The sequence below is a fragment of the Pelodiscus sinensis genome, chromosome 7 (genome assembly GCF_049634645.1).
Source record: "Pelodiscus sinensis isolate JC-2024 chromosome 7, ASM4963464v1, whole genome shotgun sequence".
In the NCBI taxonomy this organism is placed as follows: Eukaryota; Metazoa; Chordata; order Testudines; family Trionychidae; genus Pelodiscus; species Pelodiscus sinensis.
The window spans coordinates 49,479,575-49,737,470 of NC_134717.1; the positions used below are offsets into that span (position 1 = coordinate 49,479,575).

Sequence of the window (257,896 nt, forward strand, 5' to 3'; positions counted from 1 at the left end):
GCCCTGCTTCTGCAAGACCTTGTGTGCAGGTGAATTGCTGGGCCCACGTGGAGACCTGTTGATTTAGGGGTTCTGTGCAAATGTAGCAGTATGTTCCCAGGGTCAGAAGTTTTAATAGGTAAGACAGATGAAAGGTTGGAGAAAGGTATACCAAGATTTTTAAAGTTTCCTTTGTCTTGAAAAAAAATTCACTAAACTTGATGCACCCTGAATTTATCTTGAAGATTATTATTGTATTGGAATTGGTAATCTCTCAAAGAAAGAAGAAACTGATTTTAAAAATGCAAATATGAGAGTATCTGCAATTTCAAATATAAGGAAAATACAATTTCTCAGTAGCATCATTTATAGAACAGCAACAGAACAGTCCATACTTGCAAACCATGAATGTATTGGATAAAAAATAAACTATACTGTGGTTGCAGTTTACTCTGTCTCCGTAGAGCATGGGCGATAAGCAATACAATGGCCTTCTCTCTCAGTGAGTATTATTTCCAGCATGGGCAAATAACAGCATTTAATAGATGTATTAACCAGTCATAACACTGAAGAGAGTCAATTTGGAAAAAGTAAGGACATTAAATACAGCGATATAGGGAGGATGTTCCAAATTTTAACAGCAACATAGATCTATACATTTCCCATCATCCATACAAAGAAAAAGTAGAAGGAGGAGAGAGAAGATAGACAAGTGGATTTTGGTGTAGGCTTTGAAATGAGTAAGAAGCTGGCAAAAAAAATTGATGCTCTGATGTTGTCTTCCACGTAAAAGTTGAAAATTCTGGTTCTCCATACTAAGGAAGGCCGTAAAGGAAGCTACAGTAGTAGGCACAAGAGAAGACATAGAAGCACAAATATCTTCTGATAAGTTTGACAGAGGTGACCAAAACTATGGGTTTAGGGTTACATATTTTCTACCTGTTTACAAACTCTCTCTCCGAAATACTTCAGAGGTGTCTATTGCCTTAGCATATAAAAAGAGAAAACGGTGCTAAATGCTTGGTTCCGTGTTTTTATAAATAAATGCTTTCAAGGGAATTTCTGAATAAAGTGTCAGCTTAGAAGTTTCCTTGCCAATGCATCTGCATCCTGTTGTGAGGGGAAAGTGTTCCAGCATCCTGATATGGAATTTATCTAAGAAACATTTGGAGGAAATCTTAGCAGAAGATACAAGGGGAAAACTTGCTTCATAGTGCTCTTATTTTCTGCAAGTTATCTGTATGGTACCACTGTTTCAGAAGTACTAATGAGTCCCATTTTATCTTCTATCCCTCCGTAAATAGCTGAAATTCCATAGAACAGTCACATCATAAAAGCAATAGTCCACTTTTCTGGATAAACAGTGAAAGCTGTCGATCTTCAAAGACTGTGTAGCAACAAACTCTTTCTGTAGCATGTTATGTCCCATCATCATTAAGTGTGACTGACAACAAAGCTTGATTGATCATTGCTGCCCTGAAGCTGCCAGAATATTATCTCAGTGTTTCTTTTAGGATAAAGCATGAGGAGGAATGTGTGTGATTTTTACAACATTTTTACATATTTAAGGTAATCAGTATCACTTAAGTCATATGACAGGAATGCTTAGGCATGCTGCTTTAAAAGATCTGGCCACTGTTACCATTATTTATCCTATTCTTCTGTCCTTTGACATTCAAACAACTTCAGGAAGAAACTCAAAATATATAGATAGATCTGAGCCTAACAACAAGAGACTCTCAAACATTGATTTATTCTTTTACATCAGCATTTGGTGCTTATTGCCCAGAAAGGACACACTTAAACTGCTACCCTGCAGAGTTAAGATCAGTTAGTAGAGTGTAGTAATAGGAGACCACAGAGAATGCAATTTTTATGGTTTAAGACATTTGTGGAGTTCTCAAACTTCAGAGGGAAAACGGGGGGGTGGGGGGAAGGAGGGAGAGAGTTTTTCAGAGGATTAGTCCAAAATATAGAATCATGCCTTTGTATAAAAAGAACAAAAAATCCTAAACCATCCTAGCTATTCAGACGTTTAAAATGGGGAAGCTGCATGCATGCAACAACTCATTTTTCAGAAGAGGTTTAGCAATCACACATACTTTAATTACACATTACATTACAGTATGCTGATGACAAAGCATACTGTATATTTTTGAGTAATACCAACTCCCATTGACACCATAGAATGGATCCTAGCCATTGTGTCAATTGTCTGCAGGTGAGGAGCCCTTAATAGAGTGCATTGACACAGTACATGGAGTTGTTTTGGTCTGTCAGGTCAGTGAGCCACACATAACTAACAGGAGAGCCACAGGTTGGACTTCCCTGGTCTGGCACCCTTAGGACCTGACCAGTCCCAGATGAGGATATTTGCTGGACCAGGAGAGGTCCCCTGCCACAGGTCCCCTCAACCTCCCCACTACCAGCTCCTTCAGCCCCACTGCTGACCAGGCGACACAGCTGCCCAGGCCCCATTGCCAGAGCTCCTGCCCCAGCCCCACTGTTGGCACAGCAGCACGTGGCCCTGGCCCCAGCCCAGCTGCTGAGTGGCACGTGGCCCTGACTGAGCTGCCCTGGTCCAAGCCAGGTTGCTGCAGTAGCACCAGCTTCACTGCTGGCTGGCACCCGGTCTGGATGGGGCTGCCGGCCTGCCCCAGGCCCATCTGGGTAGCCATGGCCCCAGATGGGTTTTCCCTGCTGGACTGCCACAGCACCAGCCCCGCCGCACAAGCTGCTCTGGCCCCAGCTGGGTTGCTGGGCTGCCCCTGCTCTGCTGCCATGGCCCCACTACCGCCACCAGCCTGCTGAGGCCCTGGCTCCACTACCACCAGCCTCACTGGCCAAGGGGCTCTCAGCTGCTGACTCTCCTGCCCTGGGGCCATGGATGTTGCAGGATGATAGAGTCCTGGTTTGGGGACGTGCAACCTGTGTTGCTTTTACAGACTCTACACATAGTCCCAGTGATTTCTGAGGTGGGGAGAGAATTAAATAAACCAAAAGGGGAAGTTACATGCATAACATTTGTGAAGACTTTAAATATCCCTTTCACCTCAACTCTCCATCCCCTAGCCAAGGAGGTTTGGATAACAGTCACATGCCTTGATGCAGAGGACAGGTAAAATGGGCATTTTCCTCTCCTCTCTTTGCCCTTCTCCTCACCCCCCATCCCAAACCTAGCCCTAGACAAAGTGAAATCCTGGTCCCATTGAAGTCAGTGGCAGATTGCCAGGCCAACATTTCACTTAGAACATCACATTCTGTTGCAAATGCATGCAGCTGCACAGATGGCAGTGAATTTTCACTCTTACATCAGGATAGAATTGGGTGTAGTTTGAAAGGAATCATTGTGTTGATCTTCGATTCATGACAACAACATCCATTAGGTATATGAACGTTACACTCTGAAAAAAACCTGTGCAACTTGTGGACCCCATGGCTATACCTTCACCACCACACTGATTCGCCACACCACCACACTTCTCCTTCACACCACTCTGGAGGAAAAACATGCCATAGTTTCACTCTAACACCCAGAAGGTTGCAGAATCCCTCTGAGTGGCCTCTCGACTTCACCTTTTTGTGTTGGGTGGTTTCGCCAGGTTTTGGCCCTCCCTAAGCTATGAAGGGCACTTTGAAGATTTAACCCTTTGTTCCCAATTGATACTGTCCCATTTACCTTAACATTTTTAGCTGTATTTATTTTCAAACAGTGCTCTGTGCAGTGAAATGCCACTCGTACCTCCAAAAAAATACTTTTGCAGGGAGCGTAGGGTGATTTATATTTTGGAAACTAGCCAAACATCTTCATATATCTTTCTCCCACTCTCATAAAGGGGACCTACAATCAGCCCATAAAAACATATAGAACTGAGAATCTTTTGGACTCAGAATTTTCAGACTTGGGTGGCCATATCAGATTCTTAGCCATTTTATCAATTTGTGCTTAAAGTGATGCCAAAAAAACCCCAGAAACTTGAAATGTAATAACTAATAACAATAACCCAGCCCCGTCACAAGTCCAAGCAGAAATTCAAAATTCAAGTTTTTAAAAGGCACTTAATTAAAAAACAGCATGGTGTATTTCAGCATAATGCCCAATCATCCTCTCTACTCAGAATAGAAGTACTTCTGTGCTGATTGGGTTTGTGTCAGAAGGAATAAATTACAGACCTTTCTCTGTTAAACAGGAAAACCAGGAATCATGTTCTATACCTTTCCTTGTAGTTTTGGTGCATATAAAGAGACTATTTGTTCTTAATAACACTTGTCAACCCTGTAGAACTGGTTACTTTAACTGGATGGAGAAAGTTCATGCAGGTTTTTCATGCTCACTTACACTTTAAAATGCTGCATAAAGCAGCTCAGACCGTGTTCATGTGACTACATGGTACTACTCATACGCCAGTTAAACAGGGTCCACCCATTCTTCTGTGGAATCCGTAGATGGAGGTTTGAACATCAAATATATAATGAAGTTGCTTCTGTAACAGACCACCTCTTATATAGGAAGAGGTATGCAAGGAGCACACCCCTAGTTATTCTCTGAATTTGGGAACAAACAATTTTGTTCCAAAACTAACCATTTAATTTTATAGAGTTAAATTTGACCCTAACTCTCTATCTAAGGAGTGACAACTTTAATTAGAGCTGGTTAGGAACTTGTGCTTTTACACTTACACACACGCACACTCCCCCCTTCTACTCCCAGTGGAAAATACCAATTCACCAGAACTGAAGTTTTTTACATAAGAACATGTCAGTTTTCACAACATTTTCACCCAGAAAATTTCTCAGATGCCAGGATGGAATTTTTGGTCAGAATGAGAGAGTCAGAGTCCACACCCTCCAGAATAGCTGATAGCCTGGTGGCTACAGCACGCATTGAAACGTGGCAGACACAGGTTCAAGTCTCTAATACACAGCAGGGGGCTTGCACATGTGTTTTCTCTCAGATGAGCACTCTAGCCACTGAATTATTGTCCGGCCTGGGATAGGTGCTTTCATTTTTTTTGCACTTTTTTTTGGTTTGTTTGTTTTATGTGGCACAAAAATTTCAAAACTTGGCAAAAAGGAATTATTTTCCAGCCATCCCAACTTATAAAATATAATGAATGCAAGTGGGCATGTATGTTGACTATAATAAACAATGAAACAAATAGCTGAGCTGTTTTCATATCAAGCATTTGCTATGAACCTGGCTTCTTACAAGCAATTTGACTTTGGGCCTAGTCTAACTCCCACTGAAGTTGTAAAAAGTCTGCATTTATTTCAGTGGACTTTGCATCAAGTTCTTTGAGTTTGGCAATACACAAGAGAAGCAATGTAAACAGTTTCATTTAAATCCTTTTTTTAAAAAAAAATGATCTAGTTTTAGAAACATGCATGTTCATTTCTTGAGAATTTGGAGATTTCCTTACATCCAACCAGCAAAGATGATAAGCACAACTCAGGGCCCCTCCCCAGCTAGTGTAAATAGGTGTAGCTCCTTTGATTTCAGTGGCATACCACCATCTCAACACAATTAAAGACCCAGTCCTATGTCCCTGAAATGATTCTGAAAGTAGTATTCCATCCTTTGTGTGGAAAATAAATCAGGTTATATCTTCAGAATAGCGAAGGCCTTGCTTTTCTGTATCACCTTACATCATTATTTTTGAATGATAAGATACAGCATGAACAATAAATGTACATTTCCAGTAGTGGCTACAAACCGACTGGATGGACACTGCATTTGTTCAAGAATGGTTGGTCCTTCCTTCTCACTCAGTCACTCTTTCAAATGCTGCACAAAGAAGTCCAGCCCCTGCTCACGTGACTAAATGATACTACTCATATGTCAAATGGGTATCCATCCATACTTCCATAGAATTAGTAAACTCAGTTAATTTTCTTGCCTTGCTTAAGTTGAAAGCAAAAGCCAAACTTGATTTTAAAACCAAAAGAGAAGATGATAATCATCTGGTTTCACCTCCTGCATCATACATACCATAGAACCTCACCCAGTCTCTTCTCTTGAGATATTAGAGATAACCAATCATGACTGAAAGTCTTCAAGTGATGGAGAATTAAGTTTTCATATACTATCCAAGAGGGGTAAGAATTGATTTGATCACTATCTGTGAGTACCTGCATGGGAAGGACAGTTCTGATAGTAGATGGATTTTTCCCTCCCATACCCTTTCCCTGAATTTACTGTCTGCTCCTGCTCCAGCTAAGCGGACAAGGAGCTGGGAGGACAGCTTTAAATGGGAAATTGAAATGCTGAACATTTGCCCACATAAACACAGCAGTTGAGAGGCTTAGTTATCTTGAACTATTGCACATTTTCATTTAACTAATGATTATATTAAAAGAGTCTAAATTACTGCAGGCCAAACCTAGGACCCTATTACATATCTAATCTAGAAGGTATCTTATGAAATTTCAGAATCCTCATCAAAAGACTACTGCAGCCATCAAAAGAGACTTCCTTTGCAAGAAAGATCTTGCTTGTGAAATCTCAGAGAAATAAGTTTTTAAAAATCAAATCTTGTGTATTACTACCTTCTACTATGGAATTCAGAAGAAACAAAGACATGAATTTGTTGTGATGTTACAGAGTGGGGTAGAGAAAGGGCCATGGCAATATTTTGGTTACTTCAAATGTATGTTGTTCCAGTGGCTATTTCAATTGATTTTTGTGTTTTCCTGTTAAAGCCAAGTTAATGACTTTTTAAACCAAACTGTCATACATGTTAAATATATTCTTCCCAAAACATGCAATAAATTATCAAAGGCTTTTTAGAGAGCTATTTTCCAAACACATGTGTGGACTCCATTGGGACATCAAATACATAAATTTCTGATCAATTTGTACAAGAAAACTGATTGAAAAAGCCCAGGCCAGCTTAATCATTATGGCATAAGCAATGTCACAAGTTAAACATTACTTAGAAAAAAGTTAGATGTCTTCAAGTCACCAGGGCCTAATGAAATGCATCCTAGAATGCTGAAGGAGCTGATAGATGAGGTATCTGAGCCCTTAGCTATCATCTTTGAAAAGTCATGAAAGTCAGGAGAGATTCCAGAAGACTGGAAAAGGGCAAATATAGAGCTCATCTATAAAAAGGGAAATAAGAACAACCCAGGAAACGACAGATTAGTCAGTTTAAGTTCTGTGCCAGGGAAGATAATGGAGCCAGTAATTAAGGAATTCATCTGCAAACAACTAGCATATAATAAGGTGATTGGTCTCAGCCTGTATGGATTTGTAAACAAATCATAGAATCATAGACTACTAGGACTAAAAGGGACCTCAAGAGGTCATCAAGTCCAGTCCTCTGCCCTCATCATGTGAAACCATTCTGATATCCTATCAAAGAAAGCTAACAAGTCTTATGGATAAGGGAGAAGTGGTGGATGTGGTATACCTAGACTTTAGTAAAGCATTTGATATGGTCTCACATGACCTTCTTATCAACAAATTAGGCAAATACAACCTAGATGGGACTCCTATAAGGTTGGTGCCTAACTGGCTGGATAACCATTCTCAGAGTAATTATTAAAGGTTCATAATCATGCTGGAAGAGCATAAAAGTGGGATTCCACAGGGTCTGCTTTGGGACCAGTTCTGTTCAATACCTTCATCAACAATTTAGATGGCATAGAGAGTATGATTATTAAGTTTGCAGATAATATGAAACCGGGGGAGGTGAGGGGAAAGAGAGGTTGCAAGTGTTTTGGAGGGATAGAGTCATAATTCAAAATGATCTGGACAAACTAGAGAAATGGTCTGAGGTAAATAGGATGAAGTTTAATAAGGACAAATGCAACATGCTCCACAGAAGGAACAATCAATAAATCAGTTTCACACATGCAGAATGGGAAGCAACTGTTTAGAAGGGAGTACTGCAGAAAGGTATCTAGAGGTTATAGTGGACCACAAGCTAAATATGAGTCAACAGTATGAAACTGTTGAAGAAAAAAACAAACATGATTCTGGGATGCATTAACAGGAGTGTTGTGCGCAAGACATGTGAAGTCATTCTTCTGCTCTGCACTGATTAGGCCTCAGTTGGAGTAGTGTGTCCAGTTCTGGGCATCACATTTCAAGAAAGATATGGAGAAATTGTAGAAAGTTTAGAAAAGAGCAACAAAAATCATTAGAGACCTAGAAAACATGAGTTAGGAGGAAAGACTGAAAGTACTGGTCTTGTTTAGTTTAGAAAAGAGAAGACAGGGGACATGATAGCAGTTTTCAAGTATCTAAAAGGGGGTTACAAGGAGGAGGGAGAAAAATTGTTTCCCTTGGCCTCTGATGATAGAACAAGAAGCAATGGACTTAAATTCAGCAAGGGAGGTTGAGGTAGGACATTAGAAAAAAACTTCCTAACTGTCAGGGTAGTTAAACAGAGTAAATTGCTTAGGGAGGTTGTGCAATCTCCATTACTGGAGATATGTAAGGGTAGTTTGAGTAAGGGTAGTTTGAATAAACATTTATGACGGATGATCTAGAGACAGTATTTAGTCCTGCCATGAGGGCAGGGGACTGAACCTGATGATCTCTCAAGCTCCATTCCAGTTCTAGTATTCTATGATTCTATAATAAAGTAGCCTTGTGCTTCTTTGACCATAGCCTTCGTTGTAAAACTGTTTAAAGTATTCCTTCTATTGTGTGCATAGCATTTGGAATGTAAAGGGTTAACCAGTTATCTAGGAAGCACTGCCCTGCTGGCATGCTTACCAGGATAACTGGTTAATTGGCACCTGGCTCAGCCAAAGCAGGCAGGGGTTGTTCCAGCCCAGCGAGACCCATCGTGCCACAGGCCAGTTAACTGGTTAAACATATCATTTAACTGGTTAACATTTTAAACAGAATTTTACATCCCTAGTATACACACACACACACACACACACACACACACACACACACACACACACACACAGAGTTGAGACTGTACCTACAATACTGCACACCAACTTGAAAGGGGTTCAGAGAAGAGTAATAGAAATGTTGTAGGAGCTGGAGGGTGTAACTGATCAGGAAAGAGTAAAATAACCCAGCGTATGTACTTAAGGGAGAACATCAACAATCTGAAGAGGTAAACACCCAGGAGGTAGAGGAACAAGATGCTTAACATAACGTTGGTTTGTCTGTGACCTAAACATTAAAACATTTAGTACTTTTCAGTTTATTAAATCATACCAAGTCACTTTACAAACAAATGTTTCGAAGTCCATGAAATTTGTTAGGGTAAAATAAGCAGATTGGGGCATTTTCCCCATGAATTTACAAAGTTTGTAATTTTTGTTTGAGTGGAGGGTGCCAGAATAACATCTTAAAACAGTGAATCCCACCATACCAAGTCATACCTCAGAATGCTAGGGTGGTCATACAGAACAATCTGAGGGCCTACCAACCAAGTTACCTCCATCCTCGCATGGTGCTCCATAGCAATGTCAAATGAATGAGAGACCCCCTCTACCACCACCTTTTAACCAGAACTCAGCCCAGGACACTAAGGAAAAGGATGAGAAGTGTCTTCATTCCCAGATGAGCATCCATGAGTTACTCCCTAACTTCCATGTTCTCTTGTCAGTTTGGGGCATTGTCACAGCCCTATGTGTGCGCATCTCAGAAAAACTTCACACAGTCTTGACAATTTGGATGATTGTTGGGGTTTCCCAGCTCACTTGTCAATCATGCTGCCTTGGGTTGGAGAGAGGTGGGGGAGAAAAAGGATCAGGTTTTCAACCTCCTATTCTGTCTTTACTCTCAGAAAAACCTCCTAATCTAGTTTTACTTATGTGATCTCCAATTGATTTTTCTGTGGGTCAGTAGCCCCCAACCCCAAAAAGTTACCCATCCCTGCCATAAAGAAACGAACAAAAAACAGGACTATGTAGCACTTTAACTGCAGCTACACCAAACTAACACGGCTACATTTCTATCGCTATAAAGAAAGAAAATACAGAAACCTTTTGCATTGGACATTAATTAATATTTTACTTTATTTAAAATGAAGTTTGATAAACTAACATGGGAAAGTTAAAGCGCTTAATCTGCTTAATTTAAATTGCTATTTCCTTTCTTAGGCTATGTCTAGACTACATTCCTCTTTCGAAAGAGGAATGTAAATAAGGCAAATCGAAAGTGCAAATGAAGCACAGATTTAAATATCCCATGCTTCATTTGCATATTTTTTGCTTTTTTGAAAAAGGGGTTTTCGAAAGTGAAAGCGCAGTCTAGATGCAGATCTTTTAAAAAAAAAACCTTTTTTGAAATAACTCCTCATTTTTTCAGGAGAGCCAACAATTCCAGAGCTATGAAACTATTTAAATTTCAAAAAAACTAGAGCCTGCAAGTTCCTGGAATAAGTGTGTTAGGGCTTCTCTACATGAACTACTGCAGTGATTCCCAACCTTTTCTATGCCACTGACCAGCAAACCCATTCACAAACTTTTGGTGGACCGGTAACATTTTATTTGCATATTTATTATAGTACTGAACTTTTAAGAGTCACATGTTATTTTCCATCCCATCTGTGTACACACACACACACACCAATGTATGTGGTGTCAGATCAGAATTTGCTGATATCTACAACACTAAAAAAAAATGTGAAAAGAATCCTTTCCTTTCTTATCTAGAGCCATTAATACCTATGTAAAATTTGTCTGAAATGTAATCATGCAAATGTCAAGAGCTAGGCCTTTTGTTTTGCCTTCAGCCCAGAGGGAAACAAATTAGAAACCCCAAACTCCCCTCTGTCCCCACCCCTGGAGAGAGGGAGATGCACACAGCTAGGCCCCCAGCCTGCATGACCGACACACAAATCAGGCAGAATGGCTCCAGCCTACCTGGAAGGTGGGAGCAGCTGCAGCATGAGAAGCCAGGATGCTTCCAACCCCCTCCAGGACCAGGGGACGCACATGGGACAGTAGGGAAGGTCTCATCTGCACAGGTGGCCTCTGTCAGCAGCCAGCCCCCCAGCAGTCCCTCCATGGCCCCCTGGGCATCAGTTAGGTCTACCCCGCCCTGACCATGCCGCTGCTCTGCGCCAAGGGAGAGGATCTGGCAAATACTCAGCTGCAGGGGCAGAGCCACAGCAAATAGTGCTCCGCAGAGCAGGCAAAGCATTGTGAGCCGGTCTCCTGCTCACTCCCTTGGCAGCCCCTGCCCTCCACTGAGCTGTACAGAGGGGGGTAGGTGGCCAAGGGCCTGGCACCCCCATCAGGCTGTGAGAGACCAGCACAAGGACTATGGCAGGGGGAGGGGTGATTGGAGCCTTGGCACCCCACCCCTGCGTATGGGCCTTTCAAGGCATGTGCGTGGCCTAGCAGCGTGCTGTAGCCAGCCATCCGTCACTGGTTCATGGACAGGCAGTTGGGAATCACTGAACCACAGCAAACTGGGTCATGCATCTGCCCCACAGTTCGTTAGAGCGCGTGGATCTAGTCCTCTTTGCAACGGGACTTGTTTAAAGTGCTCTAATATGAACTAACTCTTTTTTCCCAGGATGCCCAGGAACTGTTAGACTTCAGCTGGCTATTCTGGTGTAGATTTACACCCCAGCTTGATGCAGTCTAGTTGTAGATATAGATAAGCCCTGAGAGTGATTGATTGATTGATTAATTTCTGTAGTATCTACCCTTCTGTCCAACTAATTATATTTGTTAGTATAGAGATAACAAGCTTTGCTGCAGTAGTCCTAAATGTGTGTTGAAAAGTGATTCTAGGATCAATCCAAGATGTACACACTGAATAGACACACAGGTGTGAATTTTTAGAAGTCATACATTCAGAGTTTGTGCTGAAACCAAACTTAGGCTATGTCTATACGTCAAGTGAGGGGCAGCAGTACTCTTATCAGTGCACTAGTATGATGAGAGCTAGTACAACTAAGTCTATGCAAGCTAAGAATCACACCACCAGCTCCAAGTATAGATGTCCCCTGAGCTAAGAATATGCATGGATGTTTAGTTCCAACTGAAATCTCAAACAGGTCCTGCTGACATTAAATTCATCTGGAGGTTGAATTAATTTTTTAAGAACTGTTTATATTTACAGTAGAAAAAGTGCATTAGTAATCACTTATGCTGTTTAAAAAATAAACTTGAAATAACTTAAAAGCCACAGTCTAGTCAAATCGTCCAAAGTAAAGCAAAGACAAATTCATCTGCCAAGTGTGAATAAATGGGAAATCTCAGCCCCAAAATGAGTTAGGAGTGATAAGCCATTGGAGAAGGAAGCCCATATTGGAGGTATTATGTGTATAACTTCACTAAGCCAGAGGTGGGCAATAATTTTTGATGGGAGGGCACTCCAAGATTTTGGAAAGTGGTCAAGGGCTGCACTTTTCTGTGGAGAAGGTGCGGGATGTAGGATGGAGTTTGGGTACAGAAGGGTGCACAGGGTAAGGGACTGGAGTGCAGGAGACTGTGAGAGACCTAAGAGAGTTTGGATGAAGGAGGGGGTTGTGACCTGGGTCAGAGGACTGGGGTGTAGGGTCAGGGAGAGGGCATGGGTGCAGGAGAGGATTCTGGCTGGGGGTGGGGTGTAGGAAGGGGTACAGGTCTGGGAGGGCTTGTGTTCTGGCAAGGGCTGCAGAGGGCTTGGTGGTACAGGAGGGGAAGGGGTGCCAGAAGCAGGCTTTGGCTGGGAGGCGCTTATCTAAGCATCTCCCAGCCAGCAGCACGCCCAAAGCAGGCTGGGCTCCCTGCCTGCTGCAGCCCCAGACTGCTTGAAAATGCAGGCTGCTCCCTCCATGTGTCTCAGGTCCAGAAACGGGAAGAGGCTTTCTCTGCCCCTGTCCCCCAGGCCAATCTGAGCTCCTATTGGCTGGTTGTTTCTAGCCAATAGGAGCTGAGAAGTGGTCTGGGCAGGGAGATCACATGAAGCCTTTTCCTCCCTCCAGATCAGAATGGCACACAGAGCAGCCCTATGCTTAAAACAGTGGCAGCTGTGTGCCTAAGTGTCCTGGCAGGGTGGTTTATGGACCAGATCCAGTGGCTTGGTGGGCTGCATCCGGCCTGTGAGATGCATCTTGCCGACCCCTGCTGTAAGCCAGCATGTTCATTGTAAGAAGTGAAAGCTAGCAAAGGGGAGAATTCCCACTTTCTGAATTATTTCCTTTCCTACACTACAGGACAATAAGGAAACAACAGTTCTCAAACTTTTCCATACTGGAGATGTCTACACAGGCCAGGACAGCTACCCTGTGAACTCAGGGGTGACTGTTCATCACATGCATTTGTTAGTCTGTAAGGTGCCATAGGATTGATTGCTTGTTTTTCCATGTAGACTTTTTGGCTTGTGGCTGGGAAGCCTCTCCCACCCAAGCTGCAATTTTAAACCACTGTCTACAGAGCTATTTTTAGCATGGGAACATGAGCCCTAATCACCTGAGTCTATCACACCAGCTCAGAGACTCACTGCCACTCAGACCCCCTGTCTTGCGGGGGAGAAGGAGGCAGGAGAGAGAAAAGGCCCCTGCCATCTAAGAGGGAGTCAGAAGAGAGAAGGCCCCTGCCAGCCAGAGGGGTTGGCTGGGGAGGGAAAGAAGGCCTGTATCAGTCGGGGAGGGGGAGGGAGGGAGCTGAGGAGAGAGAGATAGAAGGCCCATGGTGGTTGGAGGATTGGGTGGGGGAGGGAAAGAAGGCCCATGACAGTTGGGGGTGGGAGGGAAGCTAGGAGTCTAATAGAAAAAAAAAAATCTTATTTTAGATATTCTGAACAAACATGGCATATCGCCTTTTCCCCTATAAAGGTCCTGTGTGCTTCTTATACACAACAGCCGGAGGGAGAGAAGGGCCCTGCCGGCTAGGGTATGTCTAAACTACATGCCTCTGTCGGCAGAGGCATGTAGATTTGTTTGTTCAGCAAAGGCAAATGAAGCCGCGATTTAAATGATCGCGGCTTCATTTACATTTACATGGCTGCCGCGCTAAGCCAACAAACAGCTGATCAGCTGTTTGTCAGCTCACGCACTAGTCTGGACATTCCCCCTGTCGACATCAAAGCCCTTTGTTGGCAGCCCCGGTAAACCTCATTCCACGAGTCAGCTGTTTGTCAGCTCAGCGCGGCAGCCATGTAAATGTAAATGAAGCCGCGATCATTTAAATCGCGGCTTCATTTGCCTTTGCTGATCTGTCTAATCTACATGCTTCTGCCGACAGAGGCATGTAGTCTAGACACAGCCCTAGGGGTCAGGAGTTGGGCCTGTTTGTCTGGAACAGGGAGAGAAGGCACGAGTGCCTTCCTTCCTCCTCCCAGGATCCATGGACAAACTTGGGCACAAAGAGAAGAGGCAAATGTTGTAAACATGGCCCCACAGATCATGGAGATTAGTTATTAAGCATAGGCTCACTATGAGGATATTGAGGCAATGACAACTGCAGTACCTCATCTGCTGATGAGACAACATAACTACTGCCCATAGCTGTGCGACCCAGGACTATGGAAAATAGTCAAGTTAGCCTCCCAGGTAAGCTTATCCCTTGAAGAAAAATAAAAATCGCATTTGCAGAAAAGATGGAAGAATACCAGCACAAGCCCTGCATTGTGATGGAATCCCATTATGTTTAATGGTGGAAATATCAGGCCTTAGGTTGAGGCCAGAGTTCTCTATAAGCTGAGTGCTTGGGCAGCCACTCAAGAGAGATTCAGGTACCACCCAGCTGATTAGCTCAGTGCCCACAGCCACTCAAAGCCAGGAGTGTGTGTTTCTATTGGTGGTGTACATCTGCACTTTTCTTGGTTCACATAAAATTTATTCCACATGTAGATGGAAAAAGTTAGAGGGAACATTGGATGGGGCCAACCCACTATCCACAGCATGAAAGTCTGGCCCCCCTGAAGTCAATCTCTGCTTGGCTACTGACTTCAGAAGATCCAGGATTCCACCCATCATTCATAAAAATAAAATTGTGTGAAATAAGAAAAATCAAAAGTCTGTCTAAAGTTTCACAGTCGATTGCTTAGGCACACAGGCCATTTTAGTATTGAGTGTGGGAGGCTAGTAAAAAGTGAAATCAAGATGATACGCAAACACAATTAACAACTAATCATGCTTCTTTTTATGGGAATGGCATTTATTCCTATCATTTAGGAAAGATATTTCGCAAGCTCAGAAAATGTTTACAATTCCTATCATAGACGATTCCTATTTCTGTACAGAGCTTTAACACAGATTAAACCTATTAAAATAGGTGACCCAATGTAAGAGAAGAACAGATCATGCGGAAACTAAGATGTATATGCCATTATAATGTAAGTGAATCGCTAAAAATGTCATTGCAGTCAGTACAACATATTCATGCTATACAAGATACATTTTAACTACGGCGATTACTACTTTTTTAAAATTACCATTGGGAGGCCCAGTAATTGATCACAGCTGGTAGTATTTAATGTCACACTGAACCCAGCAGCTGGAGCAGCAGCTCTGCCTCAGACAAGACTTTAATTAGCTTCACTATTTTAGGTGTAATTTCTTCTTAACTGCTGATTTCCCTCCCTTCCGTCCATCCTGGATATTTTATCTGAATATTTTTAGAATTACTAAGTAGTCCTCCCTTGTCAAATGAAGCAGAAACTTGGGATTAGAAAAAAAAAATCAGACAAACTTTTAGAAGGTATCCAGTGTAAAACAAAAACAAATTTTACCTTTCTGGGAAATTGATACTGCTGCTGTTCAGATGTGTAACATGGCACATCACACTGAGAAAATAATCATAAAGAGAGGCTCCACAGGTTAACAAAAATTGAGGGGCGGTATAAAACAACAACATTATTCTTGCCAGGAGCCTTAGTGAAGTCAAATGGGAACTGCACAGGCATGATTAAGGAGGAATGTGTTTGCAGGATTGGGATGTTGGAGTTCAAAATGTAAATCAAGAACTGTACCTTTCAGCAGTTCTCAGGTTTGCAAAGTGTTAAAATACTTGTGCTCCCTACCAACCATCTTAAACCCACAAAATGAAACCTATTTCTAAAGATCCTGCTTATATTTACCAACACAATCTAATTTAAAAACAAACAAACAAAAAACCACTGCTGAGATGGTGGCTTTATCATTGCAAAATACTTCCAACCCTGAGTAATCCTTGCAGTTTCAATCAGTTTGTTTTTTGACTAAGACTTTAAATAAGCTGAAGACATTTTGATCTAGCTGGTTACTTTAAGAAAGACAGAAACTGACTGTAGCAGGCATTTCCAAGGATATATCCTTGAGTTACTAAAAATAGGGCTATGCAGGAAAGCGGTCCATCTTGTTACAGTTGCTTTTTTGGGTGGACAAAACAAAGAATGCTGCTAGGAATTGCACAAATAACTCTCTTTAACATGAATTAACCATTTTGTACTTTACTGAAAAGGTACAATCAGGAGCTAGCAGTAAAATATTGGCAAAGGTTCTTCTACCTCATAAAACCCAGATTTCTGCTGCACCCAATGTTCAGTTAACTTTTCATAAATACTTTTAAGTTTTACTAAACCAGTTTCTTTATATGTGGAATATATTTGGATTAAAATAAACTTGGTTTCCTTAGCAAAGGGTTATGAAATTCACTTTCAAATTCAGAATAAATGGGTTCTGTTCTCAGCAGCATTTATTAAAGTGTGTGTTTCATAGACCATCACTGTGTAAGGGTCCAATCTTTCAAATATCTACTTCTGGGCAAAGAATATGAATAATCTCACTGAAGTCAGCTGATACTTTCCTGAATCCAAGCCTATCCCGGTTCAGAAAGACACCTAAGAGTCCCATTGACATGCTGTCCTTCTGAATACATTTAACATTCTACCTAGAAATTGCAGGTTTATTTATAGTATAGTCAACCTTATTATAGTTACAAAAAGCTTTGTTGAATCATGAAGTTAAAGTTGAGAGTTGAAAACCGAAGTGTAAAATAGAAACATTAGCACAAGGAACTGCGGCGTTCAGCGTAAATGTAAAAGAAGCCCCAAAATGTTCAAGTCTGGGAACACTTAACTACGGCAACTAGACAACTTCAGCTTTACCCTGCAGTGACAATCTACAGTGACTCCACAATTATGATTTCAATGTTTGGGGCCAGAGAAGTTTAGACTGATTTTGAAGTACATGTTTTCCCACATGACGGGGCCGAGGCTGCCCAGACCTATGCAAAGAGGGAGTCTGGCTCCCCTCATGCTCCTAAGATCCTCTGGCAGTGCTGCCTCAACCAACCTCAGGCAGAAATGAACATTTTGAGTACCAATGACCAAAGTTACCATGCAACACAAAGTTTAAGGAAGCAGTGACAACAGGGTCAAGCAATCTACTGAGGGGACTGGCACTAAGCCATTACTTACATTTAATAGCTTCAGGGGGTAGTCGAGTTAGTTTATAAAGTGCTACCAGACCATCTGTTGTCTTTTAAGTTTATCCTGTACAGACTAACAAATCATGTAGATGATATCATGAGCTTTCATGGGCACAGCCCACTTCTGGTCATCCGAAGAAGTGGGCTGTGCCCATGAAAGTTCATGATACCATCTACATGGTTTGTTAGTCTATAAAGTGCTACCAGACCATTTGTTGTCTTAAGTTTTACATTTAACAGTAACCCATAGTGTAATGTGGTGCAATAGAGATTTGCTCTTCTAGTCTTGTGGTGATGGGCATCTTCCTAAACATACACCCTGCATGCACTCTCTAAAATCCATCTCCCTTCACTTTCAAAAAATCACCTTAAAGCTTCTTCTCCTAATCCCCCTTCCAAGGTGTTTTTGTTCTCATAAGTTTTACTGTCCGTTTTCTAAACTGGATCCCCTCATTTGGTTTGCATGTGAATCTTTTGCAGGACAGTCCATATTTTCTTATTTTGCATTTGTCTTCCTCCAGTAGGTTAGCACTTAGAAACTTAACATGGTGATGAAGGACAAGTGAAATCATTGTATAGTGTAGGAGCTGCAATTACACTGACGAATAGGGGTCTCTTAGATTTGCTCTAAATTTTTATTTTATCTGTACTTTCTTTCTATAAAAGGAAGCTGTTGTGCTGGTGGTAATGCATTCCCCTAAGTAGTGTTAATAAGGCTTTTTGTGCCATCACGTGGGAATCTAGTAATCTTTTCACAGCCACAGCTAGAGATATGACAAAGAGGTGGGTATTCATTCAATATAAATTCTTAGTATTAATACTTGGCCCAGGACTGGTAAAATTATCAGGCTGGTTCATATCCACTTCATTGTGTTCTTGTCTTGGTAAAACAAGTACAGTATTCAGCAAGGGTTCTCATGCTTAAGGCAAGACACCAGTTTATAGGGCAAAAGGCAACAGAACTATTTAACTTTTTTAGTTAAGTGCTTTTCCATTAATTGGGCCACACATTGTTACAAGCATAATCACACACAGTTTTATCCTGAGAAGATTTGCAGGGGTTGTGTGCATCTTTTGTCAATTCACGACACACAGATTATCCTTGATTTAGCAGACTGCAGGGTCACGCAGGATTTTTCCTAATTGCTTCTCATGCATACTTGGAAGAAACAGCAGGTAGACTCCAACTAAGTTTCTGTAGTTTAAAGTGGTAGCTTAAAGTGTCTGCCTTTGTTTATTGTTGACAGTTCAATTAGCATGCAGAAGCAGGCTCTGTAGACTGAAATGACTTAGAAGGAAGGGTCATCTGTGCCAGATAGAGAAGACTAACTTTTATTAGCATATAAAAACCACTCTAAGTAGAAAATAAACAGGAAAGCACTTTACTGGTTGCATTTATTAGAACAGATTAATGAGATGAGGAGGAAAAGCATCCTTGGCCTTAATGGGAATTATAAGGTTCCGCTTCTTTTTTAAAGTAGTGAAAAAAGGCCAGTATTTGACCTATATATGTTTAACAGGAGCATAACTTCCCCCCAATGCAGCTCCTATTTGTCTTAATAGGTACCGATGACTTGAGAAGAAAATACCTCCATGGGAGTTGGCTCGTCTAAGTGAAGTTGTCTGACAGATGCTCCACTTCTAAATGCATTTCATACACATTCATTTACAAATATTACAGAATGCAAATATTGCTTCAATCCATTCCAAAGGATAAACACATACAGACACTATCCACAGAAACATCTTTTACACACTGTTCCTCTGTTTTGTATGTTTTGATTCCAGTAAACTGGGTCAATAGACCCAATGTCCCAACTAATAGGACTGCTCAAAGCACATATTGTCAACCATTTAAGCACCTAATAGAGTGGCCATTGCAAAGTTAGTTACCAAAACACAGTCTCTCAGATACTAGTTATTAGAAAAAGAAATGCTGTAATCTTTTGTCATATAGTCTTAGGCTTGGTCCACACTTCAACATTTTGCCAGAATAGCAATGTTGGTTAGGAGTGCAATGTTTTGCTAACAAAGATCTACGAGCAAAAGGATTTTTTGGGAGTATAGACTGCAAAGTTCCTCTTAATTGCGTGCATAGTACTTCGTACAATGGGGCCTTGACCCTGAATCTACTGTGTGATGGGTTTAGGAGGGCACATTAGGAGAAATTATAATGCAGATTGATTGGGGCAATTTGGCATTAGGGAAGGACAGATAGAAAAAACAACCCACCTTAACCAGACTGTGATTTTGCCTGTTTATATTGTGTTTATCTTGCATTTTTACAGGAAGGGACAGTGTCATGTTTGTGAGCATACAGGACAATAGGTCTCTAATTCTAACTACAGCAAAAAAACAAAAAAAAAAACAAAAAAAACAATCTAGCTAATCTTACTATATTTTATTTATATATGTAAATTTGTCTGCATGTCTTATCTGGCCATCTGTCTGAATCTATTTATTCAAGAATTCCTCCTGAATGATAAGAGCTAGGACTAGCAAATTTGGTATGCAGCTTCCCTTTATAAAACTTAAAGCAACATAAGGGATATGTTGCGCCAAGGCAATGAGATGTGCCTGGAATTTGATTGTTTCTCATAAAAACAGAAAGGGAAGGGTCTGGCAGGAGAAATTGTAGAATGGCCAATGGGAGGCATGGGGGGGGGGAGAAGAGGGAAAGGGGCAGGGGGCAGCCACGGGCCAGCTGTAATCCCATTGGGACAGCAGAGGGCAAAGGTGGAGAAAATGACAGTAATCTACTATATATTTCAGAGTTTCTCTGTGTCTGTCTGTCCCCCAACAAGGGGATATGCACCCTTCCCCCAGGTGTGCCATGCAGCAGCCATGGAAAGGCACTTCTCACCTGGCCCCAAGCTGCTGCAGTGAGAGGGATGGGGTTGTCCTCTCTCACTGGGTCATCCTGAACCCTTCATCCCTAGCCCCAGCTCAGAACAACAATTTAAATGAAGAAAAACAAAACTTGAGTTAAGGATCTGAGCAACAGCAGGTAAGTCTCCTAGTAATCAATAAGAAACAAAGCCCCCCCATCCTGCACCCACAGAGTCCTTTTCTATGTCTGCACAGAAGGAGGGGCAGAGATGGTTCTTCTCCATGAGCCATGTTAAACAATAAATAGTAAAAGATTCAACAATGTGTTGTTCTGTGTAGGTCTTGGCCTAAGCTCTTACTGTATTTGTCACATCCTTCATCTAAAAGGTGTATCCAGTTCACTTTTCACCTTTTTTGGTCTCTCTTTGCACTCCTGTTCTCTCACCATTCTTCCTCCTCCTCATCTTTTCACACCCATGCTGATTTGAATAGCAAGGCTATAGGATTTCTAAACATGTGCAGTAGCCACAAAGATATCTTTTTGAGACAATGGAAATGTGAAGTATTGTACAAGAAGGGCACAAACTTATTAGCAGGTTATTGTGAACAACAAAGCAAAATTATTCAAAGACAAAACAGTAATTGTGGAAAGAACACTTAAGTTAGAGGGCAAGGTGTGTTGGCGTGGGGGAGGGGGGAGAATCACAAGATCCACAATTTTAATGCTAATTTTTCCCCATGAACCATTTACCCAGAACACATGTGATAAGACACATGGGCAAGCTTTCCAAATGTGAATGTTTATTCTGCATCAATCTACTCTGCTATACTACCTAACCCTAATCCCTTGTTAATAGAACTCAGGGTTGAACAATTATGGATGAATTTCCTGTCTCCGTCTCATTTTACACATTAAACCTTTTTCTGTGACCTGCTAAAACTTTAACAACTGTATATTCCCTGTGAGAATCGAAGACTAGAGTTACATGTGGGGTTTAGCTACATTTGCTGTCACTGATTATGCTACCTTATCTTTTGTTCTTATAGAAATGAACAAGGAATGTTGAGACACTGAGGTAAGAATCTTCTCTCTATTGTGTTTTAAGATTGAACTTTCAGACTATTCAGAACAGGCTTCCTTAGAGTTAGTAATAACATGGTGTGTTATTAACCTTCAGTGATTTTGCCCCTTCCCTGGTAGTTTGTTTTTCAACATTCCAAGTTTAGTTTGTGCACTGCTTAAGATACAGAAAGAAAACAAACACTGTTAACATTTCTACCTAGGCATGTCAGAAAAAGGTTTGACCAGATGTGAATACCACTGTAAAAACACATTGAATTCATGACCGCTCCACATGCTCATTTTACATACGTTTCACCACATTTTTGTAAGAGGTCACCAGGAAAAATAGTAATTAGAGTTTTATAAGATACTTAGGATACTTAATTTACAGTGTAATTAATGAATGGACAGAAAACCTCTCACTTAGACTAATTTAAATCCTGAATAACTCCTATACTGCAAGTGGTTTTACTTCAGATTTACACTAGTGTAAATGAGAGAAGAATCTGGTTCAATGTGTTCCAAGTAGCTTAGGCTTACCATATTCAGTCCAACTTATTTAACACCCACATTCCTAAATTATGAAAGTATCTGAAAAAACCTTAAAAACAACGAATAGTCTAGCAGCACCTTAAAGACTAACAAAACATGTAGATGGTATCATGAGCTTTCATGGGTACAACCCACTTCTTCAGTGTCATCTCAATAAGCGGATTGTACCCACAAAAGCACATGATACCAACATGTTTTTTTAGTCTTTAAGGTGTTGCTAGACTATTTTTTTTTAAAGTTTTCCCAGTTACACAGTAACTTGGCTACCCCCCAAAAGTATCTGAGACCTTCTGTCACATGGAGTCAGCAATATTTTGAAGTGGTTGGTTCTGCACGTTGGGCCCAGATTGTTTAGAAGGATGACAGACAGAGGGAGCTGGCTTCTGTCTCCCCCCTTCTCACCATCACCGCATACGCATCTCCAGAGCCCTTGTATATTATGTACTCTGAGTAGGGTTGCCAACTCTCTCCAGACGGATTGGATCACATGGTCATAAATTCTCATTGAGTCAAGAAAGTTGGCAACCCTAATTCTCAGTGTATTGTTGCTACTGTTAACTATATTTGTGATGTAGGTATACCTTTTGAAAACTCCATGCTACTAGGGGACAGGCGGAAAGGTGCTAAAATATATTTGTATTCTGTAGTTATTCCTGGGTGAATGTTTACCTCAAAGGTTGCAGACAAGGTAGCCAAATCAAAACATGTGGAGGAACCAGTGGGAATTTGAAGAAGTTCACAAAATCCAGGAGTCCCGCTACAAATCAAATAATGGAGGTGTATAAATAAAATTAATTATATGAAAAACTTATTTGCACACTTCAAGCAAATGAAAAACCATTTCCACACATCTGCATTCATGGATACATGAATGCAGATGTCATTATCCTCAGACTGCTTGCTCTGGCTTCTGTAAGGATAGTCAAGGGTATTTTTGTCCTAGACACCTGTTCACTAGACATTAGGCTGAGACCATACAACTCATTTCATATATTGATTGTCAAACAGCCGCGAGAAGTAATTTGTCACTCCCCACTGTAAACATTTGATTTTAACCTCGTACCTAGAAACGAAAAGACTCCAATGCCAATTTTTTGTTGTAAAAATAAACAGGTTTCAGACAGAATTGATGTGATTATCACTGTATTTGAGCTACTGTTCCTCAAATCAATATGGCTATGTCTACAATTGTGGCTTCTTGCACAAGAACATCTTGTGCAAGAAAATGTCCACACTGCCATGTGTGTGCTGTGCTTTTGCACAAGAACTTCCATGGCAGTGTTGCTCTCTTGCGCAAGAAAGCTCTGATGGCCATTTTAGCCATAGGGCTTTCTTGTGCAAGAAATCCTTGCCGAGCATCCACACTGCTCTCTAGCGCAAGAGGGCTTACACCTGTTAAAAAAAAGAGCGTAACTCTTGCGCAAGAAGCCCTCTCTTACCACGCCGTACTGTAAATTTCCTTGCGCAAGAGCGGGCGGGCAGCGTAGATGCTCTGTGGATTCTTGCGGAAGAATGGCCATACTTGCGCAAGAAGCCGCAAGTGTAGACATAGCCTTCAAGTTTAACAATTTGTAGAACAGATCTATTGACTATACAAAGCTATACTACAGCGCATAAGTCAACTGATTATTATAAAATACATTGCTAAGAGAAAGAATGGCTATGCCATTTACACATGTACTAATTCTTGAATAGGTTTTACCACAAAGTTGAAGTTAAGTTAATATATAATGTGGCAGAGCTCCAGTCATACCCCTGGGTCCTGTGCTTCCTGCCAGATGTTTTGTATGCCACAGAGGATCACAGTGACCTTTCCACTGCCTCTTGCTTCTCAGAGGCAAGGGTTCCCCACTTACTGAGCCATTTTCATCATAGGCCAGCCACTAGTTTCAAGGGGAAAACTCTTCCATGGTCCAAGAAGTCCCCTTTCCCTGGTAGCAGCCTACCAAGTGTGGGAAGGATTGGGGGGGGGGGGGGGAGAACCTAGTCCCACCCACTTACTCTGGGTTCTGGCCCAGGGCCCTAGGTAGGCAACCTTAGTGGGGCTCTTGCCCCTATTCCTACAGAGTAGCAGCTACTCCCTAGGCCACTTCCCCAACACCTTCCCCCTGCCACCTAGAAGAAAACCTCTCCTGCTTCCAGTCTGCAATTTGTTTTCACTCTGCACTTCTTCCTCTGCAGTCCATCCCTCTTCTCCTTCCCCCTGCCTTACCTGAAGGGAAGTCTTTCATAGTGGACCAGCAGGCCCTATCTGGCTTCAGGTGTCCAATTAGCCTGCTGCTGCAGGCTGACTCTTAGTGAGTCAGCCTGCCCACTTGTCTTAATTGCTAAGCAGCAGTCTCTGGCAGCCTACTCAGGGAACAGGAATCTGCTTACCCAACTGCCAGCGTACCTGCCCTCCACTAAACTCATCCAAGATGGCAATTTACAATTCCAGGGAGCAGAGGTTGGCCAAGAGGGGCCTGCGACTACCTGGCCTATTTCCATTCATGTATGCGGGCAGAGTTCCACTGGATCTCTCAAGACCATCGAGGGGCAGTGGGCGTTGTCCGGGGTTCTTTGCTCAGTGTCCCCATCCAGTTCCCTTTAACCCTCAAACCCATCCCTGTTTTTCTTTTCTTTGTCCCCCAAAATCACTTGTCTAGGGCTCTTTGGATCCTTCCTGTAGGCTGGGGGAGGGTCCTTTAGATGTGGGCGTGCACATGCCCACACACCTCCCAGACCCCAATAGGACTACTCTGCTGCAGGCCATGTGTGTATCAATACATTGGCTTAATTTTGCATCTAGAAACAGCTGTGTATATAAAAGGATATAATCTACTACCATGTGATTTCCATTTTAACTACTATATTATGTAGAAATTGCAAACACCACAACATAACTGAGGTTTGTCTTTTGGCATAAAAACAGAAAGTACATCTTTAGTTACTAGTTTCACTGGGTCCTAGGGATGTAAAATCCCATTTAATCAGTTAACTAGTTACATGTTAATCAGCTACATGGAGCAGCCCCTCTCCTGCAACATGGCACAGGGTCCATTGATTTCCGTGATCTCTGACCAGGGTCCATTGATTTCAGTTATCTCTAACCTTCTAGGTTAAATGAGGAACTAACTGCCCCTGAGAGTTTGCAAACTCATTCCAAGGAAACTGCCATCCTGGCCCATGTGACTTTCAGCGTGCTTCAGTTGTGGCACAGTTGTGCTCTGATCCAGGCAGTAAGTCTTCCCTTCCCAGCAACAGCTCTTAGTCTTGCCCCACCTGTGTCCTCTCAGCTGTGTTCAATAGGGGGGGCTGGAGCAGAGTTGTAGCTGCTGGTCAGGCACCAAGAGGGGAAAAGAGGCGATCTCCCCAAGGCCGAGAGTGGTAGCAGAGCAGGCACAATGCACTGGGGATAGAAAAAGAGGGATTGCAACATAGAAAGGGCAGACCTTTGGGAGAAAATGGAAGAAAAGGGGATAAATGGGGCAGGGACAAGACAACAAAGTGCTGGGGAACACATGGGGACAGCAGTCATAGTGATGTGGAAGGGCAGAAAGAGAGGGCGATACAGTGGGAGATGCTGCATTAAAAGTACAGCAAGGCAGGTTGAGAGAGCCAAAAAGGTGGGGGCATTAAGAAGGAAGAAGCCATTAGAGAAAGCTGGAGTCCTGGTGGGGTGAAGGGAGGCATAGGGGCCCAGTGACAGACAGTTAAATAAACTAGTGTTCTGTGAATATGCTGGTGAATTTCAGGTTATTTTTCTTTGCCTTTTCCTCTCACTGTTCCAAGATTAAAATAACCTAAAAGCCACCTGAATTCACATACATCTGTCCAGCTGTCTCTTGGAACATTAGGAGAATTTTCCCTAGAAAATGTCTTCATGTTGGCAACTATGCTGCCATCCCTCTTATGGCATGTGGAGGGAATTAAGGATTTCTTCACAGCTGGTTCTTGTCCTGCTACCCTGCAAAATCTCTGCACTAAGGCTAGCAACTTTGCTCCTGCCAGTCAGAGGGGGAGGGGTTAACCCCTTTCTTACCAACGCCAGCATTGCACTGCTGCTATTGTTCACAGTATATTGAATTTACAATATTTGAAGTCCAAAGAACAAGTGTGAAAAAAACAAAGACTCTGGTATCATAATCACACTTCTGCAATATACTTACAAAAAATTCAAAACTTTGTAAAGACAGAAAACGCACACCAACAGTCTGAGGGGGTTGGGTTTTTTTGGGAGGGAGGGAAGGGGGAAGAGTTATTTAGTATGGATATATTCCTTAAAACTTGATTATCACTACATACAATACTTTCTATCAAGACTAGGCACTGGATGCACTTTGTACAATATTTTAAAATTAAGGGAGGAAATATTTGCTGTATAATTTGGGAGAATTATCATAGGACCACTGTCTTGCCCAATTCTAGAAAGCTCTTTAGGGTATAGGTTCCCAATCTGCGGCCACACAAGACTTCAAAATGGTCACCTTAAAAGAGCAATGCCTGGTCTTAAAAGGGCAACTGTTTGTTTTTTGGTCAACAACTTTTCCCCTGGAGTTCCCACACCTTTTTTTTAAAAAAAAATAAACACTGGTCCTGGAAATTAAAGGGGCTGCGATGCCAAAAGGTTTGGGAACCACTGCTTTAGGGGAAGCAGGATGATTTTCTGACCCTTTCTGACCCGGGGACAGGTGGGACCCTATTTCCTTGTATAAGTGCATGCTCTGAGCAATGTCCCCTAATGGAGCAATCCTACTCACTGAATATGAGTCCCCTGTTAGTGAAGCAGCAGCCAGTACTGAAAGATAGCTGTACCATTTCCTTCTAGTCTACTGGGGTCTAGGCCACTATTTAATCCCCTCAAGAACCTGCACCAGCAAGCAAATCAGCAGAAGTGGATTTGTTGGCAAATCTCTGGGAACCCTGTTACTGGGTTTATTCTGCATAATCCACAAGAGCTGAACCAGCCCGGCTCACAAGTAAGCCAAGTTCCAGTGGCATCACAAAACTGCAAGATGGAAACCATTAGAAAGTGACAACAGGGCCTAAAACTTAATTAGCTAGTCAAACTTCCTTTCAGGAAATAAGAGTCCCTCTGAGTAAGGTCTTTAAGCCGAGGCATTGCCTGTTCTTTACAATGATGAGGGGAGAAAAGGGATATTTGATTTTGTTTATAGTTTTACTGTGTACATTTAAGTGGAGGAAGGACCTGATAGATGGAAAACAGAGTAAAATATTTTACTCTGTTTTCCAGGTAATTTCCAGAAATATTTGGAATATGCATGAGCATATTCTGAAAGTCAGTGGACAACATGCAAAATAATATTACTAGGAATTTCTCTAACAAAGTAGCAAATGTTAACACTTGAAGATGGTCAGGTTTCTGGCCCTCTCTTCCAATTAGACACAGTGACACTATAAGCAAGAGCTAATGAACTAACACTGTAGTTCCCACACTTTTCAGCATCATGCCCCCTTTTCGATTTGAGAAACCCTCTCCCCTTCTCCTCCTCCCCCCCAAAAAATAGCAGCAAAACTTGAGGGGGAGGAAGGGAATTGACCAGGCTGAAAAACAGTCACCGACCCCCTTTAATTCCCGGAGGGTGGGGGAGAAAGAAGGTGCCGGTACTCCGGGGGAAAAGTTGACCCCCCCCCCCCCAAAAAAGTTGCCCTTTTAAGGCAACCATTTTGAAGTCTGCCCAGGATGCTCCATCCTTCCCAGCCAGCCTGAGCTGCGTGTGTTCCGGCAGACACCTGAGCCAGGAAAAACAGAAAACAACAGACATTTCACATGGTATTTTCTGAATTTTTTTTACTGGATGGACCAGGATCGTTCTTGTGTGAGGGGTTTGATTGGGGGGGGGGGGGGAGGGAAGGGGGCAGAGGTGCCTGGGGCACCTTGCACCCCCCCCCCCCCGAATTTCTTCACACTCACCTCAGGGGGGTGCACCCTTCAGTTTTTGAACCTATGCACTAACATAATGGGTTAAAAATCACCTGGCAAAATCAAAGATCTAACGTATTAGAAGCCTTGATTTTTTTCCCTCCTGCAAAGTGATATATCTTGTGCCATTTCCTTCATACAAAGGGAAATTGATTACACTGGGCATCAGGACAGCCAATGTTTACTTATAGGAGGAGCTGGCAAAGATGCCTATACTTAAGGTTCCTGGCCATTTCTTATTATAATGCCCAGCTTTCAGTTGCTTATGAAGTTGCCAGGTTTTAGCCATTTGGGCTTAAATGTTCTATGCTGGGTATCTGCCATAGGCTGAAATATTTTGGAAAGTTTCATCAAATATATTTCAGCCATTTCCAAGGACAAGATTAAAAGGGAAACACACATTTGTCCATCTTGTTAAACATGTTTACAACTAGGTCACTGAGAAACTCCAGCCTCTCCATGGTTTGAGTAGAGACCCGAGCTTCAGCAGCGAGGTTCTAGTGTATGGAACATGCCTTCTCTCATAACAGTGAATTAAAACCCAAATTTGGCCAACTTACAAGCCTTTGGGGGGAGGGGGAGGGAAGAAATTATCAGTTCACACATGTCCAGTTGAAATGTATTAAAATTTGCCTGGTAAATTCTCCAAGGATTCTCACCCTGCTCTGGCCCAGGGCAATTGCTACTCACAGCTGCTAGGGAATCACTGTGGCCCTGGCACAGAAACTGAGTGCAAGGAAAATCTTTTTGCTCTAAGTACAGTGGGGCAGTGTAGAAGGTCAAATGGCTGGACCCAAATGCAGATAGGACCAGACTCATCCATGGTGGTGGTTGATAAGATGGAACAAGGAGTTTGGAAGAGACTGGCATTGGGAACTGGCAGGAGGAGAAGGCTGGGGCTGGATGGGCAAGGAGACTGAAAATGAGTGGATAGAGCAGAGAATGTGTTTTGTGCACATTCAATAAAGAGCTCAGAGAACCAAATGGTGTTATGGTGCCTTTTAAGTAACTTTTATTGTATTTCTGTCTTGTCTTTGTAGTGTCTTTGTTATCTGTAACACAGCAGTAACATTTAACAGCTAAGCTTGCCTTGTAGCAAAGTAGTAACAGTTTAAGCTTTAACCTGACTCCTTCTGTTGCTGTAACAGAACCAAAAACAAACAAAAGAACCATAGCCGGTTTGGCTATCTTGCCGCGGTCGGGGTAAACGCAGTATGAGCTGAGTCGTGCCGCCTCCATGGGGCAGAGTCTTGGGGCATCCATCAGCCGTTAGGGTCGCCTGCTGCAAAGGGACTCTGTCCTAGCAGTTAAAGACTCGGTGTGATAGGGCTCACAGACCACTCATTACCCCGGCCACTGGCTAACAGGTGGGGGTAGGAGGCATTGCCTGGGAACAGGGCTCAAGGTCCTAGCAAGCAGAATTCTCTCTCAGGGAGCAGCACCACTGGTGAGTGGCACAGTGTCACACGTGCACCAATATTGAGGTCATGTGCTCCTGTTTAGACAAGACAAAACTTCTTCTGCTCATGGATGGAAAATCTCAATGGGAACATTGGTTCCAGGCCTATTTAATACCCACCAAACTCAGCACTGAATACAGTTACTAATTTCCTCTTGGTGTTTCCCTGTTCTCTGAGTGCTTCACAAATGCTAATTAACGTATCTTCACTGAGCTCCCATTTTACAGCTGGGGAAGGGAAGCAAAAGATTAAAGCTAAAAGTGTCAGAAGTGTCCACAAATGATGAGTGCCCCATGTGACGCACCTAGGATCTGATTTTTCATAGAATTTAGCGTGGGTATAGCATTGTGTGTGTCAAAGCACTACTCCAGTCAATTTTATTTGAAGTTCTGTAACACTTCTGCAGACCCCCCAAGGCCCTGCCATTTCATGCTGGACACTCAGAAAATGAACACAAAAGTAGAGGGCCAACTAAAAAAAAAAGTAAGCTTTTTGCCTACCATCACATGAGAAGTCTGGGAAAAGCAGGGATATAATTCAGTTTTCCATGGTAGCATTCAACTTCCTAAACCAGGATACCATTCTTTCTTTGTCTGAAGCCACCTGCCTTATTCATGACCACCACCACATTCCAGCTTCTGCAACAAATTAGGAAGGGATCAAACTCACAATTTTCATTACACAACACTGTTTTGTTCACTGTGTGCTGAATAAATCCAAGATGGTTCTTGTGGAAAAAGGGTATCTGACTATTCTATTATAATGCATATGTACAAGGAGCGAATTAAGTTTGCACAGGCATGCCCACGATGGGGGGAGGAGGGGATGCAAAGAAGGCAACTGACCCGGGGCCCAGTCATTCAAAAGGGCCTGGGGCTCCTGGCTGCTGCCATTCATGTGGCAACATGCAGAGTCCAGGGCCCTTTAAATCTCCACAGCAGCGCCACACTCCAGGCATCGCTGTGGTTGGGGGAAGAAAAGGGGGAGCATGGTGCATTCCAGGCAGCACTGAGTCCTGGCTGCCTTCAGCCCCACTTCTTCTGCCTGAGGCCCCACCCATTCCAGGAGCATGGAACCACCCTCCCCACCCCGCCACCCCAAATATTGCCAAGGGGCCCAGCAAGGCTGTTGGTTTCCCTTTGCACACACAGCCTTAGTTCTGGCATTTCCTAACTTCTGAGTCCTTCACTTTGCAACCTTAACATTATTTGAATATTCAAGGCTTGCACCTGTGCACACCACACCACATGTATGTGTGATTATGTATATTTCACGCATAGATATTTGTACAATATATTGCATAGCTCAGAGACCTTTGGACATGAATGTTACTGATAATTTCGAAGCTATGACAATTATTGATTTTTTTTTAAGTCAGGGCTTTAGTTTTCTATTGGGTGAAACTACTGTTGTGAGGCCTGAGTCTCCACTCTGGTACCTCATTTTTATGCTGCTGTAACTATTGATTTCAGCAAATTCACTGGTGTAAGATTGGGGTAATGGGCTGAAGGGTGAGGATTTGCTGGTCATTGGGTCGCTCAGGGATATAAAAGTCAGGTCAAAGCCAGCATAGGCTGAAGACACCCTTTTTAAGTGTTGTGGCCCTGGGAACAAATGATGGCTGGATCTCACTCTGACTCTCAGGGACCTGTTGACTATGTGGTCAGTTCCTGATTTCAAGGTTCCTATAGCAATAATAGGGTATGTCTACACTACCCTCCTAGTTCGAACTAGGAGGGTAATGTAGGCATACTGCACTTGCAAATGAAGCCCGGGATTTGAATTTCCCGGGCTTCATTTGCATAAGCGAGGAGCCGCCATTTTTAAAACCCCGCTGGTTCGAACCCCGTGCAGCGTGGCTACACGGGGCACGAACTAGGTAGTTCGAACTAGGTAGTTCGAACTAGGCTTCCTAGTTCGAACTACCGTTACTCCTCATTTCACGAGGAGTAATGGTAGTTCGAACTAGGAAGCCTAGTTCGTGCCCAGTGTAGCCGCGCTGCACGGGGTTCGAACCAGCGGGGTTTTAAAAATGGCGGCTCCCCGCTTATGCAAATGAAGCCCGGGAAATTCAAATCCCGGGCTTCATTTGCAAGTGCGGTATGCCTAAATTACCCTCCTAGTTCGAACTAGTGGGGTAGTGTAGACATACCCATAGTGTGCATAGAATTGAAGAAAGACCGGACTTACCTAAGACTTTCTTAATGTAGATGAGCTTCGTTGTTTTTCTTTTAAAGTGAAAGGATTTTCAGGAAGATTCCAAGCTGAGTGCATGAAAATATTTCTCTCGCATCTCACTTTATAGGGTCAAAATGCTATAGAAATCTTAGGACTAACTACAAAATGCTGTACAATTGCTACTGCCTGCCCTACTGGGGCCCTCAGGCACAGAGCTGTCTTCTCCCTGTGGATCTGTGCGCCACATGCAGGGAAGAGCAGGCTTCGCACACTACCCCTACCTCTAGCATGATCTCTCATCTCCTATTGGATGGAAACCAGCCAATGAGAGTTAGAGATTGTGCTGGGGGTGAGGACAGTTTGCAAAGCCTCCCCCACATCCCAGAGAACCACGTGGAGCAGCTAGCCTCTGAGCCTGGGCTGAGCTGCTGGCCAGGAGCAGCCTAGGTAATTGTATCCCAGCCAGAGCCTGCACCTGGCACCTTCCTCCTCCCGTACCCCAGGTCACCATTCAAACCCTCCACACTCTCCCATGCCTAGGTTACAGTTCCTTCCCAGACTCTGCACTTCCTCATACACCCCTCTCCCAGGCCAGAATCCTCTTCTACACCCATACTCCCCCTCCCCAAGTCCTGTCCTGCACCAGGTCACCACCTGAATCCTCTGCACCTCCTTTCTACACCCTCCCCAGGTCACAACTCCCTTGCGGACCCTGCACCTCTTCCTACACCCTCCCTCAGGCTAGAATCCTCTCCTACACTCATACCACCTCCTCAACCCTGCCCCCCAAGTCCCTGCCCCTCCTTCACCCAAACTCTGACCTCACACCTTCTCTTGAATCCCAATCCACTACCCCAAACTCCTTTCTGCACCCAACCTCTGCCCAGACCCCATAACCATCCATAGAAAAGCGTCTCTTGACCACTTGCCAAAATCTTGGAGTGCCCCCCCCCATCAAAAATTCTTGCCCATCCCCACCTACACAGTGCCCCAGTATGATAGGTATTAACTATTTTACAGATGAGGAAACTGAGGCAGGACACACAAAAAATGGCCAAGTCCAAATAGGAGTTACTGGGAGAGCCAGGATTAGAAGCCAGGACTTCTAAGGAGGACCCCTCATTTTCCCTCTCATGTTTCTTGGTAGAAAAAATGCTTCCATGGAAGAAGGTAACCACTTTTTCCATGGTTCATCCACATGGCCTTCTGTACTAAATTCTACACTGTAAGTTGCCTGTGGAAATTTACTGTGTATCTGGAAAGCATCATTTCAGAGGGCTTGATAGCTGGAATATGGCGAGAATGCTCTCCAGCAGACAGGAAGCGTGGGAAGAATTATGTCATGCTCAGAGGAATGGGTCTGAAATTTAGCAAGATTCCAGTTCAGCTGGGGAGGACAAATACATTTCTCTTCAGGAATCCTGAGGGGGGACAAAGAGAAAGATAAGCCAAGAGCCGATTGAGAGCCAGTGCTTGATCCTATTCCACCGGAAGTTAAAGGGAATTTTGCCATTGGCTTCAGTGAGGGTAAATTGTGCATGAGTAACACAGTTAGAAAATGAACTCTGTTTTCATTACTACTTTCTGTGCTCCCTCATTATTGCTGTGGCCAAGTGAACATAATTTCAGAACATCTTGGAATCTAGCGTAATTGTATGGACCAGGTGCAGATCAAGAAGGAAAGCTGAACTTCAGCTATGTTTGCATTTTTTTCTATAATTTGTTCATCTCATTTTACATTTCGCATGTAGATTTGTTACATCTACAAGAAGGAGAATAACAGCAACGTCTCACACTTCACGATAATGTGGTCACCATCATAAAGAGTCCACATTTGCCAACAACGAGCACACAGTTGCATTTGAAGTATTGGTCTCCCCTTATACTTCGAATTGGAAGTAACTGTGGCTATTCAAAGATCATCTTTAAATATCATTTCCTTACATCCAAGGACTGTAAAATGCTTCAGAGACATGGACCTTAAAAATTCCCACAGAAGGTAGATCAATATTGTTAGATCCATTTTACAGGTGGATAAACTAGGTCAGACAGGCATGGCCACTTTCCTGAAGTTGCACAAGTTTTCAAGGAACCTGGGAAGTTCCAACTCCTTCCCTGATTTCTTCTATCAGAACTGCTGTATGAGTGAAGGTTACCAGGCACCAGTGTTTTTTGGCATTACATCTTCTCAGTGAAAGGAAGCAGGAGCCCCGGTACATCTTTTCTGTGACTTACGCATCTACAGCTGTATTACTTTCCCAGTGTTTTTTTTCCCCTCTCGCGCTCACTCTACCTCAATACTACCTACTTATCCAGAAATCTAAATTATACAGATAAGGCAAAGGGCCTTGGCATCTTAGAGATGTTGGTGGTGCCATGCACACCACAGCTGTATTGTAAGTCAGTAATACTAATAACATTCCAAAGGTTGGAATGTTACCAGCTGGTTCCTCAGAAAAACCACTGGATCTACCCAGGCTGTAACTGAGTACAGAGGTTTCCTTCCCTGCCTGACTTATACCCATCTGCCATTTCTTCAGGCTTGACTCAGAGTCCTTAAAAAACCCTGAACCCTCATCACCTTATTAAGTAGGCTGTATGTTTGTAGGGCGCCCCCGCCCCGGGAGGTAAGGGGGGAGGGGAAACCCCCCCCTTTTTACCATACTATTGTCGGGCACGCCCCTCCTAGCGCCCAAGGGTCCCGTACCCTCGCTAGTCCCGCCGTGCTATGCCACGCACCGGTTACACCGCCGTCGCTCCAGCGACCACACATTTGGAAAAGGGGGAGAGGAAGGAGGTCCGGGCCCGCCCTCGCTCCGGACCCCAACCCAGGGCCCTAGAGTCAGGACACTGGTCCTCACTCACAACGGGGGGGGGGATCTGCGAACCCTAAACTCCCCCGCTCACGGGTTCCGCGGCCCCGCCCTGGGTCACTTCTTTCTCTCCCCGGTCCGTTCTCCTTTATCCTCAGCCCCCCGGGTTTAACCTCACCCAGGGCCACCAGTACTCGGGCTCCCACGGCTCCTCCTGGGCTGCCCTGTCCCTCCGCTCACCTCCCCTTGCCGGGCGGGCGGCGGCTATTTTTAAATCCCCCGCCCGACGCAGGACGATGACGTCTCGCCCTGCGTCATCTGCGGGCGCCGTGTTTCTCCGGCGCGTTGGTGACGTCACGCCTGGCGCGGGGCCGGGCGGACGCCGATTCTCCCTGTCGCTCGGGCCGGCCGGCCCTGACAGCGTCTCCCCGCGTTCGGGGCGCTCCCGGGCCGCGGCCAGCTCTGGAAGTGGCGGGGCTGCCCCGCCACAATGTTCTTGCCCTTTGAAATCTTATTCTGTCTTAAAATGGTGGCAGACCCTTCCCCGTATTGTGGGGCTAATTTCTGCAGCCTTGTGATATTTCTCCTATTCAAAATAGAGGCACATTTGAAAGCTTGAGCCCCTGCATCTTTGAATTTGCATTGCCAGTGTCTCCAAGAAAGAGCAGGAACATAAATGAGATGTGGTATTTCCAATCACGTTAAAACAGGCACTATGAAAGGCAGTTGTGTTTCAATGTATGGCACTGGTGCCTCTACTCCTAACTTCCTTGGGAGCAGGGTTACATAGACTAAAATTAATCTCTGCCATTATTTTCACCTTATTGCAAATGTATACACAGAACCAACAGCTGGGCTTGCTGTACAGAATTATTAAAACCATAGTCAAAACCAGAAACCATGACATGCTTATGAATGGCAAGGCTAAGCTGTTTACTCTTCCTGACTTCTCATCTGTGGAATTGCAATAGGAAATGCTCCCTTATGGTAAGCAACATGTCCTGTTAATTATCCACAGAGATTTTGAACTGCATATTTGCTTCCTGAAATAATAAAAAGCAGATGTGGGAAAGGCCTGGTTTTTAATCAATCATCATATACATCCCATGACACTGAGTCACGTGTGTGTCACACTCTCAAATACCCACAGCATCCACAATTAACATATGGTCCAAATTGGCTGCCGCGTGCATTTTTTTCCAGCTTATTCAGTGTATCTGGACTTGTTTGTGCTTGCGTATGATGACCTAGGGTTTTTCTCTAAGCAAATTCAAGTTTTAAAGGTAATCTGAAAATTGTAATATTGTTATGAGCAGTTTAAGATGCCTGATGGTTCTAGAAAAAAACCCAACTCCATTCCATGGCCCCAAGGAGGGTACTAACAGCCAGGCTGCACCCTCATGGGGTGGTTGCATTGCAGGGAACTCAGTATGCTGGGAGTGGACATAAACCTTCTGAGCATGGATTCCTCCTATACTCTTTGTAGACAGGTTTAGGGAGAAGGGGAAAGAATGCCTGACATATCCCTTCACAGCATGTAGAGAGCCTGTTCCTCCTCCGGAGGTGAATCACAGCTCATATGGGGATTTATTTCCTTTCCAATGCTATATTAAGGGCAGCAGAACAGTTGTGTGGCTGCACCATAGCCTCAGGAGGACAATTCCTTCTGCTTGCAGCCTCCAGAGCAGAGAGTACACCTGCACACAGCCTGTTTCCTCAGGCTGTATGCAGAAATGTGAATGGCCCACAGGGAACACACGTGCAGACTTGCATGTCACAGATTAATACACTTTGCAACAGAAGAGCTCAAAATCAAGTGCTGCTTTCCTATCTGGCAAGACAAGTTCAGTTTTCATGTTGTATCACACATTTCACTGTTGCCCCTGCACTCTTTCAGCTGTCCATTATAGCCTCTCTAGGTACACGCACAACACAGAAGTTCAGTCCTGGGAGGCAAATAAACCATTTAGCACCATTAAGTAGTTTGGATTTGCTATCTATCCAGAACTAGTTATTCTACTAGAAAACACGTGCACACTGCCTGCTTATGAACCAATAACCATGTCCTAGGTTAAATAAACTGAGACAAGGTGCTCATCCACCCAAGATATTACAGCTCTAATAAGGAGCCGCCTCAAATTACCATTACTGAGACTCACCACGATCTCACACCCCCTAAAAGGGTTCCCCCCTTACCTGGATGGAGGCTTCCCTCTTGGATGGAGGGGTGGACCCTGGGCCTGCTTCTCTCTTCCAGCATGCTCCAGACCTGCTCTGTTCAAGGGAAGAAATAGCACCTTCTTGCCCTCTTTAGTAACTTCAAAAGAACGCCTGAGGCAATTAGAGGTAATCACAATCTCACCAGGATTTCACACCTGCTTATCACAACACCTGTCAGTGACTGAAAAAAGATTGATGTTTCAAGCCTTTTCAAACCAAACTCAGGCTCAAACCAGAAGCTTGGTTTGAATACACTGAGCTGGTTTGTAAAACCTAGTCCCAGTCCTGGCCAAAATGGAGCTCTTAGTAACTGCCCACTTCATTTCACTGCATTCTTCCTCTCCTCACCTCACAGACTTTTTTATTCTATTAAAAATGACTTAGGAGCTGAATCAGGGTCTCTATCCTGGAGTCTGCCATCTGCAGAACTATCATATCTGAAGCTGTAATAAAGGGAGGAGATTTTAGAACAATTGTAACTTGACTGGCAACAAATACGACTGGCTTCTCTGCATGACAGGGCTTCAACTGGAATACTCGATCCAGTTCTAAGCACAACGCTTCAGAACTGATGTGGGCAAATTGGGGGAGCAACATAAAACTGATCAACCATCTAGAAAACATGACTCGCAAGGAAAACGGGGGAAAAATTTATGTTTAGTCTGAAGAAGAGACAACTAAGTGGGAACACAATAGTCATTAAGTACATAAAAGGCTTTGATAAAAAAGAGTGACACACTGTGCTCCTTATCTGCTGAAGATCGGGCAAGACTTGATGGGCTTAAACTCCAGCAAAAAACTAGGAAATTAGGAAAAACTACTCCTAGGAGTTAGGAAGTTCAGCACTGAAACAAATTGAATAAAGGAGGGAGGGGGCACCGTGGAATCTCCATCATTAGAAGTTTTTAAAGAACAGTTTGTAAAAACCCCCGTGGGCCTGCCCACATCTAAAGGCCCCTCTCCCAGCCTTCCAAAAGCCACTGGACCTGCTAGGCCTCATGGTTCACTGCACCCTCCCCCAGGAAGGAGCCAGAGAAGCTGAGCCCAGCAGGGTCAGATAAAAGGAGCTGTAGGGGCTGAGAAGCGCGCTGCACTGGACAAAGTGTGATGAGCTATGTTTGCTACACCTGGAAGGAAGGGGATCTGAGGGTAATGGACAGAAGAGCTCGGATGGGAAGAGACCCAGGCTGTATCTACATTGGTGCGATCTTGCGCAAAAACATGCTGCCTGTCTACACTGGCGGGGAGTTCTTGCGCAAGAACACTGATCTTCTACTGTGTGAAATCAGTGCTTCTTGCACAAGAACTATGATGCTCCCGCTCAGGAATAAGCCCTCTTGTGCAACTGTTCTTGCGCAAGAGGCCAGTGTAGACAAGCAACATAAATTTCTTCTGCAAGAAAGCCCAATGGCTAAAATGGCCATCGGAGCTTTCTTGCGCAAAAGAGTGTCTACATTGGCATGGATGCTCTTGTGCAAAAGTACATCTCTTGCGCAAAGGCACATGCCAGTGTAGACGCTCTCTTGTGCAAATACTTTAACGCAAGAACTCTTGCGTTAACGAGTATTTGCACAAGATCATGCCAATGTAGATGTAGCCCCAGAGAATGCAACAGCAACCAAGTAAAGGAAGTAGCATGTGGCGGTTGTTTAAAGGGCCTCTAGTTTGGAACCAAAATAGGGGGTGAGTCAGAGTTCCCCACCAGCCAGTGCTGGTATGATATAAGCCCTGAAAAGGGGACATGGCTAGTTTCAGTAACCTAAGCAAGAGGGATAGATTTAGAGGGGCAGAAGGCTCTAGCAAGGAAAGACAGTTCTGGTGAGACTGTTTTCTAAGCCCTGACATGGGGGGTAAGTTTCCTTGAGAAACATGAACAGAGGACTTGGCTTAAAGGAGCAAAAGGAGGATGAAGAGAACAGCTACTCTCAGGAACGAGGGGCTGAATCCAGCCTGAGGCAGAGATTATGCTTGCTCATGTTTGTCTTGGATTTGAATACTCTGCATGGTGGGAGAGGATCATACATATTAATTGAGTCAGCGGTTCTCAACCATTCCAAACTACTGTACTCCTTTCAAAAATTTGTCGTCTACCCCCCCCCAATTTAACCTCACTTAATAAATGACAGATATAAAAATCCCAGAGTTACAGGCACTTTTGCTGAAAAACAACACTCATATTTTTACCATATCATTATAAAATATATCAATTGGAATATAAATGCTGTACTTACATTTCAGTGTACAGCAGTGGTTCTTTGTGCTCCAGCCACCAACCAGAAAACCCTCCACAAAGTGGAGCTTGGAGCAGACCCCCAGGCATGAGGCCATGTGGCAGGACTCCTGTCAGTTGAGTGCAGCCCCAACTCTAGACCAAGCAGAGCAGCCCAGTGGATCTGGACCCAGCAGGGCAGCCCCAATCCCAGCCCCAGCCAGATGGCAGGCCAGCCCAACAGCCTCAACATACGAGATGGCAAGGCAGCCCCTCAGCTCCAACTCCAGATCGTGCTGCACCAAACAACCTAGCAGCACTAGGCCAGGTGGCATGGCAGCTTGGACTCTGGAACCCACTGGCAGCCCTGGACCCTGCCATGCTGGGCAGGGTGACCCCAGATATGGCAGAGCCAGGTGGCCCAGAAGCTCCAGTTCTAGACCCTGGTAAGAAGGGCAGTCTAGGAGCCTCAATTCCAGACTCCACTGGGCAGCCTTTAGTGCACCGGTGGCTGCAGCTATGTGCTAATTGGGCCACAAGCCGAGAACCACTGGTGTGTAGTATACAGAACAATATAAACAAGTCATGTCTAGACATTTTAGTTTGTTCTTTATATAGCCAGTTATAAAACTAGGCAAATATCTAGATGAGTTGATGCTCCCCTTGCAAGACCTCTGAGTATCCCCAGGGTTATATAGTTGAGAACGACTAGCCTGTGATGTGGCCAGAGGGCTGAGCCACTGAAAATCGACCTAATGAGGCTGACAATCTACAAGGGATGCCCCAAGAAAATATGCAGCATCTCACCAAGTTGACAGGAGGCACTCACAAGAAGCGAATGTCCCCTATCACATAGTCTAGACAACATAATTCTGCCTCAGTGCATGGGACTAGATGGATCATAGTCCCTTCCAGACTTACTACTTTTGAAAGAGGCACTTTTGGGGTGGTGAGGGCAAGAGGAGGCATGTAAAGGGCTGGGAAGAGACTAAGCAACCCAAACTGCCGCTTTTTCTGTGGCAAGGGAATTCTGAGGACAGAGAGGCAGGGTGTAGGGATTTCTATGCCAGATGTAAGAAGTCATCACACACGTCTAAGCTCATTCCATGAAGTCCACTGAACAACCACTGCAGGGCTGGTTTAACATTTTCCTTCTAAACTCTTTTGACTAAAGATTTTGTTTTTATTAAAAGTGCCTGCTTTGATGAGAAAATGTACCTGTTTCATTGAAAACACAAATGCCTGAAAACCAAAATATTTTGATTTGGAAATGCTGCCATAGTGCCTCCTGGGAGCTGTACTTCGGTTGTCTCTTGTCTCCCTATTCTTCTATGGGCTGGCCTTAATTTTCCTGTATTCAACCAGTCAGAAAACTTAAGCTATACACGAGAAAGGAAGCATCAAGCTCCCAAATAGCAACTCCCAAGAGGCACCAGCATGGCAGTTCCAAATGGAAATATTTTGGTTTTCAGCAGAAATGTTTTGGTATTCAGATTTCCACCTAAACTCTAAGACTGTGACTACACTGGCGGGATCTTGCGCAAAAGCAGTCGCTCTTGCGCAAAAACTTGCTGCCTGTCTACACTGGCCGCGTGTTCTTGCGCGAGTATACTGACGTTCTAATGTATCAAATTGGGGCTTCTTCCGCCAGAACTCTGACGCTCCTGCTCAGGAATAAGCCCTTTTGTGCCACTGTTCTTGCGCAAGAGGCCAGTGTAGACAGGCAACATGAATTTCTTGCACAAGAAAGCCCTATGGTTAAAATGGCCATCAGAGCTTTCTTGCGCAAGAGAGCATCTACACTGGCGTGGATGCTCTTGTGCAAAAGCACATGCCAGTGTAGACGCTCTCATCTGGAAGAGTTTTTGCAGAAGAACTCTTCCATAAGAGTTATTGCGCAAGAAGCTGCCAGTGTAGACGTAGCCTAAGGCTACGTCTAGACTGCAGCCTTCTTCCGCAAAAGCTTATGTAAATGACGCGGGGAGTAGACTATCACAGTGCTTCATTTGCATAATTAATTAGCAGCCGTTTTTGCGCAAGGGGCTTTTGTGCAAAAAGGAGCTGTGTAGATGGCTCCTTTTTGCACAAAACCCCTCTTTTGCGCAAGAACCATTCTTCCTGAAAAAATGATGAAGAGCAGCTCTTGCACAAGAGGGTTTTTTGAACAAAAAAGAGCTGTCTGCACAGCTCCATTTTGCACAAAAGCCTCTTGCACAAAAACGGCTGCTAATTAATTATGCAAACGAAGCACGGCGATATTCTACTCTGCGCTTCATTTGCATAAGCTTTTGCGGAAGAAGGCTGCAGTAGAGACGTAGCCCAAAATTTGCGTGGGGAGGTGAGGCATTTTTCAACCAACTCTAATAGTATTCAAATCTGGCACTTCAACACAAAAACTCTGAGTATTTCCATTGAAAAATACCCACTAATTAAAACATTTCAATTGATCCAAACTGAAGTGATTTCCCATCTCATAGATATTGTGAGATTTCAACTTTCTCCCAATTTTCACCAAATATTCAAGGGAAGGCACAACTGTTTCCTGCCCAGCTCTACTGGCATCCCATTGCTAATCTCCTGTGCCATCCAGTTCCCATCTGCAGTGTTTAAAGAACATAAAACCGTGTCTCTGTTCAGTCTCTAGCATAACAGAGTTCTCAGCTTGACCAATGAAAATGTTAAATTAATATTATGAACTTTTATTAAATGTGTTCTCTCTTCACTGCTTTATTTGCATTTAAAATCAGAAATGTTTGTTCTGAACTACCTAAGAATTAGTGTTGTTTCCTGTGGACTCCTGTGTCAACAGCAATCCCAAGATATATGGGTGTCCTGGGAAAAGAAATTCAGTACTTCCAACTGAAAATGCAGTAACAGTTTGCATCATAAGTATTTTATTTTCTGTACACCATATCTCAGAAGCTTGGTATTCTACTTACATCATATTTTTAAAAAAACTATCATTTCAAATTGTTGGCACTGACGCCGTGAAACAATTCTATCGAAGGAAGAAAATGAAGGGGATTTTTTTGTGCTGGCATACACTGTGGACAACAATAAATCACTGGCAATAGAAATATGCATTTGGTGCAAAAGTCAGGATAAGGTCTTTGTTGATAACTATAATTCTTTTATTAAACATATTTTACTGAGCATTAAACACTGCTGTTTATGTAGGCACAGAAATAAGAACAACAACATACATTTAAAATGATAAAGTGCAGACCTATACTGAGAAGCAGGCCTGGTAAGTCAGTCTACTCCTACGATTTGGAAGGGGGAAGAGGGAAAGGAACTGCCATTATGAGAGTTAGTATATTGTAAATTATGTTGTGAGTTAACAGAACTATATCATGTTTCCCACAAGGATTAAAGCATTTGAGAAGAAGTGTTTTTGTTGTGAAAGATGAAAGTTAGACTTAAAATAATTTACACAGTGGTTTATTTAAGACTGTGCAAATTGAAGGCTTGTGCTGATTAGAACGCATCCTTTAACACAAGCCCCTTCCTTAATGCTGATTAGGTATTTTTGTTGTTGTTGTTAGAAAGTATTTAAACTGATTTTCAGCCAGTCAAAATTTTCCTTACCACTTTTCTGCTGCTAAACCTAATTTTTTTTTACTTCACTGTTTTTCAAGAAGTGCATATAATTCTTAACTTGTGTATATATGGCCATTATATTTCAGAATAAAACTTATACATTAAAAATATAGTTGCTGCAATCATGATCAAGCATGTAAGAAAAGGGGTCAGGAACAGGGAAGCTGGGTTAAAGTCACTTTTTTTTTGTAAGGTCCTGGTTTCATTCCTGTGCTGTAAGGCTTTCTCTAGGCAACCTGGCCCCACTGATAAAACAACTAACATGTCTGTTAACTTCAGTAAACGTGCCCTCCTCTCTTTTTCATCTCATAAGGGCAGTTTTCTGCAGCTATTACTGAGATAAAAATGTATAATTTTTTCAGGGTTTACATCCCCACCCTAAAAAAAGGCAGAAAACAGGAGGAATAATAACTAATTAGCTACAACATGATTTTGTAGTAAACAATAGAATATAACGTGCAATAGTGCAATTTGTCCCTTGCTGCTCCAACAATGCAAGTCTTAATATATAGTCCATGAATTTTTACATAGCTTTTCATATTTAATTGCGTGTTTGTCGTGGATTACTGTTTTTGCCAGACTTTTGGGCAGAATCACTTTGTCCAGGTTCATTTTTGCCTTTTCCAGGATGACGGAGTTTCTGATCCCAGCGCTGTACAATTTAAGCAAACAAAACTAATAAATAATGGAAGGAAAACATTTAACAAAACTAAAAATCTGTATGTTTTTAAAATATCCTAAATTCAGACATTTTTACAGAGCTAGTTCACAAATTGCACTGAAATGCTGCAATGCAATATTTATTAAAAAAATATTATTGCTCCCCCCCTCCCAAAGAGAAAATGCCCAAGACTTTATAAAAGAATGTGAATGCATGTGATTTACAGAGTTCTGCCCCAGAATGCACAACATGGTGACAGGAATGTGGCTACCTAAAATGTGTACCTACATAATATTACAGTATCAACTCGACAAATTGCAGGGTAAAGCAAGTTCATGCTTTCATGGTCTAGTGACAATACGTCTTAAAACCTTATTTCTTTAATTGTTTTTGACAGGGATGTGCCATTTTAAATCTACTTACTAAGGCAAAGATTCTGCAAATTGATTTGTACAAACCCCTAGGTCTGTTTACTTTAGAAGGGCTCTGTGTGGCATCTCAACTACTCAGCACCTCAAAGGATCATGTCTTAAAATGCATAGCATGTTATTTACAGAGGGGATGAGTAACATTACACACAGACCTAAGTTATGAATGTCAGGATAGATTATGGCCAAGACACAGATTTTAACAAAGTTATTTTACAAAAATTGAATGATTTTAAAAGTTAATTCATATATATTCAAATATTTTTGGATGTTTTCTACCCTTTAAAATATTTTATATTGCAATTACACCACAGAATATGAAGTGTACAGGGCACACTTTATTTTTATTACAAATATTTGCACTGCAAATAACAAAAGTAGTATTTTTCAGCTCTCCCATTGCACTGAAGTACTCGTAATCTTTATCATGAAAGTTGAATTTACAAATGTAGAATTATGAAAAAAAACCTGTATTCAAAAATAAAACAATGTAAAACTTTAGAGCTTACAAGTCCACTCAGTCCTACTTCTTGTCCACTCAGACAAACAGTTTGTTTACATTTGCAGGAAATAATGCTGCCCACTTCTTGTTTACAATGTCACCTGAAAGTGAAAACTAATAAATAATCTCATTTCTGTAGCCAATGTTGCAAAATATTTATGTGCCAGATGCACTTAAGATGTGTATGTCCCTTCACACTTAAATCACCATTCCAGAGAACATGTGTACATGATGATGACAGGTTCTGCTCAATAGCAACTGAAAGAAGTGCAGCCTAATTCTTGTTCATTTTCATCATCTGAGTCAGATGCTACCAGCAGAAGGTTGATTTTTTCCTTTTGTGGTGGTTCAGGTTCTGTAGTTTCAACATCAGAGTGTTGCTCTTTTAAGACAACTGAAAGCATGTTCCATGCCTTGTCCCTCAGATTTTGGGAGGCACTTCAGATTCTTAAATTTTGGGTCAAGTGCTGTAGCTATCTTTATAAATCTCACATTGTTACCTTCTTTTGTGTTTTGTTAAATCTGCAGTGAAAGTGTTCTTAAAATTAATATGGTGATCTGAGAGTGCTACTACATGAAATATATGAAACAGTGTGGTTAAAACACAGAGGAGTAGATATACAATTCTTCCCCAAGGAGCAGAGTTACAAATTTAATTAACACATTTTTTAATGGGCATCATCAGCATAGAAACATGTCCTCTGGGATGGTGGCCAAATCACGAAGGGCATACCAAATGTTTAGCATATCTGGCACATAAAATACCTTGCAATGATGGCTATAAAGTGTCATGGAAATGCCTGTTCTCAATTTCAGGTGACACTGTAAATAAGAAGTGAGCAACATTATCTCCTGCATATGTAACCAAACTGGTTTGTCTGAGCAACTAACTGAACAAGAAATAGGATTGAGTGAACTTATAAGCTCTACTGTTTTATATTGTTTTGTTTTTGAGTGTAATTCTGTAACAATCTACATTTGTAAGTTGCACTTTCACAATAAAGAGATCACACTACCGTATTTGTATTAGATATATTTAAAAATATTATTTCTTTAACACATTCACAGTTCAAATATTTGTTACAAAAATAATGTAAAGTGAGCACTGTATTCTGTGCTACAGTTGAAAATACAGAAAAACATCCAAAATATTTAATACATTTCAATTGACATTCTATTGTTGAACAGTGCAATTAAAACTGCAAATAATCACGATTACCTTTGAGTTAACTGCGATTAACCGACAACCCTAGTAGCAATCAATCACCACTGTATAAAGCACATTAGATTTTAATAGCCTATGCTTAAGTTTATTCATGAAACTATCTTCATCGAATTCAAAGTCATGCTTGTGCTTTACAGCCTAAGGACAAAGTTACTGACATACATAATTTATTTGCAGGGTTCTCATTTGCTGGTTTTATTAGAAAAAAAAGAATAAGGATCTTTTCCAGTTCTTAGGGGTTTCTAAACTACAATTTGTATGTATGTGTTCGTGTTTCTAAGAACCTGATAGCACAAGAATTTCTGTCTGCCTAAGAGATCATAATTAACATCATGAAAATGAATTGGCAGACACCACGATACAATGACAAGCAGAAAGGTGTCCTACTTTTCTTTTTTATTTAAATGCATAAGTAAATCTACCTGTGGGCCTTTTTAGGAACCCAGAACAGAAAATCAGTCAAGCGATACTACAGCATAGTCAGCATAAGGGAACAAGCAGTAGTCATTAACTGAAAGTTACACCTCTAGAATCAGACAACCAGAATAAAGTGGTACCAGAGAACAGTTATCACATGATCTGTGGCACTGGAGCTGAGGAGGATCCAACAGATAGGATAAGAATTTAAAATGGGTCACCCAGGCTTATAAAAGAAATATGGATGTCAGCTAGATGCAGAATTTGTTACCGAAAATAGGATTTTCCCTGCAACAATCACTAAAATGTGAAACAAATAAAGAGAAAGTGAGAGACGCACACATGCAAAAAAGATCTAGGGAATCTCATTTATGTCAAATCAACATGTTGGAGAAATGCTTTCCATGTAAACTGATATTCTTTGTAATGCTACCAAAGTCACTAAAACCCTTTATGGTCTAACAGGTGCCACCTACATGTGATAAAGCTTAGGACTCAAAGATTGTGTGGATGCCTAGCTTACCCAATCACAAGAATTACAAGATATTATGGTGAAACATATGTCATTTTTGTGTCCACTTCAGTTTCTCCCTATTTCTCTATTTTCTTTCAGATATGAACTCGCACACTTGTATTCCTCCCATGTTTTTTTCCAACCTCACATTTGTTGAATGTTTCCTTAGAGAAGACCTACAGCTAGGAGAGAGACCAATCTAGATGAGAACTGTATTTTAGATGAGAACTATATTTAAATGTTAAAATTTGAGATGCACGAGTCTGTAAATGAGATAAGAATAAGGTTTGTAACACCATGTTCTACCCTTAGCTGTGTGTAGACGGTTCCCACTGAACCAAGTAAGAGTTGCATGTATGCATCTAAAAGCAGAATTTGGCTGTAGATCTAACTCATGCTCCTGCTGATTTAAATCAACAATTCAGGTTTCAATCACTGCTGTACTTGTACAAATCTAGAGTAACTCCATTAATTCCAATTATGTTATCCGGATTTACCCTTGTGTAATGGAATCAAAATTTGATCCATTAATTTTAATGGCTACAGAATTGGGCCTCACATATTTTCTCTCTTTTCTTAAAGGTGAGATACGATCATTGTTTCCGGTGTCAAGCATTACAAAGGTCATGAAACATTTTCTTACCTTTACTTTTTTACCAAGACGATCCTTCCATTTCTCAGCTATGGAGCCTTCTACCAAGAGCAACCTATACATTTCAGATAAGCCAGTTATTTTGTTATCAAGACATGTGTACACTGTACACAGCAATATACACAGCACTAACAAGATCTGCTTAAAGGGAGAACTTCACAGCATTCAGCAGCGGCAAGTCCAGATAATTCAAGGGTATGGCTCGTGAGTTCTGAATAAAAACCTGCCCAGTTTTCTTCAGAGGGAACAATGATGGCTTCAAAATGAGGTCTCATGAGTGGACAATTAGAACAGAGAAAGTAATTCTTTAAAGAACATTAATCAATAAATTACCTGGAGCGTTCCTCATCTTCATAGCCCATTATAATGTATTCTTCATTGGCATTGAGCGGGGGGCACAGACAGCCAGAGTTTGTGTAAAGGTTAACAGTGTCCTTAGGAATATTCACCAGGGAAGATTTTAGTATCTCCTTTACTTCAACTACTGCGGTAACATCGTGACATTTAGTCTTCACCTCCTTCACTTTAGCTCGAATGACTGGGGAAAAGTAACAAAGTGCAGTTTAGCAGCAGCAAATAATGTAGGTCATCTCCATGCCATCTGTTGTGACCTGGTGGATTAGTCTTTTGTGTGCTTCTTTATCAAAAGCTCAACTGAACTCCATCTAGATTTTGCCCTCAAACGCCTCTCTCTCCCAATTTATTCACTTCCTCTTCTTCAAAAAGTAACCTATACATTTCAGGTAGCTCATCTATCTAATAGCAAAAGGGAGTAAGCACAATCTATCTAATAGCACTATGCGGGGAGTAATTTGGCAAAGGGCCTTTCACCTTACTTTCTCTGTGATTTTTTTAGACTTTTTCTTTTAGCCTCCTTCTTTTATCCCCTCTGTCTTTTAAATGTATAATTCGTACTTCATGCTGTTTCCTGCTGGTTCATTCATCTTATGCTACAGCAACTTCTTTCTTATCTAGGGCCAGTGCAGACTCTTAATTTGTCATCCACAGCCTTTCACAAAATTGAGATTATACTTGAAAGCTTTAGTGTATCATTATCTCTATTGGGTGTCAAGGCCTTTCCTTTTCGCTTCTTCCTCCAGTGACCCAGCACCAATCTGCTCTGTTTTCCATGAACTCCAATGCTCCTGATCTTGACCTGATGACCTGTCTAATTGTTTCTGCTTTGAGCCTATCATTCTCCCATGAACTGCATAGTAGGGGAAAGTTGCCTTCCAAGGGCAGCAGTTTTTCAGGTCTCTCATTGTGACCAAAAAGCTGGCACCACATGCAAATCCAGAGGCCATCCTCAAAGAATACTACATCTTGCGTTGTTTTCAAATACTAGAATCTTCCTTCATTTACTTCTAAATTCCTCAGATTCTTAATCTTAAAAAAAAGACATCATAGAAGAGATGTAATGTAAATCCATTAACCAATTCCCACTCCTCCCTCTCTTTCACATAGGTTTTCCACCCACAGACATGCTCAGCATGCACTGCAGCTAAGTTAAACACCACTGTTCAACAGCGCACAGGTGTTACGTAACGCCAGAGGAAAAATTTTATCCAAACAAATCCACTTTCTTAAAATATCTTAAGACTTTACTACAAAAGACTACTTCACTTTGGCATTCCTTCTAATAATGTGTTTCCAGAGGTTGTTAAATTCTAAAGAAAGAGAGGAATGGCATAAAACACTATAAAGAGAGCCTGTGGTAACTCATCTTCATTCTCCCCAAAACAGCTTCCATGCTATAGCTGTCACATGCCATCGCTTACTAAATCCCTGCCACAGGCAGGTGCAGTATACACTGCACAATATTCACACCACAAACACTGCCCAAATACACCTCCCACTACCATATATAAAACAGCTAAATGAGGCAGAAACTCATAATCCTGTTGCTTTTCACTGACTATAAAAGTTCATTAATATCATTTAGTATAATTAATTTTATTGCAGACTTACTGGATACTATTTGTATACATATATACTTAAAACATAATGAAAACCATTCTATTGTTTAAACCGATGGCCTGGTCATGTAAACCCTATATCACGACTTCAGTGAAACTCATATTGGCTACTCAGATGAGTAAGAGATCACAGGTCAACAAGTTAAGACCCCAACTGCCCAATTCTGCATTTCTGACTCCTATATGCAATCCTTACTTATGCAAGAAATCTTGGTGACTTCATCAGGTTTATTTGTGTAAGAAAGACATGCTTGAATAAAGGCTACAGAAATGACCCGGGGATGTTCAAAGAATAGGGAAATTCGGACAGCTCAGGACATACGCTCGACACCATGGGGTACTGACCACATAGCTTAGCCTGCAGGAGCCTCACTACTAGCCATGATGCAGAAGAAGGAAAAAAAACTAACTTCAATGTCAGATCTCAGATTGAAATTTGCAGGAATGACAGTTAATAAAACTTTTTATTTGTAACCTAAGTGAATTTGAGCTAGAAATCAGATAGAGATAGAGAGATCAAACACTCCAGACACATTTAAGACTCAAAACACTTTTCAATACATAAACATTTAGTATTCTCCTGGAGCCAATAAAGTGGCACATCACATACCTGACTAGAATTTACAATGAAACACAGCAGCATTATGCCATGATGCATCCTGGGAATGTATGTTAATGCTTAAATATTGTTTTAAAAAAAATTATTCACAGAACATTTTTTATCTCAAAAGCAACAAATATAATAAAATATTAATCCAGCCTTGCCTCATCCTTCCATGAGTGAATCAAGTTTTTTACTTCATGTTGTCTTTTTTATAGTTGCTGCTAAAAGTTGCTCAATGCAATAAATCAGAGCTTTCCTAGTATAATACAAATGAGTGGGAACTTAGGACATGCCTCATTGTAGTGGAACTTTTTCCTGTCTATCAATAACTTTAGTTTTCTGAAAACCTGAAAGGTTTAATACGTAGCCATGCAGTTGTCCTTACCATAGTTATAATTGTTCCGAAGATACGTCTTCTGGGTAGCTTTAATAGGTTTGCATCTGCAACGCTCTGAAAACACAGAAAACGTTTGCTTTAGAACAAGGCATTGATTCAATGGCAAACTCTGCCATCCTCCCCAATGTGTCTTAAAAAAAAATCAGATGGCAATAATTATATGTATATCCAGGTTCTAGTAAAAACTTAAGGTATTATTAGTCTCCTCTGCACAAAAAGATAGTGAAACAGAACATCAGGTAGGTTTAAGGCTACTTACAAAAAGATTAGAGTGGAGCCAAAAGAAAATCAAATTTCTGACCTGCAGGAAATTCTGATACTTCAACATTTGTTTTCATCACAAATCTAAATAGTTGAAATACCACCACTTAGGACAACAAATGGGGGAGGAGGAGGAGGAAATGTCAGAATGTTTTGTTTTGAACCTGTTCAATTTTATAAAGTATTTTCCTATTGCAGCATATTGCCTCATGGGAACTGTAGTTCAGGAGTCTGATGGCCACATTCTCCTTATGGGCCTGGCTTCCCTGATCTTCCATGATTCACCATTCAGCTGATCAGAGGGAAGACTGTATTGTATCATGGGAGATGTTGTCTGGCAAGGGAGCTATAGGGGAGAATGGGGGCAGGCACTACAGCTCCCATGAGGCAATGCACCAAAATAGGGAAATGCAGTTTAATGTTTAATTCCTTTCAGCTAGTTCAACAAACTAACTCAAATTAAGAAATTTCATTTTGATTTTCCCAACAGAAAAATGAAATATTTTGCAGAAACTGCATTTCCTATCAATCACAGACCAAATTCTGCTTTCAGTTATACTGTGTGTAACCCAGAATAACTGTACAAGCAAAACAGGGCAGGCTGTAGACTCCCTATGGCAGATCTATAGAAGAGGATGAGTGTGAAAGCATAGGCATGGCCATCACATTTGTTAGGGACTTAATCCATTTAAGCCTCAAGGCTACCTGGATTTTAGTCTCAGAACCAGGCACAGCATTAAGAAATGTGAGATAACTGAGAGCTACACAGCAGGGCTAATGCCAAAATAAGCTACAGAAGTTGAGCTATGTCAGTTGCGTAGCTTAAGTCAACATAGCTTATTTCGGCTTTTGGTGCTGTCTACATAGCAGGAAGTCTGACAAAGAGCACTCTTCCTCCGACTTCCCTTACTCCTCAGACCATGAAGGTTACAAGAGTCAGAATAAGAAGTCCTCCATCTTGACATTATCTCAAAATAACTGCTTGTAGTGTAGATGCAGACTATGTTATTTTGGAATAACATTAGTTATTCCAAAATAACGCTGTTATGTAGACATAGCCTTAGCGTCAAGTGACTTCCTACCAGCTTGGAATGCTTCTGGTTTCAATCTTGAGAAGGTTGGTTCTGTAGGCATGTGATATGAGGCCCAAAAGATATCCAGGGAGCCTTCACAAGGGAAGAGTAAGTCTTCTGATCTACCAATCTTGCTGAAAGGTCAAGATATCTAATAAGAGTTTTTGGACTGACTTTAATGAGAGTAGTTCCTAAGTTTCTACTCCATTCTGGGAAAGAATAAGGGATGGCTTTGGAAAGTAAATTAGTATTTGTAACGTGTATTAAATATAATTGTGGAGTTCTGACTATAACAAATACAGGCAGTCCCCGAGTTACGCGGATCCGACTTACATCGGATCCGCACTTACGAACGGGGCTTTCTCGCCCCGGAGCTCGCAGGCAGCGGGACCGCCCAGAGCGCAGCGGTCCCGCCACCTCGACCTCCGGGGCGAGAAAAGCTTCTCCGGGTGCCCCTGGTCTGCTGGGGACCGTCTCCAGCAGACCAGGGACACCTGGAGCAAAGCCGGGGAGGCGGAGGGGTCCCGCGCCTCTGAGGCTTTGCTCTGGCTCTGGTATTTTGCAAGAACCCTGAGGAAGGGGTCTTTGTAATCACTCCCCTCTCTAGATAACTAGCACAGAGGAAGAAATGATTCAGCACATAGAGAATATACAGAATTCTGTGTACCATAATGAATATGTGCCACATAATTGCCTTTCTTTATGAATTTGCCAAAAAAAAATGTGCTCTAGAATCTAACCTTTCATGATCAAGGTGAAGATAATAATGCCTTTTGGATGCATAGGTAATTCCAAGTTTTAACCAATGCAGCGGTGTCTGCCTGAGTTTGCCAACAGCTAGAAACAACAATTCAGGTGGGTACATGTCATTCATTTCAAATCGGTTGCTAACTCAGTCTGGAGCCTGTACTCATAATGTTGCTATCTGAAGTGTTAATTACTGACCATTTTTGCAGGAAAAAAAAATCAAGCTGCTTCATTATTTTGTATGTAATGGAAGTTATGGACATATGGTAAAGCGGAGCAGCTGATTGCTGTGGACATTTGCTGGGGTAAGGACAAGAAATTCACCATCCTGACCAAATTTACAATAATGTTCAGAGTCACACTCAGAGCCAGCACCCTGATGGGTATGAATTGCCCCCCTACCCCCAGGGCTGGCCTTACCATGAGGCGAATTGAGGTGGCCGCCTCAGGTGCCAGAATGTGTGTCTGTGTGGGGGGGGGCACCACTAGGACCCAGAGTGTAGAAAATTGTGTCTGCTGCTGGTGCATATGTATTCTCTCTGCAGTATCATGAGAGGAGTAGAACAGGAAGAAGGCAGAATTGAGACCTTTCAAAGTTTTGGCCCAAAAGAGGGGGCGTCATTTGAGCTCCCTGCCTCAGGTGCCAAAATGTTGTAGGCCGGCCCTACCCACCCTCCCACATGCCCTGTCCGGCCTCTCCCAGCTCTCCTGTGCCCAGTAGAGAATCTCCCCCATTATGTTTGCTAAGCACACAAAATATTCTACTTCTATTCAGAAGTTCATAAAGAACATCCTACAAAGCAACAACTGCACCAGTACTCTTAGTGGAAATACCATGTTCTAGAAATAGGCATATCCTGTTAGTGATCTGTTTTGCCATTCTAGCTGAAGTAGCACATAAGTCAGAGCAGATTACTAGTAAAATTGGAAACAGAAACCAGGTGCCTTGGAAACAGAAACCAGGTGCCTCCCAAATTGTGTATAGATTCTTCAATATTAAAACAGTAAAACCCAACACAGCTGATTTATATAAACCGAAGATCTAAAACAACCATGCCCATTTCAGATATTTCAATACAAACTGAAAAGAAGAGTTTCAAAAACTGAACTTGTATTTTCCAGCAAAGGCTTCTGTGCTTTGAAAAAACTAGCAGGCTATTGTGTTATTTACTGAGCTCTCAGTTTATCATTTACTTTGGCTTAAATGTATCCTTATAGTGAAAAACAGAAAACAGTGTGTACAGGGAAAAAAAAGAACATTTCAAAGGAAGAAAATAATGTTTCTACTGAATTTCAAAACACATCCTAAAAAAATCTATATATAGGAGTGCTATTTTGCATGTGACTGTTTTAAAATAAAAAGGCAGAAAAAGGGAAGTAATTTTTGGCTTTCATTGAGCCCATGGGAATTCATGTACACTTACACCAAATTATGGCTCATTTTGTAAACTGCCTCAAAACAGGTGCTCATAAAGGGGCCTGTTCTGTAACCCTTACTCATGCTAGTTTCACATTTCAAATCCAAACAAAGTCTGACCTGTGTCCAGGAGAGCTACCTTAACAACACACAGTGTCAATACCTTAAAATTCCCTTTCTCTGCAGAACTCCACCACTCTAGCAAAACAGGAGGTGATTGAAATTGATAGCAATGTTACCTAGAGGTTAGCACTCCTAAACCAATAATCTCAGAAACTGTGTTATTTCAAAGAAAATATTTTAGTAATTACTAACAGTGCCCCTTGCCCACCTTTCCTCCAGCCCCTAACACACTCGAAACCAAATGGCAGCTAAATCTCTAACTCCATTAGGAATAAAAGCTTCTGGGAGTAGTCAAGTTAGTCTATAACTAGAAAACCTTAAAAAACAACAAAGAGCCTAGCAGCACCTTAAAGACTAACAAAACGTGTAGATAGTATCATTAGCTTTTGTAAGCATAACCCACTTCTCAGCATTCATCTGAAGAACTGGGTTGTGCCCACAAAAGCTCATGATACAATCTACATGTTTTGTTAGTCGTAAAGATGCTGCAATACTGGGGTTTTTTTTTTTAAGTTTTTCCATTAGGAATGCAATGAAACTTTCAATCTTTAAGAAAAAAATCAGTGGGAGTTAGGGGCCATTGAGCTATTTGTGCCTTTGAAAATGTCCCTCTACAAATACATAGTATAATATATAAAGTATGTTGCTCCCATAAAAGCTGGTTTTTTTACTGATCAATACAAGTATTCAATGCTGGCAAATGCTTCACTGAAATAATACAAAACCTGGAGAAACTTCTAAGGAACTTTAAGAGCATCATATGAAATAGACAAGAATGTAGTTTCTAGCCAAGAAAGGAAAAAATTATTTATAGGCAGACTTGGAGGCAAGATTTTGCCAATTGACTTTGCCAGGGATAAGAAGAGTTGCTTTGAGTAGATTTAACACGCTGACATTACTCACAGGCAACAATACGCATAACTATTTGCAATATCCTTTAGAAATCATAGAGAATGTCCAGTCCTGATTTTCAAAAACTTTATTGTCTTACCACTTACAAAGAGTCTATTTACAATGGCGAAAAGACAAAAGATGCTTTACTGAATATCTAAACAAAGAAAATATTAAAAAATAATACTCTTTTCTGGTAGGATTAGATTGCATTTGTCAACTGAAAAAAATATACTATATTGAGTACAACGTGATTCTACGCTAAAAAAGCGTCTGTAAAAATATACATCTTATTCATCAGAGTTGCTCCTTGTGTGTATTCAGAATCACATCTGCTTTCTTTAGTAATAGGTATTTTTACTGCTTTTCACTCCCGTTAGTCTAACAGAGCCAACACAACTAAAATAATTTAAGCTGGACTCTATTTCTTCTTGTCTCATCACAATAAAACTGTTTAAAGTCCAAGCAGTTAAATGGAAATGACTACAATGAAGACAATGGGATTGGCACTGAAGAGTTTTTGGCCAGCAAAATATGTTATTATTGATGGTACAATATGACAAGGAAAGTAGATAGCTTGACTCTCAGATCCCACAATGAGTTTACAAGACTCATTATTTAAAACAAAAAAAATCTTATAAAATGAGCTTATCTAGTATGCAAATCAGTGAGAGACAACTAGCATACGTAGCAATTACTCTTAAAAGAACATAATGTGAAGCACAGAATGGCATTTGGACTCTGCAAAGACCATTTTTGCTTGGCTCACAGTAGATTTCTTACATCTGGGCACCTGCATTTATTCACTTAAATCCAGATGCAGAATGCTTAAATCAGCCTGATTATCACTGAAGGATGTGGTTATTTAGCACCTCTTAGTAAAATGAGGATTTAGAAGCCTAACTTGAGGTGCCCAAGTCTGAACCTTTTTGTCAATGTGATCTGAGCAGCGCCCAATAACAAGTTATTGGCAAAAATGCTAATAGAATCCAGGAGCTAATTCTCAGGCAGTTTTTTCATAATATATCTATTCATATGGGGCAATTCAGTTTTCTTTTTTCCTTGCATTACCTAAGAATAGTGGTCAACTTGAAGGCATTAAAGCAGTCATGACACAAAAACAAAACAATGAGAGGCTCAGTGGAATGAAAATTCATGGATTCACAGTGTGAAATCCTGATCCTATTGAAGTCAGTGGGAGTTTCTCTCAACTTCAGTGGGGGGTCAGTATTTCACCCACAGGTTTTTAGGCCAGAAGAGACCATTATGAACACCTCATCTAACCTTCAGAGTGATGTCAAACGTTCATTGCTGGTAGATTTAATTAAACTTAACATAAGAAAATTACACACGAATATTATTTGCAGCAATTTATAATGTACTTGTAAAATAAAATAAAACAAATTTCCTTTCCTTTCTTAATGAAGCCCACTTAAAATTAACCCCATTTTATTTAAATGAACCAATCAAAAAAATAAGATGCTTTACAACAACAAGAACAGCAACAACTTATTTTTAGAACTTTGCTAAAACTCCAGACATTTCTGAAGCAAAGAAAAACATTAAAAAGTTAAATGGGCCACAATACTTTTCCAGCTTCATTTCCTGTTTTCCTTACAACTAACAGACTCAGAGATTTTAAGGTCAGAAGGGACCTTCATGATCACCTAGTTTGATTTCCATGTACTTGTGACTACTGCAAGTAGAAAAATATACTATACAAGAAAATTCTTTCACTTTGCTTTACAGTTTAAAGGACTGAAAAGACAGAGCGCTGTAGACACTTGGCCCAATTCACTATTGCTTCACGCCAATAAATTAATGGAGGAGTGCCAACATAAAACTCGACACTGTAGTGAATTGGACTCTACATCATACAAAGAAGCATCAGATAATTTGTAAGGAATCTGATTCACTAGGGATATGCATTCTGAATAATATACACTGGGTTTAACATATGTGGTACTGTTGATTTTTCTGTTCCGTGCCAAAATGTTAAGAGAAATGTAGCCTTAGCATGCTGTAACATAATATGTGATTCACCTGTTCAGGCCAATAATTCCAACTTACAAATGTTCCTCGCACACTGAATTTCCAGCTTGTGTGAAAAAATGATTGGAATGAAGATAACTTTCTTAGTTGCAGAATTTGCACAGCAAACCAAATCCTATTTCTATAGTATGGACTGATACTGTCAAAGTAGAAAATACCATAAAGGCTCAATCCTAACATAACCAAGACCTCCCCTGAAATCAGTGAAGTCCTTTGAAATGAAGGAAGTTTTACCTGGATAAAAACAGCAGAATGAGACCCTATAAAAGTACCAAAAGTAAAAGTCACATGTGTGCAGAGAGTCTTGCCCACCATCTACATCCAACTTTCACCCTCCATGAATTTATTATCGAATATGTAACTCTCATAGCAAATATATTCCATACAAAAAATTGAGACAACATTGCACAATCTATGCATCATTAAACACTGGTCTTATCTAAATGTTAAAAAAATTGAAATAAGATAATTTATTAAACAGTTATATATGAAAATGTACTCACCGTTGCCGGAGCCTCTACAGTTGCCATTATTAGAATCCATAGGGAAATCTGGCATGGATTCGTAAAATATGTAAAGAAATGTTAGTATTTTTAATACTGGATTATTTCAACACAGCCACATTAAAAGTTACTTAAATTTTAATACACTAAATATTAGAAAAAAATTAATACCCTATTAATGAAAAAGAGGTTGCAATATTTTACAGCCTTCTCCTGTTTCTATTGAAGTCGGTCTGAATTTTGTCTTTAGCAGGCACTTAATATTACGTGCTGAAGCAGACTCTATATTTACTGCTCCCAGTGGAAGCTTCACTTTCCCATTGGTGTCAGTGAACAGAGTAGGAGAATCTAAACAAGAGTGGAAATAGGTGTCAATTCAGACATGAGCTGGGGGAAATTCTGACATGCACTTATACTGCTTTTCTGCTCGATTAGTTGCTGGAGGATAATTCAGCTTTAATTTCTTCCATGACAAAAAACCAACCAACCACAACCATGGACATACATACATCACAGACAAACACACAGCTTTGCAAGTGGACCAATGTGGGTATACACTATTCCCTGCATGGAGCCCTAAGGAAGCTGAGGGACTCAGAATGGGTGCAAAGGTCCTGCTACACAGACTCAACTACAAAGCTGTATATTTTTTCACAAATCTATCTCTACATATATATTAGGGATGTCAACATGTAGTCAAGTACACACGACAGAGGCTGCAGCACGGAGGCAGGCAGGTGGGAGCCGATATACGTGGGGAACTGGCTTTTAAGCCAGCTCTCCTCGTATGCCAACTCTGTGAAGATGCCTGCCCTTCCACCCTGCTGCTGCCTCTTATAGAGGCAGCAGCAGGGGCTAGGGCAGGGGAGGCTGCTCTGTGGGACGCCATATCAGAGGCAGCAGTGCAGGGTGGCAGGGGCTCCTCGGGAGTGGAACTGGGAGCACACTGGTTGCTGGCCCGGCCCCAGGGACTATCGAATAGTCATGTAACTGATCATATTTTGTGCAGTTACACAACTATTCAATTAATTACTATCTAACATCCCTAATACATATATAGCTATATTATAGACATTTGTGAGTGTCTGTGAGTGAATCCATCCACTTGTTCAAGAACTGCTCCTAAACTATAAGAGTTGGGAACACAAAATAAGGGATGCAGATTCCTCTTATCCTAACAAAGAAAAATCAGAGTTGGTTCTTGCAGGAAAACGGGATGTGCTTGGAATGGGATTATTTACCATAACATGGAAAGGGAGAGGGCTGATTAGAGGGAGCAGCTACACTGCAGAGTGACCACTGTGGGGCGGCTGCACCAAGAAGAGAATGGCCAGCTTGGGACAGAGCCTTCTAAGTTGACAGCCACCAGACTGAGTAAGTGGCTCCCCTGCCTAAAAAGTGCCAGACCCAGGGGGAGGGAGAGCACCTCCGCCCACTGACCCCACCACAGTGGTCCCCCACCCCCCGAGCCACACTGCCTGCCACCACCCCCCGCCGAGACTCCCGGGCCTCAAATCACGGCCTGACATCTCCCCTCCCCACTGAGGAGATACCAGAGCCAGGAACTGCACATACCCCACCCCCACTGGACCAGCTAGAAACTAGGGTGGGGAGCTTGAGGCCAGCCCAGACACCCCTTCTGGACAAGCTGGAGGTTGGGGCCAGCCTGCATGGCCCCACCGACAGGAAGAGCCCTCAGCCAGGGAGCACAGCCATCACCACCACAAGTGGCCATGATAAGCCACCTCAACATCCCAGCGCTCTCACCCAGGCACTCCCCACCCTGAGGCCTCCACCACCTGCCCTAAGCTTCCCCACACACCCAATCCCCTACTCTTAGCCCCCCACCCTTCCCAGCCCCCTGCCATTACTCCAGAACCCATCCCTTGCTCTGCCCCTCTCACACTCAACCCCGTCCTGAGCCCTCCACTACCTGCCCTGATTCCTGCACTCTCCACTCCCTGAAGCACCCACATACACCAACCTTCTGCCCTGACTCCTGCACCCCAACCCCCATCACTTAAATAAAGCATGTACTTTTTCATTTTAATTAATGAAATTAATTAGGACCAGTGCAACACTGGGTACATCTGCTAGTGACATATGTGTGTGCACATACACACACAAGATTAACTATGGATTTAGGAACCTAACTTTAAGCACCCATTTTTAAAAAAATGTCTTGGCTCTATATGTTATTTCCTTGATGTATTTGTATGTTGTACTTCATGCATCACAACCTTACATAGGTAGATTAAAAACATGCTGGATAAAGGAAGATTTTGAAATACCACTGAAATTGTAAATAAACTAGGCAAAACTGAGATTTGAGCATCCGACATTTGTATCAATGCAGTACGCACAAGGGTACAGGAAATGTCCCAGCATACCATCCTTGCCAGTTGTCTATTTAGCCCAGAATCATCTCCTTAACAATGTCCAAAACCGTTTGTCTCATATAAAAGAAACCCCCCCCCCCCCCCCCCACCATAATGCATCTAACTTTACAGCATCATAGTATGGAAGAATTTTTTCCTGATGTTAGCTTATTCATCTACTACAGATTATACTTGTCATTTTTTTCAGAACTAGTAAAATTTCAGCAACCAGTCTTATTCATGTGTTATCTGAATTCTATGTTTTCTTGAATCATGCTAAGCTATTCATGTCAAATAGCATCTAGAGGCTGTGAACGCTACAGATCAATTATACATGGGTTTTTAAAAAGTGTTTCCTATTATCCAATTTAAATGTGCCTTTTATTTTTAACAAGTATTTTTTAATCTTTTACTAGTGGGCTGTGTCCCATGCTTTTGAGGCCAGGGAGCATGTTGACATCATTCTGTCACCTGGCAGGAAAAACTTTTTTATACAAAGAGAGAGATTATAGAACAGGGTAAAAGGCATAATCCATATGGCCATCTTTGAGCCTATTATTTTCTTATATAGAACTATTTCCCCTTATTTTTCACCTTGCTAAGCTACAGTGCATTTTCTGGGACCCAGCTGTGTTTCCTCATTTGGTACTTTGAATCATGGCCTTTCTTTGGACCTGTGGCAATTATTTCTGACTTGCCTATTGTTACTACCAGTCTGATACTCCCCTCAGCAATTCCCATTACTAGAAGTCATGGGACCTAGATCTACAAAATACCCATAAACTGGGTCCTCCTTACACGTGCACAGCAGCTTGAACCATAGCTTATCCTTGTAATATCTGTTTGCATTCTTTCAGTGAGGGCATAGCTGGGCCCCCCTTCCACCTTGCCTAGAAGCCCCGGGAGGCTGTCGGCTCCCCTAAGTGTTAGCGTCCCTAGTTATCTAATAAAATACATAAAAATCGTTTTGTTTGAGAAGCAGTTATGCATTCTGTGTATAGTAACCCTACACAAAACACAAACCTCCAGGAAAATGAAAAATAAAGCCACCTAACACCTCCATCCACACCTTAGTATGACCATACCTACCATATGCCGCAATCTTAACTCAGCTCCATTTTCAACCTTTGGCATGTGCTCGTTCACCAATTTATTTTCCTCCTCCCCCACTGGTACTAGTTTGGATGTTTAGTGAAGTAGTTGGTTGTGCTGGCAGAGATTAATTTTGAAAAGAGTCATGGCACAATAAGTCATTCTTCCACTCTACTCTGCACTGATTAGGCCTCAATTGGAGTATGGTGTCCAGTTCTGGGCACCATATTTCAAGAAAGATGTGGAAAAATTGGAGAAGGTTGAGAGAAGAGCAACCCAAATGATTAAAGGTCTAGAAAACATGACCTATGAGGGAAGACTGAAAGAATGGGCTTGTTTAGTTTTTAAAAAGAGAAGACTGAGAGGGGACATGATAACTGTTTTGAAGTATCTAAAAGAATGTTACAAGGAGGAGGGAGAAAAATTGTTCTCTTTGGCCTCTGATGATAGGACAAGAAGCAATGGACTTAAATTGCAGCAAGGGAGGTTTAGGTTGGACATTAGAAAAAACTTCCTGTCAGAGAGGTTAAAAACTGGAATAAATTGCCTAGGGGGGTTGTGGAATCTCCATCACTGGAGATATTGAAGAGCAGGTTAGACAGACACCTATCAGGGATAATCTAGACAATGCTTGGTCCTGCCATGAGGGCAGGAGATTGGACTCGATGACCTTTGAAGTCCTTTCCAGTTCTATGGGCAGTTGTGCTAAGATGTGGTCTGGGAAGAAAAGAGGGCATTGGATAGTTTAACTTTTCATTTTATTAATTTTTTTATTTTGTGAGACATGTTGTGTGTCTAGTAACCCTAACTGTTTCTCAATAAAGACTTTTATATATCACCTCTTAATTTATTTAATGCTTATTAGGTGTGGGCATTGCATAAGTGAGGAACACGACATGTAGGGCTTAAAGTACAGTGAAAGAACATTTGATCCATTCTCTGTTGCAAAATAGGTTCGCACACAACAGTCTAGCTTCTCACAGAGAAGGCTTTGTGCACTCCTGGTCTTCATCCAATAGCTTTGCATACAGCTTTCTCACCTCTTCATCAAACTGTCACACTTGGAGATGCCCAGCCCCTCCAATACCCTGTCCGTCAGGCTTCTGTGTATCCAGCATTCCCTGTCAATCAAGCTTTAGTATACTGAGCCCCTATAATAACATCTTGACACAGTCTATTTAGTTTGCACCTAGCCTCCATTCATCAAGTTTATCTGCACCATGAACAAACTTACTCGTTATGCAAATAATGGCTAAAAACATTTGTTAAAAAGAACTAACCAACCAACAAACATTCTCTCAGTGGCTCCCAGGATCGATCTTTCTACCAAGTTTTCTCCAGACAATTGTACAAAAATTTCTGTCAACAATAAACAGCAGCCTGCCAAACGAAAAATTCAGCACAAGCCCCAGTTCAAAGGCTTTCCATTACAAATTGGTTATAAGACAAACAAAAACTGCATAGAAATTCAAAAAGCCTAAAAATTAACCCTGTGTGAAATTTCACACCAATTGGCTAACAATTTTTAAAGAAAGCTAGGAATTTATGCCACATTTTAAAGCCATTTCAGAACACAAGCCAGTAGGTGCCTCCATAAGACATTATATCAAAAAACAGAACTATGTCTTGAAATAACATTTGATAGTAAATGAAGATGATACGAGATTCAAAGGAAAAATGTAATCTCATTTATGTTCAAGACATGCATGTTCTGCCTTTAGGAGTGTGTGGTTTGCTAAATACAAAATACTGCCCTAATTTGCACATTTGTACAATTTCACCGAAGTCCATGACATTGTGCAAAGTATGTTCTGAGCTGAATTTGATCTTAAATCTGGAAACAACTTGATTGGAAATAACAGAGTTAATATATTTGCAAATAGCTATAATGAACTTTAACAGTTAATGCTTTTACTTATGTTTTGAGCACTGCTATTACAGAATCGATGATACAATGTTTGTAGTGGGGTGCTGCTAATGGAACCACAGCAAACATGGATTTGATGTCTGTTATTACAACAAGCCGGGGGTGTGCTAGCACCCCCACTTCCAGCACCCTGCTGTTAGACACATTAGGGATGTAAGCAACTAATCGACTAGCTAACTATCAGATAAGCAAAAGCTTATTGGATAGTCAACACACTATCAACTAGTCACATTCTCCCTGACTTTATGCTTCTATTAGAAAGAGGCAGAAGGGATGTGGGGGAGAGGAGAGGGTGCTGGGATGAGCAGGCTTAAAAGCCAGTTCCCCCCAGCTCCAGCTCCGTGGGAGGGGGCAGGGGCGCAGTAGTGGCATTCCATCTTTGAAATGCATAAGAATCCCCGCTGAGACTCTTGTACATTTCAAAGTGAAAGTGCTGCATGGAGCCTGGGGCCAGCAGGGGACTCTGAGTTCTCCACTGGCTCCAGGCTCTATGTGGACTTATGCTTTCAAACGTACAAGAGCCCCAACAGGGGCTCTTGTGCATTTCAAAGATTGAAACACCGCATGGAGCCCGTGGAAACACGGTGTTTAAGTTTTTGAAATGCACAAGAACCCCTACTGGGGCTATTCGACTAATCGAATAGTTGATGGAAATCCCATCGACTATTCAATTAGTTAGTTAATCGAAATTTAACATTCCTAAGACACATATCTTTTATGCTCTTAGAGAGACAAAGGGAGGCAGAGAATGAAGATTTAACTGTAGTGTTTCTCCATCTAGCCACAGAGGAGTGGCTGTGTTAGTCGGTAACTGAAAAAACTTAAAAAACAACAAATAATTCTGCAGCACCTTAGAGACTAACAAAAAATGTAGATGGTATCATGAGCTTTCGTGGACACAACCCACTTCTTCAGATGAAAGAAGTGGGTTGTGCCACAAAAGCTCATGATACCATCTACATTTTTTGTTAGTCTCTAAGGTGCTACAGAACTATTCATTGTTTTTTAAGTTTTTCCACCTAGCCAATGATCCTCAAACTATGTTCCATTCTGACCATACATTCAGTCATGGTGTTTCCAAATCTAAATCCTTTCTTTCCCTCTAAGTGGGTTTTGCTCACGAAAGCTAATGACACTATATTATATGTTAGACTCTAAGGTGCCACAGGATTACGCATTGTTTTTAAAAGTTTTTTTTATTGGATGATAAGTTATAAATGCTATAAGCATGCACCAAAATAATTTAAGACCTAGACTCCTCATGATGGATTCAAGTAAAGCCTAGAATTAAATATATTATTTCTCTGAAATATTCAAAAACAGCATAGCAATCAACCTATTCTAATCACATACAATTAAGACAACTGTTTTGACTGTAGCATAGTTCAAGACTCATCAAAGAAAATTTCTGGACCTATGAAGTTACCAAGGATGTTAAGTATGGAGTAAATGACTAACCTTGTACTTGATACAAATTGTATTGAATGCACAATTATTCAGTAAGGGGCCACTTCGGCTCAACAGTTTAAATGTAGTAGGAGCAGGGCGTGCAGGTAGTCTGGCTCCTCCTACATTTAAACTGCAGAACTACAGCGGAAATAGGTCCCGGACCCTATGTGAGCTAGGACTGCTTCAGTCCCAGCTTGTGCTAGGTCCAGACTACTGCAGCTCTGCCTTTTAAATGTAGTAAGAGCCACCAGGCTGAGCCACTGTGCACCCCTCCTGCACCACGGAGACAGTGCTGATATAGAGGCAGCAAAGAGGTGGCGGGGGGGGAGAAATGTGAATTGTCAACTATTCAACTACTCTTTTACATCCCTAGAAGTTACACTTCCGAGTACAGAAAGTGCAAAATGACACAGACTTTTTTTAATAACTATATTCCTGCCATTTCTCCTAAGCCGCTCCAATTTTTAAGTTAGATACTTCCAGAGACAAATGTTCAGCTAGCTTAAATCAACTTTCTTATTCTGCATGTGCTCCTTTCTATCTGCTCTCCTTTTATAGCTATTATTTGTTCACGCCGCAGTTCAGTTAAGCATCTCTATTCGAAACAGCACTTATGCATACCACTGGGACTTCAGTCCTGTCCTAAATAGGGATAGTCATAAACACATGCATGTGTGTTTCCTTATTCAGGTCTTGAGTGGTGACACAAATTTGATGCTGCACTATAGACAAAAGTAAAAATTAATCCCTTCCCTGAACACCTTGAAATGGAAGACAATAATGCACACGTGCAAGGTCACACTGAGCAATCCAGTGGTAGGAAGGATCTGGTCATTTGTCTGTTTGTTTTTAAATTATAAACTCTGTTCTTGCAGAGTTTTAAAAAGGGCCTAACACAGAGAGGGTAACTCCTCCGTAAAGTGAGGTGAGAAGAGCATTCAATAGGAAGTTGACATGGAACAACAATGGATGCAGGAAGCAAAAAAAGTAACAATACTGGCATGAATGGCAGAGCCACTTGTGCACAAACATCAATTTAGCACACACAAAATTGTGTACATCTGTGGGTAGAATCATTTACATGCAAAAAAGCTGTCTTAGTTTGATTGAGCCTGAAGACTAATCAAAGATACACAATTCCACACTGGCCTCCAGAGTCAGCTATAACCATTGGTGTATTTAAAGTTACAATATCTTCTAAATACAGACCTGGAGATTGCCTCAAATCGAAGGGCCAAATTTTATCTCATCTGCTCTGTAAATACAGATCTTAGCCAGAGACCCAATCTAGCTCCTTCCCTACAGAGACTGGACTCCACCATCTCCACTGACTCATAAGAATGGCCAGGGCTCGACAAACTGTAGCAAGAGCTACAAACTGTGGGAAGAGCCCCACACCGCACATGCGCCAGACCAGCCCTGCGCATGCACACAGCGCCAGTGAATGGGGCGCACGGAGGAACCAGCTGAAATCTACTCGCCATGGGCGAGTAGAAACAGCGGTCTGTTGAGCCCTGAGAATGGCCATACTGTGCAAAGGTCCATTTAGCCCAAGATCCTATCTTCTGACAGTGGCCAGTGCCAGGTGCTTCAGAGGGAATGAACAGAGCAGGTAATCAAGTGATCCCTCCTGTCATCTATTCCCAATTTCTGGCGAACAGGCTGAACATCATCCCTGCCCAATCCATGTGAGATTTTCAGGAATTAATGTCAGAGGAGATGGTGCCTTCCCTAACATCCCTGTTTAAGAGCAGGATCTCTACAGATGGTTGACTGCTAAGGGTTGACTGCTGAGGGACTGCTGACCGGGCTAAGTGATCCCAGTCCCTCAAAAACAGCAGCACAGCATCCACCCAAATTACTGGCATTTAAAGAGGGCAGAACAGGCCCCCACCATCTCCTTTCAGCCTAACTCAGTTTGAGCAAGGATGCTCTGCTGCAACTGGTCTGTCAAATCCTTTGCTGCCCTCTCTCCCTCCAGAAAAGCAGGCAATAGTGATTAATGGCAGAGAACAAGAGTGGCTAAGAGTAACTGAGATTCTCTTTCACAGCAATGGCCATATCATCCCTTCCACATCTAGGGAACTCTGGCATAACAGAAAAGAAAGACACAGCCAGCCCCTTCCTCTATCCCTTGGAAGGGGCCTTTAGATCAGTCTTACATCATAGCCCAGATATGAAAGACAGTACCCAAGCAGAGACATCGCAGGAATCTGAGGACAGGTTTTAGATAGGATGTTGCCTCAGCCCTAGCCCTCACCCAGACTGGCCTCATTATCTTTTGTATCAGTCACCATCGCTCGACAAATTTTCCCCAGCATTAGTACCGGCACCGTTTTTTTTTAAACAAAAAACCACCGTGTGTGTGTGTATACACACACACACACACACACACACACACACTTAAAAGGCAGAGCCACAGTGGTGTTAGCTTAGTGGGGTTAGCTGCAGCTCACCCACTTAGTGACTAATCAACTAGTTGATAGAAAATTCATCTGCTAGTAGATTAGTTGATTAAACTAAATGTAACATCCCTAGGATCTGGTAGGATGACAAGCTTAGAAAGGTCCCTAAGTGATACTGGCATGAGCCAAAACTGCTGTGCCCATTAATGTAGTGGTCAACTGGACCTGATTTATCTAATTTGTTAATTAGGGTCCACTCCCCTGACCTTGTGGGTCCCACACACTTACCGTTTTACATACTTGACCACTGATCTAATATGCAACATAAACTCTTTTTCAGAATTTGCATCAAGATGATGCACTTCATCAACTGTACGTTGCAAGAATGCAATCAGGGAGAATGGAGCCCAAAATTAACTATTCTGGTGAGAATGAGGAGTGCCAATTGGTGTACACAGTTTCCCTACATGTCTATTGCTTTGTGTTATGTCCTTTTTCCTCCCTTCCTCCTATTATATTTATAAAACAGATGCATGAATATCAGTATCCTAAAAGCAAATAAAATCAATTTTTGAACAGAAAATGCATGCTATTAAAATATATATGATAGACTTAGTATAATTTGTCTGATTCACAGTAGTTTTAAACCAATGTAAGTCCATTGATTTGAGCAGAATTTTTTGCTCATTTCCTTTGATATAAGTTAGAGAAGAATCAAACGAAGTGCATTTGAATTGATCATTAGCTTGGAGTTGCCACACACTTCACTTCAGAGGAATGTCAGTCAAGACTAGGGATGTAAAAGTATAACCACTTAAACAATTAACCCATATGCCTGGGCTTATCAATTACCGTTAATGGTTAGACGCAGGCTCCCACCTCGCTCCTGGGAAGTTGGTTGCCACCCTACGCTGCTTTGACTCTTAAACTGGTTCCCAGCATGCACCAGCTCCTGGGGAGCTCGCTGCCACCTTTGTATCAGGGGGCACGGGGTGGCAGGCAGAAGCTGGTGCACTCTGGAAGCCAGCTCCTGGGGAATTGGCTGCTGCCCCATGCTGCTGTCTCTAACAGAAGTAGCAGTGCATGGCAGCAGCCATCTCCCTGGGAGTGCAGCTGGCAGATGGCAGCTGGTGTGCGCCGAGAGTCGGCTTAGAAGTCAGCTCCCAGCATTCACCCGCTCCTGGGGAGCCAACTGTAGCCCCACACTGCAGGTGCATGTTACACAACTACTCATTTTTTAACATCCCCAGTCAAGACTAATTCTTTTAACAGAGCTGGAGATCTAGGTTAGTAAAATAACACGTAAATAATAATGTTAATAAAAAACTGGCTCCTTCAGAGGTGTCAACAGCAACAAACATTGTGTTATGCAGAATTCCACTGTGCTATCTACACAACCCTTAGCAGGATCACAGTATTCTAATATTTTTCATACAAGAAACTCAGACATTATCCATTAAGTCGCACAATGCCTTTTTGAGACACGTAAATTATAGCCATTTTATAGAACAAGCAGAGAGGTCAAACAACCCTCCTATGAGCAGATAATGGGTCAGGAAGAGAGTCGAGGGCTAAGATTCTATACTGTGGAACTCAGACCCTTTTAGTACCCTCCCGATCCTATGCTGTTCTAGTTCCTGTCTACGTGGGAGCAGGGGGCTGCCGTGATGCCTCAAACCTCTGCATTGCTGTGGCTTTGTTGCTGACACCTCCTTACCACTCTCAGCCCTGCTCGATCACAACTTAGGGAGGGCTCCTCAGAAGACAGACTTATGGCTGTCTTCCTCAATGTATAATATACACATTCACCGTGTTAAATAACTTTAAGTTTAAGTTCTATCCCATCTTAGAAAATGTGACAGGTAAATCCTCCTGTAGCTAGTTCTTATCCTTTTAACCAGCTAGAGCCAGGATAAAAATCTCACTGGAGCAATCTAACAACTTGCTCTGACTGACAACCCACGTGCACGGAAATGAATAAAGAAAACAAAATTGTGATGAAAAATATGACATATTGGCTATGTTGTGGATTAGCTGGAAGAAATTCTGCAAACTGAGATTTTCTACAATGGATAGAATATAAAGTTATTTTAATTCTGTGAATATGTGCATTGTAAATTGTTCACTAGAGAGGAAGTATGGTCTGCTGAGTGGAGAAAAGGAATTAGACCTTAGGCTCGGAGGCTCTATACCTGACTCTGCCACTATCTATGAACTTGGCTACATCATTTAACCATGCCATACTTAAATTTGCCCTTTTATAGAATGGACTGAACAATACTTACCTTAGCCAGTCAAATTTTAGAAAGAAATCTGTAATCCCTGGACAAAAGATAAGGTAGAAGAGCAAAGTCCTATTACTTTGTGAGTAATATTTTCATTTTGAATTATGAGAAAATCTTTTCAGTAGTAAATGTGAATTTATATTTCACCAAAAATATTAGGTGCAAAAAGTGCATTCTTAATAGGAAAAAAATTAGAAGACATGCCTTGTATACAAATAATTTATCTAGTCTGTTATTTGTATTGATGTTTTCTACTCGGGTACAATTCTCTAATAGAATGATACCAGTTTTCATGTTACCTTTTCCCAGATTAGGAATATTTCATTATATTTTTAAATGGGAGGATTTATTTCCACACCCCCAGGGGAATATCTCAAGTCCAATGGATAGTATGCTGGTTTAATATTTAAACCCCAGAAATCAGAATGCCATCAGGTTTTCAGTCAGTGAGGTGTTCATGGAGTTCACATGGGAATCATTCAAAGAGGTTATTGTGCTCCTGTGGTCCTGAGCAATAGGTAACTCAGGGGCAATTTTAGAAAAAATTCCTCTCTTCAGTTTTGAATGCCACTGCTTTCAAAAATCTGTTGACTTGCCAAGCCTCACTCAGTCTGGACTCATTTTTAAGGCAGTTTTGAAAGTATCTCAGTGCTGCTAAGGAAAGAGTCTGTAAGTGTGCTTCAAAATGAGACATTCACAAATCTATTACTAATTTTGGAATTCAAAACCAGCCTCACTGAAATACTCCCAGCAGGTTTGCAGCCCAGAGAAGCAGCAACAACAGCACTATAGACAGACATGGGGAGTTAGATGTGGGGTACAACTATGGGTAAGAAAAGATTAGGGACGAATTAGGGGAAGGAATAGTTATGACAGTATAAGGAACAGAGCTATCTTGAGGCCTTGGTTTAGGGTTCTAGAGGGGAATACAAGAGTTTAAAACGGCAAAAATGCTAGTTTGAAAGGTAGGAGTGAAGTTAGATAGGTATGGGAATAAAAAATATACTGGTAGGGGAAAGAAGTGGGATCAAATGGGAAAGGTTTATTGGGTGCATTAATAGAAGTCAGCAATTGAATAGAGTATAAGATGTGACTGGGGAGAGTGTTGGAGGCAGAATGATGGGATTTGGTTTACATAGAGTGGAATGAAAGGGAAGGGTCAACAGACCCATGACAATAGCAATGAGTTACATCCACAGCACCTTTCATCTAAAGCACTTTGCAATGGCTCAGAAAGAGTCAGAGGTGGTATAAGTGACACATCAACAAATTGGTGCAACATAATGTAACTTACAAATCAAGGGGGCTAAAAGACAGGGCTGCTACAGAAAGAGCAAGTAACAAGAGTGTAAGTAGGTTCAAGATGAAGCACAGGTGCAAGCCTGTTACAACTTCCTGTTAATAGTTTTTCTCACTACACATGCCAAAGTTGGCAGAAGAGGATGGTAAAACAAACCACTTACCAACAGTTAACTTACACCACCACCAATGGTATCTCCAAGTGATAGTGTATTTGTCTCTGTTGAGATAAACACTGAGATACTAATCGTTTTGTAAACATCCAGGGTTCTAGCACCAGAGCCTTGACCAAATTCCACTCCTCGCCAAATCCTAAAATTACACATTGTCTAATATAGCTTATCTCAGCTCCTTCAATGGGAAATAAATGGGTTTATTTCTCCATAGCTTGTTCTAGTACATTGCGATGCAGTGCAATGTTAAACAGGTTATATGTTCCATCCCAGAGGTAGCTGCTCAGGGATTGGTGAAGTTATACCTTTTTTGATTAAAAGATCCATCCCCCAGCCAATGACAGCTTTGCAGTGTTCTGGCAGCATAAAACAGTTGGAAAGCAGCTTAACCAACTACCCGGGGATTCTCTTACAGTAAGAGGAACACCTAGATGGCACTGAGACAATGTAGACTGACCTAGACCACCACCACCACCTTCACAGCGCCAAGCATAGGAAGCATGGACAATCAAATGTGGCCAGAGAGCTGCTGTGCTCTAGTGATCTCCAGAAAGGTCTCTTGGAGGCCACTGTGGCCAGATACCCCTTAAAGCAGCTCTGAGGCTACTATACTAGGGGCCAAACTGACCATCCTCTAACCCAGGGGTGGGCAATAATTTTTAATGGAAGGCCACTCCAAGATTTTAGCAAGTGGTCAAGGACCTCACTTCTGTGGAAGGGATGTGATCTGGGGCAGAGGCTTGGGGTGTACAGTCCAGTATGGGTGCAGGAGAGGATTTTGGCCTGGGGGAAGGAATCTAGGAGGGGGTGCAAGTTCTGGGAGGGAGTTGTGACCTGGGTGAAGGAGGTGCAGAGGGTTGGGTGGTGACTTGAGGCAGGGGAATGGAGGGCAGGGTCAGGGAGAGGAGGATCCTGGCCTATGGGAAGAATATAGGCGGGGTGGAGAGAGTTGTGACCTGGGAGAAGGGGGAAAAGGGGTACAGAGGGTTTGGATGGTGGCCTGGGGCAGGTAGTCAAAGGGGAGAGAGGCAGTCTCTGGCTGGGAGGCACTTACCTGCAGAAACCTGAGGGGCTACATCTACACTGGCCCCAAATTCCGGAAAAGGCATGCAAAGCAGGTAAGTCAGAATAGGGAAATCCGCGGGGGATTTAAATATCCCCCGCGGCTTTAAATAAACATGTCCGCCGCTTTTTTTCCGGCTTGGGGAAAAGCCGGAAAAAAGCATCTAGACTGGCGCGATCCTCCGGAATAAAGCCCTTTTCCGGAGGATCTCTTATTCCTACCTGAAAGTAGGAATAAGAGATCCTCCGGAAAAGGGCTTTATTCCAGAGGAGCGCGCCAGTCTAGACGCTCTTTTCCGGCTTTTCCCCAAGCCGGAAAAAAAGCGGCGGCCATGTTTATTTAAAGCCGCGGGGGATATTTAAATCCCCCGCGGATTTCCCTATTCTGACTTACCTGCTTTGCATGCCTTTTCCGGAATTTGGGGCCAGTGTAGACGTAGCCAGGCAGACTGTCCATGTGGCTCTGCTCCCGGCATGAGGGAGAAATGGTGGATGGGGAGGGAGAGAAAAGGCTTTCCAAACTACCTCTGCACCCAGCAAAAATTCTCAGCTCCTGTTGGCTGGAAACTGAGAGATTGACCAATGGGAGCTGAGATATTTTGCTGGGGGGAGAGGAGGATAGTATGGGAAGTTTTCCTTTTCCCTCCCCAGTGATCCAGAGTGGAGAGCAGCTGGCTTTTTGAAGCGTGAGCTGTTCTCTGCTTAAGGGGTCCGGCGAGACAGCCACCGGCCAGATCTGGTGGCTTGGTGGGCTGGATCCGGCCCACTGGCAGCCTCTTGCCCATCCCTGATCTAACCCCAAGATCAGGAGACACACACCACGTATCATGTGGCCATTTTTGCCACACTCATCCCTCAGCTACACCACTTGCCATCCTAACACAGATGAGGATCTGGACCAGTAGCTATGCATGCCATAAAACTAGCTGTATTTGTTGTAAGCTTATTTTAAAACTTCCTGCTGCTCTTCCCCCAGTTGCCATTGTGCATGTGCTACTGCTGTCATGGGACCAGGTGGGGCAACTGCAGCCTTCTCCTACCTCCAGCTTCACTCCTCCAGTGGCCATCACAGTCTCTCTCTCATGTTGTCACCACCATGGAAATAGGAGCACTGTCACCTGCCTCCCACCTGCACAAGCTAGCTTGCAGCATGAATTGAAGTTCAACAAACAAAAATATGCAGCTGCTCTTGTCTATGTAAAATAAAGTAAGTGCAACCAGTCCAGAAGGAAACATGTTTTCAGTAGGTCTGAGTGGCAGGTTTAAGTGGCATAGAGGGCATAGGGAATAGTACATCATTAGTGGGGCTACTGCCCCCGCCCTAGTATAGTTATATTTGAAAAATACTAAAGCTAAACTAAAAAATTGTGAAATTGTTTCCATTTCACAGGATTTCCATTCTCACTTGTTCAACTGTTTTTACAAAAAATGTAAGCTAATTTAATAGAAAATGTTTCTGAATCTATTGTTGAAAGTTTTCTTTTACTATAAAAAACTGCCAAACATTGATTAAAAAAATCACAAGACATTACCAATTTCAAAAAAGTAAGTTTCTCATGGAATGTTTTTGTTTTTGGTAAAAGGCCATTATCCAACAACAACATTCACTCAGAAATCTCAAGCAGCTCCACATAAATGCTAAAAATGAGTAAAAAGGATAAACATTAAGACACTATCAGATGGGTGTTAGGGTTGGATGGAGGTGAGAGTTAGATGTGAGCTAAGTTTAGCTTATGGTATGAGGCAGCAGGAATGAGAGCAAGAGCTGGGTTTAGAAATGGGAGACAGGATCAGAGTGACAAGTTTAGAATCAGAGGAAAGGGTAGCAGGGGAGGGCACATGAATGCAGCTTCCATCCTGTTTGGAATAACATTACTGAAGTGCACTTTTGCCCATTGTCTCTGCACTTTTATATGCCCCATCTACTCGCTTTCAGATGGCACTGGCTTCCATGGAGTGAGATGGAAAGGCCAGGAGAGGAGCGTTGGATGAAACAGAGAAGGAGTGATAAGGACTGGGTCTGGCAGAGAGAGTAAGGGAGCACAAAGGGAAGAGGAGAAAGGGATGACAGTGAGATTCAGGAAAAAGGTCATTGAAGGGGGCAGGTGGAGGAAGGGGGAGACGATGGATCTGGGTTGATTGAGATCTCAGGTGATCTCGTGAGAGGTCAGAGGAGCATGAGGAGTTGGAAACAGAGGGGATCCGAAGAGCTGGAGTTGACTGGATCTGAAAGGCTGAGAACCAGGGACTGGATTCACACGGGGCTGGCGCTGGGCTCGTGGGGGTGCGGGCAGAGAGACGAGCACAGAGGGGTGCGGGCAGGGAGGGTTGTGTGCTGGGCTCCCAGGGTGCCAGGCAGGCAGGCAGGGCAGCAGCAAGAGGCGCGGGCTGAGGCTGCGGGACTTACCGGCTCCCTCGGCGGTCACGATGGCCTCGGGGGAGATGCAGACGCCGCGGTCGTAGAGCGGCAGCTCCTCGCAGGCCAGGCTCTCGGGCCAGGCGTGGCGGTACTTGATGAGGACGGGCTCGCAGCCGGCGCGGGCCCGCTCGCACACCGACTTGCAGGGCTTGATGGGCTCGTGCTGGAAGTCGATGGTGCAGATGGGCGCGTACATGGCGCAGAGGAAGAAGAGCAGGTCGGGGCTGCAGTGGGTGCCCAGCAGCCCCTCGAACTGCTCGATGGCCAGGATGGCGTTGGCCTGGGTGCTGTGGTGCAGGTGGTTGGGCATCTTGGTCATGTTCCAGGGCAGGGACTTGCACAGCGGGATGCGGACCGGCTCGCAGGCGGCGCCCTGGGCCCCGGGCACCCTGCTCAGGAAGAGCCCGGCCAGGGCCAGGAGGGGCCCGGCCAGTAGCATCGCGCCGGAGCCGCAGCGCAGCATGGTCCCGCCGGGCTCGGGACTCGGGGCCTCACACACACGCGCTCCCGGACCTGGCGGAGCCGCCTCCCCACAGCCTCTTCGGCACAGCGGCCCCGGCTGCCACCTGCCCCGGGCCGCGGCACCCGCCCCCCTGCGGCGCTAGGGGTGGCGGCGTGAGCGGCGCGGCCGAGGGTGGGGCTGCAGAAAGGGGGCAGCGGCACTGGGCCGGCGGGCGGGCTGCGCCCCGCTCCGGTTGGCTCCGAGCACGAGGCAGGAGTTGGGAAAGTTGGGCCGGGCTCAGCCTGGGAATGGCCCTGCCGCCCCGCTTTGCAATGAGGGCTCGGTCTGCAGCCCAGCTCCTTTTCCCTTTCCCACCTCCTGGCCGGCGAGCCCCAGCTCCTCCTCCAGCCCGCTCCTCTGTGCAGCGGGCGGGCGGGAAGGGGGGGGAACGGGCTGACCTGAGGCTGCATTAACTTCCATCAGCATAAGACACGGCTTGTCCCGTACCCCCCCCCCCCCCCCCCATCCCTCGGGAAAGCTGCGAGCTCTCAGTTTTCGCTGGAGCTGCCGCAAGGCAGAGGGGGAGGCTAAACCGAGCTAGTCCTTGCAAAGCCCCTGGGAAGTGCGGGACGGCAGAAGCGCCCAGCCGCTCCTGACAGAACTTGGCGAACCTCATAGAGCTCATCGTCTCCCGCCTCTCAGGGCAAAAGGGCCCATCGCCATCGTCTCGACTCCCCTGAAATAGACCCACCATAACCTCTGCCTGAGTTACTGCAGTCTCCAAATCCTGGTTTGAATCTCACAAGCCCAGGAAAGCTCATGATACTCTCGGATCGATAGATAAAGTTTCTAAGGTGCCACAGGACAACTTGTTTTTAAAGTTACAGACTAACACCGATACCCTCTGAGACTTTAGAAAGACATCCCTCCTCTCCACCCTGCCATGGAGGTAAACTAAAGAAAAGGAGTGTCTCTTCCAGACACTCCACAGGACAAAGAGAGGCGTTTTTTCCCCTTCCCCAGTCTCTCTCTCCTGGTGCAAACAATCACCTCTGGGGCTTGCTTTTCAAACATAAGGGGTAGGGTTTCTGATCTGCCTTGTTTCACAGGATCTGATGCTTTGTGAATTACAGCTCTTGCCAGGAAGGCTGCATTCATTCTGACACTGCCCACCCCCACCACAGCCAGATTCCTGCAGGGAAACTTTCCCCACAGTGGCAGAAAGTGGCTCTTTTTCCTTCAGTCCAGATGCATTTAATCTAGAGGAGAAAATAGAAAACAGATCCTCTAGCAGCTTGCTCCTTCTAACTAAAGTAAGCTCCTGGTCAGTGCATATAGTGTAAAATGAAGTGACCTACAGAGGCACTTTCCCCTCTCTGAGAGAGAGAGAGAGAGAAAGAGAGAGCAGCTTAAATCACCAGCAAAAAAGTAAACTCCCTCAGAGGGGTAACAAAGGCCTAAACAAAACAGGAAATCACCTTTGCTCTGCACCATTAAAATGTGCCTTTGTTTCAACAGAGCCGTTTCTCACAGCTGATCATTTTTAGCCAAACCTATCCCCTTAGAACCCATCTTCTCTCCCAGCACAGTGGGCTATCTGTTTCTGGATGTAACTTGAAGGCAAGACATTTAAAAATGTACCATTCACTTGCTGTTTATATGGCTTTGTTATTACTGAAATAATTCTGGACAATGGTTCTATAGATGTTTTTCCACAAAGAAAAGTTTGTTAATTTGAGAACAAAGAATAACGCTTTAAACTTGGATTAATTATGTTGAAATACAATATGGTTTATTTTGGTGTAATTGTGTAATATCTTTAACAACAAATGAATAAGACATGAGAAATATTAGCACCTAAATTATTGGAAAAAAGAAAATATACAGCCATGCTGAGACAAATTTCCCCAGCTGAACAGTAAATTTGGAGATAGCTATATTCAGTTTAACATGCAAAAGGAGTACTATTTTGAGATGACTACCTTCACATGGCCTACACTATTAACTGGGAAATCACAACCATCATAATTAAACTGGCGACTGAACACTGTTGATTTCCTGGACAAAAGATAAACAAAAGCAATGCTTGACTTTTCAAGACCAATGTTGTAGACAGATCAAACCTGGGGAAAAGATCTGCCAGTTGAATGTTGAAGATCCATGGTCCAAGTGTAACTACCTGGAGAAAATACTGTAGAAAATATTGATGTCCCCATCCTCCAGGGGACCCATATTGCAAATGAAGAAAAAGCCCTACTACAGGCAGTCCCCGGGTTACATGGATCCGACTTACATCGGATCCCTACTTACAAACTGGGTGAGGCAACCCCGCATTAGCTGCTTCCCCCCAGCAGACCAGGGAGACGCAGAGCAGCTTTTTTCAGCAGATACCTCAGCTTGAGAATAAAGGACTGAGGGAAGTGAGGTGTGGGAGAATAAAACTGAGCTCTGGAGAAATGTTTGGCTAGAGTTTCCCCTACAATATGTACCAGTTCTGACTTACATACAAATTCAACTTAAGAACAAACCTACAGTCCCTATCTTGTACGTAACCCGGGGACTGCCTGTACTACAAAATCAATGGCTAAGTACTCATAGCCAGCAATTACCATGCCAAATAAGAGCTAGCAATTTACCTAAAACAGATCAACCAATATGTGGTGCAACTCCTGCAGAAACAAACTACAATCTCCGTGTGCATCGCACACAGAGCCATCATTCATGTGTATAAACATCCTGGTGCACTGTCGCTTCAACCAGCTCTACAGACTGCACAGAGCCCTGCTGTGTTTGTGGGCAGATTTAATAGTCACCACACTCCATAGGGCTATGCAGCAAACAACATTGCAAGTGAAGAAATGAAATGGTGGGAGTCTGCAAATGATATGCTCCATCTTTCTAATGCAAAACAGTGCATCACTGTCCACACTGCAAGAAGGAGCAGATGATACTGCCTTGACCTGATGTTTATCTCTAAAGATGATGGTGACTCACGGATCCTCTTTGATTATTTCCCGAACAGCCAGCATTGACCACTCCTGGCCCATATTGGCATTCAAATCCTAGTTCTCTACTCAAAACCAGTACTGTGTAGAGACTTCAAAAAACCAGAGGGGCCATTTCACTGTGACAGTGGATGATACAATCTCCCGCATTCCCTCAATGCCAAAATTTGTTGACTGTTTTACTGCTCTCCTAATCTCTGCTGCAAAAGGGACTTTCTCTTAGGCATACAGGTCTCTGTACGCTCCTTGCTGGGATGCAGAGAGTCAAAAGCACCTCTGCAAATATGACAAGTGTAGAGACCCAGACACTGGAAAGCCCTCCTATCTCTGGAAGCAGTAAGGCCACTCTGGCTACACCTAGACAGCATGCTTCTTTTGGAAGAAGAGATCTTCCGGAAAAACCTCTTCCAAAAGAACATGTCCATACAAAAAATGCTCATCGAAAAAGCACGATGTCCAGCTCAAGCAGCCCGAGTGGCACTCGCACCCAGCCCCATGGACCCGCCTCTCCCACTCTGTGTGTATGACAAAGTGAGACCACGCACCTGAAGATCCCTCCCAGGTGTCTGAGGAGGCCTGGGAGATGTCGTGGTTCACAGGCACTGGCTCCAGGGACAGCAGAATCATGGTCTCTGTCTCCTCCTCCTCCACCACCTCCGGCTGGCCCTGGTCCTCCTGCTCCTCCTCCACCAAGACCTCTGGCCGAGTGATGATGGGGGTCTGCAAGCCAGAGTCCATGAGGACAGGTGGGGAAGATGTTTCCCCACCCCCCAGGATCTGGTGGAGCTCCTGGTAATAATGACAGGTGTGGGGTCCTGGCCCCGAGCGGGAGCTGTGCTCTCTGGCCCGGATGTATCCCTGATGGAGCACTTTGACCTTACTCCAGACCTGTTCCAAAGTCCAGGGTGGGTGTCCGCGCTCCACCAGGGACCATGCGCTCATATATGTCGGTGTTCTGCCACTTAGAGTGGCGAGCCTGCAATGTGTCCTCCTTGCCCCACAGCTTGAGGAGGAACAGGATCTCTGCTCCAGACCAGGAGGGTGCCCACCTGTTGGTCCCGTTGGGTGGATCCTGGGACCCCTGGGGCTGCTCCCTGCGAGGGCCAGGGAGGTCACGGGGGGCGTGAGACTCTGTCATGGCTGACAAGGCCTGTGACAGAGAGAACCACGCGGTGAGGTGCTGTTCTCAGGCCGGCTTCCTGCCACAAGGCTTGTCAAGGGTGCCTGCAGCTTTAAGAGGGGTCAGGAGACAGGAACTATAGAGTCCTGATTACTTTGGATGGAGTGGCCACCAGAGCACCTGTGCTGTTTCCTGGAGGCTTCTTCTCCCAAAAGAAAACCCTCCTGTCCACACACACCTTCTTCTGAAAGAGCTCTTTCTGAAAAAGGCTTCTTCCTCGTAGAAAGAGGATTACCGTCGGAAAAACCCCTCTGTTCTTTCAGTTTACTTTCAAAAGAATGCGATTGTAGTGTGGATGTTCCTCAAGTTTTGTCGGAAAAACAGCTAGGGTTTCAACAAATATACCGGACACAATTGACATTACATCACAATCTACATTACATCTTACTTAGAAAATACCAGATGTTTATATTTTCTCATTTATATTTTCTCAATTTGTTTCCCGAACAGTAAGCTCAAATATTGGACTGTCCGGTTCAAAACTGGACCCCTGGAAACCCTAAAAATGGCTGTTTTTCCAACAAAACTCTGTAGCCATATCTTCAGGTGGTGTGACTGGGTAGAAGATCCAGACTTTACACACTTGCGTAAATGTGCCTGAAATCTGGGGTCTGTAAATCATGCACATGCCACTACTAAGTCACTCCAATGGTCTGGAAGCCGAGCATTCATAAGTATGGAGATTAATGCAGCCATGAAATAGGGAAAAGTAGCGGGAAGAGATAGTGTCTATCCAGAGTTCTAATAGTTGATTGGCACAGAAATGGATGATACTGAGTGCTGTGCACCAGTGTGGACAAGAAGATGCTGTTCCCAACTTGTGGATAGGCAGCTAAATCAGACCATCCAAATCAGTGTTCCCTTTAATATTTTCCATCTATGTGAAAACTTTTCCATCGATATGTGGAATAAATTTTATGCGCACTGAGATATGTGTGAATATGCACAACGAGTAGAAACAAAAAACCTAGCTATGGTGTTTGTCTAACTTGCTCTTAAAAATCTCCAATGATGGAGGTTCCAAAATCTGCATAGGCAATTTATTTCATTGCTTAACCACCCTGACAGAAAAATTCTCCTAGTGCCCAACTGAACTGCCCTTGCTGAAATCTAAGATTATTGCTTCTTATCCTACATCAGAGGATAAGGAGAACATTTTTTCTCCCTCCTCCTCCTTGAACATGAACCTTTTATGTTCATGAAAATGATTGTCTCCCCCTTCAGTCTGATTTTGTCCAAACTAAACAAACCCAATTGAGTCAGTCTTCCCTCAAGGTCATGTTTTCTAGACTTCTGGAGCTCGGGAGCTGGGGGATGCTGCCCACCAGCTCTCTGGGGCTCTGGAACTGGGGACACTCCTGGGGCAGGGAGGGGTCGAGGGCCAGCAGCCACATTGCAGGGGTGGGGGAGACCTGGCAGGGGCCAGCAGCGACCATGGTGGGCTCTAGGGGCAGGGCCAGGGGTACTTGCTTCCCAAGCCGTGGGGTCACCCACTACCCATGACTAACTTTGACTCCAACTCCCAAATCTCTTTTTGCAGTACTCCTTCCTAGGCAGTCATTTCCCATTAGATGTGAGTGCTTCAATAGGAGCATGTTGAGTTAGTGCTCTGTGAGCTACACTGGTTGTCTAAGTTTCCAGGTGGAATTTAAGGAGTTGATATGGACCGATAAATGTAAAGAATAATGTAAATGTAAAGAACACCTTTTATAACATGAAGCCAAGTGCTCAGTGGGACTGAGGCCAAGTATAAGGTTTGTTTTTTAAGTGGTTTATATAGAAATTAAAGGAAAAATTGTATTATTATAGGCTGCAAAACTTTGGGTAATCAACAATGATACAAAATATTTCTTGTCAACCAAATTGTCCTCAGTTATTCTAATGCAACTTCACTGAAATCACCATGAGGACAGAATTCAGCTGTAAGTTGTTTAATATGTATGCAGCTGTGAGGAAGTCTGAATAAGTTGATTAGGACACGCAGATGTAACAGGAGCTTTTATGAGACTGTGAAAAGGGATTGATTTCTTTACTGTTCTCATACCCCTACCAAAGCACGGTTAGGAAAGAAGCTGCCGTTAGATGGTTGGAATTAATTTGTTCCCTTGTTTAACTTTCTCCTCTTTCTCTCCCCTCCCCCTCTCCCACTTCGACTAGTCTCTCTCCCTCAGTAGTCAGTCTGTAACTGGATTAAAAAATAAGCTCAAAGTCATGGTGTTCAGCTTAGTATTAGAACCGTAAATTAGCAACATCTCATCCTTTTCAAATATTTTTTTAAATGTTTAAACTTGATCCCCTTTCACATAAAGACTTCACTGAGTACAATAAATGGTAAGAGAGGATGAGTAATCTGTAATCAGAAATAGAAAGTTATGATGCAAACTCTTAATGGGACAGTATGAATTATTGGTGTGTTTACTTGTTCTTGAGTGTAACTATTTTTAGGACATCAGACACACTGCAATATTTTGAAATGCTAATGCAAAATAAGAATTTTATCAAATAACTATAGACTCATTACTTCCTGCTGATGTCAGTAGAGGCAATATGGAGCCTTACATGGAGGATTTAGTCCTAGTGAGGTGTCCTTTCCTTGTGCAAATCCCTCGGTAGCATAGATCACAGCACTTCTTATACCACCACCTCTTACTTCCCCGCCCAGATTAGGAGTCTGTCCAAAGAAAAAGGATTATAGCCAGTGTATTTCTAGGCCTTGGCAATCCCTGGCAGTCAGAACTTGTGTTCAGGTTGTGGGCTGTCAAATGTAAATTAGAATAACCTTATGGCTGCCCTGACACCAGAAGTGGAGTCTGGAGGGTAGACGTGTTAGTGACCACTTGATAGCAGAAGACTGTTCAGAAGGACCAAAGGATCTGGCTCTACATTTTCAAAGAATGTGAAACAGACAAAAACAAAACAGTTAATGATATCAAGTGGGCAAAACCTATGCACTAAATTCTTCATATATGGCTTATTATGTATGGCTAGCTAGAGACTGGACTATATATGATTGGAGTTAATGTAAAGAAGCATGTCTCTGAAACCTGCTCTGTCTGGTAGTCAATCACACCTCCAAAGCCCAATGCAAGACTTGTTATTTGGGGCAGATGTTTGCATGCTCTTTAAATTTTCATTCAACAGCGAAAAAGTTTAGACAGTGAGAAAATGAGAAATGCCTTGTAAAATAACTGGTGTCACAATATAGCTATTGTTTAAGGACAGACTAAGGGTTGGCTGTAATAACAGTTTATAAATAGCTGAAAGTAAACACCAAAAAGGAAAAGTGTGTATTTTTCATAAATAACAAATAGAATGAAGCGCAATAGGATGAAAAGAAAGAAAAATGTAGACTGGTTATCAGGAGAAAGCATGCAGCAGTGAATTTTTTTAGCCAGTAGAATACTTATCCAAGAGAAAGGATGAAGATCCACTTTTATATTTAAAATGAACAAAACCCCTTCCCTGTTTAACAGTGTGTAGGAACAACATACAGTAGCCTGTCCAAGTGCTAACATGATATATGGGGTGTTTTCTATCTTTATATTTGGATTCTATGCTCGGTCTTGTAAACACAACTAATGAAGGTGTTTTGATAGAAATCATGGTTTTCTGTTATATTTTGTTTGTTTGTGAGACCCAGATACCTTGGTAATGGGCTACTATTTCTAAAGAGCTAAACACATTTTGTGTGAGACTTTAGCTAAGGAAAACATCATATACAACATTATTGCTTTTAGAAAAGTCTGTTACCAGCAATTGTTACCAGCAATTGTCTGTTACCATTCCAACCATTTTGCTTTTACTCTGTGCAGTATTTCTCTATATCCATGTATACACGAAGACCCAGATTGTTAATAAGAAAAGGTCATGTTGAGATAAATATGTATTCTTCAGAACAGGTTTTTACTTTCCTGAGACTTTCTGTAATGATCTTAGTATTACTTTCAATTTAATTTACTTGCCTATCCAGAAAAAACAAAGTATTTTATATAGCTGTTACTAAAACCATAAAATCATTGACTTACAGAGTCATAAAAAGGGGATTTATTGTACATTTCCTGTTCCAGCCAAGGTTCTGTTACAGCTCCCTCAGGTAGAGGAAAACACAGGAGACTATTCACTTACTTTAATAATCTTTCAAACTTCTCCTTGGTCAACTTACATATGGAAAGGAATAAGAAAAGGTTCTTTTCATACAATAATTTTTCATACTGTTCATTATTAACCATCCTGGGTCTTTATGCATCACAGATTCAAATGTTTCGGATTAATTTTTCTCCCATCTACTTCCTTCTTGAAAGGTCAGGAGGAACATGATTTGCCCCTGAACTCCACATCCTTTGTTACTGTAGAAGTTAATATTATGGGGTTGGAAACATGCCAGGTTACATTTAGTTTTACACATAATTAACAAACATTGCAAAGGCTCATTGACATTGACAACAGTTCAGTCCACCAAAAGAGAGTAGAACGTGCTGGTAAAGCGTCTACTGTAGCCTATCCTAGGTATGCAGTAGACATATCCCATAGATATCTAATTTGGCATAGTGAAGAGTGTGAGCTGCTTGTGACTCACAAGATTTTGCAGCCACATAGTGGATTTATAGCAGCTTGGTAAGGTTTGCCAGCTGTAATGCAGGTTTTTCAATAGGGGCACAGGGATCTGTTTTGGTTTGCCTGTATAAAATTGACAGCAAGATTCATTAAGTGATGTTTATGCTTTTCATGGTATTTGGCCACACACAAGAAACTTCCAAAGAATAAGAAGATTGACAAATAGTCAGTAGAACTCCTTTGATAATTGACCCATCTTTAATTCCAAATACAGTTCCCAGGGACCCACTAACTAAAATGGAGATTTGCTCCATTTTACAAAGATAACTGGAGTTTGTTAAGGCACAGATTTTTAAAGGCATTTGGGCATTACAGTGCTCAGTGCTGCAATGCCTAAAAACTTAGGGAAAATGTCTCATTTTTAAAAGTGATTTAGGTACTTAGGAGCTTTAGGATCCTAAATGACATTGACTTAATGAAATCTGGGTTTTAATCCCCAAATTCTACTAAATCCCAGCCCACATTGGAATCTTATTAAACACAGTTTTCAATATAGCCACTATGGCACTTTGACCATTTCATCTGAGAGAGTATTCCATATACTGATAGAGAAGTTGTTCAATTCTATCTATGATTCTGACACCCTCCAAATTTTCAACCTTGACTCAAAACTCATCACCTTTTTCTCCCACTAGTTTATATCTCACAGTCTTTGCATTGTTTCAAGTTTAAAACTATATATAATTCCCTATATATGGTTGTAATTGGTAATTTGAGGGGAGGTAGGATTAAGCAAATTTAATTGGCCAAAAGATGTATTTACATTCAGGGCAGACATTTTTTAATTTCACATTTAAAAATCATACCATGTAATATGAATAGTACATTTTCCAGTGCCACTATCGATGCCAAAATAGGTATATTCAGTTAACATCTTTGCAATCACAAGGTCTAGAAATGTAGGGAAAAAAATTCAAACTTTGGTACCTAAAATTAGATTCAAGAAGTGGGTTTTGTCCACGAAAGCTCATGATTCTATATATACTTTTGTTAGTCTTTATGGTAGCACAGGACTACTTGTTTATAAAATTACAACCTAATACGGCGATCCCTCTGAGACTTTTAAATAAATAGCCTGATTTTCAGAGGTGGTGAACACCTGCAATGAAATCTTTATATGAATGCTTTGACCCTGATTCTGCAAACACAAGCATGTGTGTAACTTTGCTATATGAGTAGAACCAATGAGTTCAGTAGGACTGCTAAGGTGAGCAAAGTAACACATATGAAAGCATTTGCAAAATTAGACTTCAGTCTGAAAAAATGTGTGCCACATTGAAAACAGCTTTGCTTGCAACTTTGGGTCATGATTGCAAGGTCGGGTACCATGGGAACCAAAAGATTTGAGAATCTATAAAATATTCTAAGTTTAGAATATTCTAAGTTTTCCAATTTAAGTTCCTTCCATTACTCTCCAAGGACACGTCTAGACTACATCCCTCTTTTGACAAAGGGATGTAAATTAGGCACTTCGAAATGGCAAATGGAGCCGGGATTTGAATTTCCCACGCTTCATTTGCATAATCTCATCATGGCGCTCTTTCGAAAAAGCGCTCTTTCTAAAGTAAAACTGCAGTCTAGACTTGGTTCTTTCGTAAATGGAAGCCTTTTTCGAAAGATTCTGTAAACTTCATTTTTTGAGGTTTACAGGATCTTTTGAAAAAGCCTTCCCTTTCCGAAAGAACCGCATCTAGACTGCGGTTTTACTTTAGAAAGAGCGCTTTTTCGAAAGAGCGCCATGATGCAATTATGTAAATGAAGCGTGGGAAATTCAAATCCCGGCTCCATTTGCCATTTCGAAGTGCCTAATTTACATCCCTCTGCCAAAAGAGGGATGTAGTCTAGACACACCCCAGTAGATCATTGGTTTGTTTTAATATGGCAGTTCTTCAGTGCAAAGTCAGAGACTGACAACCCACAAACTCTAATTGCATTTACTGGAATTAGTGTAATCAATACAATTCTTGTTCTCATGAATTGACTGAGGTACATAAATCCTAAAGGCTCTGTTGGAACCTGATTCACATTTACAATTTAAATACATCAGGATCTGCATCTCCATTAAAGGGCTAGAGTCAAAAGAGGACAAAGTTCAGGGTTTCCTAAGCTTTTTCCTTAGGGAGGAAAAAAAAATTGCCACAGTGATTAACACATGATGAAACAATTTCCTTTAACAATGCAACCAAAGTTTAAAATACAAAGTTAATTAACAATGTTTAAAAAAATCAGCTTTTATGTCATTCCAATAAACCCAAACAGATAAAAGCAAACCACTAGATTAGAATTCACACAGAACTACAGCACATCAAAGGGTCACATTAATGAGGTGGCATTCAATTAGCTGAAATGTATTTTCAATTGCATAACTAATATTAATTTGTTGTCATGAGTTGGGACCCATCCCGGCTTCCTGAGAGCAGCCTTCCTAAGAGCAACAGTAAGTTGGCTGTGTGTTTTAAAGTAAACAAAATTCAATAATCTAAAGTGACTTTTTTAAGGAACTGAGATTATGCTTACCAATAACTAGAGCAAAACAAAAAGTTGTTCATATACCTGTCCTCTTTTTCTCAAAACTGTTCTAGAACAGAGTTCACACACCCACCTTTTACTCATCCTCAGATAACTAAACCAACACTAAGGAGGGGATCTGCAAAAGCAACTACCTAATTTATAAGCTGAAATCACCATGAAAGTCAAATTGTTTACAAACTTTTGAAAACACCACCCTAAAAGGCAATTAAGTTCAGTGGAAGCCTTGTTCTATGCTTCCCCTTTTCTGGGGTTTCTGACCAAAGTATTACTGCTCAGGTCACGCTACAGGTCCTTTCCTTTCAGAGAGCTACTCCCAGGGAGCCAGCAGAATTGCTGGGCCTCTGGGCAAGGTGGGAGGGATCCCGGCTCTGTGCTCCTGAATGGGATGGGGCCTTGGGTTGGAGGGGTAGGGCTGGGGCTAGCCTCCCTCTGGCAGCCTCTCAGTGCTCTTGCAATAATTTAGAGCCAGCAGCTCGGGAGCAGATGTCTCTTTTGAATTGCTAGAACCTGAGGCAGATGCTCCTCTTTGCTGTCCCCTATCAGTGGGCCTGGCCAGTCCTTTACACCTGGGCAGAATAATGAGCCATCTACCCCAGTAGTTGCATCTTTAAAAGGAAAAAGATTGATTCAAGAGGGTAGACAAAGCACAATGTTATTTGAGTATATTAACTGAGTATGGTATTTGATTATGAGTATGTTAACTGGTCAGTATAAGCCCTTGGCTCCCCCTTACCGCTAGCTAACCTTAAACTAAAACTTGCCTTGTTTACACTAGGATTTCCACAGGTTAGCTAGCATGTGTCAAAATTCATATTTTCCCCAAGTGTAGATAAGGCTAGAGTGGAACCTGCTTAATTCTGCCAGCCTTATCAACCCCTGCTTGCTAACAAGATAAGGATTTTAAGGTAAAGATGGCTTGTTATATATATGGTTATGTCTGGGGCAGCATTCCCACATATACCCTATGTAGAATTCATTTCCAATTAAATCCAAAACAAAACATTCCAGGCCATTATGAATTAATACTTATTCCCTACCCAATGGCAGGGCCAAATTCTGCCCTTATTTGCCCCAGCATTGTCCCATTATCAGAGCAGCATTTTATTTCTAAAATCAGAGTTCAGGGTACAGTTAAATTTTACTTTAGGAGCATGATCTTTAAGAGTGCTATGCACCCACCAATTTTAATGGGAATTTACCACTGACACTCAGAGACTCAAGTACTGCGTGTGTCTAAATACAAGAATGCAGAGTTTACAGAAGTTCCCCATCAGACTGTGTAGGATTTTTAAAGCAGATCTCTATCTCTCAAGATCTTGAACTCAAAATCCTCCCTTTTTGCAACTCCTACCAAATATACCTAGAAAAAACAAACACAAATGTTTAATCTAAAGGAACTTAAAATGGTATTTAAAAATCCTTCTCCGACCACAGGACCTCTTTGATTTTATACCTTGATAACTACTTTTGGTGTAAAGATATAAAAAGTCTTATAACCAAATAGCAAGATATTTAGATGTCTTGTATCTTTTCAGATAGGAAAGTTGTTAATGCACCTTTTCTCTTTTCAACCTCACCAGCCTCTTTTAAGTGTACTAAATGCATCTTATAATTTTCTCAATCTCTTTCTCTCACTCGGAGGTAGCCCCTTAATTTTGATCAGTATATGTTGTATCATAATCCTTTAGTATTTTAGCTCTGGTCTACACTAGGGAGTTATTTCAAAATAACACTGGTGAGGCCTCATCTGGAATAGTGTGTCCAGTTCTGGGCCTCCCACTACAGAAAGGATATGGATGCATTGGACTGGGTCCAGCAAAAGGCAACAAAATGATTAGGGGGCTGGAGTACATGACCTAGGAGGAGAGGCTGAGGGATTTGGGCTTGTTTAATCTGCAGAAGAGAGGGGATTTGATAGCAGCCTTTAACTACCTTAAAGCGGGGGGAGGGAGAGGAGGGAGGCTAAAGAGGATGGAGAGAGGCTGTTCTCAGTAGTGACAGATGGCAGAATGAGGAGCAATGGTCTCAAGTTACAGTGGGGGATGTCTAGGTTGCATATTAGGAAAAACTATTTCACTAGGAGGGGGTGAATACTGGAATAGGTTACCTAGGGCGGTGGTAGGATCTCCATCCCTTGAGGTTTTTAAGTCCTGGTTTGACAAAGTCCTGGCTGGGATGATTTAGTTGGGATTGGTCCTGCTTTGGGCATGGGGTTGGACTCGATGACTTCCTGAGGTCTCTTTCAACCCTAGGATTCTACGATTCTAACTCCCCTTATTTCAAAATAACAAGCAGAGTGTCCACACTACCAAACCTGTTATATATATAGTAGCCCAGTGTCTGTGCATCTGTAATGCTGACGCTAATGCTGACGTACACGGCTACGCTTCCTGTCCGTGTACATCAGTGCCCTGCCCCCTTCCCCTCCCTCCCTGGCGATTCGGCCGAGCGCTGTGCTGCTCAGCTGGGTCCCGGCAGGGGAGCAAGTGGCGGCAAGGGGAAGGGGAGAGACAGAGGGGAGAGAGAGGCAGGAGGAAGAGGAGAAGAGAAAGGGAGAGTGAGAGGCAGGAGGGGGAGAAGAAAAAGAGACGGAGAGAGAGGCAGGAGGCGGAGGAGAGCTGGGGGCGGGGAGGCAGTAGGAAGAGAGAGAGACAGAGCGAGAGAGCTCAGGAGAGAAGACCTGAAAATCCCATTTTATGACAGGCTAATTGGCTAGATTCAAAATAATGGGCTGGTTATTTTGAAATAACTCCTGCTTGTCACGAGGAATAACGCTTATTTCAAAACTGTTATTTCGAAATAGCATCAGTGTGGATGCTCAGCTGCTGTTAATTTGAAATAATTGATCTCCAGAGGCCTCTCAGCTGCACTTGTGGCCGCTCTGGCCACACCCCTGCTAGCTCCACTGCTCCCCTTCTCCAGCAGAACTTAAAGCTGCAGACAGAAGAGAAAGGGCTTGTGGCTCGAGGAGAGCCCCAGGCCACACAGCAGCCACCCCATGAGCCATGGCCAACCCCAGTGCTCCCTTTGTGCCCCACAATAGCTGCCAGCACTCCCACAGTTCCCTTTATGCTCCTGGCCAGGAGCAAAACAAGGCATCGACCTGGTCCGGTGCGGAGATCCTCGACCTCATGAAAGTCTGGGGGGAGAAGTCCGACCTCCAAGATCTCTGCATCAGAATGGCTGCCAGCCAGGCCAAGAAGGGACACGTGGACCCTCAACCAGGTCTGCATGAAAATAAAAGAATTCCAGCAGGTCTACACTAAGGCCAGGGAGCAAAATGGACTCTCTGGGGAAGCTCCTCACACCTGCCACTACTATGAACAGCCAGATGCCATCCTGGGGCGGGGGAGAAGGGGTCGGTCACCTTCTTCCCCCGTCATTGTCCAGTGTGAGCCTCTACAAAGGTGGGTTTTGTGGATGAGAACAATGGGGAGGAGCAGACCAGACAGAGCACCATGCCTGCCAGCCAGGAGCTGCTCCTCCCCCTGGAAATATCCCCTCCCCCTGGAATGTCTCCCAGGGCTTGGACAATCCCGGCGAAGGCACTTCAGGTCCATAACATTCCCTATACAAATGCGGGGCAGGCAGCAGGCTGCGAGGGGCTGCACGCTCTCCACTCGGACTTCTCAGCCTGGGGAGGGTCTCAGTACATGGGTACACAGGGCGCATCAGTTCAGAGCACTCAGCTCTATGATAGCCAGCTCTCTGATGGACAGGAGTACTGGCTAGCACTTGGTGACTAAAGGGTTAAACTCAGGTAGCTATGGGTGTTGTTGGCAGGGAGCCAGAAGAACCAATAGTGTTGAAATTTAAATTGTAAATATATACCTGCTGCATTTTCTCTTTATGGAGTTTTAAGCCAGGAATTGGGAGAGAGAAAATGATTTAAAGCCAGGCAGGACTACCATGCCTCCAAAGAATTCAGGACATGGAAGTGGAGGACCATGAAGGGATTGTGAGTAAATAAGGGGAAAATGTACATTTAGTCAGGAGTAGAGTAATTTTCTGTTTTGGTTGTTTGGTTAAACTTCTCTGTGTGAATCCATGCCGTCCCTCCCCCATTCACCATACCTGAGCTGGGCCAAAGATACTGTTTTCCCCACTCTGTGTTTTAATTTATTCTTTTCAGTTGCTCTTTAGCAACCATGAAAAGTAACAGAGAGGTAACCTTGTTAGTCTTCCCCACGAAAGCTCAACACCTAATAAACCATCTTTAGTCTTTAAAGTGCTACATGACTGCTTCTTTTTGTTTTACCTAGCAACCAAGTATATCTTTTTGTTTTGTTAATAAACCCCCCTTTTTAAGGTGATGATTTGATTCTTGTTCTGGAAGGTAACAGGTGGTCTGTGTGTGTGTGTGTGTGTGTGTGTGTGTGTGTGTTTGCCTACCCTGAGGGGTCAGCTATCAGGGACACAGTTTGTTTTCTGTGTTGTTTCTTTTTCAAGCTCTCTTGTGGAAAGAGCTGTGGTACCCCTTTGGGAAGAATTTCAAGCATTTCTCCTGGTTTTTTTTAAGGGATTAAATCACTTGATAGTGGCAGCTACCTCCCAAAGTCAGTGACTCTGGGGAGTTTTTGTAAACAGAGCCTATAGAGGCAAGGTATTTAAGGTCTCTTGTGGGCCCCCACCTTCTGCACTCAGAGTGCCAGAGTGGGGAACAGCCCTCTCACACAGGAACCCCGCGATCCTTCTCACAAGGTTCCTGGACAGGCCCGCTGTGGGTGTAGTGATGTTCTCCTGGGACATCTGTGCCCCTGCAGGAAAGTGCCTGCTATCTGGGCAACAGATGGTCTTACTCTAAGCACATTCCCATTGTCCGAAACAAGACCTTATGAGTTGGCTCAGAGATTAGGGCTAGGCTTCATGCACAGTGCCTCCTGGGATGACTGCCCTTGTCACTTTTCTTCACAGATGGCCTAGCTGCAAGTGTAGCACATCCAACACCTCCCACGCCATCTTCCCGCCTTTCTGGGATCTGCCGCAGAAAGTGCACCAGGGAAGACCTGCTGCGGGACCACATGGCCTGCCGCCAGTCCCTCATCCAGGAGTTCGATGAGGAGCACCAGGAGCAGGCCACCAATGCGAGGAGCACCAGGCTAACCAGGAGCAGTGAGTGGAAGGCCATGTGGGAGTAGTTGGCTAGCATGAGGCTACGTGCTTCTCCATAACATCGATATGCATGGAGTGGGCCATCAGCCACGCCCTCATCCCCATCCCTCCCGCCAAAACTGCCCTCCCCAGGGGCCGCTGGGGCCACCGAACACGTGGCAGTACAACCTCTCAGGCAGCCAAAGCCTCCCGAGATACACTAGGCAGGCATCACTCTCAGCCCCATTCCTGAGCCCCCTCCCCACTCTTATTCCAGGTTCTTTCCCCAGTCCCTCCCCTGTTGTATATACCTCAATAAAACAACAACAAAGTTGTGTTTCCCAAACAAAAAGGCTTTTTTATTTGCTCTGCAGGGGAGAAGGGTGGAGTGGAGGAGGAAATCCACACAGGGCCAACCAATGCAGGGGTCCCTAGGGGAGAGGCCTGGGGGAGAGTCTGACAGTTGGCCTTGGCTGAAACTCTCTTTCAAGACCTCCTAGATGAGCACAGTCCTCTGTTATGCTCCCCTGATGGGCACTGGTGTCTGACTGCTTGTAAGCCCTGGCCAGCCTATCAGCCTCTACCCTCCTCCCTGGCAGGAAAGTCTCCTCCCTTGCTCTCAGATAGGTTGTGGTGCACACAGCAGGCTGCCACCCACAAACGGGATGTTGTGCTCGTTGAGGTCCAGATGGGTGAGGAGAGTCCTGAACTTCCCCCCCTTTAGGTGGCTGAAGACACGCTCCATCACCACACAGTGTCTGCACCACTTGGCACTGAAATGCTCCTTGGTAGGATCCACGCTTACATCAGCCAGGGAGGTAAGGCACTGGCTGTGTCGCTCAGGGTGCACATGGGCATGTCCATGTCCCTGACCCTGAAGGTGAGGTCAGTGTGCATCCTCTGGAGCAGGCTTGGGTTTTGAAAGATGCGGGTGTTGTGTGCCTTCACTGACCACTATGTCCATGAACTGTCCCTTGTGGTCCACCAGAGCCTGCAGCACCATAGAGAAGTACTCCTTTCTGTTTACGTAGTCCAAGGCATGATGGTTGCGGGCCAAGATGGGGACCTGAGTGTCGTCTGTGGCCCTCCCGCAGTTGGGGAAGCCCATGGCGGTAAAGCCATCCATGATGTGGTCAACATTGCCCAGAGTAATGACCCTCTGCAGCAAGATGGTGTTGATGGCCTTGACTACCTTTAGGAGCACGGGCCTGACCACGATTTCCCTACTCTGGACTGGTTCCCCATGGAGCGGTTCCTGTCTAGCATGGCAAACTTCCATAGGGTGATACGCTTCTCTAGGGGGGTGACGGGTCTCATGTGGGTGTTCTGTTGCCTGAGGGCAGGAGCAAGCCACTTGCAGAGCTCGAGGAAGTTGGCCTTCCACATGCGGAGGTTCTGGATCCATTGATGGTCATCTCATCACTATAGGATGATGCGGTTCCACCAGTCAGATCTGGTCTCCCTCCACCAGAAGCGATATTCTATGTGCGCAGGAGATCGAGGATCATTTGCTGTAGCAGGAGCACCAGGGCCTGGGTGAACGGGTCCTGCAGTTTGGACTGGTCATCATCAACCTGAAGCATCATGTGTGCAGTTTGGATGAACTGCACCAGCTCCATGTTGGACGTGCTATGGTGTCTACATGGGCAAGTAGAGCATGTGGTGAGAGTTTGGCATCCCGCGAAAGGGCAGACAGTGGAGAAATGGTGGGACACACGCAGGTCCCCTTTGATCATGCGTCTCAGCTAGCCTCAGCAAGCAGCTGTAGGAAGCGTCCACCATCCCAGTCCTCTCCCCGGAGTGCTTCTGGGGGCTTTAAATCCAATGCAGGCTCTAATCAGTGTGGACGTGCTATTTCGAAATAATTCTGCACTATTATAATGCTGCCTTACAATCATAGAATCATAGAATAATAGGACTGGAAGGGACCTCGAGAGGTCATCGAGTCCAGCCCCCCGCCTCAAGGCAGGATCAAGCTCCGTCTACACCATCCCTGACAGATGTCTATCTAACTTGTTCTTAAATATCTCCAGAGAGGGAGATTCCACCACCTCCCTTGGCAATTTATTCCAATATTTGACCACCCTGACAGTTAGGAATTTTTTCCTAATGTCCAATCTAAACCTCCCCTGCTGCACTTTAAGCCCATTACTCCTTGTCCTGTCCTCAGAAACCAAGAGGAACAAATTTTCGCCTTCCTCCTTGTGACACCCTTTTAGATATTTGAAAACCGCTATCATGTCCCCCCTTAATCTTCTTTTTTCCAAACTAAACAAGCCCAGTTCATGAAGCCTGGCTTCATAGGTCATGTTCTCTAAACCTTTAATCATTCTTGTCGCTCTTCTCTGTACCATTTCCAATTTCTCCACATCTTTCTTGAAATGTGGTGCCCAGAACTGGACACAGTACTCCAGCTGAGGCCTAACTAGTGCAGAGTAGAGCGGCAGAATGACTTCACGAGTTTTGCTTACAACACACCTGTTGATACAACCTAGAATCATATTTGCTTTTTTTGCAACAGCATCACACTGTTGACTCTCATTCAACTTGTGGTCCACTATGACCCCTAGATCCCTTTCCGCCATGCTTCTTCCTAGACAGTTGCTTCCCATCTTGTATGTATGGAACTGATTGTTCCTTCCTAAGTGGAGCACTTTGCATTTCTCTTTATTAAACCTCATCCTGTTTACCTCTGACCATTTCTCTAACTTGCTAAGGTCATTTTGAATTATGTTCCTATCCTCCAAATGTGGACATGTTATTTCAAAATAAGTTATTTTACAATAATTTCCTAGCGTAGTCATGCCCTTTGTTTTTTATTACCATGACTCCATAAAATGTATTCTGAAGTTTATAAAACACTACACTGCCATTTGTGAAAATAATTAGAATGATATAAAAGTAGTAACAATATTAAAAGAACATTCGATTTGCAGAGTCAAGCTCTCAAAGGTTAGGAAATGCCAGAATTAAGATGATGCATTCAGTCTTAATTTGTCCACATTGTGCTATATGCATTATGATACACTCCTGAATTAGATGATCACCTACCATTTTTTCCACAAGGTCCCTGTTTCATTTAGTGACAGGATGGATGCTGCTCCCTGAATCTGCACTGAATATGAAATTATGAATGGGTTTGCACTCATTCATGTAGATTAACAAAGTCCTTCTTTTTTCAGTATATTGAATGATAAGAGAAAATAATGGGGAGATGTAGATGCAGAGAAGTTTCTACAAATTAGATGCACACAGTGATTATGTATGGTAACACCCAGGGCTTGACAAATCACTGAATCTACTCGCCCATGGCGAGTAGATTTCAGCCAGTCGCCCTGTTCACCGGTGCACAGTGCGGGGTGCGCGAGTAGGTTTCGCCACCATTTGTCAAGCCCTGGCTAACAACCTATGATAAATAGTATTATATATATATAAATAAGGCCTTTGTCTCCTTAAATTCCTCAGTTCCTGTTTTGTCTCCATCCACTCACTAGCTTTCTCAAGTTATTGCATGAGTCTACAATAATCACCATATCTAGTGATTTACAATTACTCATTCTGTGAGCCAAGGCTGGCGCTTTTGACAAAAGTGGGCTTCTAAGGTTAATTTGAGATCTTAATGACCAAGAGCTCCAATCCTGCACACACTTATGCTTCAGGAATAAAGATCAAAGGAATTATTTAAAATCCATGATTCTTTTACCTATTTTTCCTCACAATATAATGATTTTATCCATAAAACTATGGTGTAAAGATAATGTGATGAGGATTTTGCTCATCTTGATTCCGTGATATAGAAACAGACCTTGATTGGGTTAAAAACAAAAAATGAAAAATTCAGTTGGCATGTTTTCCAGCATCTTATTTCCAATTATTTAAAAAGGTAGACAATTTTCTGATCATTCCTGTCATTTCTGTTACACTGATCTTTAAACCCAACCTCTGGACAATTTCCACCTCCCCCCAGCCTATTTTCCCCCTCCCACACACAGTTACATACTGTATATAGAACAGTGATTGCTTGTTTATTTTGTTCCCTGCAACCACAGGCTTGTTTACTAAATTGACTAACACATTTTTAGCAGAAGAGCCAGCAAGTATGTACACAAATATTTGCAAATCTGATGGATGGGAATAAATGTGATTAAGGTTATTGACTTAAAACTACTTGTCTACATAAGTAATCTACACACTCAGATCTCGCCCAACATACCAACCCTCTGTCCTCATACTGTCAATCATCATTGTGCTGAAGCATTAGGATAAAAATTTACAAAAATACATTTCCCCCCAAGCTGTAAAATACCGCCACAGGATTTTTGATTACTACTTTTCCTTGACTGTCTTCTCCTTGTGGTTTTGTCTGCTGCCCAATTTCAGTTCCAGTGCTTCTGGTAAACTGCCAGTATTCTCAATGCTACTTGGTCCAAATAACGTATACTGTAATATAACGGTTGCTTGGCAGTGACAGTCATTTTTCATTGACTCCTAATTTAGATTTTGGTACATCAGCAGCATATAGACACAGGAATAGTTTACTTCACTTAAATTAAATCGGAGCTGCAAGCATCTAACCATAACATTACATTATAGAGGCTCATGCTTGGAGTCACTGGTCTCAGCTTGAACCCCACCGGTGCAAGGTTGAGGTATCTAGCAAATGGTCAGAATAGAGGAATAATAATTTATGCAGTAGATTATTGAAGAATGACATCTTAAGGATATGGATAGATTATTTCTCTTTTCTTCCTTAATAATAAGAACAGCCATACTGGGTCAGACCAAAGATCCATCTAGCCCAGTATCCCATCTTCTGACAGTGGCCAATGCCAACTGCCCCTGAGGGAATGAATTGCACAGATTGTAATCATTGAGTGATCCATTCCCTTTCTCCCATTCCCAGCTTCTGACAAACGGAGGCTAGGGACACCATCCCTGTCTCTCCTGGCTAACAGCTATTGATGGACAGCATTCTTCATTAATTTATCTAGTTCCTTTTTGAACCCTGTTATAGTGTTGGCCTTCACAACATTCTCTGGCAAGGAGTTCCACAGGTTGATTGTGCATTGTGTAAAGAAATACTTCCTTTTGTTTAAACCAGTTACCTATCAGTTTCATTTGGTGACCTCTAGTTCACGTGCTATGAGAAGAAATAAATAAGGAATCAACTTCTAGTTCTGGCAGTGTAGAAAGGCTCTGCAAGTTTCAGTCTTGCAAAGGAAGTCTTAGCCTTTCCTTGCCAGAATGGAAGGCTCTGACAGCAGGGAGTTGATATAGATTAATAAAGCTAGTCTGTGGCACTCTGAACTACCTTCTCCAACAAACACATAGCATAATTGGGTTGGGGCCGTCTCCCCCTTAAATCGGTTAAATGTTACGTTTAACTGGTTAACCAATGAAATGAGATTTTACATCCCTATTCCATATCTTTCTTAGAAGTAGCCAGTAATTTTTCCTGCAGCTCTGGGACAGGACTAGTCACAGGCCAAGTGAGTGTCTCTGATGCAGCATTTAATCCCCTTTGCCAGAGGTTGCTTTGGAGATTTAGCCCTTTTGCACTGAATAAAAACCACAATCAGAAAGCACTGTAGCCACTATGCAATTCAGCTGCATTAATATTTTTGGGCTACAATTTGTCAAACATTATTGTTTGCACTGAAAGAGCAATTTACCTTATCCATGAATGGGTGTGGAATTTGGAATAAGTCTTGTGAACCATACGCTACAGTTTGGGTATAGACAGCGCATGTTGCACACATGACTGTCACAAACGCTTTGAGACAAATGAATTGCAGTCATGGATTCAAACACGATTGTAACAGCTTGAAGCTCCAGAGAGAACTCATTTGTCAAATTCTATTGGGCTATTCTGTTTTTAGAAATCTGGCTGAGGGAATAATGGATTAAAATTTGTCATTTTTGTAGAGAATACTTGTAGGAGACAGAGCTCATCTGGTTGGCTTAAGGCCTACAGCACTAGATTATCTAGAGAGTTGGAATACTTAATCTCCTGGAGTTGAAGCCTCTTTCCTTATATCAAAAGTCAAACTTGTAGCAGAAAGGTTTTTTTCGGTGAGGGGCTTTTGGATGAAATCACATTTTCTGCAACTGCCTAACTAGCCAATACTTTCAATTTCCAAACTATAAAACTGAACTAATTTGTGAGACAGGCGTCGTCTTTGGCTACATGCATGCTTGATTGGTGGAAATAATGGCATTTATGTTGACATTGCTCTAGAATTTCTTTAGTGGCTTGGGCTATCATGACAGAATGACAACAATTGATTACATTTCCTTCCTTAGTTTCAGAATCATCTTTCCTAATATTATAGGAGGGACAGTCTTTTGCACGTTTTGTTTGGCAGGAAGAGAATTTTCTATGTTCCTCTGTGGTTTTCTGTCCCAGTTGAGGTCTGTCCAGCATATTCCTTGTGTTCGGTTGACGTACTCAGGGTGTGGTGAGGAGATGATGCTCCTGCATTCCTAAGTCCCCTTTCCTTTGCATTGAATTGTTCAGTGGGCAGGGGAGCTTTTAGTGTTCACTTGTTCTCAGCAGTGGCTAGGAGAGCAATCTCATGTGGTGAGCCTTTCAATCTTGGACTGATAACGCTACCTTGCTGGGTTTGTGATATACTGAGGTAGTGCAGTGAGAGATGTGCTGACTGGGTATGCTCCAGAAAGAGTCATAGACAAGCTGCAAACACCTTATGGTCAGATGTTGGCAGTCTAACACAGAAAGCAAGCTCCTGACCTGCCCTAAATAAATAAATACACATTTTCAATAATGTTATGACTGTTTGCAGCTGGCAGATGTGTAGGAGACCTGCTAGAAAGGGGATGGCCAAACAGGCGTGATTTCCTGGCAGTAAAATTCAGCTAACTTTGGTTAGATAGGAGAAAGGACATATGCAGCAGTCAGGATTAGCGAACGTTAGGATTTAAAATACCGTGACCTGGGTAAATTACCAAAGTGACCAGTAGTGAATTGGCTAATTAACATCAAAGCAACCATTAAACATGCAAAGCTATTTTTCTTCCCCACACTGATCAAGATTAAAGTCACACATAGCCAGGCTATTCCATAAGCAGATTTTGACAGTAAAACTCAAGACATGCAACTGTTGCCAACTGGAAGACAGGAGCTCTTACCACACACATTCAGTATGTCAAGCAAAAGCTATTTAAATAAATATTAGAAGGCAGAAATTTGATACATTATTAAAACTAGGGTATTAAATTAACAAGCTGCATCAGATTTCCCATTTAACTTAATTTTTTCACAAATCAATTATCTTTGTGATACTGCATATCAGTCCAAAAAGCAACATTTTTATTTCCCTAGTTTTAAAAATAGATTGAATAATTAATATGGACGTAATGTGCTACATACTTCTATTTCATCCTATTGGCTTGTTTTCCTTCATTATAGCTGATGAGCATACAACAGCTCTCTGACCACAGAAAAAGTTACCAGTGCGTCCAAGAACAGGGGCCCTATACAATGTCCAGAGTCAGAGCTGTTTAGAACCACAGTCTCTATGGTAAAAGCGATGAGGAATCCTGTGGCACCTTATAGACTAACTGCCCATGAAAGCTTATGCTCCAACACTTCAAAGACCCACTTCATCAGATGCATGCATCTGATGAAGTGGGTCTTTGCCTACGAAAGCTTATGCTCCAACACTTCAGTTAGTCTATAGGGTGCCACAGGACTCCTCGCCACTTTTGCAGATTCAGACTAACATGGCTACCCCCTCAGTCTCTATGGTGCTGATCAAAGAGCAAACCATCTGGTCAGCTTTCATACTCATATGAGCCAACTTTATCCTGCATGCCAATTTGCATGGTTGACAAAAACAGATCTATTATATATCTCTCTTGTTCAGTGATGTCATGGTTTTAGCAGCATTCTCCCTGCTTCTCAAGTTTTTCAGTTTTTACTCTCTAGAAGTGCATTTTCTCCATATGGGAGTGATTGGTGTTAATATGCATCAGAAATACACTTTTTGTATTGTACAGTAAAACTCCGATGGTCCGGCATCTGATGGTCCGGCACTCCTGATGGTCCGGCACCATCAGGAACCCAAAGAGCTCCGGGCATCTTGACCATTGGAGCTGCTCTGCCCCCAGCTTCCCCGATTCAGCCGCTGCTAAAACTGACCAGCAGCTGAATCAAGGAAGCCGGGGGCAGAGCAGCTGGAGTGCTGCCGGGTAGGTCCCGTAAGCGCTGCCCCTTGGGGCTGCGGGACCAACCCAGCAGCACCCCATCTGCTCTGCCCCAGGTATCCCCAAGTCAGCCGCTGCTGAAACTGATCAGCAGCTGACTCCAGGAAGCCCGAGGCAGAGCTGCTCTGCCCCGCTTCCTGGAGTCAGCTGCTGATCAGTTTCAGCAGCGGCTGACTTGGGGACACCTGGGGCAGAGCAGCTGGGGTGCTGCCGGGTTGGTCCAGTAGTGCCGAAGAGCGGAGCTGTGGGACCAACCCGGCAGCCCCCCAGCTGCTCTGCGCCAGGCGTTCTGATTCAGCCGCTGCTGAATCTGACCAGCGGCTGACTCCAGGAAGCCTGGGGCAGAGCAGCTCTGACTTGGGCTTCCCGGCGTCAGCCGCTGATCAGTATCAGCAGCGGCTGACTTGGGGACCCCTGGGGCAGAGCAGCTGGGGTGCTGTTGGGTTAGTCCAGTAGCACCGAGGAGCGGCGCTGCGGGACCAACCCGGCAGCACCCCAACTGCTCTGCCCCAGGCGTCCCCAAGCGCAGCTGGGGTGCTGCCGGGTTGGTCTCGCCGCGCCAAGGGTCGGCGCTACTGGGCCAACCTGGCAGCACTCCAGCTGCTCTGCTGCAGGCGTCCCCGATTCAGCCGCTGCTGAAACTGACCAGCAGTGGCTGAATCAGGGACACCTGGGGCAGAGCCGGACTATCGGAAGAGGGGGCTATGAGGGGCCTGGAGTGGCATCCCCCCCACCCCACCCCAGATCCCTCATAGCCCCCCCTTCTGATAATTCGTCATATCTAATAATCCAGCACACCCTGGGTCATAAAAGGTGCTGGATTATCAGAAGTTTACTGTACACTGTAAAATGAGAAGTTGAAGGTCTGTGGCATTCAACGGATGTTTCATGTGTATTTTTAAAATTCCTTCCTGTGAAGTTTTATAAGTTGTCTATATGTGGAGTTCCATACAAAGCTGGATATTACAAAATCTTCACATGGAAGGATTAAGGGTTTAATCAACTGACCTGCAAACCAATGTACAAGATCAGTGTTAAAACTTAATGTGTTAGGATAAATTAACATTTTAAATTGTAATTTTACACTACAAAAAAAATAATCACCAACATGTAATACAGTCTAGTGTTTATTGTATGTTATGGAAGGTACACTTGAATTTCAAAAATTTTAAAACATATAAAAAGTGGTTAAGGGCTAACATTTTTATCAACATCTGATAAATGTGTAAGAATGTTTATTATACAGCAGGGTACAATGGTAGTGTTAATGCCAACAGGGCACCATGGAAGATAGTCTAAAAATTTTTCCCACTTTGCTTTATACAAACAACATCACGTGCTGTTTAAGAATATTGGGAGAGGACTGCTGTCGGGGGATAAACAGTCCTATAGCATTTTTAATGTTCTATAGTGTCATAGTACTTAGTTTGGCGAATGTTTCAAAATAAAGGAAAGTAGAAATGCTGTAATTACTTCACAGAAATGCACATCCAATTCTTGTTTTCAATAAGAACAATAGGTACAGATTATAACTTTCCCTATATGAAATAATTTACACACAGATGAAAACTAGAACACTATCTAAAATAATCACTAAATACATTTTTCTTCTTGGAAATAAACACGCAATTATGGTTTTGCATGATCAAATATCAAAAACATATAGCAGAAGTAGTGTTTTTCTTTTAAAGATAACCAATACTCTAAAAATAAAAAAGGAGTATTTTCATGAATGTGCAACCTAAAATCAATCAAGCTCATATTGTAGTACAACCATATTAAGAAACCACTGATCAGAAATACAACTGTATGGAAGAAAGTTTATAATCCACAAAACTGTTTGTCAGGCCATAAAGTAAAATAGCTCCACAGTTTACAGGTAAAACTGAGGCAACATAGATGCGTGCTAAGTCTTCAGTATGTAGATATTTATGCAGAAGATGTGACACTTTGTTTGTAGACAGCATGGTATGCATTTCGCAACAAGACATAAGGGAAACAAGACTCCAAGAGATCCATTGTAAGGAATGGAGACTCCTGCACAATCTGAAAAAGAACAAGAATGTATCAAGCTTCCTTAACGCACAAAATTAAACTATCAAGATTTGAGACTCATCTACCACATTTGATTACTATCAGCCTACACTAGAACAGAATTTATATTTTTGGCTAAAGAGTGAAAAGGTAAATTCTGCAGCATGGTCATCCCACAAAGTACTTTCAAGTACAGAGTTTAAGCTAACAGATAGAAAGCTTTTCAAACTTAGTTGCAAATATTTTAAACAGGCTTTGGACACTAAAAGCAATGCTCAGAACAGACTCTCATGAGTTATCTTCTTAGTTTAATTTGCACTAATTTAATGTGACATCAATATAGAGCTGAATCCATTATTCAATTGTGAAAGTTACTTGACTACCGCTATAATCTTGTCTGGCATTTCTAGGCAACACAGAGAAAGATAATACTCAATAGTAAAAAAATACTTGTGTAGAGAGATGGGAGAAAAAAAAAAATCAAAAGAACTTCAGTTCTTAATGTCATCCTATTGTCATGATGTCAGAAAGTATTTCTATTGGTTGATGAGTTACAACAGCAAGGGTATCTGTCAAAAGGGACTTAGCATGAGAACTTACCATGTCTAACAGTAAATAAACAGATTCTCTGTTCCTTGTAGTAGTTTTGTCTGTCTCCTGACCAATTTTCAGTAGGCTAGATGATGCAAGCTACAAAAAATGATTGAAAAACAATAAACATTGTAAAATGTCGTTGTATTTTAAGTTGATCAGTTTTTGCTACTTTCATTTAATTTAATTGATGGGAAGAATAATCTCCTTTACTGTTGTAGGTTATTAGCACAACAAAATAGAAAGGAAGTACCATGATTAAATTACAAGCACACTTTCTGCAAAAGGTCAAATTCTAATACTACCTATAATTAAAGAATGTATACATTATTACTTCATCACAATTGCTAGCTAATGTGTAGGCAAACCAAACAACTTGTTTTAGCAATAAAGACCCAGATACCACAAAAATGAAAACATCTGCTTTAGTCTTTGAAATCTGTGGCCCTGATCTTGCAATACATCATTTTGAAAATAAATGAACTGATAATTTTATCTTAATGAACTGTAGAATACACAAATAAAAATATTTGATCAGCTTCCAGAAACAGAATTTTTACTTCATGCCAATGACGTAGCAGCCCCATGTCTAGTACCTGTTCACAAATCTAAGTTTCTGAGTTGGGAAATTTCACTTTAAAATATTCTTAAGGACAAAAAAAAAAAAAATTTGAAATAACTTGCCAGAAGGAAAAAAATGTCTATTTTTAATCTAAGGTGATAGTATTCACATTTCAAAATATTTTTTAGAAGATCCCTATACTTAATTTCAATGAGTAAAGAGCAATTAGGTTATTTAGTACATTTCTTTAATCAGAAGACAATTCTCAGGCTAACCACGAAAAAAAACTATTGAAAGAAACTGGATTACACCAAATTGAATTAAATGTCAGTGACTACCATTTTTTAATTATATTCTCAGCAGTCAAAGAATATACATGATCAAAAATGAAATACTTGCATGAAAAATATTTTTATATTACACAAAACTTTTGCTACCAGAAGTTGTAGCAAACAAAATTAGCCAAATCAAGGGATTAAGATGATTTTTTCTTCCACAAAGTAACAATGCATTACCTGAAGTGAGAAATCTTTTGCAAAAAGCACTGCTCACTGTACACTTCTAACTGCTGAAGATAAAGACAAATTCCCACCTTCCCAAATTCACACAAAAATAAGTTTAGCTAAAAGACTTAACCGGACACTGCCCGGGTCCTTCGGGGCAGAGCCTTGAGTATATGTGTGTGTGGGAGGATGGGGGCATGGGAGAGCGAGGGTTGGGGAACGAGAATCTCAGGGTGGCGGGGGGGAGGTCTCCCATCTAGCAGGAGACCACCATGGGCCTTCTGTCTCTTCCCAGCCAGCACAGGCCTTCCTGTCCCTTCTGGTGCTGTAGCCAAGGGCCAGCAGAGGGTGGGTGGAAGAGTTGGGGGTAGGGAGGCTCCTTACCTGGTCTTGGGGAAGGCAAGATAGCACAGCCCCAAGCACTCTCTTGGTGGTGTGGCTGCCTCTTAGTGGCCACAGTACATATACCTCTCCCTTGCGCTCACTGCCCCCAGGGGCCACTCTCAATATCATGTCCCTCCTCTTTCTGTCCCTCCTGCCTCCTCCCTTTCCATGTTATGGTACACGGTATCATTCCTGCCACTTTCCATTTTCTTGGCACAACCATAACTTGACCTTCCTTTAAGTTAGAATAAGAGGAAGCTGCAAACCAAATCTAAACACAGATTTCCCAAACAATATACGTAACTCTTTCCAATCTTGCATTACAATATAAGAGATCATGTATTCTATTTTTAACATATATTAACATGCACATTCTACATTCAAGCACAAATATTACACCACAAAAATGCTTCAAGAATTTTAGGCTCATGTTTTACTATCCACTGACCTATGTTTACCCACCTCTTGTAATATTATACATTTAATCCATAAATATCTAAGTCTTTGTAATATACATTTGCATTCTGTGTATCAAAATTAAGACAATTTATAACTAGTTTAAATATAAGATAGAGTAAAGCAGTTAATTCCTTAAAATTACATTTTCTATCTGAATTTTTAAAATATCTGAAGAATGCTAAATCAGAAATTAAGTTCTTAAGAATAAAGTACAACCACCTACTCTTAACACAAAATTCAATAGAAAGATTTAGCTCTTCAAGAAATACTTATGACTAGCAAAGCTGGGCAAAAAATGAATTTTGTTTTGTTTGGCAGCAAATTGAAAAGTCAGGGAGAACTAGTTTTGATTCCTAAAACATATGAAATTTGTCAGCAAATTGGAAAAGTTAATTTCAGGACCAGCAAACATACACCCATGTACATAGGAGTACCTTAATAATCTTTGGCCCAAAGGTTAGGTACTTTGCTCAGGATCTGGAACACCCCCGTGTGAATTCCCACTCTGGAGCAGAGACAAAAATCTCTCCCTCAAGCTACATGTTGCTCTCAATTAATCCTGTGGAAACTGTTCCATTTTGTACAAATTTTTAAATAGCCATTGCCCCAAAGAGAATGTGAGGATGATTCTAGCCTAGTTATTAAGGCATTCACCTTGGAGGTGATTAGCCTATAGTCTAGTGGTTAGGATGCTTACCTGGGATGTGGGAAATCTGATTTAAAATCCCTGCTCCAGAATGGCAATTCAAACCTGCATCTCTGAGATCCCAGTGCCTTAGGCACTTGACTGAAGTTGATGGGGGGGGAGGGGGAGAGGAGGAGATGCAGGGTGCAAACTCCCCCCACCCCCACTGACTCTGAACAACTGTTTTCCATCTACAACTATTGGGACGATTTGGTTACAAATGCACCAAACTGGCATTTTTGGTAATGAAATCATTCACCCCCAAAATTTTCACCCCAAATTTTTCACCCAACCCTAATGATTAATTTGTTGAAGGCTTTAATGGTGACCACTTTACATCTAAAACAGTTTGAGTTGCAACAGAGATAAGTTTTGTTTTGATTTGAGGCTGAGTTTTATAGCAATCAACTCTGATTATCAAACTGTACGTACAGCCAAAAATTCTTTAAGGCGGTCTTCGATGCTTCCCTTGTGGATGGTAAATAAAGCTGCAGCAATCTGGTTGATAGCTTTGGCCAAGCAATGAATGTTGTTGCAGTGCCCTAAACAAAACACAAACGTGTTATTACTTTAGCAACCCTTCTCAAAACTAAATGAATCTTTGAAAGTTGTAGCCGACAGGAGCATGTTTCATAACTGGAACAGAGTCATGGTTTGCAGTGACCTAACTTGAAATGGGCTACCAATTGTGCTGAGGGCTTTGGACCTCAGGGCCACAATCAGTAAAGAGCTTATAAAGGGAGCATGCTTAAAATTAATACAATGAAATACACTATTATATTTTACTCCCATGTTGCAGGTAAGTCACATGTAATGTACTAAGAATAGCAGATGTTTATTGCAAAGGCCTGTCTAATGCAGCAGTGGCAAGGGACATTAAAAAAATCACAAGGTGAGACAATTTCAGTGTTTAAATAGTATATGGATTGAACATAAGATCATACAGGTAGTGAAAAATTAAAATCCCCTCCCTCTATGGTTATCCCAATGCTTGGCAAAGATCCCAGAGACTTTTGGAATGAAGGGAACATATATACTGGAAAGGTACTTAAGTTTCTACAAAAATGAAAGATTTTGTCATTAGCTGGCATTCAGTCGCACGCACACACACGTACGTCTTTCAGGTTCAATGGGCACAGAATGTATTGATTTTCCATGTGGTGGCTGTAGGGCAAAAGAGAGATTTCTTGAATAAAGCAGGGGAAGGACCTCCATTCAGAATCTGGATTTTACACAGGTTGGAGGGGAAACCGGTCTAGGATAGGGTTTCCCCTCCAACTTGTGTGTAAAATAGCCTGTCCTCCAAAACAATGTCAGTAATTCTCATAGTTCTGCTTTGATGGGTGAACCCCAGGAATAGCTTTTGGAGAAGAGAGTTATTTACCTCGTAACTGCTGTTCTTTGAGATCTATTGCTTAGGTCCATTCTGCTTAGGTGTGTGCACGCGCTGCATGCATGAGTCCTGGAAGCTTTTTAGCAGTACCTGTTGGGCCAGCAGGGGAGCCCCTGGAGTGGCGCCGGTATAGCTGTGCACATATTCCCCTGATGGTCCCCAACCCCCTCAGTTTCTTCTTGCTGAACATTCTGACAAAGGGGAGGTGGACAGGATTGGAATGGACATAAGCAACATTTCGAAGAACAACAGTTACGAGGTAAGTAACTGTCTTTTCTTCTTCAAGTGCTTGCTTATGTCCATTCCATTTAGGTGACTCCCAAGCCATACCCACGGAGGAAGGTAAGAGGAATCAGATGGCAGCACTGCCCTACCAGCAGCTACGTCCTGTCTAGCCTGTTGCGTAATTGTGTAATGGTTGGTGTAAGTATGGACTGAAGACCATGTGGCCGCTCTACAAATGTCTATGATTGGCACCTGGGCTAGGAATGCCATCGAGGAGGCCTGGGTAGAGTGGGCCGTGAGACGTGGAACCGATTTCCCCTTTACATAGAATGCCCTGATGCATGCTGTGATCCATGAGGACAGGCACTTAGCTGACACTGGAAGCCCATTCTTTCTGTCTGCTATAGAGAAGAAGAGCAGAGTGGATCTACGAAACTGTCTCGTTCTTTCTAAATCAAAGGCAAGAGCCCTTCTAAAGTCTAGTGTGTGGAGTGCGTGCTCTCACATATCTGCATGCGGCTTCAGATAAAAAAAAACGGCAGAAAAATCTCCTGAGACATAGGAACAGGGACCCTACTTCAGGTAGAAAGGTGAAGTACGGACATAGAATCACCTTGTCCTTAGAAAACACCATATATTGCAACTCCAAAGAGAGCTCGCAACTCAGATACCCTCCTAGCTGAGAAGATAGCCACTAAAAAAGATAGGTGAGAGAGAGAACATGTAGCCAATGGCTCAAATGGGGCCCACGAGTCCCCGGAGCACCAAGTTTAGTTCTCACTAGGGAATAGGCTGCCTAACCTGTGGATAAAACCTATTCAAACCCTTCAGAAAATGCTTGATGATATGGCGTGGGTCCCCTCCTTGTCACTGGTGAAAGGCCGCAATGGCTGCTAGGTGTACCCTCACTGAGGTGGACAATCCTTGTTGCCTGAGGCCAAGGAGGTAGTCTAAGATTAGGGGGATGGGGCTCACACAGGGTCCCCACCTTTCTGAACAACCCAAGCTGAAAACCTCTTCCATTTGGCCTGATAGGTCACCCTGGTGGAGGGTTTCCTACTCTCCATCACCACCCACCTCACAGGATCTGAACAAAGGAGCCCTGCCCCACACAGCCATGGATCCTCCAAGCTGTGAGGTGGAGGGACTGTAGGTTCGGGTGACATAGAAGGCCCTGGCTGAGCTCTTGCATCAATGGGTCCGGTACAAGCAGGAGGGCAACGGGGTCCTCCACTGATAGTGTTGGTGGGGCCATGCTGGGGCTATGAGAATCAACATTGCTTTGTACCTCTTGGCCCTCAGGAACACATCATGAACAGGGATGGGAGGGGGGAAGGAAGGTGTATCGGAGGCCCACTGGCCACTGCATCGCTAGGGCATCCCCCAACAACCCTGGACCATGCCCTCGGTATGAACAGAACCGGGGACACTTCTTGTTGGACAGATGCAAAAAGGTCTAGGAGGGGAGTCTGCCACCTGTGGAAAAGAAGGTGAACCACGTCTTCCTTGAGAGATCACTTGTGCGCTGAGAAGGCCCTGATGAGGCGGTCCGCTAGGGTATTGCAGGCCCCCCGGGAAGAAGGTAGCCCCTACAGAAACGAGCTCTACCCTGTTGGTTGATATAATACATCGCTGCTGTGTTGTTCATCAGAACAGAAACACAGCTGACCCTCAGATGAGGGAGGAATGCCTGGCAGGCCAGACAAACCGCCCTCAGCTCTCTGATATTGATATGTAACATCCTCTCCACCTTGGACCACATACCTTGCGTCTGTAGGTCTGCCAGGTGGACTCCCCAGCAGGTATTGGAGGCATCTGTCACCAGCTGCATCGAGGGAGGGAGCTGGGTAAACAGGACCCCACAGCACACTTCGCTCTCCCTCAGCCACCAGTCCAATGTTGACAGGACCTCCAGGGGGATGGTAACCACAGCACTGATGTGATTGCGAGCTGGCCTGTAGACCCAAGCCTGAAGGGATCAGAGGTGCAGTCTGGCATATTGTACTACGTAAGTGCATGCCATCATGTGACCCAGTAGTCTCAAGCAGTGCCTCACCATGGTCCATAAAGGCCGTCTGGAGGCACTGAATAATGTCCTTTATGAACTTTGAATGGAGCCTCCCCATCATGGCGTCTAACCTTGCGCCCAGAAATTCGATTACTTGAGTGAGTATGAGGGTCAATTTGGTTTAATTTAATAAGAGACCCAGCTGAGAGAAGATTTGCTTGACTAACACAATATGGAACAGTACCTGGACTCTGGAACAACCTCTGATGTGCAGTTATCCAGGTAGGGGCAGACATGAAGCCCTTCCTCTTTAAAAAGGCCACTACCACTGCCATGCATTTGGTGAAAACCCTGGGAGCAGTGGACAAGCCAAACACTAAGAAACGCAGGAACTTTCTGTGGTGAGAGACAATGGAAATGTGAAAGTACGCATCCTTCAAATTGAGGGCGGCGTATTGGTCTCCTAGATCGAGTGATGGGATAATGGAGGCTAGCGTCACCATCCTGAACCTTGATTTCCTTATGAAGGTGTTGAGGTCCAGGATGGGGCGAAGGCCCCCTTTAGACTTTGGAATGAGGAAGTAACAGGAATAAAAAGCCCTTTCCCCTGAACTCAAATGGAACTTCTTCTACCGCCCCCAAAGACAGGAGCAAAGACACCTCCTGATGAAGAAGGTACTCTGAGAGGGGTCCCAGAAGAGGGACAGGGAAGGGGGGTGGGAAGGAGGCGATGGGAGGAATGGGATAGAATATCCCCATGCCACCATACTGAGGACCCACCAGTCCTAAGTGATAGAACTCCAAGAGCGATAAAAAGGGGAGTCTGTCTGAGAAGGGGTGATCTAGCACTGGGGCTGGTACTCTTATCATCGAGCGCACCTTCAAAAGCCCGACCTCTGGCCCTGGGACTTATACGGGGGCCCTTGGTTCTGGTCGGAGGCCGAGCAAGAGAGTGTCTCCTGGGGGCCTCTGGCATTATTCCCCCTACTTCTCTATCTGTGGATCCTTGTTGGTATGCCCTCTGCGGTCTCAGGTTCAGCAAGTGATGCTGTGGGGCGGGGATATGAATACCTAGGGACTTCAACGTTGCCCTAGAATCCTTAAGACTGTGCAGCTTGCTATCAATCTGTTCTGAAAAAAAGCCCCAACCTATCAAAGGACAGATCCTGAAGTGTCATCTGGAATTCAGGGGGAATGCCAGAGACCTGAAGCCACGAGCTCTTGTGGCCATAGATTGTGCCACCAAATCTGCTGAGTCCAGTGCAGCCTGAAGGGCCGTCCTGGAGACCACCCTTTCTTCCTCTGTCAGTGCCGCAAATTCCTGTTGGGACCCCTGCAGGAGCTGGGCTTTAAACTTATTGACAGCCACCCAAGGGTTGTATGTGCACCTGCTGAGTACTGCCTGTTGGTTTGCAGTTCTCAGCTAGAGCCCAGATGTCACATAAGCCTTTCGCGCTAAGAAATCGAGCTTTTTAGGTTCTTTACTCTTAGGGGTGGAACCAAGTTGTCCCTGCCTCTCCCTTTGGCACGCGGCCTGCACCACCACTGAGACAGGTGATGGATGGAGGAATAGATGCTTATGCCCCATGGTGGCACAGAATACTGCCTCTCAACCCCTTTCTGAGTCGGTGGTATGGAGTTTGCCAGAGACTTTTAGTAATTTTTGCCACTGACTTGTTGAGAGGAAGGGCAATCCTTGCTGGGGCATCAGCTGTAATTATGCCCACCATTGGATCCGCACCCTCCTTGACCTCCTCGGCCTGCACCCCCAAGTTTTGGGACAGCCATCCGAGGAGGTTCTGATGTGTTCACATGTCCATGGCTGGCATAGCCGGATGGGTCCACCAAGGCTTCGTCCGAGGAGTCCCTCTGTGGAGGTGGTCCTTCTGCGGCACAGTTGGCAGAGGCTGAGCAGGCTGCAGCTGGGTAGGGCGGTTTCTGAGGTGGACGAGCCAAGTCCCCACCCAATTCCGGGGGGCTGGCTCTGCTCTCTGACCCAGGGCCTCTCATAAGTGGGGTCTCAGAGGGTAGCCCAATGGCCTGAGTATGACGAGGCCACGACCGATTCTGACTTTGAAGGGCCCTGGCCCTGGGTTTAGTGGTTTGCCCAGGGGGTCCAAAAGGGCGCCATGACTGCACCGTAGTTGGACTGGCCTTCCTCGAACGGTGCCACGAGCGGGACTGGTTTCAAAACTGGGATCTGTGCTGGGACCTCGACCTGTGCGAGGACCTTGAGCTCTGTGAGCTGGCAGAGTGACGCAATGAGGCCCTACACAACAGAATTCCGAATCTGATTCAGAGGAGCATTCTGATGTGGATCATGGCGGTGCCACAGATTACTCTGGCCCATGGCGCTGGCTGTGCTGTGCCATAGTCAACAGTTTCCCCTGGTGCGGTGGTGGCGATGCCGACAGGGGCATAGACGAGGACACCGGTGCCGGGGGATGTGGCACTGGTGGCATCAGTTGGGCGGCTGTCCTGACCCACATCAGATCCTGCACTGGTGGAGTCAGTGCCATTATTGCAATCGGTGCCGGACCTAGTCCACATTCTGGTGACTGGGGAGGTGGCACCGAAGGTGGTGCTGGAGTTGCCCTAATTCCCTGGAGATCTTGGCCCAAGTGCACTTCCATATCATGCGGTGCTGGCCCCAGTGAAGACGTGAGTTCTATCAGCTCCTGGGCTGCCAGAAATGTATCCAGGATTAACGGCTGCAGGACCGTCTTCATGGATAGGTCCTGGGTCTCTGGGCTACTTGCCCATGTGGGGCTCCGCCTGTGTCGATGGTGTTCCGAAGACGAAGCCTCTGGGCATCCCCCTTGCAGACGTGCCCCGTGGTCCCATCTCGAGGGTGATCTCCCTCTTTGCACCTTCTTGCGAAGGTGCCAGGGACTGGGATCAGTGCCTCAGTATCAGTCCTCACCGAAGGTGCCAATTCTGGTGCAGGGGGTTGGAGTGCCGACTCCATCAGGAGTAGCTTGAGTCTCAAGTCATGCTTAGTCCTCAGCTTAAAGGACTTACAAATTTTGCAGGAATCCATCAGATGGCCTTCCCCCAGGCACTTTAGGCACTCCTTATGCGGGTCACCACAGGGCATAGGCTTTGAATGGCACCAGGAAGGTTTGAAGCCCTGAGGCCCTGGCATACCCCCTGCGGGGGCGGGGGGAAGAAAAGGAGGGTAACTGGCGAATTATCTAACAACTATTCTGGCAACAGAAACTCAACAACTACAACAATGAAGAACTATTTACAAGATATAAGAATGCTAAGGGCACACTTGCAATAGCAAGCAAAACGTTCCAACAACCGTCACGGGCAGTAAGAAGAAACTGAGGGGGTGAGGGGCCAGCAGTGGAATATATGCATGGTTATACCGGCACCACTCCAGGTTGCGCTCCGGCTGGCCCAACAGGTACTGCTAAGGGTAAAAAGCTTCCAGAACTCATGCACGCGGCGTGCGCGCACACCTAAGTGGAATGGACATAATCAAGCACTCAAAGAAGAATTGACAGTTTGCATGTCAAGCTCAAGAGGGATTCCCTCTTCTTTGAAGAGAAATAAGTGAATAGGCAGTGTGGTAAAGACAAACTAGGGAGGAAAATTTGACTGTGAAACTAGCATGAATGTTCTCTGGTTCATCTGTCAGCAGGTGACTGGTCTAACCTAAGGAAAAACTAATCTCTGGCAATTAGTTTGAGATTTGGGTAGTTATTAAGATCTCAGTCTTCTGTCAGTAGGAGCAAAGATCGAAGTCTGGCTCTCTGCTAGGAGATAGAGAAGGAGACTTGGGGTTTGGATAAACTAATGGGAAACACTCCGATATGGCTGGAATATCTTGAAGTCTATGTTTTTGAAATAACATTTTTCCTTCTTTTGCTTGCCTTGGGAACTGAAGCTAGTTCAAGTCCATAACTTCTTTTATTACTGTCTCCAGGATTTGCCAGTGCTTAACAACACTAATACAGCACAGCACAGCACAGCACAGCACAGCACAGCACATAAGAATGGTCATCCTGGGACAGACAGCCCAGTGTGCTGTCTTCAGACAGTGGCCAAGACCTTGAGCCCCAGAAGGAATGGACTGAACAGATAATTATCAAGTGATTCCTCCTCTGTTACCCAGTCCCAGCTTCTGACAAATAGACACTAGGGCTGTGTCTACACTGGGTCACTTATTCCGGAAAATCAGCCGCTTTTCTGGAATAAGCTGCGAGCTGTCTACACTGGCCCTTGAATTTCCGGAAAAGCAATGATGCTCTACTGTACAAAATCAGCCGCTATTCCGGAAAAACTATTCTGCTCCCACTCGGGCATAAGTCCTTATTCCGGAACACTGTTCCGGAAAAGGGCCAGTGTAGACAGCCCAGTAGTCTTTTCCGGAAAAAAGCCCCGATCGCAAAAATGGCGATCGGGGCTCTTTTCTGGAAAAGCGCGTCTACATTGGCCAGAGACGCTTTTCCGGAAAAAGGGCTTTTCTGGAAAAGCAGCCTGCCAATGTAGACGCTCCTTTTCCAGAAAAACTGAAAACGGAATAGTATTCCATTTTAAGCATTTCCGGAAATTCATGCCAGAGTAGACACAGCCTAGGACACCATCCCTGCCCATCCTGGCTAACAGCCACTGATGGACCTGTCCTCTATGAACTTAGTGTTCAAAAAAGAACTAGATGTTATCGTTTTGACCTTTGCAACATCCTCTAGCAAAGAGTACCATAAGTGGACTGTGCGTTGTGTGAAGAAATACTTCGTTTTGTTTTAAACTTGCTACCTATTAATTTCATTTGGTGGCCCCTAATACTTGTGTAAGGAGGAGGAATAAAAAGTACTTCCTTATGTACTTTCTCTACATCAGTCATGATTTTACAAACCTCAATCATATCCCACTTTAGTCATCTCTTTTCCAAGTTGAAAAGTCCCAACCTTATTAATCTCTCCTCATACAGAAGCCAATCCATACCCTTAATCATTTCTGCTGCCCTTTCCTGAACCTTTTCCAATTCCAATATATCATTTTTGAGATGGAACAACACATACGCAGTATTCATGCATGCAGTTTTCCATTCTAAGTAGGATCAGTTGAGTTTGGGAAATTCACAACTCCCGGGTTTCCCCACTTTAAGGGGTTCCTCTGAAGGCCATCAGCTTTGCCTGACTCCTTGTCAGAGCTCCTGTCAGGCTCCCATTGGAAGAGAAATTGGTGACAGAAGGTAATTTCTAGTGTAATTTATTGGTCAAAATGTAACAAGTACTGTTCATCCTGAATAAATGATAAAAACTACACATGCCACCCCTCTTACAGAGATCCCAGCTACAACATTGATCCTGACAACATGACTCACTTCCCATCACTGGATCTTAGTCTGTCTCGTCTCTTTCTGCTCCCCTCTCCTGCCTCTGCCCTGAACATTTAATCTGGGAAAAAGTTTCTGGCCCTTACTAGTTTTGGAAAAACTTCCCAAAATGGAATGCAATACACATATGGCTTTCCAAATCTGCAGCTAGAGCCCTTCACATACAAAATTTGCATCTGCAGCTGAATAAATGAAATGCAGATATCCACACCCACGGATCTGGATATCTGAATACATTCAGAAATTTGCAGGGCTCTACAGATAGTCTGAAGCAATAGCTCTGAGGGCTATGAATTGTTCTCCCTATTCATCTAAGTAAGATGTAGACATGTAAATTCATCAATATGCTACACTTAATTTCTGTTCACTACATACATCTTTTCTGGGATTATATGTGTGTACAGAGCTGATATCTTTACATTTACTATCTAAAAGTTGCAATGCATACCTATACACGGAAGATTAAAGAAAATATGTCCCCCATCAAGGAAGTTAACACCATAGAATTAAACAGAAACTTGAAATATAATTTCCCTAAAAATGTGTGTGTATGCAATAATGCATGGCAACTGCAATCTTAGTTTGCACACTTAATTGTTGCAGTACACAAGTGGCCGGTTATTCACACAAAGATTTGAGAAGCAGGATACTGTGGATCTAAATTATTGCATACTATATTTTCTTTAATTTGGTATTCAAAGCTTTTGAAATGTTGACCTTTCCCTGCTGCTTCTACTAATTCTGAGAGAGCTTGGGAAGGAAATCGTTGAGAAGCTAGATATTATGTTAATTAAGCTTTGTCCTGTGCAAGATACAGAGAAAATTTTGGTCAAGAAAAAGAAAACTCTGTGGGTCAAAGTGAATAGACACAGAATCGACATATTTCTATCTGGACCTTAGTACATAGCACTGAAGGCAAAAGTCTGAACTAATTAAAAGTGATTACATGATTTGTTTGTATGTTGGAGCACTTTTGACAATCTCGGCTGTTAAACTTAGTTTTGTTTGAGAGAGCGCTAAACATTTTTTGTGGATTGCAAGCAAAGAATTTCCTTGAGACAAAGATCTTTTTCTTTTAAAAAAGAAAGGAAAATAGAAAAGATTCCTTAGAAGATACTACTTACAATTCATGACTCCTAGATTTTAAAAAAAGAATTTTATTCTCAGTAGTTGAGATATTAAGCTATCAAGTCATATGAATAGGCACAAATCCAATCTAGCAGTAGTAAATTAACAAGTTAGTAAAACACCACACATGTTAAGCAATGTACATTCTCAGATTAATCAAAATAGAAAAGATGTTTTAGGTTATCTGCTTCATGTGAGAGTAACTTCTAAAGAGCATATTCTAGAACTATGTCTTTAAAATGTGAAGTTTTAATTTATCACTGCTTCAAAACAAAATTAAGGTAAACAAATGTCTAATAATTTTTCTCTCAGGATATAGATTCAACCTAATTTACTGTTGGATCCATCCACCATAAAACATGTGATAACACGCTAAAGAGCAAGTATTGAGAAAAACCACTGGAAAGATTAATAACCAGGATATTTCAGCAAGAAAATATTCATACAAAAATTTAACAAGACTCGATAAATAGTACCTTCAATGGCAGGGCTATATTGAGACATCACATTACTGGCCAAAGTTGGCAAGGAGACTGCCACAAAGACCATGAGGAGGCAGGCGATTTTATATTCTTCTTCTGGACTAATATTTTCTGAAAATAAGAAGAAACTCCTTCCATTTAAAAATAAAAGACAAGAGTTTATTTGCAACGACAAAGAGACAAGCGTAGAAGCTGTCTGACTAAGTGATAAGGCCAAACATCAGCATTCACTCTCTCAGGTTTCATGAAAGGAGAGATTTACTGCAAAAAATCTTGGCAACAAGAGACTCATGATAGGCTGGAAATGGTTTTTGGGGGGTTTTTTTTGGTAAGAATAAGGAAAAAGCAGTATCCCTCCTTACTGTCGCTACTAAACTATGCATTCACTATAATTAAAAGCTTTTAGGACAAATTCTGGTTTTTTGGGTTATACTGGTGTAAATACAGTAACTTCAGTGAAGGCAACAAAGCTACTAATGACAACTGAAGAAAAGGTGCCTTTTTGAGTGTTATAATTTATTTTCCATTGTCTAAAATATTATTGCTTCACCTTGCCATGAGATTAGAAAGTTAAGTCAAGTGAATTACAGTATCTAGCACACTATTAATGGATAGCATATATTGACTAGCTGATGATTAGAGCTCTGCGTGGATACAAAATTGATATACACATCAAAAGCTTCATAAATGATCTGTGGATTTGACACCCACAAATTTGCAGGGTTCTAGATACAAAATCTGTGTCCAAATATGCAAAAATGAGACATGGTATTCACGGATGTGGGTAGTCATGGATATAAAGCAGACAACCACAGATCTGCAGGTATGAGGGGCTTGAGGTGGGGGAGGGCCTTGATACTGAGGCAGACATTTGGGGTACAGGCTCCAAGATGGAGTTTGGGTGCCCAGTGGTGCTTACCATGGCTCCCAGGAAGCACCCACCAGGTCTCCGAGGCACATGGGCAGCAAGGGAGGCTCTGCGCACTGCCCCTGGAGCGCCCATTGGTTGCGGTTCCCAGCCAATAGAAGCTATGGAGCCAGCACTTGGGTAGTGACAGTGCGCTGAGCTTCACTGGTTGCCCATGGGTCTACATACAAGGATCAGGAGCTATGGGAAACCAGAGCATGTAGAGAGCTTGTCTTAGCCCAGCATGGAAGACGGGAAAGAGGGGGAATTGGTCAGCTGAACCCATTGGTCAGCTGCTGTTAGAACCACCAAGAGAAGCGATATCAGAATCACACAAACATTAATCTTTACTAATGACATTTTAAAAAGCCATTCAGATAGCCTGACCCCAACTTATAATTTAATATTAAAATAATAGTAACAAATGTCTTCAGGAACTTAAATGTGTTTCTTCCCACCCCAAAGCAACCCATATCTGAGAAAATGGAAAAAAGTCAAGTTAGATAGGATATCTAACCATTCACACACTGTAAATATCCAGTCACGAGTAACAACAAAGCAAATAAGATGTATTCATGGATTTGTATTACCACTGTTTCACCTTCTTTTTCTTTTGTGTTGAATAATAAAGTGTTTGCTAAGAAACACAGGGAACAAAATGAATATCTGCCAAACAGCTTTGAGAATTTCATTTATTTTTACACCCCTTTAAAAAAAAAAAAAAAAAAAAAAAAAAAAAAAAAAAAAAAACCTAGAGAACAGGAAGGATTTGCAAAGGCCCTTTAAAATGAATGATGTAAAATCTGAAATCATTACAACGTGCCTTGGATGCTTTCACAAGCATAGTTTTAAATGTTTTGTCTGCCATCATGTTAATGTTTGCATGAAACACAACCTTCATATATTTCTCATTATTGATTTATTAACTGCTTCTGAAACGCTGACATTTTAAACATTACAAATAGAGAGGAAAGGATTTAATCGTTACTGTGCATCAGAAAATAACTATTTGCCTTCTGCTAGTCTCAATACACAACCCACTATTTTTTTCTCCTTAAATGAATCCAGTTTTTTCCAAAGGCATCACCACGTTCATCCACATTTCACCTATTACCCATTTCCCTATGCAGTTAGCTCACAAAACTCCAGTCTACATAGCAAATGCTTAAGTTTCAAAGGAAAATTCACCTGGCAATATACATGGCTCAATTCAGGCAATACAAAGAACCAATAATCCATCTACAGCTTTTTGCCTACTACTGCAAACATCTGCACACATTTCTCGATTTTTTTCCATCAAAAAGAGTCAGCTAAATATACTTTTCAAAGGTTATATGACTTGTTACCTGATTTTTGGGAAGACAGTGCTACAACCAAGGCGGGATCGATCTCACATGGCAATCCAGCAGCAGACGACAGCTCATATACATTCATTGCCACCTGAGACATGGAATGGTAATTATTACAAGGTGAAAATCACCAAATGTTTTCTAAAAATCTCATTTCTGAACACAGCTGTACTGAAATGTTTAAACTGCAGAGCTTGAGAGCACTAGGGAATTTCAGTCTCTGAAATACAATGAAGAGCCTTTGGATTTGTATTATGTCTAACCTACATCAAACAGTTGGTTCAGTACTTGGCATGCTAGTGAGTTATCATTTTTTGCTGTCAAGCCAAACAAAGCTTTGGTAACTTTCCGCAACTGCCTCCAGCACAAACATCTTAACGCCCAATTAGCTCTTCTAACTGAAAGATGCAGAAAAAGAAAGTTAACCTAGCAAAGATGTAAGCAATCAGATCACACGTGTCAAACAATGTTTTCAAACTATTTTAATATAAATATAGCCAATTAAGACCATATGTTCATGCAGTGTGAGCAAGAATTTAATGGTTCTATAATAATGTTAACTTGGGTGAAGATTTTCTACGTAACAAGGGATTTTGGGTGTTCAACTTAAAACGTCTCAAGGAGTTCCCATTTTCACAGGATGGGTATTCATAACTGTCTGAAAATTAGGTCCTCATAATGTGTGTCAAATTGGGCACCCTAAATTCACCAGTTACTTCTGAAAAATCTTAGGCATAGAAATGTTGTACATCTGATATATTAAGCAACTACTCAATAAACTTAGGCTTATTGGGTAGTCTAGTCACTGCTTGACTACTCACTGCCTCCCCCTGCTGCCTCTGACCCACCCCTGCTGCGGCTCTGCCTTTCAAATGTAGTAAGAGACACCCAGGGTAGGCTTGCGCTTAAGTCCCAGCTTGCACCATGTCCCAGACCTAGTCTTGCTGCAGCTCTGCCATTTAAATGTAGTAGAAGCTGAGCTGCCTTCATATCCAGCTCCTATTACATTTAAACTGCAGAGTCGCAGTGAGGCTCCTTATTGGCTAATTGTGTACTGATACAATTTGTATCAAGTAAGCAATTAGTCAATTACCCTCCTCTTAACACCTTACAATATATTTAATATTTCAACCAATAGTTCATAAATTTTGTTTTTGTAAGACCCCCTGTAGGACAGATTGGCAGGTAAACACCTAGCTTCCATATTCTTTTACATCATGTTCTGAAACATCTGCCTTTTTCCTGTTCATTTTCTCTCTCTCATTCTTTAATATTCTTTTGAAAGTAGATTTTACTACCCTCTACACCTTTTGTACAATAGCAAATTTTTAATCATGAAGGCCAAGATCTTAGTAAGCATTACACTTCTCTATGCTTATTGAGAATATTCAAAGTTAAACTTCGCAGTTGAAATTTCAAACAATAGCCAAAGTGGGATGAAACTTTCCCCTCTGGGCTCCGTAAGTGCCCAAAACAGAGTTCTTGGCATCATACTCTGAAACATCTGGTTCTAGTTACAGGTCACTGGACCAGATGTGCTGCTGGTCTGATCCAGTATGAAAGTATCAGAGTCCCAGGAGAGACTGCATATTTTTGTTAGAAGCTCAGCCACTTCATTTTCAGGTTCTTTCAGAATTCTTGCAACTAAACAATCATGTTATTACTAGTTTGTTCCTTCCTCGTTATCTACCTGTTCAAGCACCAACTCTTGATATTTCAATGTCTGGCAGTGTCTCATCTTTATTTCTTAAAATGAAAGCACCGAATATGCATTGTGAAGCCAGATACAAAAAAATAATTTAGCTTCATTGCAACTTCGTCTTTTTAATTGCCTGTCTATTATGGAAGTTGAGTAGGTCAAACTTTTTTCCTCAGGAGTTTCCTGCTTTTAATATCTGTTTAATGCATTTTGTATTGTTTTTATGTCTTAATATTTGTTCTTCTTAGTCCCTTCCAGCTTTCTTCATTTTTAACCTTTAATCATTTTACATGCCATAGTAGTTTATGTTCCTTTTATTGGCTTCACAAGAAAGGTGGATCTCAATTTTCTGACAGACATTTCCTGTGGATTGAATGACTTCTTGAATCTTGCCATAAAACCATTTTGTCTTGCCTTCCTTTTTTGTGTTTTTGTTTGTTTACGGATTTACATACCCTTTGATATTTTTGTTTTAAGCCACTTTTTTCAACATAAATCTAGTCCTGTAAGGCTTGACATCACAGGATTTACTTATGTTTTACCAGATTTGTACAGTTTGAAAGCAAAAAAATGGCACAAATACTCGTTACAAGCTAGTGTATTAATAAAGTACATGTATTTGGCAAAGTTACCCTAAAAAGTGGCCACCTTTTATAGTGCTCCTTAGCAAATCTTAAATCCACTTAAGCTGTAAAGGTTCTCAATGACCACATTAGTGTTTATCTTTACCCTCAACTGATCCTAATTTGGTTAGATAAACAATATTTCCTGCTTCTTCAGCTAACAGACACAGGGTACTGCATGAGAAGTTTCCTACTACACAGAACACCTATAAATCATACACTCCCTTGCATTCTCTCATTCCTATACAAATGGGAGACAACACCGATCCCAGTTTATTCTTCTAGTGAGTTATTTCCTTCTTTCACTGGGTTATTGGACTGCTGAATTGAGGGACGGGAGGGATAAAATTGTCTATGGCTGATCATACAGTTAATAGAGTACATTATTTGTAAGCACCTAGATTAATAAGGAATTACCAACTTTGATTTCTCAAACAGATCACATCAAATCAACCTAATTTCCTTCTTTCACTGGGTTATTGGCTTGCTGGATTGAGGGATGGGAGGGAAAAAAATTGACTTTTAGTGAGGCTTTGGATACAGTTCCTAAATAAACTAGCAAAATGCAATCTATACAAAATCACTATAAAGTGGCTTCACAACAGGTAGAAATACCAAATGTAGAGCAATTATCAATGATCTGCTGTCTAACTGGGAAGGAGCATTGAGTGAGGTTCTACAGGGTTGATCTTGGTTTCAGAATCATTTCAATATTTTCATGAATGACTCGGATAACGGAGTAGCATATATGCTTAGAAAATGTACAGATGACCCTAAGTTGGTAGGAGTTGCAAGCTTTTGGAAGGCATGATTAGAATTTCAACAACTTTGACAAATTGGATAATTTATCTTAAATAGCTAAATGAAACAATAAAAATAAGTGCAAAATACTTCATTTAAAGAAAAATCAAATGTATGGCTACACAATGTGAAAAGGATCTGGGCATTATCACAAATTGAATGAGCCAACTACGTGATGGTTATAAAAAAGGCTAATATTCTAAGACAGACATAGAAGGTAATTGTCCTGTTCTACTTGACACCAGGGAGGCCTCAGCTCAAGTACCGTGTCCACATTCATGGCACTATTGGTGATTCACAGAAGTCCCAACTGGAGGTGAACCTGAAGTCTATTTGACAGGGGTTGAAGGATCATTTGTCCAAATTTGACAGCGTAAGGATCTGTGTAGTATGCACCCTGCTGGAACTGAGGCTGAAAGCGGGGGGCTGGAAAGGTGGGGTAAGAAGAAGGGTAGGCACTGCACACAGACTTCTCAAACATAAATGCACTTCAGAATCACAGAATAAAAGAATTGGAAGGATCCTCAAGAGGTCATCAAATCCAGTCTCCAGCACTCATGGCAGGACCAAGCGCCATCTAGACTATCCCTGACAGTTATTTGTCTAACCTACTCTTAAAAATCTCCAAAGATGGAGACTGCACAACTTTCCTAGGTAATTTATTCCAGAAATTAATCACTCTGTCAATTAGGAAGTTTTTCCTAATGTCCAACCTTAACTTCCTTGCTGCTAGTTAAGCCTATTGCTTCTTGTCCTATTAAGAGAAGAATACTGAATAGAACCTGCCCCAAATTGATCCCTGTGGAACGTCCCTCGTTATACCCTTCCAGTATGACTGATTTATTGATAACTACTCTCTGAGAATGGTTATCTAACCAGTTATATATCCACCTTATAGTAGCTCCATCTAAGTTGTATTTTCCTAGTTTGTTAATGAGATATACCATATCTATCACTTCTCCTTTCTCTACAAGACCTTGTTATTCTGTCAGGTTGGTTTGACGTGATCTGTTCTTGACAAATCCATGTTGTTACTTATCACGTTATGGTCTAGATTTTTGCAATGAATTGCTCCGTTTCTTTTCCGGTACAGAAGTTAAGCTGACTGGTCTGCAATTCCCTGGGTTGTCCTTATTTGGTTTTTTTAAGGATAGACACTATATTTGCCCTTTTCCAGTCTTCTGAAATGTCTACCACCCACCATGACTGTTCAAAGATAATAGCTAAAGGCACAGCTATCTCTTCAGCCAGGTCCTTGAGTATTCTAGTATGCATTTCATCATGCCCTGGTGAAAATGAAGACATCTGAAGAAAAATCTGATTCCTGAGATCATGAATGATCTGTCTTCCGTCAGTACTGGAGAGGCTGGAACAAATTCTGGAGAAAGAGATACCCATGAGATCATCTGCAGCTTTCCTCAGATGGTACCATTGTAACTGGTATGCTTATTGTCAGATCTGATGATCCCATGTGGTACGACCTTTGGTGCTAATGCCAAGTGAGCATCTTGAATTGCATGGAAGCTGGTACCAAGAGATTTTGAGGGCCGCAAATGTCTCAGGAATAGATGGTACCAGGAAAGCATTCTGATTTTGTGGTGCAGAAATCTGAGGTGACAACAATGATCTTGGCACATCGGGAGTCATCTCACAAGGCCTAAACTGGGCTTTGGAATAAATAAACCTCCCATTCTGAGGCTCTCTCTGGCAAGTGCCTTTCATTTTGAGTGCAGCTCCTAGTCCTTGGGGGTATGTCTACACTACCCCGCTAGTTCGAACTAGCGGGGGTAATGTAGTCATCCGCAGTTGCAAATGAAGCCCGGGATTTGAATTTCCCGGGCTTCATTTGCATGAAGCCGGCCGGCGCCATTTTTAAATGCCGGCTAGTTCGGACTCCAAGCCTAATCCGAACTAGCTAGTCCGTGCCGTGTGTAGCCGCGCGGCACGGGGTCCGAACTAGCCGGCATTTAAAAATGGCGCCGGCCGGCTTCATGCAAATGAAGCCCGGGAAATTCAAATCCCGGGCTTCATTTGCAACTGCGGATGACTACATTACCCCCGCTAGTTCGAACTAGCGGGGTAGTGTAGACATACCCAGGTAGAGCTTGAAGGTCTTTCCCTCCAGTCTTATGGTGTTCAGTACAGAGTCCTTAGAAGATTTGCAGTACTTCTAGGCATTAGTGAAACTGATCCATCTCTCAATACAGCCAAGGCTGAAGGAGCAAGGTTGACCCCCATACTCAGAATGAGCAAGAAGGTTCCAATGGAAGGTAGAGTGCCAATTCCAATAGCAGATACTTAAGTCTGGCTGCCCCGTCCCTTTTCAATCCTGCATCTATCATTAATGTGAGCCTTCTCCAATGACTTAAGGTCAGAATTGGTTGACCACAAAAGAACAACCATACTGGGTCAAACCAAAGGTCCATCTGGTCCAGTATCCTGTCTACTGACAGTGGCCAATGCCAGATGCCCCAGAGGGAGTGAACAGAACAAGGAATCATGAAATGATCCCTGTCATCAATTTCCAGCCTCTGACAAACAGAGGCTAGGGACACCATTTCTACCCATCCTAGCTAATAGCCATAGATGGACCTAACCTCCATGAATTTATCTAGTTCTTTTTTGAACCCTGTTAAAGTCCTGGTCTTCACAACATCCTCTGGCAAGGAGTTCTACAAGTTGACTGTGTGCTGTGCAAAGAAAAACTTCCTTTTGTTTGTTTTAAACCTGCTGCCTATTAGTTTCATTTGGTGACCCTCTAGTTCTTATGTTATGGGAACAAGTAAATAACTTTTCCTTATTCACTTTTTTCCACAACAGTCATGATTTTATAGACCCCCTTTTATAGACCCATCATATTCCCCCTTAATCTCTTAGATGAAAAGTCCAAGTCTTTTTAATCTCTCTTCAGATGGGACCTGTTCCAAACTCCTAATCATTTTCGTTGCCCTTTTCTGAACCTTTTCTACTGCCAATATGCCACAGGAGTGATAGTAGCTGAAGTCCAGAGAATGAAGCATAACTGTGGTATTAACATCAGGTACCATTGTGTCAAACAATCTTATTTTTCTTTTAAAAGAAAAACATGAGGATAAGCTGAACTACCCAATCTATTCTACAACAAGTTATCTACAAGACATTAAAGATGAGGCTTGCACAAGATCAGGACCTCCTACAACCATCACAGGAAGCAGAAAGGAATTGAGGGAGTTGGAGCAGCACTGTCCTTTATGCTTGTGCGTGAGGCAGCCAAGGGCTCTCATGCAGCCCCAATAGGTTCTTCTAAGGAAAAAAACCTCTCTCAAATGTGATCTGGAGCAAACACACACATGCCCTACAGTAGAAAAGATGTGCAATAACTCAAAGTACATGCGTCTTTTCTACCAGAGCAGTCCATATGTACTTTGCATCTGGTATATGATCTCTAAAAATAGCCTCTACTACAGGCCTGGGCAAAATATGGCTTATGGGCTGGATCTGACCAGCCAAGCCATCAGATCCGGCCTGGGAGAGGCAGCAGGGAGCCCTAGGCAGGCTCCCCTGCTTGCCCTGCAGCCCCACGCACTGTACAGAAATGCGGCTAAACGGTTCCATTTCTGTTTTAAAACTGGAGGGGAGGGGAGAAGTTTTAGGAGCTCCCAGCACATTCCCATTGACCCGTTTCTTGCAGAAACCAGCCAATGGGAGATGCTTGTTAGGATAACAGGCAGCTAAGAAGAATCACGCCCCCCCTTCTGAGCTCAGTTATTCATGAAGCACATGGCCAGTAAAGCAGGCAGGCTGGCTGGAAGGAAAACATTTTAAGCTTTGCAGGCAGGCAAGATTGGCAGCTGGCAAGTAAGTCTCTTGGCCACAGCCTGCTTCTGGCACCCCAGCCCTTTCCTACCCTAACTCTGCCCCCCCCCCCAACATACCCATATCCTCTGTCGTCCTCCCTCTTACACCCATACCGCCTCCCAGATCTGGCACCCCAATCTCCTGCCCCAGATCACAATCCCCTCCTAGCCTAGGTCACATCCCAAACCCCCGCATCCCTGCCCTAGGCCACAACCACCTGCTTCATCCCATCTCCCTCCTGCACCCCAGTCCCTTACCCCAAAGCTCCCTTCTGCACCCAACCTCCATTCCAGACCCTGCATCTCCTCCATTAATATCATGGAAGAGTGCGGCCCTCGACCACTTTCCAAATTCTTTGAGTGGCCCCACCATCAAAAATTATTGTCAATCTCTGCTTTAGTAGAAGCTATAAGCAGCCATCAATTGTGCAATGTGGTAAGTTTGAGGGATGCTGACCCTGCTCATGACTTGAAATATGAGAGTTAATTATACTTGTTATAGAAAAAAATACAAATATTTTCAGTCAAATTTATCCAGCTCCTTTTTACATCTAGTTATTGTACCAGAATTATCCCCTTGTCCCTGTACATGAGCATTAAAAGCAGGGATTTAACTGATTTCACTAAACCCTTAATAAACTCATTCTTTATTAACCTTCTATCTAACTCTCTCCTTTTCGTGACTAAACAATTCTAGTGTTTTCCCTGAGATCATAACACAGAATCCAATTAAACGTAAGACTTCTTTTTAACCCTTCTCTGGGCCTTTTCAATTTCTGATACATTTTTCCAATGAGGAAGCAAAGCTAAATGTAGTTCTTCAAATGATGCTTTAACATTTGCCAAATATCACAATAAGCTTTGTACTTTTGTATCCATTAGAATTGATCAAACATTCTTCTTTGCTCTGATATTTCCCCAGTTTGTGGCAGCAATATTCAAACTATTGACCACGTCACTGGCTCCTGTCAACTCCAAATTCAGACTGCTTTCATAATGTATTTATTTGCTCTTTTGTTTCAAACCCCTAATATGCTTAAATTAAAAAGGAGTTTCCACCTTCTACTAGCCAAAAGAACTTAGCGTCATCAACAAGCTGTATCAATAAATCATTCATTAAAGAGGAATTGTCCTTTTCTGCTGCTTTACCAATTTGAAACCCAGGACGAGACTTTGCTTTTCAACCCTTTCTTAAACAGTTCCATATCAGTCTTGTGTCCCTGGTTATTAAAAAGTTTTAAAAGTGGTCTTAATTATTGTTTCCTAGCTTATAATTATCTATTATTGCATAACTTTTTTTAGAACATTAAGAGGTTACAGATACACAGTAGCCTAAATTCACAGTATGTTCTTTGCTTCTGTATTTTTAACATCAAGTATTAATGTTTTTAGTAAACCATAAAAATGACTGATGCACTTTTCAACCCAAAACTTTACCTTCATGTCAGTCTCCCTCGGAATGTGATCCTTAAAGTCTTCAATTGAACTTACGAGGAAAGGAATGTGGTAGGATAAAACCTAACAGACAAACAAATATGCAACTAGAAAATTCTTTCAATAATCTTAGGCACTAATTTATTACTTTTTTTTAATGAGTTATTTTATGTATATCAGATGAAGCATAATACATTCAAAATTGAGCCTAGCATTGACAAAATGGAAAAAGCACTTTTAGACATTACTAAAAATGAAAAACACATGCTGACACTGTCAAAACTGTCCTAACATTGGCAGCAAAATGGTTTTGAATGGTACGCAATCAAATCATATTGCAGAACTTGGAACCTTGGGTTCAGTATGGTTCTGTACAAACCCACTTCATGCACAAAGCATCTTATTTTAAGTTTAATTTTATATAACCCAAGAAATCTGAATATGGAGATATTTAAATACAGTATTAACTCATCTTTTAATTTAACAAAATGCAGAATAAATATAATTATTTCTTACATCTCTAAGTGCTTCCTGTGCCAATGAGCGAAAAGATAAGATTACACCAATTATGGTCATCCTCTTCAGAACACTATCAACAGCTGAAAGAAAAACAGTGAACAAGACAGCATTTCACAAACGGAGGGTCCTGATCAAGGAGGAGGGGGGTCACAAAACTATTTGTAGAGGGAAGGGGCGGGTCCTTGCTTTCAAGATCTGGGAAGCTGGAGACCAGTGGGCTAGTGCCTGGGTGCCTACCTCTGAAGACTGAGCAGCCATCAGAAGCAGCATAGAAATAAGGATGGCAATTCCTCTAATTTTTTCCATCCATGTGCAAAATAAGTTTTGTTATGTACACCAAGGTATGTGGGGATGTGTACTGCTAGTAGAGACACATGCAGCCTGCTGTGGGCACCCTACTAATCAGCTAGGCGGTGTTTGACTCTTTTATTTGAGTGGCCACCCAAGTCCTTACAGGGAACACTAGTGGCAATACCATAGCATGCCACCCTTACTGCACAGCTGCAGGCAGAAGTGCTGCTTTCAGAGCTGGACGGCTGAAGGGTGGAGGCTGCTGGCTGGGCACCCAGCTCCAAAGACAGTGCTACCACCAGTAGCAACACAGAAGTCAACATGGCATGGTTTAGTTATTTAGCTCTGTCAAGAGCTGCACTTATGCAGTGAAAGCTATGCCAAAATGGGGATGGGATCATCACAAAGAAATATTTACAAAAGGCAGTCCAAGAAAATAACCCTGAACTGGAATATATCCCAAGATTTAGAAAATAAAGCTTTTCAAATGTTTTACCCCAAATGAAAATCAGTAGGAAAATACATGACCAAGTTGAAAGTACGAGACATTCAAATAAAGACATAAATCACAAGAACTAACAACTATTTTTTGTATGTAGCTGATATTCGTATTTGCTAATAAATATATGTACTGCTGCTGACTACTTCACAACAGTGAGCTTGTTTATACACAGATGTCAATGTCTGGATGCAAAGACTCTTCTCTGCACAGTCTAAAATGTCTCAGTTTAATACTTACCTTTAAACCCCCTCACTTTCTAAAGGATGCAGCAATATACCACAACAGAATCAAAACTCTTTTCAAGTTCTGCTCTGCATGCATGTACTTCTATATGCATATACTATGAAGAATTATAGTTATGGCTAATAAATGTGACAGCTGGATGACAAGATCCATTTTATCTTCTCTGTATGATGGCCTCCAAACGCTTATGCACTAACTTACACTGAAATCTCTTTTTGTTTACAAATCAAGCTGGATAAAATTTAAAATTTAATCAGTTCACATACATTATGACTAAATTCTAGTGAATGAAATGTACATTTTAACATTCACATACAGAGGATCATTTTCACAATGCTAGTTCATTTATGCAGACAAGTGCAAGGACCAAAAACATTAAAAAAAAAAAAAAACACACACACACCAAAATTACTAGTTACCCACATGATAATCTTTTAAAGAGTGCTGCCATCTGGTCTGGTTTGTCAAAACTGGTCCTCATTTGTGTTAGCACTTCAACATTTTCCACTACAAGTTTCTAAAGAGAAGAAAGACCTCAGGTCAGCTGTAGATCTCAGTATGTTAAAAAGATAGGTGCATGCTTTAGGACATTTCAATCTGGCAAGCAGGAAATCAAGCTCATGGAATCCAGATTTTCCCTCTATCTTTCTTCTGAAGGAACTATAGGATTAGTCTGGTAAATCCTGTGTACACCAGAGTTATAAATGACAAAGAGAGGAAAAGCTGCTAATGGGAATGCAGTTTGCACATTCTTCTGAAATTATAATCACAGAATGAGTTTAATGAGTTTAGAATAAAATTTCACCAAATATACCTTTTATAAAGATGCTGTACTAATTTTATTTCACTCCAATAATATTCTAATCATTCACATTCTCAATAGCTTTTTTATTACAGTGACCCACTCCCTTGATCTTTCCACTAGATGTTTGCTGTTGTGATTTTCGGACTGCAGTCAATTTAGGTAGCTTCCTTAATTGGAAAGCAGGGTTTCTCAGAAATGTTGATACCGTCACATTTTAATGTGAAACAAAAGGGGTTTTTAAAAATATAAATATGGCCCTCATAAATTATTCAAACATTAAATATCAGTGCAGCTTTCCCAAGATTATTTTCTTTGACTCCCATCACAACAGAGTATTAAAGAAAAGGAAATATGAGATTATTTAAATCCATGCAATTTAGTCTCAAGCAGTAAGTCAACTTGAAAAGAAAGCCAGAATTCTTTTGACGGTCAAACAGAATTTGGCTGAAACAATATATAAATGCAAGGGTTTATCTTTGATCCTTAAATAAATACATGTGAGCTAGAGATCTTTGTAGCAAGTATGCAAGTATAATAATTATTCTCCAAATGTATAAATTATATGGGATTTGAAAGACTGTGAAGCGGCATAACCACAGCTATAAAGTTGAACTTGTGGCATTCAATAAGACACTTTTGTACCACCTAGTGAGGCATCGGTTACCTCAAATGCTCTAACCACAAGCAAGAAGAGGTTATTTTACTCTTATAAAAATGGAAGCTGCAATGAATGAATGATGATTCGTTCAGCTGTTTATCTTCAGAGACATAACTACTATCTTACATGTTAATTGAGTTTCTTATGGAGAAGTCTACCTTCATGTAGCTCTGCACACAATTAAGTGGAGGAAAGATTATGCCCACTTCTTTCTAGACACCACTTTAACTCTTAAGAGTCTAGTGCTTTTTGTCCCCGAAAGAACTACCAAAGTTGCAACACACAAGAAAGATAGAAAAAGAAAACAGGAGCATAGAGGAAGGGACGCTCCGGGTTGGAAGATTGGAACAGCCTCAGAATTAGGGATGTTAGCTACTAGTCGACTATCTGATAAGCAAATGCTTATCGAATACTTGAGTAGTGACTCAACTATTCGCTTGCTCCCCTCCTTGCTGCCTCTATCAGATAGGGGACACTGCTGTCGGATTAATTGTATCAACTATACGATTAGCCAGATAATTGCATTTTAACATCTTTACTCAGAATAGCTATCAGCTACACCAGGCATTTCGAGGGACCTAATATACCAGTTCAAGGTTGTGAAGGGAGAGTCTGAGATGGAGCCCAAAATGGCTTCTTAGGTAGGCAACAAGCAGTAGCCACTTCACTTCTTCCAGATAGGAACTTACTAATGGGCAGTGAGATGGGCAACGTGCAACTGCAATGACTCCAATGCCCTGAGCCAGCATGGGATACCTTAGCCTCCTATGCAAGCGCTGCATCATGAAGAGAGGAGAAAGAGAAGAGGAAGGAAAGAAGTAAAGAAATAGTATATGCATTATTAAGTTTTCTATTATTAGCTGTGTTGCTAAAGGCAAGTGGAAGGAGGGGAGCAAAGGAAACTCACTGAGCATCACCCTACCTGCTTCTAGCTGAGATGTCTCCAGACATCTCCACTACTCCTAGCTCCATCAAAGCTGCACTTTGTTTAATGAGATGAGCATTTATTCTTTAATTTTGCCACCAAACAGGATACTATTATGAAAGCTGAGGAAAACATATTATGTGCCCTGAGAAACCCTATCCTTAGTAGTCTCAGAAAACCTCTCAAAACCATCAGAATTCAACCATTTTAAAAACTGCTTTGATGACTGTATGAACATATTTTACTATGGATGGCCAGGAGAGTTTTGAGAAATTGTTAACAAGATGTTACCCACTTGGACAGTGTCCAAAAAATGTTACCATTCATGATTCAAGAGACGACTGGCTCACGTAATGAGAATGCTGTGTCATTCCTACAAAAACCCTGGAAAGAACTGCTTGCCCCGGAAAGACTTAGTGTAAAGGTCAAGGATTTGAATGGCCATTAGGAATTAAGTACCCACTCCTAATTTCAAGTAGGTCCCTTCTGATCAGGGTTGATGCACACTATTTAGGGAAATGGCAAAGGTGGCAAACTTTCAGTTTATTTTATAAGGATCTCATACTCTCTGGCAATTCAGTATCACCAACATTCACAATAATGAAGGAAAACAGAGGAAAGAGACAGACAGAGAGAACACACGCTTTAAAAGGATTATGCTATTCTAAAAGGATTTTTTTTCCAGAACAAATCTGATTGGAAATCAAATTTTCAGAAAGCTTAAGCTATTTGTTTTTAAAAACAGTAAGCCAGCATCTATCATGCAGTATGTTCCAAGTACATGGAAACACACCACTAAATGCAATAAAAAACTACACATATGTAAAAGGACTACATATGGCTACTTAATTGCTAATAACTCCATCAATTACAATATTACAGGGGTTAATCACATGAACAGCATAACTATTATAGTCCATGGTCTACTGACAAACAGGCTATCTGGCAAAAATATCAGCATAGTATTAGATACTTAAGAATGTTCACCTAGAAATAGTTACTATAAATACATATTAAATGTACTTTTTCACTATCAGTGTTAATTTATGTGAATTTGATTGCATATGCAAGAAACTTCCCATGCATACCCATTTATAGTGTTAATTTCCATTCAACTTTTGCAGAGAACCACAGTAGATTTATTGCCTATCGGCAGCAGCTGCCGTGTGCACTTTAGTGGGTGCAGTCCTCTTTCTCCTCTTCACTTTGCAAGGGGGCAGGAGTACCAACCACCCACAGCAGCACCTCTGCCCGGGCACTGCAATCCTAACATCAGTTTTGAAAGGGAGGACCAGAAGAGGGAGGAAGGGCTGGAGAGCAAGCCCACCATGCATTCACTTCTGCAATAGTAGCTTCTGTCCCATGGGGTTGGACCTGGCTTCATGCTCTGGGCAATAAGAAGGTATACAGGGTTTCAGTGCCATGCCAAACCTGAGTAGCAGTCTGCGTGCCAGATCACAGTGCCCGGAGTCATGAGCTGGTCCAGACCCATAGGACAGGTTCTGCTACTGCAGAGTTTCTACGGGTGCAACTATTTCCATGCACCCTGGCTAGGCTCTGCTCTGTATAATGAAAAGGTAATAGTAGCTGTAATTTTTTAGAACATGCTCTCAAAATTGTACACTGTACTACTAGTCTTAACAGTCAGTTGGAAAGCACTGCAATAACGCAGTACCACAGCATGCAGACTATTCAAATCCTTGAGTACAGCTTGCATTTTAGAAGGTATTTCAGCAACCTGAACAAAGCTTAGGGTCTATTTCAAAGGAAAATCATTAAAACGGGAATGGATACTTTTGTCAAAAAATTAGAGAGCTGAAAATAACAAAACAGAAAATAAAGTGTACTTGAAATTAAGAGCAAAGTGAGCAAGATAAGCTAATATAGTAGCAGGTTCTTAATGTTAATTTAAAGGAAAAGGTTTTTAAAAATGTGTTTTGGACATAGTCCAACCATTGAGAGAATATGATACAGAGATGTGTTCAGTGTACTGTGCATTCACAGATGACTGATATGAATGAGAAAAAATAGTCATCTGTTTTCAGTTGTGGTGGTATATGGTAATACTCAGCAAGTAACATGAAAAGCATCACTCTTGGGCACTATAAATAAAATGTGCATAGGGAAAAATATCAAAATATAATTACCTTAAGTTCAGCAACCTGTGAGGAAATGTGCCACATAAGACTTTCACTTAGGAACTTCATGCCATATGGTCCTAGTAGTTCTGAGAGGGCCCTCATTTCTAAGGAAGAAAAAAACAATTTTATTTAAGCCAACATTTATTTTGCAGTGATTTAATGACATAATACATTGAGCAATACCACTCTATCAGAGCAATCTCAAAACTGGATACAGAATAAAGCTTAAGTTATAACAACACAGGAGAAGTAAGTTCACTTCCTGCATTTACTTACAACAAATCACATGTATATAGCCAGTAACTGTTTCAGTAAGAATAGAAAAAAATTATATTCTTTTCCCCCGGGTTACAATACAAAAACAGCAAGGAGAGAAAACATGGAAACGATAAAATTCTTTTGTACAATGGAGGATTTCTTTAAAAACCATATTGGTATTCCACAATCTCTCTAAAACTTAGTCTTGAGCACATGAATAAAACCAGCCCTCACAAGGAGTATTTTGAGCCATGTCACAAAAAGCTTACCTGATATGTCAGAGTATTCTTCAGCATTAAATGTCAACTCATTTTCTGTGGGTAAGTTCACAAATGCCTTCATTGCTGGGAAATATGCTATATGCCCATTGCTGACTTGCCTTAGCAAGGTTTCTAAATACCTTAGGATAAGAAAAAAAATGTAAAAATGATAGTTCAATGAGAATGATGCCATAGTACTCTTAACATTAAAAAAGTTGCATTGTTCTTTAAGAATAAAATTCATTCTTTATGCAGAAGGACGTCGAACAAGGCTTACACATCACGTAAGTCCCACTTCAAAGGCTTACCTATGCATAGACCTTGTCTTGCCCGCTGCAACCAGAAGAATTTCATGTTCAGTGAGTTTTAGACTGCTTTTTAACAGCTATTGTTGGAGAAAGAGTAAATCTATCTTGTTTCAAATTTGCAAGTGTTCAGACCATAAACAATTCCAATATCCTGATGCAAGCTATGCAGTTTAATTAGATTTTTAAGTGTATTTAAACGCAAAAAAAGAGAGCTCATAATAGATGTTAAGTTCCTACCAATTTGTGTATAAACTGGTAATAGTTGGCTCCCCATGACTATCCAAATGCTGGGTTTGCTGAAGAAGAACATTGTTAAATACTCTTGTGATGTCAATCTGCACATAATTTTCTATTGATTGGAGTACTGTCATGTAGGCTCTGACACTTGTTAACAGCTCTGAAGGTTTTGCAATCTCTTGTGTCGCTTGATTATACATAGTCATTCCAACGATTGACCTTTTAAAAAGAAAAAAGTGTTACCTTTGTATTTTAATGAAATTAAGAAATAGTTAGTTCTTCCTGCCCGTATAAAGGATTGTGTAGTCAAACTTTTAGTTGAATATCTCAATGATATTTAAGACATAATAGCACATTTAAAAAAGAGAAATCAGCAAAAATGCTGAATTCATAACACACATTCTTGATAACATTTTACGGGAATTCTTAAAACAAACACTTACTGAACATACTCAGGGAACCTACTATGAAGACACTTAGGGAACCATAGGCCCAAAACAAATCTGATTGGTCAAGAAAACACTTTAAATAGCTTCTGAAATACATTTGCATGAGAGAAACTAATTATGTATCATGTAAACACATACTTATGTTTAGGAATGTCCTTCAAGACAAACTCTTTGTACTCTGTTACAATTTAGGTCCATATTTTTTCCTCCCTCGCCCTCCCCCTCCCCCCCCCCACACACGTATAGGGAGAGGGGGAGGGGAAGAGAGGAAAAAATATGGACCTAAATTGTATATAAAAGGAGTATACAATGAATTTTGTCATTAAAATAAGCACAAAAGGAAATTACAATAACAACAAAATTCAAAGTAAAAGAATTAACTCATGCTGGAACCTCAGTTTAGTTTGTGATGTAATGTATACACACTACACAAAAAAAGGCAACCTAGCATTTAATTTCCTGAATCAAAACAATGTACAGTAGACTTCCAATAATCTGGAACCTAGATGGTGCTGGATCGATCGATCGATCGATCGATCTCTCTCTCACACACACACACACACACTCACACACACACTCACACACTCACACACTCACACACTCACACACTCACACTCACACTCACACTCACACTCACACTCACACTCACACTCACACTCACACTCACACTTTTTAACCCTTTTAATAGTAGCACAAGTACTGTCCAGCATCTCACAATGCCAGCGGCAGACTGACTCGGTCCCATCCAGTTTCGCTTGTTTCAGCTGCTGACGTGGCTGTCCTGTGACTTGATTTTTGCCGAAGCTCACTCACTAAACTCTTGCCATTTTATGCGGGACTATTGGGAATACGATACAACTTGATGCCAGACTATTGGAGTTTTACTGTATTATGTTACAAATGTAGTCCTAATAAATAATCAAATCCATTCTGCGCAAGTGTAGGATTATTTTCAAGACTAGAGCATATCTATAATTAGTTTGCCAAATCTAATTTTCATGATTTCATTTAATGGGTCTTCTACCACTTCTCTTAGAAAACTATTACTACATCTCACTTTTAAGAAGTTTTCTGATATTCAGTTTTAAAAAGGGATTAAAAGATACCAGTTCTACATAAGGAAGTGTCAGCCTACCATGTCCTCTTCAACTGTATTAGCATTCACTATTTTAGTTCTAAACATCCGTCAGTGGACTTTCCATATGCATTTCTTGTTTATACGAATTTAGCCACAATAGTAATTTTTAATTCCTACTAAAAGCACTGAAAAATACATGACACTTAAATAGTGTTTTCTATTCATGGAACTTAGAGTTCTTTATATAAGCCAAGTAATCACTATTAAGGGCATAACTGTTTTGGATTCTGAGATTTTTCCAGACCTCTGTGACTTCTTCTGGGGCAGGTCTGGTGCAGCTAGCTAGGACAGGCCTGGTACAGAAGCACAGGGGGAGAGGAAGAAGGCGGGATGGGGGAGGAGAGGGTGTAGGGTCACTATAACTGCTGACTGTAAATTCACAGGCTTTTGTCAATTTTGGTTTATTGCCTGCAACCTGACCATGATTTTTACTAAAAATAAACTTGTGTCAGAATCTTAACTTTAATCATGATCCCTAATAGACAGGGATCCCTAATAGACTGCGGTAAAACTTGATTCACCCAAATTCCCAAAATCACCCAATGATACTAAGCATGAACTGTGTATCACACTGACTCATACTCCCATACTTCACCCTCTAGAGCACAGCTTCCCACTTACACCTTGATCCAGAATGATGCTGAGTGTTCTCCATTCCCACTGACTTTAATGGGCATAACCCATCAAGTATGCTCAGGACCTCAAAGGACTAGGCTTTTATACAGTAAATAGAGTCAGAGAGCTCTAATTACTGTATAAAACTACAGAGGAAGTGTTACATGACAGAATAAAGCTGCCATAGCAATATAAGCAAAAGTTCAAATATAAAAAGATGTATACGAGCTTAAAGTAGTAAATCCTAACATGTTTATATAGGATAGGAAATCAATCCTTTAAATTCAAATACTCTGAAGGCCTTTACAAGAAATACCACTGAAAATCAGAAAGAGAAAAAATTAAGACACTGCAGTCTTCTAATAGCAAATCCTATTTCTAGCTTGGGGCTGCCATGCTCAAAACCACCAGTGAGCATTTTTGTGGATTTGCTACCCACCCACAAGGCAATAAAATAAAATTACACAGAGCACTATCGTGGTTTAGGGTCTGAAACCCAAGACTTCATGAAAAGTCAACAGTTTTTACCCTTTATATGCCGTCAGCTCTTCCCAGTGTATCAAGAGAACATTCTAGACAAGAATATCCTCAGGCCATGTCCTGACCTCTAGAAACCCCCTAAAACCTTATGTCAAATACAGAACATACAGTTAGTTTACCAAAGCTGACAACCTGCTTGATAAATAGGGATAGCTTTTACAATGAGAAATTCTCACCAGAATTTGAAATGTACCTTTTGCTACACTCATTTCCTGCAGAAAAAAACCAAGCGAAGAACCTACCTATTAGTGCATCAAGCATCCACTACACCAGCCCATAGCACTTTTAAAAATAATAATAATAATAATAATAATAATATAAAAAAGATGTTCGAAAGTTTCCTCCTGGATTCCTTGCCAAGTCTTGAGTTCATATTTCTAAGTCCCCCCCTCCAAACACTGGTAAAAATCAAACATTGAAAACAAGGTTCAGCATTGCAGGGATGTGGCAGCGTGAAGAGAATCTCTGTATTATTCGGATATATACTTATGGGATCCTATAAAGAATATGGAAGTAGGATCTCAGGATCTAGGAGGTAAGCAGAGGACATTTATTTAAAAATTTTCTTTCAATTGCCAACATTTTGTATGCCTGCGTATGTATTCTAATTGATTTGGATCTTAGTTATAAGAATTTGCTATTTGAGAGAGTTATAGCTCACTTTCGGGGTAGTTTTGTGAAACAGATACACAGTATTTATAATGTGAGAATAAAAATTATTTCTTTTCTTTGACTAAGTAAAAACCAATTTTGCCATCTCTTACTTGGTAAAGCGGATTTCCAGGTGAGATGTTAAGTACTCCCTTGGGGTAAATGTATGTTCCCAGACAATCATGTTTGGTACGTAATTGATTGAGAAGCAGAGCTCGGAAAGTGCAGTGTGCAGTTTGTCTAAGCTTTAAAAAAATGGACACACAAATTACATAAGAAATTATAAAAACATTTCAAAGAAACACAAGCTGACATTATTATTGGGGAGTGTTGCTGACCGTTTTTATTTAAGTAAGGTCAACTAGCTCCACCCTTTGAAAACAAGTTAGAGTGCAGTGACTGTATGAGACAGCTTTTCATACCTAGTTACTTTAAAATTAGATTTCAAGACAAAGGAAAGATACAGGCACAGGAAGCTACTACTGTGTGTTGCTCTATACCATGCAGATGAGAAAGATTTTGCACAGTTTACCAAAGTGAGCAATTTCTTTAGGGGGGTTTCTTAACTTATATTTTGTAACTCAAAAATCTCTTCACGAGACTAAATGTCATAACCACTAAAAGTTGTTAAAACTCTTAAGATTAAAGCTAAGTTCATAACCTTAAAGTAAGCCTTCTCCTTTCACCCCTCCACTCATGCCCCAGTGTTATGACTGTAGCAGCAAACTTTCTTTCACAAAGTGCTCATCCATACTCAGCACTTCAAACTATAATGGTAAGCACCATTACTTCCTTTCCCCTCATCCTGGCATTTTTGTCCCTTTCACCATGCACACACTTCTCCTGCTGTGTGGTTCTTATCTCATTGTTTTTCTCTCCTGTTATTCACAAACTCCCAAATCACCTTGTTTTTAATCTTCCAACTCAGTCTCACCTTTCAAATTTCAAATTCTGGAAGGGAAATAGTTTGCAACTCCTCATCGCAGCTGCTATTCAGAGAAGCTTCCCTGACAGGTGGAAGGAGACCACCTTGTTAGGTGTCTCAGCTCACTTTATGTAGCTCTTCAGCAAATCAGGACATTAAATGGTAGTTTGGTGGCAACATACAACTGACATTACTCTCCTGCCCAGCCAAAATTAAGAGTAGGGCAGAACTGTTAGGTGAAATACTGTTGCCTGGGAGAGAGAATGTTGAAGGAGCACGTTAAAGGATTCGTAAGTGTAAGCCCCATCTCTTCCACACAGCTAATGGGGTTGGAGAGAGAGAGAAAGACAAATATATGCCTATACATTTACTCAAGAGACTATTCAAAAAATCCATTATAAATGGTTCTAAAATTAACCATGTAAATCAACACAAAACTATCAATATTTACACAAAAGGATTGGTGACAACATAGGAGGAAGAAGAAGAAATAGCAAGAGAAGGTGCTTACTTCGTCACCACCAGTCTGTTTTTCCTCATGCTTTCTACTCCTGGTTTCTCCCTCTCTGGTTCCCCTTTCTTTCCGGTCTGTTTTTTTGACTTTTTGTTCACTGCTTGACTGATTGTTTTGGCACAATGCTTTGGCAGCAACTAAAAAAGGATGCAAAAAAAAAAGTAGATGCTATTAGAATAAAAATAAAGTTATGGTTCAGGTGGAGTTTTCATCACAAAGAAGTGCACTCTTGATATGTTGTTTAGTTGAGTATACAATTCTCCATCCCATCCTCATTCATTTTTAAGATATGCTCAAAAGGAAAACTGATTAATTGGGAGTTCATACTCTATGAATATGATCTTAGAGTAGCTGAGCACTTGAGAAATAAATTGAAGAGAATAGTGGGCAAATAACTCGTTTTCATCCTTGTTTTCTGAGGAAAAAAATTAAAAATTCAGATTGTGTCAAACAAAATGAGAAAAAAAACCAATGGATCAGAATGTCAATAAAATACTTTCTGTTTAATAAAATATTATGTTTGACCTGGGCTAGGCTGACAAAATAGCCAAGGGAAGAAATCCAAGGTTCCACCTCTCTGATAATCTATATATCCATTCTTAGCACCCTCACTGTAAGAATAGTGACCTAATTCAATATTTAAGAATAATCATAGTTTAATATTTATTTTAAATCCAACAGTTACAGAACATATGGAATTGAACTACAAGCTACTCACAACTCTCAAATGAATAAAATCTATTTATAACAAAAAAATAATTCTCACCTGATCACTCAGCGTACACTGTTCTGTGCAAATATCTGTGATAAGATTTCGAGCTTGCTTAGCCATTTCATCCAAAAACATGTTACACAAGGAAAGACTGCGATCTCCAATATGATGTCGCTATCAAAAAAGAAAAAAATAGAAAAAAATAAGGTTTCCTAATTTCTGCCAACCCTACAATACACCTGCAACAAATCTATATACTGTAGATAGTGCAATTAGGACTAAACTCTTGGTCTTTTATCTCCAAAAATGGAGCTTCCATCACTTGAGCAAAGGGAGATATTCTCTAGCTGCACCAGTAGCAGTAACATGACCCATATATTCTTTATCAGCTAGCCACTGGAGGGCAGTGACTCCCATGTAAGTATCTCCTATGCATGCATGTATATATCAGAGAGTCAGTATATTACAGAGGTTGAATATTACAATAAAAACAATCTAAAAACATTCCACATTTTCAAAGGACATGGAAAAACAGAGACTGATGGACTTCCTGGAATTATCATGTCTCTTCCATTTTGCTATTTTTTATTCCTATCTGACTGAAAAGAGGTTTTTGAGGTTTTTGTTTATTTTACGCATTTTGAGTCCTGTGCAAATCACCAGAATAATTACTGACTGGTGGGAAATAACCCATCTCTAGTCTGTTAGAGCTGAAAAATAAACCAGGAGTAGCTGACATAAGATGCACCGAAAGAAAAAAAAAAAGTGTGACAAACTTTACTCTGATACTGCCTATGATAAATTATCTCCCTGAATTATCAATGCTATTGAAGCCAGGAGAAAAGGTGAAACCATCACCAGGTGGATTTGAACCTTGAACCTCTGAAGCTTAGTGTAGGAGCCTCTACAGCTTGAACTATAAAGTCAGTTGGCACTCAACTCAGGCTGTAAAGCTCCCTTGCTCTTTTCTCTTGCTGGAAGTGGTCTAAGTGCTACTACATGGGACAGTGAACCATACTAGGCATGTGGGTTACAAAAGCACCCAATTAAATACTCTGTTTAAAATATAGCCATAGGTTATAGCGGCCTAGGTCACACATCGTTACAAATACCAGCAATAACACACCTCTGGAGTAGGTCAACTGGTGGCTAGGGAGCATTATAAAATGCATTTAAACAAAGTGTTTAATCCCCAATGTGTGTTAAAAACAGATGAAATTCCCACACAGGCAGTGACAGATCCAAAACTTATCTGATATATCATTTGTTAACTGCTTAAAGTTACTATCAAAATTAAAGCATGTGGAAACGTGTGAGATCCACTGATATTTCTTCAGTTACATATACCACTCAATAGCTATTGAAAACAATGCCAGAGCGCTATGGACTAATAGCGTTCTGAATGCCAGTGGAGCTGTGGTGTTTTTTTTTGTCAAAATTCCCAAAGCGCAGAGTAAGCTTTAATTTAAATGCTCCTAACACCTTCTTCATACCTTAAAGCAGCACATATGCTCCCTCCTCCTACCTTTTGCAGATTGCTACAGTCTAGTCAATGACATCAGAAGCTCTTCTGATTGACACAGATTGGCCGGATATCCTTGGAAAAATCACTCACTGCTTCTCATTTGTAATATGCAGATAATAAAACTGAACTATGTGGTAGTGCTGTTCAGAGGCCTCACTAAATAATATTTGCAACATTAACGGTACCAGCCAGAAGAAGAGCGGAACTCAGGTCTTGTGGGCCTGGATGTGTTACTTTTGGTCATGTGACCTGTTGGGATGTTAGGGAAGTAAGGAACGAAGCACCACCACTCACAGCATTTGTTACGCCTAATGAACTTTTACAGTCCTTACAAGTTTGGAGTTCAGCGATGTCATAGTGGCTCAAATATTTGAAACAGCTGCACATTAAAGCAGAATGATTAATCTACTGTGTTTAGACATCCCAAACACACATTTTAAACTACAGATAAAAAAAACCCTTACTGCATATCTGAAAAAACTTAAAATATTCACAACTTTTAGACTAATGAATTCAGTTCACACCTCTCCCTTGAGCCCCCACCACAATAGATACACAGCTGGTTTTAGCACTGTAGAGCAACTTTAAGTCTGTAGACCCAGACTCTCAAACTCATTGCCATGGGATTCTGCTTGTGTAGTTGTATGCTTAGTTTCACTCATGCCACTGAACAGATCCACCATGCAGTTCTGCTGTACACTGCTTATAGGAATTCAGCATATTTTACTTTTGCTCAGCATAGCTACACCATTATGCTTCAATGAAAAACCTTCTTTCACTAGTAATGTTTACTTTGTAACACAGTACCATTCATTATACCGTATAATAGATTAATTTTTCAAACTGGTAATTGTGACAAAATTGTACAATTCCTGTACTAAATTCAAGCTATTTGTTAGCCTGTAGCAACATTTTCTGGCTATAGCTAAAATTACAGTAACTACTGTAGAGTAGAGGAGACAGCTACTGAATCTCTTTACCGTTACTATAAATTGTTCTGAAAGACATTTCTTGTCTTGAATGGAAATTTTCCTGGAAACTTTTTTGTGGGCTTTCCAATGTAAATAAAGTTTGCAGCTGTTTAAAGCTGAGAGGAGAGAAGAAAGAATGGCTTGCACATTTCAATAAACCTCTTAATACATTCAGGTGTTTTCAAATTAGACCTGATCAGTGCTAAGGAATCCTTCTCTTGACACCAAAAAAGGGAAGATTCATCCCTCATTTAATTCCAAAGTCATTTAAATTATATTGAATGTACTGAAGGATATATTTCATTATACCATGAAAAAAGAGAATTCTGTGAGAATCATCCTTGTTTTAACAAAGGTTCAGTTTATGTAAGCAGCATTATTCACTTTCTTTTCTTTATAATTCTATCCAAATGTAGATCAAAGTGTAATTAATGCTTGCACAATACTATAGATCAGAGCCAGTGACTTATAAGTACTTTTCAGATGAACTGTTATAATTGTAAGACACAGAGAGATATCAGCTTATTTCCTTTTACATTATATAGACGTAAGTTCTTAAATACTTACAAACCACTTACAAGAACAGTTTTTGCATCTGAAATGGACATATGACTGCAATTAACATCTATAACCAGACAAAAATGATATACCATGCAGGGAACAGATTAACCTACTCACTTGCCCATTCTAGTCTCTACAAATAGCAACAAAATATTGTTAAATGAATCCGTAACTTTGAATTTTTTTGCCAAAACTGAAGAGAATTTCGCACAAGCTGATAGGGCACTGAATTAGTAGTTGAGAGATCTGTGTATTACTCTAAAGTACAGGCAGTCCCCGGGTTACATACAAGATAGGGACTGTAGGTTTGTTCTTAAGTTGAATTTGTATGTAAGTCGGAACTGGTACATATTGTAGGGGAAACTCTAGCCAAACATTTCTCCAGAGCTCAGTTTTATTCTCCCACACCTCACTTCCCTCAGTCCTTTATTCTCAAGCTGAGGTGTCTGCTGAGAAAAGCCACTCCGCGTCTCCCTGGTCTGCTGGGGAGGGGGGCGCTAGCTTCACGTCTCCCTAGTCTGCTGGGGGGAAGCAGCTAGTGCGGGGTTGCCTCATCCCGTTTGTAAGTAGGGATCCAATGTAAGTCGGATCCATGTAACCCGGGGACTGCCTGTATACCATTAACCCACTCAGCAACTTGAGGAAAGTCATTTAACTCCTGTGCCTTTGATTTTGTAAAGTCAAAAGTGCATGTCCCAACTGTGTGCAAGAATTCGATGTAGTTTGAAGTAGCATGTCCCCAGTAGGGTGGTTACCATCAACTTTGAGAGCGAATCACTGTGGGTAGCTATCCCACAGTGCCTGCACCCCTTTGCATTCTGGGTTATGCTCCCAGTACATGCTGGGACCAAAACTGTACAGCAGGTGGTTCTGAATACGTCATCAGTATCCCATAATGGACTTGTTTCCTCCCTCACCCTCTGAGAACAGTCATTTCACACCCTTTTTTCCCTTGGTTATCTGTGCAGACGCCATAGCAGCATAAGCATGGAACCCACTGCAGATCCCGTTGAGCAAAGCAGTAGGATAATGATATTAACCATGGTGTGCGAAATGCTGAAGTATGTCCAGAGTATGCTGGAATGAGGATGAATCTTGGGAGGCTATGAACATACTCTTCTGCGAAACACTTGAGTTGAGCAACTGGCAAATACTGTTGGCATTCGAGTTTTTGGACACAGTGGAATGCTAGTGCTGGTGTCATGAGACAAGCAGAGACTTGTGGGACCTCACTGTGATGCAGGTATGGGATGATCAGCCATGGCTGCAAAACTTCCGTAGGCATGGAAACTTCCACTTTCATGGAAGTATGAGAATTGCTTTCACTCACCCTGAATCACAAGAATACCAGAATGAGACCCACTCTAACAATGGAGAAATGTGTGGCAATTGCCCTGTGGAAGCTTACAGTGCCAGACAGCTGCCAGTCAGTTGGGAATCAAAAGGGAGTGGGGAATCTACAACGAGCGCTGTTGTGATCCAAGTAGCCAAAGCTACTAAAACTTCTGCTACAGAGGACAGTGATTCTGGTAAACTGATTATATTAGACCTTATCGAATGCAATATTCCCATTGTGGTCATAGCCTGTAGCATACTCCATCATATTTATGAGAGTATGAGGGAAATGGATCTCTCAGGGAGGGGGGCCAAAGCAGGGCACCTAGCCACTGCACTTGAGCAGGTCAATAAGGAAAGCACAGCAAGAGGCAGTGCAGACCCGACAGGCTTTGAAACACAATTTTATGAATGGCCAGTTTGGAGAGTCATGTATGTTACTCTCAGTGAGGTATCCCTGCATTCAGAGTGCTTGCCTGTGAACCCCTCCCCCCTTCAACACAAGCAATAGACCATTGCTCAGTAATCATGCATTTTTATTTAGGGAATACAGAAAGGGCAGAAAAGGACTCCAAGGCGGGTGCTTTGGAGGAGGTGCATGATAATAATTGTGAGGACAGTCTTTTGCTTCGTGATGCATCCATGGGAGGTGCATATGAGGCTGCCTTTTGGCTCCCTTCCCACCCATAGGGGCTCACACAATGACTGTGTGTTCGGCACCTCTCATTTGCTGGGAGAGTGCAACTTCACTTCCCACATGAACTGGTGGCCAGGAGGAGGTAAGGGGTTCTGGCGTGGTGGGAGGGCAGGGGCTCAAGCCATGCTTCATTGGGGATGAACAAATAGAGATTTAGTGCAGAGGTGTCAGCTAAAAGCTTCCTCTGATTTATCCAGGTTGCCATGCACAATATCAGTCTTCTCTGAATCACACAGAGATGCTGACTGAATGTAGCCAGAAACCTGCACCTTATGCTGCAATGTTTTGTGCTCCAATAATGCCAGACCACTCACTGGTGACTTAGCGTGGAAAGGTGTCCTACAATGGAGGATGGAATAAGGCAGGCTTTCCCAGAAAATCTGAGAAGGATGAAATAATTCCTCTATGAGAGCTTTATGGAGATACGCAGAGAAGATTCCCGCTTCATCTCCAGACATCTTAAGCTGTTCTGAGGACACCTCTTCACCCTGCTCTGTAGGCAGAGTGCCCCTTCCCCCCAAGAGAACATCCAATTGTCTTAACCCATTTGTAGCATGATGATAAACATGAACTCACAAGAAGTGCCCTTCCCAGGATCAGTGCCTGACTGAGATATCCAGAGAGGAAGGGATTGGCACCCAAGCTTATAAACAGGTCCTGGCTGTCAGTGACATCAGTTGCTCTGCTCACCTGCTGACCATTCTCCTCCTCCTCCTCCACACGGTCTTCCACATTGCTACCCGAGGCTGCCTAAGGGAGTGTCTGGGGAAGAATCCACAGACTTGCTAGGGAAGCTGGTCAGGTCCTCCCGAAGGATCATATGCAGATGCTCTTAGAAATGGCATGTTTGCAATGAAGATCCAGATAATCCATTTGCCTCTTATTTTGGTATGACTGCCTCAGCTCCTTTATTTTCACTTCACACTGCTGGACATTCCTGGGGTAGCCTCTCTCCTTCATGCCCTTTGTGATCTTTGCATAGATGTCTGTGTTTCTTTTGCTGGTTTGCAGTTCTGCAAGTAGTGCGAGAGATCCCTCTCCTCATGCAACAATTGAAGTCCAGGATCTCCTGCATGCTCCAAGCTGGTGCTTATCTGCAACGGTGGGAACTCATGGACAGGTGTTCTGCTCAGGTGAGGTCTGCTCACCATGCTGGCCATTCAGGAAATGAAATTCAAACTTTCCCAGGGTTGTTCCTGTTCACCTGGAAAGCAGTAGAGTTGAAAGTCCTGGCCATAGCAGTCATCGTGGGACACTGTGGGACACCTCCCAGAGGCCAAGAATGTTGACTTTCACAGTGCTGCGTCTGTATTAATGCAAAGGCAACCATGCAAGGGCACATTTAAGCGTAACTCCTCATGAAAGCAGGAGTACAGAAATAAGACTTTAACGGCCCTTAAAATCAATCGAACAGGGTTGCTGGTGTGGACTCATTTAGAAAATTGACCTAATGCGGCTAAGTTTGAGCTGAACTCCCAGTGTAGACTAGGCCCATGTTTCTTTCTCTTTGAAATAGCAATAACCACACTTATAACACCTTGGTGAAGTGGATTAAGATCTATGAGTGAAGAACTAACAGCTGCTAATTATTAATAAACTAACCTTTGATCAACGTTGCTATATTTTGCTTTATTCACAGTCTGAATAATAATTTCTATAAACTAAGGTAATGGCATAAAGGATGCAGCAGTCCAGTGATGCACCAGCGTAGTATAGTTTAACTGGTAATTAGCTGAAAATATTTTAAAGCAGGCAGCATAGTTAATTAAAATCACACAAGAACACATACAAAGTAGTATTTAGAAATTACCTCCTCTGGACACAGCTCATGGGTGCAGCTCATAAAATGAGTGCAAAGCAGTGGAAATGCAATAGAATATCTCGACTGAGAGGGCAGCTCCAAGCACTGCTGAAACATCTTCTCAAAAGCACGACTATAAAAACTGTTGGGAAACAGAAGTTAAAATTTAATATTAATCTAATATAACAGATACATTTTGGCAAACAATACTGTGAACATTGTAACACTGTCTTCAGATTACCTCTATAGGTTACAAAAAACCCTTAAACAAACAACAAATAGTTCTGAAGCACTGTAGTACCTTAAGAGACTAACCCAAAACCCACTTCTTCAGATGACAAGTATGGAGCAAGAGGCACAGAGGTTGAGTTATAAAGCAGAAAAAGAGGGGAGAGGAGGAAGGGTAAAAAAAACCAAACCTTGTCGATTAAATGTTTTTCCCCTTCCCCTCTCCCCTCTTCTCCTGCTTTATAATTCAACCTCTGTGCCTCTTGCTCTATATTTGTCATCTGAAGAAGTGGGTTGTGCCTATGAAAGCTCAAGATACTATCTATATATTTTCTGGTCAGTTCTGTTGTTTTTTTTAAGGTTTTTTTTTTTCTTAGTTAGAGACTAACACAGTTACCCCTCTAAGATGTCTAATGATTACAGGTAGATTTCTAAGAAAACACAGTTCTTCTGACAGGTAAGAGTGAGCGTGTACACACATTTAGTCAACAGAAATGTCATTGCAATGCTTAACAGCTATGTATTCAGTTTGTATTTCTCACTATGAAATACTATAATTTGTAAAGCTCCTAACAGCTTTTGTGTGTCAGGGGTGGGGTGGGTGGTCCTAGATGTACAACCCCCCCTATTTGGCCACACTAAAACTTGCTTAGTTCCAATTTACCAAGCAATCTCGATCCCTCTAAGTGAGCTCTTCATCTACACTCCCTGATATGTATAATCTGAAAACTATCTGTACTGATTTTGTTTTCTCCCAGGTCAGAGCTAAAGTATTAACTAGTGCCAGCGCCAAGAAGTGATTCCTGAGACACCCCATTAGAAACACCTGTTCAAATGTTGCCATTCATTTTGAGATCAGCTAGCCAGTTTTTAATCCATTTGAAAGCGCTACGTTGATTGTGATCAACCCTACTACATATAACCATCAAAATTGATACAACTTTCCCTATAGTTTGTAGAACTGACTGAAATTATTTTATTTCCACCACAGAGGTTCTTGTTTAGTTTTTATTGTTGCATTAATGTAAGCATATTCCATCAAATAAATGTCCTTGTTAATAAATTGATTCAAAAGTGCATAATATCAGTGTAATATGTTCTTCGGCACATTAAACTTAAAAGGGAATGGTTAAAAAGAGAATAAATAAGCATTAATTTAGCGCAAATGAGGAGCTTTTCCATCTATGAGCATGAAGGCAATCTAATTACTACTAATGAAACCTGGTGGAAAAAATCTGCAAGACTTAATAACGAATTGTTATAAGTTATTTAGGAAGGTCTGTGTGGGCAAAAGGAGAGGGGAATATCATGGTAAAAAATGGCACAACCTGTTTGAGTCACTGATAACTTGGAAGCAAAGGATCTTGAATAACTCTGCACTAACAAATGTAGCACAAGACTAGGTAATAGTTGGTGCCTGCTACAAACTGCAAAACAACAGAATAGGATGCTTAACATACCTATGTGTAATGTATAAGAATAAACGCTGCATCATCGAGGTCTTTAATATGGGTGAAATATGCATCTCAGGCTAAAATGTCCTGGAAATTTCTAAGTTATAGATGACAGTTTTAGACCTCAAAAAGTGTTGCATCCAACATGGGGAATTCCATAGTCGTGTCCATATTGCAAGAGAAAGGTGCTACCTGGCTAGCTCTGGTGATAACAGCATTGTAGACATGGTGGTTTCGGCTTCTAGAAGCCAAAACCTTCACAGACTTGGGTACCTAACTCTTGTTGCTAGTCTGTCTCCAACACATGACACGTTATTATACTGTTACTGTTACCCATGCTAACTAGATTAAAGCATTGACAGCACAACCAAAACAGAGAGCTAACAAGTCTCAAATAATTAAAGGAGGAGGATTTTTTAATTTAGGAGAAGCAAGCATGCACAAGTGCCAATCAACATGAGTTTATGGAAAACAAAATTTGTCAACCTAAATTTAAGAGATTACAAATTTGATTGATAAAATAGGGTTGACATAATATACTTAGACTTCTATTATTTGACTTGATAAAACGTTTAGATTAATAACAGATACACAAAAAATCAACATCACATGTTAAACAGAATAAAACCTGGTTAACAGGGAGAACTCAAAGTGTAACTTTAAATGGCAAATCAACAAGCAGGGCTGTTTCAAGCTCTTGGCCTGGTGCTATCTTCCTGATCATGTTTACAGTATGGGGGGGATGTTACCTTGGGAAACAGTGACTCTGAAAAAGACATGGCCATCATAGAAAAGTCCTGAGGCACCTTATAGACTAACAGATTTATTGGAGCATAAGCTTTCATGGGAAAAAACCCACTTTGTCAGATGCACGAAGTGGATCTTTGCCCACGAAAGCTTATGCTCCAATAAATCGGTTAGTCTATAAGGTGCCACAGGACTTATCTTTGTTTATGTAGATTCAGACTAACATGGCTACCCCTCTGATAATGAGCATCATAGTAGATAATCAGCGCAACAAGAGCTCCCAGTGTAGTCCTAAGGCCAGAAAGACTCATGTGTACTGTGATCCTCAGCTGCATTAACTGGGTAAAAACTGGGTTGAACTAGAGAGGTTATATTACTTCCATAATTGGCACTGGTGTAAGTTCTACAATAATACTATGCCCAGTTCCACTGTCCACAATTTAGAAGAATGTTGAAATACTAGAGAAGATTCAGACATGAGCCATGACAACGATTAAAGGATTGGAAAACCTGTCTGATAGTGATACACTCAGGGTATACTTATACTGCAAGTTAAGGTGCGATGTGGCAAAGGCACCTAGGGCTGGGCTTATCGATTAATCCTATTGACTGCTGGCTCCCTCTGTCCACATGGGTATTTCTAATTAACACTTTGGTAATAAAAGCATTTCTAAATCATATATAAGTTTGAAACACCAGTTCAAGTCCAAGTTTTGGACACCTGATCCAATTTATTCTTTACAAAAAAATGGACAAAAAGCATGCCTGAAAAGATTTCTTGTTTTCCCCTACTCCTGTGCACCACAAACCAGATTTATTCTCCTCCTCCAAGTAGACCTAAAGGGTAAAATTGTGTTCTGAAGTGGACACTGTGAAGGCAGGATTGTAAAGTGTTTACAGTCTTCTATTTGGCTCCCAAGAAGTTCTAACGCTCAATTACTATATGGTGAAATATATTTTACAATCTGCAGCTGATGAAAAGCCTTTTCCAACTTATATAATGCTGTTCTGTACAAAGGATTCTCTTTAAACAGCTTACTCTGAGGTGGGAGAGTGTTTTTATTTTTGCTGACACTGATTAATGAGTTTTATATAGTTTAATGTATTCATTAGCCAGGATCCTTATGATACATGCACTGTATACTGTAAATAAGTAAATAAAAAGCAAAGTTATTGCCTTATCAACTTCCATGTTGAAGGACCAACTCCAGTTCAGCCAGGCAAATGATGGATAACCATGGATTACATACTGTGAATGAATCAGGCGTATCCCTGCTATATATATTTTCAATGAGAGAAACACACACACACACAAAATCACTGCTGGACAAAGTCACTGTAAACACAAAACCAGTAACAATCACCCACTCTCCCATCGCTGTGTCATCCTAGATGATATGCTGCTTAAAAACTGCAAATGTAAGGGGCATAAAATAAACAACATTATAAAGCAAACTTCTAGACTCGGATTAATTACATACCAAAATATAGAAAGATCAGATGTTTCCACCAACATCTCCACCAAGGAATCTACCATTTTTGTGTGGAAAATAATTGTGTTCATCATCTTTCCAAGCTCTCTGTGGTCTGCAAGGCTAAGTGAAGCTTTAGACACACTGGTGTAAGCCTGTAAGAACATAACAGAATAAGGACAGTAGTTTAATATTAAAGACTCTTATATCTAAAATAAACTCCAGCTCAATGTCATTTAAAATGTACAACTATATATATGACCCAGGCTTTTTAAAAATATCGAAGATTAGAGTAAATCCCTGTCTCCATCTCCACCCAATTTTTTTTAATATTTAGAACCCACAACCCTTTACAAGAAAATGTTCATATTAAGGTCTTGCCATTATTTCCTGTTGAAGGCACAGTGTGACAGCAACACTGGGGCAAAGTTTCTGGACTAAAGGAATAGTGACAAAGCAGAGCATAGAGTGCTCCTGTAAAACCACTGCTGAGATACTTTTTGCAATGAGATGATATCCTTCCCCTTCCTTCCCTCTTCCCTTAGCAAGTCAGATGATTTCAGGATGTTTTGGGGGGAGGTGAATGTAGATTGTGAGATAGTATCAAGCTGTACAACAAACAGAGAGTATGGGCTAAAAAGTACAGAAGCGGTGTGTGTATGGAAACAGCCAGTGAAATGAGGTAGGCGTGTAGTCTAGACACACCCTAAGAGTACAACCACCTTTTGTCTTACTCTGCACGGGAGCTGTAAAAAAGGCTGCAAAGCATTGGTAAGAGGGACTGTATTAAGAGATGAGTAGTGGGACGGGTGTACAAGTGAATGGGAGAGGTGACAACATCCAGCATCAAGACATTACACCTGGCCTGATGGAATAGGGCAAAACGGCTACCAAAGACCGCTATATTTGGCAAACCATTCTGATAGTTTGCCATTCGGGTTGCAGTGAGGCCGGTAACTAACTTTTACACTCAAACAGGTCTAAACTTTTTGGATTTCTTGTCCACAGGGCAGGCTTTTTGCCAAATTTTGACTTCTCATAATGCTGCTGCAAGTACCAAACTGCCCAGGTTTGGGTTGGAGTAAGACTACTTAGTTTTCAGAGGCCCCAGATAACTTCAACACCTGTTCAAACATGGGTTAAATAGTGGCTGATGTTTGCCAGAGGCACGTGACTGGCTCCAGTATTCTCTCATTAATGGGGAGAGTGAACCATCCTATGGACTGGGAGGGGGGTATGGTCAGCATATTTATAGGAGCTTATAGGATTTCTCCTGTACGACTATTTCAATGTTTAGAGTCCCTGTGATGCAGAATAAGAGATCATGAAAAGCACTAAAATAGTCAACCAACTAAGCAAGGGTTGGTTTAACTGTTTCAACGAGTGATAAGAATGATTCCTTTGGTAGAGACAGGAAGTGCTGCTGTTATTCTGCTACACTCAGCTCCCAACGGCGCCAATGTATGGATCTGGTGTCAGCAGTTTAGGTTGCAATACAACCGCTGACCCTGATCTCCTCCTCTTCCAGAATCTACAGGAGAGAGATCTGCTATAGGACACTTGGGAAGATGGTCACCAAGATAGCTAATGTGGCTTATTCAATTAATACTGGCCCAGTTGTGGATGGATGGCCCATCGCCATTTGAACAATCGTTGGGTAGGTATCTTTGCAAGAGGAATCTCCAATACCAGCTCTAGGGTCACTTTTGTAGGGTAAAAGAAGGGTATCATGAGGAGAAGACATGGTCCAGTGATGACGACAAAGAGCAGCACTCTTATAGTGTTGCCATGTGGTTACATTCTAGGCCTGTTTCTGGTGCTGTGCATCAGCCCTGTGGCATAAAATTCCCTAGACGGATTCAGAAGCATCCATGAGAGATTATGTGGGTCTGTAATCAACATGGTGGTCTTTGCCAGGGCCATTCAGATTGCCCAGCATCGTTCCCCTCTTGGCACAGTACTTAGCACACCTCCAGAGATGAGTCCATCTCTCTTTTTAGGAGGTGTTGCCCACACTGTTTGCTGCCATGTTTGCGTGTACTGGTTTCACCTTTATCTTGGAGTGCCAGTGCTCCAATTAAACTGTTGGTGCCGTGATCATCAGTATTGACGCTCATGTCATATTAGTTGGCCCTGATGCTGGTAAGGATAATGGCTCTGGTGTAATGACAGGGGCTGATGGGTAAGATGCAGAGATGGCCTACATCAGTGTGTCCAGTGTTTACTTGGATTAAGCTTTGGCTGCGTTTTCCTGTTGCTGATGAACCCTGCAGTGTGGAGTCTATTTGAAGTAGTACTGTCTGAAAGAGGACTCTGGTCTCTGTATATAGGAGTCTCTTCTGGATCAAAGGTGACACGCATCCATTGTTTTATATAGGTATACATTTCAGCCATGTACCCCACAATTTGCAAATCCTGGCAGAGAAGGAAGTGCGCAATGCACATTAATTAGGGATGTGACTCCCCAAACAGAATTAGGGCACACAGATATAAATCAAAGGAATTTAAATCACTGATTTTAATAATTATATTAAAATAACCTATTTTAATTATGTTTATTTTCTATGCAAGTTACTGACCTGAAGAAAGGTTGATTCTTATTAGATGGTAACCATTACAACATGTTGGCATGTACCTAAATATAGCCTTTATACAACATTTGTTTACTCTTTTTGCTAACCAGGAAGATACTTATATAAAAGTGCACATAGTGTAAATATAGTTTAATTTACATTTATTCAGATTATTAATTCTTTGTTAATCTTTTTAGAAAATGCTAAATGATGTTTTTATTTACTAAATTAATATTTTATTTGTGTGTCAAACTATTTGAATAGAAATTCAAATATAATTATCAAAAACTGTTTTACATTTAAAAGTGATATATGAAAGCATAATGTGTAATTAATGAATTCAACTGTTTGTTTCTGGTCAGGTATTTCAAGATTTCACAACTAGTAAATTTCATCATGTCAACTAGTTTTTATTCTAATGGAAGAAAAACAAGCTTTCTTGCTTATTTAACTAATTCCCAATATGTTAACTATGAACAATCAAATCAAAGAACCAAACTAGCTGAGTAAACTGATCAAAGAAAATATTCACCTGCAAAAGAGGAAACAAAAAGTTGATTTCTTTCTTCAACAGGCTTTGGTTCCAGGAGTTCAGTGGGGCCAACATCCCAACTTAGATATTTTAAAGGGAAATTCAAGGATGTACATTTTTCCTAAAGCCATAACATATCTGGGTGACTATACCCAACAGAATCTCTTTAATCACTCTTTTCTGCTTTCCATTTTAAGTCCATAAATGTAGCCTTAAATTGTATTGTTTTGCTATTGTTATAAAATTACTATAGCTAAGATGAAAGAAACACTAACTTCCTTTATTTTTAAATATGCTTAGTTTTTATGAAGCATCATAAGCCATGCTTATGTGTATTTTCACACAGCAATAGAAGACACATAGTAAAATGTACAAAAATTATTAAATAAAAATGTAAAAGGAAATTCAGGAGCAGGTGTAGTAAACTAACTTATTTTAATTACAGGCAGTCCCCGGGTTACATACAAGATAGGGACTGTAGGATTGTTCTTAAGTTGAATTTGTATGTAAGTCGGAACTGGTACATATTATAGGGGATACTCTAGCCAAACATTTCTCCAGAGCTCAGTTTTATTCTCCCACACCTCACTTCCCTCAGTCCTTTATTCTCAAGCTGAGGTGTCTGCTGAGAAAAGCTGCTCCGCGTCTCCTTGGTTTGCTGCAGGGGGGTGCTAGCTTCGCGTCTCCCTGGTCTGCTGGGGGGAAGCAGCTAGTGTGGGGTTGCCTCACCCCGTTTGTAAGTAGGGATCCGATGTAAGTCAGATCCATGTAACCCGGGGACTGCCTGTACTGGCTTTCATTTTACCTTTCATAGGGAAAAAATATAATTCTCTTTTTTCATATTAGCAAAAGGTGTGTTATACAGCAGGATTTATAGCATGACTCTTTGGAATTCATACATTTACAGAAAAGGGCACAATGCAATAGCTATTTGTCAATCAATGGCTGTCAAGTTATTACAAAACAAGAAATAGTTTTGCATCTGTATCATACTATCTACGTTTTTGTTAGTCTTTAAGATGCTGAAGAACTATTTAACTCTTTTCAGTTAAAGACTAATATGGCTAATTCTCTAAAGTTATTACAACTTATATTAGCGCCCATTAATTTTTAAAAATAAATGGGACCTTTCCATTTAAATGTACTACAGGGTAAAAGATACTTCATTTGACAACCTAACATCTCAGATTTGGATTTTTTACTGATTGGATAGAGAAGGGTTTTTATAAAAAGTTTATTTTTATTAAGGCTACTAATTAAGAGACATTAGTTCTTTTTAAAGTAAATAGTGTGCTGCAGCCAAATGCAATTACCTTTAAGAATGTGTTATTCTACTACTGTTACCGATGTTACTTGCGGAGGGAGTAAGTAATTTAAGAATTTCAATCATATTACATCTGCAACCAAAAAATATCCTAAGTCCAAACCCAAAAATGTCTTTGAGCTTGTGTTTTTATTTATGATAAAGAAGAACAGTTCCATGAAAAGGGAGACTGTTTTTCCAATCTTGTCTTTACAGCCTCTTTGCAAAGCTGAGGAAAACCAGGTTCTTTATGCTATCTTTAAAATACTCTCTCAGAAAGCTGACTGGCCAGCCACTTGACAATCTACAATTTTGCTCAAAAAATGCTTTCGAGAGCAGTGTTAGCAATAAAATCCTTAACAAGGGGGATTAGGAATATTCTTCTCAATATTTGAAAGTCTACATTGATTTTGTTAAAAACCCATGTCTATGCCAAATTCCATTAAAACTATCTAATAGTCTAACATTTCTACAATACCCAGTATTTTTTTGCTTTGTTGTTTAAATAGTTCTGTGGAGTTACAATGTGAGGCTTAAACAGATGCAGTATTTCAGGGTAAGGAAAACTCTGCCTGTGCAAAGCTTGCATTTCAGTTTACATTTGTAAAAGTGCTTTGTAGGCTACTACAATTAAGGGTGTGATAAAACAGTTAAAAGTAGCGCTGTATATTGGCGAGGGACTATGTTATATATCAGTCACTCAACAGATTTATTTCCTCTTTTGTATTCAGAAATGCTTTTACTTACCCCAAAAACAAATGTGAGTTTTAATTATTTTAGAGAGCTATATTGTATTTTGGTTCATGCACCAAATATGTTAACTAAGTTCTAATGGTAGGGTTAACTTCTGACATTTCTTGCATTTAGGCAGATTCATTTAAGAGAAAAGCTGTACAAGTGTAAACCAAGATCAGAACTTCAAGCTAAGTATCTGTATTACTGACAAGAATGCAAGAGACCGAAAGAATGCAACTCTCAGATCAAGGGTTGAGTTTCCCATGCTGACATTTATAGGAAAAATAGTTTGGGCGTTTCTAAACGAAGGAACCATGGAAACAAACAGAGAACATGACGACATATTTATAGTCACTTGTCAGGCAAAACCACATGTTAAGCTTCCCTTACATTTTACTAATGTGAATGCCACTAAGACAATAGTATAAATGGCATATCTAGTATCTGCTGACCTAACTGATGGACTATAATATAGTTGTTTACACTGGCACTTTGTCAATACAACCGGCCAAACTACACTGTGACTGAAGTATTTAGAGGCTTGAACTTTTATTTTTTAATTTTTAATTAAAACCCCTCAATTTTCTCTCTGATCTATAATAAATTCAAAGCTAGAGTAGACATTTCCTGACTGGAAGTGGCTTACTCCATTTGCAAAGCACTCTGTATTTTACAGAGTTATAGGACAAAATAATGATAAAATAACATTTGTCTATCCAATCTTGAAAAAATTGATTTTACAAACTATACCATTGTATAAAGTCAATTAAGGTGATCATATCTAAACATGAGTCCAATGTACAGTAACAGTTTTATCAGATAGCAATATGTTGCACTGCAGTGTAAAAATAGCCTATAAATCTGTTTGGTTGAATCAGATACCAGTTTACTTCATGGTGAGTTAGGGTTTCAGTGTATGGTATTGGGTTCTTATACTTGAGTTTGAAACCATGTTAACTCTATTAGGTTTTTACAGGGGCATACACAGAAAATATAAAAAGAATGAAAACAAAATACTACACGGGAGATCTACTTAAATTTTATTTTGGTAGCACTCTATCTTGGTGTCCTCCTTGCAGTCAAATAGGCAATATTAGATCATTTGAAGCCACAAATGCTCCTTGCACCATACATACAAAGTTACTTATATTTAAAACTTACCTGCAATCTAAACCAATCTAATCTCATTCCTCTGAAGTCAAATACCTCCCCATCTTCAACTGCATGAGAGAAAGAATATAAAGTATAAAATAAAATCTTTAAAAATTAAATATGAACACAAAAAGTGCACTCATTTTTGAAGGACAATTTAAATATCAATGCTCTTAATGATCACTTTCTTTAGAGATTAAGTTCAGATTTGTTCTCATAATTTTTTTAAAATTATTCCAATCCAGCATATATAATCATGGGAAGAAAACTGCCTTTGAGTGAATAAAGCATTCTTCTTTAGGAGTTAATAACACTCACTCTAAATGAAAAAGTGGAAATACAACAAGAATAAACACAAAAGTTCTCTCAAGCTGCAGCTACAAAAGCTTGTGTGTTTATCCTAAGCCAGATAAATAGATGATAAGACCAACGTAACTGCTTTGCAGCCCTCTTCCTTATAGCCTAAGAGGTCAGGTTGCCTCTCCGGAAATGGACTCTGGTCCCATCAATGGAAGAAAAGCCGTAATACAATATACTGTAACCCTAGATTATGTGCACTGACAATGGTAACTGAAGATTGCACTGAATGAATCCTTTAGGTAAACAACATGCCTACCAGAAGTATTATTCACTGTACTTGAATCTGACATGCCACAACAAAACATTACCCTAACATGCCCACTAAATAATAAAGATGACATACATACTGCCCACTGTGCATTTTACACAGAGAGGACAATAAACTTTAATGATTCCAGAGCGCTATTATCCCACCATTTTTTCCTCTTCTTGCATTTAATCACTTTGATGTGTTGCAGCATTCCAAATTCTGTTCATTGAAATCAGTGGAATACCATGATATAACGAATACGCAACAGCAATAAAAGGCATTTTGCGTGATATAAAGGTTTCACTTCTAGGGATGTTAAATACCGCACAAGGGCTGCTCTTGCCCAGCTAGAGTGCCCTCTGCCACCTGGTTATCCTGGTTAAGGCATGTGCTCACTTAGTAACCAGTTAACCCTTTACATCCATACTCACTTCTGTTTAAGATTCCATTCTTTCCCATTTCAGCTGTGCGCCAGCAACAGCACGGTGAAATTTACTTGACTACTGAGTTTTGAAAATTAAAGATCAGAATCCCTTCCAGTAAATTTCCCACTGCTGAATGTGCTCCGATGTATCAATGAGATGGTATTATGAAGGACAACAGAAAACAAACAGGATGAAGGGGGAAGCAGAATGGAGACACGCAGCCACCATACAAAATGGGATTTAGATAAAAATATCTTGAGTTTGCCCCAGTTACTTGCTACAACTGATCCTAAAACACTAGAAAGCCTGATCATCAAGGTAACGGGGAGACAGCTTCAGTTGACCTTTGCTTGAGCTCTCTATCAGAACAGACTTACCTTGTTTCACACTCAGAGAAGTCATAGTGTTTACAAAGGAGGACATGATGATTGATTCATCTTCAGGGCACACTGAAAGATTCTACAACAATGGAAACACATCAGTGGCTTCACAGAAACAACAGCAAGGATAATCAAATCAACAAATTTCACAAATACACACTAGACAGAGTGAGACTTTAAAAAAAAAACTTAAAAAAAAAAGATAACTTTAAAGAACCAGAAAGCAAAATATCTTAGGAGACTAGTGTAAGTAGTGCTGGAAGCAGTGAACTTTTCCAAACTGTCCTTGGCCAGTGATGGAAAAAAAACAACAACATCACAGTCCCTACTGTAGCTGCAAATGGGTTTAGGCTATGTTTGAAAAATGCTCTGTTATTGTGAGCCTCCTAGGGAAAGGCCCGACACTCTCCAGTCTAGTCATTCATGCAATAGTCACTACACATTTTTCTGTTCTTAGTATTTTGTCAATCTAGACGGACACCTGTCTTCTCTGAATACAAGTGGGACCAGGTAAGTTGTAAGCCAGACTTTTAAACACTAGTTGACCACCTTGATTACCATTTAACTCCACTTCAACTATGATTTCAACATCTAAATGGTCATAAAACAGATATGATTTATATGAGTGGTTTTCGATCTGAAAAAAGTTGAAAACCAATAGTTTATACCATTTGAAAGAGGAGATACGAAGTTTTCAGAAAACATATAAAGTATTGGTTAACAGAGACAGCAGTTCTTGTAAACACTAAGATCATACTGCAATGGAAGACAAGCAAAATTGAAATTTTAAAAAATTCTGATTATGGTCAACATTCTTGGGTTTTCAACCAAGGTCCTAGAGTTTCAAAAGATACTGGATCTCACCATTTAAGCACCTCATCCTATCACTGTGTTTTTTGGTACTGGGCAAGGACTCGATGTAGTTAGCCCCAGGCCTCTACCAACTATTATTTTCATTCCCTCACTTCAGTTTGGCATTAATGGTTTATTCTTAATGTACATTTGTACAAATACTCAAAAGTCATTTACTGTGTCCAGGAAATCTCCTCTCAGGGGTCACAGATGCCAAAGTCAGAAAAAAAATGTAATTTACACCATTACTCCAGAGCATGCTGATGTGAAGAAATAAAAATAAATATAATTTATCTTTTCCAGATAATTGATAAGGATGATCTGATGACAGGTGCAAAACATAAGTAAGAAAAAGATTAAACACCAGAAGCAATTACTCATTCTAAATCAGTAATGTCAAATATTCACTTAGTTTTAAACAACACAATAAAAACAAATTTAAAAATGTAAACAACTGTGAAGGTTTATTTTTATTGCTTTTCACTATCAAATTCAATAATTACAACAGTATACACTCAACCTAATTATTTTAAACCTACAATATTCACCAAATCCAAATACCAGATGGACTCTCATGGACTGAAGTACAGATTAGCAAAATGTGAGCTCCATCTAGTGGTCACGCAAAAGTAAAATCCAAATACACTGTAGATTTCTATTCCATTACTTTGTCATATTCTAGGTGAAGAAAATGATTTGACTAATATTGTATTAATCATACTAATTTCCAACTTCATTGGAAACAAAATAATTTTCATGTTACCCATTCCAGTCCTGCAAGTTACTTTACTTGTCTGCTTTGCTTATTGCTTTGGAAAAACGGGTTGAACCTCTCTCATCCGGCAACATCTGTGGTCCAGCAGGACCACAGTTGTTGCTGGACCAGAAAGCCCTAGGATCTCAGCAGCCTGGATAGCCCCCAGGACAGCAGAGTCCCGGCGGCCCCAGCAGTCCCAGAGTTGAGGGGGCAGCGGCAGCCGTGGGGCTGTGGAGCCCCAGAGCAGTGCAGTTCTGGGACTGCAGCAGTCCCAGTGCTCCAGCAGTCTCAGGGCTTCAGGGACAGCAGCCCCAGAAGTCCCAGGGCTGTAGTGGCAGCGGCAGCCTCACCAGCCCCGGCAGCAGGGGAGCCAGTAGCCATATGGTGAGGGGCAGGGGAACCCTCTGCTGATGGACCCTGGAGAGCCTAGAGCAGTGGTCCCCAACACGGCGCCCGCGGGCGCCATGGCGCCTGCCGGGGTATTTGTGTGTGCCCGCCGAATGATCTGGGCTGACCCCACCCCCGGTGCATGGATGGCCCCGGCCCCACAGCGCATGGCCCCAGCCCTGGGGGCAGCCCTGCTCCCGGGCGCACGGCGAGGCCCTGCCCCCGGACGCGCGGCCCCCACCCCCAGCCGCTCTGAAAGGTTGTGGACCACTGGCCTACAGTCCATCAGCAGAGGAGTGGAATTGACCTTCCCTGATCCAGCAAACTCCCTCATTTGGGACCAGTCAGGTCCTGAGGGTGCTGGACCAGGGAGGTCCAACCTGCATAATTTTCTCAGTATTAGCATACTTAGTACTATTTATCTGGAAAATCAGGACCCTGTCTCTCTTTGAATCACCTGGTGATGTCTGATTCTGACTTCTGTTGTATTGCCAACCCATGCCCCTAGCAATGAATGAAAGTCACTTTCCAAATATACATACACAGACGCATCTGTGTGTGCATTTTCTTGTCCCCCTGACAAACAAGTCTCCTAATCATCAGCTCCCTTGATCTGAGATTTTGACCATCCATGCTGTGCAGCCATGGCCACTGGTATTTTAGGTATTGCTACTCTGATAAAATAAACAGATTTTTCTTGTGGTACCTCTGCATTCCATGTCCTAGTGGCCTGTCCCAAGCAGAGAAAGGTGCTTTACAGGCAGGAGATATGACACCAGTGAAGAACCTCATCTCCAGTCACATATACTTCAACAAACTCCTTCGGAGCAGATGGGAGAACTTGAGGAACCTGCGTCAAAGCACTGAGGTTCTTTGTTTGTATCCTTTCATGAGCCAGTGAAGACAGATATTTTACTTGGCTTATGATGTGCCCAGGCTCTATGATATCAAATATGGAGAAACTTCAACCTAACAGGCACTGAGCACTATCACATCCAGTAGGGATGAGAACCAGAGCCACCTCACATGGCTCTTAACTACATTTAAAAGGCCGAGCTGCAGCTGTCCCAGAGCTCGTGTCAGTCCCGGCTCGTGCCGCCCCCAGGAGCTAGCCCCCTTATCGATTAATCAAGTAGTCAATGGAAATTCCATCAACTACTCAATTAGCTTATTAACCACTACTTAACATTCTTAAATGGAACCGTACAAAATGTAGGTAAAAGTCCTTGCCTGTGAATTAGGAAAGGTATTTATGGACATCAGTGTCCATCTGTATAGTACTGGGGTTGTCTCCCATGTAAAACAAAGAGCAACTTAGTAGGCGGAGGTATTGTAAAGAGTTCCATACACTGTAGGTTGCTCTAAGCACTCCTGTGATGGGCAGAAATCAGTGGAGTTTGTTTGCCGTTTGCTCCTTTGCGGTCAGAAATTTCTCTCAAGACATTTGTAGTTCCACACCTAAAATTTCCCCAACCCAGAAGACAAAATGTCTTTCCTTGCTCTCTAAATTACAACACTGATAGGACACTCAGAATCCACTGAAGTTAATAGGAGTTTTGCTGTTGCTGGAAATCCTGTCCCAGGATTTCTTTCTAGTTGAGCTGGAGCCATATTTTACTACAGGCAGTCCCCGGGGTTACGTACAAGATAGGGACTGTAGGTTTGTTCTTAAGTTGAATCTGTATGTAAGTCGGAACTGGCGTCCAGATTCAGCCGCTGCTGAAACTGACCGCCAGTTCTGACTTACATACAGATTCAACTTAAGAACCCCAAGCTTCCCCAAGTCAGCTGCTGCTGAAACTGATCATCGCTGATTCCAGGAAGCCTGGGGCAGAGCAACTCTGCCTCGGGCTTCCTGTAGTCAGCGCTGGTCAGTTTCAGCAGCGGCTGACTTGGGGACGCCTGGGGCAGAGCAGCTGGGGTGCTGCTGGGTTGCTCCAGTAGCACCGCTCCTTGGCGCTACTGGACCAACCCAGCAGCACCCCAGCTGCTCTGCCCCAGGCGTCCTGATTCAGCCACTGCTGAAACTGACCAGCAGTGGCTGAATCAGGACGCCTGGGGCAGAGCAGCTGGGGTGCTGCAGGGTTGGTCCAGTAGTGCCCAGAGCGGGTGCTGCAGGACCAATCCGCAGCGCCCCAGCTGCTCTGCTCCAGGGTCCAAATCAAAAGCCTAGTCTGCTGGGGGGTGGGGCCCACTATCCGCGCCCCCGCTCCCCCCCCAGCAGACCAGGGACACGGGCAGCAGAGCAGCAGCGGGGTGCCGTGCCTCTGAGGCTTTGCTCTGGCAAAGTCTCAGAGGCGCGGGACCCCGCCCTCCCCCCCCCCCTCCCGCGGCTGCGGCTTCAGTCCCGGTGCCTGTGGTCTGCTGGGGACCGTCCCCAGCAGACCACAGGCACCTGGTCTCAAGCGGCAGCAGCGGCGGTTCCCACGCTCCTGAGGCTTTGCTCTGGCAAAGCCTCAGAAGCGCGGGAACCCTCCCGGTGCCCCTGGTCTGCTGGAGACGGTCTCCAGCAGACCAGGGGCACCGGAACAGCTTACGAACAGGGCTCTCTCGCCCCGGAGCTCGCAGGTAGCAATCCGCTACCTCGACCTCCGGGGCGGGAGCCCCGTTCGTAAGTGCGGATCCGACATAAGTCGGATCCGCGTAAGTCGGGGACTGCCTGTATATCGGATTTGTTTAGAGTCCAAAGAGTATACAGGGTCCTTTCAGAAGACAGTTTTATGACAAGGGCTTTTTAGACAAACCAAGTGACATAAGAGCTGAATCCCTCTGCATGCGCTTGTGTGATGTAGTGGGGGTGCTGTCTGCTCTGTAACCCAGGGTTCCCTTGAGCTGTGATGTGCGATTCCCACTGACTCATCCACATGTGTATTGGCCCAGACACCTAGTCCCAACCTGAGCAGTTAGCAAAGCTCTTCCCAGGGGAAGAGACAAAGGAAGGGAGGTGGAGACCAACACCTGGCTGGGGGGCAGGGTCTGGGAGCGAGGCAGTTTCTGGCTGGGAAACACAAAGGGAACAGACTAAGCTGAGTGCTGAGGGCGATGGACCCCCTAACCCAAGGGGTCTGAGGCATCCTGGCCCCGACTCCTGTAACCACATCATGTCTATGCTGTGCTGTATCCAGGAGAAGCAATAAACCCTCTCTATTCTACTGGTTGGCGGAGTTTGTTCTTGCTGCTACAGGGGTGCAGGATCGGGATAGCTTCCATGTTTACCACAAGTGTGAAGCCCTTTTCCACTGCTACAAATGACCCTCAAGATAATACAGTAGAGCGTGCTCAAAAACTATCCCCTAACTCTCATTCCAAAAAACAAATAAAAATCACCCACACAGACATTATTACCATCTCATCTCGTCTGGGGAAGAGAAATAGAGAAAATTTGGGTAAAGCAACTTTTGACAATATCTACAGTGCTCAGATTTTCCTGATATTGTCCAATCTAGAGGTAGGGGAGAGATTCTACCAGCATAATTTGTCAGCTTCTTGCTGATAAAGGACAAGAACTAAGAGGTCACAGAGATTTTATTAGATCGGTTAGCTGTCTTTGATACTGATGATCATTAAATGTTTCTGACGTGGTCATGCTATCTATTGGAGGATGGATGGCACATATCTGGAGTCAATCCTGAAGTTAATGTTGAATAACAGGATCATCTATCCCAACAGCAGGCTTATAAAGGGGCCAGGGAGTATCATCCATCTCGCCCTCCTATTCAGCATGTTTGTGAAGTAGCACAGGGTCAAGGGATTTCCATTATGTTGATAAACTATACCTCATAACTACACTCAGGGCAGCAATTGAGGGCACTGTGGTGCTTTCCAGAGATCTTATAAACAAGAAATATCACAAAGGAAAAAAAAATACTTTCAAAATCTAATCAGAAGCATCTGAGCATCACTAGACGCATCAAGCTTTATAACTCTATGTGGACAAATACAATCAAACATTTTGAAGTGAGATCAGAAGCAATAAGGCACAAAAGAATATTAGTCCTGAGGAGAGTAGTCAAGGGAACTGTTCAGAGATGCTGAAAATACAGCTGAAAAACCTAAAGCATGTACATAATCTAGACACTAACAGTTCTTTTTTCACACTGAGTGAAGCAGGAATAGGCCATGGACTGGTGAAGTGGTTCCACAGTTTTACAACTCTGAAACTACAGGAGGTCTTGCCAGTGAGCTGATGAAAGAAGAAGCAGAAGTCTTAACCTAGTTCAGTTTGTACCTTTAGCTGAATATAGAGATTTTTTGCAGTTAATTAAAAAAACCTTCTAAAATTACCTGTTGTAACAGTAACGAGCTAAGCAAAGCTCAATCTTTATAGCACAAAGCTGAACCATGAGCTAATTTGTTTCGTTTTATTTTACTGTATGTATTATTTCAGCATCACAAATGCAGCCAAGTTCTAAACAAATGAGATGCATTTCTAGTTACCACATCAGAGACAATGCTAAACAAGCTCTTTTGCAAACCTGCACATGATTACAAAAAACAATGAACAAATGGCCTCTCACCTGCACAAGTTCATTTAAGACCACAGCATCAAAACCTGAGAGATACTGCACATAATACCTCTGCATCACTGGTCCATATTTTCGCACATGAGCTCTGAGCTCTTCCATGTAGAAGATCAGTTCAGCTATGTGCCTTGGGAAGCAAAAAAGGTAAAAGATTATAAATACGGAAACCTACCCTTATTGAAAGAGCCCTTTCCACTAGTGTGAAACACTTGTTTGCAAAGAAGTTAGAATGATTTATTAGCTTTAAGCTTTTAAAAATATTCTTAATTTTAGTGGAGGCTTTCAGTGAGAAGGGAGAACAAAGAACAATATTCATTTCACCTGGTAGATTTGAGTTTGTAAGGAGCCACCAATAGGACAAAAGGGTAAAAACATGAAACTCTGGCCCCAAAGGAATGCTTTTAGCTTCAACTCCAGAGAAGCTCTCCTCTACCATTAGCATCCCATTTGAAATTTCTGTAGCATCTACAAATCAAATTGATTAATTTGTGGAATACGACAATTAATTACAAAGGTAAGAACTCCATGTTAAAAATCCTCCCTATGAAAACAAATCTCTTTGCGATCAATGTTTCCTTATTAGCTGGGTGCTAGTCTGGAAACAGGCTATCCCAAGCAGTACCCACAACGGATGATATTATACAAAGAATCAGGAAGCAGCACTATCTTAGGGCATCTCTACACCACAAATGCTATAACTTCTGATGCATCACTGTAGCACTGCAGTGTAGAGATCCACTACAGTGGGTGGGTGGGGGGAGAGAAGGAGGAGCAGGGACGGTTCAACCATATGCATAATTAATTCACCTCCCCAATAAGCAGTAGGTAATTCAGTGGAAAAATTCTTCTGTCAGCCTAGCGCGGTCTACCCTGGAAGGTTAGATCAAATTTTCTAGCACTCAAGGGTGTAGATATTTCACAGCCCCAAACGATGGGGTAGACTTAATTTTTTAGCATAGACCTTGCCTTAGATTATGGCTCCCAGTATTATCTGAAAACCATATCTGTTAATGTGTTAAACATCCACTTAATTTCAAAGGAAGCTGTGAACTGAATGCCAACCAGTTATTTGGTAGAATTAATCCACAGAGATTTTCTATTCTACCCAAAAGGGTAGAAGATGTATGGGTGCTTAGTATACCTCTTTAATACATAAGAAGTTCATTCTGCTCGGATGTAAAGGCCTCTCCTCACACCTGGAGCTACTGAACAGAACAAAAACTGACTTGCAAAAGCCAGATGGCGAAATAACTAGAATTTTAAGGTCGTAGTCTAGAATTTTAACTAGACAAATCTAGGTTATGGCACATGTAAGATAACACAAAGTATGTTTATGGTAAATTTGTTTGATTTTAAGAGAACTAGGATCACAAGGAATGGCTACCTAAAAACAAGTAGACTGACACCAAAGATTTGAGAAAAGGAGCAAAAGTCCATGCAATGTTGTATTCCATCTCCATACAAGAATTACCCAGCAAGGACTTGATGTCAGGTTCTCCATCACCCTCAGACCTAGACAGTGAAGGGCTAGAGACACAATGGACTCTCCTCAAACACTGAGGGCTAAGGGCCATGTAGTTAACATTGATCACACGGGATTAAGCTTCCACTCACCAGGGTAATTTTTCCTAGATAGGGTGATAAATTTCAGGTGGGTATGTTTCTTGGTATTAGCATTATAGAGATCTGTTACAGCTCCCCCCATAAATCAAGCCTCTACATGTAATTTTTCTAGTATTCCATGGACTCCGTGTATAAAATTTGGTGGAGGAAAAATGGGTTAACAACTAATGGGTGTTACCACGGTGTTATTAGGATAAATCTTATCTCATTTTCTCTCTCTCAAAACCTGTGGAATCAAGTGAATGTGACAGATCAGTTGAATCTCTCCAGGGGATGGAGAATAGATCACTGTTCGAATGTCAAGGTTTCCTACTCCAGATGTAGATCACAGAAAGCTCAATCTTCACTGTTGTGAAGAGATTCATGGTTAGCTTGCCCTTCTGAGAACAGACCTTCAAAAAACTTTTCATTCAGTCTTCATTCTCATAGAAGAAGATATTCCCAGTGTAGCTAGTCCACTTGAAGACTGAGAAATTCCCTGGATTGACTAATAGAGAGCTGGAGCTCTTCCCCCCCCCAAGTCCATCAGAATCATTTCTTTATCCAGTGTCTTGCTCCCACCTTGCTTGTTTATATATGACATTTTGTACAAGAGCATTAGAGCTATCTGATTTAACATTAATCACTTGAACTTCTCCCTAGGATTGGGGTATTCATAGTTTTACAATGCAAGGTAAGCTTAAGACTAATTTATAGCTATATAATTTTCTGTTACAGTGATTCAAGGAAAAGTATGAGTAGCTGGTTTACACAAACTAAGAATAGTCCAGTTTTTCCTATCTCAACTGTTTCCAACATCAGGTAACGTTTTGAATTAATTTTTACATTAAAAGCTCAACTTATGATACAAAGTTTTAAGTTGTCATTAAAAAGTGTCAGTTTTTGGCTGAAAATGTCAGTTTGGGTTTTAAATTAAAAGTTGAATTTTACCACTTTTTTGAACAGGCCTAAATCATGAATATACACATGATTCCTATACAGGAAGTCTTACTTTCAAATATATATTCCCTGTTAATTCTGCATAAAAATTTAAAGTACCCCACTAAATATTGTTAACCTACTTATCTATGAAATCATCTGCACTCTTCTTAGGCATGTTATCTGCATGGCGAAGAAGCCAAATAATTTCATCACGAGCAAAGGATAATGCCATAAATACAAAAAGTGCCTAGAAAAGAAAAACATACCAATTATTTTGTGCACAGCAATAGACAATTTGTTCCTAAATATAGCAACTTGAATGCATAGCTCTTACCCTTTTAAAATAGCATTTTTCCAAGACACATTAAAAATTAGATAAGATGGTAGAAAGAAAATGTAAGAGGCTACATACCCATCAAAAGTAACTACTGCAATTACCTTGGGACCTAACAAGCCTGGCTGATCGGACAGAACAGTAGCTAGCTCTTTCAGTGCAGACCGTAAAAACTTGCGTCTTTCTCTGTGCATTGATCCACTATATTAAAACAAAGAATGAAATTAATTTTAGTCATCAATATCTGATATTAGCTACTATGAATTGATCTGGGCAAGATTTAATTTAAAAATAAAAGTGTCTCGGTCTGAATATTTGCAGCTCATATTTCACCAATTCAAAGAAAATTTTAATAAATGAAAACATGAGTCTGGTTAAAAAAAGTCATCTTTATTACTAACTCTTTAAATAATTAAAAAGTTTAAAATAGTCTACTCTTTGCAACTTGTATTTCACCTCAAGTTTCAAAACATTTACTTTGAATTTTCATGTACAAGCATAACAATGCTATATTGTAAAAATCTCAAAAAATGCAGGGGCAAATATGTAAAAATTGTCACTTGAACATTTATTTTTGTTAAATAAACCTAAATTTGGGGCATAAGATATTTGTCATTTTCCTTGATAATGTATTATTTATAAATTATTATTAAAGAAGATTTTAAAGAAACACAAAAGCTTGTCATCTGCCAAGTGCAGAATACAGTATTTCTCTTAAACAGCTGATTACAGTACAACACCCATCAGAAAATGGAGCTAAATTTCCTGAATTACATGCATATTTGCTATGCTGCAAATTCTTTGTAATGGAAACACTCCAATAAAACTTTGCACTTCGCAGATAAGTAGCAGGAAATTATTTTCAGCTGTGTTTTAAAAAGAAAAAAAGCTGAGTTTTTAAAAGTCTAATTCACCCTTAAAAGTCAAACCTGTAGATCGTGATTACACTTGAAGCTCTTCATTCTAGCGGAAAACAGGGCATGCTGAATTAAAGATTTTGCCAGGCTAGGGAGGGCACTGCAGGATTTGGATGTGGGGGGCTTTCCTGCAATCCCACTTCCAGGGGCGCACATAGCTCTACACTCCCCGTTGCTCCTGGGCTTTACCCCCACCACTATGGGAATGGTGGGGAAAAGCCTCAGGGAAACAGCTCTGCACACTGCCGATTCCCCAGCTGGGGAGAAGATGGAATAGCAGTGCGCACCCTCCTCTCCACCATGGGTGTTCCCAAATTAGGAATACCCAGAATAGAGAGGTGTAAGTGTAGTACATGTTTTAAGTATGCTATGCTCCCATTTATCTGAATGAAGATGGGCAACACTGAATTTTTGGATAACCAGCAGTGTTATTCTGAGGTAGATTGTAGCTGCAGACTTGGAAGCAGAGAAGGTCCAAGCACACCTAGAAGTTGCAGGCTCAAGTATCACACAGGAGCGATGCTTCACTCAATTAGCCTCTGTTTTTGCTTTTCTGAGCTATGAGCTAATGAATGGCAGAACTCTGTCCCTCCTCCCCCACATATTCCACCTGTCTGGGTCCTCAGGCTGCCTCTGAGCATCTGTGTCTGGACCCACAGTGATAACTGTTATCAATAAGACAACCCTCACCCTGCCGGCTTCATTCTGGTCATTCGGAGGACTGTCCCACTTGAAGGGTTTCGTGGGGTATTCCTCCAAGAGAAGATGAGGATATAAAATAAGAGACAGTGACCTATGTATTACTTCTCCATCTCTACTCATAGCAGCAAGACTGAAAGACAAAGAACTGTCACTGAACTGGAGGAGTGGTTCTAACTCAAAGGCTTTCCAGTTAGTATGGACTGCTGAAAGTTTTGGGTATGAGAAATCTTTTTGCTTTCAAATCTCATTTAGCTTGGTGCAGTTTAGAAAATAGCCTGGGTATTTACTTGTTATTCCTTTTGTAACGAATTCTGACTTTTATTCCTTTACTATTCATCAATTAAAATCTCTCTCTAGTTAATAAACTTTTCATTTTTTTCTCTAAATCAGTGTGCTCTAATTAAAGTGTTTAGGGAATCACTACTCAGGTTAACGGTGGGGAGTCCTGAAATGTGCAAGATGCACATTTGTGGGTGCAGAGCTAAGGCTCTGTGGGATGCCAGCTCAGCCTCTGTCTGCAGGAAACTCAGACTCCCAGCTGACAGGGGCTGCTGTCCCGGAGCAGCCTCTATTCTTGGCAGGCCTAAGTTCAGAGGCATCAGTGCAAGGCAGTAGTCGGGAGCCAGTTTTTATGCCGGGTGATACAGGCGGCAGTGCAGAGTGGCAGAGGGCTCCTTAGGAGTGGAGCCGGGAGCGCACTGGCTGCCAGCCCAGCCCCCAGGGACTATCGAGTAATCATGTAACTGCCAAGTTTCGATGCGGTTACCTGATTATTCAATTAATTGACATCTAACATCACTATCCATTACTATCAACTTCACCTATTTTCCGCGCACGCGCGTATCACACCTACACAACTGCCTTCACTTCCACTCAAACACACTTTCTGTAACCAATACCACTTTCCTCCTGAATCCTGGCTTTCTGTGCATCTATAAAAATGTACTTAAATATTCCCATTTCCCTCAGGCAAAGCTATCGAGTGCAGAGAAGGTCAGGTGCAAGACCAGTGAGATGCCAGAAGGTTACTGTGCACTTGCTGAGTGAGGGATGGCAGACTGAGTTGTGGTGCATGGGCACAGCTGGTGGTGCACTACTACAGCTAGGGGGCAGAAATGGTTGAGGTACACTAGTCAATAATTTGACCTCTGGTGCTGGTAATTTTTTTTTAAAAGAGTTAGGATTTCTCAGGGTTTCTCTCCTCAAAACTACTGGCTCAAATGACTCCAAATTTGGGTCACAGACCTTAACTTACACTTCTTGAGATACATTACATTTCTAAGAAATCCAACTAAATAGATCAGTTTTTAAGAACTTAGAAAAGCTCATCTCTGAACAAGTGTCATGACATGATCTTAACTATTGCGGTGGTCCTGTGCCAGTGTTAAGTGTTTACTCAGCTACAACTATTCAAATATTAAAACATCATAGTCCATGTTTTATTTACAATAGTTTTCTGCTTGAAAAAGCTCAATGAAATAAAGAATATAAAGCTATATATTTAGCTCTCACTTAATAGGACTCCAATAATTCATTTGACTTTAGGCAAACTTTATGAGCAAAAATGTCAATTAAGGACTTCATTCATATAGAAGTTTGAGGTTGTTTTAAACAGCAGAAGACAAGAAGATTCCTTTCTCCAGCAGGAAAAAGAAAATGCCAAGAACAAGCACAGTTCAACAGCAAATTGTCATTAGTTCAGTATAAAGTCCCATTAAAATGAACTCAGGAGAAGAAAAAAAAATGGTTAACTATTTTTTTTGTTTTAGACTTTTTTACAAATGTAAGCAGTACTCAAATTTGAAAATCCATAGTATGTGTGATTTTATATAAGATACTTACGAGTGTGATACAGCAGCTTCTTTGCACTCTCTTATGTCATTAATACGTTTGTTGTAGCTGCAAGTAAAAACCAGTGAAATGTCAACAAGCATTAAGCCAGAGAAAGAACTAGGGCCCTATACTCTCTGTAGTTCCACACCAAAGGGAATTTGCTGTGGATAAAGATTACCTTGCCCTGATTTATGAGACAAGCCACTGGACATTAAAAGAAAACCATCCTTGATCAGTTTCCTGAGTTTCTTATATATTTTATATTTATCCTTTTTAGCCTTGATTATCTGAGATACCAGACCTGTAAACATCATTAAAATTTATTGAAATGCATCTTTCCTCACTGTGAAATGCTGAATTTCAGTATTTTAGCGGCTGACAATGCAAAAATTACTGCAGAGAGCTGCAGCTTTTAAATAACTAACATTATCCTCACCCCGAATCCCTCCCAGATGGGTAAAGCACATTGATCATGACTCTGACAACTTTTGAAAACCCAAAGTATTCAGTTAGATCAGCAGCCAAATCATTTCTGAATTGACATGAAAATAAGGGGACAATATTCAGAAAAACTAAGACTATGACTACACTACACCGCTTACAACAATGCAGAGGCACCAATTCTTAAGCGATGCTCTTATCTATACTTATCTAGAAGGTAGAATTAAGAGACAATGCCAGCTGCTGGCATCGACATACCTTAATTTGACCTTCGACACCATCTCCACAGTGGGAAGTTGACAAGAGCAAATGAATGGAGCAGTACTGGCAACAGGGGCGTATAGGCCCTCAGTTTGCTACTTAGTGGGTCTTCACTAAACCCGCTAAATCAAACTCTAGAAGATCAACTTCTGCAGTGCCGATCTTCCCGGTAGGAAAGAATAGGGATGTTAGCATGTAGCCATTTAAATGATTAAACAATAAGCTTACTTATCGGTTAATCCAAACTGTTACATGCAACCTTCTTCACCTCCACACTTCCTACAAGGAGAAGTGTGAGGGGGAAGTGGGAGATGGTGTGCTAGCTCCACATGAGTACTGGATCTCATGGAGCTGCCTTCCCTCCCCATCCCCATGCTGCTGCTGCCTCTGAAGGGGAAAGGGGGGCAGGCGGGAGCCAGTACATGCAGGAAGCTGGCTCCCCATGGGTAACCGCTACCATGGAGTCACCTGTTCCCCCCACCCAACATTTTTTATCAGCACCAGCGTGGGAGGGAAGAGGGGGGAGAGGGCACGCAAGTGGGAGCTGGTCATCATGGGGAGCGAATTTTTAAACCAGCTCCCCTCATGGACAGGCCCCACCTGCCATCCCACTCTGCTGCCTCTGATACAGTGGCTAAAAATTGTTGAGGCTACAAGATTACTAAAATACATGACATCTACCATCCCTAGTAAGACGTGGCCAAAGTGAACAAGAGAAAGCTTTTCTGTTGAGTTCTGCAAACAGCAGTAGCTATATGAGTGGAAGAAGCTTTCCCACTGACATAGCACTGTCTGCACCAGCACCTAGGTCAGTGTAAATTAGGGAAGCAAGCGACTAGTCGTTTCCCCTCCTTTTGCTGCTTCTATCAGAGAGCCCAGCGGGGATCTTGTACATTTCAAAGGCAGAGGTGCAACAGGAAGTGCGGGGCCAGCGGAGAGTCCTTGCTGTCCCAGCGCTCCCTGCAGGACTTCTTTAGAAATGATCCTATCAGGGCTCTTGTACATTTCAAAGGCTCAGGCACCGCAGGGCCAGTGGTCCCCCGCAGATCCCACACTCCCTTCATGACTTCCTTTTAAAACGTACAGGAGTCTCACTGGGGCTCTTGTACATTTCAAAGGCTCAGGTGCTGCAGGGAGCATGGGGCCCATCCGCTGCTGGCCCCACACTCCCTGTGGGGCTTCTGCTTTTGAATTGTAGCAAGAGCACGGCAGGACTCTTGCTACAGTTCAAAGGCGGAGGCACCCATATCAAGTATTCGATTAGTTAATCTAAACTTAACATCCCTAGTGTAAATAACACCACCGAAGGAGGTGACATTCATGTTCCTGAGTGGCATAGCTTATACTGAAAATATGAATGCAGAGCTTTCATCTAACAGGTAGATACATAGTTTTCTAACCAACTTTTTAAGCACTGGTAAATTCAAACTAAATCCCTGGAACACGGGATACAGCTTTGATCCAGTCCACTAGAGATGTATGTACAAGGACTAAAAGCAGCCCACAAACAGATGCCCAACTTAGGAGATAAAACACAGTGGGGTTTTGTATGTTTTTTCCATCTCCAATTATCTCTGAAGAGGAGTACATTTTGCAAAAACTTATGAGACAAACTCAAATAGAATCATATATCAAATACAAAATCTCTACATTTCATTGTATTTTTCACACTACACATATGATCTTAAGATATATATGACATTCCAAACAATGAGGAAAAATACATTCTGAAAAAGAGGAAAATATTTTTATTTCAAGACCTTCCAACTACAGAACTCACCTTTGCAAAACTGTTATAAAAACTTACAAGCTCCATCATAAAAACGTTTTTCTTTACCACAATGGCAATAATAAAACAGCCATGAGAATTTAACCTCCTACTTCTCCTCCATCAGCATTTCTACATTCTAAAACCACTAATTAAAGCTGTTATATATTTCTCCTACTAGCACAGCATAGGGCTAGAATAACAATTTGTAATTCCATTATAAGCAATTAAAACAGTTTTCTGAACTAATACATTAATGAAAATAACATACCCTCTTATGTTCACAAACAAGTCTTCTGCAGCTTTGTGTATATGGAAAACTTCATCTCGAAATAGGGACAGGCACGAACTGCTCTGAAGGGCAAGTTTCCAAAGGTTCAAAGCTGTGGCATCACTGTTCAGGATTCCATGGCACAAAATAAACCCAACTTCAAAAGAAAATTCAAGATAGATGTAAGGTACCACAGAGCAGAAATACCAAGACAACATGAAAACCTGAACTCATGAATGGATGACTACTGTGATCAGCTGCCAAAACAATAATTAATGCAGGCTGAACCTCTCTAATCCGGCACCCCAGGATTTGATTGGTGCAGAATGTTAAATTTAGATTAATTAACTAATCAAATAGTCGATGGGATTTCCATCGACTATCTGATTAGTCGATAAGGGCGTCATCTCAGCCTTTGAAATGTACAAGAGCCCCAGTGGGCTCGGGAAGGCAGGGAGTGTGGGACCAGTGAGCAAGTCCCCTGATGTCTGTGTGGCACCTCACAATGGCAGCAGAACCAGTGCAAGAGGAGACTGCTTCAGTCTCCACTTACGCCGTTTCCCGCTGTGCCTCTACCTCTCCTGCCTCTCACAGAGATGGTGCTGGGGGGAACTGGCTTTTAAGTTCCCCCCAGCACTGGCTCCTGTTCCCCCTCCTTTGCTGCCTCTCTCTGATAGAGGCATTGGGGGAATGACCAATCGCATCACTAGCCGACTAGTTTCTTACATCCCTAGGGCAGAACCAGAGAATTTGCTGGACCATTTCAGGTCAGTATTATCTAGCAGCACATCCAACACTTCCATTGCTTACTGGGATGTTAGAAGAAATGTAGGGATAAATTAGAACTAAATATCAGCACAGAACACCAGGACAGGTGGCTGAAAACAAACTTTTTGAGACTGTGGGAAACCTGGCCGCATACATAAGTGGACATCTAGCTAAGTAAAATCATGCCAGACCATGGATGTTGCCGGACCAGAGAATGCTGGACAAGAGGGGTACAACCTGTATTGTCTTCACTTATCTATAACCTACTGATTGTATATCCATGTAATTAATTAACACTAGTTCAAAAGTGAGTGTTTAGATGAAAATGTACTCCATGTGCAAACTAAGAAAGGTTTGCTTGCTATTACTAACTTTTCCATTCATATATAACCCTGTTACTAAAACTACTCTTCAAAGAAAGCTTTTGAAATGTCAATGAAGGACTTAAATGACTTTAACAGGAAATGCTAATTTCAATGCAAGGAGCCAGGGAGTGACAAAAAACACATGGATTCATGGGAATGAGTCTTCATTTCTGGACTGTTTGGATTCTAACAGAGTGGAATATCTGGACAAGACTACAAAGATCTCCAGAGTTTTTCTGGGTAAACCTAATACTTTTGGGAACCTATCAGGTTACTACATCTTTGCTATCATTTTGGATTTATAAACTTTGACTCTCCTGTTACTGTATTTTGCCTGCTTTAAACTATCAATAACTCATTTCTTTTACTAGAGAATTGGCTGCCGGCATTGTGTCTGGTGTGAAATCCAGTGTACACAACTGATCTGGGGTAAGTGATCAACCCTTTAGGATTGGAAGTAACCTAATGTGATGTGATCTTTAGTTTGAGAGACCATTATCACTAAGTCCAGTTTGTCTGAACGCCAAGATGGTCTGCAGAATCCAAGGGGACTGTTTATGACTCCAGGGGATCAGACCAATATAGTGCTCAAGGAGTTCACATTTGTTACTGGCTTGGTGAAATCTAAGTGTAGAATATACCACCAGCTTGGCGTGTCTGCCCTGTTTTCTGTCAGTCTGACCTTAGATTGGTACTCACAGTTGTGAGCCACTCTGGACAATATGGCAGTATACACACTTTTATTTTCCAGCACAGCATGAATCATCAAAATGATCATTGGTATGAATTAATTAATAGCACTGCTTAAATTATCACTAATAAAAATAACTCAAAAACAAATGTACAGGCAGAATCTGAAAAAAATGAAAAAATTCAGAATATATGCTCTAAACTCCATACAAAAGCATGACACTGTAAACATGAAAATCTCCATCCTCTAGTCATAGCACCTTCTATAGAACACAATTGAATTAGTACAGCTTTCTGAAAAGTAAATGGGCACTATGCAGAAATAAAAATGGCACACACAATATCTCTTAAAGATGTACTTACAAATAATCCATTTTTCCATTGCATCCAGAGAGAGGTATTCACATGGCATCTGTATGAAAGAATGATTTCCAGTACATAAATGATACATAGTAAAAATAATTCTAATGAACACATTTAATAGAATATAGGGTTGTTGTTTTTTATCATAAAAGCAACAATTTTATATATTTTTCCCCTCACAAAGCATGTCAGGAGATTTTATCCTAATATCAAAATCAAAGAAAACTCCTTTTGTTTACAGATTGCTTTTAATTTAGCTGATGCTTAAACAACAACAAAGAAAATTAAACAAAGCAATGCACAACCTTTTATAAGACTAGCTAATTAATAAGTTAAGATTTTCTAAAGCGATTAGTGACTTTGGGTGAATATTTTTGACTGCCCAACTTGGCACACTTATGGGGGGGGGGAGGAGGTGATTCTCACAAAGTGCAAAATGTTCAGCCAAAAATGAAGGCATCCAAAGTCACTAAGCACTGAAAAAAAAAATCTAGTGTCTGACGTTTGTTTTCCCATCAACACCTTAAATACTACATAGAATTCCATGCTCTACTCTTCCCACCCAATAAAATCCACAATATTTTCATTTAAGGATGATTATCAAGAACAGGGAATGGAGATAAATGCTAAGTCAAAGGAAGACTTACAATTCTATAGGTAATTAATTCCATTGGACACTGCAATTGTAATTACTCAAGTATTACCAACCTGATTATTGGTACAAAAATGGTTCAGAAAAGCTGAATTCTTGCCAGCAAATTAAATAGGTAAATCCAATAATACATAATCCAATATCAAAAATATATATATAATAAAATTATTTCACAGAACTATTTATTTAAATACTACTCTATTACTCAAGGTAAAATGTCATACTGTGTCAGACTGTGCAGGATTAAGCATTGTACTCGGGGCACTGATTAGGCTCAATAGTTGTGCATTCCTCCACTGGTCAGCTGACAAATTTCTTCTGGGATAGACCATCTGGAGTGAAATTAGAGCATCTGAAAGGGACTAGGAAAATAAAAAAAGGTTTAGTTAGAAGAACTGTGCAAGATCCAATGCTTTGGGGCTTTTTTTATTTTAGCAAAAATCCAATATATATATACTTCATAGTGTGTCTTTTTCTACAGCCATTGTACACTATTCCACTTCATTAGCACAGTATTCTGTTCTAATAGCAACCAGCCAAATAGCTGCTATTTTCAGCAACTGGAACAGCTAATGATCAGCACTGACATTCAAGCCTTGATGTACCCTTGCATCAAAACTAACTAATCACTAATAATTTGGTACTTTATATCCATACTAGCAATAATCAAAACTTTTTACTAAAATATGTGTATGCTGAGCACTACATTAAAGCCTGAACTAAAGTCTGTTTCAATTCACATAAATGAAATGAGATACTGGTTGTTTACTAATGGAAAACGAGAAAACTGCTTTAAAATACAATGAATTAGGGTCGATGACATTAAAACAAAATGACAAATGAAAAGATAAAGGACACTGGATTTTTATTTTATATGTAATCCATGAGTAAACAAAAATGAAATCGGACTCATCGGGTTGTTCATTAGTTCATCTATGCAGGCAGTTACTCTTGTCCTGCTAGCCATTTACTTCTCTCCGACAGAATATTGTCCACTTTTCCCATCTTGTCTAAAATTTATTATAAAATCTTCAAGTATGAGTCTTACTGCACATTGGGTACTGAACCTGATGGGGCCTCTAGGCTACCATACTACAAATGAACAGTAAGTTAGGTACCTGTCATACAGTCAAGAAGCATAACCAGTTTTAGGTTAGGTTTTTTTTTTTCTGGTGGGCAGAGAAGTGATTTGGCAAGATTTATAAATTATCTCTCTTCTGTTCATCTCTTGCTAAGTCAATAATTTAATTCCCTAGAAATTTTTTTTAAATACAGGCAGTCCCGAGGTTACATGGATCCGACTTACATCGGATCCCTACTTACAAACAGGGTGAGGCAACCCCGCACTAGCTGCTTCCCCCCAGCAGACCAGGGAGACGCGAAGCTAGCGCCCCCCCCCCCCCCCCGCAGACTAGGGAGATGCGGAGTGGCTTTTCTCAACAGACACCTCAGCTTGAGAATAAAGGACTGAGGGAAGTGAGGTGTGGGAGAATAAAACTGAGCTCTGGAGAAATGTTTTGGCTAGTTTCCCCTACAATATGTACCAGTTCCAACTTACATACAAATTCAACTTAAGAACAAACCTACAGTCCCTATCTTGTACGTAACCCGGGGACTGCCTGTAGTACTTTTATCAACTGTAAATTTGTTTCACATACATGCTTCTTTCAAACAGCAATGACCATGAACCTGTGAAAAGTATTCAAACTTACTTTGCTGTGAGGCACAAATTCCTCCATCATCTTCTTTAAAGGATTCTCATAATCCACAATCATCTGACCAAGACGTGGATATTCTCTATCACTAAAAAGCACAACAAATAGAATGTACCCAGCCACAGACAAAATCACGTAATTTTTTTTTTAAATACAATGCATTACCTTGCTCCATGTGTCATTTCATGAGCATAATTGTACAATCCAATGATTGCCTTCCTTTCCTCAATTCGAGACAGCAATATCATTAGTGTTGTGTAGGTTATTATCAAATCTAGGTAGTTCTTCGTTAAATCAAAGTTTACAGTCTAGAGATGAAGTACAAATTGTTACAGTTTTTCTTCCATTCTCAAGACCTTTAGTAGCAAAAATACTAAAATATAAACACACCTTGGTGAAAAAACTAAATCGTATTCAAGCATTATTAGCAATTAATTCTAATGGGATTTTAATGCCAGAATTGTAGGTCATAATTTTTCCTTAACACTTCTACCCAAGCTTAATACAAGCACTTAAATCAGTGGGACAACTCAATGCCTCAAGATAAGCAGATCTTGGTATCATCAGGGTGTTCATGAATGCTACATAAATAAAAAAACTGGAATATAATTTTGCTCTGAAATTAGAAAGCAATTGAAACATGAATGTGTTTTGCCTTACATTTTATAAAAGTCGTTGCATTTTAAAAGATGGCCTGCAAAAAAACTAATATTGGGCTTCTACCATTATTTTTAATTATATATAAAAGTCACCTTAAAGCAGTGGTCACCAACCAGTAGATCGGGATCTACTGGTAGATCTTGGAGCCTCTGTCAGGTGATCCTGATGGGTATGGCCAAGAGGCTGTCAAGTGCCTACACTTCAGCTGCCCCTTACCCCCACTGCTGCACATCTCTTGCCCTTTACTTGGATTTGCCTCCCCCCCCCCCCGGGAGTCTCCTGCTTTCTGTGCAGGGCAGGGGAGGGAAAAGAGGGGTGCTGATGTCAAGGTGCCCCCTCTCCCATTCTGTATCCTTTCTCCACAGAGCAGAGAGGGGGCACAACAGGACTAGGGATGGAGTTTGCTGGCTGCTTTAGGGAGTGGTTCAGGGCCAGGGCACGAGTGAGCCTGCCTTAGCCCCACTGCACCACCATCCAGGAGACACCAGCAGTGCCCAAATGGAGCCCACATCCCAAACTCCCACCCCAGTCATGAACCCCCTCCTGTACCCCAAGCCCTTATCCTAGCTCTGAGCACCTCTGAGCATCCAAACAACCTCCCAAAGCCTGCACCTAGAACCCCCTCCTACATCCAACTGCCTGCCCCAAGAGCAGCTCAAAGCCACTCTCACACTCCAGATCCCTTAATCCAAGACCAGAGCCTGCGCTCCAAACCTCTGTCCCAGGCTGATGACAGTGAGTGAGGATGGGCAAGAGAGGGAGGATGGAGGGAGCAGGGCCAGGGCCTTGGAGAAGGGGTAGGAAGGAAGCGGGGCAAGGGTATTTCTATATGAGGTAGAGCTTGGATTGCACTTAAATTCAAAAAGTGATCTCACGCTTAAAAAGGTTGGAGACCACTGCCTTAAAGGGTTTGTCTGTGCTTCATTACATTATAAAGGCACATTTGCCAGTCCGAAAGGACTAATGACTATTGAACTAGTGCAGGGGTGGCCAACCCACGGCTCTTTGCTCAAAGAAATGCATCTCTTAGGGTTACAGCTCATTTGGACCGCGCACACGGACTGCTCACGGCCGCTCTGAGGATATGCCCCAGCACCTGCAGGGAGAAGCACAGGGCTGTGGCGGCTCCAGTGAGACCCAGGCATTGGGTTAGAGGCAGAGGGCTGGAGGTACCTGGCTTTGGGGGAGGGGAGAGGCGTTGGATCAGAGCAGGGGGGCTGAATCACCTTTAACTCAAAGTCTTTATGGATGCAGAATAAGGCAGCCAACACTGAAGTCATATGTAAATTCCAGGACAAAAAAAGAATCAGCATGTACCTGGTTTACACTGTGTTTCTTTACAGAAAATTCAGAGGCTAAAGCAATTATTCTTAGATATGAGTCTCCCTTATTGTTTTTGAACCAAATTTGCAGATTAGGACAGACCTGAATTTTTAGAACTATAAAAAAATCATAATCTTTATAAGTAAAAAAAAATAAAAAATGAGGAAACCATACCAGAGATCAACAAGTTGGAGTAAAACGAGCACTTCAAATTGTGCTAATTTACTTCTCAGTTTGGTTTAATTTTAAAAAAAACTCACAGGACATACTAGGGCAGTACTGTTAAATTTAAAATACATGGTGGGGATGCTTACTTTTAGTGTGAGAATATTATTGTATTTTCAAAGGGTGTTTTTTAAAATTTGATGTTTGTTCATTGTCAAGTTCTTTGAAGATCTATGGCAGTGAATTTTTTAAGTGACCAAAGACTTTTTTATTGGTTTTTAGTAAGTGGTCATCTATTAGTTAATATTTGTCATCTATTAGTAATTTTCATATGCCTTTTGTATACATTTAAATCTGTACCCTAGTGCTGAATGTGAGCCAATCAGTAAATCATTAACTGGTCATTAGTAGCCAATCAGCGGACTAGATAGCTCTGTCGGGTATTCTACAACAGAACCGAAATGTCCTGTAATGTTATTTTTAATCACTATATTTTGTGTGCTATATCTATGATATAGACAGATTTATAAATATATAAAAATAAATATATAATATGCGGCACTCTATCCACAGCTATTTTGGCTCAATTTCTTAACTGGTTGGCCACCCAGGAACTAGTGAAATGACAACATAACAGCCAATGGTCACGATCCTGCTTTCTGACAGTAATCAGTGCCAGATGCTTCAGAGGGAATGAACAGAATATAGCAATTTCAAGCCATCCATCCCATGCTGTCCAGTTCCAGCTAGTTGGTGGGTTAGTTACATGGAGAGTATGGGGCTGTGTCCCTGACTTCACAGCCATCAATGGACCTATCCTCCATGTACTTATCTAATTTGTTTTTGAACACTGTTCTACTTCTGGCATTCACGACATGCCCAGGCAAAGAGTTCCACAGGCTGACTGTGCATTGTGAGACGAATTTCTTCCTTGTTTGTTTTAATAAAACTGCTGCCCATTAATTTTATCAGATGTCCTCTAGTTCTTGGGTCACACAAATGGTAAATAATACTTCGCTATTTACTTTCTCTATAACCTTCTTGATTGTATAAGACCTCTAAAATGCTCTCCTCTAACCCAAATGTCTTTTCCAAGCTGAATGATCTCAGTCTCATTCCTTTTAATCTGTCTATACCCCTAATCATTTTTGCAGGTGTTCTCTGTATCTTTTCCAATTACAGTAAACTTCCGATAATCTGGCACCTTTAGGACCCAGGGGGTGCTGGATTATCAAATATGCCGGACTATCAGAAGGGGGGACTATGAGGAGTCTGGAGTGGGGTGGGGTGAGGTGGGAGGGTTGGGGGGGGTGGCGCTGCAGGACCAATCTAGCAGCACCGCAGCTGCTCTGCCTCAGGCGTCCCCAAGTCAGCTGCTGCTGAAATTGACTCTGGGAAGCCCGGGGAAGTGCATCTGGGGTGCTGTCAGGTTGGTCCTGCTACAGAACCAACGTGGCAGCACCCTAGCTGCTCTGCCCCTGGAGTCCCAAGTCAGCCGCTGCTGAAACTGACCTGTGGCTGACTCTGGGAAGCCCAGGGCAGAGCAGCTCCAATTGTCCAGATGCCTGGAGCACTTCCAGGTGGTGCCGGACTATCAGGAGTGCCGGACCACTGGATGCCAGACAACTGGAGTTTTATTGTATATCTTATTTGAGATGTGGCAACCCGAACAGCATGCAGTATTCAAGGTGTGGGTAGGTATATCAGTCTGTGGTATGGTAACACTATTTTCTGTTGTATTCTGTATCCTAATGATTTCCTAATATTGTTAGCTTTTTTTACCTCTGCTATACATTGAATAGACATTCACAGAAAATATTCATGATGAGTCCAAGATCTCTTTATTGAATGGTACCAAGTTGTATTTATACTTGGGATTCTTTTTTTTTTCCCCCAATGTGCATTAATAGTCATTGTAGATCAGTACAAAATAGCTAATTTTGTTCCCCAATCATCCAGTTTGGGAAGAGAAGAATCTCACAAGTCAACCTTGGATTTAATTGCTTCAATTTGTATCTTCTGAAAATGTTTCCCTCTCATCATTTACCCTCTTTTCCTTATTATTCACAAATATGTTGAATGGAACAGGTCACAGTTTTGAGGGAACTTGCTATTGACTTTTCACCACTGTGAGAACTGATCATGTGTATTCCTACCCTTTGTTTCCTATCTTCTAAAGTTTCTAATCCATGAGAGGACCTTCCAGCTTATTTCCATAATTGCTTACTCTGCTTAAGAGCCTTTAGTGAGGAACCTTGTCAAAGGCTCTCCGGGTATGTCTACACTAGCTCGTTAGTTCGAGCTAGTTGGCAAATGAGGGCAACCGGAGTTGCAATTGAAGCCCGGGATTTAAATATCCCAAGCTTCATTTGCATGTTCCCGGGCGCCGCCATTTTTAAATCCCCCTTAATCCGAACTCCGTGCCCATGGCTACACGCGGCACAGAGTAGGTAGTTTGAATTAGAGATCTCTAAGTCGAACTACCTATTCCATGCCGCGTGTAGCCGCGGTCATGGAGTTCGGACTAAGGGGGATTTAAAAATGGTGGCGCCCGGGAACATGCAAATGAAGCCCAGGATATTTAAATCCCGGGCTTCATTTGCAACTCCGGTTGCCCTCATTTGCCTACCTAGCTCGAACTAATGAGCTAGTGCAGACATACCCTCTAAAAGTCCAAGAACATTATACTGACTGGATCATCCTTATTCTCGTGGCTGGTTGACACCCTTAGAGAATTCTGACTGACTGATGAAACAGGACTTCCCTTTACAAAAGCCAATGGGAAAAGATGAAAGGGAAACAGGTGCAGTTTTGTTTAGCTTTTTCTACACTTGAATTTTAGTCACTAGTGTAGCTACACTGGAATATTCAAAGGTAAGAGAAAAAGCAAACACCATATGCAACAGAAGTACTTCTGTTTTCTGAGGATCAAGCAGCTCCAAGCTTTCTGATGCCAACAATTAACTAAGATTTCTCCACAGCAGACAATGAACTTGCAGAATCAAGGAGAGAGCTGTGTATCATTAGTGGCTGACAATGCTATAGCCATTGTTCAAAAGTAATCTTGTTAAAAAGCAAGCTAGAGTTAAGGTATGGGCATAATAAAGAGTCATGATTTAAAATAAAATTAGCCTGACTAGGTCACACACAAGGCTACTGTCATTAAAACTACGTGATAAATACCTAGCTAAAGCGTGACACTAAAATTCTAAAAAGTTATACTTGTAAATGTATGAAAAAGACAAAGGATGTTGCAGTGACTGAGTGAATGCAAAAATATTTTTCTTTGCCTATATGCAGTTAACATTTTTAGTTTCTAATTGTATTTGAAAGCTTACTTTAAATATTTTTAAAAAATCAGAAACTTACAATGTCGAAGAAGACTTGGCAAACATCAATAGTATTCAGCAGCTCACAAACATGGTCCTTACAAAAGAAAAACCCTTTATTTTAGTTTAGAGAGCTCAAACATTTGTGTCAATGTATACTGCCAAAAAATAGAGCACATTTTGATACCGTAAAACACAAAACTAGAAAAGCAGCTATTTCATCACATACTACTATACACTGCTGCAAAAATAGACTTATCGGAGCCTTAGAGATGACACGAACTACTGAAAAATCAATTGCAATAGTTATCTGAGTTATATTTGATATGCCGTACCTTAAATTCCATAACATCAACAAATGTGAAGTAATACAAAGCCAGATTCTTCAGAATCTCTGATTTTTCCTTCTGCAGCTGAGCAAGCTGTTGCTGTAAAAGAAACACAACTGCATGTATGCTGTTCTCACCAAATCACTAAAAAAAGCTAGAAAAAAATGACAGCAATAAAATACCTGTGAGACGCAGATGAACCACTAAGCTTGCTAAGCAAGAAAATCTATGTTTTGCTAAGACTGATGCTTTTTTGCATTCATTTGGGTTTTTATGTAGATAGATAGTAAACTAAACACTAAAGGAGGACCACTTTAATAGTCGCTATCATTAGTTTTAAGATTAAAGCTAGAAATTAGAACGTATTAGAACTTAAGTCATTGTTTAGTGTAGCTAGAGACAAAACTGGGAAATATTAAGAAAGAAGTGTTATCATATGTGTAATTAGCAGAGACACAATAGTACATGAGCACAAATCAGTATGATAAAAATAATGACAGATTACTTGAGGTGGGAGAAAAGGTGGCAGAATTTACAAGTTTTACTACAGAAAAAACAATTTGCTTTTAAATTCTGAACTTACCAAAAAGAATATCCAGGCAAAGCCACGTTAAGCATGCAAAATAAAATGTAGATACAAACATAAAATACAGTAACGGTTCTTTGACCAGTTCTATATAAACACAATACATTAAAACGAAAGCAACAAAAGAAACGAAGAAATGAAAAAGAAGCAAAACACTAGCATTAGACAGATAAATGGAAGAGGCAAATGTGACTATAAAGGCATAAATGTAATTAACATTAATTTTTTTGAGACAATGACAATTTTCACAGATTATTTTTCACTGGTTTTAAGACTTGTCCGAATTAGTTCACAATAACTAAGAAAATGTAGTTTATAAGTATAACAGAAAACTTGTCAAATTACTTAATGGATGCTTGTTCACTCATATTACAGCCTCTCACAGATTGCAGGGTCCAATTATTTAACTTTTATACTACAATTCTAATTCATCATAGTGGGTTCCAGCCCAAAAAAGCTTATGCTCAAATAAATGTTAGTCTTTGAAGTGCCACAGGCCTCCTTGTCGTTTCTTAAAAAGTGTACAAATGAATAAAAATGGTGCATAAGGATTAGTTGTGGTTTCCATTGTTGCTTTAATTATCACAGGATACATATCTGAATGCATATGCTTGAGAAGTCACGTCATCTAGGGAAGCTGCAATTCAGAAATAAGTATTCACTACACATTGCATCACCAACTGCATCCTCCCCTCCTCTGGTGTATGGAGGGGGCAGAAGAGTGCCAGACTTTAAGAGATCTAAACATATTAACGAAAAGAGCAAAAAACCCTCAAAAACATGCAGCATTTTGGGCTTCATTCATAGGTGCATTGCCAACAGATCGAGGTACGAGATTATCCCGCTATAATGGGCACTGGTAAGACCACATCTGGAGTGTTGTATCCAGTTTTGGGCCTGCCACCACAGAAGTGACAATTGGCGAAAGAGACACCAGAACAGTGCAATGGAAATGATTAGAGGGCTGGGGCATATGGCCCATGACAGGGCTACTCAACACATGGCCCACAGGCCTCATACGGCCTGCAGCCAGTTTGTCTGCAGCCCACAGTGCAGTTTGGGTTTATGTGGGGCTCAATATGTGGCCTGCAGGTGGGATTCAAAACAAAAAAGTAATTAGTCTTCTGTTGATATGTGTTTTAGTAGTTAAATTCCATTGTCATTGCTTGTTAAAAGTGCTGTCATATGGGTAGAAATCGGGTAAATATTGCATTTTATTAATATCAGCAGAACTGACTTAAATGGGGCCTGCATGTTGTGTATCTTGCCTTAATCTTTGTATTCATGCGTGTCAGTGTGAAAGAAGCTATTTGCATGTAAATGCAACCACACTTAAGTTGCAGCCTTCGGCATGTGCTGTATCATTGTGGCCCCCAGAGCTTCCAAAGTTGAGTAGCTCTGGTTTATGAGGAGAGGCTGAGGGAACTAAGCTTAGTCTGCTGAAGAGAAGAATGAGGGGGGATTTGTTAGCAGCCTTCAACTTCCTGAAGTGGAGTTTTAGGGAGGATGGAGTCAGGATATTCTCAGTAGTAGATGACAGAGCAAGAAGCAGTGGCCTCAAGTTGCAGTGGGGAAGGGGGTATCTAGATTAGATATTAGGGAAAGCCATTTCACTAGGAGGAGGTGAAGCACTGGAATGAGTTACCTAGGGTGGTGGTGGAAACTCCATCCTTAGAGGTTTTTAAGGCCAGGCTTGACAAAAGCCCTGGCTGGAATGATTTAGTTGGGACTGGTCCTGCTTTGAGTGGGGGCGGTGGCCAACATGACCTCCTGAGGTCTCTGCCAACAAATGATTCTAAACAAAAAGGATCTGACCGCTCATTCTGACCAACTCTGAAAAAATAAGCATTAAATTAGTTCTTTAAAAGATATTAAGCTTCATATAATGGATTGCACTGCATTATCAAAAGAAACACGTAGTTAAAATAAATTAGAATATGTATTTGATATCAAACTAAATACTTTTCAACCTAGAATTTAACTTACATGTAAAATGAACTTCATATAATTAAAACATCAGTCATGAATCCAAACTAGCATAATTTTAATCCACACATTTTCAAAACTAGCCAGGGAAGAAAATTATGCTTAGTGAAAAATGACACAAAAATGTTATTTATATACAGAGAGAGGGAGAGAGACATGACACCTTTTGCTGCATTTACATCAGATCTCAAAATAAGCATACTTCAAATGGTTTGATGCTACTAAGGTATATGTAGGTGTTTCTGCAAGTGGTACTGATGACTCAGCTGTTATTACTTTCCCCCCAATTCTACTGAAGCCATATCCCAAAACTGTGAAAAGGAAAGAGAAAGTAAAGCTGGAGGTGCAAGTGATGAGACCAACTAGCTATTGGAAATCCAATTGTGCTTTTTGGCATTACAAGAGAAGCAGATGTCTATTACGTTCAACCTATATAAATCCTTCTTCTGAACAGCTCTATAGTTTCATGGAAGCATTTTTATCCCAGCATTGGTCTTTGTTTCAGCAGCAAAAAAAAGATGACTCATGCATCATGGAACCCTTCAGGATGCTTTAGGCTATACTTAAAGCAAAAAATTAAAAAGTACAAGATGTTGAGAAATATGTATGCTAAATCACGTAAAATAAAATGTGATAATGTTCAGCTTAATTTCCAAAACTGAGCTTTGAAAACAGCTTAAAAAAGCACAGATACGCAGAGTCTTCATCTTTTACTTGGGTTTTCAGTGCTCAAGAATGTGGGTGTAGTTCTTTCCGCACCCATGCAGCAACGTTTTTCCACTGCTGATTTCATAGTGCTATCCTCAGTGTCAGTGTTTTTCAAAGATATTTGATCTGTACAAACCTACACTCTTCATTTAGGAAGCATTGAGCATTTTTGCTTTCCGTTTGGAAGCAGAAACAGAGTAAGATCAATTTCATTTACAGATAATCATAAAGACTTCTTTGATTGAAATACTGCAGAACATATATTTTGAAATATTTTTAAATAGTTTAAAATATATAAGCAAAGGAAAAACTATTTTTGAAGAACTGAGAGCACGTAAAACAATAGACTATACTAGGGTTCAAAACTAAGAAGAAAAATGCAAGGTTTTAGTATGAAAGTTAACACAAAAGATTAAAAAAAAACCAAGTCACCTGCATCTGTTACTCAAAGTCTTCACTTGCACTACAATTAGATGGAGGAAGAGTTTTTAAGTAGTTAACAGATGCTGGCACTTTGATTTCAATGATATCAAAATCAGGCCAAACACATCCCTTATTCTTTAGTATCCAGTTACTTTTTGACTATTCATTTAGAAGTCTGATGGAGTATTTGTGTTCCTAGTGTAGAACAAAGTTTCATAACCATGGAACTTCTTTTTGTGACAGTGTGATCAATCTTCATATGCTGAAAGTTTTCTTATGACTAACTAATCATAAGAAAACATTTTCCTGGCCTTTCTTTTTCCTCCACTTCAAGCAAGTGACTAAACAAGGACACACAATTCAATTCTTCCTCTCCAAAATACTGTTAGGGCATTAGATCAGTTGGACTACTCCTAATTCTTAAATTAATAGATTTAAAATCTAGAAGGGACCATTATGATTATTTATTTTGACCTTCTAAACAACAGACTACAGAACCTCACACAGTAATTTCTGCATTAAGGTCATAACTTCTATTTAACATCTGCATTTCAGCTACACCTAGAAACTCTAGTGATGAACGAGGTCCCCAATGCGCTTGGTGCTGCACAAACACAGAAGAGACTGGTCCTGCCCCCAAATAACTTACAATCTAAGTATAAGACAAAAAAAGAGACTGATACATAAAGATGAGAGAATACAAGGAACCAATGAGACAACACTGGTCAGCATGACAGATTAAACATACCAACAACTGAACCATTTTCCAGTTTTGTATTGGTATGGCAAAGGAGAGTTTTAAGGAGAAATTTCAAAGATGACAATAAGGTAATTTGGTGGCTGATTACAGGGAGCTTCAAGCATGGGACACAGCATTTAAGTACTTGTCTGAAGATTTAACAATGGAAGTTGATCCAATTTGAGACAGGAGTCAATATTCTGATAGCGAATCAGAAATGACTGATAAAGTTGTCCATAAAGGGTCTTGAAAATAAATAAAAGCAGCTTATGATTGATGTGAAAGAGAAGGGGAAGCCAGTGAAGGGATATAAAAAAGGGGTGATAACATCAAAGCACCAGGATGGTATCACTTAGAAATATTAGTCTTGATTCAATACTGCAAGTGACGAAGAATCCACCACATCCTGAGTAAGTTGCCCCAATGTTTAATTACTCTCACAGTAAAAGTTTGTTCCTTTTTCTAGTTTCAATTGGTCTAGCTTTAGCTCTCAATTATTGGAACTTGCTAGCTCTCTTTCTGATAAGAGTAAGCAGCCATCTACTATCAGCAATCCTTCCCATGTAGGTGTGACAGATATGACCAACACAAGCATATATTTAAGACTATTATATCAACTTTATTTGCACTGTGAGTCAGACTGAATTGCAACTCCATGGGCAAGTTTATTGAACTACAATCAGTGGGAGGCAATTACTGCAAATTCTGGGACTAGTGTAAAACTCTAATGAAGCACTGCCAGATGGGGATTTGTGCATATACCAGCGTGTACTGAAAGGCTTTTGGCATAAAAAGGACCAGTCTAAATTGACTGAGCGGGTTTATCAGCTGAAAACTGACATTACATTTAACCAAGAATATATGCCCCACTGAAAGGTTTGAACGTTTTTGATGCTTATCTGATCCCCAACATGGAAAACAGGTGCCCACTGGTGGAAAGTTTAATATGTTCTGACCTTGTTTTATTATAGGATTTCCTTGTAATGCTTTGGTCCTTAAATAAATTTGCTGTTTTTTCAAAGCTGTTGGTAAGACACTATCGTTGTCCTTGGAGAAACAGTGAAACTGCAGGTGCTAAGCTAGGTCAAACTTCTTGGGAACTGCACAGTGCAAACTAACTCTCCAATCTTGAGGGAGAGTGTCATGGGACTTTGCTCATCAGGCAATGTCTTGATGCTTGAGACCTAAAGAGGGCAACCGTTGCGTAAGCCGCAGAAGAATCAAAGGTGCAGTCACCCCAAAACTTTGACAGTAGGATTAAGACACCACAATTCAAGATACCTTTAACTTTTATCCAAGAGCTTTCTTAAGACTCTCACCTAAATCAAATATAAAAAAGGACATTTAACAAAGTAAAGGACACATAGGAAATATGCAGAAGACATCTGCAGTGGAATGCCACATGGCTCCCAAGTTCTTCAACTAAAGCATCTATTCAACCAAACCTGTTTAGGAACTGTGAAATTAGATAGAGTAAAGTGATATGTCAATGTTTTAGACAGGTGTCTCCAGATACATTACAGTGTTGGACTATGCGGTGTAATCGTAGCCATGTGAGTCCCAGGATATCAGAAAGAGAGGTAATATCTTTTATTGGGCCATAGCATCTGTATGGTTCATGACTAAGTGCCTATCCCAGAACAGACTGTTAAGAACAGTATGTTCCATAAATAGATTTCACCAAGCCAGTGACAAATATAAATTCTTGAATCACTGTAACAGTCATGCCACGGAATCACAGTCCCCTTAGAAAATTCTTGCATCTATCGCGCCACCCAGGCAAGCAGGACTTATTGATAAATTATCATTCTTTCTCTTTCTCTCTCCTCTAGCCAACAGAAGTCAGTCCAATAAAAGATCACACTCACCTTGTCTTGCTAATGCTGAACTATGAAATAAGTAGGCATTTTGATGCAGTACATATTAAATCAAGAATTGATTTTTAAAACCCAAATTCAAAATATTGTCAAAACTATCTTTCTTCCTTCATACTTCTCTCCCCTACTTGTGCTGACCTACCACACAACAGATGAGAGAAAAGAAAAAGGTAATAAAGCCACAAAAATTGGCACGGGGGACTCCAACACAAGGATAGCAACTGAAACTAGATGTAGGTAACTTTTTAAAAAAACTGACCAGATTTCAGAAGTTGAAATCTCTTTAAATACCGCTGCATGACCAAACAGACTACGTGTAAATCAGGTGCTAAACACAACTGCAAGTGAAGTTAAGATGGATGGGAACATAACACTGCTAACTGAGCAAAGAATTAAATAGAAGAAATATAAAACTTTGATATAGTGTAACATGTAAGGACAATAAGAAATGTATTCACAAACACCACTGAAATAAGTTTCAGATATAGCAAAGACTTTGCTATTAAAGAAGATTATAAGCACACCCCACTTCCAACAGCGACGGGCAATCCAGATAGCTGGAATCGATATAGAAATCGACTAGTGCAGCTATCCAAGACAGATGAATCTTCTTACTATTGCAGAGCAGAGCTTTCCCATCCCTAGGGTGGCTGCTCCAGGGCCTGACCTTTGGGAGGCCTTGTGGCAACCGTCTCAACTGTACATTGAAGGGGATGGACTCCTATGTAAGCGCCAAGCCCAAGGCAGCCTGAGGTATTACCGGGGGGGATGTGGCAGGGGCTTGTGCAGGGCCGGCAGCAGGGCTGAAGCCCCCATGTACTTTCCCCAGTAGTGGGAGCTAGAGCTACCCAACAGCCTGCTCCGCTCATCTCCCAGCTTCTAGTGCTCTGCTCCACCATTGCATTGGGAAGCAGAGTACCTCAGGCTGGGAAAGGGCAGCAGAGCAGTCTGCCAGATAGCTCTTTCTCCTGCAGTAAGTGTGTGGGAGAAGGGGGAGATCTTGCTGATGCCCTACACCAGGGCCCTCAGTAACCCCGAGCTCGTATCACGTGGGAAGGGGTTTGGAGAAAGGGGTGCAACGGAGAAGGAAGAAGCAGAGCAAAAGCAGGGATTGGGAGAAGGGGTGGAGTGGGGCAGGAGCAGGGGCAGAGCCTGTGGCAGGCGAGAGGTTGCCCCAGACTCCACGCCCTCTAGGGACAGCCCTGCTGCAGAAGACAAGCATTCCAAATCATGAGTGATCGTACGATTAAAAATCATGTTGCTTTAATGTGCAGCAAATTCCCTCAGAGAGAAGTGCTACAACAATGGACTTGGGAATGTCAATTCCAATTCAATATGAATTTGGCATTACAATCGACACAAGTGTGTCAAAATGTAAGGGACAGAAATTATTCAGTTATATGTCTGAGGAAGAAACATTATGCCCCCAAACAGGACCTGATCCTGGAAAAGGAATTTTATCCCATCACCATTCTTGATCTAGAAGCAATTTATGTAACACAGCACCAAGACCTTTGCGCCAAAAATCTACAACAATCCGTCTGAGAAAGAGTTTCTCAGCTATGAGCAGGGTGGATAAAAATCAATTATAAAAATAAATTAAAAATTGGATTATTACTTAAATGAGATGTATTCTTTTTTAAATAACCAATAAAATACTAAATGTCTCAGCTAAAAATAACAGTTGCACTGAAATCTTACCACAAATATGCTACACCTACACTTACAGTCTCATAAAAATGAATTAATGGCGTTAATCTGTTCAGACCAACAACCAGCTCTTGCTTCTTGAAAGTTCTGGGTCTTCCATTTCTGTTTCTCAGTAGATTGACACATGCCTGGACACAGGCTGGACAGGATTGGTTTTGTTCTCTGTTTATGTGGTGGTGACCCTTGGTCAAGCATGGTAGACATTGTTAGGACACTGTCTAAGTGAAGACATTGTCTAAAAACAGAGATAAATGTATAGGAGAGGATGGCAGTAGCACAGAAACAAACAGTGGAGCAGACTGGAAAAAAAAGGGAAGACATTATTCAGTACACACATAGTTCCTATATTCCCCTACACTTTTGCCATAGAAAACCTGTCATGGCTTTAGTATAAGAGGCCCTTTTTGGGAATATTTTGGGGAAATTCTTTCCCTGGGTAAAAAAAGGGAAATGTTTCAAGTGTAAATGGTGCAAGATGATGATGCAGGACTAGCTACAAGAATGAATCATCACAAGGAAAAGTGTTTATTGGGAGAAAATTATGTGTATGAAGATGTGGATATGTCTGTAGAAAAACGTAGATCAACTATACAATGCATCATTTTTCAACCCAATCCATTCCTTTTAATATAAGTGTGATTTAACATGTAAATTCCCAAGCTGTTCGCTATGTTGGATGTTACTAGAAGAAAAATAGCTTAGCTAATCCTTATGGATTGTTTAACTAGGTTTAAAATCTATCACCAAGTATACAATTTTACCCTTATTTTACAACATCAGGAACACAGACCATTATAGTGATGACATAAATCTAGTCCCTATTTTATCTCAGCGTAACTCAGCTCTTCCAAAGGAACCCCATCCTACATTTGTTTTCAATGGTGCTTACTCCAAAATTAAGCGCAATTTAAGGCAGCAGTTCCCAACTTGCTGCAGCACATTGCCAGGCCACGCCTGCAGTTTTTAATTAGCCCCGCCCACTGTGGTTCCCCATAAGCAAATTCCCTTCCTGCCCACTTCCCTGCAGAAGGATGAGTAAGGCAGCTGACAGCCAGGTGTGCTGCGACTGGAGCCAGGCCACGGTGAGGCTGTCCCTACTGAGGCAGCCTCACGATAGCCTCTGTTCCAGCTCCGATGGCTGCTATGCCGCCCGGCTGGCGGGGCTGAGTGGAGAGCGGCTGTGGCACAGGGAGGGGGTGGCTGAAGCCAAGCGGTGGGTAGCCGGGGCCTGCCGCGTGGCGAGGGGCATAATGAATATGCAAATAAAATGTTGCTGGTCTGCCAAACGTTTGTGAGTCTGCCGTTCCGTGGTAGAAAAAAGGTTGGGAACGACTGCTCTAAGGCACAGTCAGTCTTCACTTTTTTTGGTAATTTAGAATCAAATTTGCATGAAAATGACAGTGGGAGTGGGGAAGATGAGAGGTAGTTTTAGAAGTTTTAAGGATACTGTACATTTAGCACTGAGGACTTATCTGTTAGTGTTAATAAAATTTGAACATTTAAAAGAAACATTGTTTAAGGACAGCTGGCTTCTCGGGAGACTGCTACAACTGTGAAACATTTATGTAACATTTAAAATTTAGTTTAGTAAAATATAAGTGCTATTGTGTTTTTATGTATGATTTAGTTCTTACCATTCCTAATGCACTGCAGCTGCAGCTGCAGCTGGACACAGATAATAAGTATGATGCACTTTTTCCTAAATTAATAAAAAAACAAGTTATCTAAAATATTACACTAAGTATACAATCTTAGATGCTGTAAAATGCTATACTGAAGTGTAAATTAACATGTTTTAGTGATCAGATTTGTACTATTGTTTGAAGAAATATTTGAAGTAGTATCATTGGGAAACTAGATTTAAATCAATCCACCCTGGTTGTGAGATGCACAAGACTTCACAGAAAATGGGGAAAGAGAAGCAAGGTTTTTTGTAAACTTAACGTTAAGCCTTTTGATGTTTAAAACTGGGAACTGCTTCTTCCCTAAAGAGCAGCCTGGCCTAACCTCTATGTTATGGGTGAGTACAGATTATTGTACTGTTTCTTCATGAGCAGGCAATTTTTTCTTAAAAACAACAACAAAAACAACCAAAAAACCTTGGAATTTGCCAGTATGTGAGGCAGCCAGGTTAGTTATGTTTTGCACCTCTGACTGATAACTTACTTTTAAAAAATGACACAGTATTGGAACTATCCGATGCAGGACGGATAAGGGGGGCCCAGAATGTAGCGGGGGGGGGGGAGGAGGAAGGGCTTCCTCCAGTGACACAGTGGATAAGGTGCCCGCCTTGGGAGCCAGGGGTACAAGAAAAAAAAAAATCACTAATTTCAAAATTTTCCTTTAAAATATTGTGTTTCCTTTAGATCATCTCAGTACCAAATCTGAAAAAGCAAATGATTAGCTGAAGTGAGACATGTTGTTCTAGTAAGTGTTTTGCACAAAGAAAGGTGAGCTTATTAAAAAAATGTGCTTATATGTAATTCAAGAACTTCAGTTAACATAACTGCATTGAATACTGAAGCAGTTCTATGAACATAGAAACAGTTAGTACAGTGTGATAAAGTCTTCAATTAAGTTAGATCTCTGGAAGCTTTATGCTAGGGTCTTGATCTCATTGTTATTGAAACAGGAGGTCATGAAGTGGAATAGAAAAAAAAATATCACCTAGCTCCCTGGTTTTCAACCAGATATACACATTCCCTGGGGATACACAGAGTTCTTTGTGTGCACATCAACTCATCTAGATATTTGCCTAGTTTTACAACAGGATACATAAAAAGTATTAGCAAAGTCAGGACAAAATTTCATCCAATGACTTGTTTATACTGTTCCATATACTGTACTATACTCTGAAATGTAAGTACAATATTATATTCCAACTCATTTATAATTATATGATAAAAACGAGGACATAACCAATTTTTCAATAAGTATAAAGTGACACTTCTGTATTGTTTGATTTTGTAAGCAAGTAGTTTTTAAGAGAGCTGAAACTTGAGGGAAACACAAGACAATCCAGACTCTTGAAAGAGATGCAGAAGTCTTCAAAGATTGAGCGCCACAGTCCTAGCTGCCCAAGCAATTTGTTCACTGAGGTCTACCACTGGAAGAGAAATCAGTGGTAATGATAAAGGAAGTGTGACATCTTTCATCTTTTGTATCTATTCTCAAAAATGGGCCTGGTCAAGACATGGGGTCATTATCCATTATTAGCAACAACATTACTTTAGTGAATTATAGAGGTAGTAAGCATATTGAAATCATGTTTACTTATTTAAGTCAATATTTTAACAGGTTTCAGGAACACTACATCTCAACAGTTTTAAATTACTGAATAAATTTAAATGGTAATGGGTCTAAACATTATTAAATGTAAAGCCTAACACATCTAGAAATTACCATGTTGAAAAAAAGAAAAACAACGTTTTTAGCACCCACGCACGCACCTCCCTCACTCTGCTGTGCCCAGTGTCCACCCCAGTCCCAATTAACATACACACTCACATAAGGATGGCAAGTGTGGGGAGGGATAGCTCAGTGGTTTGAGCATTGGCCTGTTAAACCTAGGATTAAGAGTTCAATCCTTGAGGAGGCCATTTAGGAATCTGGGGCAAAAATCTGTCAGGGATGGTACTTGGTCCTGCTGTGAAGGCAGGGGACTGGACTCAATGACCTTTCAAGGTCCCTTCCAGTTCTAGGAGATAGGCATCTCCATTCATATCATATTAAGTAACTCTATGCCATTCAGGTTGGAAATTTCTTCTTGCTTGTCCCTGAATGACTTCTCCCTGTGGTTCTGGTAAGCCCTGCCCCCTCTACTGTGTTGGGTAAATAGGGTAAAGGCAGAGGAACAGAAGAAGTAAGCTGTGAAATGTTGCCTTCTAGAAGGATAAGTATGTGCCAAGAACGCCACCCAAGGGAGTGGGGCAGTTAGTAACTTAATTTTCCAGTCTTGCAAGATATCTGCAAAGACATATGCTCACAGCTATTCAAAGCCATAGGAACCTTTGAAAATTATACAGGTATTTCTATCATTGGCATTTCTAATGCATCAATTAATAAAAAGTTGTCTAACAATTTACTAAGCTATTCACTTCATTAATTACTGGCTAAAGTCTCAATGCATATTGAAATAAGGAAACACACTTTTTCTATAAATGATTCTCTGATACAGTCAATAGGAAACTGCTTTTCACTGAGTACCGCTACCAACTTTGGGATCCCTTTGGTTTTCTCAATTTGAGAAAATGTGAAAGATGTCACTAATTATAATCATCTCTCCTATGGAGTTTAGCAGAACAGCATGGAGATTTTATCCGTTACCCACAATTCGATGCAGAATTAAAGGTATATCCTTGGAGGCAGATACAAGGATCATTCAGCTCCCATCTTTACTCCATCGGTACTTAGGGAGCAGTTGTCAAAAGGAGGATAAAAGGAAGCTTGAGTAGGTTCATTTCTCAATGACATCCCTTTGGTGGTAGGTCTTCAACCAGCACTAAGGAAGTGGTGGTTGGGGCTGCAGTAAAAATATATAGGCTAATTGAAAAACCTCCTCAGCAGCTTCATTTGTGGAGTGCTGAATTTATTTATGTATTATATTTGCCCCCAAAAAGCCTAGCACACTATGGTGGAATTTAGCTATTGACTTCAATGCCGCTAGGGTCTCACCTGAATTTACTTCAATGATTTTTTTAAATATTTATAGATTCAGTCAAAATTACAGGAAATCAGAAATACTGAATTTTATTCAACCAGAAAATGGCATTATAGTCATCACTGGCAGCTTGATAAACAACAGCAGTTGAAATAAGATAGATTTGTTTATAAAGAGACTACTGTGACACCCAATAGTATTACTCCAATACATGATGATAAATTATAATGGCTAGTTATGGATCTAACATCTAGAGACTCAAGCAAATAAATGTGCTTGTTGCATTTGATCAGAACAAGTTAAGTTTCCCAGTCCTACATCTTTATAACTGTCACTTTTGCATGGCTTTCGAGAGGTAGTGTAATTCCTGATTTAGGTTCTCTCTCTCACATCACTAACTGGACAGTATTTGAAGCGTGTCCCAAACAGAACATCTTATCTATATTTCTACTAGAAAACTAGTGCCATATATGCAAGGCTAGACATATACGCAAGTGCAACCATCCACTGATAAAGTTTGCAGTATATCATTACTGCCAGTCTTAAAAGGGACATCAACTAGAAGCTGTAAATATTTAAAAAAACAAGTTAAGAAAACACTTTTGTTACCCATGCCTCAGACTCCCTTTGCCGTCTTTTTTTTTAATATTTCTTTTATCTGTTGCTATATAAAAGAATCCGACCATAAAAGCAGGACTATCAGACTACTGAAAAGTGCTATCAATTGCACAAAATGGGGATGTAAAAACAATAATTCTCATTAAATTTTATTATAATCTGCTATATATAAAAAAGATAAAAATGTTCAGTGGAAGAACAATTTTTAAATTGATGTATTCTTTTTAAAGGCATGCCTGTGAACACTGATTTGTCAGCAAACAATAGCTTCCAATGTCACCCAAGTCTCTCCAAGGATTTTGACTCATGTCTATCACCATGTAGAGGTTAGCTTGTTTAAAAAATGAAGGTATTTTCCTGTTCAGCTTCTACATATCTTCCACCAACCCCTTCTGTGACCTCTATAATAAAGGGAGCATACAGGTGTATCCTATTTGGCCTCTGATTTGCTATTCTCAGCAATAATCATGAAAAATATGCCTTAGTGGAGAGATTTAAAAAAAAGAATTTCAGATGCACTGGAATAAAATCTTTTCTTAAACATCCTCACTCAGGCAGCTGAGGATGTGGAAGTTTAAGTTGCTTATCATTTCTAGTCATTTTCCACACTTTCTTTTTGTGAATATGAAACCTCAGAAAAATCCCAGCATATCGGGGTTTATAAGGATAGCATTTTAATTTCTGTACCACCCCCTGTTATTTACATGATTATGCAGGCAAAATACTTTTCATACTAGGTATGTCAGGCTCAAATTTCCTTGGCATACTGATATCAAACTATTCTTAAAAATAGAAAGCAAAATTATGAGAACATCAAGATTAGTATACTAATGTAGTAAACAATACAAAGTTATAGAAAATGAGAGAATGGATGGTGATATCTGTCACTGAAAAAAAGCACAGCTAACAGAAACAAATGCCACTGGATTCTTAAGGAGGAAGCATGTGAAATTATGTATTAAAGGGGTTTTTGGTTTGCTATAATCTTGAATTATTCTGGGAGATAGGCAGGGCATATGGTAATTTGGTTCTGCAGAAAACTAGTTGCCACATTTTAGATTCTGACCTCCTCAGTACTGGAGTAATTAGGCAATTGTTTCTCATTCTAACTGTCGGAAATCTAAAATAACTAACCCATACTGAAATGGGTGATTAACATTTAGTTATGCCTGACAGCGTATGAATTATTTAATTCAGCATGGCAAAGGTTGAAGAAAGTGGTAGGAAGTCAGTGACTGAATAAAGAAGTTGAACACTGTCAAACTAAAAAATAAGGATTCACAATCATCTAAGTAGCTGCAAAAAATTAATATTGTATTCAAGACATTTTGATCAAATGCAATTCTCTGTAGTGAGAGCTGTAAGAACAGAATACAGACATGTTAACTTTATCAACATTTTATGACGACAATTTAATTGCTCCAAACCTTCCAGCAGCTCTTCAGAAACCTTACTTATTCACCTCTGACACCAAAAAAATAGCAAAGGTAATTTAAGACACTATGCCATTAAAACAACTTAAAGGCAGACAAACTGAGTTGCAACCTACTTACTCCATCCTTGCCTCCAAATAGCACACAGGGAAGAATTTATAAAGAAATGATTGCACCACTTTACCTTGGTTCTACTAATATAAAAAGATTTTAATTCATGGATCCACTGTATGCTGCAAATGAAGAAATTGCACCAGCTAAAGGATGAATTAAAAGAAGCAGTGACACCGAAGTAAGGTGACTGGCTGAACATAAATGCCAAGGAGAAGTGTGTTTCCATTTACTGCTCCTAAGTCTATGTCTGAAATGAAAAGCACAGAATATTGTGTCCGCGTAGCTGAAGATGTCAGAGAGGCAAATGAAAAAAGAAAAAGATGAATCTTTTTCTCATTTTGTAAGAAATTATCCAAACTTGAGTATTCCTTAGGTGCCATCTCCTAAGCTTCTTATATGCAGATACTCAACATATATTTTAAATCTTAATGAGAAAGTACTAACTTCACCTAAACTGTCAGAGCACTTTTTGGAAGTTAAAAAAATCTTCACCAGCCAGGACTAAAAGAAGGGGTTTAATGGCCAGGTTTCCATAATGGAACAGAATTCAGAGTTGGTTCCTGTAGTTCAAGCCTTTCAAAGGGAGGATCTAGAATTCTGTATCTAAAGCTTTTTTTATAAAAACAGGCTGCATCACAATTTACTGCATCAAGATATGGACACAGACATGAGTTATAAAACCCCATACAGCTGTCCATCCAGCTCAGTGTCAATTGCTTATTTTTATAGTATATTTCAGCTGATGTGCTTAAACCTTCACATACATTATGATAGGTACTGAAAGAAAAAAAATCAGTAACTGATTAATATCTAAGGACATTCGAAAAAGTTATAGGCCTGCCTTAGTTACTAGATTGAGACTATTAAGTCTTCAAATTTTATTGAGAATTATGTGTTATTCATTTTGAATTAAGGGTGCCTTTTATATTTGTAGAATACATTTTACAAAGTGAATCAAACTGCGCTTTAAGATTCACGTTGAATTTGTTTAATGAAACTTGTGGGTTTTTCAGTTTCTCATTTTGTCTTTAATCTGAATGAAAGGAACGGGTGGGGGTGGTTCTGTGACCTGCAATGCACAGGAGGGCAGACTAGATGATTGCAATAACCATTTTTATATTAATAGATTTAAGGCCAGAATGGGCTAAGTAAAACATTATTGAGCATTACTAAAGGAACAATAGTTAAGTGATCTAGGGATGTAAACAAGTAGTCGAGTAGACTATCAACTGATAAGGCTAAGCTTTATTGGTTAATTTTCTCTACTACCCGCATTCCCCTCCCCCTTCTTGCTGCCTCTATATCAGAGGCAGAGGATGTGGAGAGGGGAGCAGGAGTTGGTGCTGGAGGCAGCTGGCTTAAAAGCCAATTCCTGCAAACACCAGTTCCATGGTACCCCTCTACTTCCCCCATGCTGTTGCCGCTATCAGAGGCAGCAGCGGGGAGCAAAAGGGGCAGGGGAGACTGCTGCAAAGCAGCCCCTGTCCAAGGGGCGGGGGTCCAAGGTCAGCTTTTCCATAGAGCCTTGGATTTTTCCAGTTTCAAGCACAGCAGTTACCACTGATCAGTGCAATGCATCCTGACCTTTGAGTTAGATAAAGTTTCAGATTGTGTAAACCACATGCGGCCTGTTGGTTTGCAGCCCGTGGTGCAGTTTGGGTTTACATGGGGCTCAATACATGGCCTCCACTGGGAACACACTCTACAACGGCAAGGCATGTCCCAGGCAGAGCGCACACTGAAAGATGTAAGCATATGGGCTAGCTGGAACAAAGGGATACAGGGGGTCGGTGTTTCTATCCCCCAGGGAGAAAGTTCCAGGAGCACCAGGGCATTGTGTGAAAGAAGCTATTTGCATGTATATTTGCATGTAGATGCAACCACACTTAAGTTGAGGCCCTTAGCATGTGCTATGAGTATCACTGTGGCCCCTGAGACTTCCAAAGTTGAGTAGCCCTGGTGTAAATAAAACCATTAGCATGAACTGATGATTTTCTAACTACACATAAACTTGCTCAACTAGCAACTTAATCTGCTGACAGACAATAGCTGTATCAAACTCAAAGGTCAGGATGCATTGCACGGAGCAGCGGTAACTGCTGTGCTTGAAACTAGAAAAATCCAAGTCTCTATGAAAAGCTGTCAGGAACTCTTTGTCATGTTATGATTACTTAACTGTTATCCCTCTAGTAATGTTCAATAGTGTTTTGCTTAATGATGTTTCTATGCCAGTGAACTCCTTGTTCCTTGCAGGTCTTTGAGCATCTGCTTCCTTAGCAGAGAACTTATAGAAGCAGAGCTCACTGATGAATGTCACTTGGCTCTTGGGTGGGGTGGGTGGTGAGACAGGAAGAGAAAGGAAGGAAGGAAATCTGGCCCCCTCCAGCTTCCCACTGAGGTCAGACATTCTTAAATTATGAAGCGATTGTGTTGTCAACAAACCCCAAAAAACAGTTCCTTCAAAATAAAGAATGCATTGCATCCACCACGGAATCCTGATTATGGCCTCCTCCGGTTCTTGTCTTTGTGGTAAAAACCTCCTTTGCACACCTCTAAAGATTCTGTATCACTCTGACACTAAAAACTCCCTTTTGACCCTTCAAAATTAATTTTAGGTAGGTAAATGCCTGGGGTTCAGATCATACAAGCAGAACTTCTGAAGGGGAGTAAAAGTGCAACTTTGTGCTGGACCAATAGTGAAATATCCCTAACTTCCAGAAATACAGATTATGAAAAGATGAGGGTATGCTGTAATTTTTTTCATAGATAACTAGAAAGGGATACAGAATTTATTTTCTCCATATGCAGCCAGGATGAGATTATGGCTTCAGCCTTAAATCATTAGACATTGCCACAAAATAAGAAGTAAAAAAATCTCATTTTTTTACAAAAATTGTGCTTCTGAAAATTAATATTTCAACCACTTCTAATCAAAATAGTTGAGAGAACTAATTTATTAAGTGTGTAATACTATGTAAAATCTAATCTAAATATACCTAGATATGACAATCCACACATGATATTTGCAAGAGTGCTTTAACTGAAATTCATTTATTGTGCTCAATATTTAACAATGTGTCATTTTATTTTTAATAAAAAGCTGAGAATTAGAGGTTTCGCTGGACCTGGTTTGAGAAAAGTTTAGTTATATTTACTTTTTACTCAAGTCTTAGATAGATGTTTTCATGTATGTTACTGAAAGAGAAAAATGAAATACATGAAGATAAGCAAGATTAAGAATAGTAAATGTAAACATTAAAGAATACCAAGGAATGCATTGCTGTGCTTAAATAAAAGTTTCTTTATTTTAGAAGAAAATGCACTTATATAAGTTTTTGTTGACTTTGCTGGAGATACTACTTGGGACCACTAGAAGCAACCATTAACACTAATAATAAAATAAATACTAAAAGTAACTTAATGTTGTCAAATTTGAAACTGCAGAAATAGGAGAATGCTCAAAATGAGCCTAAATAATTGTGTTGAAAATAGGAGTTCTCAAGCAATCATGCAAATAGTTGCATGCATGGAACATGTAAACCATTACCTAACCTCCCTTTCCACTTTTGAAAAGGAAAATAAGCACATAAGGAAATCTTCCCCTTGACGTTTCAATTCTAAACAGTAACAGAGCAACCACTGTGTGTAGATCTTTCTGCTCCTAACAGAAATCACATTAGTCATATGCAAGTCTCTCTAAAAGGTTACAGGCTAAAGTCAGCAATGCTGGTACAATAATCTAATATATACATCCTTGGACCAGAAAACTTGCTGTATGTAAATGTCATGGGGAAGACCCCTTCCCTTGAAAGAAAGCTATTGCACTCAAAAAGGGATTCTACTGTATGTTGAAGGATCTTTAATTCACACAGGAGCTCCCCATATGTATTCTATTATTATGAGTATCTATGGGGAGCAACTGAGTTGTCATAACTCCCCAATCCCTTCTTTGTCCTACTAGGTTGGAATTTGCCAACACAACCTGAAGTTCTGAAACTACCTTCTACAACAGTCTGGGCACTCAGCAGTTTCCACAGCCATAATAAGCCAGGAAGCAAGCTTAATCCCCTGCCTACACCATCTAAGATTGAAAATACCTTAATTAAATAGGAGAAAGACTAGTCAAAGTGGGGAGGAGAAACTCTATGATAATAGAAATATAGGTAATATACTCTTGTCATTTCCTGTCTAGACAAAATAATGGCATTGTGTCACAGACTGGACCAGCAATCCATCCAGACTGGTAATCTGTATTTTAACAGTCATCAGGAACAAGTTCTTTAGAAGAACACGTAAAACCCCAACAAAATGGAGTTATGCATCAAAAACTCCAAAGGGTTTTTTTAAGCAAGCTGCATATATAACATAGTAATTTCAGTACTTACATTGTTGTTGCGTGTTTCTACAGCTGGGAACTTTCTCACAATGAATTTGACAGCAGATTCCAGGTTTTTGTCGATAAGATATGATGGTTTTGCTTTTGGGTCTCCACATGCCTACCAAAAAAAAAAAAAAAAAAAGGAAAGTGAACTAAAAATACATTCATTCACCTTGCTAAAATTAAGTAATTCTATCAAGTCTGCAATCAGAAACTAGAAAGACATTGTTTTTTAGTGAGCAGGTGATAAAATGAGTAGGCAAAGTGCAAGGATTGTCACAGCTGGAATGTGCAATGGGAGACAGTACAGAGATGCTCTTCTACTGAAAAAAATGCATGGAAGTTTCAAAGCAGTTAGTGCAGAACAGCAGTGAGGGGAAAAGCTTAATCCTAAAAGAAAAAAGAGATTTTACTACTATTCATGGTTTGAGGTAGGGTTGTATTCAACTGAAACTAATAACTGTTGGAAAATGCAATCATATCATCATCCGCAGAGGAGAGTGCTAGGTATATTAGTGTATCTTATGTGAAGAAAAATGGGAAACAATCTGTATTTATTTTTTCATTGTATTCTGCAAGACAGTTCTTCCTTCCTTCAATTAAGCTTCCAATATTATCTTCATCTACAGTAAAAAAGACTATTTTCAAAAAGTGAGGACCACGTTAAATCTATTCTGATTGTTCTCCTGATTAAGCAAGAGTACAGTACTGCTGTCAGTTGTATTTTAAAAACAGCACTTCAAACAATTATAACAAAATATGACATAATACATGGCTCATGAGCAAAAATGTTAACTGATGTGGAAAATAACTGATGTGGAACATGAGCAGTAGAGTTCTCTGGGCAATCAACTAATCTACCACCTGTGACAATGATTCCTGAAAACCAAAGTGTCTGTTTCTTTAGAAATTTCCTATTTATAAACTTCAGTGACAAAAACTGGATACAGATCACTAAGAAATACTATATTGTTTAACTGTGTGAGAAGTGTAATTAAAAGGGTGTTATCCACAAAACAAAATATTGTGCTCAAGCTGTACTTCCATTCAAATATATACAGTTTCATATTCCCCCTGGGGATTTTTCATATTTCCCATGTCTGTGTCATGCAAACTAAATCACATGCTGTGCACTTCTACACAAGATAGTGACCTAAAATGATAGCTCATTTTAACTTTTCTATATTGATTTCTATGGCTGTTGTGGAATAAAGAGACAGAAGTCATGGAGTATGAAACTGATCTGAAAGCGGGCAAGCGGGCAGAGGGAAGGTGAAAAGCTTTGCAAACCTTCCAAACTTGTCCTTGCTGGGAAAGCATTGTAACAAAGAGAGAAAAAAATTACACATAAACAAAATATTCTCAAACTCTGGCATCATTGCTTTTAAATCAATTAATGCACTTATTCAACAAATTGAGGTTATTCCTATATTTAACACTTTCTACTAGTTGCCATTCTAAATACACACAAGCTATTACATTTAGTTATTACAATTTGACTACTGTACAACAATCTTATGAGTGAAATACATGTTGCATCATGTCAGTTCCCCTCATATTCTTTCCAAAACAACTTTGGGAAGAGGGTGTGGTTATCAAGAAACAGCACATGTAACTACAAAGAACAGGAGAAAGACGGTCTGTAAAATTTTACACAGCTGAAAAAGAAACAGTAGCCCAAAATAAAAAATTTAAAAAAAAATAAAAAAAGTTTACAGTGTACATCAAAAACTCAGCTCATATTACAAGGAGACTTGCTGGAAACCCACAAATGATGCCAATATATCTACATATGAGCACTACATCTACCAGTTTTCTTACGGAGAACAAAATAAAATATTAATCTTTCTTGAACTGTCACCTCTAATTCTCTACAGTACTTAAAAACAAAAACATTGAATGTCCATATTTTAAATTAAGAACATTAATTTTTACTTAAATAGTCTCAAAAGCAAACAATTCAACAAGTTGAAATTTATTTAACCATAAAAGAGAATCACTCCATACTGTACACATCCTTTAGCTTAAAAGTTTTTATCATTTTCAAAAATAAAATTTATCGTATTACTGTAGGTAAGAATCATGAAAGTAAAAAACCTCAAGCATTCAGCATTAAGACTCAAAATCTTAGAGGATGTCATGGGTTCATCGGCATCTCCATGTAAAATAATATAAATTTAATTAATAAATTCTACCTATAATCATTTCATATTCTTTCCTCTCGTGAAGAGAGGGCCAGAGATTAAGACCCTTTTCTTCAATAAATGAATGAGATCTTAAAATAGATATTAAAATGGACTAGGGAGCTGTGTCCTTTGCTTGCTTCACTCGCCAGCCCCCCCTCTCTCCAGTGGCTTTCCTGGTGTGAGAGAGTGATGACATCATTCTGTCGCCCGGCAAGAAAAACTTTTTGAGAGAGAGAGAGAGAGAGAGAGAGATATTAAACTAGACAATACTAACGTCAATTTTAAATTTGATAGATGGAATAAAAAAATTGTAGTCCTTTTACTCAATGCTATAATTAAAGGCAACCTCAGAATTTTTCACTATGCATAAATTGCATCTTAACTGCATAATTTAGGGCCTGATCCAAATTCTATTAAAGTCATTATTGGAATTCCCACTTAGATCCTTGGGCTTTGAATCAGACATTTAGTCTTTAAAATAGTTTTTGGATCCTTGAAGTAAATGAGGAGAAATACCATTTCATAATCCTGCTAGCAAGTGTTTATAGGTTGGTTTATCATCAGAAGATGAATTGTAAGGATATTTTGGAAGCTTTTTTTTTTTTTTTTTAGAATTTTTCCATATTAAACCTGTAGCTAGCTACTTAACAAAACAAAAACAACCTTTTCAAATCTGAGGGATTCCCTTGAAGACAAATAATTTTTTGAAGGGCTGCAATTTCAAAAGTTGTCCACATCATCTTTCTAGAAACTTCCCTTTACTTTCTGTAAGGAGGTACTTTGGTTGCTCCAGTGAGGATAAGACACACAATCTGTGATGTACGGAATAGGGTAGAACATAGCAGCTTAGAGAGCATTTCAGCTACAGAACTGCCCTGTCTCTTCCAATATCCCAGGGGTCTGACTGAAGGTGGCCCTCTCCACCTAAGAGCCTCAGCAGCTGATATGGTGATTGATTAGCTGGTGTGACTACTCCTCAGGCAACTGACATAGCCAGCTTGTGCACCAAACACTTAGCTAGCTGAGAGCCCAGCTAGTGTCTGTACCAGAAGCACTTTTTCAGAAGTCTACAAGAAGGAAAGGGGAAGGGAAGGATAGTGGGAGGGATAGCGCAGTGGTTTGAGCATTGGCCTGCTAAACCCAGAGTTGTGAGTTTAATCCTTGTGGAGGCCATTTAGGGCAAAAATTGTCAGGGATGGTACTTGGTCCTGCTGTGAAGGCAGGGAACTGGACTTGACCTTTCAAGGTCCCTTCCAGTTCTAGGAGATAGGCAATCTCCATTAATTTAAAGTATCAGGGAAGATTTCTAAGCCAGCTTATTTTGGGTGGACATCAAGAGTATCACTAGCCAGAGTAATTGGCTAAGAAGAAATCAATACGAGGTAACAGTTCAGCCTAGACAATCTCGATATATCAGTGAAGTTAGCAAATAGTTAAACTCTACTCACACTGTGGTTTACACACAAATTAGGGGAACTGTGTACCAACTAGCTTCTTTACTATTGTCTCCTTACTCATAGAATCAAGGCTTTCAGGAAGCCGATAGGGAGAGCTCCTTTTCCCGTTCACATGTACAGATTGTTCTTAACTAAAACTTCCCAGGTACATCAGCCTCCCTGTTGTGAATCTCTTGAATGGGGCATCATGGTAACTATCCTAATACTCTCAGCACAGTTGCAGAAAACAGTAATGTAAGATGTAAGACTAGCTTTAAATTAACCTATTCTATATTGTACAGGTTCTTACTTCAAACCTCTCACTAGTAAGGTATTCCCACAGACCTGGTTTCAATCAGGAAGAACAGGAAACTAGTTTCTGGAAAGAAAATAGAGATACAAAGCCTACATTGTAAAACGTACTATTATGTTAGACTACACAGAGTTAGCAAGTGAGTTTTGGAGAGTAGCCACATTTTAGATTAAGGATGTTAAAATGTGGTTACTTTCCTAATCAAGTAGTCAATTTTTTTTTATTGACTACTTGATTAGTCAATAAGGGTAGGCAGTTCCAGAGCTCAGTCTGGCATGTACCAGATCCCAGCATAATTTCCCCTGCTGCTGCTCTACATTGTCAGAGACTTGGTAACCAGCATGCAAACATCTCTGATCAGTCTGCATAACTTCCCCTGATCCCCCGTCCCTTACAATGCAGGGCGGCAGTGGAGGAAGTTATGCAGACTGATCAGAGACCCGCGGGAGCAAGGACTGAGCCAGCATCTTTGCGTACTGGCTGCTCAGTCCCTTAATATTAAATAACCACAGCGGCCCGGGGGGCAGGGGGGATTAATTCAAGTTTTGTTTATCAATGTACCCAGAAGATATATAAAAGGAACCAACACTGTAGTATTTTGGATTCATATATTTATAAAACTGAAGCTTTTAAGTACACTGAGTCAATGACAAATGTTTGTTTTCAATGAAAGGCAATGCCCCAGACTAAAGGAGTGTGTCAATGCAGGATCCTTCTCCCTTTACCATTCACTTTCCTTCCTGTCTGCCACACATCATAGTCATTCATAGTCAATGCTCAGTAAATGATCTACTGATGCTTCTTCTTTCTTCCATGTAAAAATGGTTTTCACAGGAAACAGCCACCGCCACTCTTCCACTGGGTGAAAGCAAGCCTTTGCACAGTTCCTAGCCCACTGTTGGCAGATGAAGCAATGGACCAAGCTTGGTCACCAAGCCAACCACTACTGCACCAAAAACTTCTTTCATCCTTTTGTATGATACCACATGCAACTTCATGTGTGTACTAGGGATGTTGACTAGTCGACTAGTCACTTCCCCTGCCCCCTTGCTGCCTCTATCAGCAAGGGGCGGGGTGGAGAGGAGAAGATCCTCAGCTGGTGCAGGTTTCCTGCAGTGTTTCAAAGTGGTAGCGCTGCATGGATCTGGGGGTTAGCTGGGGACTCTCCGGCTGATCCCAGGCTCCATGAGTCATTGCTGCTTTGAAATTCTGCATGGAGCCACTGACTATAGTTGCATTAACTATCGAAATTTTACATCCCTGATGTGTACCCTTCCCAGATGGCTCATCAGATTCCCAGAATAGTCAAAGAATTGCTCCTAGACAACACATGCTCAAAACATTCACTCCACTATCCCATGGGGAAAAAAGTGAAACTGAGCAGATCTATGCTAGTGTGCCTTGATGGTACTACTGAGTAGCCAGCAGAAGAAGAAACAGTATACTGGGATCTGAGTGAGGTCATAAAAAGAGACAAGACAGACATGATGAAAGCAGAACACAGGAAAAAAAAGTTGAAGTAAATGGCGGGTATTGTTTGTTGGATAATATAAGTGCATATTAAGAATATCTTCCCCCCCCACTGCCGCTACCAGGAACATTATAGTGCAGCATATGCCCAATCTGAAGATAATTTGCTTCACTTTGTTCTCTGGCATTCACCTTAGTAGGTGAACTAAAGAAACAACACTAAGATTTCAGTAGGAGTAAGGTTTACTCTGCTTAAAGATAACCACAACACCCCACAGCTTTCCATTTTCCCCATAAGCCCACAAAAAAGGGAAACTAAAAGCAGGAGAACAGAAGTTATGAGATGGATAAAAATAACTTGAGAAGCAGGAGTAAAAAAGAAGTTAAAAAAACAAACATCAATTTTAGAGGAAGACTAATTTTTTAGATACCAGTCAAACAGTGGATGTAATTTTTTTCAATCACCTATTTGACTGTGTGGAATATAGTGCTGCAAGTAAAGTCCAATAAAAATAAATATTTTGCTATTAAACTGAAAGCACATTTTTTTAAGATTTGGTATCTTAGATGTTTTCAGGCTTAATACCTGGCTAAACGCAATTGCTCGATTCTTAACTAAGTGTATTAATGTAATTAGGGATTTTTATTTCTAATCTATGGCTACAGAATACAATGATGATTTTACAGCACTTTTAAAAAATAAAAACATCAAATCAAGATCTAAAAAAAAATATTACTACTAAATCAACATTCCTGGAATATAGCTTTCTGAAGATATGAGCTTCCAGCTGCTTCAGAGCTGGAATACTATGCTCAAGGAATCTTTTGAAAGTCATTTTCAAATTCTCTTCTATGTTACATGACAGATGTACCATAGATATGCAGGGGAAAATGATGTACCACAAACATATAGGCCAATACATGGAATTGCTATTTTAGAAATACAGTGTCAATAATATAAATACTAGATTCCTATCGAGCTGCAGAGCATTTTTGCCTCAGCAACATATACTAGGATATAGCCTGCCACAGTTAAGTGTCCTCGCCTCAAGATAAAGATTTTTTCCCCATGATGAAATAACATCACAAGCCACTGTTGGAACAGAGTTAAAAATCATATCAAAGAACCATAGGATTCCAGTTGCTATGTATTCATTCCTAGGTAATGTGTGCTTATGGAAGCGAATGCAGATAATTTTAGCTTGATGTCAGTCTGACCAAGTGCCATCATAAGCATAAATCACCAAATGGAATTTAATTTGGTGAATAAATAGGCACCATCAAAACTTCTTGGAAACCGTGGCAAATGGGAGCTGCAGGAGTTATGCCTGTGGGCAAAGGCAGTACCCTGAGCCACCAAGCTGAGTCCCCCACCAGGCGCACCAGGGACAGGTCCCTGCTTGCGGGAATCCATGATGCGAGCTGGCATCCCAAAATTCCTCCTTGTGGGGATATACCCTCAGATCCAGCATCCCAAAACCCCTCGTGCATCCCAACCCCCTACCCTAAACCCCCTCCAACACCCGAATTCCCTACTACTTAGCTAACTGAAATTTTTCAGTTACCAGTGTAACCCACACATCTACTGGGTGTGGTTCACTGTTCCATATAGTAGCACTTAGACCATTTACAGAGAGGAAGAATGAGTGTGCTCTTTGGCAGTGGTTCTCAAATGTTTTGGCCCATGACCCATCCATTCATCTTTCCATGGACCAGCCAACCATCCATAATGACAAAATGCATTCACTTGTCTCTAAGAGGCATGTAAGGGAGTGGTCGACTACCCAATAAGCGTATGCCCAGGAGCCTCTTACTACATTTAAACTGCAGAGATGCAGCAGGGTTAGCTCCCAGGGCCAGCATGAGCTGGGACTGCTTAGTCCTGGCTCACGCCTCCCCCAAGAGCTAACCTCGCTGCAGCTCTCCAGTTTAAATGTAGTAGGAGTCAGGCTGGGCGCGCTCAGTTCCTACTACATTTAAACTACAGAGCTACAGCGGGGGTAACGAGCTCTTCCCCATCAACTCATCAAGTAGCTGATGGAAATTCCATTGGCTACTTGATTAGCTGATTAACCACAATTTAAGAACCATAATCTGTAAACACCTTAAATACAAAATTAGTCATATTAGGCTACTAAAGCATAAAAATATATATGGGCAGTTATAAGGAGGTATATATAACCAGTAAAAAGGAAATATTAATCAAATCATTAAACAAACTAAGCACTTAGCTTTATCACGTTAGTTTACTAAACTTCATTTTAAATAAAAGTAAAATATTAATTTCTGTCCAAAACAAAAGTTTTCAACATTGCCTTTATTTGGGGAAGGGGTGGGGAACCTTTTCTGGATTGGGAACCACTGATGCACAGAAAAAAAAATCAGTCATGGGCCACACAAAAGTGAGAAGGGAAAAAAAACCAAACCAAAAAATAACCAAAACCCCCCACCCTCATTGATGTAGCCCCTGACTGAAACAAATCAACTCTTCTGGGATCCCAGGGCCAGTAGATTTGGTGGGTCCCCCTAGGCTCTCGGTTAGGGTCAAAAATGAGAGGTTCAGTCTGAGGGAGCAAGATAGGAATGGGGTGCAGGGTCTGGGCGGCAGATGAGGTGCAGGAGCGGTTGGGAGTCTAGCCAGGAACTTGGGTGCATTAGTGACCTGGAGGTGGGGGGTCTTGGTGGGAGGGTGGGTGCAGGTGGAGGGTGCAAGGTCTGAGTGGGAAGAAGGGTACAGGAGCAGGCTGCGGGTCTGGTTGGGAGACTGGATGCAAGAGCAGCAGGGTGAGGATCTAGCCAAGAAGTTAGGTGCAGGAGTGAGCTGGGGGTGGGGGGTCTGGGCAGGAGTTGGGGTGCAAACAGAGGTGCAAGGGAGAATGCAGGAGTGGGCTGGGAGTGCTGGTGTTAGGGGGAGAGGGTGTATGAGAGTGCAGGGTCTGGCCATGAGTGGATTGGAGGCACTACCTGGCTCTGTCCACCCTGCCACTCCGAAGCACGGGCCCTCTGCTACTCCCACTGGCCGTGATTCTGACCAATGGGAGCAGAGGGGAAAACCTCCAGGCAAGCAGCTTCCTGTGCCGTTGTTCCCTCAACCAGGGCTGAAGGGAGTGACAGCACGTAGAGATGCCTCCTTGCCCCCCTCCTCCCGAGGCAGATCTGGTCCGTGAGGCTCAGGTCTTCCCTCCCCTTCTACAGAGTGAAGCCTGCACTGGTACTCCAACCATGCGAGGTATAGGGGGAAGGACTGAAGCACCAATGTGGGCCCCCCACGGCAGGGGCAGGGAATCCCGAGCCCAGGTTTCATCCGCAAGTTGGTCATGGACCACACTGAGAAGCATTGCTCTACAGCCTTAGTTGAGAGCCAGCTGGCTTTTAGCTTAAACAGTAGAGGCTCATGCACCAAGCTCCAGAGGTTCCAGATTTGGTTCTGCTTATCAGCATTATAAGCGGGGGCTCATCTGGGATTTCAGCTAGGATCTCTCTGAAGTTCAGGATGCACTTCCTTAGCCAGGGAAAGTATGTACCCCATACACCATTGGGTGTGGTTCACTGTCCCATGTAGTGGCACAGACTTCTTACAAAGAGAAAGAATGAATGTACTCTGCATCCTTAGTTGAGAGTGAGCTTTTTCCTCAAGTTGTAGAGGCTGATGCACTACGCTCCAGAGGTCCCAGGTTCAGTTTCACTTGTCGGCATTACACTGGCACCCCATTGAAGCAACTTGCAAGTATTGAAAGCGTGTTACAAGGAGGAAGGAGAAGAAATATTCTCCAAACCTCTGATGATAGGACAAGAAGCAATGGGCTTAGATTGGATTTTACGAAAAAATGTGTAAGGGTGGTTAAGCAGTGGAATAAATTACTTAGGGAGACTGCGGAATCTGCACCATTTGAGATATTTAAGAGTCCCACCCCGCTTCATGTGACCACATTGCTGTTTCCCTTCATTAGGGAGTGAGGGAAAAGTGCACAGTTTGCTGCATTCCTCACTCTGGCTGGAATGCACTCCTCCCCCAGCTGCACCCAGTCCACCTCCAGTGACCATGGAGAGGCGCTTCTCCCCTCATCCCAAGCTGCTTCAAAGCTAGAGTAGCCCTCTCCCCCCAGGACTGCCTGAATACTGAACCACTTATCCCCAGCCCCACGTCCAGAGCAATAACTTAAATGAAACATGCACATTTTTATTTTATTTTCCCAAAAACCCCCAAAATTAATTGACTTAAAGACTCGAGCAATGCTGGGTAACTCTTCTAGTTAAAATATTGAGTTGTGAAATATTCTAATGAAATCTGAGAAATGCATAATTGTGAACAAGGAGTTATGCATAAGTGAATATATTACTACAAAGATACAGCAAATTTATATTGTGTTGTTTCTATTAGAAATACTTTATTTGCCCTACTATCCCCTTACTCATCCTCTCAGCTACTTAGCCCAGCATTCCCATGCTCCAAATGATGTAGACATAGAAGGGAAATGTCCCCAAAACAGAATGATGGTGCAAATTCCAGCTGGCCAGAAGGCAATTGGAAATTACATCAGTATACACTTGTGTTGATTTTACTTCTGTTCTCCAACAGAACCTACGCATCTATGAATGTTCCTGAACTAAAGGGTCATGCTTAGCAGCACAGCATGTTCTCGCTCCTACATTAAACCACCAAAAAACATGCTTACTTTTCTTTCTGAACGCAATTTTAAAGAAAAATTATTGAACATAACTACACTGAGCCCCCAAAAACTAAAATTATCTTTTTATGAAGAGTTAAATAATTCTCCCATCTATATAAAGAAATCTTAATACAAGGAGTAATTTGCATTCAATAATAAACAATATATAATTGTATTTGTAGTGACAGCAGAATACTTGCCATCCACTGACGCTGCCTTTACCATAAAAGAAAGTTTAAGAACTTTAACTACTCTAGCACTAGAGAAATCACTTGTGCAAGAACAGAAACTAAAGTCCCATGTTTAAAAATCTATAAAAATGCCATAAAAATGATAGAAATGTTTAGAAAGTGAAAGTAAAGAACAATATCACTCTTTACTGAGGATGTGTAGCTTGTGCAAAATCAGTAGCTTAACCACATGTTGATTTAACCTTTGAGCTAGTAATTGTTGGGAGAATTACAGAAGAGCTCCACTACCCATTATTTAAAACAACAACAACGGCAAAAAAAAAAAAACCAACCCACAGAACACAAGGGGTTTGGGTTGTTACACTTAGAACCCTGCATACCATAAAACTGAACATTTAAAAAACACAACATTCAAAGCTGATTGCCCAGATATTTAGGGCTAGATCCACAGAAACTTTCATGCTGCATCACTGAGCGTTTCAACACCTAGCTTTAGGAATCTTGTCACCCAGTGGAATCCTCAGCCCTAAATCACAGACCACTAGGCTGCCAATACCATATTGGGGAGAGACAGGTGTCTGTGAAAGGGATCCACAAAAGCCAGCATGCTGAGCAGGAAGCCACCCAAGCTAGTCAATAGGAAATGTCAAGGAAAGGGGTATGGCTTTGGCCCATTACTCAAAGGCAAGTTAGGAGCTCAAGTCTGGGTCAGAGGGAAGCATCTCGAGGAGGGGGGCTGATTTGGAGTAGGCATGTAAAATCCCATTTATTTGATTAACTGGATAAAAATATTAACCAGTGGAATCTCAGCCAGAGCAGCCCTACCTGCAGGGTATGCCTGGACCCCCTGCAGATTAGGGATGTAAGCAGGGCCGGCCCAAGCCATTTGTGAGCCCCGGGCACCCCGCGCATGCATGGCCCTACCCCCACCCAGTCAGGCAGCCCCACGTGGTGCCCCCGGTAATAGCCCGGTCAGCCCGTAGCTTGGGCCGGCTCTGGATGTAAGCGATTAGTCAACTAGTCACTTCCCCACCCTTGCTGCCTCTATCAGAGGCACAGCAGGGAACTGGCAGCACGTCCACCTTTGAAAGGTAGCAAGAGCAGGGCTCTCGCTACATTTCAAAAGCAGGAGCACCTCGGGGAGCACAGTGCAAATGAGGGACTCAAGCAGTCCCCTACTGGCCCTGTGCTCCTTGCTTTTGAAATGTACAAGAGCCCCTGGCATGCTCTTGTAGATTTCAAAAGCAAAACACACAGGGAGCCTGGGGCCAGAAGGGGACTGCTTAAGTGTTCCAACTTGAAATGTAGCAAGAGCCATCTTTGTCTAGGGGGAGGGTTGTTCTGAGTTCCTGGTGCTAGCCGGGCCACCTACCCCCTAATACACTTTAAATGCAGAGCTGTAGTAGGGGTAGGTCCCAGACCCAGCACAAGCCAGGACTGAGGCAGGCTACTGACCAACCTGCTAAGACTGAGTCAGTGTGTATGTTCCTCCTCTCAAGATATTTTTAGCAGATTTTATGTCTCTGTGGGGTCTCGTATTTAAATTCGTATTGTGTTTTTTAAAATTTTGTAAGCCGCCTTGAATATTTTAAATAGAGAGGCGGGCATCAAAGATATTTTAAGCAAGAAATGCCAGAGGAAGATACTCCTCGTGCCTCTTTTGTAACTTTTATCCCCATGGTAACTACTAGAGCACTCAACCGTTATGAAACACCCAAGTTCAATTCCTCCTTCTGCCCTACAGAGAGAACATATTGGGATTTGTGTCTCACCCCTCTTGGGAAGACACTCTACCCACGGAGCTACTGGATATCCTGGGGCAGATATCAGTGTCTTGTGTTGAAGCTGCTCTGCTTTGGGTAAATATTAATTGGATCAGGGAGTGTGATGACTAAGTCCAGTGATTAGGGCATTCAGATGGAAAGGGGGTTACTCAGGATCCACTTTGCCTCCTCCAATACATATGATAATTATTCATACAGTGGAATGGCTTCAATAGGACAGCTTCCTTCTCCACATTAGGCAGAGAGGGACACAACCTGTGTGACATAACCAACACACCTTTCTCCTGTTTTGTGGGGTTTAGGAGTATTACTATCACATGTACCAGATCAGGTGTACCAGATCAGGACCTGCAGATGAGAGGCATAGGGAATGCCTTGTTTGAGGATACCACAGGCGTATAGACATGAGCGATGTATGATGTATAAGCACCCAGAGAACTTTAATAGTAGAAATTTAGGTGCATAATGACTTTTGGCGCCCATGGAGCTGAGGGCAGCTCAGTAGTGGTTTTCAGGATCTTAGTGCCACCAAAATACTGGACTTTAGCACTCAAGCCCTTTTGTGGATCTAGCTCTTAGTATTCTTCCTGTGCTAGTTGCTGTATACTTAAGCATTCTCACAATCCAAAACACAGCCCAATAATCATATTTCCTGACTGCCAATTTGATAGTTTAAATAAATCTAATCAGTCCAAGTGTCCAGGTCAGTAACATCAAGGGACAAAGGCTGATCCCACTGAAACCAAGGTAAGAATATATGGCTATGCACAGAAAAAAATGCTTTAGAAATTTAGTTACTACAAGTAAGGAAAAATTATTTCTGTCCTATGAATGGCAATTAAACATGGAAAGCAGCCTTCTTCACAGAAGCAATGTACCATCCCAAACCAAAGGAATACAAATATACCAGTAAATCTAGAATATTTAAAATTTTAGGACAGCCTAGGCTTTTGAAATTCAGGTAACTGGGATAAATGATAGATTAAATAAATATGGTAAGAAAGAGGAAACAAGGTGATAAACAAGACTTGGGCCCTGTAACTTCATGGAAAGGTGCTGGTGTAGATAAGGAACTATCTTCAGAAAAAAAGTTGTAGATGGTATCATGAGCTTTCCTGAACATCACCCACTTCTTCAGATGAAGGAAGTTATTTAAGGTCCAGTTTCTAAATCAATAGGGGATGGGGGTAAAAGGAAAAAGAAGAAAAAAAAAGAAAAAGAAAAAAGGGGGAAGAAATAGTCAATAGTGTCAAAAGTCTAATAGTCAATAGTCTTCCCCATATCCCCCCCCCCCTTTTTCCTTTTCTCCACCTCCTCCCCTATTTATTTACAAACTGGACCTTTAATAACTCCATTCATCTGAAGAAGCGGGTTGTGCCCACAAAAGCCCACAATACCACCTTGCTTTGTTCGTCTCTAAAGAGCTGTAAGACTATTTGTTTTTTAAGTTTTTCCAGTTACAGACTAATTCAACTACCCTCTGAAGTTTCAAAAAAAGTTATTAGTCTATAACAGCTGGCGCACAGATTACTAAATATCTATGGACACTATCCAGGAAGATACAGCTGCTCAGAATGTCAAAAGCTCCATTGAAAGAAAGAGCAAAGAGAAGAAAAGACGACTCATCACACTGAGGACTGCAGTTTGTGACTGCAGTGAAAACCAGTCTGGGAAATCATCAAAACTATTAATTTGAGACATGACCAGAGTAGCCAGTTTCTCAAGAATATATGAGAAAAGGAAGGCTGAAAATAGGACATTATTAAAAGAACATACGGAAAAGTACAGGAAAACATGAAATGAACCAACACAGAATAATTACACTGAGGTATGGTTCTGCCAAGGTAGTACAGTATTGCAAAACATCTACACGGCTTTCCAAAATTTAGGTTAGTAATTTGCATTCGATTTTTATGACATTCCCCAAAATTTACAACTAACCTAGATAATACTATTTACAAATTACCTAAATAAGATGTAGAAACTCCTGAGCCACTGCATTCAAGTATATGGTGAATTCTAGTGTCACACAAGAAAATAATGGGCAAGTGTTCTGTGTGGGACTTACAATGTTCAAAAAAAGTTTCACTCTAAAACTTCTCCAGGGACAGTAAGCTGCATTTTATGCAAGAGTGGTGTCAAAGTGACTAATTTAAGCGTTAGGCAAAAAAGGAAATTCAGAGATAGAGTTACGTCGTCACTTCTAAATTTCACTAGGTTTGTATCAGGTGCTTAACTTTCATTTGCCATTTATTTAAAGCTAATATCAGTTATCAATGTATAATTTTAATAAAAGTCAAAATCCTTGTTGGGAAGAAGGGCAGACAACTACAGTTATTCCACTGAAAAACTATAATGGAAGCTGAATATATAAATAAACCCTATACACTATAAATGAATAGACTAAGATTAAGTGATTGCCTTAACAACTCTGGTGAAGGCTGCAGCAGCTGACTCATTTGGTTAAATTTTCCATACTGTGTGAAGGTCTTCAGTTTATTAATCAACAGGCTTGTCTACTGAAAAGCTAGTATGAATGAGGCCTTCATACAAGAACTAAATATGATGCTGTGAAAATAGCCCATAGTACACAGACAAATTATTTCTTACCGTAAAGCTTTGAATGTTTTAACGTTTAAGAGCTTTGACAAACTTTCTCCTACAGCAACACGTGCTTACAATGAAAAGGTCCAACTAACCTACAATTAGGGATGTAAAGAGTTAACTGGTTAACCAGTTACCCAGTAATCATGCACCCGCCAAGCCCCCGCTTTCCACAGCACAACGGGCTTGGCCCAGCATGGCCAGAGCAGCCCATGGTGCAGCGGGCCAAGTCTGGCTGAAGCAAACCCCTGCTGTGAGATCACAGTTAACTTTTCACCAGGATTTTCCATCCCTCTACAAATACAACTAGGTTACAGAACTCTATTACAGTTTTCCCCATTATCTAGTTTAAAAATTTCGGCATAGACCAAACTCCTCCATTCTGTAATAAGATCAAGTCTGCTACCCTTCTGGACTTCATTAAGTCAGTTAGACCCATGCAGTAATAATAGGTGTTATCCATGTGACTAATTTTAACTATGATTTAATAGTCTCAGACAGACACTTGTAGTGCAGGTTCAAGTGTTCAAAAACTATTTCCTGAATACTAATTATTAAATCCAACACCTGTCATTTCTTAGGCAGCAACTGAAGTTCAACCTAATGTATTCTAGGACTAAAGCAAGGCAGAGCATTTGTTTCCTAGGCAAAGCTCCTGACATAAATGGTATTTGTGTCAGAAATGCCTACAAAAAAAAGAATCTAATACAGCACAAAACTGAAGCCTAATTCATTTTATACAGTCAGCTCTGAAAAGTTGTAATGTTAGTAGATATCAGAACTGATTAAACAGAAAAAGTTGATTTTACTAATTAAACATGAGGGCAGTGAGAGAGGTAGTGAGAAAAACGGTGGGCTTTAATTGCCAGAAAATTGCAACATGTTAATGTAAATGACTTCTGATGACCCAAAAAAGCATTTAAAAGGTTGTTAAAAACTCTCTCTTTCATTACCAGAACACGGACCTTCTATTTCAGAGTGATTTTGAATTTAGTGTGTAAATCACAAGAGAAGCACTTGCCTCTTCAGCTGCACCTGACTATCCTCTGAACATTCTTTTAAAATAAATGCATCTTTACAGTGACTTAAATTAGGCGCTTTTGCAGCAACACCTGGTAGACTGAACAATGAACAAGCTGTGGAAATGAACAGGCAATCCAGTTTTGAAACAGCAGGATTTCTAAATTCTCCGTGATATTTCTAACATATTTCTGTTCATGCAGAATACTCAAATCATTCTGGCCCTGCACCAGACATGCCATTCCTGCCCTCAGCCCCTGCCCTAAGAGTTGGCAAGGGAATCTTCTGAAGGCAGTCTTACAACTGTCTTCTGTAGTACCTATACTGACTGAAACCCTGCCACAGCCAGACCTAGGGTCTTCAGGAACTCTGCCCTTACATAGAATATAAAGGGACTGGAACAGAATTGAGAACCTCACTCACTGTCCCTCTTCTGAAAGATTGTGTACCTGTAATTATGGCACAGGTAAAAAAGCACTCACTTGACTTATGAGTAAGTGTTGGAAGTTTGACAAGTGGTATTATATCTGCTCAAATAATTAAAAAACAAATCTTTAACAAGCTCGATTTTGAAATTGCAAAATGGAGGCTGTCATTTGCTACACAAGGCTTTGAGCTGTGATTGCACAATAAGCACTACATGGGATATCCCTACATCTGCATACAGCTCACTCTGGGATCAAGAAAGATGGAGCAGCCTCTGCCTGCCAGACACCTGGGCCCGCCATAGAGGCTGCTCAGAACACTGGAGCAGCCCCTGCCCATGGGACTCCTGGGCCCGCCATGGACAGATGTGAGCCACCCAGGCCCGCTATGGACAGAGCTCCAGACAACAAGAATAGCCCCTGTCCATAGCAGACCCCCCACAGAGCTGGAGCCAACTTCCTACCCGCAAGCAGGCAGGGAGCTGCTCCAACCCCCACTGATTAACCTTTCACATACCTACTTTGAAACCCAAAACTTTTCTGTCCTCACCAGACAAGGCAAGAGAAGGGAATCCAGATGACATCACCATTACCAGCTCAATCCCAATCATATCTGGAATGGGAGTCAGCCAGATATACCCCAATGTGTGTCCCTCTTCTTTCCTACCTCATTTCTTTTTTTGTTTCCTATCTTTTTTTTTTCTTTAGTCTAAAAACAGCATGTATGGCTAAGCCAACCAATACCATATATTTTGCAACATTAATGTAAGCCTGTGACCAGAAAGACAGCTAAATGCAATGCCTTAACTGTTCAGAATGGCTGGTAGTTCCCTCTAGGCACTGCTCGCCCCGCCTGGACCAGGGCGAGAGACTTTGCATGCTCCCCCACCAGTTGGGATCTGGGGACAGGGGAACACGCGAAGTTTCGTCCCCCTGCCAGGGACACGCAGGATGAGAGGGGGAAGGGGGAAAAAAAAAAAAGAGACCTCCAGTGCTTCCCCTACCACAGGGGTGCACGAGAAGTCTCCTCCCACTACACATGGTGCCTAGAGGAACCGCCCCTTCTGTCGGAGGCCCTGCCCCTTCTGAATCGCAACCACTACCAACATTGGTGAAGTGGCCCTCTTACAAAAAGATTGTCCACCCCGACCTGTGCTCTCACCAGCGGGGGGAGATGGGGCAGGTGAAGGGCAGAACCATATTACATTTCTCCGAGTACTTTTCCTTACTTGATTTTAGTCTCATCTCCAAATCACTGTTGCTAATCTGGATATGACTATGAAGGTGCAGCAGGGGGCTACTCTAGCCCCATGGGGGGCGCACTGTGTACAGGGGCTGCTCCAGCCTTGATGTCAGAGCAGTCCCTGCTTGCTGGGGGAGGGTTGGGGTGCCCCAGCCCAGCAGCAGGCAGGACCCACCCTTTCAATCAGTTAACCAGTTAAACAATGTTTAACCAGCTAGCCAATTAAACAGGGTTTTTTTAAATCCCTAAATCTGATAGTAGGAAACCAATGGAAATCACATTAGTTGAATGCTGCTGCTGGAGAAAACTATCAACAGAGGAAGCTAGATCCTTTCAGTGCCACGAGATTAGAGAAGTAGAGTAGCAGACAATGTCTTGGCAGCAGAGAAGGGGAAGAAGAAATGAGTAGTATATCTCACAACCCCTACTTCTGTGCAACCTCATTTAAGAGCATTAAGATTTCCAGGTAAGTCATCAATTCATCTGTTCACTCTCAGTATTCAAAAAATAGGAACATTAACATGAAAGATGAATGATAATCAAGTTTTGCAATACATAGCATGTGCTTTCACATCTAAAAACCTGTGCCTTTATTCATTTACTAAAGTTTGTGATATTAAAGATAAACTTCATCAGCTCAAAAAGTCTCAGAGGGGCACCCATGTTAGTCTGTAACTTTAAAAATAACAAGTAGTCTTGTGGCATCTTAGAGAATAACAAATCTATAGGATCATGAGCTTACATGGGTAAAACTAATAGGTTCTTACAACAAAAGCTCATGAGCCTATAGATTTGTTTGTCTCCAAGGTGCCACAAGACTACTAGTTGTTTTTATCATCAGTTCAAGTTGTTAAATCCAATGAATTCCAAACTGCTATTTAAAAAAAACCAATGTAATGGCAGGAAGTTTCTGCAGCCAGGAACTGAAGAAAAATCAACAACTTTAGAGAGGGAAAAAAGGGTCAATGACAAAAACTGAGATCTTTTGTTTACATGCGAAAATGAAATACAAACTCGACTTTAACCATTCCTAAGAATTTCAAAATTACTTTGGAGCTTATATTTAAAACTAAAATAAGCAAGAACCTTCTTAATCTTTTAAGGATACTTGTTCTCTAAACAATTACAGCAATTTCTCAGTTGGTCTTATTTGATCTACTATCACTTCCTCTTATAAAAACCATCTTAACCATTTCCTTTAACCACAATACCACATATAGACTAGTAACTTCTAGTAATCTGAGTTCCTAATTTGCCTCTTGAATATTTAAAGGGACTTTAAAAACTAAAACCACTAAGATTCTTTCTTCCCACAGAGCTCCCTAAAATTTCAGCAATTCTGTGATTTGTTTCAGACAGTCTCATCCTCAGGAAAAGGTCCACAGTTACAAAGAGCTCAGGGCATGCACATTTTGGCCCAAGATTCATGGCAAAGTCTAGATCAAATCCTATGGAAGCCTTAGCTCTGTGCAGAAGGCCTCCCTCTTTAACATTATGTTGCCATTCAGTTACCACAGCGATGAATACAGTTTAAAAACAAAAAACAAAAACCAACTTAGGTAGAAAAACAAGCAGCTTCATGAACTCCCACACAGATTTCCATTTGATGCTCTACCAGTTTTGCAGTGGAATACACAACGTAAAGTTGGACTACCTACATACACCTCCTAAACCACGCAATGTAAAATGCATTTTAAAATGCAACCATGTAACTGCTAAAAATCATAGCGGTTACACACACAGTGGGCAGCGAAGCCTCCCTAGGAGCAAGGCCAGCAAGGGCTGCTGCTGGCCCAACTCCCCGGGGTGTGAGGAAAGTTTCTCTGCAGACTCTGCTGCAGCTGGGGCAAGGGAGTAGGTGGCCAGGGCTACCACAGACAGGGTGGAGAGCTATTATAGCCCCTAACAGTTAACAGAATTGTTATGCCTCTCCAGTTCAGGGTGATGCTTACTGGTTAACAGGTTAACCTTTTAGATCCCTGAAGTTAAGCATTTTTACTGTATGTCATCTGGAGCAGATGCAATTTCAGAGGCTTGAAAGACAAACACCATATTCCTGTCAAGCAGAGTACCAGTGAGACATTGCTGATGATTAAAGCCGGATCAACCCTTAACACTTTTCCCCCATATAGATGTGTAAGCTTAGGGTTAATTTATTTTATAAGACCACATAGGTATATGGGCAAAGCCTTAACAGAGTTACAGTAGCAAAACGGTGATTTTATCTATACAATGTATTTCACTCACCAAACCATAAGCTATACTGTCAAAAGATTATTGCCAATATAACTGTCTACACTAGAAGGGTTCTGCCAGCATACCTTACAACAGCAAGCACAGAAGTGTAAATAAGGAAGATTTAATAAGTTTCTTAAAGTCATTTTCTCTGAATACAAGGTTTCTCTGTTTTACTATAACCTTATTTGTCATCTTTTTTTACTGTTACAGTATTAAACTGAAACAGCAGAGAGAGCATGCTGGTCATTATACACACACACACACCCACATATATACACATGTGCACACATGTGTATATATACACACACATACAGAGCAAACTAAAACCTTGTCTGCACAAGAACTTTGCACCTGTTTAATTAGCCTGACAGTTAAACCACTGCAAACCTGTTCCTAAATTGACCAAGTCATAAATAAGCATACCCAATACAACCTTTTTGCACCAGTTTAACTAAATCAGTTAAAAAACCCACAGTAACAGGTATATAAATCTGCATGTAGACATGCTCTTAAAGTCTCACACTACAAAACTATTAGAAAATCACTGTCTCACAATGTTTAATTTTACTAGACTAAATTAAATTTCTGAAGTAAAACAATGTAAAAGCTCTCTCAAGAATCGGGTTGCAGCTCATAGTTGAACCAGGAATCACTCCACTGAGGCACTCAGTCAGTACCTGTTGCATCCGTCAGGGTGATTGTGGTTCTTTTTATGAATCAACTCAAAAGTGTTTTTGAAACAGTAAGTGCAAAGTCTGAGCGTGCAGAATTACAAACACATAGAATAGCCTGTGGAACTTAGAGTCTCAATCCTGAAAATGTCTGTACAGTATGAAGACATCAAATCAAGTGCACTCAAGCTGTGCATTCTAGAATGCACTAGTTAAAGCAGGCTATATATAAATAGTAGTAAAATCTGAATTAACCAAAATTCACTATCACCTAACTGATTCATTAGAAACCTGAAGTTCTACTTCATGTCTGTATATCATTGTTGAAGAAAGTCTGATACGTCAAGAAGAATTGAACGATTTAAAAATGATCACTACAAAGTCTATAGTTTTGAAGCAAGGTTTCTTGTGTTTAAACAAGATGGAAAGACTTATCAAGTTAAGCCTTTCCAATGAAGGAGTGGTGATTTTTTCCTAGATGAATAATCATAAGGTATGTTCACTTCCTGCAGCCGTGAATCATTTTCCTTTACAAAAACACTATTTTCTTTCCTTCATTTTTCTAATCAACATAGAGCCAACCTCTTTTAGCACCAAAAAGGATTCAAAAACATCTGCTACAATTAAAACTAGCAGCAATCTTTCTAAACAACCACCTGTCTCAAACTTATTGAGATTACAAGATATTACTTTTAATGAGATCTTTCCTCTTAGGCGGCTAGGAACCTTTTGCAGGTTGGACTGGGAAGCTGACCCATACTACCCTTGATCCCATGACTGACAAGCAAAAACACACACAAAAACAGAGGGGAAATAATGCCCGCTTCACACCCCATCGGGCTCTCCCTAAGAAATCCCGTGGGCAGACGGGAGACAGTCATTCTCCCTTGGGATTGTGGGTGGCCTCGCAAGCCTCTCCCCTCCCTGCTCCTTCTGGGGGAGAAACACCCACCCACCCGCGGGCTTCGGGACCCGACGGGTCGGTGAGATCGGCCTCCACGCAGAGGGAGGCCCCGGGGAGCGCAGGGGGCCCCCTCCCCGCGGCGATCTCACCCCCATGGCCCAGGGAGGCCGCCACCAGACGGGAAGTTTTCCCACCGCGGCTCCGCGACCCTCGCAGGAAGCCCCGAGCCCACAGTGGCTGCCCAGCGCTGCAGCCGAGGATGAGCCTGTGCGGCGAGAGCTCGAGCGGGCAGCGGCTGCGCCCCGGGCCCCGCAGCTAGGCCGCGGCGGAGCCGCCAGGGTCCCGCTGCAGGATCAGGCGCAGGAGAGAAACTGCAGCGCAGGGCCCAGGAGCGACTGCGGCGGCCGAGACCCTCCCGCCCGGCTCCCCGCGCCGTCCCGCCCCCGCCGCGGGGCCCCCGCACCTTCTTGATGTTGTAGAGCCGGGTGAGCATGCCGATGCCCCGGTCGTTCAGGATGGTCAGTTTCTCCGCCAGCTTCTGCTGGCTGGGCTGCAGCACCGAGCGCGACATCCTGCTGCGGCCGCCCCGCGCTCGCGGCCCAGGCCCCGCCGCCTCCCGGCCCGGCCCCGCTCACAGCGCCTCCATCGCCGGCCCCGCGCTGCCCTCCGCTCGGCCTCGCTCGCAGGCTCCGCTAGGCGTGGCGCCGGCGGCGGCTCTGCCCGCTGCCCACCGCCAGCCAGGCCGGGCTCTGCCTCCGCGTCACATGACGCGCCGCTCGCTGCCGCCCCCTGCGGCCGACAGCGGGAGTCGCGGCCGCCGGGGCGAGATTGGCTGGTCGCGCTGGGTCGGAGTCTTGCCGCCCGCTGGCCCGGCTGGGGATCAGAGACGGGGCTGGGCGGTGACTCGCCTGGCCTCTCTTCTGGGGGCTCCTATTGAATCCTCTTCAAGCAGCCGCCACAGTGGGGCCAGGCCCCAACAGCCACGAAGTATAACCCATCCTCATTCGCCCCATAGCACGAGAGTGGGATACACCTTCAGCTTTGGGGAGGGGGGCTGCTGGGGTCCATGTTGCCCCAGGCTAGCAACTGACTTTTTTAAAGAACAAAAATTGAGATTTTTACATAATCCTGGGATTCAGGAGCTAGAGTCAAAAGCCAGCATACCAACAGCTGCAAGCATCGCTGTCCAATAGGGTCCTTCCAAATTCAAGCCATGAAAAATATGTTGGCTGTGAAATCGGCCTTCCTCTGTGAACTCTGGCCTTTTGTGTCCTTTTACCCTATACTCTACAGATCTCATGGGCAGACCAGCAATATTCCTTTTAACTTTTTCCCCAACCATGTGTGGAATAAATTTTGTTATGTGCACAAAGGCATATGCAGATCAGCAGAAACATGTGCTGCCAATTGTGGGCACTCTGCTAATCAGCAAGGTGACATTTGAATCTCTTCTGGGTGGCCACCCAAGTGCACAATTTATAGGGAACACTGGAAGCCAGTGTTACTCAATTTGGGAATCCTGATCCAAAAGGGCATTGCAGGAGGGGTCACATGGTTATTTGGGGGGGGTCATTGTATTGCCACCCTTACTTCTGCACTGCCTTCAGAATTAGGAAGCCAGAGAGAGGTTACTGTTGGCTGGGTGACCAACTCTGATGGCAGCACTGTGGCCAGGAGCAGCACAGACATAAGTGTAGCAGTATAGGAACCTCTCGAAAAATAACCTTGTAACCCAACCCCACAACTCCTTTTTGATTCAGGACTGCTGCAATTACAATACTGTGAATTTTCACATTGTAATAGCTAAAATAATGACATTTACAGGCAGTCCCCGACTTACGTGGATCCGACTTACGTCAGATCCCTAGATACGAACGGGGTGAGGCAACTCCCGCACATGCGCAGCAGCATTCCCGGGGCTCGCTCACCTGGGTCCTAGGATCCTCCTCCTCCTCGGGCCGGCTCCGACTGGGGTCCCGCAGAGCTGCCGGGCAGAGGAAAAGTGCCTCCCCACGCCCGCTGCCCCCCCCCCCCCCCGCGGCCTCGCATCCTGCACGCCTCCCCCCTTCCCCCTGCCAGCAACAGGCTGCCCCCTACCCTGAGCAACAGGCTGCCAAACAGCAGACAAAAGCAGCCTCTCCGCCCCTCCTCCCCCTATACATGCTGGGCTCCCTGGGCAAACAAAGACTCCACCAAAACAAACAAAGTGCTGGCCTCATTGTGTTAGCAAAAAAAGGACCCTCCTCCTAGAACCCTGGGTGGTGTGTGGAAATAAAGCTATTAGCTCAAAGCATGGTGCAGAGCTGTTTGGTATTTGATGAGTTACTCCTTTAGTCCTGAGTTTGTCACAGGGACAGAAATAGATGTGAAATCTTCTGAACAGGGGAACAGACAGCAAAACAAACATTAGAGGGGAGTTAACCTTTCCCTATGTTATCCAAAACTAAAAAAAATGTTTGGCTAGAGTTTCCCCTACAATATGTACCAGTTCCGACTTACATACAAATTCAACTTAAGAACAAACCTACAGTCCCTATCTTGTACGTAACCCGGGGACTGCCTGTACTATTTTTAAAATCCTGTGATCATGAAATTAACCAGTTTTGATGGATGTTAGATGTTTGGCTGCATGTGTCTCTTCTCCCTGCATGCTGTCCTAGCTCTTCACAGACAGATACAAAGCTACTTCTAATACAAGGTCTTATGTTTTTTAGTACAACCAAAATGTACCATGGATTTGATAGGTCCCTACTAATCAGCCCTGAGTACTGGCAATACTGCAGTCTTTCCCTTTTCTATTCCAGCTACATAATGCTGACATCTTGGGGTCAGTGAAACACACATCCATGAATTCCCCAACTGAAGAGTCCTTGAGCCCAAATCATGGAGTGGGGGAGCCAGGGAATACCACCTAGCTGCCACTAATAGCACGGTAGGGTTGCCAGGTGTCTGGTTTGAAGCTTTCTGTTTGGGAAACAAATTGAGAAAATATAAATATCCGGTATTTTCTACATAAGATGTAATGTAGATTGTGATGTAATGTCAAGTGTGTCCGGTATTTTTGTTGAAACCATTTGGCAACCCTAAGCACAGGTCTGCTAAGATGCTCTCCAGATGGGTGCAGGACCAGGCCTTGTCCTTTCTTGGACAAAATATCTACCAGAATATCTTATTCCTTGGTACACACCTCCTGTTCTCCCTGGCTCTTCAAGTACTGTCTTCAGGTGGACTAAGGTCTATCTGGGCTAGAGAAGGACTCAGCCTCTGTTCACTTGAGCAGAGGATGCTGCTGTATCATTAACTCCAAGTTCTCAAAAATCATGAGGTTGGCTTAAAAATCATAAATTTGGAGATCACTTTATTTGCTTTGTGGTGTTTGAGCTGGTAGGGTACACTCAGGTACCAGTTTTATACATTATTCTACCAACATGTGGGCTAGAAACATTTTTAAAATACAGGCAGTCCCTGGGTTACGAACAAGTTAGGGACTGTAGGTTTGTTCTTAAGTTGAATCTGTATGGGTACGTCTACACTACAGCGCTAATTCGAACTAACTTAGTTCGAATTAGTTAATTCGAACTAAGCTAATTCGAACTAACGCGTCTAGAACTAAAAACTAGTTCGAATTAGCATTTTGCTAATTCGAACTAGCGTGTCCACACTGATTGGACGCAGGGGGGCATTTAAGGGCGGCTGAAACCGGTTCCGGCAGGGCATCAGGTCAGTAGTTGCTTTGTGTGGCTGCTGTCTGAGGCTATCTGAGGCTCGTGCTTAAAGGGACCCCCCCGGACAGCCGGTTCTCAGCTTTTCCTGCTTCCTTGCCAACCTCGCCAAGGGACAGCAAAGCGTTGGTCTCTGTGCCCGTCTGTGTTGGTGCTTCCCTTCGGGGCCGCCGCCGCAGGTGGCAACATGGAGCCACAGCTCGCCCTGCACCTTCTGGTGCACTTTCTGGACTTGCTGCTGCAAGCCTGCCACCAATGGCTCAAGGCTGCCTGGCACCTCCTGGTGCACGTCAGCCCCCTGCCTCTCCGCCTGGCCACCCTGGGGGCCGTGGAGAAGCCGCGGCAGCGCCCCGGCACCGGCATGCCCCGCCACATCTGGCGTCGACACCAGCAGCGACTGGTGGGACCGCATCGTCCTGGAGCGCTGGGAGGACCGACAGTGGACCCAGAACTTCAGGATGAGGAGGGACACCTTCCTGGAGCTCTGCGAGTGGCTCGCCCCTGCCCTGCGCAGAAGGGACACTTGCATGAGGCCCGCCATCCCCCTCCAGAAGCGGGTGGCCATCGCCCTCTGGAAGCTCTCCACGCCGGACAGCTACCGATCCGTCAGGAACCAGTTCGACGTGGGGAGATCCACCATCGGAGCGGTGCTCATGCAGGTATGGCACTCGTCGGCCACCGAGCCGGTGGGGAGGGGGGCTGCGAGGAGGGGATGGGCCGCCCCAGGGACAAAGGGGGGCCAGGAGGAGGCGAAAGCGCCCTGCACCGGTGGGGTCGGTCTGTCCCGGCCGTACTACACGCCGCCAGGGGGGTTGCTTCCGGGAGTGGGGCGCGGGGCACTGCCAGGGCATGAATGCTCCCAGCCACCCAGGCGCCCCACTGATTGGCGCTTTGCTGTGTCTCTCTCCGCAGGTGGTCAAGGCCATCACCCGGGTGCTGCTCTGCAGGGTGGTCCGCCTCGCCGACCCGGACCCCGTCATCCGGGGATTCGGCGCCCTCGGCTTCCCCAACTGTGGGGGGGCCATCGACGGGACGCACATCCCCATCCGTGCCCCGGAACACCAAGCCTCCCGGTACGTCAACCGCAAGGGGTACTTCTCCATCCTCCTGCAGGCCGTGTGTGACCACCGGGGACAGTTCACGGACATTAATGTGGGCTGGTCCGGCAAAGCACACGACGCCCGGGTGTACCGCAACTCCTCCGTGTGCCAGCGGCTGCAGGACGGGACCTTCTTCCCTGACTGCCACATCAGGGTCGGGGACGTGGACATGCCCGTGTGCCTGGTGGGGGATGCCGCCTACCCACTGCAGCCGTGGCTGATGAAGCCCTACACGGAGCACCTCAATCCCTCCCGCCAGGCCTTCAATGCCAGGCTGACCAGGGCCCGCATCGTGGTGGAGGGGGCCTTCGGGCGACTGAAAGCCCGCTTTCGATGCCTCCTCACCCGTCTGGACCTGGCCGAGCACAACATCCCTCCCGTGGCGGCAGCATGTTGTGTGCTCCACAATTTGTGTGAGCGAAAGGGGGAGGCTTTCCAGCCAGCCTGGATGGCTGAGGCTGACCGCATGGCTGGACACTACGGTCAGCCCCGCACCACCGCCATCCAGGAAGCCCAGCGGGGGGCCGTCCGGATCCGGGAAGCCCTGCGGGAGAGCTTCCAGGTGGAGGAGGAGGACTGACCTCTCCCTTGCATGCCCCACTGGGGCCTTCTTCCACCCTACCCCCCTTCCCCTTTCCCCTCCCTACCTACTGTAAAATAAAGACACCTGTTTTCAAACAAAAATGTCTGTTTATTTCATATAACTGGGGTGGGGGGAGGGAGGAATGAGGGTGGGAGAGGGGGAGGGGGAAACCTGGGACGAGGGAGCTGGAAGGGGAGGGAAGGGAGGAAGGGAAAGCTCAGGGCTGGGAGTCTGGCTGCCTCTCCCGTCTCGCCACACTGCGGGTCCGGGGGCCTCGGTGGGGAATGGTTGTGGAGGGGGGGCAGGAGGGACGGGAGGTGTGGAGGAAGCAGGAGCGGGAGCAGGAGGGGGAGCAGGGAGAGCAGGAGGAGCAGGGGGAGCAGGAGCAGGAGCAGGAGGAATTGGGAAGCGGTCGAGCAGGCTCTGGAGGTGGTCTCGCAGGGCATGGCCCTGCTCCTCCAGGGCCTCCAAACTCCTCCGGCGCAGCCTCAGGTCCTCCTGGACCCAGTGGTCCTGGGTGTGGAGCTGGTGATCCAGGAACCGGAGGTGCCGCCTCTGGTAGTCCTCCTCATTCCTGGCTCTCCTGCTTGCCCGGGCACGGGCAGCTGCTGCAGGCGGTGTGGTGCGCCCTTCAGACCCAGGTGCTGCAGCTGTGGTGCAACAAGACCAGCGGTCAATTACCCCAGGGGCCCAGGTATGTGAAACCCAGCTCCCCTCTGCAAGGCGAGGGCCCCTGCAGGATCCCCAGCTGCTGCTCCGTGGTGGGCAAGGCCCAGGCGCACGGTCCCGGGGCTCCCTCTCGCCCCAGCCCCCCGTACACATAAGGGGAGCACGATGGTACTCACAGGTGGACGCCTCCCCGGCCTCGGACGACACAGGCGAACGGCTCTGTGGGGTGCCTCGGGGGTCCCGGGTCCTGGGCAGGCTGCCGGCAGGCTCCTGGCTCTCAGAGCCCTCCTCCTCCTCCTCTGTCTCCTGGAGCGGTCCCTCTGCCCCAGGGTCTATCACGTCCCGGGGGGCAGGGACGGCATGAGCCCCCAGGAGGCAGTCCAGGGCGTGGAAGTGGGGGCAGGCCTCTGGGTCGGCCCCTAGCAGGCAGGCCCGGGAGTAGGACTGCCGCAGGTCTTTGACCTTGCAGCGCACCTGTTCCCGGCTGCGCTGGTGGCCCCTGGCGGCCAGGCTGGCAGCCATGCAGCCGTAGACGGCCGCGTTCCTGTGGCTAGTGCAGAGATCGTGGACATTGGAGGCTTCCCCCCAAATCTCGATGAGGTCCACGATCTCCGCACTTGACCAAGCGAGTGCCGGCCTCTTGCGTCAACCGGCAGCGCCCCAGCTGCTGTACCAGAGGCGTCCAGAGCAAAGCCACAGAGCACGGGGGCAGCGGGACAGCCCAGACGCGCCGTGGCTGTCCTGCTGCCCTCGGGCTCTGCGGCTTTGCTCTGCTTTGCTCCCCGTCCCCCTGGTCTGCAGACTAGGGGGACGGGGAGCAAAGCAGAGCAAAGCCACGGAGCACGCGGGCAGCGGACAGCCCAGACACGTCTGGGATGCCCGCTGCCCACGTGTTCCGCCGCTTTGCTTCCTCTCCCTGGTCTGCTGGAGACCAGGGAGAGGGCCCCGTTCGTAACTGCAGATCCGACATAAGTCGGATCCGCGTAACTCGGGGACTGCCTGTAATGAAGACTGTGATTCTCACTTAATGCCATGAATCTAAGAGCTTGAGCTTTAAGAAAATCAGCAAGCAACAGTGGGACTCAATCAAATCATGAGAATTGGCAACAGGAGCCCTGGTTAACACCATCTACCAAAACCATGATGCTCATGGCAGCAACAAGACCCCCATAAGTAGATCGAGTCCATGCTGATAGTCGAGTTAGCATGTGAGCTAAAAGGAGCAGTTCCTACCTCTCAGAGCCATTGTTTCAGGCTACCTGAAGATTTAGGCAGATATCACTGTGCTGATTACACTGATGTCACATTTTCATGTTTTGCTTTGCAGCCATGAAGGCTAGGGATGTTAAAAAGAGGGGTTTTAAAAATAAATGTTTAATTGCTGCATTTTTCAGCGGTTACACATTCACATGAAGAAAGGGGAGGTGGCACTGTGGGAGCTGGTGCACACGGGGAGCCAGTTTTTAATTTTCCAAGGAGCTACGTGCCCCCACCCTGCACTGCTGCCTCTGAATTAGAGACAGCAGTGCAGGGGTGGGAGGGCAGGCGGGAGCCAATGCCTCCCCACTCCATGCTGCTGCCTCCAATACAAAGGCAGGGAGTGAGGGGGAAAGACTGTGAAGGTTAACCAATGAGTCTGTTACACATAATTTTTGGTGCAAGAGTAAATGTACAATGATCCATCATTGAGGCAGGTGTCTCCCAGCCCCTGCACAGTGGAGACGTTTGTCTCTATTTTGGGATGAGGGTGGCCTGTTTTTAACTACAGATCTAGAGAAAATATGTATTTTACATTGGTCATCATAATCATTGCAAGATAGATAGCTGTCTAATCTATCTCACAACAATTGTAATGACCAGTGTAACACAGTTTTTCACTAGGGATCTCACACTATCTCTTTTGGTGAACTCATGGGCTACGTCTAGACTGGCATGATTTTCCGGAAATGCTTTTAACGGAAAAGTTTTCCGTTAAAAGCATTTTCAGAAAAGAGCATCTAGATTGGCACTTTTTGCAGAAAAGCTTCTGTGGCCAATCTAGACGCGCTTTTCCGCAAAAAAGCCCCGATTGCCATTTTCACGATCGGGGCTTTTTTGCGGAAAACAAATCTCAGCTGTCTACACTGGCCCTTTTGCACAAAACTTTTGCGGAAAAGGACTTTTGCCCGAATGGGAGCAGCAAAGTATTTCCTCAAAAAGCACTGATTTCTTACAGTAGGAAGTCAGTGCTTTTTCAGAAATTCAAGCAGCCAGTGTAGACAGCTGGCAAGTTTTTCTGGAAAAACTGGCTGGTCTAGACACAGGGTTCCTGTTCTTGTATAAACCTCTGTGCCTTTTGCTAGATGGCATCAAGATATCCTTGGATCACAATGAATCTCAATAGAAGAACAATCCTTGAGGAGCCAATCATCTAGGTAGAGGGAGACAGTTATTCCCATATGATGAATATGGGCTGCAATGGCTGAGAGAACCTTTGAAAAGATCCTCCCTAATATACCAGTATAGACTCCTTAATATACCAGATAGATCTTTGATATTCTCCTCAAAAATAGGGATTCCCACCCACCACCGCTATTTACCTCTTCTTGATAATTTCCATGTAACTGATAATGGAATGAACAATCATAGGATTTGTCTGTAGGAAGAGTGCATAGTTACATGAAAGTATGCATCCTGGAGGTTGAGGGAGATGAACCAGTTCCCAATGGAATTATTGTTGTCATAGTTCCTATCCAGAATCACTGTGAGAGGACAAAGGTGTTTAAAAGTGCGGAGACACAGAATTGTTGTCCAACTTCTTCCTTTGGGAACAAGAAGTATTTGGAATAGGATGCTTTCCCAATAAAGCCCAGTGGAAAAAGTTTAATGGTCCCTAAAAGCAGGACACATTGTACCTTCTGCCTTTAGAGACCCCTGTAAGAAGGGTCCCTGAAAAAGAATGGTGTAGGAGGGAAGGAAGGAAAGATGGAGATTGAAACCACCACCTCTAGGATCCATCTGTCCAAGTTGATGAGCTCTGAGAGATGTAGGAAATTGGAGAGATGGTCACTGTAGAGGGAATAAAAAGTATAGGAAACAATATAGAGCAGGGAACAATTTGTGAGCCTCAAGCAAAGGATCAAAAAGAATTGCTTAAAAGAAGTGGACAACTGAGAGGTCACTGTAGATTACAACTCCTTAGAAAATACGGCTCTCTTACATGGTGTTTTTAGTAAGTCTCAGGGAGTTTTGGCAGTGAAACCCAGTCGTGGAGTAATGCACAGGCCCATGGATCCTGTGTCCAGGCACCTTGGCCAATTTGGGAGCCCCCACAGGAGTTCCAAAATCTGTGTAGAAATGCAGGGCTACTTGCACAAGTACTATGACCCCACACCCTGCTCTAACTCTTCTCCCTTAAACCATGCCCCTGGGCTAGGTTGAAAGCCAAAGCTGGGCCCTGGTAAGAGCTTCCCAGGGAGTACAGGCTACTGTAGGGACCCCCAGGGCTTCCACCTGACCTGGACAGGGTGCTCGAGAACAACCCCCAGCCCTTGTCCCCACTCCCAGCTCTCCCTAGAGTTTTGTACTTCACTGGAAGGGCCAGAGGATTGCACTCATGATGTTTGATGCATAACTACAGCAGTTGCTATAGAGTGCAAAGCCTGTTTTCACCTCATCAAGAGAAGTCTGAAGAGAATGCTTTGTGATCATCTGGCCTTCTGTAATAAGACCTTGAAGCTGCTGCTTCTGGACCTGAAGCAAATGTTTAATAAAATGAGAAAAGTTGGTATAATTTGGAAAGTCATATTTTGCTATCAAGCCTGATAGTTGGTGACCCTGAATTGTAAAGCAGCTGGAGAATAGTTTTTGTGGCCATCCAGGTCCAGGATCGTAAGGTGTTTGTTAGGAGGGGCTGCTCTACAAAATGATGCTATTTTTCTTGTGGACAGCATCAGCAACCAAGGAGTTTGGAACAGAGTAGGAGAAAAGTTGGCCTGGCCCCTGGGCTAGTACACATCACTTCTTATCAGCCCATTTACATGTGGGTGGTATGATTTCTAGTGTCATACAATACAAGATGGTGGCAATAAAACATCTTTAATGGGCAAGGTAGTATCGTCCTGAGGGGAAATATGTAAGATGTCCAGTGTTTTGTGTATAATAATAATGATATCCAGTCCCTGGAAAGTTCCTTCTTACGATTCAGCTAGTTTTTCTACCAATAGCTTATATTCTGCTTTTTAATAAAATACCCAATTTAAACGTTAGATAATGTATTTTCAGGAATCACAGACAGAGGCTTTGGCTACATCTCATGTTTTCTAAAAAAAATATTTTTAAATGCTAACACTGGCAAAGCCTTAATATCTTTAGTGCTTCAGAATGATCAATGATCATGTTAAGCTTCCTTTTAAATATATATTAATAAAGATATAGGACATATGCTTTATAATTTTTATGTTTTTCTGTTTATAGGAAAGTCATAACATCAGGTGAGGAAAAAGAAATCACCAGTAAGAACAAAAACCATTGTATCTTAATCAGTTTTGCAAAAATAACAGGTTTTCAAACTGATTCTCATGGTGTTTTGACAGAACACTTTCTCAGAGTATAATGACATTTTAATGTAACAAGAGGAAAAACACCAGTTTCACCCTTCCATACAGGAAATGATAATTATGATCTAATTACATTATGTAGCCAAGAACTAATCTGAAACATAATAAACAAAGACTTGCAGGCTTTTGTCCTTGTTATATCTGGGTGGTCAGTACCTGTGTGTGTCTATGTCATAGGTGCACAGGATTGGTGCTCTGGAATGACTCTGAAAAAAGTTCAGATAGGACCCCTTGTAGTGGGTCTCCCCTCCTTGGCTTCATTGTCTCCTGGGTCTGACCTCAGAGTGTTTAGCACCCCTGTTGCACACACACCCATGAGTCCTGGAATAGGACCGTGCACCCTCAACTTCACAGTGACAGCTGTGACTTTTAGTCATCTCTGAAAAACAGAAGGGTTTATTAGTCTTCTGGAATAGAGTGGAACAGTTCTTTTCAGCACAGAAAGTTGGAACATTCAGCAAAGTCCATCTTAGAGATGGATCCAGAGTCCAGAGCGCTCTCTCCCCTGAATCCCAAATTAGAGGACTGATTAGCCTTCAGCAGCCCTATCCTCTCCTCCCTCTGCCAGTCATGCCCAAATGTCCCTCCTCCATTCTTTGTCTCATTCTTTGGCAAACAAGTCACCCGACCTCCACTTCTTTCTTTTCTCTCTTAGCCAGCTGGCTCTTGCAGAGAGGCCCTGGACGTCAGTTGCCAGGATACGGAGTGTCCGGCTATTGTCTGTGCATAGGCAGCAATAAGCAGTCACACCTGCCCAGTAGAGTCTTGGCAACAATCACACACCCATGTCCCACCATCTAGATACTTGAGTGATATACTGGGGAAACTGAGGCACATAGTATCGTGGCCAAGTCAGGGCACGCAGTCAAAAAACAATCCCTTCCAGAGTAGGAAAGGGTCCAACAAATGAAAAGTCTATTTGTCCTCAATAAGGGCTTCAGTCCCAGCTCTGTGTTCTTTAACTTCAGTCCTTTGCTTGGACTTCCAAACAAGTTCTGTGTCCTTCTTTGGGTTTATACCACTTTGTCCGTGGCCTGGGAAGAGCCTGGACCTGCCTCTTACTCCAGGGTCCAGCTGAAGGACCCTATAAACAGCAGCCATGTAATGCTCAATTCAGTTTCTTGCTGCTGCTTCCCTGGGCCTCTTCCTACTGGGCTCCTTCATTTTCACTTCTTGGTCCAAGTGTTTCCAGTACCTCTCTCCCTGCAAACTTAGCTATTCAAGTGTGGGCAGAGATCAACTATGACTAAATCTCATACTCTTTTGGCTAGAGAGGGAACACCTTTCCAGGCTTCTCTGGTCTCAGCAAAGGAGTGCCCTCTTAAGGCCCTGCAACTCACTTTATTTAGGTCTTCTGGGCTCTGATTGGCTGTTAGAAACCCTTCTAGCCCTTGGAAGACCAGATCTGTCTAGTCTTGACTGCTTCAGAAAGGCCTCTCTAGGCAGGCCTGGAAGACTCACTTTTGCTGTTTGTTTCCTCCCACATTGCTGAGTCCTAGGGTGAGATGCAGTAGGACCACCTGACTTCTTCTAGGGAGTGACAGAGGCCAGGTACATACAGTCACAAATACAAACGGCTACAAGCATAAAGAAACCTCAAAAGATGGCAGCATGCCATCTTATTCTTATCCATTTAAAAAAAAAAGCAGGTCATAGTGTTCAAATATACACTCTTTTCTTAAGCCCCTGCTATTGTAAGGATATGACCCTTTAAAGCAAATGGTTCCCAACTGCCGGTTCGCGGACTGGTGCCGGGCCACGGCGCACTGCCAGAACACACCCAGGGCAGTTAGGGAGGTGCCGCAGAGAACTCTGACCCCACCTCTCCCCTTCAGCTCCTTTTTCCTACCGCCAGCTTTTTTGTTGTCTTCCTCTCTGCTTCCTTTTCCCTGCCAGCAGGCAGGCTTTTGTCCCACCTCCCATTTGCTCCCTTCTTCCTCTCCACTCCTTCCCTCTAACCAGCTGAGACCTCCAGTGGTCACTTGTTCTCTAGAAAACTAACAGAGACCAACAATTTATTTCAGAGGCTACCAAGCAGTTTTCTGATGATAATAACTTCCAATCACCAACAAATTGGCCTAGATTCACTAAGAGGATTTCATCACAAGCATTAAGCAATTATTGCTTAATTATTGCTTAATAATTATTATTATTATTAACATAACTCCATAAATGTAGATATACATGCAAAGACAAAATCCTTGCCATCCTATACCTGTTCTGTGGTTCTACGAAAGACTTCAAGTTCCATAATGGCCAAACTAGTACTTTTCACAACCACAAAATGCACTGTTGTGGTTCTGAGTGTGTTGTTTGCTTGCATGTACAAAATTACTGTCCATCTATTCTGAGATATTCAGGACTGGATCTTCAGCTGCACCAAGCTAATGCTTGGCAAAGCCTGAGTGAGGGAGGCAACCATGATTTGAAGTCACATTTTCCACCTCTCCTACTCTCAGGCTGACACTAGTTAGAGATACCACAAAACTATTCTAACTGGATCAAACACTAGAGATCACACTGCTAGCACAGAACAGACAACAGTAAGCTCCAGCTCAACCCCTTCAATCTCTGTAATAGCCCCCTTCCCATGCGAGAATGTCTTCTATATGGATGTGGTGAGAGCGGGAGGAAATGGGTCACATAGAACTAATGACACGTGCTTTGGATAACCACGGAATTCTCCTACTTCTGGGGAATCCTCAGCTATCTCTCTAAGGCAGGGGTGGGAAACCTTTGGGTCAGAGCCACTGACCTATAGAAAAATCAGTTGGGAAAGAACAAAGTGAGAACAATAACGAAAAAACTCACTGACATGATCCTGAGGGTATGTCTACACAGCAGGGCAAAAGTCAAATTAAGCTACGCAACCTGAGTTACGTTAATTGTGTAGATGAAGTTGAAATAGCTTCATTCAGCTTTTGAATGAAGAGAACACTCTTCCTTTGATTTCCCTTACTCCTCCTAAAATGAGGATTACAGGAGTTGGAGTAAAAAGTCCTCCAGCTTGCCATTATTTCAAAATAAAGGCTTGTAGCGTAGCTGTTGTTCCAAAATATCACTGCTGTGTAATCATATCCTGACTGAGGAGAAAGACACTTTCCACATTCCTCTCACACACCAGAGCTTAGGGGGGCCTAGGATAGTAGATTTTGGGGAACTGCAGGGGGGCTGGTGCATCAGCAAGGGCTCCTCAATGCTGAGGGCAGAGCTCCGAGCCTCGGGGTCCAGATCTAAGCAAGCGATGGTCCACATCTGGCTCCCGGACCTTAGGTTCCCCACCGCTGCTCTAAGGTAACTTTATGTCTCCATTGCATTCTGGAAAAAAGTCTTACCCTAAGCCAATGAACAGGCCCCTACTGTTCAAACATACCCATATTTATAGGGCAAATTAATTACCATTTTAGTAAAATAAGACCCAATAAATGAAGGGTTATTTCTGCTCTTGCCATAAACCACATCTTTTCACCAAGTAATGTAAAATCTTGGTGATACACATGTGTGTACACACAAACACAAACACAGAAACCCTTCTAGTGAGACAACTAAAATGTTCTTTGAATTTGAATTTTACACATGACTAATCAGGACTTTTTAGTGTCAGGAAAAATCTTGAGTTTTAATATGTAAAATGGATTGAAATTTATGCTGAGGAAACCTTAAGGGAAGAGAACACAAGCAATAAGACATCTTCAAATTAGTGCAGCCAACCTAAAAGATGCCCCATTTTACCTCTCTCTCTATGTCATGTTATATCTCATAGGTATGACAACACCTATAGCAGCACAGTTTTCCCCCTCCTTCATCACATTATGTTGGAGACATCTATTAAGTCTCCATAACTATAGTCTCATTGAAGTTGATGCACTCCACACAGCACAGGGGACTATGGTAGTAGCGCTGATTACAGACTCAGGTCCTTAATACGTAAAACTCTGTTACTGGCTCCTCTTCTACCTAGAGCTGATCAGTACTGTGAAGAAAGAGGAACACTAACTCAATTATGAGGAAACTTTAAACAATGATGTCTTACTCTAAGTTTTCATTTTATGAAGTGTTATTTCTTAAGAATCTTAAAATAATTTTTGCTTATTTTTCACACCTTATTATTTGCTCTTAAACACAACATTTTGGTTAAAAAGTAAAAAGCTAGTTCACCAGGCACAGCTATTGGGTTTTTTTTTTCTCCTTCATACAGCATCTTTGTTAGTCAAGCCTCTTAGATAATTGTTCTCTCCACTAAGCTTCAGAAATTATTGCTATTGGCAATCTAACTTCTGTAACTATACTGCAGAGAGCCTGAGTTTCTAATTTTAAAAAGTGCTGTTATTTTAGGGGTTTATGATTGCATACTAAGCAGAGCACTAGATACTAAAGAACTAAATGTAATGCCGCTTTCATAAATTTAATTGAAAGGCTGATTTTTATGCATCCTAAAATATATATATATTTTCAGTTAAATCAACATTCACAGTTGGATAAAAAGTAATGTGTGAAATGATAATACATATTTTATTATGTTTTTAAAAGAAACATTTTATTATGTTTATTCACTAAAATAATGAATTATGAGATATATGCCAGTTCTGTTTTTAACTGTTCCCTGTGAATGATCTCCTGAAATGGATTCTTTCTGCTGGCTCTAGAGTTTTCAAAAATATTTCATCTTTGACCTTGCAGTCTGTAAAGTTCACTTTTTGTTTAGAAAGACAACTGTATAAGCATTTACATTTTACAAAATTGATGGCCTGCAGATGTAACAGTGTGAAAAACAGCAGTTGTTACTCATAATATTTTGCGTTGTAAATGTATCCCTGGGTCTTTCCCCATATGACACTCCTGAACAATTTCCTCATTTATGGCAAAGATTCTTCCTTTATGTAGATTATTTTTACATGGGCAATTGATTCTTCTCGAGCTTCATCTTGCACAGCTATTTGCTAAAGAGCAATCGTGCTCTCTGTGAAAGAGTTACTGGGGTTCTATCCTTTTAAACAAATGGAACCTGAGGTCTCAGGATCAGCTGGTAACCCAGAGTGTCTGTACACCTGCTCCTTCCCCCAATGCAAAAATTGTAAAGAAATTCTGAGAGTTGAATTGCCTGGTGTCTCCACTCTCTTGGTATGAGTCATTCCTGTATCCATTAGGCCACTGGAGGACCCACCCCACCTACCTACCTTCAGCGGCTGCCTTATCCTCCCTACTTTCAGCTGTTGCTGGGTATGCTGATGGTGGCTGCCCAGTTGTTAGTGGCTGCCCCTGCTGCTCCCAGGGTGGGCTGCTTGATCTGAGGGGCTGCACCAGCACATGGCAGACCAGATGGTGACTGCCCTGCTGCTCCCGTGCTGGCCACGGCCCCCGAGCAAGCCGCCCACCCTGCCCTTGCCAGCTCCAGCCCGGGGGAAGCTAGTGACCCACCTAGCTACCTTCAGCTGATGCCAGGTCCAGCTCTGGGGAAAGTGGTGGTGGCTGCCAGCCTGTTCATGGGACTGATGGCTAGCTCTGGGGCTGCACTGCAGCCCAGCTCTGGCTCTGGCTCAGGCACATGGTGGGCCATATGTTGGCTGCCCCACTGCTCCCACCCTGGCTGTAGCTTCAAGCTGTCTGTCCCACTCCTGCCAGCTCCAGCCCTGGGGAAGATGGTGGTAGCCACCCGGATGCTTTGTAATTTGTAAACCTATATACTTTCCTGAACCTTTCACTGACTTATCCTATTCTAGCAGTAATGCAAAGGCCTACAGGGATCTCATCCTTTAAGAAATTGGCTTTAATGGTAGTATAGACTGATTATAAGGAAGAGGTAATATAGCTTAGCAGTTTTGGAAGGATTTATAGTTAGATAATAGTGTGTGGAAATTTCCAGTTGGGCCAGGTCAAACCACAAAAAGTCAGCATGTTGATATATGAGTCATTATCTTGTGAAGCCCTTACCCTCTCTTCTCCCAGCATCAACCTCTCTCCACTCCCACTGACACCTCCCCTCCTGCCCTTTTCCTCATTGTCTCCACTTGGCCCCCTGGCATTTGTCTCTCCTCCACCCTGGTGCCTTCCCCTTTCTTCTCCTGACATGCCTCCTTCCCCTCAGCACAAGCCCCTTCTTTTCCCACCCTTTCCTCCTATTTTCCCCCCTTCCCCTTCCCCTCCCTTCTGCATCCCAGTTTGTGGCACTGGAGTCTGTGATCGGGCCCCAGCTGCTTCCGGGCCTCGAGCTGGGCCGCGTGGTGCAACTCTGGGCCGAGCACTTTTGAAGTCCCAGGCTGTGATGTCATGCCACGCCCAGGTGTCTCCCCTCTCACCGGTTGTGCGGTGTTTGAGCATGCTGCACATGCGCTCCCTGGCCCCAGCAGATGGCCGGTGCATGGCGCTGGGGAATGTAAAGTGCGGGGCTGTGGCGCCCCATCACAATCCCCCTCCTCCTCCAGCAGCCGCCAGCCGGCCCTTTGGTTGGCCCTTCGGAGGACAGCCCACCGGGAAATTCCCAGTGTCCTGCTGGGCCAGTTCGCCCCTGCCCTTACCTCATTGTTTCCACCGATTATGTGTTCTACACCTACCTTGATACTTGACTTGGTCATTCTAATAATCTCAACTAATCCATTACATATCGGTAATTACATATTGTATAAAGCACCTATTATGCTCATATTTGGAGGATATGCTAAAACTATATACATAGTTAACAGTTAACCACGCAGGATATTGCTAAAACTATATACGTAGTTAACAATTTCATGCCTGTACTCTGTAATTTTTGCTTAACAGAACAAAAGTACCAGTACAAGGCTGCTTGTCCTGTGTGTTTTTGACGTGGTCTCGCTGTACCAAGCTTAATCTGCATTGTTATGCAAAACAATTCCTGACTCTCACAGCTCCCCTATGAACCCAAACCTTGCCTACGTGCTTTGGGAGCACCAGACTTGAACCAGGCCTGGGGTTTGCTTTTCAGGGGGTTCTGCGCTGTAGTCGAGGCAGACATCATTGTCAAAGCAGGGCCATTCAGGCATCCCTACACACTCCATCCCAGAATCCTGCACCCCCACATCCTCAGCCCCCTGCCATAAGATTGACAGAAATTCTTATTGCAGAATGTGTGCATGAAGCTGGATTTGACCAGTTATGATGTAAATGTCAAAGAAATGTGTGAAAAGATGAAGCAGCAGACATCCCATTAAATAAAGTTTGTGAGTAAAATGTTTCATTTATGCCATTATTAATCAGCATGTCAAGTATTAATAATATTACATTGTATTTTTTTAGTACTGCAAATGGGCATTCTTATATGACTCTTTGTTGACCACTTGCTCTGAATTTTGATGTAGTTTGGCTCTTTGGGTTGAAAAGATTGCTGACCTTTGCTGTATAGTGAGGATAGGATCATATACCCTAACTAATCTGACTTTGAAGATTTTAGCTTTTGCATTCATAACATATAGGTAGTCTGATATAGAAATCTGGTACCAATTTATCTGTGTATAGTTTTCACAAAAATACTGGTGTGGGGCTAAAAATATTTTACTTCGTCTTTGTCCCATGTCATAAACTGAACCCAAGACTATATCTGTGAAAGGCTGTGCCTCCTCATTTCACAGAACTTTATAAGGATTTACTATGATGCATAAACTTTTAACATATTAGTAAAAATAAAAGACCAAATTCTAAAATCCTTTCTCAGGTCCAACACAAAACTCCCGTTGAAATCACTGATTTGTGAGAGCAAGGACTTCACATTTATGTCATGGTACACGAATCACTGTTCTTTTGGCGTATGTAGGTGTTCTGCTCACCATGTCATATCACCTGATTTTCTTGAAATGTCCCATGTGTTTTGACAGCTTTATTAGCTTTCTGGAAATCTTGTTTTCCTAATACTTCTAATTGCACTTGAAATGTTTCTGCATACAGTGGCATCCGCAGCTATGTGCACGTTACACACGGTGCATGTATAATGTATGCCCATTGGCAGAGGAGTGAATTACTTAGGGTGCATCTACACTGCACTCGTAGCTCAAAATAAGCTACTCAATTTGAGCTACGCAAATTGCATAGCTTATTTTGAGTCAATTTTGAAATAGCTTATTTTGAAATTTGGCGCTGTCCACACAGCACTTATTTCTAAAAAAATTGCTATTCTGAAACATTTCGTACTCCTCATGGAATGAGGTTTACAGGGATGTCAGAATATCGAGCCCATTATATTTCAAAATAATGGTCGCACTCAAAAGACGTGGAATAGCTATTTGGGGATACCTCCAGTATCCCGAAATAGTGTTGCAGTGTAGACATAGCCTTAGGGTACATCCACACAGAAGGGCTAAAGTTGAATTAAACTATGCAACTTCAGCTATATCAATTGTGTAGTTTAAGTCGCAATAGCTTAATTTGGCTATTGGAGATGTCTACACAGCAGGAAGTTGAAGGAAGAACACTCTTCCTTTGACTTCCCTTACTCCTCCTAAAATGTGGGTTAATGTGAGGCAGAATAAGATGACTTGACATTATTTCAAAATAATGGCTTGTAGTGTAGACATGCACTATGTTATTTCAGAATAACATCAGTTATTCTGAAATAACGCTGCTGTGTAGACGTACCTTTGGAGTGGGGGAAATAATTTGCTCTGGATCCTTCAAATGAAGGAAGCAGCGCTAACACTGTGTTCTAGGTTGCAAAGCTGATCATTGAAATTTGGCCCAGCAGCCCCTCCATCAAATCACAGGAGAAGCTGGGCCAAACATGAGTGAAAGTGACAATGTGAAAAATGTCTGGGGGGTCTCCTGTCTGCATATAACTTTGTCCTGCTCCCCCCAGAAATTCCCGAAGATTTAAAACAAAAAATCCAACCATGGCTCAGCCTTTGCCAATCCATTATCTTCACAATCAAAGGTTAATTGCCTCATAAATACTATTGACTATTGCGAGTTTTGCAGAATGTATTCCACTGGAGCATGCATGTGGACCTGTAGAGGAAAACATATTTCTGTATTTAACATTGAAAATGATCCTATGGAAATTACAACTTCTTCCATTTGTGTTATTCACTTATCTGGAAAATGGAGGAATGCTGTAGTGTCAACATAAAAATTGAGCATGTCTTATTATGGTTATAGGTATTATATATAAATGGCTTCCATATACTACTACCAGGTTTTGCTGCTAAATTTTAGCTTTATTACATGCAAGAACTTAAATACTACAGCTAACATATAATTGAAAAAGGGCAGAAGAATTTAGGGCAAGATTTGCAAAGGTATTCTAGGTACCTCAGGATGCAGACACACACCAAACAGGATTTTAAAAAGTGCTTAAATGAGTGAGGCACCTAGATTTCATTGAATTCAATAAGTCTTTCCACTTCCATAAGATCAAGGAAGAAACTTTCATTTACAAACTAGGGATATCACCATTCAAGTCATCAGACTTATAGGAAAGTCTGGTGAAGGGACTGGGACATTTCATGAGGAGATACACAAGAAGCAGGAGTTTCCAGCAGGAATTTAATACAAGGAATATTTAGTTCAATAACAACCAAATGTATGAACCAAAGAATTATGCTGAAGTTGGCATGAAGCTGGTTTCCTCTGAACTTTTGTAACAGGAATTGAATCAGAGATATACTGATACAGGAACTGCTCCCCAGTTCCAAGAGGATGTACTGGTGCCCATTTACTTGCTGTGAAATGTGTCTAGCACAACACAGAGACAATGTCATTGGAGTGTTTGAAGTAAACTGGTGTACTGTGGGAAGTGGAGAAAGAAGACCAAAAGAATTAGATTATAATTTCTTCTGGGCAGGGCTCTGTCTTATGGGTGAATTGTACAGCACTGGACAAATTTGTCGGCATTCAGTAAGGGCCCTGATCTAAAGCACATTGAAGTTGATAGGAGGCTTTTCATTGACTTTGATGGGCTTTGGCTCAGGTTTTAAATTAATAATCAAAATTGGAGAGGAAGTTGGAATGAGAGGGTGGTGTGTGTGTGTGTGTGTACATATATATGTAAACATAAACACATTGAATCATAGAATGTAGGATTGGAAGGGACCTCAGGAAGTCATCAAATCCAGCCCTTCATGCTGAGGCAGGACCAAAAAAAAACCCCCCAAAAAAATCCCCAGATGATCTCCGACAGGTGTTAGTATAACCTGTTCTCAAAAACTTCCAATGTCTGGGATTCCACAAGCTCCCTTCAAAGCATATTCCAGTGCCTGCCTATTCTTACAGTTAGAACTTTCCAATATCTAACCTAAATCTCCTTTTGCTGCAGAGTAAGCAGATTACTTCTTGTCCTATTTTCTGTGGACATGAAGAACCTCATTGCTATCCCTTATAACAACACTTAACATAATTGAAGATGGTTATTTGGTTCCCTGTCAGAGTCTTCTTTTCTCAAGGTTAAGCATGCCATACCATACCATACCAGTGATAGGACCTATTTAGTCTTAATCGACTCCTTCAATTTCTCTAAAAATGCATACAAGGATTTTCTATGGGAAATGAGCCATCCTCAGTGAATGTAGTTTCACTGAGGATCATCCTATCACAAAAACTTAAGATTTCAAATAGATAAACAATAAGTTAGGTTAATTTAGGAGGTAGTTTGATTCTCCTCATGTCTTCAATGGAGTTACACTGTCATAAGTGAGATGAGAATGAGCTCTTTAATTCTGATAGAACATGAACAGAAAACTTTAGTCATCCAAAATATTGATCCTTCACACTGCATAGCTGGTTTCTACAGGTCAACTACTTGGAAGGTCTGCTGATGATTTCTCTTATGGTAGTTTTAAATCAATATATCTCTATTAGCTTCAGTGGAGTTACTTCTGATTTATACCAGCATAAATAAGAATCATGTGTAGAGGCTCTGACTAGAAGAATTTACTATCAAAGGGTCAGATTCTGCCCCTTTGCTCATACTGATGGGATACTATTCGTAATGAATACAGGCAGTACAATCTGGTCTTAAATAAAGACATGCACCATAGCAGGAGATAAAAATCACAGGGAAAGAGCTGAAAAAGGAAAATACCAATGTGATAACAATAAGAACATATGGTACTTTAGAGAAGTTTTTATTTGTTTTTTAACTTTTTTTTAATAGAGACTAATATCTAACATGCCACTCTGTTTGTACAGTTCTTTTTCATTCTGTGAACTTACTAACAGGGAAGGAAACTGTTCCCTCCTTGTGATTTTCCACTTAGATAGCAAGGATCAAATATTCCAAAATCTACATTACTAATGTCAATGAACTGTTTTTGCTCTCAGGAAAAGAAAGCTGAAGGCCAACCAGTGTGTTTCAGCACCAAGTCAGACAGACCCATGATTGCTCACCAAAGGTGTAGTCCATATTACTAAATTTGAGTATTCCTTCTAAATTTGATTTCTGAAACTTTTTTTCCCTAACAGTTTCTATCTTAATCTGCCACTAAGAGCAGAGGCTGGCTATAGGGCCTTAAAAATTGTAGACTGATTTCCTTCTAGAGAGATGGCTTGAAGGGACAATACTTTATTTGAAAGTTTTGGACCACAATGGGCTTTAAAAACAACTTGCTCCCATATATTTCATGCTTTGGCCAGTAAATGATGGTCTAAAAACATTGCCATTTGGATAGCAGATGATGACTATGATAAGGATTACATAAATTTAATACAATTTATAAAACTTCTCAGAAATTTCAGCTGCTACAAAATCTTACACATTCTTTAAAATACTATGGCTCTTTGAAATACTATGTGCCATCATGCACAGGGAAGCATAGCATATACCTAGGAACATAAAAACTTACCATTATGTAAAAATATTCAAACACAGACATTAATCTTTAGACTGCATGAGTCAGAAACATTCATGAGGTTAAAAATATCAAATAGCATTTCTGCAGAAAGGAATTAGTTTAGTTTTAGACAAACTACAAGATCATTTAATATTGTAAAAATGTACATTGAGTTTGAGGTAAATTAAGATGTTTTAATATATTTTGATTGTTTTTATGTTTTAAAACAGTCTTAACTGTTTGTGCTGGGTCAAACAGTGCATTGGGCAAGCCACAGTTCAGCAATCCAAAAAAAATTAAAAAGGAATGAATGCCTCCTAATTTTTTATATTCTGAATTGCCCTGCATTTTACCCTAGCATTAGAATGTTCAATTTCTCTATACTATTCTGTAAACTGCACTTTCTGCTTCACTGATCTACTAATCCAGGTAGATAGAATCAAGATAATGTCACTATAAACACACACACACACACACACACACACACACACACACACACACACACGCACACGCACACACACACACAGAAAAATCCATCAGTAGAAAATGTAATAGTGAAACTGAGTAACCTATGTGGCAATGAAACAAATATGAATTACACAATTGCTAACAATGGTCATGGTTGATATGTATTTCTCTTTGCAGGTTCACACAAGTCCATTATCTATTTTGTGGATCTGCCAAGGTTTCAAGATTTTGTGGAGGTTTTTAAATCTATTTTTCTCCTTGCCACAACAGCAGACTAATCTTGCAAGGTGATTGCAACACCCACTGACTTCAGTGGGAGCTGACGGAATTTATCAGCTTGCCGAAACTGCTCTGCACCTCAAAGGATTAGGCCATCTGTTTGCAAAACCTGGGCATGGATTATTGGATTATTTATGGACTTTTGTTCTCAAATGCATGCAATGCAGAAATAGTTACCATAGGGACCACCACATTTTGTATGATTCCAGTGCACATGATGCAGATACCAGAGCATGACAAATATATTGTTCACATACACACAATTTGCAGCACATTCATCCCTTTTCACGTATAATGATGACCTCTGGTGGCTAAGGTAGCTACAGCAACTGTACACATTTCTCACAGTAGATATGGCTTCAGTTAGTAAGCTAGGAATTATCTGATTTAGAAAACCCCAAAACACTTTTACTTCAAATGGAGATTCTGAATCAAACACTTGCAGGATTTTTGTTTTGTTTTTGGTTAGATCTGTCAGAATGATGGAGGCTTAAAAGATTTAGGGCCCAATTTTGCATTTTTACTCACTCAAGTAAGCCTTACACTCATACAGGTCAGATGTCATAGATCATATGGGTGGAAAACTAGAATGATTTTTCTTAGGGACACTTCTGGCCCAGACACCCACCCAGAGGTTTTCTCTTCCCCTTTAAAGGTACCCACATCAGAAGCTGGGACCAGGAGCCAAAACACCAATGCAACTCCAGCCCAGCCACTTCCTCAGAACAGCTTTTGGGGATGGAGGTACTTAGAACGGGAATATGCCCAGCTCTACCTGTAAGGCTTTCCACTACTTTCAAAGGGCCTTATTTCCTCAATCAGTTTGGGATTTGAAATGTCATCTTGGCCCAACCAAAATCAGTGCTAAAACAATGGTGTGCAATCTTGTCCAAGGGGAGAACAGCTCCACAAATGTTCCCCACAGAATGCCTGAAAGTGTGTATGTATTGTGCATGTATGAGCACAAGTGAGGAAAGGTTAGAGATAAAAATGTCCTCATCCTTCCTGTTTCTATCTTTCTCTAAGGGTGTGTCTAGACTACAGGGTTTTGTCGACAAAGCAGCTTGGTTTGTCGACAGAACTGAATGTAGTCTAGACGCTCTTTGTGACAGAAGCTTTGTCGACAGTATCTGTCAACAAAACTTCTGTCGACAAAACCCTGTAGTCTAGACGTACCCTAACATTATGTTTCTGTTGCAAGTGAGAGTCTGACCCCACTCAAGTTTTTAGTGCTGGGTCCGTAAGATTATAGAAGGAAATACTGGGATATAAAATAATCTTAAAAACTATTCCATTTAGGTGCTTAAGGGGTTCCTTCCTGCAGCCATAAGGTTTTTCAATTACTATAGTTGGAGCTGAAGTGCAGACTCTATTTGAAGTTCAGACATTAGGTTATACTAGTGCTTTCGCACCAGCCTTGACCACAAATATCCTTAAGAACTCCCCGCCCCCTAAATTATACAAATTAAATGGACACACACCTTAGTCAATTTATTGCATACAAACTGGAAATTAGGCATAAAAGCAAAAATGTATCTCCAGACAACCATTTACATCTATAAATTAAACAAAATGGTATTCTAAAGGCAGATAAATCATATTTAAGTGACAGTACTGTCCTTACTAGTCAATTGCAACACACACTGGTGGGCAAGTTCACATATCTGGTCAAAAATGTTCATTTGGAAAAAAGAGACTTTTCTCAAAAAGGAAATATCCACAGGAAATGCCTAGTTTTGAAGAAACTGGTTTATTTGTAAAACAAAAAAATTGCAAGATCCAGCTACTCAAACTTGACAAGTTTCAGTTAGTCAGACTGAAGTTTTCAGTAAAACCAAATATGTTGCGAACTGGCTAAAAGATTTTGGCTTTAGGTTGCTGAACCCTTTTTAAAAAACACGTTTCTGTTCCCAAAACCTGGAAGAAAAAGTTCTGCAGCAAAAACCTGAATAACTTTGTAGAAAAAATGGTCACCACAGTGATTTCCTCCCCGTTTGTCAACGTTTTTCGGGGGGGGGGGGGGGGAGGGAATTACATCCCAGCCATCTCTGTTGCCTACAATTCTTTAACACAAGTACATAGCAGAGTTCAAACTCCAGGCGGCATGCCCTGGAATGTTGACAAGCCCTGACTTCCCCTGCAAATACTTTAAACAACTATTATAAAACACAATCCAGTTTCACAGCTTATCCGGTTCTTTGACAAACAGCACTTCTCCTGTAGCTGGGGACACAGTCCAACAGCTGGATCCTGTACCTAAACAGACAAAACTAGAACGTGGACAAGCAACAAGACGGATCAGATCAAAACATAGTGACTGCACAGAGATATTTTTCATTGGGTGCCTTGAGTGCTGCAGCTAACCGGAAGAGATTGTAAACCAATCGGAGAACGCTTTTATTTGACCAATCAAAAACTGTCTTGCACTGCAGTCATGGAAACACAAGGCTTGGTAGCCTTCTCTTTTACCTGTTACCTGCGCGATCCTCCGCAGCAGGTTCTGCTATAGGCTGGAGAGGAGTTTAGCTTCACTGCAAGAATTAGAGGCTGCTGCGTTTGCCCGCGTTAGTGGCTGCTCGCTGGAAGTTCCCTGCTCATGTAATGCATTCACTCACTCAGGAAATCAGAGGCTTTTCCAGGAATAATCTGAGGAAGCAATGTACAAGGGTAACAACTTTAACTGGGAAGAGACTTATAGAGACATGGCAAGATGCCCGAGTGCACGTGGTGGAAGAAGCAGATCCAAGTGATGGGTTCGGTTGCGGTTATGTGCAGGACCTTAGCTTGGATCTGCAAGTTGGCGTTATTAAGCCCTGGTTGCTGCTAGGTGAGTGTGCATGTGAATTTCAATGTGAATCCCTAACGCCTGCTTCTGCAAGGTCCTGAGATCTAACCGGGCACCCTGAGCTCTGAACTGTCGTGGGTTCTCACGTAAGCTCATGACACTATCTAGTCCCTAAGGTGCTGCAGGACCATTCGTTTTTAAAATTTCATTCACAATATACAACATATTTTTATTGCATTATTAAAACAATGTGTTGTCCCCAGGGAAAGGCAAAAGCTAACTTCTTTTAAAATTAAGAAGGGTTTTTGCTTTGTGCATATTTTGGAAGCTCTAGGCAAATAATGTGATAGAGTCCTTTCTTTTTTACAGGATCACAAGATGCTGCTCAGGATCGGGAGACACTGAAAAAATATGGGGTAACTCAGATCAAGGACTATGTACTATCTCATATTTAGCATTTGCTACTGAATGTTTTTTAATCACTAGATCAGTGCTTTTTTTGTAAAAAAAAAAAAAAATAGTGCTGATACAAGGGTTGCCAGATGGTTTTGTCCCCCCCTTTTCCTCAAAAGCCTTGGAGGTTGGGGCCGAAATGCAGTCACGTGACCTGAGTGGGCTTCTGTCCAGCGCAGTGTGAGTGCTCCCAGGGCCGGCTGGGGGCTGTGCCTGAGGAAAGCGGCAAATGATCCCCAAAAAAGGTGACAGTACGCCGTACTGGTGCTCACTGTCACAAGAAAAGCACTGCACTAGATAATGTTATTTTACTGATTTTCCCTTTAAAAAAGGAGCTATGTTTCATTTGTAGTTTAATAAGGTTGCTTCTTGAAAGTGTGCGTGGAACATATACAAGATGTGATGAGGGTGTCCATAGGTTTCACAAGAAACATGGAATATCTGTATTTCAAGATCAGCTGTAGTTTAAAGCTTGCTTTCTTATAGGACAGATAATATGCGTATTAAATTGTGTTCTTATTGCACCTCAGGACCCCCTGCAGCCTCTTTGCTGCAGCCAGCGCCCCTCCCCCCTCGCTGCTGCCTCTGATAGGCTTTAAGATGAAGGCGATAAGTCCTGCTCTCAGCATCAGCTCCTGCTCTCCCCTACTTGCTGCCTCTGTAACAGAGACAGGAAGGGGGGGAAATACAAATAGTCAAGAAGTCGAGTCAGCTAACTACTAAGTTTAGGCTTATTGGTTAGTCAACTACTTGCTGACATTCCTATCCTCAACTGAGATGTTTTCTCCTATTTACAGTCATGTAAGAAGCCATGGCTCCTTTCTACAAGGTGGCAGTTTTGCCAAAATCATTTTGGTTAATCAGATTTTATCAGTCTAAAATTTACCTTAGTAATTTATTGGATATGGAATTCTTCATAATCTTTCATTATCTGTTACAGTGTGGCTATGCATTTTTAAATAGTTTAGAAGTGGCTACGCTTCAGAGTAGGGATGTAAAGGAGTAGTTGACTAGCGATAAGCATAGGCTTATCGGTTAGTTGAATCGACTACTTGCATTCCACCTCCCTTGATGCCTCTGTATCAGAGTCAGCAAGTGGGGAGGGAAGAGGAGCCAGGGCTGGTGGGAGCTGGCTTAAAAGCTGGTTTTCCCCCAACACCATCTCTGTGGTGCCACCTGCCCCTTCCACTGCTGCCGCCTCTATTAGAGGCAGCAGTGTGGGGGCGGGGTAAGGGGAGGCTGCTGCTGCCTCTGCTGAGCTGGAATCCCCCGCAGACAGGGACTGCTGCCAGAGAGCCTGTTTTTGTGGCTAGCCGGTGCTGCTGCAGACTGGGGCTGTTTTGCAGCAGCAGCCCTGACCACAGGAGTGTGTGTGTGTTTCCCCAGCAGGGAGCTGGGACCTCCCCCATGAACGGAGGCCACTGGACCCCAGTGCGAGCCAGGACTGAGCAATCCCAGCCCAGTCCTGGCTTGCGTTGGTTCTGGGAGCTACTTCAGGTAGGAAGCCTGGCTTCTACATTTAAACTGCAGAGCCGCAGCGGGGGTGGCTCCTGGACCCAGTGCGAGCCGCGACTGAGGCTTTCTCCCTTATCGACTAATCATGTAGTTGACAGAAATTCTATCAACCACATGATTAGCTAATTACTTGCTTGCTAACTTCTTTACTTCAAAGCTAGGGGAGGAGATTCCTATAAGCAGTTAGCAAAGGATTTTTGGTGCCTTAATGACCTAAGGTAGCCTAAGGTGGATACTTTTTCTGCTCAAAGATTATTTTTCAGAAGCTATTTGCTTGAAACATTATCACAGCCCTAATGCTTACTCCTTCTTTTGTTAAGATGGACTGACGAAAACTGAAATGCCGCTTTATACATCTTAACATTTGATAAAATCTTAAGTGCATTTCAAAAGATAGTCAAGTCAGAACACATTGTCTGAATACAATTGAATGCTACTGTTTGATGTTCCAGTATATATCTGCTGAATGGATAATGCTTTCTTTTATCCTTGTCTATTTTGCTTGTTTTCTTCATAAATTATCTTTTTTTGGCTTAGGTTACTCATGTCCTAAATGTGGCATATAGAGTTGAAAATGCCTTCCCCAATGACTTTATATACAAGAACATTTCTATACTGGATCTCCCAGAGACTGACATCACATCGTATTTCCCAGAATGTTTTGAGTTTATTGAGCAAGCCAAGATGCAGGTAAATTAATATTCCATAATATTAGTTATCTAAGGTATGTGGCAATAATTAAAATAATTCCCGTTGGTTAAAAAGCAATAAGCCATCAATTAAGCTTTTCTTAGTGACCAAATATTGTTTACTATTATTTATGAGATTTTTAGTGCAATAAGTCTTAATTCAATATAAAGCAATGGGTGACTTTTTGATCAGCAAGTCTTAACGTAGGTCCAGATCTCTCTTCTAGGAGTAAAACCTGCAGGGAAAAAGGAAAGATCTATAAACTTCCCATTGTAGAGTTTCCAGAATTCATTCATTAGGGAAGCAATGTTTTGACATACAAGAGAAGAAGCAGGGAGTTTGGCAGCATCCCTGGAAATCAGTGGGGTTTTGTTGGCTTCCTCCAGCTGTCAGGGATACCTCAGCCTGCTACTATCCTTTAAAGGTGGAACACAATAAACTATGAATGCAACATAAAAAGTGCAGAGATTAGTAATTGTAGAGTCACCTAGCCATCTTTAAGATACAAGCATGGAATTTTAGATACTTTTCTTATATCCAAAGGGCCTGATTCAGCAAACCATCCCTATTCAGCAAATATTTACTGAACCGGGATAGACATAAGCTTGTGTTTAGCTGCTTTGCTGAATCTGTACCTAATTGCATGTCAACATTCCTGTAAAAGAACAAATATAGTAAATCAAATTAATCTCTAGATGTTTATTGGTGATTTACTATATTGTGTATAGGACATTGACTTTAACAGAGCAAAAAAAGAAAGTACCTTGTCAGTCAAACCTGGTTCTGGATTATTCCACCAGATCTAGTTTATCTTAGGATAAAGGAAGGTAACATTGCCCCATCCACTTTTGTGTCACAGAGTATTATCGTCTTCTAACATATCATTTACAAGTTACCTGAAACAGGATGTCACTTAATGACCTCTTTCAGGTTTCCAGTTACGATTTCCACTTCATTCCTAAATGAGCCTTGCTAGCTTAATGTCACTGATCCACTTCAGAAGTTGAATTTTCCAGTTACTTCTCTACAATTAGAGGTGTTCTTATAAAGCCTTGCATGGCAATACTACTATTTTTATACAGCAAGGCTAGACTGCAAAGAGATTAGATTTTGATTAGGTTGGAATGGAGGTTTTTAAACTGCAGCCCTTGCTAACAGTCTGTGCTGGATCCTCCTATTTTTAGCCACAAATCAGCACCAAGAGATAGCTAAAAATATTAGAAAGTCTCCTCTCATTGCTTTTTTACATAAGTATCATGGTAGTTGTTCTACAGCCAGCAACACTAAGGAGATATTTAGTCACGTTGGGGAGGGGAGATGGTTTATTAGCTTTAATGAAAGGGACCATGAGGAACTCTATTAAAAGTCAGCAGACATTGAAAAAGTTAAGAATTTATTGATTAAAGAATATAAACAAACATAACATTGTTCACAAATTCACTGGAAGTTAGTAGGAAAGGATTGAGAATCCCTAATTAATAACCACTGAAGTCTGTTGTCTTTTAGGGGCAAAAAGGGATCAGATTATCAAGAGACTACAGCATCCATAGCTGGGGCAGATTTTTTTGAAGAGCTCATCTCTCAACTAGGCACTCTTGAAATGAGCAGACTTTTAAAAAGCACATTAGATAACTCATGTGATGTCCATTCTTTGTTTAACAATGTGGTAGGAGTTATATTTAAATGTTGATATTTGTATTTAATAACTAGTATGTATTAGGGATGTAAAATCCCATTTAATCAGTTAACCGGTTAAACATTATGTTTAATGAGTTAACCCAGGCCTGGGCAAAATATGGCCTGCAGGCTGGATGCGGCCTGCAGATGTTGTGGGGAGCCCCAGGCAGGCTCCCTGCTTGCCTTGCCCCACCGCATGCTGCTAAAAAATGCGGCTGCAGGGAGGTTTTTCTTTAAAAACTGTGAGTCCAGAAGGGAGGGGGGAAGCTTTAGGAGCTGCTCCCACCCCCAGCACAATCTTATTGGTTGGTTTCTAGCGAGAAACTGGCCAATGGGAGCTGCCTGTTTCAATAACAGGAAGCCAAAGCACAAGGGGCTCCAGAGCACATGGCTGCAGCCTGTGCTGGGGTGAGGCAGGCAGGGAGGCTGATTCAAGAAAGGCTGCTGGCTGGTAAGTCTCCTGGTGGAACCTACCTCTGGCACCTCAGTCCCTCCCTTGCCCCCATTCCTGTCCCCTACTCCACATAACCAAATCCTCTGTTCCCCTCCTGTACCCATATCTCCTCCCAAATCCAGCACCCGAATCCCCTGCCCCAGATCAGTCCCCTCCTGCCCTAGCTCCCAACCCAAATCCCTGCACCCCTCCTGTACCCCAATTTCCTGCCCTAGCTCACAATCCAACCCCCTGCACCTCAGTCCAGTGCCCCAGGTCACAACAGCTTCCTTCACCCATGCTCCCTCCTTTACCCCAAGCTCCCTTCTGCACCCAACCTCCATCCCAGAACCTGCACCTCCTCCATTAATATCATGGAAAAGTATTGCCCTCGACCACTTTCCAAATTCTTGGACTTCCCCCCATCAAAAATTATTGCCCACCCCTGGGTTAACTGCTTAAATCAGGGCAAGCGGGGGCTGGTCTGGCCGGGATGGAGTGTACTAGCCCACAGTGTGCTGCTTGGGCAGGGCTTGCTATGGACGGGGGCTGCTCCACCCCATGCCGGTAACAAGTAAGCATCACCCAGTAAAGGTGATGCTTACTGGTTAACTATTCATATGCCTACTATGCAAACTTCTCTTTGAAGAATGAGGAAAAGTTTATTCGCCAAGATCAGTTTTGTCCTGCAGGAGCCTTGGGGAGAGTTTAGACAGGGTTCCCTTGTGAACATCTCTTTACATTGTTGCATCAAGGAGGTAGATTCTCTCCAAGAAAAAGGTAGAGAATCACAATTCAGTGCAACTGCACTTGTGTTCCTCCTCTGTAATCCAAAAAGGGCATCTGCTTTAGGCTCCCGGCCTCTTGGATGTACCCTCAGGTGGACAAGTTGCTTTCCATAAACCTAAATAAACAGTAGAAAATAATAAGAAATCTACCATTACCTATAGAATAGACAGCAACAGGGCATCTCAAATGACGGTTTCATTTTTTTTTTCTCTTGAAGGATGGAGTGGTGCTGGTTCATTGTAATGCAGGAGTTTCTCGTGCTGCCGCAATTGTAATTGGTTTTCTAATCAATTCAGAAGGACTCAATTTTGCTCGAGCATTTTCTTGGGTGAAAAATGCCAGACCTGCTATCTGTCCGAATCCTGGCTTCATGGAGCAGCTTCACAAGTATCAACAGCATAGTAAAAAGGCAAACGGAAGCATAAATGATCTCAAATGATAACAGGAGAGAAATGCAACAATCCCTGTGGTTATATTTTAACAGACGTGTTGGCATATCATACCTTAAAACAGGGCTACTCAGCCCGCGGCCCGTTTGTTTGCAGCCCACAGTGCGGTTTGGATTTATGTGGGGCTCAACATGCAGCCCTGCAGGTGGGAGCCAAAACAAAAAAGTAGTCAATATAATGGTCTTCTGCTGATACAGGCAGTCCCCGGGTTACGTACAAGATAGGGACTGTAGGTTTGTTCTTAAGTTGAATCTGTATGTAAGTCGGAACTGGCATCCAGATTCAGCCGCTGCTGAAACTGACCGCCAGTTCTGACTTACATACAGATTCAACTTAAGAACCCCAAGTCAGCTGCTGCTGAAACTGATCAGCAGCTGATTCCAGGAAGCCCGGGGCAGAGCAACTGTGCCTCGGGCTTCCTGTAGTCAACGCTGGTCAGTTTCAGCAATGGCTGACTTGGGGACGCCTGGGGCAGAGCAGCTGGGGTGCTGCCGGGTTGGTCCAGTAGTGCCCAGAGCGGCACTGCGGGACCAACCGGCAGCGCCCCAGCTGCTCTGCCCCAGGGTCCACAACAAAAGCCTGGTCTGCTGGGGGAGGGGGGCACACTAGGACACAGGGAGCAAAGCGGCAGCGGGGGGGGGGTGCCTCGCCTCTGAGGCTTTGCTCTGGCGCGGGACCGCTTTGCTCCTGGTGCCCCTGGTTTGCTGGAGACGGTCCCCAGCAGACCAGGGGCACCGCGAGCAAACCCGCAGCCGCGGCTGGGTCCCCGCGCTTCTGAGGCTTTGCCAGAGCAAAGCCTCAGAAGTGCAGGACCCCGCCACGGTTGCGGGTTTGCTCGCGGTGTCCCTGGTCTGCTGGAGACGGTCCCCAGCAGACCAGGGGCACCGGGAGCAGCTTTTCTCGCCCCGGAGGTCGAGGTGGCTGACTGCTGCCTGTGCGCTCCGGGGCGAGAAAGCCCCGTTCGTAAGTGCGGATCCGACATAAGTCGGATCCGCGTAAGTCGGGGACTGCCTGTATATGTTTCAGTAGTTAAATTCCTGGACTGTCATTACTCATTAGAAGTGCTCTCCATGGGTAGAAATTGGGTAAATACTGCATTTTATTAATATCAGCAGAACTGACTTAAATGGGGCGTGTGTGTGGTGTATTCTTGCCTTAATCTTTGTATTCATGCCCATCAATGTGAAAGAAGCTATTTGCATATATATTTGCAAGTATATGCAACCACACTTAAGTTGCAGCTCTTGGCATATGCTGAGAGTATCATTGTGGCCCTCAGGCTTTCCAAGGTTGAGTAACCCTGCCTTGAACTGTCATTTCTGAATTTAAAGATCTACGAGTGAGAGGAGGGTAAATTCATTTTCCCCACAATTAATACTTCTGCTTTTTATTTGTGATTTGATATCTGGATCAATTAGTGTAGCTTAGAGCAGCAGTTCCCATCTGCTGGTCTGTAGACTGTTGCTGGTCTGCCTACTGCTGGCTGCTCGGCTGGTAACATTTTATTTACATATTTATTATTTACATAAAGAATACGCAAATAAAATGTGGCTGGTCTGCCAAAAGTTTGTGAAAGGGTTTGCCGGTCAGCAGTATGAAAAAGTGGTTCCCAACCTAACTTAGAGACCAGCTTTTTCCCGACATTCTTCCATTGAATACAGCCTCTGAGTTATGAACTTGGACCCCATTTAGTTACACGCGACCGCGCTGTTCGTAAGCGCAGGTCGCGTTCATACCTCGGGGACCGCCTTTATGACTGCTCCATGGGAGCTTTGGTCGTAAGTGCGAACAGTCGTAACTCAACCGTTCGCAACTCGGGGAGCAGCTGTATGTCTTTCCCAGGGTGGTGAGAGAACAATCAAATAAGTTCTGCTTTGTTTGAAATGGTAGTTTTAACTGAACTGTCTGTGGTAGTAGCAACAGAAAAAGAAAATAAAATACAGGCTCAGATAATAAACTTACTCCATTTACTTTAATACCAAGTCCAATCTTTACCCATTCTAGCTTGTCCTAAAATCTAGATAATAAATGGTTCTTATTATAAAATGTGTTGGTGTTTGCTCTTACGTTGATCTTGCAAGGCAAGACAGATTTTTATTGAATTCTGTGGGTTGGCCAGACAGTAAGGAGCCTTCCCTTCCCTTCTTGCATCCTGTTCAGAGGCTGGCCACAAACCTCCGTAAGAATAAAGGAAGTGCTTCCAGTGGAATTTTCAGTGACCTTAGTCTCCAAAACAGGAGGGGAAAACTTACCTTTTCCTTTTTATCCCCTGCAACACACAGTACTTAGGCCTGTTCAAAAAAAGTTTTGTTTTTTCAGAGTACAAAACTACAGTTCCAGTTTGCACTCTCTGAAGCTGTCCACTCTGCAAGTCCCAGGTTATAGTTAATATATTACAACCCACAATGTTGTGTACACTTTCTTCGAGAACAAGGAGAAAATACTGCCCTCATTTGCACCCATTGAAACCAGTAATATTAACTGGTTTAAAACTGAATTTGAGATGATATAAAGAAGTAGTGACAAAAACAGAAGTTTGAAGCTGAGCTACCTAAAAGAGGTAAGATGATGGTGGAAAAATTAGTTTTTTTTCTTTAAGTTATTTGCCTCATTGTCCAGCCTTCATAATTGGGATAAATATCTCAAGGTGAGAAAGTCAAGAAAAAAATAGGTGTGAGCTTTAAAAGTTTAGATTTAATTTCTTTACTACAGGCAAGATGTTTGGTTTCACGATTCCACATTTCTGATGTTTCAATTTGCAGTAGAAATGAAACAATACAGGGGTTGGGTGGGTTGAGTATAAATGTGTGTGTAAAATGAGGGACAACTGAGAAGTTTGGCTATAAATATATAGTGCCTTTGGGCATTGGTAATATGACTTGATAGATATTGATATTTATAAATTATGGCCACTGTATTTGATCATTATTGGCAAATCACGTATAAGCTAAACTGGAAAGTATACCCCAAGTCTATTATCAGGAACGTTAACAATAGGGATGTAAGTGACTAGTTGACTATGCAATAAGCAAACGCTTATTGTTGGGTAGTTGACTAGTGACTTGATGAGTTGTTCCACCCCCTTCTTCCCTCCCCCCCCCCCCCCCCGCCGCCTCTATTGGAAAGAGTGGAGAGAGGCAGCAAGGGGGGGCAGGGGAGAGCAGGACCCAGAGCTGGGGAGAAGCTGGCTTAAAAGCCAGTTCCCCCAGCACCGTCACTGTGTGGAGAAGGGACAGGGGTGCAGTGGGGAACTGGCAGTGCTTCTGCCCTTGAAATGAAGCAAGAGCAGGGTGATCTGCAGGGGCTCTTGCACATTTCAAAAGCAAAGTGCTGCCAGGAGCTTGGGGCCAGTAGGGGATCCTACTGCCTTTTTAAATTGCAAAGCTGTAGTGCAGTTTGGTCTCAGCACATGTCAGGACTGAGCTGGGCTGCCTGCCCAGCCAGTAGCAGCTCCTGTCCATGGAAGGTCCCAGTGGGAAGCTGGCACTCCCCACGGACTGGGGCTGCTATCCCTGAAGCAACCCCTGGCCATGACGCCTGGATGCAACCAGGGATTGCTTCGCAGCAGCAGCAGCCCATCTGTGGGGTGGGGGGCATCCCAACTTCTCATTAGGACCCCCCACAACCAGGGGCGCACCTCCCTGCCTCAGAGGAAGCAGGGACCTGTGGGGGAGACAGTGCTGGGGGGAAATGGGTTTTTAAGCTGGCTCCCCCCACACTAGCTCCTGCTCACCCCCCTTTGCTGCCTCTGATATAGA

At 42.1% G+C, this 257,896-nt stretch overlaps 3 protein-coding genes across 5 annotated transcripts; 1 reads left to right on the forward strand and 2 right to left on the reverse strand.

Annotated features, from left to right (window-relative positions):
- Positions 1-41,414: 41,414 nt before the first annotated feature.
- Positions 41,415-73,948, reverse strand: FRZB (frizzled related protein). Of its 2 annotated transcripts, XM_006121709.3 has the most exons (6): positions 73,075-73,945; positions 56,598-56,645; positions 49,519-49,584; positions 46,887-47,091; positions 46,545-46,608; positions 41,415-42,806 (listed from the first exon to the last, which is right to left on the reverse strand). In XM_006121709.3, exons 1-6 carry the CDS (start codon positions 73,547-73,549, stop codon positions 42,696-42,698), a joined length of 969 nt encoding a protein of 322 aa, XP_006121771.2. In that variant the 5' UTR covers positions 73,550-73,945; the 3' UTR covers positions 41,415-42,695. The 2 variants fall into 2 exon arrangements, with proteins under 2 accessions (XP_006121771.2, XP_075789873.1); XM_075933758.1 differs by lacking the exon at positions 56,598-56,645 and having other exon boundaries at positions 73,075-73,948.
- A 25,342-nt stretch (positions 73,949-99,290) lies between these two features.
- On the reverse strand, positions 99,291-222,911 carry NCKAP1 (NCK associated protein 1). Of its 2 annotated transcripts, none has more exons than XM_075933759.1 (31): positions 222,621-222,911; positions 201,010-201,120; positions 181,777-181,869; positions 181,482-181,538; positions 176,130-176,272; positions 175,962-176,052; positions 174,474-174,611; positions 173,598-173,646; positions 171,412-171,568; positions 168,680-168,736; positions 165,323-165,419; positions 165,025-165,131; positions 162,335-162,467; positions 155,819-155,900; positions 154,416-154,474; positions 148,121-148,266; positions 144,220-144,352; positions 137,375-137,494; positions 136,606-136,745; positions 135,283-135,414; positions 131,777-131,995; positions 131,241-131,371; positions 130,720-130,817; positions 126,608-126,701; positions 125,146-125,228; positions 124,633-124,713; positions 116,234-116,327; positions 113,975-114,091; positions 103,827-103,936; positions 100,811-100,900; positions 99,291-100,222 (listed from the first exon to the last, which is right to left on the reverse strand). In XM_075933759.1, the coding sequence occupies exons 1-31, from the start codon at positions 222,726-222,728 to the stop codon at positions 100,106-100,108; spliced, it is 3,387 nt and encodes a 1,128-aa protein (XP_075789874.1). In that variant the 5' UTR covers positions 222,729-222,911; the 3' UTR covers positions 99,291-100,105. The 2 variants fall into 2 exon arrangements, with proteins under 2 accessions (XP_075789874.1, XP_075789875.1); XM_075933760.1 differs by lacking the exon at positions 222,621-222,911 and adding an exon at positions 202,293-202,337.
- A 24,760-nt stretch (positions 222,912-247,671) lies between these two features.
- On the forward strand, positions 247,672-254,647 carry DUSP19 (dual specificity phosphatase 19). Its single transcript, XM_006121704.3, has 4 exons — positions 247,672-248,174; positions 248,502-248,548; positions 250,638-250,790; positions 253,907-254,647. The coding sequence occupies exons 1-4, from the start codon at positions 247,949-247,951 to the stop codon at positions 254,126-254,128; spliced, it is 648 nt and encodes a 215-aa protein (XP_006121766.1). The 5' UTR covers positions 247,672-247,948; the 3' UTR covers positions 254,129-254,647.
- Positions 254,648-257,896: the final 3,249 nt, after the last annotated feature.

Coding starts and splice junctions, on each gene's coding strand:
- FRZB (XM_006121709.3), bottom strand. CDS start 73,549: ATGCTGCGCTGCGGCTCCGGCGCGATGCTACTGGCCGGGCCCCTCCTG. Junction 56,646..73,074: donor CGTGACCGCCGAGGGAGCCG/GTAAGTCCCGCA, acceptor AATCCATGCCAG/ATTTCCCTATGGATTCTAAT. Junction 42,807..46,544: donor GTCTTGGTAAAAAAGTAAAG/GTAAGAAAATGT, acceptor TAAATTGTACAG/CGCTGGGATCAGAAACTCCG.
- NCKAP1 (XM_075933759.1), bottom strand. CDS start 222,728: ATGTCGCGCTCGGTGCTGCAGCCCAGCCAGCAGAAGCTGGCGGAGAAA. Junction 155,901..162,334: donor TCTTAAATGAACTTGTGCAG/GTGAGAGGCCAT, acceptor CCATTGTTGTAG/AATCTTTCAGTGTGCCCTGA. Junction 116,328..124,632: donor CGAGGGAGACTGACATGAAG/GTAAAGTTTTGG, acceptor TCCATGTCTCAG/GTGGCAATGAATGTATATGA.
- DUSP19 (XM_006121704.3), top strand. CDS start 247,949: ATGCATTCACTCACTCAGGAAATCAGAGGCTTTTCCAGGAATAATCTG. Junction 248,175..248,501: donor TAAGCCCTGGTTGCTGCTAG/GTGAGTGTGCAT, acceptor TCTTTTTTACAG/GATCACAAGATGCTGCTCAG. Junction 250,791..253,906: donor TTGAGCAAGCCAAGATGCAG/GTAAATTAATAT, acceptor TTTCTCTTGAAG/GATGGAGTGGTGCTGGTTCA.